Raw genomic sequence first — 288358 nt, forward strand, 5'->3', positions numbered from 1 at the left:
AAAGCAGCCAAAAAGTTCGCACACGTCTTTGTTGCAATTGGAATAAGATTTTGTTGTCAACTTTTTGGCTACTAGGGTGTCACGAACGCTGACTGTAAGTAGGTACTCTAGGTACGAACTTCAAGCTCTTAAGTTTTAAACCAATGCATGAATGGCGTGAACATTTTTGCAGCGCTCGTTTCGGCGCACGCGTCGAGTCAGCCGGAGTCGTAAACCGGTCGTATAATACTTTTCACTTTAGGGCGCCCGTTAACGCTCAGGTACGTTCGTAAATAATTTTATGGCGCCACTGGCGCTGGACGGATACACTCGGCTGCGGTTATCTCAACCTATTTTTGGATGCAAGTGAGAAATATTAAGTTTTTCCTTAGAAAATGGGCATTGGAAGAGTTTAAAGATCATTTTACCTGAGATGCAAGGAAAATCTGAAAAGATTGGCTCTACCACCAAAGATGAAAAGTGTGATAGTTTGGATCTAATGTTTTTGTAAGGTTGTAACCTTATTAACAGGTTATACGAAAGTCAAACAACGATTACTAAATATTGCTTTTCTCTTAGCAGCCATAAGCCTATCCTGAAAATGGCTAAGTTAAAAAAAGAAGGCCGCTTGACTACGCAGAGTCCCAAAAACATAGGTATCACCTCTACTAGAACCGCAACTAAACGTGCTAAATGCAAGAGGGACACAATTGAATCGACGAATAATTCGCGAATTAAAATAATATGAATCCCAGCATGTTCTGCATCTTCAAAGCAATAGAGCCGCCGCACCGCGCCGACCCTTCGCATTCGCATCTTTTGGTGTCAACTCGGGATTCTGAAATTCTCGGGTCATTTTTCCGTAGACGAGTGTACCCCAGTTATGTCACATTGCGTATTTTTAGCGGCCACTTAACTCGGTAGTTTGTTATGGCAGGATTCGGCACTCGCTCCCGTTATGCCTTCGTTAATAATAAAACTCTGATGATCTTCGTAAAAAATACATTTTGCACGTTCCAGGCTTGCGATAAAAGTATGGAAAAGGGTTTAGGTTCTGAAAGTCTAGGGTTACTTAGTTACTTATAAAAATAAGGATAGTATTTAACTGCAAGTCAAAAAATCATTCTTTTGCATACTAAAAAATTCCGAATTCTAAACAAAAATACTGATTGCACAGCAAAATAATTACCTCAAAATATTTAAATCTTAGAAGCAATTTTAGTTCGTGACGTATTGCTATTTATTTAAAAAGCGAAACTATTTTATGAATTCTGGGCTGGGTTCACCATCTTATTTTGACTATAGCAAACGTCAAAATTCTGTCAAACTCCATACAAAATACCTACACCGGTTATCGTTATAGTTTCGGTTAAAGTCAGGTGGTGCAACTCTAAAATTTGGTATGGGGGTTCCTTTTAGAACGTAGGTGCTCACTAAGAACGGATTCTACGAAACTCCACCCCTAAAGGAGTAAAACGGGATCCACGCCTACGAAATCGTGGGCGGCCGCTAGTATTCAATATAAGTAGGTATACTACTACTCTTTAAAATAATAAACCTACTTACCAGTTTTGTGCTAGATATCTTCGTTCTGAAGGTGACAGCCATATGTGATAAGAGACAACATTCATAGGTTTTTAGGTCCTAAAATTCTAGGGCTCCTAAATAATGATTTGAGAAGCTTTTACCCTTATCTACGGAAAGTAGAGCTTTTTTACGTTTATCGATATTCACTGTACGTACTCTACTACTTATACTGACACAACAGTAAAACGAGCGTCTAAAGGAAGTTAAAAAATATATTTTGTATAAAAATAATATGTCGTTTGGAATTTACGCAATTTTTTTGCGAATGAAACGATCTAAAACGATTATTTAACAACGCTTTTACACAAGCGTTTAAAATAATAGTCACATTATCACAAAGTACTGCTGCCACCTACCACGTTAAACGGTGTAGGTATTTATTTATTTCATATTTTATACTTATACAACAGCTGATCAAATAAATTAGGTATAGGTAAGTTTGCTTATGAATATATTCAGAAGGCGCTACATTCTTTAAAGGTCGAGAAGTCAGTAAAAGCACAAGTAAAAGGGTAAATAATGTCTTTAGGGTTGTGAAAACTATAAAAAAGTTATACATAAAAAAATTAAAGTTATTCAATTTGTTGTAACGCGCTCAAATGAACTAATTCATGTCAAATGACATGATTATAAGGCTAAGGCTGAGTTGCACCACCTAACTTTAACCGTAACAATACGATAACCGGTGTTTTTGTATGGAGTTTTACAGATTTTTTACGGTTGTTAAAATCAAAGTAAGATGATGCAACCCAGCCTAAATTACACTGTGTGAGTCTAGCTATAATTCATTCTTGTTGTGCCTAAGTAGGTACCTACCTAGTGTTAGTGTGTTTATCAGAATTTGCCCCACTTTTAAGTGTATTTACGCCCGTATTCACAAACATTACTATGAGGTCTCACTGTGCGCGTGGACGCACAGGGTGACAACATTAACCAGTCACAGGGCTCTATTTAACGCTATGCGTTCGATTAGCTGCTTCACTTATATTTGTGCACAAACGATGCTTGCATAAGTGAAGCATAATATTAAGCATAATATTCATGTCTAAGGGCGTTATATTTAGGTCTAATCGAGTTACTCATACATAATTTGAACTGACGTGTTAGATCGGTCACGCAGTTTTAGCTTTGTTCTTTAAAATACCTCAAAATATCTACAAACAGGACACAATATATTATTCTAATAATCTAATAGATAATGTTATGTCATTTAAATATCCTCTGATGCTCACTTTCTTGCGTTATAATCATGGAGTGACGACGACATTATGGGCACTATTCAAAATCCAAAATGGCCGATTTATCAAACGCTCTCCCATTGATGTTTGAAATTAAATGAAATACTGAATCGTTTATGTATCATTGCGAATATGTTTTCGGAAGCAGAAAGCTATTTAATATATTTATTTACTTCATACTATGAGTCATTGAATCACAGTGTTTGGGATTTTCACTAAAAATAATAAATTGTAGAGAATTTGTACCTAGTATTTTCTGCTTAGTTTTCTTTAACTATACTAGGAAGGTCGCGGTCGCGGGAGGTACCTGGATGCGGCAGGTGCAGGACCGGTCTTTGTGGAAATCCTTGGGGGAGGCCTTTGTCCAGCAGTGGACGTCATTCGGCCGAAACGAACGAACAATACTAGGAAACTGAAAAGCATGTCATCATCATCATATTCATCATCATCATCTCAGCCATAGGATGTCCACTGCTGAACATAGGCCCAATGCTTTCCATGTTGCCCGGTTGGTAGCGGCCTGCGTCAAGCACCTTCCTGCTACCTTTATGATTTCGTCGGTCCACCTTGTGGGTGGACGTCCCACGCTGCGTTTTCCGGCACATGCATGAAATGAAAAGCATGTAAATTACCTTAAAATGTTAGGATTTGTGATATTGGCCAAGTAACATTACAAAAAATAATGTTTGACAAAATATTTAGGTGACCTAAGCAAATATTGTTACGCGGCTCTACATGTAGAATACCTACATAAGTTTTCTAGTTAGATATTATTTGTGTTATAGCATTTTTGGACGTAGTTTCTTTAAAAATCATAATTTGATCCAACATTACTTCTTTAATTTATTGCTTTAAGTGTTCTAAAAATAATAATCGTAAAGTGGGTTATAATATTAAGCCCGATAACATAGCTTTCAAATATCGAATTAAATACAAAAATAAACGTTATGATATAAAATTTTATCGTTGAACGAACACTGAAACTTGTTTCAAAATAACGGTTTTTTAACGATTCGCGTATTTGTGATCGTCACGATTTTCTGAATGAATATCGATGTAGAAATTATAGAGCTTTGTGCAGTTAATCGATTAAAAATTGCATTCGGGATAGGACTGGAGCCTGATAAGGAAATGATAGTGCATTTTTTGAGGAATAATCGATGGGTTTTCTATCGTTTGGGTCATGAAACCTGTCATAGTTTATGATGAGTCGTGTCTGTTCTAGCATCACTGTTGGTAATGGGAAAGAGGAGTAACGTCGTGAAATTCGAATTCTTTAGTATGCAGGCCCTTTTCAGGGCACTTACACCGAAAATTGCTTGACCTACCATACCACCATATCGACTGTTGGCGCTGGTACAGCACTCCTAAGTCTTAACTCAGTTTGAAGGTCTTAGGTTCGGTCCCTAGGGGGAGCATATTACGTAAAATAATACATCAGTGACGTCAGAAGAAGAATAGAGCTTTCGCAGGATTTTGGAATTTGTCGATGACTCTGAGTTGCATCATCTTACTTTAATTTTGACAAACCTCAAAAATCTGTCGAACTCCTTACAAAAACACCGGTAATGGTTACAGTTACGATAAAAGTCGGCCGTTTGGTGTAGTGGTTCAGAACGGACTACTATGCCGAGAGGTCCCGGGTTCGATTCCCGGCCGGGCAGAAATTGAAATGATGAATTTTAATTTCTGTGACGGGTCTGGGTGTGACTATGTATAATATTTATGTATTTAAAAAAAAAAGTATAATTACTTATTATACTTTTTTTTTTAAATACATAAATATAGTATATAACGGGTGTAAAAAAACCTATCACGAAGCCGAAGGCTACTTATTCACCACATCATGAGGATCATTTTTTTCTTTGAGACCATACCTGGGAAACTTGTGGTTTAGGAGATATTGAAGGTCAAAGTCAGAATATTTTTTTCAAGATTTTTACAATATCAATTTCAATTCGTTATTTAGAAACTTTTTTTCTAAGAAACCTTATTAAAATTTTAAGTATTTTCGTCACAATTAGGCTTTTGTCTTTACAATAAGAAATGTATAGCAGCGCGCGCACACACGCTCAGGCGCTGCCCCCACGCCCCGCAACCCGCGCTCGCCCATGAGTCATTCAACTCTACTGTGAGTTCAACGACTACGACTGGACCTGGACTGAGCTTAATCCAAATCTACCCAATTTGTAAAAATGAAATGAGTACTTAAATTATTCACTTACACCTTATCACCTTACCACTTTAGTTTTTGTTCTAAAAACTAATAAATTACCCTTTAATTAATAAAAACCCTTTACATGAATTTGTTTCTTTCCGCAAAATAAAAAATCTTACAGAACCTTGGTTATTAAACATTTTTAACTAAACCATACTTTTACGCATAACCATCATTCTATCACAATGTAGTATCACAGGTCCTAGTACTGTGATAAGCGTAAGTAGTGTCATTAAAAAGTACCGTAAACAGATGAATAATGAATGGTCTTTTGAATCAGGCTCGTCATACTTTACATTCGTAACTCTCNGCATTCGGTCACTTTCATTCTAAGGGTGCGATACGATCTTAAGCCAAATATTCAATTAAAGGAAACTTGTAGAAGTCTAGAGATGGGTTGCTTTTCTTCTGCTTGCCCTGGCCGCTCTATCCCACCTACACGTTGATCTAATTGTATGCAGTCCCGGGGCCGAGCTAATTATGCAATTCACGGAGTCCACACTCGGAGTGGCCACAAAAAATTACTATAATCGGTTTTTAATCCGGTAACGCCGCCGGGCGGGACTCGATGCAAGGTAGCGGCGTTCGATGCTGTGGAGATAAACAGACTTGATTGATTTTACTTTCTACGCTTTTCATTTGTAAACTACCTGGTAATATAAATTTTGAAAGAAAATAAAGAAAAAAGAAAAAGTTTATTTAGCTAGAAAAAAAAATAGAAAGCAAATCATTGTTTTTATTCAGATCAGGTGAATGTCATTTTAAACTCTACAAAAGATACTATCAAGGGACTGGGCACAGAGTAACTAAAGCTATTAACACAGAGTAACTTTGTTTATGTCTAATTAGTATGATAGGTAATAAGTAGTTCACAAAAAAACTAAAATAAGTTTAAGCTGCGATAGCTGTAATATTCGATATTGTATTCTCATGGCAATAAAATATATAATTTCGTAAGACGGAAATGACTTATCTACTGCGTCTTGATAATGTGTACTAAGTGTAATGTCGTCAAGGCCGTAAAGGGCGGAACTAAATTTTGTATTACGACGTGCCTGTGTACAAGGACTCAACCACGTTAAAACATCGCATCAATAATGTTACGTGTACGTGACTGATGTTGTCCATTATTTCGTTTTGTAGAATTTAGAATTGCTACAATTTTTTTTATTCCCAAGCTTAATAGTAATATAGTCTCGCGGGAAGTGCCTGGATGCGGGTAGCTTAGTACCGGTCGTTGTATAAATCCTTGGGGAGGCCTTTGTCCAGCAGTGGACGTCATTTTGGCTGAAACGACGAACTACACCATAAATGCCAAAATACTGGTCAAAATTGAATGAATATTTTTAGTTTAATTTAACGCTTCTTCAATCCACTTTACTGACCTTCACTGGTTGGGTTTTTATTGGCGGTCAAGCTGTAGATCCTGGCTACACAGGAGTTGCAGCGGTGGGAACGAGAGGTGGGAATAGTTATTCTTCAGTCCAAAAGCATCAAATGCAGAGACCTTAACAAGAGTACCCCGTGTTTACCTCGCTCGGGGCGCAGTCCGTCGGTCTGCGGCGTACAATTAGGATAACCATAAGTTGCGTCTCTAACCATAGTCCTACAAAACTCCGTCAAGCGTGAACTGATCGGTTGGGAGGGTTCCGCGTGTGGTGTGATACAGGGTGTGTTGTGAAACAGGGTAGGCCTTGAAATCAGAAGGCAGTTGATTATACCTTCTACACACGAGTACTATCCCTCGGTTTATAAATTGAGTTGTTGTCAAGGTCATGGGACATGTTCGTTTAAAAGTAAGTAGAGACCTATTATGGTACATTAATGTTGTAAGTACATATTTTGTATTAACTTACCTAAGCAGGGCTATCTTACCCATGTAGTCAGCGAAGCTTGAGCTTGGCTATAGTGTACCTAGTACATGGAGGAAAATCGAACCTTAACTTCGAACTCCTTCTATGTTCTTCTGATTAATTTCGTTGCAGGTCCAATGACAGTTTAACTTTCCCCCGAGACAAACTTAACCTCACTGGTTGGGTTTTTATTGGTGGTCAAGCTATAGATCCGCTACCAACCGGGCAACATGGAAAGCATTGGGGTAGGCCTATGTGCAGCAGTGGACTCCTATGGCTGAGATGATGATGATAAAGCTGTAGATCCTGGCTACACAGGATTTGCAGCGGTGGGAAGAGATGAAAATAGTCCCATATACCTAGAAGTTGGTTTTGGCAATTATAGATGTATGAATTTTACCAAAACAACAAAAATTACTAAGAAATGTTTTATCTCACCCACCCTGTATTTAATCTCTAACAAATAACTGGCCTAACCATAGTTCTGTAGTGCCGCCAAGCGTGTAGTTGCCGGCAAAGGTTTCTCTAGCAACCAACCAATGTGGTTTCACACAAATAACAACGAGCNGGGTGTATAGAATACGTAGTTTCAGTCTTCGTGATAGGTTTTTTTACACCCTGTATAAGTATATCCGTTAAGCTAGCACCCATAACACAAGCATTAAGTTGCTTACTTTGGGGCTAGCTGGCGCTGTGTGAAATTGTCCAAAGATTTATTATTATTATTATTTATTATTAAGTAAGGTGGTGCCTAAATCTCAGCCTAAATCTTCAAGTTTATTGAAAAAAATAAATTGGTTATATTATAACGGTTAAAATAAGGTGGTGCAACTCAGCCTTAAAGTCATTTATTTTTTCAGAAAATACTTTCCTACAAAAGTAATAAGTAAATAAGTTTCGTAAAAAATAAAAGATGTTTTTCTTATACCGTATAGGCGTACTATGGCATAATAATGGTCGCTTTGTGTATTGTGTACAATTGATAATATTCATCAATCGCATGGTTATCGATGAAATACAGTTTTAATTATAATTAAACACATAATACAATGTAATTTTGAAACAAGTAAATAACAAAATACATACATTTAAATATTTCAGCAAGCCGTATGCAGAATGCAGCAAGCATCGTATTGATTGGCAGCGGTCCCGTACATTAACGGCGGCGGATTTAATCAACTCGGATGAAAAATGCCTGCGGGACCCTGCCGGGAATGCACGGTCTGCAGAAAAACTGTAACAGTTGTAGAAAATGCAATGATTTTAATAATAATTAAAAAATGTAGGTAGGAATGTCACAATTTTTGCGAATTATTAATCCTTCAAGGCCCGCGAATCTAGACACAATAGATAATCAATTGTTATGGCATTAATGTATGCCGTCTGGGACTTTAAAGGTTAAGGAACCACAAATTCAAACAAATGTTAACAGCATTGTTGTTCCGGTCCGGCAGTTAGAGGTAAGAAGATAGCTAGTTCCTCTGTGGTTAAGGATTACGGGTGAAGCTCGCTTCCACCTTCGGCCTGATCGTCACTTACCATCAGGTGAGATACAGGCCAAGAGCTTCCCTTGGGGATAAAAAAAATGTTATGAAAAGATTAAAATATTTTTAATTTTGTATGCCACTTGGGATGAGCTGTCTTTGAAGATTTAATTGTAATTGAAACTATTCTACATATTTTCAGCAGGGGCTTGGCCCCTGTTCTTAGCTCTTGAGTACTATACTACCTACTAGTAATATTATAAATGCGAAAGTTTGTGTGGATGTCTGGATGTTTGTTACTCTTTTACGCAAAAACTACGGAACGGATTTTGATGAAACTTTGCAGTATTATTGTTTATAACCCAGAATAACATAAATAATTTATAATGTAATCTGTGAAAACTAATGTTCACGCGGGTGAAGCCGCGGGCAAAAGCTAGTCAACTATAATATTCGAATTTCATAATTGCATTTTAAAACACAGCCGAATTGAGACCACCTATTTTAACTTGTTTAATAATTACTATAACAGTGGACAATGACCAAAAATGTATGGAGTATAGTCCAAATGTCCACCACTAACGAGACCTATGTAGTAAAATAGTCTACTAAATACTGATTCATTATAACCAAACCGCAATCAAAAATATGCTGTCAGTAAAAAGTTATGACTGAATGAAAAGTCATGTTTTTTACCTTTTCATCCGAAAAATGTTCTTGATATCATTCTATCCATCGCACATTTTCGATTAATCTATGCATGTTATGTTGTTATGTCGCTTAGTATGCCGTGTTAGATTCTCGTTAGAAGAAAAAAAAAATAAGCTCAGAAAAAGACAACCAATATTGGAATTATGGTCGGGTGGTCGCTGCTCCGCTCCTATTGGTTGTAGGGTGATGTTATATAACCTAAAACCATCCTTGATAAATGGGCTATCCATAACAAAAATATTTTTTCAAATCGGACCAGTAGTTCCTGAGATTAGAGTTCCTTTTTACTGACAGCTTATTTTTTTTTCGTCCCATACTGAAAGTTAATTTCTATTTAATGGACTTTATGCCAATATAGGTATCATTAGTGGTGGACATTTGGACCACATTTGGTCATTGTCCTTTATGAAAAATAATTTGCCTACATACTTCAAAACTATTCGCTCTCTGCCGACCGTACTAGGGTAGAGTCGCAAAGGGTTGCTAGTAATGAGAAGAATGAAAAATGGCCTCGCGCCCCCACCATATATTAAAAACTAGCGGCCGCCCGCGACTTCGTACGCGTAGATCCCGTTTTACCCCCTTAGGGGTGGAGTTTCGTAAAATCCTTTCTTAGCGGATGCCTACGTCATAACATCTACCTGCATGCCAAATTTCAGCCCGATCCGTCCAGTGGTTTGGGTTGCGCGTTGATAGATCACTATGTCAGTCAGTTGGTCCTTGAGTTACCTTAGAGTTATGTACATTTAAACTAGCGGTTCCGCGCCCAGCAGTAGTCTACGGTAGCTTCTATGTGTAAATATTTGCTACAGATAATATGATCATGAGAAGAAACAAAAAAAAAAACTTTCCATGAGGTAAGATGCAGACAAAGAGCTTCGTCGATGAGGATAAAAAAGGTACGGAGTTGAAAACATTTTGTTTCGAAACTTCAGAATCAACATCTCCGGACAGTGTAATATATTTTATCACTTTCGATACATTAAATCTACTTTTTGATAGATTCAAAGGTTACCTACATAGTGAAGTAGCGAACAAGTGAATCATTCTCATGTGTGGTTCTTTAAGGCTGGGTTCATACCGTTCATATCATCTTACATTAACTGTAAGAAAAGTCTGTCAAAAAAACCCATAAAAATCACTGAAAGAAAGAAAGAAAGATATTTATAGTTATAGTTGTTGTACAAATCTAGATTGTTGGTGGTCTTTTTAAATAAACAGTTTTAAGGTAGGTAAAAGTAAGGTGGTGCAACTCATCCTAAGTCTTCAAGTGAATTGAAAACAAAAAATAAAAAAAATTGAAAACAAGAAATACAAAAAATATTTGAGTAAATTCGGTTATTTTATATTTTATGTGTAATCTAACAATCTACCGGCAGGTGACGATATTAGGAATCATTTTTCCCTCGCACTTTTATGACTAATTCCATACACCGGTTTTACCGCCCATTCCCATGGAACCCTTCCATGGTCATAATTACCGTCCAATTTCACCCTTATCTTCAAAAATCACCTTAATAGGGTATCGTTGCAGCAGACAATCGGCACCAGTGTAGGTAGAACCCTGCATGTCAGTAAAATGGTGGGTATCTAGAAATATGACCGAAAAATATCCGGCCTCATGAATATGCGAAAGTTTTACAACATTTTCGTATTTTTGCAAGTCATTTTGCAAAATTATTCTGTGTGGAAGATTAGTAGAGTCGAGCAGACGTAAGAAAAGCGTGAAAATGTTCTCAAATCACGAAATTCTGGACAGATTTCTAAAAGCCTGTGGTGAATTTAACAATTAATTATCTTCATGATAACGGACTGTCTAAATTAAATTTTCTATCAACATGAATTTTCCACTTAAAAGCTCTGTATCGTATTCAAGCTTTATAGTAAAGGTACCTTCTGCAATATAGCAACTAGGTAAGTGAGTGCATTATAATTTCATGTTTTTGCATAACATTAAATTTTTTCAGGAAAACGGTTCAAGATGTCATCACAAAAATTCAAGAAGCAATGAAAACTGGCATAAAATGTTGACCTTTTTCATATTGTGAGACCAAACTACTTCAAAAATCAAAGTAATAAGGAATTCTTTGGCGACACTACTTAGCACTCTCCCGGTGAAAAGTTGAAGTATCTGTTTACTGCTTAATATTCTGCTATTTTGGTATGGCTTTAGTAGGTATTTTCTGTATTGTTTTAACTTTTTTCATATATGGTAGTTATACTGCATGCTAAATGGTTTTGTTTTGGATTGTATCTTGATATGCTATTTGTGAAAACTATGTAAGGCATTTTTGATCTTAACCGCCTCATCTATTAATAATGCATAATTATATGCTGTTTGTTTTCCATAAAATAAATAAATAAATAAATAACTTTACATTACATAGTACTTGTACGTAAAGTTAAACCTACTTATTATATTACTTAATATCAATATGCACGAGGCAAGTACCTTGGGAAATTAATAGATGGCAGATAGCATTGTTTAACTCTCTTATTGATTTTTTTTAATAATCATACCACTTACAAAACTATGCAACGCATGGATACTATCTGTTAAAATCTTAAAAATAATTTACATAACTGGCCGAATACTTACCGGACAGAAAGTCTGATCGAACCAGGGTTCAAATAAAACTGGTCGGTCATAGCGTGCCAAGATCGCGCGATAGGACATATTATAAATTGCGCTGTCGGTCTGTCTGTCTGTCACACAGCACGCGATGCAAAAAACTTGGCTGCGAACGCGGCGCAGAGCCTAGAATGAGCTTAGGATGGACGTGACAATGACAGTTGACAGTGAAAACACAACGCACTTCTCTCTATAAAAATACATTGAAATTCGATGGTGACTCAGTCTTGAAACCTGCGTTCGGAAAAATTTATCTCCACGGAGTTCTTATCCATGGAAAAAGCAGTAGAAGTAAGTTCTTCGATTTAAATAAATTGAAAGACAGGTATAAGTTTAGTGTAACCATCTTGAAGCGTCGAAACGTGATCGGGACTATCGTACGTAACAGGAGCAATATTAAGTGAATACGAGTACAAAATCGTGTATATTAATTCCATAGAAAAATAGTAAATTGCCTTCGAGGTAGAGCACTAACTAAAATAGAAAGACACGGGTCTTAACGCGACATTTATGACTGAGTTACATTATGGCTACTATTACTCACGGCTTGACGTTTCGGCTGCCATGCTGCAGCCGTGGTCACAAGCAGACTGGCGGCTCGCGGCGTCGTGAGTACGTAAAAATGTAACTCAGTTATAAAGGTCACTTTAAGACCCGTTTCTTTCTATTTTAGTTAAAATGGAACGTGAAAGTTTGAAATCTTATACATAGAGCACTAACTATCTATGGTAGAGCCCCTAAAAGAAAACCACATCCACATTTCTTCATAGCTCCATGCCCGTTCGTGGAGCCAATGTAACTAGCAATTTTAATTGTCTCCTTCGACGGAGGTGATACGTAACTCTGTTATTACCGCCGCTACCTACCTACTGTAATAAACTGGGTGCAGTGTAAGCTGGTACAGTCTACATCAAATAGTTCGTGACACCCAAAGTAGCCAGTCTTTGTTACAATTGGAATAAGGCTGTGTTGTGTTGTCAACTTTTTGGCTACTTTAAGAGCGTTTACGCCGTTTGGCGTAAAAACAGTACTTTTTCAACCCGTTACAATCATTAACCAGTTACATTACAAATATGTTATAGGCATAAATAATTAGGCAATTTCGTCGTCTAAATAGTTAGTTGACAAAATATTTCGATTAGTATAGTATTTAAGAATTCTATCAAGATAAGTACACACAGGTTTTCAAATTTCCACTTTAGCGTCAGTTTACAAGCTGAAATTTTTATAAAAATACTGTGAAAACGATATAACAAACATTTATATCCTATAGCATAGGTCCTTAAGCAAATAGTTAGTTGAGAAAATTCTTAGATTTAAGCATTTTACAATAAGAAATCACAAATTCAAAGAACGTGAAATACCCAAAAATCAAAGTGATTTTTACACCATTATTCTTCTTTAATTCAACATAAAAATAGCTTAATATAATAAAATAACATCTTCTTTAAAATATTTACTTTGAAACGATATATAATTCATTGTTATTGTTTTGCTATAAACATTTGAAAACTATTAAAAAACGCCGCGCGCGAATCATAATGATGCCCCTTGAAACGCCGCGCTTCGCGTAAACGCTCTTAAGTGTCACGAACTATTTGACGCTGACTGTACACAAATATCTACTTGAAGGCAGCTCTTGACTATGGATGACATAGAGATATGGATAGTCCTAAGACTTTTAGACGTCCTAAGACTTGACCCATAATGATTAATGCCCGTCTTCACCATCAATCCCTAATATTGGAAGTGACCACTATGGTAACACATAACACGAATTTTGTTTTCATAGGGGTCACTTAAAAATTAGGGATTGATGGTGAAAACGGGCATAAGTGATCTATATCAGCCTTGGGGGTTAGTCTTCTAACATAGGCCTCCTCTTCAACCTTCCACCGACTTCTGTCCCTAACCACTTGCATCCAGTTTTTTCCAACTTGTTGACGGATGCCATCTGTCCATCTTTTAGGTTTTCCTCTGCTGCAGGTGTTATTGCGGGGTTTCCACTCCAAGGTCTTTTTAGCCCAGCGATCGTTGTTAGTCCATGCAATAAGTCCTGCCTATCTCCATTTATGTGGGTCAGCGACGTGGTGGAAGAGATTAATGCCCGTTTTCACCATCAATCTCTAATTCCCCTCCTCCCGGCATACTGGGAAAAAACGCCTATGAGCCTAAGGAAGTTCTAGGTTTTTTATTGTGACTCTACTGCCGTTTATTGTAGTGCGAGAATCCCTCTTCTGATGGTATTACAATTTACGATCTTTTAAGATGATGAAGGGTACCTCCTGGGTTGAGCTAGCGTTAGTCCTAAAGGTGTATGCTTGCCAGTGATTTCTCTAGAAAATCCTTTGAATTAATTACTACAAACTACGTCCTATAGCTACACACCTCATTTGTGATTTGAATGTTTAATGTAACTCATACTATGGGCTTTTGTCCAGTAAAGGTATAGGTACTGCTGGTGTATGGACCAGGTTTGTAGGCAGAGCAAACAGTTGCCCGTGTAGCTACTTACTGTAATAATGAACGGGTAGTCGGCGACAAAAGTGGTAGATGTATTGCTGAAGTACCTACCTACTTTGGGTAGATTTTTTTTGCCTCATTTACTAAGATCCTAATCCTATCCCAACTAATATTATAAATGCGAAAGTAACTCTGTCTGTCTGTCTGTCTGTCTGTCTGTCTGTTACGCTTTCCCGCTTAAACCTCGCAACCGATTTTGATGAAATTTGGCATAGAGATAGTTTGAGTCCCGGGAAAGAGAATAGGATAGTTTTTATCCCGGTTTTTGAAACAGGGACGCGCGCGATAAAGTTTTTCTGTGACAGACAAAAATCCACGCGGGCGAAGCCGCGGGCGGAAAGCTAGTTAATATTATAAATGCGAAAGTTTGGATGTCTGGATGTTTGTTACTCTTTCACGTAAAAACTACTGAACGGATTTTGTTGAAGCTTTACAGTATTATTTTTTGTAACCCAGATTAACATATATAGGCTATAATTTAAGCCGATCTATGACACTAAATTTTACGCCGTTGAAGCCGCGGGCAAAAGCTAGTTTTCTATATAGGTTCTATCGTGGCCTTCGTGTTAGACCTGTAAGATGTTCTAGACACTCATTATGTTAGCTGCTATTATCCGAAACAATGTCTCAAACAGATTTATTCCATCGACTCTTCCTTTGTCCTCAAGTCGTTCAAGACTCTCCTAGCAATTTTCGTTCGCAGTTGTCTCTACCTGACCGCATTTTTTCAGAGTAATTTATTCTTCGCTGCAGAGAAGGGGCCTTCTTTAGCAGAGGCATATAGTTTGACCTAGACATACTCCTGGACAAGTTCGAGCAACGAGCTATCTTTCAATAGTTCAAGAATCTAAATATCGACAACCCAGACTGTCCTGGCGCCTCAGAACTAGGAGCGCCGACCCCAAATAATGGGAAAAAGGGCTAGGGAATCTAAAAAGAGTATTCATTTTGCAGATCTACAAATTATTAATATTTCCGATTAATATCGCTCAAGTTAGAGACTAAAGTAACTAAATAGGCATAGAAGAGACCGCCGGTAACCCAACTGGCGTTTCTCGAAACCCAAATTCCCCGAATCATTTTAAAAGACTTTTATTCCCGCCTGTACCCACATTCGCGTATGTAAACCGTTTGTTTGCCCGGCTGTACCTGCGGTTCATATTTTATGCGCTTGATCTAAGCGGGCGCTTAGCACAATACGCTTGAAGCGGTTTGCGCTTTATTTTTTTGGGAACAAGTTTGCGTTAACGTAAAGGCTTATTTGTTTAGGAATTAACGTGATGTTATCTTTTAGTTAAATTTTTTTGGGGAATTGAAGATACTAACCATATTTTTATAACATTTTTGTCACTGATTTTAATGGCGATAGCTCTAAGTTAATTTAACCTGAATTTAATATAACCACCAGCAACTTCCACTGCATAGTTATTACTCGTATATACTTATCCTGGTGCTTGTGATGGTGTCTTGTGAGCCATTCTTTATCTACACATCCATAGTCAATACCCATGGATTGTCCATACCTAATGGACTATGGTGATAAGGATCTATCTAATCGGCAAACTTACTGTGTCTATAGATTGATGTTATCACGCACGCCTGAATAGGCTTCACAATATAGCTGACTAGGAACTACTTTTGACGTATCGCACCCTTAATAATATAGGGGCACAACTCAAAATTTTTGGTTTTTTACTTTTTGTACTAGAGAGGCATATTTTCGTCGGTTCTACAAGATGGCTTTCACAGAAATCGAAAACAATGATCAGATTAAAGAGTTCTACATTTTGTGCCCCTTCCATACTTTCATCTATCTTCCCGCTAGTAGGGCTGAATCAGAGACATGCCGATATTTGTCGAATCCGGCCCCCGCGACTGTGGTCCAATTTGGACTTGTGCCTTTGTGTGACAAACTTTTAAGTAAGTGTTAGTGAGCTAAGTCTAATTAATTCCATATATTTCTAATAATATGTTACATTTTCATTTTTATTACATTGATAAAGTCCCGTTAATCATAGAAAATTATAAAATATAACTTTAACTTTAGTTAGGCGGACCATGGATGGGTGTTTGTAATTAAAATTAGAACTCTCCTATAAAAGTATAGAATGTTTTATCGCGATGCTAAGAAATAAAGCGGTGGTTATGAAATACTTCCCGACAAATAAACTAATGATTTATAAAATAAGAGACATACCTACGTGTTAAGGCTATTAACGTTCGCTCGGGGCTCGGGTTGGCTTTTTTCTTTGTTTATTTCATGAATAAACGCACTAGTCAGCCAAAAGGTGAATTACTTTAATATGTTAGTGTTATAATTTATAATTATATTCTTTAATTTATTACGGTCACATAAATTGATGCTAATTAATCACTCAGATTCTGAGGACTGAGGATACATCGAATTTATTTTAAAATTATCTTTTCACGTATTAAGTTACTACAATTTTACTGATCAGCTATTAGACCTTGAAATTTTCAGTTTGTCTAAATTTAAGTTCTAAAGTGCTTTTTGTCTTAAAAATGTGAGTTCGTAATGTAATCTTGTGTTAACACCAGTTTTTATTAATATGTGGCAAATATTGTACACAAAAGCAAAGAAAAAAGATCACGGAGTTTGTGATAACAAACCAAGCATACTCTGGGATAAAAATTGTACAAAATAATAAATATTGGGTGTCCAATATCGTCGTAAACCTTGTGTACCTAGACTCTTTGCAATACTGAAGTCAAGCAGGACGTAAAGGCCTTCTATTTGGAGGGCCAAAGATATGTATTGAGCTTTCTAATCACTAAAATGATCAAAAGCAAAATGATGATGAGTACGAAAAAATTAAAAGCAGCTATCTTCGATGGACTGCAAATCCGTGCTCTTATAAAAGACTGTATTTGTAAACCATAATTATAACACAAATTGAATCTGAAGCATGTCTAAGGTGCTTTAGTAGTAAAATATTTTTTGGGGAATGTTAGAACACCAGAATAGATATTCTTGTGTTCAAAATTGGTTGCTAAAATCCTTCAAAAATTACACACGCCAATTTGAGTATTAAATTGTATTTTTTACAATAGCCATTTGAACTGATTCCCACATAATGTGGGTGATTATAATAAGGGACAAGGAGTACGGTTAATGTTATTGGGCGTAAATCAATATAAAAATCGAATAATACACTTATTTTTAAATATTAGAGAGCAATATTAGGGAATATGCCATATAAAACAATTCAGCCTAAGGATTAGATGGGCACAAGTACAAGTAATACCCAAAATCACAACAACAGAAATAGTAAAATAAAGGCCTAACTTTGAAATATTTTTTTAAACAATTTTTTTACATACTCTTAATCAATATTTTCAAAAATGTCTCATGTCAAATTATATAACAGATACCAGTGATGAAGTATGCTTAATTTGAAAGTTGTAGCTGATAAAATAAAGATTTTAGAGCCAATTATGTAAAAAACCGCGATCCGCCGATTGGTTTTTTGGCTTTTCCCAAAAAACTGAATTTTGGAGTTGTGCCCATTCATTATTAAGGGTGCGGTATGTAGTTTAAAAAAGCTTTACTGGAAAGTAAACTACTAAAATGCGAAAAAAGGTTGACAAAAAGTCATTACTTATATCACTGCCTAACGACGAAGAAAAAAAATGAGGGTAACTGCACACTGGTTGGTTGCTCACTTGTGTGTGAAATGGAGAAGCCAATAAAAAACCACTCCATCATTGCTGGCTGTTAAGTAGATGCTATTATTCTTTTTCTACTTGTTTGTTCACAAAGGAGTATCCGAAAAGAAGTAAGAAATAAATGTAAGAAGCATTCCTTAATATTCCATGTAATTTTATTACCCAAGAAACAGAAAACATATAAAATTGTAAATGAATGCAATACTATTCATGGCCCACTCATAAAATGGAACATAAACATTTTTCACACTAGAACCGGCCAGCAATTCTTTAGTCCTGTCGCAATAAAACCTTTTACAAAAGAGTTGATATTGGCTACTGTAATCCTGGCCACATACATGGCAGAAAAACAAACCATCGCTCACCGAATTCGCGCCAAATCAACAAAGTGACAGTTGACATTCCATACAAAATGGCGAAAGCGCGCGAAACGCTCGCAAGCTGGCGGACATAAAAATATAAAAACAATAACCGGGACGAGCCGGGCGATATGCAAAAATTTAACGAAAATAAAAGGGAATAAATAAAATAATAAAAAAATATAAATCCAGTCTTTTTGTTTTCCGTTGCTCGGATGGGCTCTCGATGTAAAAAAGCGCCCGCTTCTAGACAGCCCGTCAGCCGCTACGAGGAGAACAACGCAACTAGCGACTTCTGAAAAAAAGTATTTTATAAAATTACAGGTTCAATATCCTTCAAATAAAAACGGGATTTACTATCATTTACAGCATGGCAACAAAGAGTGAAGCTCTTTAAATAATAACCACACCTGTTCACAAGGATTTAAAGCTATAGTTCAGGTTAATCAGAATTTCCAGTTAGATTATTCTGGCGGCGTGTATGATACGCCCGCCAGTGTCCATTCGCTTACTTATAGGCACTGTAATACGTGATTCCGCAAAACCTCTGTACTTATCATTTTTTTAAGTGTGAATGTAGAGACATTACAACGCTATAAGAATCTCGTACTTTTAGCTCAATTGTGGCTCTCACTCATGATACTAGTTTCAGCCTAGACCTGTAAGAAACAGTTACAAATAAATTGAAATCACGTTGCGGAATCTTTGGTTGCTCTCAGTCTCTACACAACTCTGGTCCATAGAAGTGAATAATTGCGCAAGTTGCAAGTTGCGACCTTGTCCGTCTGGCGCGCCGTATTTCAAAGTGGGCAAAAGTACGCGCGCGCTATAACTACGTAGGCGCGCGGCGCGGGACGGCGCGGGCTTAATGCACTGCATCCACTGGCAAGACACAGCTATGCTATTTTTGGTAAAAATAGATAAATACTTATAAGAAATCAATTTATCATTACACTCATAGACAATATTAAGCTAAAGGTGATGTATAGCCATGCTGCACGTCTTTGGTTGTATGAACTGATCGTATCGAATCGTAAATTCTCCCAGTTGATATCGAATCCGATACTCGAATCCTTAGTATTGGCGTAAGGTAGAGCTGCTTTGTGAACACGTTCCTTTCTACGAAGCATACTCTGAAAGTTTACATACATCATTATATTTCGATGATGTTTAACTTATTAATGAAAAAGACAAAGCTATCTAACTGTCAGTTACTGTAATCGTTTGATAAAAACAACTTCATAAAAACCACGCGTTGGGCGCCATATTAACAAAATTAATTAAATCGAATATTTTCGATACTTTAAATATCATAATATCTCACGTAACTCTTTTAGTTAGCAGAATCATTTTATTTCAGAAATTAAATACACAGACAAAACAAAATCATTTCGATGCTAGCTCTTGCAAAATAAAGAAATCGAAAAATATCTTTCAGAATAGTGGAACACCAGCTTATAAGTAGAGGAGCACAGTCGACCGTCGTGCAAGACAAGGACGGAGAATAAGACGAAGGGTTGCTCCGAGACCGAGCAAGAACCGAGTTTCCGAACACTCCCCACCACACAGCGAAACTCGGTTCAACATGCACGCGCGCGCTCATAAAGTACCGCATTTAAAATGGACGCCAGAGAGATAAGAAATTTATTTAAGAGATCGAAATTCTCCTATAAACAAAAGAATTTATGTATAGTGTGCTATATCAAAAAATTTGTCATTTTTTCCTTAGTATTTCCATGTAAAAATATCGCTTGTTTGTTAGATTTGTCGGTGTTGAAAATATAGTATTTTTGCGTACTATATATTTTTTCAACAGTATATAGTACGCAGACCCGAAATATAGTACAATACTATATATTATAGTACGGTTGGCAACCCTAGTTCCATTTTCAAAATCACAATCCGAACGCTGTTCTCATCGTTGTTTTTTTAATTCGCTAGACAACCAAGCCTAGGGCAAGAAGACGGACGTCCAAAGAAAAAACTGTATACCTACTGTACATACACAGCGTACGAAAGTTACTGTTATCTTGGCATATCCTCTCTAGGCGAGGCGTCCATAAAGTAACCGATTTATTATCTTAACGTTCGCGAACAGCGGTATACGGTACTTGATGCGCGCGCCGCTCCCCCCTTGCTGCTATTGTTACGAAGTTCCCATAAAGTGCCGCATTAGAGGCGCAGAAATGTTCCATCTCTGGTCTCCGATTCCATACGTAATATCTCGCAAACCATACAAAAAGTCAGCGATATTTTTACATGGAAATACTAAGGAAAAAATGACAAATTTTTTGATATAGCACACTATACATAAATTCTTTTGTTTATAGGAGAATTTCGATCTCTTAAATAAATTTCTTATCTCTCTGGCGTCCATTTTAAATGCGGTACTTTATGAGCGCGCGCGTGCATGTTGAACCGAGTTTCGCTGTGTGGTGGGGAGTGTTCGGAAACTCGGTTCTTGCTCGGTCTCGGAGCAACCCTTCGTCTTATTCTCCGTCCTTGTCTTGCACGACGGTCGACTGTGCTCCTCTACTTATAAGCTGGTGTTCCACTATTCTGAAAGATATTTTTCGATTTCTTTATTTTGCAAGAGCTAGCATCGAAATGATTTTGTTTTGTCTGTGTATTTAATTTCTGAAATAAAATGATTCTGCTAACTAAAAGAGTTACGTGAGATATTATGATATTTAAAGTATCGAAAATATTCGATTTAATTAATTTTGTTAATATGGCGCCCAACGCGTGGTTTTTATGAAGTTGTTTTTATCAAACGATTACAGTAACTGACAGTTAGATAGCTTTGTCTTTTTCATTAATAAGTTAAACATCATCGAAATATAATGATGTATGTAAACTTTCAGAGTATGCTTCGTAGAAAGGAACGTGTTCACAAAGCAGCTCTACCTTACGCCAATACTAAGGATTCGAGTATCGGATTCGATATCAACTGGGAGAATTTACGATTCGATACGATCAGTTCATACAACCAAAGACGTGCAGCATGGCTATACATCACCTTTAGCTTAATATTGTCTATGAGTGTAATGATAAATTGATTTCTTATAAGTATTTATCTATTTTTACCAAAAATAGCATAGCTGTGTCTTGCCAGTGGATGCAGTGCATTAAGCCCGCGCCGTCCCGCGCCGCGCGCCTACGTAGTTATAGCGCGCGCGTACTTTTGCCCACTTTGAAATACGGCGCGCCAGACGGACAAGGTCGCAACTTGCAACTTGCGCAATTATTCACTTCTATGGACCAGAGTTGTGTAGAGACTGAGAGCAACCAAAGATTCCGCAACGTGATTTCAATTTATTTGTAACTGTTTCTTACAGGTCTAGGCTGAAACTAGTATCATGAGTGAGAGCCACAATTGAGCTAAAAGTACGAGATTCTTATAGCGTTGTAATGTCTCTACATTCACACTTAAAAAAATGATAAGTACAGAGGTTTTGCGGAATCACGTATTACAGTGCCTATAAGTAAGCGAATGGACACTGGCGGGCGTATCATACACGCCGCCAGAATAATCTAACTGGAAATTCTGATTAACCTGAACTATAGCTTTAAATCCTTGTGAACAGGTGTGGTTATTATTTAAAGAGCTTCACTCTTTGTTGCCATGCTGTAAATGATAGTAAATCCCGTTTTTATTTGAAGGATATTGAACCTGTAATTTTATAAAATACTTTTTTTCAGAAGTCGCTAGTTGCGTTGTTCTCCTCGTAGCGGCTGACGGGCTGTCTAGAAGCGGGCGCTTTTTTACATCGAGAGCCCATCCGAGCAACGGAAAACAAAAAGACTGGATTTATATTTTTTTATTATTTTATTTATTCCCTTTTATTTTCGTTAAATTTTTGCATATCGCCCGGCTCGTCCCGGTTATTGTTTTTATATTTTTATGTCCGCCAGCTTGCGAGCGTTTCGCGCGCTTTCGCCATTTTGTATGGAATGTCAACTGTCACNGGGTAGGACCTTAAGTCAAGTAAGTCAAGTAGATCCTGAGATAGGCGCGTTCAAGCAAACAAAAAAGCAAAAAAGCTGAAGACTTTATAATATTAAGTAGTGATAAGAGACAGAACTTCGGTTTGTCGTGGCAGAACCCTCGTGACGAAGTCTTGGGCTGACACTGTGTAGGTTTGTTGTCGACACGAAAAGAAAAAGAGAAAATAACACTACCCTATTTCCTTTTAAAAATATAAAGATTTCAGTAGGATGCGATACTGAGAATCACAGCACAGACCACTTAGTTATTTGACCAGCAGCTCTAACTGTCCCACTTGCAGTTTAAATAAATCTAGATTTAACTTAACCGAGGGTAAGCTCCGGACTTCTAAGAATAGATGGCACTTCACTTAAGGTTGGTTCTCTTTTTAATAACTACTCGCGTACTAACAGAATAAACAGAACTTGTTAGTGTTTTATTTTATTTACTTAGCACTAATAACTACTATAATACTAAATAAAAATGTAGAGCAAAGAAAACATAATTTAAAATGAATATTCGAATGATGTCCACTGCTGGACAAAGGCCTCCCCCAAGGATTTCCACAAAGACTGGACTGGATGCGGGCGGCGCACGCCCGCATCCAGGCACCTCCCTCGACCTTCACCAGATCGTCGGTCTACCTAGTGGTACGTCGTCTACGTCACTACGTCTTCCGGCCCGTGGGCCACTCGAGAACTTTTCTGCCCCGGTATTAACGTAAATACAAATATTACTCACATAATGACACATTACATTTTGTTTTATGGATATGTTACAGGAAATGTATGAAATCCGTCATTGTATACAATTCCCAGGAAATGTGTGACGTAAATTATATTACATACATTTCTTAGGAAATTTATACATTTCCTAATACGATATTGGAATTCTATAAAATTCCTAGGGACTGTAGGTATATGTCACCGGAAAATAACAAGACTCGTAAGTTGGTCAATTTTCTAGGTAGTTGATCAACTCTCGGAAAATAATAAACGGCAGTTGAAATGTACTATTTAACGCATTGAATTTTAGCTTATTGGTCAACTTACGGTACCTAGCCGTAATTTAATAATTAACTATATTGCTACAAGTAAAATCATCCACAAATTGGCCAATCGATGCCCAGTGTACTATTTGACGGTACACTATTATCCGTCACTTAATACACTTTTCTCTGATTGGTCGACCTCGACAGCATTAATTATAAGCATTTAGCAAGTGTTTATTCATAGAGTTACAAACACTTAGATAATATGTTGTTTTAATATTTATATTTTAGAGATAGGGATATTAAAGTTCGTCTATGCTATATAGTTAAATAAATGAATGGTCTTGGTATTGCAAAAGCCATCTTTAATCATTATCAGGCGAGGATTGGAAGTCTACAAGGTCGACTTGTCCTCTCCTATTAAAGTCGTCAGAAATCAATGGTTTTACGACTATGCCACGCTTGGGAAAACTTTCCTTCGAAAGATATGTTTTACACAGCTTAAAGAAAAATATTTATGGCCCATATTGGTACTAAATACTTATCTTTCAGGGCATAAATAATTTTGTCCCGCCGTCCATGACCAGTATCAACGTGGGCATCATGTATTCGCTGGTAGAATTCAGCGCTAGGAACAATCTGTATCGTTGGATCAGAATGGGATTTTATTTTTAATATTTTATTTACAACAATTGCTAATTTTACTACTGTAAATAAAGAAAAACAAGTACGAACTAGATAGATTTGTTTACGTTTAAACCGGTAATGGCGGCGGCCGGGTGGCGGGGAGCGGTATAAAGAGCACGTGAGTCTTTTAACCAATCAACGTACACCTTGCCTTTGTCGGATGATTTAACGGCAAGACGCCGTAAATTAATCAACTTACTAAAATACATACGTTAAAAGTACATTTTAAATGCCGTTTATTATTTTCCGAGAGTTGATCAACTACCTAGAAAATTGATCAACTTACGAGTCTTGTTATTTTCCGGTGACATATATATTTCCTAGGATAAGTGCGTAATAATTAATCTCTGAATCAACATTTAAAACATTTCCTAAAAAGCTTAGGAATGGTATACATTTCCTAGGAGTAGTATACAATTCCTAGATTTCATACATTTCCTGAAACAGAATCTGATATACCTACCTATTATTTGGTTTCATCATGGCAATTATGTCATTGAAAACTATCCAATCCTGCAAGACAAAGGTTTGAAGTAACCTCTGATAGTTTCTAGATTTAGAGGGATTACACTTGCGAGCAAAGAAAAATGGACGGTAAAGCTTTCAAAAAACCTAAATCTCTACATTCTGGCTAAAATTATTAGTTATGAAATGCGTACAAAATGTTTTGTCTACTTACACCGTTACACGTGGTGGGCGTGTTTAGGATGAAGTAAAAAGCCATTTCAAACGGGCTCAAACAGTTAAAATGTACCCCCTAGAAATTCATAGTAATTTTGATTCCGAAATCTCTTCGTTACTTTTTTTCGTAACTCCTATCCATCGACTTCGCTCCGTGAAACGATCAAGCAAAGAATCTATCGCAAATGTTACTTCAAACGTCTAAGACATTTTCTTGTCCAGAAGTGTACAGCCAGGTAGTAATTGTGTCGACTCAGCGACCGAACGGTCTTGACGTGTCAGCGTCAGAAACTCGCTCGACGCCAGACGCTCACAATCGAAACTACGATGTTGGCTTGAAGTGAATGCTTGCTATTTTGGTAGCTCAGTGATTCCAGCTTCACATCAATGTACTATGCAGACAATACACAATCTAACGCCCGTATTCACAAACATTATTATCAGGTCTCACAGTGCGCGTGGACGCACAGGGTGACACACGAACCAATCACAGAACTCTATTCAACACTGCGTTCGATTTGCTGCTTCACTTAAGCAAGCATCGTTTATGAATACGGGCGTTAGTCGGCTGACCAAGATTTGAACTTAGTATAAGGAGACCTCCATCACTAGCTTATGCTGACCGAGATAATTGCCCAGTCACTGGAATAAAAACTATTTAAAAATTCAAACCAGCTACTTGGCCCGTGGACCAAGCTAAAATTGGACCATAAATCACTGGAAGGCTTACTACCAATTCCAAAAATTTTAATTTTACTTACCTGCATATTTTGTAGAAGTCTGTACATAGACAAAACGAGTCATTAATCTATGGTTCCAGACAATTGGATTCCAGACTATCCCCCGACGTAAACACGAATGAACATTTGGAATTCATTATTGGGGCGTGTTTTAATTTAAACAACCGCCGCAGAGGGCGCTGGCGACTTCCAGGGATTACTCACAAATTGAGGGCTTTGTCCCAAAAAGTGAGAAGCGTGATGAGGGATTAATCAAAGGTGGTTCCATCATTTAAAACGATGGGTTTCTTATTTAAAAAGCGTATAAAAAAGAATATTTCTGAATGTCATTATAATTCATCATCAGAGGTGGAATTGTGTAAAGCAATCGTTATCATTTGACAGTTCATAACGTACGATTATTCTGTCAAACGCTTTGTTTAACTGACATTATCGATTGCTTTACACAATTCCACCTCAGAGGTGGAATTGTGTAAAGCAATCCTAATAATTTGACAGTTCATAACGTACGATAAAGTCAGTTAAACAAAGCGTTTGACAGAATAATCGTACGTTATGAACTGTCAAATGATTACGATTGCCTTACACAATTCCACCTCAGGTCACTAAAGTATAGTTTCCACTGCTAGGGCACATCATCATAATCATCATTTCAGCCACAAGACGTCCACTGCTGAACATAGGACTCCCCCAATGATTTCCATATCGCCCGGTTGGTAGCGGCCTGCATCCAGCGCCTTCCCGCTACCTTTATGACGTCGTCGGTCCACCTTATGAATGGCCGTCCCATGCTGCGTTTTCTGGTACGTGGCCTCCACTTCAGAACCTCCATGCAAGGGTACGACCTTCTCTAGTTTACCAGAGGGTTTGTCCTACGCTCCTCTCTTGGCCAGAAGCTTTTGGGGAGGCCTGATGCTCGCATTTGACTCTATATTTTGTAGTTTGAACCCAGGACTTTCGAATGAAAAATGAAAATGTTTTATTTGATAAATAAAGTGGATTAGCAAGATATTTTGGTAACCATCCTTTTAAGTATAAGAATACCTGTAGTAGGAGGTTACCGCTCTTCCAAAAGTATTAACATACATTCTTAACCTTCAATTGGTGACGTGACGTCAAATTGACGTCGCACAGGAGAAAACGTTACATATTATCCAAACGGCTTATTCCCTGCCCCCGCACCCTTCAGTAGCTGATTCTTTCTTAGTTTGGCGTCTGCCGTGACTAAAATCGGATGTTGCACGCGCTTAATTAGTGAGATAGAGGGTACCAAACGTCAATTTGACGTCACGTCACCATTAGTGTCAGTGATTTATTTCATAATTTGTTTCATTTTGTGGTTGAAAATGAATCCAAATGACGAGGATTTCAAACGTGTTGTATCGGGATTATTAGAAGAAAATGTGAGTGACATCAGCGATACGGAAGATCGATTTTTACACGACACTCACTGCTTAGAATCGGATCACAATACTGCGAGTGAACTATGCGACATAGAAAATCAAGATCCAGCACTATTATGTCCAGCTAAGAAGATGAAAAGAACATCATACCTCTGCAAAAAGTGCAAGAAACCCGCATGTTTTGATTGCCTAGAAATAGATAGTGTTGTTTGTTTCCATAATTAATCTTATTAATTTTTTCTATGGGACAAAATACTGAAAATGATTGATTCTTATTTTTTACTTATTGTTTTTTAAGAAGAAAGTAATTTTTGTTAAATTCCTTTGTTTTTTTTTTAAATTCTATTAAGATTGATCTCATGCCTACAAAAACAGACCAAAAATGACTGCCATGTTTCTAAGCGTTATTTAATTAAAATTTTCAATATTTATTGCGACCAGTGTGTTTTATTTTCGAAAACGAACTCATATTCTTATAAATAATGTAATTTATTACATTGCTTATGCTGTAAGTCTCCTGAATTTCGGATTTTTAGTATTACGTCAAAATGACGTCACCTCACCAATACTGTAACCCATATTCACGTCACCAGTTGAAGGTTAATTAGTGTGTTTGTGGACTTTGTGGTGTATTGAGTGAATTTGTGTGTAGTGTTATGAGTGGTGTATTGAGTGAATTAGTGTGTTGTGTTGTGTTGTGAGTGGAGTATTGTGTGTATTATATTATGTGTAGCAACATAGTTTAATTTATGCCATCCCATACGTCAAGTCAGATATCAATCAATTCATCATATTTATTAGTAACTAGGTAGGTGTTAATTCATTAGATAGTTCTTGTTATGTTATATTCATAAGTAGATTTTCTGTTTCTGTATAGCTGAGGGAGGACTTTCGAATCGTGAGATACAATCTCTTTTACTGCTAGACCTTGGAGGCATAGCATATAAGTACCTAAATAATATAGAAAGACGATCTACGTTTAGTTACCAACTTTCATATAAACAATTTGATCATTTTTGTGTTCTTCTATAAACATTTTATGGTCGCCGAAAATGTTACTTACTCTTGTAGAATTTCTCCCATACAGATTTATGTAGACGTCAAATCTAAAGATTCTCCATCCATGCAAATTCCCGAAGGGATCTCACGTCTTTCTTTGACAATCCAACACGCACGAGAGCGAGGGTAACTAACTAAAGAGAGAAGATAATTTAGAAGTGACAACACTGACAACTAATTCAGATCTCCCTACGTGCTGTCACTTCATTTTAACGTTGACAAATGAATGCTGACTGGCTGGGTGTAGGTATAGATTTGGCTATAACTTATTATGTATTCGTGTAAAAAAAATTTACATTGTGCAGTCGTTTAAGATAGAATTCATTTTTGGTAATTAGGTACTTACTAACTTTTTGGGTTTAGGTAGGTACAGTCAACGTCAAATTTCGTAACATCAACATCCTTATCGCTCGCGCGTAATTATGTTGCTGTCGCGCTCGCACACTCACTGCGGGCGCCTGTGAAACAGTCGCGACAGCAATATAATTACGCGCGAGCGATAAGGATGGGTAGCTTGGGGTCATTAGACAAAATTCCACGTGCTCACGGACCAGGCTTTAACATGGAGTAAAGTTCAGTATTAACATCTTCCATCTGGGTTCCAGTATTACAAATTTCCACTTGGTCCCGCGGTTCTGACACTCTAAGGTTTTTCTATACCAACAGTTGATCCCAAAAACGTCTGTGCAAATGAATTGAAATTATGCAAGCTTGTTTACATGGAGTGAGCCATTCGTGGGAAAATTTTCCAATTTTTCACCGTCGCATGGCGTTTGTGCATATTTAATTTTGTTTTTTTGATTCCCCAGTGACTGGACGGTTGATACAATTGCTGTCTTAGATTAGGGCCTGTATTGCGACAAGACTGATGGCCGTTGGGGCAGAAAAGTTCTCGAGTGGCGACCACGAGCCGGAAAGCTTAGTGTAGGTAGGTTCGGTGGACCGACGATCTGAAGAAGGGTAGTCAGGCCTCCCACTCGGTGGACTGATGACTTAGTGAAATCGCGGGAAGCATCTGGACCGGCTGTAGAAATTGTGGGCCTTTGTCCAGCAGTGGGCGGTATTAGGTCGAATTACGAAAAGACCCTGTTACTGACCCGTCTGATCAGTATAGGGAGTGTAGCCCAAATCCTCCACTTTCCTCTGATAGTCAGAGAGGGTCATACTCCTGCAGTGAAGACAAAATGATCTGATGATGATGGTGACTTACTGAAATCAGTGTAGACTCCAGCCTTTGATTAGCTGTATTTAATACTTCTGAAATAAATAAAATTCACATAATTTCCGAAAAAATCACTTTATATTATAAACTTTAATATTATTATAGGCAGAATTTATTAATTTTACTTTAAGTACTTATATTATTATTATTTTAAACCTACCTACCTAGTAATTAATCAAACATCACAGACATAATTATTTCCTTTTAGTACCTACTTACATTGAGTGATTTTTTTAACTATGTATAAATCTACTACTTATGTGGTAGTTTTAAAATCTATACCTAAGTAATAATCGCATTTCACAAAGTGACAGTTTTGTAAAAAATATCTACTTTTACATGAAACAGGATAATGTACAAAGGAAACTATTTACAAAATACGTATCTACCTACATTTATCTACTAAACTTTAAATAAAACATACATTTAACCTACCCTTATTCAAAAAGATACCTCTCACATTTTCTGAAAGTCAAGATTTTCTATTTTTGGTCACATGAACCAGTAAGTGCTCTTTGAGTTAAAAATATTTCTTTTGAGAATTTAACGGAAAAATTGAATAAATGCGCATTTTTCTTTGATCCCAAATTATGTCGAAAAATGTATTCTTAGAATACCTATCTGTCAGATAAAATACTATTTCCCAGAAAGAGATACCTATGTCCACTTAGCATTAAGTCTCTATGGAATAGTCTAGCTCCTCTCCTCACTATACATACAACAGCATACATACATATCACGTAAAATACAACTTCTAAAATACTCAGGAAAGTTCTTGAGTGGCGACCACGAGCCGGAAGACGTAGCGTGGGCAGTCCACTAGGTGGACCGACGATCTGGTGTAAAACTCATTAAAAAACTCATTAAAACTCATTTATTTCTGTAAATAGGCTTAAAAAAAGCACTTTTACTGCTTTTACACGTCCCAGTATTAACCCTACCACTGCTTCAGGACAATAAATGGGCCAGTGCTGAGAAGAAGCAGCGCAAGAAACTCAGTCACTATTGTCAGCCTCTTTTTCAAAGGTTTACATGCTTTAAAATGTACAAGGTTATAAATATTTATGCGAGCTAGGCAGTAACGTATCCCAAACATTTTTATCTTTTAAATAATCATCGACTTTATAGTAGCCCTTTTTCATTAAGGTACTTTTAATATGTGCTTTGAATTTATGAATGGGTAGTTCTACAACAGTTTGTGGTAATTTATTAAAGAATTTAATACATTTTCCCATAAATAAATTACCAATCTTATGCAATCTGAAATTTGGAACGGCAAGTTTATTTTTGTTTCTTGTATTAAAGTTATGCAAATCGCTCTTAGAGGTCGCGGGAGGTGCCTGGATGCGAGCGGCGCAGGACTGGTCTTTGTGGAAATCCTTGGGGGAGGCCTTTGTCCAGCAGTGGACGTCTTTCGGCTAAAACGAACGAACAAACGAACAACTTCTACTTAAGTATGTAGCATAAAGTCACTGGTAACTAACAATATTAACTTATTAGATAGCGTAGTAATGTATGACAGATAACATTCTAATTGAAACTTTACCAGGAAGCTGTAAATTACCCCGACATTTTTCTCTTCACGATAATCTATTCGCCAATTTTAATATCCACAAGAGACCAAAAGCAGTCGTAACTTCTACATCAAATAGCAAGCTCAATGAGTTAAAGTTCCTTACATTGTATACAGAGTAAACTCACTGATAACCGTTTTACATTGCTGTAAGTCCACTGATATTGAGACATTATTATTCTAAGACCAGTCGCTTGGAATAGATAGACTTTCTTAAAGCATTACATAGAGACCAATGGAGATTTTTTATTTTATTTTTAAGTAGGTAGGCACTTAGTAACGGATGATGTATGAGGCACATTTCAGCCACAGGACGTCCACTGCTGAACATAGGCCTCCCCCAATAATTTTCATATTGCCCGGTTGGTAGCCTTCAACTAGCGCCTTCTTGCTACCTTTATGAGGTCGTTGGTTCACTTTGTGGGTGGACATCCCATGCTGCGCTCTCCGTGGCATTATGACAATTTTTCAACCAAAGTTTAAAATAGTGTGTTTTTTTAATCACAAGTTTTTAGGTAATACTGCCTATACAATGAAAGCATAAAACAGCTACTCTTTTATGAATCTGTAGGCTACAAACGATACAACATGTTTAAACAGGAAAATAATATGATGTATTTTTATAAACAGCTCTTTTATCACTAATTATGATATTTATAAATCTCACAACAAAAGGTACCTAAATATAATGAATCATAATAATATTAAGAATGGAAAATTATCTTTGTGGACGGATTTAGAAGGAAATTGCTTACAATGGCTTTTTAGTTTGTAGTTTTTAGTTAATATTTTTACTAGAAGCATAGTATAAGAATGAATATTACTAGAAGTCTAACTTAGATAGGTACTTACAGTCAAGGAACTTAATCCATAACCCATTTCGCTGAATGTCGTTTGATACTCAGAAGCATTCACAAACATTACTATGAGGTCTCACAGTGCGCGTGGACGCACACGGGCAAACTGACGGGCAAAAAATACGGGCGAGAATGCATTGCTTTTTAAAGTTGGATTTTATTGATGCTCGAGATGATAATGACAAATATGATTGTAAGGAATGTTTCCGAAAATATAAAACAGTACAAATAAAAACAAAAAGAAAAGAAAAATGTAAAAGGCTACTATCATTTTCCTGGAAAACTCATCTCCGTATTTACTAAACATATTCAAAAATGACAAGTTGTCAGACAAAATAATAAAATATGTCAGACCAAAAGGGTTACCTACGTGAGTGCGACGAACGTTACGTCGAATATTGTTTCATAAAAATATTTACAACTCAGAAAAATAATTGTTATTTTAATATTTTCCTTAATGTCATATTTTATTTGTATCTTTCTTCTTTTTGTCATTATAAAAGATAAACCGAGTCGTGTTTAGGTACTTGTCCTTAAGATTACCTTAAGTTAAATTTTAAGAATTAAGCTTATTATAATATTGTTACTAAAATTATAATAATCTTTATTAACGTTAAAACAATAATATGGCAAAAGCAAGATTTGGGCGGAAACTAGAAATTTAGTTTGTAAGGTAGGTCTGTGATTGAACAAAGTAAAGAAAACTATTTTAGTTCAACAAAATATTACCTTTAAATAGCGAAATAAAAACAACAGGTGTAACCGATACAATGAAGACATGAACAGAAGTCTTAATTCCAGTCATATTTTTGACACAAAGTTAATTCGTCAGTCACATCTACAAATATCATACATTGTCAATTATAGTTGTTGCAATTCACGAAGGCGGGTGAGCTTTACATGTGTGGTGGCTCACTTAGTTTTGATAGACATTACAGTATCCTTATGTGCATGTAGACGTAGACACACAAGTAAAGCTCACTCGCCTTCGTGAGTAGCAAGAACTATAACTAGATAACTACATAAACATTTAACTCAGATACTTCGACTTATTATGTATTGCTAGAGCAATGGTTCTTAACCGGTGGTCCGCGGACCACTAGTGGTCCCTGGAGGCATTCCAAGTGGTCCACGAAGTGCCCTTGCACACCTTGGTCAAAACCACTTAACTGATTTTTGCAGTCAAACTGGTTTTGACAGATTATGAGGTGGTCCCTGACAAGACAGAAATTTGGTAAAATGGTCCCTCATGACTTAAAGGTTAAGAACCACTGTGCTAGAGTTATCATTCTTGCTAGAGTAAGTAAAGCACTTTAATATTACATAGGTAATAAGCACTCAGTATAGCACAGTAAAACATTACAAGAAACACAAAAGTACCTAGTCTAGATGTTTGTACGCGATTTTGGTAGCTCAGGATCAGTCAATAGTCACACTTTAGTAAAACTCATAAAACCCTGTATTAACCCTACCACTGTTTTGGGACAATAAATGGGCCAGTGCTGCACTTAGCATCAACACAATCTTCACACGTGAATTTGGTAGCTCACTCACAGTTCACTAGCACCTGCCACTTTGTAACTAGCCAAAGGCCATACTTTTCCAATCTACACTACACTTAGCACAGTGAAACAGTTTGATCAAACGTACAAAGAACCTATACATCACTGTCAGAGCACGAAGTTATCCTCCGAATTGATGTTCCGTATAATTGACGTATATATCTCATTTTCCGCCTTCAAGCCTTTCTTACCTCTGTAATACGGAAACTCGTTATTCGTGGGCAGGTAATATATGCCTGGTTTCCCAAAATCGGTGTACATTCCAACATAGTTCACCTCTGTGTTGTTATAGCAGTTGGAGAATCGAGCATCTTGGATGGAGTCACATTTTATTGCTATGAACTTCTTGGGATGCTCAAGAGCTTGCCACCAGTAGAGAATAGCTCTTATATGACTGCATATGACAAGGCATGGAACGTACGGTACATCGCTAGGTTGGAATTCGCCACCATTGGCGTAGAAGTCGACGTGTCCTAGTCTCTCTGCTATGCCAAAGCCGTCTATATTTGTATGTATAATATCGACTCTTTCTGCATCTGATGAGTCAAGTCTATACTTTGAAGGTAAGGATCTGAAGCAGGGTCCAGCGGGATCCAAACCGGTGACCCTGGAGGGTTTTTTTCCTGTGACGGAGTAGAAATGCTTGGCAGCATATCCCACTATGTGGGCTCCTAAGCTGATGCCTGCCAGCTCAAGGTTGTCAGCTGTTAAACCTTGGTCGGTTAGCTTCACGAGGAATTCCCCTATCTTTCTCCCTATTTCTCTGGATAGGCGAACTGACCTGGAAAGAGAATGAGAAATCTAAAATCATATTATTACAATTGACTGTAATTTGTGTGCCCCCTTTCTCTAAACATAAAGGTGTTCAATATTGGAATACTTTCAAAGCCTTGGAAACACTATGAAAAAATCTACATAATTTTTCAGAACTAATTGATGCATGAAATTTCGGAAAAACTGTCACGTTGTAAGACATTAGGTCACTTTACTGTACACCACACATAAAATACCTCAAAAGAAATGAAAAATCAAACGGCACAATTCTGGCGGTCTTATCGGAAGCGGAGGAAGCGACTTCTTCAGGGAGAGGACAAGAGTGTATCCGAGGCTTAATGTACCCAAATAATTCAAATTCTTAACCCGACAAGTGTAACCGTAACAAACACACAAGCACACGTGTCCATACGTTGTATGTTTAAATACAACTTTGTTTCGTTTACAGAAGCGTAATTAACGACTACAAATTAAATCTGTTGATTTTGGACCAATTAAGACTTCAAGGGCACGTTTTGCATTATAAATGTGGTTGTGAACAAACCACGAATTGAGGAAACAGAGTAGTAAATTTTTGGGCATGAATTTAACTCTATTTCAAATTAAATATTTACCTAATGGAATAATTCAAGCAATTTTTAATGTTATTATTTAATTGTTATTTTATATTCTAACTTAGGGATAATTTATTTTATTTTATTTATTTATATTAGGGAAACAGACAAATAATCACACAAAAAATAGGACAGCAAAGTTTCCACAGTTAAAATTAATACAGCGTGCAGACTAAAAATTAATTAAAAAGTAATAAATTGATTTGATCGAATATTTAATGTAGTTACTTTAAGTATACTATTATCTGCGTAAGAAACGCAACTCTTTCTGGAACACCTTGTACCCTAGCTTCTCGTAAAGTGTTCCCACAACCTGGGAATGTAAGAAAATATTATTTCGGAACCAACAACAAAATATCCACTTACTTTGGGTATATCTGCGTAAGAAAGGCAATAGTTTCGCTCTGAAACACGTTGTACCCTAGCTTCGCGTAGGCTGTACCCACAGCCTGAGAGTGTAAGAACCAGGAGCTGTCTATGAACCCGACTGCGTAGAACACCGTCTTCTTGTTTTTTAGATCTGTAAAAATAAAAGGTTTGATAAGTAGGTACCTACTCACAAAGTTAGAAGTAAGTAGAAGTACAGAGAACATTTAAAAAGTCAAAAATAAGGTTTACTCGTTGAAATAACGCAATAGTTTCGCTACGGGGAACTGCTTAAATAAGTCAAACCCTGCATTACTCAGACTTTTTACCGGTACCCCGACGCCATGTAGAAATGACGATACAATTACGAACAATATACTTAGTAAATATTGAATATTTACACTTTGGGATCGCGGTGGCAGATGATGCTTTTTAGTAGCAATTAGTGCATGTGCTCAATACGTACCCATATATTTGCTTTTCGCCATCACACTCGGTGCTGTAGTGATGGGCATAGACTTCCTGACGACTTCTCCTTTGTCGTTGAGCCGATGGTGCACCACTTGAAGGTAGTTCACCATCACGTTGCTGATGGTAGCGTTCTTCATCACTCCAGGACCTGGGAAGACATGCATAAAGTTTGCAACATTATTGTTATGCGTTTAAGGAGAACCATAGTGAGACTAATCCACCATTTTATGTAAAGACCCTTTTTGAAGCTACGTACTGTACCATTTTTGGCCACTCAAGGTTAATTTATTATCAAAAATACAGTAAAGATAATATTGAAGATTAAAGATTTTTTATGAAAATACCTACATAATATTAAATTTAAAATGGCTAAAAACTGTGCAAAAATAGAAATGGCCCTACCTGTCTGATAGATAGTGTCTGTTGTTTACACATGATACTATGATTCACAATAGAATAATTATTTTGGTTTATTTATTAAATAGTCTAGACTCTAGATAATAAATATTTCTTTTTGTATTATTGTCAATAGAACAGATACGGTATCCAAAGCCAATGATCAGAAAATTGTAATTGTTTATTTGAGAGAGATTTGTTTTCTTCGACATTGAATCAGGTAAATACTCGTCGTATAATTAATTTTGTAAACACATTCTCTGAAGGTCAACAAAATGCTTTTATTTTATTGCTCTTTGTAAAAGCTATAAATAAACATTATCATAAACTCGCACTTGTGGGTACAGTCAAGGTAATAATATCTCTATGTAAAAAAGGTGGTCATCTTTTTATTAAATACTAGCTGACCCGGCGAACTTTGTTCCGCCTTAATGGCAATAAATAAGCAGACTTTTTTTTATTTCGAACGGGATAAAAAGTATCCTATGTCCTTCTCCTGGCTCTAAACTACCTCCCTGACAATTTTCAGCTAAATCGGTTCAGCCGTTCTTGAGTTATAAGTGGAGTAACTAACACGACTTTCTTTTATATATATAGATAGATAGTGATTTTTTTAATTGGGTATTTTAATTTTGTTTAAAATAAGGATACAACACACAAATCCTTATACAAAAAATCACCATTGTTTAATTGTTATAGTTCAGTTTGAGGGCTCTACTTAATTGAGTCAAAAGCGACGCATAATTATACCGATCGATCGGAATAAAAAAACCGATATATAACTAGCTTTCCGCCCACGGCTTCGCCTGCGTGCTATTATGTCTGTCACAGAAAAACATTAACACGCGCGTCCCTGTTTCTAAAACTAAAGGAGAACTAAACTAGGATAAAAACTATCCTATGTCCTTTCTGGGGACTCAAACTATCTCTATGCCAAATTTCATCAAAATCGGTTCAGTGGTTTAGCCGTGAAAGTAAGACAGACAGACAGAATTACTTTCGCATTTATAATATTAGTATAGATTATCATAGAATAATATAGAATAGTATAGTATAGAATAGTATAGAATAGTCGTAAGTATAGAATATTAGTATAGATTACTAATCGGTAGTTATCGTTGAGCTGTCCCCGACTCACTTCTAAAACAGGCACAAAATTAATATTTAGCTTAGGTAAAGGGCTTAACGGTAATAGAAGTGCACAATGTATTAAAAACACAAAGAAAAATGGTAGACAATACTTGTATCCGACTGTACAAAAATTACCTATCTGCTCTCATTCAATGTTACCTTTAGATGTTAAGGTCAGTTGTTCATTGAGCTTGTAAAATAACATACGAGATTATTTCATTGTTATTTCAACGCGGTGATGTGTCCAGTAGGTAGATAGTTTATATTTAAGTGGGTATTATAATCTATACCTATTTATCTATCTAAGTATATTGTCGGCCGTTTGGTGTAGTGGTTCAAAACGGACTTCTATTCTGGAGGTTGCGGGTTCGATTCCTACACAGTACAAACATTTGTGTGCATGAACATATTTGTTTGTATTGGTCTGGGTGTTTTCTATGTATAATATGTATGTATTTACAAAAAAAAAAGTATTTAAGTATGTTTATATTCGTTGTCTAATACCCATAGTACAAGATTTGCTTAGTTTGGGACTAGAAGCGCAGTGTAAAATGTCCAAGGATATTTATTATTTTTATTATTTTATTATTATATAACTCAAAAGGTGACTGACTTACTGACTGACTGACTGACTGACTGACTGACTGACTGACATAGTGATCTATCAACGCACAGCCCAAACCACTGGATGGATCGGGCTAAAATTTGGGATGCAGGTAGATGTTATGACGTAGGCATCCGCTAAGAAAGGATTTTACGAAACTCCACCCCTAAGGGGGTAAAACGGGATCCACGCGTACGAAGTCGCGGGCACAGCTAGTAATATTATAAAGCTGAAGAGTTTGTTTGTCTCAACGCTTATCTTAGGTACTGATTTGAAAAAATATTTTTGTGTTGGATAGCCCATTTATTGAGGAAGGCTTTCGGCTATATCACATCACCCTACAGCCAATAGGGGCGGAGCAGTAAAGAAAAATGTTCTTTTTTTATGTGACAGTAGCAGACCGATCACACCTGATGGTACCTAAGTGATTACCGTCGCCCATAGACACCCGCAGACCCAGGGGCGTTATAGAATTTTGCAAAAGTCGTGTCAATATAAATTAAATACTTATATTATTATGGATCACATACTTATCAATGAATGGTAATTTATGGACAATACATCAACATCAATTAGCGTCTATTAAAAACATCTAAACAAAGCAATTATCACTATATCCAATTAAAACAAAACACATCTCTAGTTTATACCTTTACCCATCTTATACAAAATGGTAATAATGTATGTAAAATGAATAATAATCAGATCCTATTCATTGGTCATTTGTATCGCGTAAGTTTGACGTAGATCATCCTTGGCATTGCATTCAAATGCATCAACATTATGTGATACACAAAGAAATATAAAGGGAAATGACGTTATTCTTACGGCATAGGTTTCGTTAATGATACAAACGTGATTATGCCTATGTTCATTAAAAATAATTCTAAAGGTCATAGCAGACTTATCAACTCGGAAAAGGGTCTACATCGTAGGTATAGATGACCTACACTGAACTGTCCCACCAAACTCATTGACAGGGAGGCGCCACCATCGTTGAACTACATAGTTTCCAACATGGCAAAAATCGGAACCAGCTATCCGGTATTGATGGTGGCGCCCCCCTGTCAATGTCACTGATGAGACTGTTCGTTGTAGTTGGACAATAACACCTTTGGCGAGCTGTCATCGCCTTTCGCTCTCGCAACCGCGAGGCAAGGCGTTTACTGACCGCCTCGAGTTGATACGGTTACGATCCTTTTCCGGTTTAATAAGTGTGCTACATCCTTAAACCGGACAGAATTTTGCCCCCAGTGGGAATCAAACCCGAAACACCCCGATACCTGTGGATCTTAAACAGATGGTCTTCCGAGCGGTGGCGGCTGAATCAAGGCCAGTAGTTTTTTTTTTTTTATCCACAACGAGGAAGCTCTTGGCCTGTATCTCACCTAAGTTTAAATTCACCCTTAGTTTATATACCTAAATGTAAATAGGATTCGAATTCTTTATTATGTACAGTCAGCGTCAAATAGTTCATGACACCCTAGGTGGCCAAAAAGTTGACAACACGCAACCTTATTCCAAACTAGGCCGCCCGCGACTTCGTACGCGTGGATCCCGTTTTACCCCCTTAGGGGTGGAGTTTCGTAAAATCTTTTCTGAGCGGATGCCTACGTCATAACATCTACCTGCATGCCAAATTTCAGCCCGATCCGTCCAGTGGTTTGGGCTGTGCGTTGATAGATCACTATGTCAGTCAGTCAGTGAGTCACTTTTGAGTTATATAAATTTAGATGTAACAAAGACTCATGTTGAAAACTTATAGGCTACTTTGGGTGTCACGAACTATTTGACACTGACTGTACCTCTATTAACTTCTGCAGAAGCTAATTTGCAATGATACAGGCGACAGCGCATCAAGCTAAACTCTTGCACCTTATGCAGTTGTAATAGTGTCGATTTTTCAATAACCTGATGTGCTAAAGGCTGTACATAATGTATCACGACCGGGTGCACTTCACCTAGCTACGATGCCAATAGGTTTAGGTAAATCTAAACGAATAATTATAAAATATTCGCAAAACTAGTATCTAATTCAAATCCTATGGCCTAGGGCACCTGTTACTAAAGACATAATGCAGTGATATTCAGTAACTAAGTCATAATTTAAACTTCATCATCATCTCAGCCATAGGACGTCCACTGCTGAACATAGGCCTCCCCCAATGCTTTCCATGTTACCCGGTTGGTAGCGGCTTGCGTCCAGCGCTTTCCTGCTACCTTTATGATGTCGTCGGTCCACCTTGTGGGTGGACGTTCCGTCCAATCTGAACTTCGTCAGGTTTAAAAAAATGTTTTCAAATTCACACGTGACGAAGCCACGATATCCGAACGGTGAAGGGGTCGGACTGGCCGACTCATGATCCGGGGAACGCGGGTTCGGTCCCTGCCGCCGCTCGACTATTGTGGTGAGCTCACTCGTGACACAAGCATATTTAGCTTAGTACGAGGGGCTAATGCGACTATTAGTAATAAATAAACAAATGACTAATAATATTTTCCAACCCCAACCCGTCTGGCGTAGGTGGGGAGTGTATGCCAAATCGTCCACTTGCCTTTGGAAAATTAAATAGAGTTGTGCTCCTGCAGTGAAGACGAAATGACTTCAATGATATAACATAAAAAAATATAAACACATTTTAACATTTTCTCAGACATCAGACCCGCAAAAAACGCAGGAAATACATGGTGGTGTCAATCATGGGTATTTCCATACACACTCTATGGAGAAAATTGAATATTATTTTAGCTTTAGAAAAAAGTAGACACTTATTTCAATTGAGTGACATTGTCACACACATGTCCCCCTTTAAATTGCGCAGTAAAATAAAATACTAAAATGAATTCAAATTCAAATTCAAATTTTTTATTGCATTAAATTTAAAGGGCCTTCTGCTCATTGCTACTTCATACCAAAACAAAGGTAGGTCTAGACTACTAGAACCTAGGTTCTAGGTCATTGCTATCCACCGACTCCACTTTAGGCGAATTAGTAACATATTTTCAATAATGATTCGTTTGGATCTAGCCCAAGGTATACCTTGTGTCAACTTGCAAGTATTAAATGTCTTATTCTCAAGTCCTTCTATTCATTATTTACAAACCAGTTTTTAAATAGCCTTAACGATGTTTAATGTAAAAGTAGGTATTATTAAGGTAAATTACAATAACCTAAGTTACCAATTATTTCGTCAATTACAGGTACATAAGTATCTAGTAATAGGGGGTGTGAAATATTTAAGTAATTAAATTAAGTAAGTAGAGCAGCAACATCGAGCATCCACATACTTAATCTACACTAATATTATAAAGAGGAAAACTTTGTTTGTTTGGTTGTAATGAATAGGCTCAAAAACTAATGGACCGTTTTTAAAAATTCTTTTACCATTCGAAAGCTACATTATCCACGAGTAACATAGGCTAAATTTTATTTTGGAAAAAAATAGAGTGCCGTAAAATATATTATGTAGACCACGCGGGCGAAGCTGCTAGCGGAAAGCTAGTGTTTTATAAATAACTAGTGACCTGCTCCGGCTTTGCACGGGTATTAAGTAAACATATAAACCTTCTTCTTGAATCACTATCCATTAAAAACGCATCAAAATTCGTTGTGTAGTTTTAAAGATCTAAGCATACATAGAGACAGACAGCGGAAACCGACTTTATTTTATACTATGTAATGAAAATTATTATTAATGTATCCTTTAAGTATTTCTGTATATCTGCCTACTGGTGGCTGAGTTACTAGCGCTCTGCTTTTTTCAGCACTGGCCCATTTACTGTCCCGAAATGGGCAGTGGTAGGGTTGACGTAATACTGGAACGTGTAAAAGCGCTTTTTAAAAAGCCTATTTGCAAGAAATAAATTACTTTTTAAAGTTTTCCGGATGTGAAGGCTCATCTTCCTTAAATAACTTTTTTTGAACATGTCACCCATCCTAGACCTACATAACTTACCTACATTTTAACATCTAAAGGTCAGACTTAACCGCGAATAATTAAAACCTTAATCATCTAGTTAACACCTCAACTTACAGATGCCATCTTGGTAGAGATATGTTAATAAAATAAGAAGATTCAGTAGCTCTACCATAAAAAGTATGAGAATTAAAATAACGCATTACGTCATATTTGTGACATGACATAACAAGCCACCACAACAAATAATTGCTACTATCATTGTTTTACGTGCTTAAAAATGCACTGACCATTAGGTACACATGGCTAGGTAGATAGGTCTAATACTAGTCTATGGGAAACAAAAGAACTAATTGAGTTAAAAGGTCTATTGTTGGAAATTAGAGTGAGTTAAAGGGCAATAAAGCTCTACATCTAAGATTAATTTTATTCTGTCTCACTCTGTGTCTTTGGTAATATAATAATGGTAGAGATGAATAACTGTACTACCGCCCGCGACTTCGTATGCGTGGATCCCGTTTTACCCCCTTAGGGGTTTAATTTTGCAAAATCCCGTCTTAGTGAGCACCTACGTTCTAAAATAAACTCCCATGCAAAATTTGAGACTCCTAGCACTTGTAGTTTCTGAGATTTCGTGATGAGTGAGTGAGTCAGTCAGTGACCTTTCGCTTTTACCGATTTTATACAAAATAGCTACCAATCGATCAACGTGGAAAGCATTAGGGGAGGCCTATGTTCAGCAGTGGACGTCCTATGGCTGAAATGATGATGATGATACAAAAAAGAATGAGAAAGTTGAAAATACTACTCACGGAAAACAAATTAATATTATGATTATTAATTAATTTTACGTTACAAAATGACGGTTTTCGCGTATGAAAGATCCGCTAGATGGCGGGACGTGGATGTGGGGTCTGACTGCTGCGTGATTGGTGGATTTTGACATATCTGTCAATGTCATGTCAAAAATAACCAATCATGCAGCATTTGGACCTCGCGTCTACGTATTGCCATCTGGCGGATTTTTCATTCGCGAAAACCCTCATTGTTGTAGTTTCCGGAGTAAGATAATGGCCAGTTCCTTTGTGGTCGAGAACTCTGGGTGAAGCTCGCTTCCACCTTCAGCCTGATAATTACTCAATGGTGAGATGAAGAACAAGAGCACCCCCGTTAAAAATTAGAATAGAAGAAAAATGTCTTATATTATGTTATTTATACTCACATTCTGGTATGAGTCCAGCTGGTATACCGACTTCAGATTTTGGAGTGTAAGTTCTTCCTGCAACAGTTGCCATGGCAACCCACAGGGTGAGACACACAAGGAAATAATGTGTCCATATCCTAAAAAAAGGGTTTTTATTTCTTTAGGATAGAAAGAAGTAATAAATATAATTAAAGATATCTTTTGACCAAGTTTTGGATCACATCATGCTGAATAAAGTCATTCTTATTTAAATCACCGTATAAAAGTTTCATTCTTTCGTTTCAGCCAAATGACGTCCACTGCTGGACAAAAGCCTCCCGGTCCGTCGCTGCCCACATCTAGGTACCTACTTACTTCCCGCGACCTTCACCAGATTGTCGGTTCACCTAGTGGGGGGACTGCCCACCCTACATCTTCCGACCCGTGGTCATCACTCGAGAACTTTTCTGCCCCAACGCCTATCATCAGCTCTACAGCTGTCACTTGAGCTTAGCAATTCAGCTAGAATTTATTATTGTTATATTACTTTGTACAATATATAATTTACTATTACTAGTTACCACAATTCATCACTGGTTATTGTTATGTCGACTACTTTATGACGTAGTAAGTGCCATAAACAATATGGTCATAACGGAACATCAACGAAACACTTATGTAGTTTATGGTTTTACTACTTATTAGGTGCAATATGGGTGCAATGAATGTAAATACTATATTAGGCTGTGATACAGAATGCCTTGCTAAATAATATTTATAGTAAATCATCATCATCAAAAACTTCCAAATGTAGAGATTTGAATAACTGGGGCAATTTATACAAGTACTTACAGAGAAAATAAAATAAAAATATGATTATTTTTATGCGAATTTTTTGGCTTCTTTGGGTGTCACGAACTATTTGATGCTGACTGTAACAATAGGGAAAGCGGATTTTCAATGGATTTTCCTAAAATGGTGTGTATTATAGGTAACCCATTTCCAGTATAGACTGCTATTAGATAGAATGATGATGGTGTTGAGTCATCATCATCACTGATGACGATAATAATATACGATAATAATATGGTTAAATACGTAGTAACTTCGTAGCAAAATGTGGTTATTTATAGTATAGTGAGAAAATGACCGGTTTATTTTTATAGAGCAGACAATGTATCATTGTTTTCTATTGCCCCAAAGGGAAAAGACTGCATTGTGTTCGTGGCTACAGTAAATGATGCATAAGGACATCCAATATTCGTGTGGAATTTATTAATTGATCTGTTACTATAATGTTGTTGTCTAGGTAATTATTTTATTTTTACTAATTAATTTCTCATTTTCTTACCTTTCCATGTTGAATAATAATCATGAAATTGACATTCTATTTTGTACGTTCCAACACACACACTGAACTTCAATACTTTCAAAACAAAATTATTGGCGCGAAAGTAATTCAAAACATTTAGTCCACGTTTTTTTTAACAATCGAGCACACAGAAAAAGGTTGAATGTTCCTGGCCAGTGCAGTGTCACCTTATAAACGTTCGCGTTGCAATGATTAATTTTATAACCAACCTCTTTTTTATCCTAAATCGTCAATTTTTTTTTCTTAAAAACCCATTAGCCACCGATTTTAATCTAAAATTTTATCGATTCTATTTTTTTCTAACGATGAACGCACACAAAAAGGCTATAGGTTTCAGGCCAGTATCACCGATTACACAAAAGAGTACGACCGATATGACCGATTCTTTTAATTTTGAGATCGAAACTCTTTTTAAAAAGTTCTAAATTCAAAATCCGCCGCCAGCGTGCGTCGGTTACACCACGCATGCGCGCGACAACAGTGCAAGTTTAAGGACACGAAGGGACTCACTCGTGCGCAGGTCAGGTTCATGCCACACGTCACCAGCCATTGAAAGGTGTATTGCATTTTATTACGATCTGCACGGAATATTCGATTGGTTCCCACATTTAGGTGGCCGTTGCGTGAGTTAAATACAAGCGTAGAGATGACTAATAGGAAGACCATTTTTTGACGTAATGACATGAAAATAATAAGACACAATTTCGTTCCAAGTAAGTGTTTTAAGTTGTTCCGGCAGAGCCAGCCCCTCTTCCCTGCATGTCGCAAAAGCTAAGGCAACAAACAAATCTACAAATCAAGCCTTCGCAACCCTTCGGACCTCGGAGCTTGGGGAGTGTAGCGCCTTCTCCTTTAAGTCCTGGATAAATTAGAGAACGTCGTGCTCCTGTAGCTGAGACTAAATGTTATTACGACAGAGTGAATACCTAAGTATTGATGGTACATCTTATGATATCTTCTGCAATTCACCTTCTTCTTTTCATCTTCTGCAAAACCAATGGGGCGCCCCGTGTCCTACTCTACGTTCTTCGAGACGTGGTGTCCATACTCCATATCATCAGCTAGTAGTGAAACAGGCCCTTAGATTTTAAAGTAGGTCTTTTTAACGGGACTATTTCCACCTCTCGATCCCACCGCTGCAACTTCTGTGTAACCAAAATCCACAGGTTGACCACCAATAAAAACCCAACTAATATTGGCCAAGTTTGTCTCGCTGAATTAGCACGTATTGCATAAGCCCATCCCCATATTCTCCATCATCACCTACTAGTCCTCGAAATGACATTAACATAACATTTAATATCGTTTATTATCTCAGCAATCATTTTACTTAATCACTATAATGACAGCCCATTTCATTATTAATAATAATGTATGATTATTTTCAATTGTTGCGAAATCGTGCTCTATTCATTAGTTTCTTTATGCATCTTCGATTTCTATAAATAAGCTACATAATAATCCTATGTTATTTTCAACAAATTATTTTTGCGCGGTTATCGGTAGAGTATCAAGCCAAGTTGGGACTGAAACTACATAATTTGAATACCTTAATGATTGCAATGCCAATGACAACTTTTTTCATGAATATACAGTGTGAGTCACGTTAAAGTGTACATATGAAAATAGATAAAAATAGGTCTAGTTTCATCTATTTTCATATACACTTTAACGTGACTCACACTGTATTAAAATTGCCGAAATTATCTTACATAGATTCATGGATAAAAATTACACTTTGGAATATAATGACAATAATATTCCTATCATTCAATAGCTATAAAATATTATCCATTGTTTGTGCTTTATTTAACTGAATTTCAAGGTTCACATAGACTTTACATTCTCTACTTATTTTATTTATTTACTAGCGGCCGCCCGCGACTTCGTACGCGTGGATCCCGTTTTACCCCCTTCATCTATCTTACGCGGTTTAGATTTTTTCATACAAATGTTTTTTCCCGCTAACTCCCGTTCCCGTGGGAATTTTGCAATATCCTGTTGTAACTATGCTTTGAGTTTACTAAGGTACCTGCATGTCAAATTTCAAGCGTCTAACTTAAGCGGTTTAGATTTTTCATACAAATGTTTTTTCCCGCTAACTTCCGTTCCCGTGGGAATTTTGCAATATCCTGTTGTAACTAAGCTTTAAGTTTACTAAGGTACCTGCATGCCAAATTTCAAGCGTCTAACTTAAGCAGTTTAGATTTTTCATACAAAAGGATTTTCCCGCTAATTCCCGTGCTCGTGGGAATTCCTAAGTATCCTATAACCTGCCCAGGAGTACGAAGAATAATTGTATCAAGTTTTGTTAAAATCCGTCAAGTAGTTTTTGTTTCTATAAGGAACATACAGACAGACAGACAGACAGACAAAAAAACCCCTGATAGTTATTTTGAAAATATATTTCATGTACAGAATTGACCTCTCTACAGATTTATTATAAGTATAGATTTCTTTTTATTTTGAAAGTATTTCAGAGATAGTTATTTAATTTTTAGCGTTAAGAGTCGCATCTTAAACTAATTTAAAATTATAAATAACTTTGGGTTCAATTCCCGCCTTAGGCAGTTCAATTTTTTTAAGTTATAATATTTCAGCGATGCTTGTTTCATTTCGCTTCTCTCACATTCATAACAGCCGATTCTTTACCTAACTGTTAATTTAAATTAATTGTAGTCAATTCACTCAGAATACCTACGTAAATGCCCAAAATAAAATACGTTTGACAGCTGCAGCTGCGCTCTGTCTTTTAGTTAATATTTCTGTTAAATTTATTTAAACTTGACATTTAACTACCAAACGAGCAGTCAAGACGGATCTTGCTGTGCAAAAAAAAAGTATAAACAAATTAATAAAGTTTATTTTAAGAACAAATGCCTACAAAGGACAAACCTTCCATAGAAATAAGGAAAGATCTAAAAATACACCATGTAAACAGTCTCAACCAAAATAACTTTATTTATGCTTTGTAGTATTTAAAAAATAAATTAAAAAAGTTGTAGGTAACGTCATTAACTGCATATTAAAATACTATGTAGTTTGAAAAATGGTTTATCCTTATAAGTCGAATGTTTATACTATTTAACCAAATTGTGGATAAATAAAAAAAAAAAAATGTTAAAATAAGTACCCTGCACAGCAAGTGTTCTTGATAAAGTACTTGGATCAGTACGTAAATAATAATAAAAGACTTAAAGAAATGCCAGTAAATAATTTCTTTTGCACAATATAAATCACCGCAGCCATGAGCGCACTCTTAAAGGTAGCAAGAAGGCGCTGGATGCAGGCCGCTACCAACCGGGCGATATGGAAGTCATTTGGGGAGGCCTATGTTCAGCAGTGGACGTCCTGTGGCTGAATTAATGATGATGATGATGAACAATGAGCGTTGAATTACTTAAATCTACTCGTATTATGTAGAGGCGTCCGGAAAATTTCACGTGAATATAGAAAATGTAATGCTCTCATATCATATCATATCAATCATATCAATATCTTTGTAATTGAAACATGACAATCAGCGGTGCGGTGTAGTGTATAGTCTGTGGGCTAATTCAAATGCATTTGTCGAGAGTAGAAATCGTCTGTCAAATAATTTTCTAGTAATCAATTTTGAACTGATTGTCAAGGTACAAAATACAGTTGAAAATTGAATATCAAAGCCAGACTACGCCTAATGTCAGATCAGCCGATGGTAGATGCCAAATTTCCAATATCGCGTACGAAGACGGAGAACTTTGTCAATATAGTGGTACATAAGGGTCATAATTAGTGGATGCCGACGATTTTCGCGCTGTCATCTCAACGACTGCCCACCCTTGTCGTTAGAGCAGTCGACTGGATAGAAAGCATGGAATTAACATGGTGATTGATAAACTAGGTGCAAATAAGCATAGGTATTTTAAAACCACAGAATGCTTTGTGCTTAAATTTGAAAATAAAGGATATTGTTCTGCGTCCATACATCGTTCGCCCCAAGACCCCCAAGCAATGAAATAATGATTTTTATATGTGAAATTACTTAACGATTGTCACCTTATACTCCACTAGCTTTTCGCTCGCGGCTTCGCGCGCGTGGCCTACATTAGGTACCTACATATTTTACGGAACCCTATTATTTTCCAAAATAAAATTTAGCCTGTTACTCGTGGATAATGTAGGACGATATTGGACACCCAATATTTATTATTTTGTACAATTTTTATCCCAGAGTATGCTTGGTTTGTTATCACAAACTCCGTGATCTTTTTTCTTTGCTTTTGTGTACAATATTTGCCACATATTAATAAAAACTGTTAGTGGTGTTAACACAAGATTACATTACGAACTCATATTTTTTAAGACAAAAAGCACTTTAGAACTTAAATTTAGACAAACTGAAAATTTCAAGGTCTAATAGCTGATCAGTAAAATTGTAGTAACTTAATACGTGAAAAGATAATTTTAAAATAAATTCGATGTATCCTCAGTCCTCAGAATCTGAATGATTAATTAGCATCAATTTATGTGACCGTAATAAATTAATGAATATAATTAAAAATTATAACACTAACATATTAAAGTAATTCACCTTTTGGCTGACTAGTGCGTTTATTCATGAAATAAACAAAAAAAAAAGCCAACCCGAGCCCCGAGCGAACGTTAATAGCCTTAACACGTAGGTATGTCTCTTATTTTATAAATCATTAGTTTATTTGTCGGGAAGTATTTCATAACCACCGCTTTATTTCTTAGCATCGCGATAAAACATTCTATAGGCTCCTAATCAACCAACAGGTATGAAAATTAATACCAAGAAGCAAATTACTTTTATAGGAGAGTTGTAAATTTAACTACAAACACCCATCTATGGTCCGCCTAACTAAAGCTAAAGTTATATTTTATAATTTTCTATGATTAACGGGACTTTATCAATGTAATAAAAATGAAAATGTAACATATTATTAGAAATATATGGAATTAATTAGACTTATATGATTGTTATGCATTGTTAAGTAGGGTTATAATACCTAATTATGATTGTTATGCATTGTAAGTAGGGTTATAAATAATTATAATTTACATAAGCAGCAGGTCGGTTATTTTTATTTAGGCAAATGTAATATTTTAAAAGACAATACGCACGATCAGATATTAAGATCAAAGATAAAGATTTCTGCTGTGAAAAAAAATATAAAACAGCTAACTTCTATATCAAGTTCCAACGTCGCTATACGTACCTACCTACTTAATGCTACTGGATTATACGTTCATAGCTCAGAAGTTTAGACCTTTTTCAGCAGTGTTTAGTAAGAATATTATTACACATGGGCTTTTAGGGATTTTGTTCACATGGAATAAACGACAAAGTTCTTAGTTACTTATCCAATAGGTAGTAGTAACATATATGTAGAAAACAGGAACTTAGATGCCAACCACAGATATGGATTAGAGTAGATACAGCAAGTTGATCGTCAAAGCGTGCCATTCCGATATGTCCAAATGGACATACATGGTCGAGTGATGTTCATGTAATCCGATTACAACAATCGGTTACGATGATTTTACGAGGACAGTAGTACGAACACGGTAGAAAGAAGAAATTATTTACGGATTGAGAATTGTATTGTAATACAAGCACAAGTAACAAATAATTAATTAGAATAAAGTAGCAGTAGAAGAAGTATAAAGTAGCATTGTTTTAATACATATCCTGCGATGTACTCTTAAGAGTTAAAACCATGGTCCCTGTATGGTAGAAAGAAGAAATTATTTACGGATTGAGAATTGTATTGTAATACAAGCACAAGTAACAAATAATTAATTAGAATAAAGTAGCAGTAGAAGAAGTATAAAGTAGCATTGTTTTAATACATATCCTGCGATGTACTCTTAAGAGTTAAAACCATGGTCCCTGTATGTGGTGCACTCATACCGATCCCAAGGAACCGTACTTACTCATAACAATAAGACACACACTGATCCATGTATTCATGCACTTGACAAAGGAGTTGTCCCAATTTCGGCCCGGAGGTTGTACGCCATATCAAAAATCAAGAAAAATCTACTGATTAAGGGAAAAATATAAATAACTATATCTAGCATATAATTTAGCCGCTCAAAATCAAAAACTATTCCAGCGGCAATGGCAGTGCAAAATTTTGACAATGACTGTAGTTATCATACTTCGAGTTTGTCCATGGAGACGGCAAAAGTCCTTTAGTTGGCCATAAAGTAAACTTAACGGAAAATGTTACTTAATTGATACCGAGGCGCAACCTGGAAGCATTGCTAAGTGTGCTCCTCGTTACTGGTTCATCGTTCGTCATCGTCATTGTTCGTAAAAACCGGGTCGCGGCAGGCAAATAATAAAATTAGTCTTATGTCTTCTCCCTTATTAACTTCGATGGATAAATAGCTAAACCTCCTTGCGCGTAACTGACGTTTGTTGGAAAACCGATTTTTTCAGGCCATCGGATTTTAATTTCAAAAGTCATTGACCAATCCCAGTTCATATAATAACTATTATGACGTTTTCTATTGGCCAAAAGATTTAACTCTCTAAAAATCCGCGTGCAACCATATCCTGCTTAAATATTGTGCACTTTATTCAGCACAGATTAAACAAGCTAAATGACAAATAGAATAGATTGAAATGACAGATTGCACTTGAATTACCCTACTGTTTTCCCATTCGGAATTTACGAAAATGTCAAGTCTGTGATCTGTGATGTAGAGACAGCTTAGATTGGTAGATGGAAAAGTGGAAAATCAGTGCCCTTCGGAATATTCATAATTTTCATAACATTTTCATTTAAATAATTTGCGTATTTATTTTTTTGTGTGGTGTTTATTTATAATACCTATTGTATCAATACAAAAGAAATTAGTACCCTCATACAAATTACATTCTCATTTCCGTGAAAAAACTGCAACATACATCGAGTCATACATAATTAAGTGTCTTTAATCTGCTATTTAAAACTAACTACATAATTATTAATTTATGATAACTACTTCTTTATTAACATACGGGTGTTGGGAAACGAATGAAAAGTAATTACCTACGATTGTACTATACTTATCAAAGCTTTATTGTTTTGTTTTATAAAGAAGAACGGTCACGCCCCATACAAAAAAAACCCAGACCCGACAGAAACGAGACATACCTCAGTTTTTTTGTCATGTCTTAATTAGTTAAATTATATATTTTTTATATTCGAAATTTATGTATAACAACAAAATATTACCCTTTGTTTTTGTTCAGGCGTTATACAAAAACTAATACAAAATGCCTATTTATCACCAAAATTGGTAAATGTATGTACCTAAATGTCTATTACAGCTGCTATGGAATGTATCTAGGTGACCTGGAGATACAACCGGATTATACAGGGTGGTTATACATATGGAACGATAAGTGATCTCACTCGATTATTTCTAAACTATACAAGATATCGAAAAACTAGTTACTGATTCTGAAAGTGCTTCACGAGCTCTTTCAAATGGTACCAATAATGGTTACAGATTATGGAAGCTGGTAACATTGAATTTTTAGATTTTGTAACTTCTCGTTTCCACCCTGTATAATCCAGCTGTATCTCCAGGTCACCTAGATACATTCCATAGCAGCTATTTAGGTACATACATTTACCAATTTTGGTGATAAATAGGCATTTTGTATTAGTTTTTGTATGACGCCTGAACAAAAACAAAGGGTAATAATTTGGTGTTATACATAGATTTCGAATATAAAAAATATATAATTTAACTAATTAAGACATGACAAAAAAACTGAGGTATGTCTCGTTTCTGTCGGGCCTGGGTCACAGATGACCGTTCTTCTTTAGGTTTTCGTAAATAGGAGACCTCGTGTGTGTTTTCTAAAAAAATAAGGTAAATAGTCCATTTATCGGTCAGTTGGTCGTTTCATGCCCGTTTTCACCATCAATCCCTAATTTTTAAGTGACCCCTATGTAAACAAAATTCCTGTTATTTTTTTACCATAGGGGTCACTTAAAAATTAGGGATTGATGGTGAAAACGGGCATCAAACACTCAAAATTTTTTTCCATTCCCGCTTCTGTGTTTCCATTGAACCTTTCTTCCGTATCGACCGTTATTTCTTTATAGTCATTTAAAATAACCAATTTTGCCTTGAAGACTTCATAACAATAAAGGTCACGTATCTAAAAGTGTTAAAATGTAAAAATAAGTGTGGTCACGCGATGAAAGTAAAAAAGTCAAGTGTGAGTAACGTTTCTGCACTGAGGATTCTGTTACTTCTTTTTTTCCTTCGTTCTGTTATTGTTTGCATTTAAGACCTAAAAATAGTATCAACTTCAAATAATGCTTGGGAATTTTGAAATCTACAGTTAAACCCAAAGATGTGCTGCGTTCTAGTAAAAAACAACACTAATTAGGTACTAGTAAAAATTCAGTGATAACACCGCACATAAGTGTGGAACCCTAAATTATTGCACCCAAACAACATAATAATATTTTAATGTTTTGTCTTGCTAATATCAATTATGATAAATGCAAGGTCTAATCATGTTCTTTTGTTTATAAAACATTTTTTATCTTTTTAATGTTACCGTTTTTTTTATATTGTAAGGCTTGTCTTGAAACTGATTTATGATTTAATGGACGTAGGTTATTTTTTGTATGAGTATAATTATATCCTACATCTAGATACCTAGTCGTACCTATTTTGGGAACTTTATTATTGGCATAATTTACTCGTAGGTTCATTGTTCCTTTTTCATAGAAAGTTTATTTCAGTAAAATTTTCTATCTACAGTGTTTAGAGTACTTTTCCTTCAGGTGGCATTACAAAATTCCACCCTGTATAACGTTAAAGAATTTCTAACGGCTCTGACCATCCTTTTGAAGGACTCTTGAGGCCTTGACGAACTGTATTTGCCTGTTAGGGCTTCGCAAAGGTAAAGTAACTCTTGAGTCAAGTTATAGTCAAGGAATCAGCATACTTCGGGTAAAATATATTTCCCGTTACCTAAATAATAGGTCACTCAAGTTATAACTTGAGTAGGTACTTAAATAGGTACCTATTAGTTAGGTAACGGGAATAGGCCCGTATTCTGAAACGACGCCTAAAACGCGATTCAAAACGAGATTGAGTGAGTAGAGTTTTGAGCTTAATTACGGGACTATTCCCACCTCTCGTTCCCACCACTGCAACTCCTGTGTAGCCAGGATCTACAGCTTGACCGCCATAAAAACCCAACCAATGAAGGTCAAGTTTGTCCCGGGGGAAAGTTAAACTGTCATTGGGCCCGCAACGAAATTAATCAGAAGAACATAGGAGGAGTTCGAACCAGAACCAGACTCAGAACCAGAGCTCCCGGGTTCGATTCTCAGTGGGGGCAAAGTTTCTGCCTGGTTAGGTTTGGTGGTAGGGCTTGTTCTAAAAAGTGCGTTTGGCTAGCTACCAACTTTACTTTAGTCTGTCGCTCGCTAGAACTACAATGTTAATGGATGGTTGTGTTTCGGCAGTTGGAGGTAGGTAGTACCTAATAGCCTCTGTGGTTGAGGATTCCGGATGAAGCTTGCTTCCATCTTCGGCCTGATCATCGCTTTCCATCAGTCTCATGTGATCCTACCGCAGTTCAAGAGGATGAATGAAATAAAAAGCTTTGAAGGGTTTCATTTGATACGTTTATTGGTAAAGGCCTTTTTAATTTTCACACAAACCTGGTAAAAGTAAGAAGCAAACATAAGGTAAGGTACTTTCTTAATGCATTTTGAAATACGATATGGGTTCTGGTTATTGAACTCTTGGGTCCAGGCGATAAATAATAAGATAAGACATTAAAATTAATCATGTGCTTCTTTCTTTTTATCCTAAAACCATTATATTCTCTTTACAATATAGGTCGATTATAGGGTGTACGCATTATGAAATAAATTAGGTTACACACCGTAAATTGACAGTATTTTGTTAAAATTACCAAATTCCTTTACAATAATATTCGCCGTTGGGGTCGTACCAATCTACAATTTTCTTATTGTGCCACAAGAAAACCCCTTTCAGGTTTGGAGAAGCTTCCAAAATCAGATATAGAACTAGTTTAGCTGCTTCATCTGCGTCTGTCACTCCCTTGCCATTGGCCATGTCAGTTTTTACCAACCCTGGATGAACAGCATTTAAAGAAATGTCCTTATATTTCTTTTGCTGTACCATAGTAAGTGCTGTCACCGCGATTTTCGACACCCTATGCTCAGCATGCTTCCCATCATCAGCGAAATCCGCCGTATCAAACGTTCCGTTCCTCACACTCTCTAAATATTCGTCAACGAACTCATTAATATCGTCAACTTCTAAATCCGGGTTCAATAAAGCATCGATCCATTGTTTATTCTTCAAATTCGAAAGATGACCACAAGAACTCGATATGTTTACCACTCTAGCACCCTTAATCAGCAATGGGTACAAGTATTTTTCCACTCTCAATAAACTTCTGTAGTTCGTATCGACGTTCCGTTTCGCGGCTTCATAGTCTGGATAGATCTTGTCCCATTCCAATATGGCGGCGTTGTTCACCAAAACGTCAAACCCGCCGTGTTGTGTTTTGATGAAATCAGCAAATGTTTTCACGCTTTCTTCGTTTGTTACGTCAAGCTGGTGGTATTTGGGATTGAATCCAAGGTCTTTCAACTTTTTCACGGCTTCCAGTGATCTTTGGTCATCCCTCGAGGTCAAATAAACAGTGCCATCGAACTTTTCGCAGAGTCCTTTCACTATAGCGAAGCCTAGACCCTTGCTTGCACCTGTTACGACGGCCACTTTTGCCATTTTACACAGCAAATTACTTAGGTATTACTTCATCAATCAATTATTGAGCACTATCACTTTCGATGTCTGTTAATGTCAGCACTGGAGACGCGAATAAGAAAGACAAAACAATCGCGCAGTGCGTTAGTACACAGAACGATAATAACGTATCAAGGTCAAAGTTTGTATATTATTATTTGGTATGATATAATATTTGAGTAAATATTATTAACTTTCCACTGTTGTTGACTTCAGTTTATCTATTAAAATGTCGTTGGGTAAGGACAATGTCTGAGAAAAAGATTTATTAGGTACTTACTTAGATAAATAAAAATAGTCTCAAGTAAGTATTCATACACACGTCCCAAGGCTGCTGAGTGCTAACGCCTATTAACAAAGTTCAAAGCCATAATGATAAAGAAAAACAATGCATTTTCCCGTACAAATCCCAAATACGGTAATTTTTACATGAGGAAATAAAATGATGATCTGCTCTGGGTGAATTTTAATTAAATTATAACAACTTAGGGTGGCTATCACGTTCTTGTTGGTGCGCCCTATTAACATTCAAATGGTTTGTTTCTCTTAAGCTAGCTAACTACTGGCAAAATGGGGACTTCAGCAGGTAGAGTTAACAGTTGTTAATCGGGAAAGCTTACCAATATGAAGCAGTATTGTTAAAATAATATTTTGTTTGATTGATTGAATTGAACGCCTACAAAAAAAATGTAAAACTCTATCTAGCAACGGCAACTTTGCTAAAATAATTTTGGAGTAAGATTGTAAGTTCGCATTAAATGTTTTATTTCGATATATTACTAGTATTAACTTTCAAAGTTTAATCATTACTCAATTTATTTTGTTTCAATTAGTAAAGATAAATCTCGGATTTCGTTTCAATAGTATTTTTGTGAGTTGCGTGCAACGAAACGTAGCCATACCCGTTTGACAGCCGATCGAATTTTGACAACAATTCGAGTTTGACAGTTGTTGACTTGCTATTCCGTTTTGTGGGTGTGCATTTACACAATTTTACAGTGAATTTATTAAAAATCGTGATATTCTCATTAATTCAGTAATTAATCCGCCTACTTTAAATTAAAAACTGTTCGTCTCTGTTACAAAACGGCTGTTCCTTTCATCGATCCGCCAGTCTGTTAGGTAAGTTCACCAAATCGGCTTTTTCAATCTACGCTTACGAATTCATTTATAAATCTAATTTAGAGAAAAGGAATACAGTAATACGTGTTTGTATGTGATAATGGCAAGTGCTGCATCTGCTGAAAAGTCTGAAAATGATTGTCAAGGATCGAAATGCAAAAGGCGGGCAATATTAGTCTAAAATAGCTCAGTCGACACCTTGACCTGATCTGCCTGCCATTGCTTACCAAATGCAGTTGCGCAGACCTAGTTACTCGTTAAAGAAGTGAAAACCGTTTATTTACAGTGAATACTAATAAGTTTGGTGTGTCAAAACTCTAGATGTAGTGCACTGTGTGGTTTTTTTTAAATAATAACAGTATAGTGTTTTAATTTGACTGAATGAACACTCAAGGTTACCTTGTAAACTAATAAAGTTATTGGGTGATATCTTTTGTGGATGACAATATTATGTGTCTAATAAATTATCTCATAGAACCTTGAAACAAACCTTGAAAACTAGACATAATAAACTTGGATTTTGTTGATAAAAAATTATTGATGCCTAATACTGTTTAATATTCAATAATGTTGTAACTATGTACCTAGTTATTATCAATCAATAGTACATTTAAATAACATTGAAGATTGAGGAGTTTCACATAAATATTTGTTTACTAATTTAGAAAAACCAAATAATTAATAATATAATTATGAAGCACTTCCTTATCTTGTATTTACAAAACAAGATTTAAAGCTAATTAGAATTTTAATCTCCTTAATGACTGCCATTTTAGTTAATGAGTAAATTTATTTTAGAGTAGGTATAACTTATTCCTAAAATAACTCTTTAATATAAATCATATTGGCAATAATATAAACAGAATTACTGTACAGTTTTACATAATGTCTTGGTGTGCAATAGCACTCACACGACTGGTGTCAAAACACTTATAATGACACCATAAAGACTGGTGTAACCGGAGCAACAGACTGGCAAATGAACGATGATTTTAGTGAAGTCTATCCGTGAGATGGCGTCGTTCGCGGCGCAAGCGGCTCTCCGGTCCCGGTGGAGTTCGCTCATCGAGTCCACAAGCGTGGACGTTCCAGGAGAGGTCACGGACAGTGTCCGATCCGTCGTCGGATGGCTGAAACAGGCACGGTTTTATGTTGTTGTAGTTAGATGTATTTCATGGTTCATCTACATTTTTATCTTTTAATTGTTCTGTTTTAGTGGTGTAGCATGAAAATGTTTGTACAAAAGATGTGTGGACGCTTCAAACATTTGTTCAAACCTCACTTGAAAATTTCGTTGTCTTTACATTTTATGCTCAGCACCAAATGGCATTACCATGCTTTTATAAAAGAACTTAAAATTTTCAGTAATAATTTATGTCCAACTTATTTAATGCATGTATGTATCAAAATTTATGCAAATATCACTTTTGGCAGATAATTTCGCCAGGAATCTGCCTAGGAAGTTTTTTTTTTTCTCTCTTCTCTGTTTTGAAAATAATGTAAAATCAACTACATAATATTGGATTGGCACAAAGAACTAATGAGATTACTAATTGTACCAATTATTGAAATCTGTCCATCCATTTAGGAGCTGTTTACCAACAGATATTATTAACTTGTACTTATTTCTTGTTTTGCAAGTTAAAAATAAGCTCAGAACAATGATTGTTTGTTGTTGTTTATTTCACCGCATATCTTATTATTTTCTTTCTTCACTATATTGTGCTAGCTCATTACGAGAATCTCTTAATTGCAAAGTAGATAGACTCATAAATTATTAATTTCCAGATAAAACAATCATTTTAACTTCAATTTATTTCTTGACGTTCACAATAACTGCTTTTATTTAAGTACCGTAGTCAGCTAATTATGTTTTTAATTGAATGATCAAACGAACTTACCAAGTGAAGTTCGATCTAAATTATCCTGTTTTCGCCGAAGAGATTTAATCATTTACCGTCATCCGCAGACCAACCCCCCCCCCCCCTAATTTAGAATGACGTAATATATGGACGGCCCCATTACACTAATTCGTATTATTTTTCTTCACTCTACATTTCCACAGCTACTAGTCCTAAATCATACCCAAGCCTCCTTAATACGTTAATCCTCAGCAATTGCGCTTCATACTAAAAACAATAATCATCTACGAGCGTCCGTCCACTTGTGTGGTCTTTGCGTGACTGACATCTATTAGTACAGCAGACTCTACATTTTTGTTGTAATATCACACCTGTTGCAATGTCATAAGGTGCAGGGTTTTGCTCGATATGCTGTCGTCTATACTTTTAAGCCACGGATACACTAGGGGAGAAATGGAGCAACGAGGATTCCTCGAAGCGCACCCATTTTGAGGCGCACCTGATGAAGCGCACCTAAACCATTATTTGAATCGCATCTATGTTTACTAATATAAAGATTTTGAATTGATGTCTACTAAAATAAAAAGTACCAGGACAACATGAAATAGGTGCGCTTTGAATAATAGTTTAGGTGTTCTTAAAAATGGGTGCGCTTGTACCCGCAGTACGTCGTCGTAGAATGTTAAGCAAAACACTGGGCAGTTTGGGAATGTTGCTGCAATACGTAGAATTTGAATTGCACGATATTCATATTAGGAGGCTCGAAACGGACGCATTGTGAGGCGCCGCACCTTATAAAGCTCTCCTATATTATGTTGCCCTGGTACTTTTTATTAATCTTAGTAAACATAAAGTTCAAAATCTTTATATTAGTAAACAGATGCGCTCCGAGAAATAGTTTAGTTGCGCCTCAAAATTGGTGCACTTCGAGAATACCTCTACATTTTGTCCTCTAGTGTGTCCAAGGCTTTATTTTGCGCAACGCGATAATCGCCATCTTGTTCTAGCCTATGGCTTATCTAGGTGCTAAGTGTTTATCTTATTACCTACTTTAATGTCGGTAATCTAAAACAATTTGCCTGAGACTGCGCACATAATACAAGGCAAGGCCATTCAGGTGTATTTATAACTTGAATTAAATCCAATATTGACGAACTTTAATAAAGAATAATATAAGCTGTGTGATAGTGAAGCGAACTTTACCTGCAGTTACTTGCATTCCTAAAAGAGAAATGTACCTATATGTAAGAACCTAAGATGCCATAATAGTTGGTACATAAGACGAATTTAATGCCATTGGGCATTCTCTGTCAGTTAGCTTTTGGGCTAAACAGGAAAACATTAAAAGAAAACTCACTGCCAACACTTTTTCCTGTTTATCTCAACGGCTAACTGGTGGAGAATGCCCAATGGCATTAAGTTCTCCTTGTACCAACTATTATGGCATTGAAGATTGAATAAAACAAAATAAATAAAGTAGATGGATATAATATAAATGAAAAAGAAAATACACATAGCTTTAGCCCTTGACTCTACATGTAATTCTTTTATTAATCTTCTTTTATATGTGGTACCACAACCGGCGATAGACTTTATAAGCTGCCTAGGCTATAAAAAAAGTTCCAAAACATCTGGTGGCCATCATCATCATCAAATCATCTAATCCATGATTGCGGTTTCATTTTAATTAACAAAACCATATATTACAGAGCAAATAGCAGAACACTACTATCCATTCACTGTAATTCCATTCAAATTCATTACAAGGATATCGTATACCATTTAAAATCACACCAAAACCAACCCTAAACATCAAGAAATAGAGTTCCTCACAGTTCGGACGTCGGTAATAGAGCTGGACATATCTCCCCCCTAACATTAACTCGATGTCGAGTGTTTTATTTTCACTTAACTTTGGCTGATGCGTGTTATTTGTGCCCGAGTGTCGGGATCGACACTCTTGTACGTATTTAGCGGTGATTTCAAAACAATTTGCGCATTATCGCCTCGGGGAACGGCTTTAGAAAGGGTCGTGTATCGATAAGGTACAAGATGAAAGTGTGCTTGCTCGTTATGGGAAGGGAAATGTGTGTAAAGTAAACGCAGATTCATGTTGTGGGTTTTAAACCTGGGAAATTAATAATAAGGTATAACTTAAGCATAACTTTATTTATGTTTTGCCGTATTTGTCAATGCATGGGAAATTTCTAAAATACTTTTACTTTGATAAATTATCATTCAGTACTCGATGGCATGTTGTCACTTACAGCTACGATCACAAAACGAAACTGAAACGATGAAATATAAATGGTATATTTCAATGAGACGTATTCTGCTATGTATGTAGCTACATTAATAGTTCAACATTCTCAAAATGTAATAATTTGTGAATTTTACCTTTTAGTGACTCGTGCAACTGTGGGAATACCTACTAAACTATTAAAGTAATTTGCATACTTCTTACCGACTAGTAACCACAATTTTATCGACACTGTAACATCACTATTAACGTCAAGCCTCTCATTACTGTCGGCCACTCACCGTCGGATCGGCAAATTGCACAAGCCGCTTCATTCACAGCTTTTTAACTAGAATTAGCGCTAGTATCGATACCTCCTTATCGACTAGGGTACAACACTATACCGCGGACGCGGGACAATATTGAAAGGAAGATTGGGATATCGTTAAAGCAAGGAAGTGATTAGCGGAGCTGTTGTAAATTAGTTATAATCTCTCTATTAAGAGATAGCTTTCTGTGGGTATTACCATTAACTTATCACTATCGAGCTGGGTCTACTGTGCGAAACACTTTCAATATGCTATCTCACTCTACATCCTTCTGAAAGAAAGTGACAGAGTCGAATAGATTCCCAAAGTAGACCTGGCAGGATCAGGATGCTTCGTATCATGACGATGATTACGGAAGTGCTAGATAAACTGCATTCTTTGATGATCAGAGTTTACTACTCACTCCACACCCTTCTGTAAGAAAGAGACAGAATCGAATAGATTCCCACCTCTGTATATATCAGGATGCTACGATTTAGAACAGTGATAAGGGAAGTGCTAGATAACCTGCATTCTTGCTGCATTCTGCTCACAGTTGCGGATGTGATGGAACCTATCGTCCTCCTTTACACTAAACAAGGTATCTACCATCAAAGCTTGTCATGATGCTAGATCAATAATCGGCTGAAAAGCCATTTATTTATTTGATTCTTACCCAACCTTTGTATGTCATCTGTCATCCGCTTTGCACTGGAGGAGTTGAATCTTAACTTCGAACTCCTCCTATGTTCTTCTGATTAATTTTATGGTCCAATGATACATTAACTTTTCCTTGAGATAAACTTGACCTTCACTGGTTGGATTTTATTGGCGGTCAAGCTTTAATAGCTCTCACAGCTGCAATGTTAGCAGTAAATTGTCCCATACCTGCATTATGGTCACCCTACACCGATCGCGTAAGTCCTGCGCACGAGCATCTTGCGTATCCTCAGGCGCCGGCTGTAAGACTACAAAGTTAACTTTATACTGTGGACTTTATTACTACATAAAAATATTGCAAGACTTCATATTTACATAATTTTATTGGAGACTTGTTTAACCTAGATCTCAAAGTGGTGGGAAAGAAAATTAAGATTATTTTAGTTACATTCCGTTCTGTTTCTCCTCTTCTTTAATATTAGAAATAATCTACTAAAATATATCTTGCCAGTTAATCTACAAACCATCTCTAGCCCATAAAATTATTAGATGGCTTAGAAATTGAATTTACCGTAAATGCAATTAATATGTATAATGATGGTCGATTATCTCCGAGCTATGACAATTTACTCCAATAATATGCAAAGAAGTCGAACAAATGGCAATTACAACGTAGTATATGACCGTGAGGTCAAAATGGTGCGTGCGCGCAGCTTGGTACGGACAGCAAAACAAACAAAAAATATTTATACAATTTATTTAGGGTTTGGACTCACTGAGTGAGAGGCACAGAACATACCTTAATCTATTGAATTCTGGTCGACCGGTGGACCGACAACCTCATAAAGGTAGCAAGAAGGCGCTGGATGCAGGTCGCTACAGGTCGCTACCAGCCGTGCGAAGTCATTGGGGGAGGTCTATGTTCAGCAGTGGACGTCCTGTGTCTAAAATTATGATGATTATGATGCTGATTCTATTCTGTACCTCTAGTAGGAAAAACTTTCGAGTTCGTTTCGTTGCGTATTCAAAGTGTCATCGAAAAATTTTGTATGAAAAATTAAACAGCGCCCCCTATATTATAGCCGCCCTAGGGGGCGCTGTTTAATTTTTCATACAAAATTTTTCGATGACACTTTGAATACGCAACGAAACGAACTCGAAAGTTTTTCGTACTAGAGGTACTGTGAGTAGTAGTAACCACTCTCACTCTTTCCGTGTATGTCAATAAGAGACAACCAAGGGACAAAACATTATGCAGAATATTAAGCCTCCTCAACTCCTCTGGCCATCGTGGAGAGTGTGAACCAAATCCTCCATTTGTCTTTAAGTAGGTCGCCTATTAATCTTCTTATCGTGTCGATAAAAAACCTACACAGTGTCAGTCCAAAACTCTTTTACAAGATTTAAGATCTGTGTTATTGTAATACCTATAACTAAGACAATAAATGATTGATTGATTGATTGATTGTTGTCAGCAGCATTAATTAAATCCTCCTGCATGCAGTCGCTTTTAATGGTCCTCCAAAATAATGGCCTGTGGTGAAAATTGTTTTATTTTGCTGACCATCCTGAATGCTTAGGACTAAGTAGCTAGCCCCTGCAGAATCTCGACAGCGTTTAGTTTATCTGTTAATTAGTCTGGACCTGGGCCGGCCGATAGTGCTGGGATCCTGCCTATTAATTACTAATAAATGATTATTGGGGACGTGCGCGTAAGATACAGCGTGGTCGTAAGATACGGAGGTGGTTTGCGATTTATGTCGTCAAGTAGATTTATAGTATGTAAGTTAGATCAAAATTAGCAGCTAAATACAAGTATGCCTATTGCTGTTCTAATATTAAATTAAATTCTTAAAAATCTTGCTACAAAAAAAACTTTATAACGCCAATCAAAGGTCTCATCTTTTTAACTGTATAATACCAATCAGTAATGGGTGTATCACGTGGATGCCACAAGAAAGCACAGAGAGTTATTCCTTGCGACAAACGACAAACAGTATTTAATTATCTTAATAAGGTTTTTTTATTTATTTATTGTAAGAAACATACTGCTCCTTACATGTCATATGGGTGACATGAAGCATTTCGTTAACACATCAGTCGAAAAAGTTTCCAGCGTTAATAATATTAACAACCATCATGACTTACGATTTGGCAGCCGTTTACATGACCGACGCTTACTGCTGTCAAATTAAATACATCATACAATTAAAAGCACCCTGTACACCAAGCATAGGCGTGCGCAGATCTCACCTGAGATTCGCTAAACCTCTTTATAACTGCCAAAACGGCTTATTAATTGTAATCCTGTCAGTTTGTTTTATTTCTCGTTGAATTGCTTGATTTATACGAACACAATTAAATTGTTTGTGGCAGGAGTCGTGAGCATTTGGGTTGTGGCTGTTATGTTTTGAATTGTTAATTCATTTGATAGAACACTTTAGTATTATAATTGAGCAGTTAAATAGAGCATGAAGTTTAAATAATGTTGTTTATATTAATTAAGTTGTTTGGTACCTATCTAATTTGCGTAGCTACTTCTACCATAAACTTTATAAAACTTCAATTTTAAGTAAGAAACTTTTTTTAAGTTACAACTATAGAGCTTGAAGTCGACTCTTTTGATGTTTCAATTGTATGATAAGTTCTTGCCAAAAATGGATTGGAATAAATCCCATACAGCAACAGTACCTAAGAGATTTTTAAAAGTTCAGCTTTTCATGTTTTACCTAATTTTTTGATAACTTCTTACCAAAAATGGAATGAAAATGTATGTGGGAAAACTTACATGGTAATTTAAAAGCAAATGTATTTACAAGAGCAATTCAAAGGCACCTAACGGTGTTCCCTAAACCGTCTTTTGACGCCATTTTCGCGCATGCGCGGCCGTACATGGCGAAAGCTCCTAGCTGTGATTTGTATGACATCTCGTTCTAAGATAACTTTATGTCTTGTTTTCTCAGGGTTAGAATGTAATGGGTCGTACTCAAAGGAACGACTTTATGGGAATTTGTTATGTTTAAAGAACGTACTTGGTACCTATAGTCAAAAGCATAACAGACTCTACATTTTTGTTGCAAAATAGAAACTATATAATTGCGAACACAATGTAGCTTGATCCGCTCACGTTTGTTACATGGTTGACAGCAAAATCAGCTAACAAAATATTGTTAAATAACAAAAAATAATTTTAGTTTACCTATGCCCGTTTTCATCATCAATCCCTAAATTTTAAGTGACCCCTGTGGTACCACATAATAGGAATTTTGTTATCATAGGGTCACTTAAATTAGGGATTGATGATGAAAACGGGCACAGCTAGAGTATTATAATAATTTATTAAACAAGATTTTAGGTAAATAATGTATTTTACCATTCCACAGCTTTACAATGTTTGGGATTGTTGTATAAAATAAATTATTTTGAACATAGCTTTTGCTCCGAGACAACTTTGTGGCTTTTATTAAAGCTTAGTAGGTTATTCAATTTGGGTTAGGATGATTTTAATTAATATTCAGTTTAACCGTGAATTTTATAGTCGTTGAAATGGTATGTATTTAACCTAATTACTTCCAGTTTAGTATTTGTTTATTTAATTTAAGACTGCTGAGAGGAAATATGGTTTGCTGTAGTGCTTTTCAAATAATATAAAAGCTACTAAGTACCTATTTGTAATAAAATAACATAATGGTCCCGACATGGCAATATTTTCATGAAAAATGTTGCCAAGACTCGGCCATAATGGCTCGCACTGTCAAAAAATCAGTGTGCCTACCATGAGTTTACGTTAGGTGAGCTCGCTAGCGAATACGTCAAAAAATTCTATGAAGATTTTATTTCTTCAAAGTAGCCGCTAGGGGCGCTGCACAATATGTCATACATTTAAATGTCATTTTTTTACGCAGTCGCTAGCGAGCACACCTAACGTAAACTCATGGTAGGCACACTGATCTCATATAGGTAAGAGCCTATCGTACTGTCAAAAAACTGTCAAATCTCATGTAGAGCCATCTAAATCTACACGTCCTAACTCTAACCTAAGCCCTAACTTCACAAGCTCTACACCTTATCTACCTTACTCAAAAAAAATAGCTTGGATGTTTACGTTACTACAAGAACTACTTATTGTATAACAGAAAGGTACAGTGGTAGCGAGGGTATTTTTCATTATACCTCAAAAATTTCCTATTTTCTAGTGTCTGTACTTACGTTAAACACTTATCTAATGTGTGTTTTTCGTTTGTTCCAGCAATACTTCAGCGGGCGACGTACAAAGTCGGCCTCCTGACGATCCAGGGGGTAGCCACGTGTATGTACCTGTGCATGGACGCCTGCGGCTTCCAGTACGCAAATGTAAGTATCATAGAAATATATTTTTATTATAAGCTGATATTTGAGGAGAGCGTATCTTCACCTTAAAGGCCGGCAACGCACCTGTAACGCCCCTGGGTCTGCGGGTGTCTATGGGCGATGGTAATCACTTACCATCAGGTGATCCGTGTCCCTCTGAACACGTGGTCCAACCTGCTCGTTTGCCTACTGTGACATAAAAAAAAATTAACAAGAATTTCCCCTTTAGAGCCAGATATGAATGCCCCTGAATGACAATTGGAAATGATGATACCTACCTACAACTTTTAGGACAATAATTATGAATAGTTCAGCATAATTTTCCACAACTACTGATGACCTTTAAACCTTAGGTAACTAGGGAAATTTGTGGTAGAGTCTAGGATCGCAGAGCCTAGGTTTTATTTAAGTCGTTTTAATCGTGTCTAGAAGCCGAAACGCTTTGAAAATCAAAATCTCCCCACAACACGCACCTCTGCTTTAAATGATCTCATACCTGACACTAACAATATTGATTTAGATACAAATTCAAGTCATATTGTACTCATTTAAATTTACCTGTATTTACATAATTGAAAAAATATGACTAAGTTAGTAAGTTACGACTGAATTAATATGAATGCATTTTACTTCTTCATCAATAATTTGTATTTATAAATAACGAGACATCCCAAGAAAAGTTAAAATATTTCAAACGAGTTGACCTTTGATTGAACGTCGCTTAAACTCCCGTTAAACAGAGTTTAATCATTAAACTGACCCATAAATTCTTGTAGCATGGTTCGCTATAACCGCGCTATGTTAGAAGCTCGTATTAAAACATAAAAGCAATTATTGTCATGGAAAACGATTTAGAGAGGATTTATGCAAGCTTTGGAGCTTTTAAAGGCATCGTCGATTAACTATAGTGTAGTGTGTTTAAAAACGTTGTCATAAAGATAAACTAATAGATCAGTATTATAAATATCATCATAAACTTTTTAACTTTAAAAATAGAAGTATTCTACTCTATTACTAAATTCATTTTTTTTCTTCTTCATTATTTTTTAGTTCTGTATTATGTTACATAAAAAGTGTTATTCTCAGTATGTTTGTCCTTTTGAGAGCTCTTTTACAGATCCCAATAAAACCTTTTTATCACTAATTCGTGTTATAAATAAACAGTACAAGAAACTTGACTAAATTAAATTAAACTAAATTGTGGTGTATTGTAGGCGCAAAATAAAAAAACTAACCGTCTCTACATTTAACCTAACTAATCCAAGTTATTGTCAAAATATTGTTATACCTAAGCTTCGATGATCCAATTTTTCCATAACAATTATAAACATTTCACATGCGGAAACCAGGGCATATTTGGTATTATAAACAAACTGGATTTCATCGCAACCTGTTCAGCACGCGTCGGCGCGGCCAAGCAAAGTTATACAAAAATGGTGCGATAATAAACAAAATTAGGTGGACTTTTGTTCTTGATACGTGTTTAATTTATACTTATAAAATAAAATTTAAAAACAAAGGATCTATTTATAAAAAATATTTTAAATTATCTCCTTAATGAGGGGTCTCATTAAATTTTGTATTAAAAACTAGCTGTTGCCCGCGGCTTCACCCGCGTGAAATTCAGTTTATCACAAGTCGTGATAAATTATAGTCTATATTATATGTTATTCTGGGTTATAAACAATAATACCTACTGTAAAGTTACATCATAAATCCGTTCAGTAGCTTTTGCTTGAAAGAGTAACAAACATCTAGACATCCAAACTTTCGCATTTATAATGTTATTAGGATTTAATTGCATTAGATATTATCAAGCAAATATAAAAGCAATTTACGGTTCTACAGCATTTATGGCTTTATAGATACCAAAAGTACTAGGTACTTGTTAAAAATACCGATTTAAATATTCTATTTGTCCTATTCGGCGACAATTGCTCACTTTTTAAATCATCCATATTCATAATCCTAGCGGTTATCAAACAAAATAACAAAGCAATAATAAAATTAAGTACAAAAACTACAACTTCAATACCTCCTCCTTTTTCAAGTCAGTTAAAAATAACTATTTTCTTCAAAACGGTATCATACTTTTGTGTTATGACAATGGTCTACACTCTACACTTTCACCTCACGCGCTGATCCATCAAATTGATCGATAGATCCAGGCCTATAAATGTAACATCACGTCAAGCTACTCATAATCGTTGTAAAATAGATCCTATTACAAAGGACATAAGACGGTGCAGTGATTGATTTCATGTGCCGTCATTTGTATCCCTTCATACAATAGTTACAATTTTGTTTCATCCAGAGCGCAGGACAATGGACAAAATATTTTATTGTACTTATTATAAATTTTGTATACTTACATCACATCGGCTGATAGGCCTGACTATGTACAAAGCAACCATAATAATTATGTAGAAAAAACTTTTCTTTTCAAATCATAGAGTTGTAAAAATGTGTAAGTTCTAGCAACTGAAAAAAATGATAGAGTTTTTAATATTGATCGATGGGTTTTTAATAATGATCGTTTAAATTAATTCGATAAGGATATGTGTTTTGTGATGTTTTTTACCAGATAAATAGGTACCTATACTTACTGCTATAAACTTTAAATATTAAAATTAATTAAAGTAAAAAAATACTGCATCTAGGTATATCAATATGGATACAATGTAAAATACCAATTTATAATCATTAAACAGGTGAAAACCGATAACTTTTTAATTTCACCGAAAATAATAAATCACGGTTTGTCACATTGCGTGCTGAAATCATATAAAAATACACTATTTTTTTCGAAAGAGTTTTATTACAACAAAAACTGCAGTCCTGGCCATAAATAACGTAAACGAGCATATCTTGAATGTTGGTACCTCCAAATTGGATTTATGTCTTAATGTTTGTGTTTTTGCTTTGGCAGCATTGATCTGTAGGGTCGTGCGTGAGCCAATAATCTATGAGTGCGGGTCGATATTAACAACCTGTGTTTTAGAGGTGATGGAAAAGTAAGGAAAAGGCTTATGTTAACAATAGAACTCTTACCACTTTTAAATGTCACATTGGCTTTTATAACCTTAATTTATTATACATGATAGAACCAACATGTTAATGCAGATTTCAAAGCACTAGCTTAACTAGCTATTAGTACTAATACCTAGTTTTTATAATATGTTTAATCTGCTCGAATCTCTTTTTTTTAGTACTAACTTTTACTACTTTTGTTTCTATCCTGGAATCCTAACTCAAGATATCCGGATTGAAGAATTACATCTCTCCAACTAACCCTTACACTAGAGGTGTATTTCATGCGTTTGACATGTTTTAAAAATCTGCCCTTTCTTTTTTAAATTCTTTTGTTATTTCTTCTCAGCACTTGCCATTTATGTTTGTCTCGAAGCGCTGGTAGGGCTCAAAAGATAAGGAGACATGTAAACTGCCCCATAAGGGCTACCTTTTTTTATTTACTATATTTTGACGTACATAAGTGCCACTAGTGGTCTAAATTGAATAAAATAATTTTGATTTTGATTGATTTTAGATTTTATTATCACTTAGACATTCAGTGACTGCAATTGTATTAGGCGTAGAATTTTTGACAACAACTTTTGTTAACTCATATTAATTTTCATTGGATAAACATAGAGCTGTTTCCATACCTAGTAGCCTAATGCTCAGTCCCCTGAGGCTGGAGTGGAAGCGACAAATTATGGTGGAAACAAACAAAACGATCACTATCTAAGGGGACCAGCGGATTATTTCAGATTTGCCCCTTTATTTCAACATGTAGTTTAAGAAATATAAAATCAAAAATGCCTAACTAGATATTTATTTAATTTAATTTAAAAAATGTACCGTTAAGAGTTGCATCTCAAATTAATTAATTAGATCTTTAATTATTTTATTCCTACGCCGATCTGGGGCTTAATAGGACGTACGTACAGCCTTTATGTAGGGACGATGGCAAAGCAAGCTATACAAGGTGAAATGCACTGCCACATGAAGGGAAAATACTCTCACTTAATACTGTTGATAGAAAATTTTACTCAAAGAAAACATCCCTTTTTAAGATTGAGAGAAATCTTTGAACGCAGTTCTCTTTCTTTACAAAAATAAAGGATTTTTTTTTTTGGAAAATGTGCTATCTAACTGCAGTACTAAGAATACTTTGTCTTCAGGTGGCGTTAGGGAGAACTATTAGTCTGTATCATTAAGGGCTCCACAAAGACCTTTCTTGACAATGACACCCAAAGATAACTCAATTTGTATAACTCGTTCACGCATAATTAAAAACCATATATAACAAAATGCGTGTTTGTCCAAAACTGACGCGAGTGAACCCGTCGTTCATCAATCACCATTAATTGAAACAAATGAAATCGGCAACTTTCCTGCTTGACAGCGCCGAATGAGTCGTCATGGCGCGAAAACCGTTTAACCCGCCATTTGTTAACTTTGGACATTTTACTCAGTTCGTGTTGCAGTCGCGTTTAAAAAAAGAAAATTACTTTTGAGGAATAAAGTTCGATGGTTCTGACCAAAGAGCATAAGTTCTGACACTCTGTCCCATCCCTCCCCATTTTTCACCTCTGATTCTTAAATTAATTTTAGATTTTTAGAACTTACATTACTTAATTTTCTACTGATACGAACGTTAAGATGTCCACATTTATTTTGATGTGCTTATTGTTAGTCCTATAGTTAAAAAATAATCATTACAAAACATAGCATTTATACTAACTTGGTATTTTTACTTTTTGTTTTTTTTTTTTGGTTCCATTCGTTCCTTCATTTTTACTTTTTGACTTGTGCACTGGATAGGGCAATGTTTATAAATTAAAATTATTTTATTTTGTATCTCTAATCTTTTTACATTCCATAACGGTAAAGAACATTTGCCTATCACAATTCACTATTTGAAAAATGGAACGCGATTCAAAAATCGAACGCGACACCCGCTAATCGTAAAGGCGGGAGTACACTTAGCGCAACCACTTTAAAAAGAGCTGCAATTCGTTGTGATTTATTGTGTTGGTAGTTTTGGTCGCTTTGTAGAAGCAGGGTGATCCCATTAGGAGGCGCTAGAAGATAAGGATGTAGTGACACCATTAATCAGGAAGTTCTCGATTCATTAACGCGAGCAACGAGAATCGATTTGTCATAGATGTGTGGCCCGATGGGGGCGGGATTGTTTGGGTTTGGGTTTTATCGAATACTAGTACTCGTAGCGAGGATTGGAATTGTTCTCTTGCTGTGAATAACATGACTACTAGTCAGTTAAAAGATGTTTGTAAAAGTTTTTTTTTATCCACAACGAGAAAGCTCTTGGTTTGTATGTCACCTGATGGTAAGTGATGATCAGGCCGAAGGTGGAAGCGAGCTTTACTAAGTATGATCTTAACTAGACATATTTAATTTAATTTAAATAAAGCACTAAAAATACGCAACACATGTTTTACTTCTATTTTGTGAGAATCTACTTAATTCCGCTCAAATCACTGAGTGTAAAAATGATAATTTCAAATCCCATTTTGTCTCATACTATTTAATAATTAAAATACCTGAATGTCCAAAGGAATCTGTGCCCTCTTATCCCTAGGGAATTTCGATGTTAATTCACTCTTTTGTGGGGAGAGCTCGGTTCAACTTCATATTTGGGATTAAGTTTGAGAGGCCTTTCTGTCCTCACCCCAACAATTAAACGGTCGCAATAGACATTTATAATTTCGTTTAGGATTTATTTTCATTGATTGATGTAAAAGTCAAAGGCAATACACTCAGTATCTAGCAACTCTAAAAAAAAGTAAGAAAAATAAGACGCCGTTCATTTTATTTAACTAAAAATAATGTACACCTCTGAAAAGTGAAAATCCGTTGGTCAATCAACTTGACCATAGACAAGTGTTACTACACGTTCGAATTTCAAATGTGTATGAGACTATAAGGCCGGGTTGCAAAATCTTACTATAACAAACGTCAAAGATCTGTCAAACTCCATACAAATAAAACCGGTTATCATTATAGTTACGGTTAAAGTTAGGTGGTGCAACAGAGCCTCAGCGTTCTCGGGCGTTCTAAATTCAAAGGTGTATGAGTTAGCCTTCTCGGGGCATCCATCATTTGTATCTCAGCCCGTCACGGCTTCCTGGGACGGACATTCTTGCACTATCGAGCGATGGCTGGACGAGCCTGGCTTACAGTGAGAGCAAATATGGACCTCAAATCAGCTCTACGAGTAGTGTGAATGAATCTTGTTTATAATACAACATAACTCCATGTAACATCATCACAATAAGAATAATATGTATGGGTACGTACTATTGTGCTAAATAATGTATATGTTACAGGAAATGTATGAAATCCGTCATTGTATACAATTCCTAGGATTTGTGTATAAGTCCTAAAATCACCCGGAAATGTGTGATGTAAATTACATTAGACACATTTCCTAGGAAATTTACACATTTCCTAAACAGCAATCGGAAATGTAATTAAGATTTCTTTTTTTTTCTCCGATACTTAAATGGCGCTACCGCGCCGCGGCCGCTGTGTATGTGTACGGTCGCAAGTCTAACCTAACCTAACCGAAACTTTGTTATCCAGCTACAGGAGTACTAAAACCTTCATGCCAATAACAGTTTAATAAAAGAGATGTTAAAATTAGGGTTTTCCAATACTTCAGCGTAATATGCGTGATGCCGAAAGAAAGGTATGCCAATAGGCAAATATTTTTTCAGTCAAAGTATAATAGTGTGAAAACAACTTTCAGGCTAAACAATAATAGTTGTGAGTTAAAAGTACCTATCGGCTAATGTGGTTTGGCAAAGTGAAATTTTAGACGTACTGAGGGGCACCCGATCACACGACCGCGCTTGTGTCGCTTAGTTTTATACATTTCCTAATACAATATTGGAATTCTATAAAATTCCTAGGAAAAGTATACATGTCCTAGGATATGTGCGTATTAAAAAATCTCTGAAGCAATATTTTATACATTTCCTAAATAGCTTCGGAATTGTATACATTTCCTAGGAATAGTATACAATTCCTAGAATTCATACATTTCCTGTAACATATATAATCTAAATAATTGTGAATGACATTCTGCGAAAGTGACTTTTGAGAAAATGACCAAATTTTTCGCGATGAAATTTTGCGCATATTATTAAGATATAATTTTGTTGAATAGGAAAGGACAATGACCAAAAATGTATGGAGTGTGGTCCAAATGTCCACCACTAACGAGACCTATGTAGTAAAATAGTCTACTAAATACTGATTCATTATAACCAAACCGCAATCAAAAATATGCTGTCAGTAAAAAGTTATGACTGAATGAAAAGTCTGTTTTTTACCTTTTCATCCGAAAAATGTTCATGATATCATTCTATCCATTGCACATTTTGGACTAATCTACGCATGTTATGTCATGTCGCATGTGGCGCGGGGTTATAGATGAATTTTATTAAATATTATACTAACTGTGCCTATGACTTTGTACGCGTGAAAATTGTTTGAATAATATTTCCAATTTTTACAACATTTGTCTTTACTGTTCCGCCCCTATTGGTTGTAGGGTGATGTTATTTATCTTAAAACCATCCTTGATAAATAGGCTATCCATAACAAAAAGATTTTTTCAAATCGGACCAGTAGTTCCTGAGATTAGCGCGTAAACTACTACAATTTTTAAACAGTCATAACTTTTTACTGACAGCTTATTTTTTTTTCGTCCCATACTGAAAGTTAATCTCTATTTAAAGGACTATAAGCCAATATAGGTCTCATTGGTGGTGGACATTTGGACCACTTTTGGTCATTGTCCTTTAAGAAAATGCTTTATCTAAAGACTTATGTAGTGACAGAACTTGCAGACGCAATCGATGCAGTATTTATAATATCTAGATACCTACGACTTCACATTCGTATTTGTTTTTCAGATGTAAGATCGTCAAAAGAGCAAGTGAATTTGCATTGAATGGTAAATTTTACTTAATGTAAGTACCTACTTCATTTATTGTTTGTACTCGTATTTAAAAAGTGTTGTCGCTAGAATTTTGAAACATCCAATTTTTGACTAAATGCCAATTAAATGTGCAAAAACAACACACTCTGTTAGATCATAATACCTAGATGTTTTGTAAACAGACAAAATCTGATGATTCATTAGAATAGATCATAGTGTCTAGAACTATCATTTTGCTCTCGTTGTGCCACGTTCTTGATATAGACTCGGTTAACGGTTCCGTGGGATCTTGTCCAATCATCCCGGATCACTCTTGGTTGATCCTAGAACGCTCCTTAATATGGCCTTTGCAATATATTTTTACATGTTAAATAAGTAGGAACCAAGAAGACGAAATTCATCATTCAACAAGTTTTTGTGTGCTCTCTGAATTTCTTAAACAATGCTATTTGACTTTAAAATTTGTATCAAACTTCCAAAGTCGGCACAACAAAATAGTTCCAGCAAAATAAAGCGCTTCCAGATAATGGCGGGAAAAGGATTAATAACACTGTCGCCACAGATACCAACACCATGGAATCGCTTAAAAAGTTTGGAAGCTCGAAATCCAAAATTTGAATTTGAATTCAGTATAAAAGGGTTTTGCCGCTCCACAGGCGCCGCCAATGTGACTGCCACAAAAAAGCCAAGGACTTCGAAAAAAAAGAACAAAAAAGTGTAAAACGGTCAACAAAATAGACATAATTTATTTTTAAATTAACGATCCGATTGTGTGTTTTCGTTGTAATTTTTATTTACGATTGTTTACCCTATTTTATGTTTTAATATGCTTTATTTATGGCTATTCGATTTTTATGCGGTGGAATTTCAAGTTTTTCTAGGGGTTGGTTTATTTATAGGTCTCTTTCTATCGACGTTTTGACGTTAGTGGATGCTGAATTAGGTTCTCTTGTGAACAACAATGAAATTCTGTTAGTTTTGTATTCTAATGGACTGTTAAAATACAGTAAATGGACGAATACTTTAAGTGAAATAAATCTCACTAAGCAATATAATTTTTATAAACCAACTGAACATAATAAATCGATCTTTGACGATTTGATTGTCATAATCAAGTAAACATAGTAAACTGACTCAATAAATATATGCTATACCTACCTAGTTTTATACATTATTACCCATTACTATTAACATATTAACAAGTTACACACGCGTTAGAATGACATTTCCATATTAAAGAACACTTTATAGTGCTCAACGGGCATGTAAGTTTTATTACTGAGGGGGTTTATTCTGTAACTATACTGGGAAATAAGGCGGTGTTCACATACTCAGAAAAGACTCGAAAAAAAAATCTTGAACTCTTTTGTGACGATCTCAAACGTTCCGGTGTCGTTAACAAAGTACTCCAGTTCTCCATTTAATAACCGTAAAATACTTTAAAGTAATAAAAACACAATTTGTCGATGCATCGATAACTATCGAACGTAACAAGAACTGTTTCTTCGACATAAAATGGTATCTCGATCTAAAAACTGACCACTCATTAAATATAGGCCCTTTATAAAGTCGGCCATCTCATATATTAAAAGCTACGTTTTTATTACTCGACTCCGAAAAAGGACGAAAACCCAACTGTCGCCTAGATTAGGAGATTATAATTCGATATAAATTTATTAATGATTAATAATGATATCGAATTTTGAATATCGGCCCCGAACATAGTTTCGGCGCATTTGAAGAAAGTAATGAAGAAAGTAGTCCAATAGTTTATATTTTAAATTATTCATATCAACATAATATCATAGAATATCAACGCACATACAATACAAAAACATTTTGTTAATTCTTGGACTATACAGGGTGTTAGGTAAATGGGTATATGAGCCGACACTAGCCCATGTTAACATGGTCATATAAATGGTATGGTGAAGTCAGAATTGATATGTTCATTTTAATTATTTTAATTTTCATACAAATCGGATTTTACAAAACCTATTTTGTATGAAAATTTAAAAAAAAAATTATGATATCTAATTTCTGACTTCACCATACCATTTATATGACCATGTTAACATGGGCTAGTGCCGGCTCATATACCCATTTACCTAACACCCTGTATAAACTTGCTTTTATAGTTTTCAAAGAAAAATATTTTCACGAACCCGTTACTAATTTTCTTCTGTTTCTAGAATCGCGGCCATCGTCGCTAATTTAGAATTAGCCACAATCAAAGATTTTATCAAAAAAGTTTCAAAAATGGAATAAGCATGGTGGTGGCCAGTGCATCTAAAAAAACTTACAGATTCGATTTTCAAAATCTTCCAAAAATCGAATTAACCGACTCTATTGAATACCGCTCGCAACCCAATATTTTATTGTGAGAAGTTTAAACTCCCATAAACTCGGTGCGTTAGTGATACCATGCTCGTAAACTTTTTATCACTTAATTCCCTTTATTTTTACCACCTTTACACCTTTGTTCTAGGGTTAGGGAGAATTTGATAAAATTTAGATTTTTAATGCTATGGGAATTAGAATTTTAGAAAATATTCGTACCTTTTTAAATTATTCGTAGCTAATATGCACGTGTGCAAAGTCATTTTCTAAATTGTCTGAATCGAACACATAAATCTTTACTGATTTATAAGAAACTTATTTATTTTTAATAACGTAGGCAAAAAAGAGACACGACTTAATCCAGACCAGAGCACAGACTAAATTATGTTATCAAAAAGTTGGTATCGATTTTTTTGTCCGATTTAATATCTAAAGAAACATCATAATTATGCATCTCCACTGTTTACCTCCCATTAATCACTGACATTTAACTAAACTCGCTATTTAGATAGCAAATTATAGCAATAAAAGATCGGCAGTTCGCGCCTAATAATACGTTGGCCTAACAATGTTCGGCCTGTCTAGTATTTGGCCTAAATTAATGGTTCTATAATAAATCATCGGCTCGTTTTATGTGGCAGATTTTATTTTTAAACCCCTAAATACGTCAGTTCAATGCCTAGGTCTTAAGTTATTGGTCTATAATTTTATTGCCCGCCATTTTCCTCTTTGGGCCCCGTGAGAAGATTTAGTAATTTGGAGCACACAAAAAAATGGTTTTTGTGTGTTCAGGTTCAATTTAGATAATTTTGTCTGGCGCGTGAGTATAAAACGTGAAATATTTCTTAAATTTTGGAAATTTTGTCAGCTGGGTTTTTAATTTAGTCTAGTTTTGAAATAAAAAAGTCATTTATGAATGCAGAATATGCAGATTAAAAATAGAGTCTAGCTAGACTTTTAAAAGTCCAACGAACTTAGCTTTTGAAATAGGGGCACGTGTTATGTAATGTGCAAAGAAGTAATATTTTTTTATGCCAAAAAAGCAATTCAATAATTTAATTGAAGTTTTATATGTAAGTAAGTATTATAGTTTAAAAAATTTGTTTATTTTCAATAAAAAATAATTTATAAATTGACAATGTGCTGATTCACTGATAAGTTTGTAGTACATACCAATGAGAAAACTACAATAGGTAGATAATTATACTCAGACCAAAAATTACATATAATATTTATTTCTGGCATAGGTATTTTCTAGGATCCTCATTAATAATGCAGTGTGTTCGGAAACGCGTCAATTTTAACGAGCCGTCGCGTTTGCATACATTCACAGACAGCCAGAAGGTGGAGGAATGCGAAAAACTCCGGAATAGGGCCTACGTCGGTTGACGGAATCCCATCAAATCCCATATTACTCGGAACTGCCCGATCGATCTTTTTACCGATCGAATTTCTCGGAAATATTATAGCGAGCCCCCCGAATGTGTCACGGGCCCATTTGTTTTGGGCGGCGGTCGCCATTTGCTTTTTTATCGCTTTAAAAAAGGAACAGGTTAAGAAACAAGTGTTCCATTTTGGAATATTTGGTTCGACGTTGCGTAATAAAAACGATCGTGTTTTTTCGTGTGAATCTTAATCTTCATTCATGGCTGTCCACTCTGGTGTCTGGAGTTCACTTTTTTTTATAATTTTGTCTCTAAATGATTAAGGCCTTAAGGCTTTATGATTACGAAAAGGTGGATGGAAGTGCCCTGCTGATGGATGGCTTACCTTAAGTGAAGTTAGATGCCAATCGAAGGGAATCTATTCATTGTGGTCAATTTCTTCGAATTCAGATAATATAGAAATTGATAAGAAACTGTTATTTAAATGTAGGGGGAGTCCGGGAGAGTTTAGCAGGTGGGAGACAATAGCCACTGCTCATAGAATTTTTGTGGAACTAAATATTGCGACGTAGCCACACTTTTTAGACTCCATAGGCGCGTCCCACCTCGCTCACGCCGATGCAATTGGCAGTTTGGTTTAGGAGTGACAAGTGATAACACAATTTCGAGCCCGGAAAGTAACTTTTTTCAATTTTCGATATTTGATTTCAGTTGTTTACTATGAATAGATACCAACATGTCATTTATATACATCGTAAATGTAATTATCCTAGTTCCATTTACGGTAGAAAGTTTGTACTTAAGTGTTATAGTTTTTTATAAAAATGTAATAATAGACAGCTTGGCATGGGGTGGGAGACATTAGCCTGGCATCGGGAGGAGACTTTACCCAGGGTAATCAGGTACTTTTATTGCAGATAATCATCCAAAATGCCTTTCAAATATAAAAAGGAACATCTAGAAACAGGATCAATTTAGATCTTTCAGTAATAAGAAATGCTATACTAATAGGTATGTAACATTGATAAAGGAAAATTATTAGAGGTGTTGCCCCAGTAGAAACCAGTTTATCCAGATCAACCAGTTTTAATAGAAAAAACGATGCAGATTTTTTTGAAAACCTCAAAGAATTAAATTGTTACACATTTTCATTCAAGAAGATTTAATTTCTTTATAGAATTATAATTTGTAGTGATTATTTTGCTTATTTTTAAACCCGGCTAAAGGGATACTTGGGGGGTCAAGTCTCCCACCCAGGCGGGAGATATTAGCCAAATATCACTTTGGTTAAAATTGTCAATTACTCTTAAACTAATAATGATGTATTAAAGTTTCTTAGAAGAAAATATAGCTAAATAATGTAGCTTAAGATACAATTAATAAAAAATAGCGATTTGTAACTATATAATAAATATTTATGAGCATTTTAGTGGAAGGCGGGTAAACTCTCCCGGACTCCCCCTACCTTATTGGTACTTCATAACTTCCTATAATAATCCTTCCGTGTATTATGAGTAGCATAGCCATTAACCATCCAAACTACTACATTATGACAAAGTTCAAATAAAGTGTGTAATGATGAAACAATATGGCGTGCCTTCGTCGTTTATCAATTTCTATTATCCAAGACATGCACTTACACAGGCTAAGACTAAAGCGTATATTTTTCAGCTGCTGTGTGTAAATCTGTCCGGCTAGACTCTGTAATTGACATGTTTATTGTCGTATAAATTACACTGAACGCGTAAATTAGGTGCGCGCTTTCTAATTTAGCATAACGTCTTATTTTGATAGCGCAGAATAAGTCCCGATTCCTTTGCTACTCTTTTACTTTTTATAGCGCGGTTTTTGAAAGATGGACTTTTTTTGCAAAATCGGTATTTAGGCCTGTGGTTATTAAGCACTTGTCGGCTCGTTTATTTACATCTCCATTCCCGAAATAACTTTACTATAATATCTAAAATCCTGTATAGTCAGGATCTAAAGCTTGACACACACAATCTTGAACTTCCAACTTTTTTTGAACCGAAAATGGCAAGATTTTGAAACTTATGATTGACTTGCGCAAATAGAGCCTGTCGTTTTGCCTCTTATACTAAGGGTGAGTTGCACCACCTTATTTTGACCGTAACTTTAACGATAACCGGTGGTTGTTGTATGGAGTATGACAGATTTTTGACGTTTGTCAAAGTTAAAGTAAGACAGTGCAACAACGCAGCCTAAGTAGGTATGTTATGTAGATCCTATTGTCTCTATTTGGCATGTAATAATAAAAATACGGTGGACGGTGAAGGTGTTATTGTCACAGCCCATGTCCCGGCATTGGTCAGTAGATACTAAAATTTAATTCCATCATATCGAATCCTTTATAGTCGTCAAAGGATCTCTCTATCAATTTATTTTTAGCCCATAAAGATGCAGCCGATAACCCGTAGTGGCGCATCTTTATCGATATCGATAAAGATATCGCGCACGGTTATCTATCGATAACATCTGAAACTTTTGACCCGTGCTGAGATTTATCGAGTTGAAATCGATTGCGATTTGCGAATGTTATCTAAAAGTCGATTGATCGTACATATTTGGAATGTGTACACGAGTTTGTAGTTTATTTATTACTTACTTACGTGGATATACCTAATATTAATTTATATCTAACCATTATTTTATTTGCTATCATTGGTGATTCTGATGAGTACAATGATTGTTTAATAATAGTGGCGCCCTCTGGATTGCGTCGTAATACAATAGAAGACCATGTTATTGGTAATTAATGATGATAGTGGAGGTTGTATTTGTGCAAACTAACGATATATTATTTTGTTGCAAAGTAGCATCTAGCATTAGGCCTATACCATCTTTAAATACCATTGTCCATGAGAAAAAGAAAAAAGCTACTTAGGTGTCCACTTCACCAAAATATTTTCTATTGCTTCCTCCTACTCTGGAAAGCCAAAGACAAAATAATAAAATCTGTATCTGCATCGCACTTGAAAACCGTTGAGAGATTTTAATTGGTTGTCTAATTTACATACCCTGCGGTACGAATGGGAACAACATAAGTATTGTGTAAGTTGTAGGTATTATCGTTTAGTAATAATTCATTGGAATAGTAATTGAATATTTAGTAGGTATTTACTAAACGGATGTTGAAGTATAAACTAACATAAGGATGAGGGACTGGAATTCGCTGCCTGCTGCTGTATTTCCTGAACACTATAATCCGGGCGTTTTCAAGGCGAGAGTGAATAGGCACTTACAGGGCAGAATTATGTACCATCCTAGACTGCATCTCACTTATCACCAGGTGCGATTGCGGTCAAATGCCTTGTCTAGCATAAAAAAAGAGTTTCTGTATTTCAAATTTAATTAGGTAGGATGAAACATTTCGCCGCATACTGTTACCGCGTGTATTTGTTTTAGCACAATAACCCAAAAAAATATTTTGTTTCAAACCTATTAATTATTTTTCAAAATTATGTTAATTAATGTAAAGGAAGAACAATAATTAAAAAAAATATCAAAAATACTGCCAACATCACAAAAAAATCTGGTACCGTCTATCGACATCTCGAAGCGTACTCGAACGCGCTGATCCCTATCACTTATCGCCCAATTCACGCCGTCGCCCACAGGCGATCGCGTCCTGTGTCGTCGAAGTGGGCCTAATAGTTCTCGATAAGATTACTCCGACATTCGGATCGCAGTTGCAACTTCATTATTATTCCAGTTTAATTGAGCTATTAATAACAGTCGATTTGTACAGGATAAAAGGAGCATTTAAAGGATTAAGGATCGTATTTAGTCCTAGAGGTTGACCATTTCTCTCATAAGATATTTAAGTTGAAGTAACCTCACCAAAGAGTGCAGCGAAGAGGTACTTTACCAATGTTAATATTTTTAAGATAAAACATAGATATAAAATATCTACATCTGATGGCAGAGAATGTATAGCAGATTTTCAATTAAAAAAATCATTAAAATGTTGTTCACTGTTCTAGCCATATTTTTCCAGCGACAAATTGGTTGGTTATACAGCAAAATGCGTCGTCGTAATACCCTTTGTTGGAATACCTTTAGATGTCATTGTACAGTTTTCCTGTAACAATTTACGGGAAAGGCCATTACGACGCCTCCTGTGGTCTGCCAAGCGACACAATGGTGAAATTAAACATCAGCCATTTTGTAGTTGCTATGAATCCTTGACGTTGCATTCTCCGCGCAATCAAGCTGTCTCCCGCGATTAACACCGGGAACAGTTATAAGGACTCCGTGGAGTATAAAATTAATTTCACACTGAAAGCCCCGGGCTTGTAAGCGGCCACTGTTGGATGATTATGAAATTGCAACTCGCTAATAGCATATCCGAAAGAGAACAGATAACCAAGGACAACCTCTGTTGATTAATCTAAGAGTATAGCATAAAAATGCAATCCTTCATATCAACACGATAATATTAAGATGATAGCAAAATCAAAAATAGATTGGCATTGGCACACTTCACAAAGCATGGAATGGCGACTCCATGCTCTGCGGCACACTTAATGAAAAAATAATTACTGTTATCGACAAATTATCTTGCAAGATAATTATTTTTCCAATTTATTATACAGGGTGTTAGGTAAATGGGTATATGAGCCGACACTAGGCCATGTTAACATGGTCATATAAATGGTATGGTGAAGTCAGAAAATTGATATCTTCATTTTAATTATTTTAATTTTCATACAAATCGGATTTTATAAAAAAAAAATTGTATGAAAATTAAAAAAAATAAAGTCATGATATCAAATTTCTGACTTCACCATACCATTTATATGCCTATGTTAACATGGGCTAGTGTCGGCCATTTACCTAACACCCTGTATTTCATGCAATAGACATAGTTAATTGTGTGCTGTACTGAATGAAGATGCATAACATAATGAAAGCTATCTACTTGAAATGATCAAAGTGTATGTAAAATGAGTTTACTTATTTATTCGGACTAAGTCGATGCGCCCAGCGGGTCCGCGCCATGGGTGGGACTCCCAACAGTAAGCAGGCACGTTAGAAGCTTCATATAATTAGTAACGCGACTATTTCCTACTTTTAGAAGGGGTTACTGACGGCAGAAGTTCATTTAAACGCGTCGTTACACTTAATGTCGCGCTTAATGAAATTTAAGAGACTCAACGGCAACTCCGCGGGGGCGCTACAAATCCAACTCCGTATTTTCAGTTTACGGGAACAAGGAATTCTAATCTACTGCAGAAATGTTTATGGCAAAATTTAAATAAAGTGTTTGCTGTAACTGTTCCGAACATAAATCTGTGGCTCAAACTACGTTCTTGAGTTGATTTACACCACTTTCGCTTTGCAATTCGCTTCGAGATGATTCCAGGATTAATAAAGTTATATCTCTGGACATGCACTGGACATAACATATTAAACGTGTCTTATAATCCTAATAGAGGGATATTCATGAGCAGTATCTCACAGCTGGTTAGCCTAAAGAAGTTCCGATGGTTCAAATTGCCACTGCCATAAATCAGAAGGGCAATATTTCTCACCCACCACCCAGTAAGCAGCAAACTATCTCGGATTGAATTTAATGTCTTCGAATTGCTAATGTCCGACTCTTGGGACAATTTAGGAGGCATTAGTGTACCTTACGGCGGTGCTCTTATACATATTTATGAATAAAATAGCCAATCTGTTTGTGCAGTGAGCTCACCTGGTTGTTAGGTGCATAACGGGCCTGTCTTGGGGGCAATTTTGTGCTCTAAAAGGGAACTTCCAATTTGAATTTGCCAATTGTCGTGTCTGTACCTTTAATGTGCTGTATGATAAGTGTTTATTATGATGAGACTATATTATTCTCAAATACTCGCATTCGATGGAAAATAATATCAGGCTTAATATTGTACATTAAATGGTTATTCTGTACCCTTGACTAATAAGTCGTTTTGTGTTATCAACATATAGACGTGCGTCATATTGTAAACTAATTAAAACCTTGTCTATTGTTTCAGAAGTATCTCTCGGACGATTGCGTCTTCGAGGAACACATAGAAGAGAACAACTACAACACATACTCGCGAGTCCGAGGCGGGAAGAAAACGTATTTAGCATTAGACAATAGAGGGAAGGCGAGGCGAACGCAGATTCCTGTGAGCAGGCAGCTGGGCAACCTCTCCTGGTACGCTTTGACTCTCACCAGGAGGTGGGAAGGCCACGGCGTGAAATACACGCAATGTGCAACGCGTCGACACCACGGCAAACTGAAAAAGCCTCCCAAAAAACACACGCCTAGAGTCTGCATGCAGACAGTACACAGACAGAATCTGAGGCAAAAAAGGAAGCACAAGAAGGCTAACAATCCGAAGAAAAAGAGGCATCCAAAAGCGCGGAGAAGACACGGGAACGGCACGACGACGACGACCGAGGTCAGCTGGGACGAGTCGACGATGTCGACGATGTCTACGACTACGGATGTCGAGTTTTTTCGGTCGGCGACCGCGCAGGAGGCGGTCGGACGCGCCTGAGCCGCTCCCTGGTCGCGGTCGGGGCTGCCGTTGCGCTCGCTCACTAGCACCGTTCCACACTTACGCTATGAATCTCTTTACCATTCCTTATCAGTGCAACGCATCTATAACGACGCTTTCTTGCGTCCCCAATGCTCTCTTAGGCGCGCTGGCTCGCGGCTCTCAAGAGCACTAGATTGCAATCACCCCTCGATTCCACGACAGCGGTCGCTTACTTCATACCTTTCCTTTATTTGTAGTCATGTACTCGTTTAATACTCAATAAAAGAGTCATTATTATACGTCAGCCCAAAAGGCAACACATAACAATAAAAACGAATGATATTATTCTACCAAAGCTACTGAAATTATCTATCTCAATTTATATTCCTAGTTCGCTTTAAACGTAGATTTATCGGCAAGATTCCAATTGTCTTAGTTACTGTTACTTATCATGAAATTATTAATGTAGATGATACTTGTAATTTGGTAATTTAAAATATTGTATTGAGTTGAGATTATCGTTATTGTAAGGTGGAACTGTGTTAGGAAGTGGCAAAGGTCTTTGCCAGTGACAATGCAAATATTATCTATTTACACAAACATGAAACAGCCACAAATATTAATGGCTCAATGGATCAAAATATCAATGACTCCCTAAATAAAACGTATCGGCTTCCATTTGTTTCCCTCAGAGGTTTCTATTTAATTAACTCTAAGTGATTCGTTAATGGATCTGATAGGGAAACGGTCGGTTCCGTTACCGAAAAAATATCCATTTGCTGCCACCAGAAAATCTTAAACGATGGTAATATTCAACGAATACAAAGTGCCCTCTCAGAAAAATATTCAAATTAAGAAATTATCTTTAATTCCTACGATACAGGCATATTAATGAGGTAAATTAGCGTGATTTTTATTGACGACATAATCGTTTGCATTGTAATGGTGGTATTGACACTGGCAAAGACCCCGAAACGCATTTGTACTTAGTTGGGTGTGTGGGGTGTAATTTCTTAAGACAATGACTGAAAATTGGACTGAGTAATGTAGTTTATGTTGGTTTCGGTCTAGGCTATGATAGGATAAAGTGAAGTGCGGCGTAACGGCAAGCTTCTGAACTCTATTTTAAGTTTAACGGTCTTGTGGAGGCGAGTAGTTTTGTACTTATTATACTTACTCCGAACTATCAATGTAATGACAAAGGTGTTCTGAAAGATCCGTTGCAGGATTGGTAGATCTAGATACGTAATATTTTGCTATGCGAATAGTTGGAACTCGAAATACTGCTTTATTATAATTTTTGAGCTCAAAACCACTCACCTCGCCGAGCCCAATCGAAGTAGTGATAACATTAACGACGGAGAAGTGACTATTAGTAAGTAGTTCTAAAACGTGTATCTAATTTGTAAATTTATTTATTTTCCATAGAGAAAGTGTATTTTGTTAACGTTTTAGTTGATGTTTTTTTATTCTCTTTCCCCCTTTAGTTCCAACTGATTGTAGATATGTAGGATTTCATACGCTTGTACTTTTAGTGAGCCAATTGTATTTGTATTATAGTGTTAAGTCCGCTCGGTAACAGTATGTGCGTATATATATGCAATTTGTAAAGTATGGATGCATTTGCAATATTGTGATTGAATGGATTTTTGCGACTACATTCTTTAGCCAGATCCCCTCAATTTAAGCGTAGATTTTGTATTCGGAGCCAACGGGACGCTTTCAGCGAAAATTGTTATACTTATTTATTTTTTCACTAATGTATACGAATAATGTTCTCGGCATTTATTTCACATGTCATAAACTTTGCAATAAACTAACAATCTTCATAGTTTTATTGATATGTAATGTACATAACATATTTATTTATATCCAGAACTTTGTCATAATTTAAGACTATTGTAAATAGTTCGCTGATGATGTCTTGTCATGTTTAATGAAGAAATTCAGCAAGCTTTATGAATGTACCTACGTATGTAAGATGGATGTTAATTTGAATTTATTTATGTATGTATGCAACGTTTAGTCGTCAGTCGAAAACGGCCCGAAGTTTATACTCGGCTAAGCATTTAACCATCTTGTAAACTCCTATAACAACAGTAATGAAGAGTGTAGTTACTTCTCGTCGTTTTCGTGAACAATAAATTATTAAAAACAATGTGACTCGTTATTATATTGTAAATTATACCAATTGATCATTATGTTAGCTTAGAAGCAGTATTTGGGTATTGTGAAAAGAGTTCTCCGATACAGTATCTAGTTTTGTAGTTTTTAATCGAATAGAGATTGTAGAAAATATCGGCGTCGAGTAGTAATGTTTTTCCACCGGCAGCAAGTAATTGCGTTTGAAGACATGTTTATGTGTGCTTCGGTGCTGTGTTCGCAAATTCAATAGTAAATCCACAAGATATCCCCTCAAAAGTTTATATTTTTTGGATACGTATATCGTTTTGTATAAAAATACTACCAACATTGTAAACACATTTAGTTAAAAGTGAGATTTTTGTGAGTTTGCTTACTACCGTACCAACTGGCCATAGACATTGAGCAAAAGACTATTTGATTGACTCAGCATTTTTTGCGCGGGAAAAGTTTTAAATCAAATGAAGTCCAAGCCTGAAGTCAGTGGCAGCAACGAATGTAATAAAATATGAACGCTATGATAATGCACATGTGCCATACACCCCACCCGGGTCTACCTACCGATTCCATAGACATTTACTTAGCTACCTACTTCTTTTTACGTACATTTTCCAATTTCAATGGGGAAGGAGAACAGGCTAAAAACACCGATTTGCTACAAAAAACTTGCGACTAACATTAACGGCATAATATCTGCAATACCAATTTTGCCAGATTTTTGACCTAATGTCTTCTTGATGTCATTTTAAAGTTCAAAATCAAAATTGCAACCGTAGTCCGTAACCTTAAAAATTATTTGAATGGCCTGTCTCAGATTCACCCAAAAATATGTTTAAGAAGGACAAGAGGAGTCAAACAGTATTAATAAATTAATGTTGATACATACATTTACAATTATTTTCATTAATATTGTTGTAACATTTGAGACGTTCGTAGTCACTTGGAGTGCATTTACGATGTACGAAATTTTTGTAAAAGTTTTCTAATAATCTTTAGACGTTTCTAAAGTAGATTTTTAATCAACTTTTTACCTACCTTACGTAGTTTACCAAAAGATTGATTGAAACTTTTAGACAATAACTTTTTACAGCCACTTATACCGACAAATAAATAAAAATGAATATATAAATGCTACATGGTGTTTTATTTAACATTAAACTACTGTAATATAACTCTTAAATAATACAGGCAAAAAGTAACTAAGTACACGTCATAATAGCTTAAACAATGGAAACGTTTGGCGGAAAAAAGTGCTTGGAAGCAAAATGGCGATTGCTAAGCGCTAGCGCTGTCACTGCCGATTAGAAGTTAGCAAAATATGATAGCAAACGTGTCCTCGCCGAAAACAAGCGCTTTTTTCCACCAAACTCCCCCAATGAATGATTGCGGGTTCGAATCCCGCGGGTAAAAAAAACTAAATGCTTCTTGCCATCTACATAATATACTTTTAAGCTACATTTTGGAAGTAAATGGGTATCCATGCATTTGCTGGAATTTACAAGATCTAAGTATCGTTGTATTTTTATTTTTATATATTTTATATTTAATAACATAATATTTTTTTTTTGTAACAATAATCGGTTGTAGTGTAGTGGAACGTACTCATTAATCGATCGTTCTTTTTTCACGTTGGCAGCACTGTGAAATGACGTTACGCTTGCCAATCGCATACTGTCAGAAAGAGAGAGTCAAATATACTGAGCCGCCTTGTGCAACAGAGATAGCTATATCTCATCCTCACGTTTTTAAACTCGTACAATAATTAAACACCTAAAGTAGTTCTTATTACCATTACATAGGAGCTAAAATGTATTGTCGCCATTAAAACTTAAATTTGTCTATCATCGTATGAAGGTCACTCGGGTGCGCCGAGTGTGGTGTTTCTTGAAGCCCGCTCGACGCTCGCTCGCTCGATGCATCATTCGAGTCGCCATCTTGTCGAACAAAATAATACTCGTGATCAACTTTTGATTCGATACGCGTTCATAATCGTTTTACCATCAGAATTTGGGCGGCAAATTGACTATCAATCGGCATCGATAAAAGATCACCATGAAGAAATGTTCATCGGTTGTGTGGCGATTCTTCGATCGGGTTGAAAATGAAAACAAGAGATGTTTTGCTGTGTTGTGTAAATTGTGTGATACTCAATACAAGTTTTTCGGGAATACGACTAACCTGAGAGCTCATTTAATCAACAAGCACCCACTGCAATGGGAATTATCACAGAGCGGTACCTTCGATGAATCGAGTTTCCGTGTGGAAGATGACGAGTCCAATCAGTCTACCCTATCGCCAAAACGAAGAAAGTATAAGGGCTACAAAGACAAAAACGTACGTTATTCAATATCAGTTGATAATGCAAGAAATACGGGAGCCGGGCGAATCCCGAAAATCGAAATACAAAGGGTATTTATTACATTATGTTTAGGTTATCTTTTTGTGGGATGCTGATAACAGATATCGATTCACTGCGTTTTTTGTGTTGAAAACATCAATTTTAACTTAATTTACTGTTTAAAAATGTCTGGCTTGTCAAATATAGGTTATATCGACATCATTACATGTAAAAAATCTAAATGCTTTCATTAAAAATCAAGTGTTGAGGGGTTGACTTAGATTACATGTAAATAATAACAGTATTATTTTCATTTTAGGTTGATGTTCTCGAGAACACGGACTTAGAAAATGAGGCAAATGAGAACGAAGAAAATGAAGCCACTTACAACTTGGTCCGACAGCTTCATGACAACCGGGGATCAGATGAAGAATGGCTCGAAGAAGACCACTATGCTGCTGTAGACACTACATTTGAGCCAAAGCGCAAGAGAGTGTACAGGAAAATCAAACGTGAAGTAATTACACCGCCACCACAACGCAGATCTTCCACTTATGTACCTCACACAATCAAGACACCGTTAATTCTTGATCAGTCTACTAGTTTTAGGGACGAGTATGCTGTGTTCGGGGAATACGTTGCCAACAAGCTCCGCAAGTTCAAGGGTCCACGTACACGTGGGAATTTGCAGCAGTTGATTACAACGATACTGTGGCAAGCCGAGTATGGGACGTATGACAATGCTGACGCTGTGAAACGGGTGCTTATGTACACTGCACAGGAGCCAGAGCAGTCTCCTGATTTAGAAACGCACATCCATGTTCAGGCGGAAGAGATAGTTGAAGAACAGAGAGACCAAGAACCAAACCAAAGCGCAGAATCTGAGAGTTTAGTCACTATGGCAGAATAGGTTTATAGTTGTTTGCTTAGTTTATGGGACGTTGCATTGGTGTTAATTAAGTATATTTTTTGGTTTATTTTGAAATAGCCGCGAGTCAAATAGTTTTTAATTTTGAAACACAATTAGCAACACTGACTGTTACATCATGTATGTAATCATTTAAAAGATTTTGTTAATAAAACTACAAGACATTATTTTAAAGTTTATTTTGAATCTTTCAGTCCTGATTAATACAAAATTTTTGAATGTTTTTTATTGATTGATTGAATAGGTACCAACGCTCTCTTGTTAAAAATATTGATGTAAACATATTCATGATCAAGCTTGCTTCAACTCTATTGATTACATGATATAATAATCTTATTATAAAGTTATATGTTTTTGTCAAGTTAGTTAGAACTAGGGTATCTGACTGAAAAATCATGCTCACAAGTTGATAAACCAACCATTATTAATGGCTATTTTGGACTACATAAATAACATGAAAAATTATAAATTTTGATCCCCTATTTTAATTTATTTTTGCATCAAAAAGAGGCCGTTTGATATAAAAATAATGCATAAAACATCCTTACAAAACCAGCTTGTTCCAAGCCAAGGCTGACTGCTCCAAAAACTGCAATAGGTATGTACTATAGTAAGTATGAAAATGTATGATATTGTTCAGATTTATTAGACTTAATTGTAGAGTAATTAAGAGATACTCGTATTTGTGGAAAAAAAAATCGAATCAGTATATTGATATTGATAATACCTATTGTTCGGCAAAATTATTTTATTATAGTTTAAAATCGATGCTTCGATGTCACCCTAGCTCGGCTCGGCCAACAAGCAATAGGTCGAGGGTTCAATTCCCAATTTAAACATTCTGATTTTTTAAGTTTAAAAAACTAAAAAGTCTTATGTATTGCTAGAATATTCATGTGTGGAAATTATGAGCTCCTGGCACTGCCGGCTGCGGGTTCGAATCCCGCTTGGGGACAACCCTAATGCCTGCCTACCTACATCTCTGCGTTTACGTCCTCACATTAGCAAAGTTGCAAAGTGAACTCAGAGTGTCTCAGAGATGTATATTGATAATTCTTTATATTTATACGTCGTAGTTGGGAATTTGAGATACGGATATACCTTATTTATCGGTTTAAATTCTGTAGGACTATTCGTTAATAACTGTGCTATAGTAGCAGCCACCGAGCTCCGCCATTGCATTGTGCCTGGTGCATAATAGATGAGGGTATTTGGGTCAGCTGTTCAGCTCATAAACGACAGGATGCATCTTAATTGCAGTTTGCACTGCTAAATAGGGGCTCGTGTTTAATATTTCCATTTAAGATATTAAATTAAATATTTTTTACTCAAGTTAACTACAAGCATCTTTAAAAAAAAGTAGCTTCGACCTACCTACCTATCACATTATTTTTAACACATTATTAACTTAATGTCTAAGAAAATTCAAACGGGAATCGAATCCACAACCTTCACTAAACTTTTCCCGCTAATCAATCGTATCAATCCTCCTCACTACATCGAGTGGTATTCTATGGAAGCGTGTTCTTTATTAGTATTCGATTTAGTGAGCAAACTAAGTAGCGAGTGACTATAGAAAATTATCAGTATTTACATTTTATTGTGACCACCACGATAATAATTATTTTGCATTTTTTTTTAAATCTGAGTCGAGATTTTATTCAGTCGGGGAGAGTCGATGACAGCGCATGCGCTGTTACCTTTTCGCACAAATCTATCCCTCCCGCTCGCACACGTCAATCAGCTGTTCTGCCAACATGGCCACGCTAGGACGTAGCTCGACGAAATTATTGAAAAAAGTGCAAATTAACCCTGTTTTCTCTCGCAATTTTAGTAATGTGAAGTGTGGAAATGTGAATAAGACTGTACTGAAAACATGTGCCTGTGTGTTCGGTGGTAGTTTGCTGTACTACGCCGTAAAAAGCTATCAAAATGGAAACACTGTCTACGCTCTCAAAGTTAAGGTAAGTTGGTGTTTATTTACTTAATTAGCGTTGTTTTCGTCGTAAAACTGCTTTGTTGGGCCCTAAACGTGTTAATTGATGTGGTAATTAACTACAGTGTTACTGTTAGGGCGTAGTTATGTCACATTTAATCCGAAATCACGCAGCCGCAATGCTTGTTTATAAATAGCACGAAATTTTGACGTTTGCGCGCTCGTTCAGAAACTGTTTTGGGCGCGTCGAGATACCCTGTCCATGTGCTATTTTTTGCTTGTCGAGATTGCAAATAAATAAAGGTCCTTTTTAATTCGTTAACTTATAAAAGAAGCACAGGTTTTTAAAGGTTTTCCTTGTTTCACAAAATTATTTCCTTTGTTTTGAGTAGTTGTTATTAAATTATTATTGAATATTATGTATTTTTAACGAGAAACTTTTTGTAGGTAGTAATAAAAACATAACCCTCCTTCTGGCGCAGTCGGGTAAAAAAGCGCAAGTAGTCACTAACTACCTATCCAAGCATTTGGTAGATTTGTTGTAGGGGGGTATTCCAGAAGCTCCATAGCTGTATTGTTTAAAAAAAATTAAGTTTGTACTTTGATTTCCAACGGGTAGGTACACTTTAAAATTAAAAAAGCATTTTCTTTCGTAGCGGGTCTCTGAGAATATTTGGTAGGTACTGGGTATAAGGATAGAAATTAAATGTACTTCATCAGATATGTCTTCTGGACCCATTGGGAATTCATACATGAAAATTGAAAAAAATATTTTAAAATTTCATAGACCCAATGGGAAAAGAAAAACCTAAACTTATGGAATAACCCAATGGGGTACAAAAAATATCTAACCATAATTAATTAATTGAAGATATTTGGATTTGAATAAGCAAATCCATATAGGTATTTCCTTCCTTAATATGTACAGTCGACAGCACATCAACCTATACATTTTTGTTGCAAAATAGCCTGTATTACAACGAGATAAGACGCTACCATGTTTAGGTTGATGTGCTGTCGTCCGTACTATTTTGTATTACATTGCATTTTACATTATTACTTTAATTTATAAATAATTCAACCAAGTTCACCAATTTGGTATACGCAGAAGCAGCCAGCTTGTTACAAGAGCACATGAAGCTACTACAGGTCCGCAAGGCCTAAGTTGAGAATTGCATTCCTGTGAGTTCACATAAGTGTGACAGTTTATTACCGCTTTTTGGCAATCGGTCTGATGCGCAAGTCCGCCGCTCATCTGTCACAACACTTCACCTCTTGTACTGGTAGCAACGTGACGTGTTTAATCTTAGAATGTATCTATATATTTTGTTTTGTATTGCTTTTTTGCAAAGCTTAGCTTACACCTCGCGAACTGTACCTGTGACACCTTAGGTATCATATACCTAGGCTATCTATTTAGAAGCACAAGGTGCATAAGAACGACTGACAGTGCAACACAGCGCGCCAAAAAAATCCGCTATTTTGTAAATAAAATAGTTGTCTTCCATTCCAAAGATATCTATGTATAGTGTAGGTATAGGTAGGTACACCTATGCACTTAAGTACTATAAGGCACGATCGATACTTTGATAACAAACCATACAGGCTGTAGAGTATGTGCCAGGCCAGTGTGAATGAAAATGTTCATTAATTTCAGCCGAATTACGTCCACTGCTTTACAAAGGCCTCCCCCAAGCACTTCCACAGACTGGTCCTGCGCCGCCCGCATCCAGGCACCTCCCGCGACCTTCACCAGATCGTCGGTCCACCTAGTGGGAGGCCTGTCCACACTACGTCTTCCGGCTCGTGGTCGCCACTCGAGAACTTCTCACTATTTTCACGTCCGAGATACCGCAGTGTGTTACCAGTGATGACTTATGGATCTGAGACGTGGTCGCTTACTTTGGGCCTCATAAGAAGACTCAATGTCACCTAAAGGGCGATGGAGCGTGCTATGCTCGGAGTTTCCCTACATGAATGAAAATGTTACATAGTAAGATTGAATTATGCCAAGGAGGCTTCCAACTTCAAGTGCACGCTAGTTCCTTACGCCTTTTTGTATCGTAGTATGTTATTATGTTCTTCTATCGTAGCAGTGGTCCCAGACATGAAGGTTCTCGGTTCAGTCCAGAACTTAAATCGAACATGGTAATTCACGATATCCAGTTACTTGGAAGTATTCATTAGACGTCGTCGTCCTTAACTAAAAAAAACTTGAGCGCACTTGTCGGTCTACTGAAGTACGAGACTATTTCAACCTCTCATTCCCAACGTAGCCAGAATCTGCAGCTTGATCGCCAATAGAAACCCAACCAGTGTAGGTATTGGTGTAGGTCAAGTTTGTGCCAGAGGAGTTAAACTGTTAGACCCGTAACGGAATTGATCAGAAGAACAAACGGAGGAGCTCGAAGTTAAGGTTCTACTAAAGTACTTACGTCAGACGGTTATGGTTTCCACAGGTCCTTAGTCCTTCGTACATCCTATGTGATCTAACAAACTCACCATCGTAGTTAAACTAGATCAATGTTCAAGGGAGCTGGAATGCAGGAAACGACATCTTTACTCCATAATTCACCCCCATAGAACCAAGTGCGATGGCATTAACACCGTGCTCTCAAACTAATGTGTATCGATTAATTTAATCGGAACACTATTAATAGCTCAAAATTAACAGCCAGCTCACAACTCTTGATTTCAACTTCAACTTGATTTCAAAACTTGAGAAGGTGGAATACATCGCAACTTGCATTTTTTCAACTAACTCTAGATTACGATGCTTTTATATTTTTTCTGAATATCTATGCATTCCTTGTTACTTTATATTAAAGGTAGCCTATGATCAGACTCGGTCCTTGGGTAGAATGCATCAACTAATCTCGAAGAGACAACTCAGTCATTTCAGTTAAAGAAAGTCAATGCAAAACCCTGCGCAGCTTAAGCGTCAGGCAATGAGGGCTATCGTTTTTATACCTAAGGCCTCAGCCTCGAACTTAGCGGGCAGCGGGGCGGGAGCGGCGGCGGCGCTGGAGCGGGGCGGGCAACGCAGACCCGTTCTCGAAACAAGCGGGCAGCTCGCGCGGCGCTTTAGCGGCGAAGTGTTGTGTTCGGGGTTGTGTTGTCGAGATATTTGTTTTTATTCGCAAACGAAATGTCTGAACAACAGCGACAATTTTATTTCGATTCAAATTTATTCCTAACGCTCGATTTATTGTGGGCAAAAGAAGGAGTGCGCTCCCCGCCCGCTCCCTCGCCGCTGCCCGCTCGTTGCCCGCTGCCGCCCCGCTGCCGCGCCGCTGTTTTCGAGAACCGGTCCATTTGATTTTACGCATAAGTTCCTGCCGCTCCCGCGCCGCCGCCGCCGCCGCCCCGCTGCCCGCTAAGTTCGAGGCTGAGGCCTAACAGTTGGCACCCCTGGCGATTGACAGGACCTTACTCTACAGTGGCGCCATCCTGATGAGTGCAAATGCCATATAATAGTCCTCCTACCACTTTAGCGCTCACAAGTTGGCGCCACTGTCTTCGCTACTAGCAAGTGACAGGACCTTACTCTACAGTGGCACCAACTGGTGAGCGCTAAAACGATAGCTCTCATTGAAAGAAAATTAACATTCAAAGGACGCGTTAATTCTATTGCTAATATGAATACTGAGATCATGGAGAGACTGTTCTCTTAGCTGTATGTATGAGAAAAGTAAAACTTTTTTTACACGTGTTAACAGGCCTAATGAGACCCCGGGTGGCGGAGCCCTAATAAGACAGCTGAGTAATTTCTCTGGAAGGAACCCCATATCTCAATATGGAGTTTAAGTAGTTTTTTAGTGATTACTCTAAGGATTCCCGAGATGACGGATGCTTTCAACGATCTTTTTTTCGAGTTTTAGGATGGATTGCCTTTTATAATTTGACTAGCTTTCCGCCCGCGGCTTCGCCCGCGTGGAATTTTGTCTGTCACAGAAAAACTTTATCGCGCGCGTCCCTGTTTCAAAAACCGGGATAAAAACTATCCTATGTTCTTTCCCGGGACTCAAACTATCTCTATGCCAAATTTCATCAAAATCGGTTGCGAGGTTTAAGCGGGAAAGCGTAACAGACAGACAGACAGACAGACAGACAGACAGACAGACAGACAGACAGACAGACAGTTACTTTCGCATTTATAATATTAGTTGGGATAAGTAGGTTATTATCAAGATAAATTAATTACACTTTTGAAGACATGGTGAAAATATAGGCATGAGTATAGAGATTGAAAGTAACATTTTATATTATTGTAATTCACAAGTTGTTACTACGCTGTTAAATGACTTATCAAAACAGAACAGACAGCCACATATTATCAGTTTCTTTAACGATAAATAACTTGTAATTTCTTTTACAAATTGAGTTACAACAAGTAGATTATAAGTTTATTTAATCTGTGGATGTAATCTATGGCGGCCGATGCGCAGGAGTATCGATATGACATTATCTGTGGAACGTCACTGTGATGGAGCGATTGGATCGCATATTTTTTTTGCAATTTTATTTTTATAATATTATTTTTCTAGAGTGGCCAGATATTTATCACTGCAGTAGGTACCTACTTGAATCCAAATGGTTGCGTGCACTTGATTTGACATACGTTTTCACTTTTTAATCAATTTTAATATGCCATAAGTGGAATTTGAATCCACGACCTTTCGCATGCCTACATTGCCCTGAGTTACGGAATAAAACTTTCTAATTTCAAGAAAACTAAAAAGTCGTGTTTTAGAAATCCCAATAATACAATTCTCATGTTTTCAAAATGTACTTAACATATTGTAACAGAACAGGAAAACTTAAAGACACTGGATTTTTAAATAATTCATATCCAGACAATTCCTGTGGTGTCCTATTTCCTGGACTAGCACCCATATAACGTGCAAGGAATATTTCAGTAACAACAATGCTGTGAGTCAACTTTACCAATTTTGGTGAATCACTATTGACAAACTTAGATAATAAAGCTTCTTTGCCGAAGACATTCTTGACTGGTGACTAAAGTTCCATTACCGAAAACATCTTTGACTGGTGAATTTTAAAGACCTAGTGTAAGTAGGTACCTACCTTGTGGACATAAAAAAAAACTTGTTATAACTAGGCACTTTCATCATCCTACACTCCTAGACTAGTGTCACTTTTTGATCGCTCCTAAAATCGAATCCCTTCACAGAACTAAGTAACTCCATAGAAAAAACGACGAAGCGAAGTCAACTGTCAAGTTTTGTCACTTGTCTCTAGGTCCCCGGGTCATTTAGTCATGACCTAAGTACTGCAAGATCTGCAACCCACTGTAATTCACTAGACCAGAGAGGCAAATGAATGATTTGACCTAGCCCTAACATTGCCCACGATGGCCAGGCGGGTTGGGGAGGCAAACTCTAACGCACTTTAAGTACTATTATTTTAATGACTCATCAATTTCCCTTTCTATAAACAGTCACGTCCAAATTGCTCACTAAATCATAGTTAAAAAAATATTTAATGAACCCATTGACTCCATTGTTTTAATGGTATCATTTCTGTCACGTCTTCAACTTAGAATTCCATCAACGTTTTGTGGTGTGACTAACGTCATCTAGCCATCATCGGTTTGTGATCTCATTTCAATAGGAATCACTGATTACTCATCACCCAAGTGATAATGATCACGTATCATCGATGGGTCTTTCCTGACGGTAAAGGATATGCCACACTGGATGCGGTATATGGTCAGGTCAAAGTGAACGCAGCCCGCATCATCTTCTTCTTTTCGTGTCTACAACAAACCTACACAGTGTCAGTCCAAAACTCCGCCACAAGGGTCAGCAGCATTCATTAAATCCTCCTTTTAAAATGCTTAAGAATTGCGAATACTCGTACCTAGGTTTTTTGTCGATTAGATAGAATACTCTTGCAGTTTTATTACTTTCTAAAAAAGCTATCCTTGCCCATTTTAGACTGAGTTGCACCACCTTATTTTAAACATAACAATAACATTAACCGGTGCTTTTTGTATGGAGTTTCACAGATTTGTGACGTTTGTCAAAGTTATAGTAAGATGGTGCAACTCTGCCTAAGTATGACATCTTAACTCTTCTGCTCCGCTCACTTGTCTTTAACTTTTTCTTTCGTTGATTGTTCTTATCACTTCCAAATGATCTATCTCTATTTTTAGAGCATTCTTTTAGCCACATTTTTCTGTGTTCCAATTGATCGCACTCCAATAGTGCAAAAGAAAGCTGAATAGAACATCTCCAGTCTTCAGCTTGCCAGTGCTTCATCAGTGCGTTTTATTTGTTCCCCCGAACATGTTTCACAGTCGACCGCTTTTTTCTTGTACACCAAACATCGGATTATAACTTAAGGTGGTAAAATAGCACGTATTACAGCTGCATAAGATGCAAAGGTTTCGCTTGGTATGCTGTACTGTACGTAACATTATCCTGCACCTCACTTGACAGCGTTAGCTCTTACAATCGTGTTGCATTCCCAATAATTATGCCGAGGGTGTAAATATGTTTTCTTCTTTTTAACATTATGTAGCGATCCACTGTTAAGGTTTCTATAATATTATATCTTTCATGTTTATTACGAAGAATACATTTCCCTACCAAAGAATTTGAAGATATCCGTGATCGTTAATAGCAATCAAACGCAATATTTAGTAAGTCGTCCATGTAAATGTGAATGAAAGATCTTCATTGATTGTTTTCATTCAAGCGTAACAGTAAATAAGACTTTATTATCGTTATTATTTTGCAATTTCATGCTTTTGATTGATATGTATTGAATTTCGTCTCACTTTGATTTATAGAATTTATAGGGTTTCGTGAAGTCGTCTAGTTACCGCATTGAAGACCCTATTCACTCACTTTACTGCTTATAACCTAACTCAAATCTAGGTCTAAATCTATAACTTCCGATCCGAGTTCTCGGTAATCTGAGTCAATTTGCAACAAAATTTTCTTTTTCGTTGCATCGACTGGACATGCAATATGCAGCCGAATTCGTGCCAAGAGCCGCACAATTTACGGCCCCGGTTCGACGGCGGATTAGCGTGCCCAAACCGTCCGGCCCCGGTGCCAAACTGCCAACAATGTTGGACACAGCTTGGGCACAGCTCGCGGAAAACGGTTTAACCCTGCAACTGGTATGGAGAAAAATAGTTTTCATTGGTTTTGAACCTTATGTTATCTAAGTAAAGTTATAAATGTGATTGGTCATCTTCATTCTGTCACCACCAGGTAAAAGCTTAACTTTACGCTTTTGTTTTAACCGTTACTCCAACGTTTACACTCCAACTTTTGTGTATCATCTTAGGCCAGTAAGATCTTAGCTTTTACTGCGACAGCACCATTTCTTATGTACCAGATACAAATGAAAGCTTTGTTCTTTAGTTTCGTACTTGTATGTAATAGTAAATCAATCCCCGATAGCTCACTAGCTTTGATAATTTTGTATTGAAGTCACTACTTCAATACAAAATTGCTAGTTGAAATTTTATTGTTAATTCACATGAAGAAACAAAACTAGCTTATGTCAAGTTGAAGTCATATTATAAGAATGAAATGTTTTTTTTTAAATAAAATAAAAATCGGCAGATTGCATCCAAACATTTATTTTCATAAAGTAAAAACCCGATCAGTGAAAGCCAAGTTTGTCCCAGGGGAAAGTTAAACTGTCATTGTACTCGCAGCAAAATGGGGTTAATTCAGTAATCAGAATTTAGAACTATGCTAATTGATAAATCAGAATGGATTTATTTCTAGTGTTTCCAAGTTCTATCACTACACAAGTGGACTGGCTGATTTATTTCACCTGTGGTCAAGCTCACGAGCGGGTAATTACACAAGTGCGTTTGTCGCGTGAAATTGTATCGGTTCCTTAATGCGGCTGCGGGACCTGATCTGTATGGGGAACGCATGAGGAAACACGCTGATTGCTTCCTTTCTTAATAGTAAAGTCAGCTACAATAATAAGTTAGTAAGGAAATAAGTCGTGGGAGGTGCCTGGATGCGAGCGGTGCAGAACCGGTCTTTGTGGAGATCCTTGGGGGAGGCCTTTGTCCAGCAGTGGACGTCTTTCGGCTGAAACGAACGAACGAAGAAAGAAATAAGTGCGTTCGTGAAACTACTAGCTATGCTCGGTGTTTCTTTACGGGATCGAATCAGAAATGAGGAGAACTAAAGTCGCTGACATAGCCCGACGGATTAGCGAGCTGAAGTGGCAATGGACAGGGCACATAGTACGCAGAACTGACGGCCGATGGGGCAGCAAGGTTCTGGAGTGGAGATCACGTACCGGAAAGTGCAGCGTAGGATGTTCACCCAAGGTAGCAGGAAGGCGCTGGATGCAGGCCACTATGGAAATCATTAGGGAATGCCTATGGAAGGCCTATGTTCAGCAGTGGACATCCTGTGGCTGAATTGATGATAAAAAAACAATTCAGTTTTTTCACCATCTGACTGTACTCAACAAAATAACGCGCAACCCCAAAGTCGTGTATGAACTATTTTAAACAATTTGCCACGAAACATAAACGACTGCAAATAAACCATAACGTAAATAAATCTAGGAAATTCTAGGTTTCAATTAGTCATAGGTATTATTCAGGCGAATATGGAGCTTATTTCTGGAGGGATTTATATTTGGTTGTAAAATTAACATTAAGCAACTTGTTGCGAAGTTATTTGTGTTAGTTATAAGAATACTATTGAGTTATGTCATACACCAAGTTATGACGTCAGTACAGTCAATACACGCGCGGCCTACTCTGGTAAGCCAATTTAAAATCACTGTAAATCAGTTTGTAAGCAATTTATGAATAGAATTATTATGTAAATGATAAAAGTGTTTATTATAGTTATTTTGTTAACAATGTTTCTTTATATAACTATTTGGGATCAAACATTAACAACAGTTGTAAATTTTTTGGACCAAAATTGCACTCTGAGACCAATGTTAACAAAAAAAAATTGACTGAAAAAATATGATTAGTTTTTTATCTGTCATAGTATTTATGACTTTCTACTGCCTGGTACACGGTGTAAATCCGTTTGTTGCAAGTCTTTCATATTTTTTTTGTCGAGTGATTTCGGGCTTTTGAGTAGACCCGCAGTTTTGACGGCCAATTTTAGAAAAGTGCGCAGACACTAGCGACCCAAGTTTTACTGGCTTACTGACAAATTTAGTAAACGAGGCTTTCCTGGAATGCCAGCTCTCTGGCGCAAGTTTTCAAAAAGTTATAGCGTAAAATGTTACCCTGGTCTACTATAGTAGTCCGCGCGTGTACTCTAGTGTTAATTAGTTATACTATAGTTTAGTACAAGCCCGCATCGCAAGTAATCGTATGCAAATGTATTCAAGGCTAATTAAAATCAATACTTATCAAAAGGGCACTTCAAGTACGATTACGATGGCCCATAAAACTCAGTTGCACTGCGAAAGTTGTTATTGATTCATTGAGATTGAGGGCAATCTCAAAGTCACTATTACATAATAAGTTTATATCGTTAGGTGATACTACCTACAAGAGAAAGACCTAAGAAATGGTCCAGATGACGCGTTTTTACTCTCGCGTTTCGAATTGCACGATTGTGACATACTAGAGGTTCATACATTCCCGTATTTTTTTTTTTTTTTTTTTTTTTTATCCACAACGAGGAAGCTCTTGGCCTGTATCTCACCTGATGGTAAGTGACGATTTACAAACATTACTATGAGGTCTCACAGTGCGCGTGGACGCACAGGGTGACAATCTAATTTAATTCTCTGAGTGCAAAGTATAAAATCTTTTTTACGTGTTTTAAGCACCATAACATGGTCTTGCGCCTAAAAAATTTGGCTTGTCTAGTCTATTCCTTAGTCCTTCGATTGTAAGTATTGTAACAGTGTAACTGTAGACCGTTCTAAAATTATCCCACTTATTGCCAACTACACCTAACCCTCCACTGCTCGATGGTAAACAAACGACCTCCCAAACAAAAAAGTAGAGCTCGCAGCACGCTCTGCCGACCAATACGCGATAACATCGCCTCACGATTGTAGTTAAATCAACTATGGGTCAACCCTAACTTGTGAACTACCCCAGGGTTACCAGCTTGGGAGTTTACCCGATTTTGAGGAGAAAGGAAGAGTTAAGCAAATATAAACAACTCGGTAGCATTTACACAAAACTTTATTAAACTTATGATAACAAAAATCTTGCCTGTCATGTAGATTATTCTCAACAATAGAGTTTATTTCCTAATTAATTGGGTAATAATTCGTGTTATTTTACTGATCACTTATGAGAAAGTTGTATAGTGTCTTGATAATAAACTAAAGTTAACGATACAGGTAGGGATTGTCTTAGCTAATTTCTTAAAAAACACATTTCAAATATTCTTTTTGTCTTTTATTAATAAATTTTTTTCTGATCCATTTCTATTAACATGAACTGACTATTATAGGGGTAAACTGTAACAAGAGCTAGCATCCCCGCAACCCCAAGACATTGTCCAGGGTGATTCAAAGAACAGACCACCAACGTCGCCCATTGATCCAATTTAGTTGACATCGTCCATAATTTGTTGTCCAACTCTTTTGTGGAGTAGCTCTTCATCAAACGGCTATGGGTTTGTTTAGACCATCAATGGGGTAGAAGGTTGTTATACGAAATTAATGGGTTAGGTGTAAATGTTTAGAGGCTGGAGATTTGAATGAAATATCTTACAACTAAATCAGGATGACAATGGCTATTTTGTCAAAGTATTTTGTAACTTAATCGAATGAAATACATAACATTTTGTCCCAAAAGATAGTAATAATAATACTACATATTGCATAAAGATGAGATTATTTATTATTGCATAGAGATGATTCCATTAAAGCACTTACGGTAGACGTCACATCAAGTTGAAACTGTCAACATCTTGTGGAAGAAATTTAGCAATCAAAAGGGTAGGTATATAGTCGGTGCTATTGACGGTAAAAGAGTTACCCGTAAGATAATTGTTGACATAAAAATTATGCTAAGAACTAAATGAAAGTGAAAATACTGTCACTGTCCAAAAATCCTGTGCATAGTGAAATTTCATACTAGTGACAACCTGACCACCAACCAACCATAATGAATATAATATCACTTATTCACGTGACTACGATTATTTAAACGATGCATTATCAGTAATCTTCCCACATCACAATGCTAACCGCCGCTGATCCATATTAGATTCCAATCGCAGCATCCTTCGACGAAGCCCAAATAGCTTGTTAAGGATAATATTGTTTACCCTCCAAAACGCCCCTAACAGATTTGTTTCAATGACCAACGTTGGCCATTGTACGCGCCATTTCACCTTTTTTCCACCTCCACCAACCGCCTTCTCAAATTCCAACTCAATATCACTAGCACTTAAAGTTTCTTTCACGTTCTCAAAATATTTATCACCAACATCTCCCCCGTCATCTCCTGTTTCTAATTTAAAGCTTATGTGTGTAAATATTACAGTTGAATATCGTTCGTCAAGATCTTTATCAGCGGTGTTCTCATGCGGTGGAGCTGTGAAACGAATTATGAAGTCACATGTATTCGGTTGATTGAAAAATTCCAAACGGAGGGGATTAGACGTTTGTTTGTGAGTGACACCTAGGGGTTGTCCCTCGCGATTTATTGCTCCTGTTGGTTTCAGTTTGGGCTTCTAAATTTGGACGCTTTTCCCCTTTGGAGCTCTCGTTAATAATGCTGTCAATGAACTGTCAAATGTCATCAATAGCCAAATAATTAAGGAATGCCAGCTTTGTGGAATGGGTCGGCAAAGGTTGGTAGTTATGTCTATCGCTCCTGTCTCACACGACTGAAATAAATGCTATAGCTAAGTGGCGCCAGTTGCGGGTTCCAATCCTGTTGGGGGTTAAATGTTATGTCATGATGAGCATGAATATGGTCGAGTTATTTCATACAGCGAGTAATTTTGTACTTCTTCATCTTCTCAGCCCTTTTACTTCAGTATTTTTTTTTTAAAATCACTGTAAATATTTGCGTGACAAATCGATATTCATGCAAGTCCGACGAAGCCTCGGGGAAATATTATTATTAGCAGTATTTATGTGTAGTGGGATTGCGTAGGTGTAGTAGAAACAATCCTATTACGATGTGGTATTGGGGGTATTTTATTACTCTGTTAGCAAAACAATTGGCGTTAAGTGTTTACGCCTAGTAGTTGACAATAATGTCAATAAAAAACATTAATATTGCATAGGTTTATAAAACATGATGTGACATTGAAATTCATCACGTCTTGTTTACACTGATTTTATACACTAATTTTCATTATTCTTGTTGACTTATTAATTAGCCTTTTGTACATATAATACTTTATCTTCTGTTAAACATACTTATTAATTTACGTATTATTTTATATACAACTCAAGTGATCGTCATTATCCATCGTCATCTTTTGTCCCTTTACTTCCTACTAATATTATAAATGCAAAAGTTTGGATGTTTGTTACTCTTTCACGCAAAAACTACTGAACGGATTTCGTTGAAACTTTACAGTATTATTGTTTGTAACCCAGATTAACATATTATAGGCTATAAAATTTATGCCGATCTGTGACACTAAATTTCACGCGGGTGAAGCCGCGGGCATAAGCTAGTAGACCATAACTAACTTGTCTTCTTAAAACGTGGAAAATCATAAGAAGTTATTGTGGGAATATCTCTCTTTCCTCTAGGTATCTCTATTTGCAAAACTTATTCACTTAAATCTCGTCACACATTGCCTCAGTGAAAGTTCGATTCCTGAATTAATTGTTTCCCCCCCCAATCGTCAATTTGTCACTAATAGCGAACCCACTTACCGGCAGCCGTGGGGTAGCGGACGATCAATTAGCGGTGACAGCACTAATCGGCCGCAATCGGCAGGATTAGGAACAACACTAGCTTTGATGGGGCGAGGGTTGGATGTGTACCTACTGGTGATATAGAGAAAGCCCGTTGGCACATACGAATTGAAATTGATTGCAGTGATACTTAACTAAGTAGTGACGTTTCTATACAATTAGGCAGACGAGACTAAAGCCAATAATGCCTCTGTGCCAGTGGTGGGTAACCTTTAGATCCAAGGCAAAAAACATAAATAAGTAGACCAGACTGCTGAAAGATAGATCCAATTTATTCTGTAACCTATTATTGCTACCGTTTGAATGAGCAAATAATTTAAGATTTCAAGAAGTATGTAAGTGGTAGATCGCACAGGGTTTCGTTAGTAAACAGTAGATCTTGTGTCTAATCAAGTTGAACACCCCCTGCCCGTATGGCAATAGAGTTTCTTCTCAGTGTGTCAGTACTGACCATAATTTTTGTCGCGTTGCAGTGGTAGGGTTAGTCCAAAAAAATATGTTGGGACGTGTAAAAGAGCTCTATAAAAGCCAACTTAGAGAAAATAAATGTCGTCGTCGTTTCAGCCAAATGACGTCCACTGCTGGACAAAGGCCTCCCCCAAGGTTTTCCATAATGAACGGTCCTGCGCTGCCCGCATCCAGGCTCTTCCCGCGACCTTTACCAGATCGTCGGTCCACCTAGTAGGAGGCCTGCCCACGCTACGTCTTCCAGGAAAATAAATGAATTTTATGAAATTCTTCGCCTACAAAAAACTTCGCTAGAGCTTGAAAACCAAAGCACAGATTACTAATATGTTATGACCAAAGTAGGTAGGTAGTATTTTTCTGAATTTTATTTAATTTCCTAATAGAATCTTAATATTTAAGTGCGTATAGCTAATTATAAGATTATTAAATGTCAGAATTAAATGTAGTTATACTATTGCAATAAAGATATTGAAAACTGAGTAATTAGCAGTAATTAACATTTTATTTTATGTTTTTTTAACGAGTAATTAATATTTTATTGTCGCGTAAAATGTTTTTCCGCTATCATTCATAAAAATCTTATTGGGAAAGTTAATATTGAAAAGACTCATAATATAGCAGATTTGTTTATATGTAATGACTTTCTGCCAGCATTTTATAGATGGAACGGCAAATTACGGGTCAATTATGAACTTTTACTATCGTAGTTAAATAGCAGTAAGGGAAATGATGTCATCAAGCTAATATAAAGATGTAAGATTGGTACCACTTGCATCAGTTTGTTATTTAGGTACTAAATTGAATAAGTAATAAAATAAAATATCATCATTCTCACTTTTAAATACAACATCCACGCCTTCTTGAGTGGATTTTTGAACTGTTTAAACAAACAGTTTGCTTGAACGCGCTAATCTCAGTAACTAACTGGTCCCATTGGACAAAATATTTTTTTGTTGAAGGCTTTAGGCTAATAGCATCATCCTATAGCCAAAGAAAAATGTTTCAAAAACGGGAAATATTATTCAAACTATTTTCACGCGAAGTCGCAGGCACAGCTAGTAGTTATAAAACAAAGATCACAGACCGTCCATTCATCTTTATGTCAATTCGTTCCACACCTCGCTAGTTCGTCCTGTGAGCACAGTACGGCTAGCACGAAAAACTTTCGAGTTCAAATCGTTTGCGTACTCGAATCGCCATCAAAAGATTTAGTAAGAAAGAAAACTACAACAGCGCCCTTGTGAACGTGTCGTAAAGCGAACTTAGTATGAGATGTGGTTGCACGAAACTTATTTTGAGAATCAAAATTGTCACTTTATCGTTTAATTCGAAGATTGAGTGTCGAATTTTATCGAATACGCAAACGATTCGAAGTCGAAAGTTGTTCATGCTAGAGGCACTGAGCTGCGCCCGCGCCACACGCATTGTCCCGATAACCATCAGCCTAACCTCATAAAGCCACATTCGACCCTCTAAATAAGCTCGTAAATATCATATTTCCATGCCGCATTATACCAATTTACTACCATAATATACGTGCAAAGAAATTTAACCCTTATGACATTTGCCATTTCCGCCTTAAATGCATAAAATGTGCCCTTCACTTCATTTACAGACATGGTTTATAGCTAAAACCTGGCTGATTTTTATGTTTTCTCATATTCATAAAATAATGTGTTTAATATCGCTTCAAAAGAATTTGGGGACCCTAAATCATAGAGTATTATAATATGGCTATCTATGAAGCTACTACTTACAGAACTAGACCAAATACCTATACTAATAATACAGGACAATATCAGGTACCTCATAGTAATAATATGCACGACAATATCAATATCAGGGCTTTTGGAATTAGTCCAGTCAGACATTCTTGGTAAGGTGGTTCCGGTAATAGAATATTATACTGGGTGTTCGAAATAATTCATTTACGTTTATTTATTACAAACAAAATATGAGAAATTGAATTAAAAAAAAATAGAGATGTAATTCAGCTCTACATGCTAATCAAATGCGTAGACAACTAGGGGAATTACGAATCAATTTGGATTACTCTGCTACAGGTGGTCTGCCTAGTGATCCTAGTGTTTTCATTGCTATCTATCTGAAACTTCAGCTTCTCTCGCATCACAAATGTCTTTGGTTTTTTTTAGAAGTAATAGCACTGGTAATAGTCCCATTAACCCCCTTTAGCCTGTCTGTAATTCACTAACGTTGAAATTAATTGCGTTAATGTTTAATTTAACTTAGGCAACCAGCGTATGGAGGTTTCAATAGTGCCCTTAAACAATCTGGTCGAAAAAATAAATGCAATCAGAAATGCAGATTGTAGAAAATTAGGTCGTGAAGTGATTAAAATTTTTCATAGGTTCATTTATTTTTAGTATATCCCTACCGCCCTGTATATCCCAAGAACTTGACACACAACTTAGTAGAAATCCGAAGTTGTGACATATTTCATTACCGCGACACTCCAATAAGTGGAGAAAGGTACTTTACACAGAATATTATTCTGTTAGTTTCTGACAACGATCTGTCACGATACACTAACTGGATTAAGTTGTGTAGATCGACCACGATAGGTTTGTGCAATGCAATGCAAATCTAAATCGGGATTTAGTTTCGTCGTGGGCAGTAGTGTACGATTTCATAAAGCAAATTGGTGAGCGAAAATACGGTAATGTTGAATTCTGTAGCAGAATTTAACATCGAACAAGTAATAATAATAGTCGATATTTTTGTAATTTAAGAAAAACATTGGTTAAAAACATCCACAGGGTCGGCAATGCCTAGTGTGGAGGAATCTGGCAATAAATATATTCAATTTCATGCTAGGCATTTACTAAATGACGATTACCGATTTTAACCCGCAAATAGCTTCTTTGTAGAGCCGTATCTAAAAGCTCAGTTTAAAAAAAAACTATTTCCGAAAGGTACACAACAAATACAAAAAAAGCACCAATATTTTTTCAGTGCAAATAGGAAACTTGTTACAAGAGCCACTCACTGTTGTAATGAGGGCTATCGTTTTTATACTTAACAGTTGGCAACCCTGGCGATTGACAGGACCTTACTCTACAGTGGCGCCATCTTGATGAGTGCAAATGCGATAGTCCTCCTACCACTTTAGCGCTCACCAGTTGGTGCCACTGTCTTCGCTACTAGCAAGTGACAGGACCTTACTCTACAGTGGCGCTAACTGGTGAGCGCTAAAACGATAGCCCTCACTGATTAGGACTATATCGCCCTTGCTAATGAAAGTAACATTAGTTTATTTTATAATGACGTTTTTAAACTACTCTTCAACATGCGTGTAAGGGGGTATGAGTTTAATACCCAAACAGTCATATTACAAATTAAATGGTTCCATGATCTCCAGAGTGCAGCAATTCAAGTACTTAGCGAATAAATCATCCTAGTTCCACTAATTGATCAGAATTCATTTGACACATCGTGGTGCGCTCAATTGACAGGCGCGCGCGCACACTCCGCCACAATTAAATATCGAGTGATTTATGCGCGCGCTGTGACAATGTGAATGTTGACGTAAACACGGTCAAATGGTCATTTTGGTTTGCAATGAGTAATGACATTGGAACTGTGGATGGGTAAGGTTCTTAAAGGAAATTACTATAAGTTTTTTGAAAGCACTAATTTTATGGGGTCATTGTGTCAGGTGTCTTACTTTTGGGCCTCTCCAAACTTCCTTTGTCATTCCGAATTTATCTGAATGTAAATTTACTTAATGTTTTCCTGAACTTTATCTCATATTTATTAAACGGTGGTAAAAAGTTGTTAGCGAGGTTTAATTTTTTGTAGAACAAAACTTGGAGCACCAGTACTGACTGTCAAAAAAAGGATTACTGTTCCTTCTCAATAAAACTCTTCGAGACTTCTTTTGGACTTGCATTTACTCAAAAAAGTTCCATACGTCTCTAACCCTGTGTGCTTTCTTTTGAAGTTTATGTAGTGTATTAATTCCAAAGGTCCTCCATATGTCAGTGCTCCACACGCTAAAATATGCCTTCCTTCTTTTGGAGTTCAAAATCAAAATTATCTTTATTTGTATACACTAATTAAATTAGTACTTACTTACAAATCGTCAAGTTAATTGCATTATTTCCTACGTCCTTCTCCATACGTCACTGAACCATACCCATAAACCATAGGGCCATAGGTTCATTACCACGCAAATCTAGCTGCGTCGGCGCCGACCAATCACACCCTATCTGTGATCTTGATTGAGATTTATTGGGCTCATCGGCTGACTCGACCCGCCACGAGTTCCGAAAAGATGGGATTCGGTTACCGGGATACCGGTATGTTTACCGGTTTTTATGTTTTATAAGTTGTAAGTAACGCATTTACCAGAATGAAGTTTTCTTGTCTGGATTCTATAAAATCGTATTGTATTTAGCACCGCTTCTTGCAGATAGATGCAAATTATCTATATACATTATATAAAAGTAAAAGGTGACTGATTGACTGACTGACATAGTGATCTATCAACGCACAGCCCAAACCACTGGACGGATCGGGCTGAAATTTGGCATGCAGGTAGATGTTATGACGGAGGATTTTACGAAACTCCATCCTTAAGGGGGTAAAACGGGATCCACGCGTACGAAGTCGCGGGCGGCCGCTAATATTGTCTAAAAGCTATTTAGAATATACAATATTATGTTATATTTTTTATTCACCTTATTGTTTTCAAGACTTCGAATTTGGAATATTTCAGTTCTTCGAAATAATGTAAACAAATTACATATTGCAGTTCTATTTAATATTAACCGGTAAAAATAGTAACCGGTATTACCGATACAATTGCCTACGTCTCTTTCTGCTCCATATAAATTAACCTTCCGAGGCCTTGGTCTTCAAAAATTTCACCTTCCATCTTTGTCACGTCGGCATCACTATAAATCTTATTTAATAGACCTTATGCACTCTAAGATATGTTCCAAAATCCTTTGCATTTGTTGAAAACATTGAGCTTACCGGTTTGTAAAGAGAATCATCATTAATTTGTTTTGATCAAATCATGAATCATAGTTTAAAAATTCACTATTTACTGCAATTAATGATAAGTAAAAGTGATGCGCCCTTTTGCCACGAATCAACGTGCTAAAGAAAATTGTACCTTTGCTCTACATTTATGTAAACTGATCTTGTTTAGTGAAATAATTCGCATCATCATCATCACCATCATCAAGTAATTTAGTATCCACTGCAGGAGCTTGCATTACCTCTCTCTTTTTATCTAAGAAGACCTGATGTTCGAAGTTTTGGTAATAAGCATGCTAATTTAATTTTTTATCTTAGTAATATCAACCTATGCCAGCAAAACTAAATCTTTGGTTTAGTTAAAAATAGTTTGACAAATAATTTATTTACATGTAAGAATTGTTTTGATAAGCCCCGATGTGGCGCACATTAATCTATACGGTGATATATGGCGGGTCTAGCCTTAGTAATAGATCATTGGTCATGTCCTTTGTCAATACTGTTATCTTTTTTGTAAATATCAGGAGTAGAGCTACATTCAGTAGGATTGCTTTGAGCAACCATCTGAAGTTGAACCAAAGAATAAATAAGTACTACTCGTACTAAACATCAGTCACCCTACCGATGTGAATATACCGAGAAGATGTTTCCATATAAATTGTCAAAAATCGTGATTTGATCACAAAACTTATTAGGTTGTTGATGATTTGATTTTTGAGAGACCTTAACGCGGCCACAACATTATAATATGTATTCGTATGTCCCATAACATTTCTATTAAACCATATTTGGTACTCACCATTTTAATGTCGGATGATTTGTATGCTGATTACTTACTGCACTTTGGAAATCGCACTCTTGGCGTCGGCTCTCCTTACAGTTGGATGCAGATCTGACTCTACATTTTTGTTACAAAATAAAATAGCATAGGCATATTACACAAACATACGAGTAAGATGCCACATGCTTTCGTTCGTTCTTTACAGCGGAAAGACGTCCACTGCTGGACAAAGGCTTCCCCCAAGGATTTCCACAAAGACCGGTCCAGCGCCGCTCGCATCCAGGCACCTCCCGCGTCCTTCACCAGATCGTCGGTCTACCTAGTGGGAGGCCTGCCCACGCTACGTCTTTCGGTTCGTGGTCGCCACTCAAGAACTTTCCTGCCCCAGCGGCCATCAGCTCTACGGGCTATGTGTCCCGCCCACTGCCACTTGATTTTAGCGATTCAGCGGGCTATGTCAGCCATATGCGTAGTTCTAATGAAATCGGGTGTTTTCACTAATAACGACAAATAAAAATGTTTTGGTACTTTCTATCGAAACAGAACTTTGGATATGATTATTATTATAATCTCCTGTATGAGATAGTAAGATAATATATTACTCCGATAATGTCGGTAATCTCCTATTAAATAAAACTCGACAATATCACATTTGGTTGACAAGATAAGTTAGATTCTTTCTAAAAGGTATCACTTAATACAACAACATCAATCAAGGCAGGAATATTGAATGTGATAGCTTTGAAAGTACCATAATAAGTAAAGACCAGCAATTACTAACTATTACAAACGTGGTTAAAGTCGTTAAACTGTACATTGATGATTTAAGGAAGAAACTAGAAGCTAGAATACAAATTAACGAAGGAAAAGTAGGAAGGAATGCTAAAATGGTTGTTTTGAAGCTTTTAAAATTAATGTAGTTAGCCTAATAGCTACGAAGCCATTCATGAATTAAAATTATATAAATATCAAAGTAAGTATGAGTACTTTAAACAAATTGAAGAAGGTAAAATTTATTTCATTGACAAAACGTATGGATTTGATACTGCTAAGTTATTTCATTGACAAAACGTATGGATTTGATACTGCTAAGTTCAAACTAATTATAAATTAGCATACTTCTTGAAACTGTCATTGTCCCTACATTGTTTAATGTTTAAAAAGGATTAGATGCAGAAGAGATTATTAAAATCCACATAATGAGTACAATAAGGTGTCACTTCAAGGCAGAATAAGCCAATTCACCTACCTAATTAGCAAAGTTTCAACAATAATTTATTTCATCAATTTTTTTTCTATTGACAGCGAACCCGCGGACTTACTAGGTAGTCCTCCTATCTCTAAATGCCTAAAATTTGACACAGATCTATGTTGTAGTCTGCTTTTTTAGATTTTACACGCCTAGTGTTCCAGACCAAACATCAATCACTATAAGACATGGACTTTTTAATGGGAATCAGGGATTCTCAGACTACTTTGAGCCTCCCGCCATGGTCAAGGGCGTTCGTTTTGTATTTGATCTATTTTGTTACCCACCTTTTTGTTTTAAATAAATAAATTATTGGCGTTCGGCGATATTTTCGGAGTAGTTTTGTTTTGGCTGCACCTTTGTGGCGTCATATTCCTCAACTTCCAGAGGTATTTGGAATTTCTAAAGTTATTTTTCTCAAAATTTCCCACGTATTAGAAGCGCCATTTATTTTTAAAATACAGGGTGGGTCAAAATTATTTGCAAGTTCTCAAGATTTCTTGAAAATGAAGCAGGGTCACGCGTGGGTGATGGGAAACTGTGCTTAATTTCATGAATTTTTGTCACTAAGGAGAAATCAAGTGTTGCTATTTGCAGAAAAATTTGGCCCACTCTGTATAGCATCAGGCGCGTACATAAGCAATAATAAGCATGCTTATCCGAGAACTCTTTTTCATCACATATCATCAGATTTCCGTTTTGAGTCGGACTTCAGTATTTCATTGATATAAAAGTACCTATTCCAGAACAAAGATTATGGTTGAAGATATTTTATTTTATTAAAACAAAGACTCTGCCTTTGGTTCTCAACATAATAGATGATTGCTCCTACATGCAAAGGCATTCGCTACTGTCTGTTGTTTCTTGTGCATAATAAAATAATTTCTGTTTTATTTCTTTATGAAATAATAATTTAAAATATGTTTTTTTACAGGTAAGCTAAAAACATCTAGTCATGCTATTGATCTTCTGGAGGCAAGGTAAGATACATTTTAACGTTATTCTCCCAAAATAGTTCTTGATTTTATGTGTCCTGTTTTCTTTCTTTCTCTTTTATCTCTGCGAGGAATCCAAAAGTTTCTCACATCTCAAGCTCAAGCTGTATCTCACGATCTCACCTGAAGTGAGGACATTGATTGATTAGATTTACCTTCTAAGTCGGCCAGTTGTTTGTAAAAGAGGGACTTTTTAGCTAGTTTAATAAGTTTGAGATCCGCTGTCGGGCGGTGCGCCTGAGTTATGAAAGTGAGTCCTGCCCAGACGGTCACGCGCAGCTCAGATGACAGGACCCCCGCGCATGCGCGCACTTTTCTATTGAAGGAATAAAATAGTAACTTTTTGACGTTATTTCTTAAAACAGTCATTGATTCTTTCTAAGTGGCCAGATCTTTGTTGTAGAGGGAATTTTTCACCTCTTCAATTAGTTTGAGATCCGCTGTCCGGCGGTGCGCTTGAGTTATGAAAGTGAGTCCTGCCCAGACGGTCACGCGCAGCTCAGATGACAGGACCCCCGCGCATGCGCGCACTTTTCTATACCGATATTCCGAATAAGGAATAAAATGGTTCTGTAAGACCTATCTCTTAAGCTTCAGAAATTCAGACTGCGACAGCTAGAGCTGAGACTGCTTTATGGTTTGCTTATATCAGAGAGTTTTATGGTAGATTATGTTATGGGATATCTTAGTTAAGGCGATTAGTGTCCTCAATCCGCGTAAAATGGTCATTTTGTAAAGCCTACTCCTCTTTTACTGCTGGACAGAAATAGTTGAAAAAAATATATGTATGTTATACAACAGTTCAAGGACTACATTTGACACGTTTGAATTTTTCCTACGTCTCTTTGTTTTGGATTAAAAAAATAAATACGGGACATCGATTTTTTACTTCAATTCCCTACTCCTCCCAAACGGCTATGTTCATTTTAAAGATTTTTGCACGAATAGATTAAGAATTCTTTAATCTTTAAATGACACGTTGCGTTTTTCAATCGAACATTACTTTCATTCATAAATTTTACTTTTGATAAATTCCGAACGTTTTGCTGTTGAGGGGGCCCTCGCGGGGTGCGGGCGGCAGTCGGCCGCTGGCCTTCAGACGGGGAGGTTGTGTCACTCGCTACAAACTGACATTAGCGATCAAAATGAATTATTTCTTTGGCTAAGTTGCACCACCTGACGTGACCTAACTTTGACCGAAGCTTTGGCGATAACCGGTGTTTTTTGTATGGAGTTAGACAGACTTTTGACGCCTGTCAAAGTTGAAGTAAGATGGTGCAACCCAGCTTTTGTTCGACAATAGATTTTATGTCAGAATTGTTCATAGAGTACGTGCAGTCAGACACTACAATTGAATTATGACGCGCTCAGACGCTATTTTCTACCTGAATAAAATCTATTAGTGTAAAAAAACTATAATTGACTCCAAAACAACTGCACTAGATAAATACAAGTAGAAAAATTATTACGTTANATGCCCGTGTATTTTTGATCGGTGTCAAATCGGAGTTTTCGTGCGGGGTGCGCGGGTGTTGTGCGAAGCGTGAAGGTCAAACGCTCAAGGTCATTGAGGACTCTAATCGCCTTAAGCGCTACTTGGTCTACGTATAACAGATTACTGCAATTATAGTAGAGTAAAAGTGCTTATTGAAAGCCTCTTTGCAGAAAATGTACTCTATGATATTTATGACTTTTAATTATTATTTTTTGACTGGAATGATGTTGATGTCCATAATTTATTGCTTTTTATTGTGTTTTAACCTTACGTTATGCAAGTAAATATGAGCGACTCATCATCAAATAAAGAACTAACAAGAAGCGTCCAACTTACCATTATTTGAACAAAAACACTTTAACAAGGTATAATTTCAAAACAACAATACATTGTTGTAAACGTTTGTCAAAATTAAAAGTGTCGTTCGGCGTCACCTCACAAGGCGTGACATTTACGAGGAGGCTTGTAAACTCGAGTTTATCGACAAAGGGCCCTTGTGGGCTCCCCACAAATCATTTTCAATGACGTCATTGAGACCGAAGTTTGGTTTTGATTGCTTCGCTCTTGTATATCTTGTATTCTTGTACAGTTCACTCAAATCGTGGGTCGAACTAAATGACCTGATGATTTCATTTGTAAGTGTCAGGTCAGATGCGCAATGGTAGAGCAAATCCTATCAATTATTACGTAGTTGGAAATGAGAAAATTCGGCTCGATATCTATCGAATTCTAGGAAGTAGGAAGAGTAGTCGCATAGTAGGAAGAGTTGAATTAGAATTTGCTAAGATATTTAATTTTCATGTGACTTTGTAAACCTTTAACCAAGACGTGGATTGGGCCTATTTAAAGACCATAAAAATGATCTTATCTATTTCCAGATAACGTTGCAATGAAGTGTAATTATGATTTTAGGCCGCAAGCCATTCGTGAACTACATGGGCAGTCTAATTACGAATTATGTGTGCACTAAAACGCTTCCTTGACTTTAAAATGTTGCTTAACACCGGATTCTAGTATTTGCCGAGCTCACATTATTCTGAAAGATTTATCTCTTAACTTTTATATGCCATTCACTTGGATACGTTTTAATTATGATTGTTAGTTACAACTGCAGTTACTGTTGTAGTTATTTATCTATTAAACGTGAAAGTAACTCTGTTACACCGCTGGTCCAGTTTATTAGACCCTGGAAAAATACACAAGCTTACAAAATGGGGAAATAAATCAAGTTAGTGATATGAAAATGTATATTGATAAGTTTGGATTGGAAAGAAATAAAACGTGTTTCAGAATAGATTAAATATGACAGTGTTTATTTGTGTAAATAAATGTAGAAGTTAAGCGTAAAATTACACAGCCGAGTTACTCAGGGTGGATTCGACCAAACAAGAGTAAATATTAATCTCAGAATAAATCGTCAGTTTTGACATATTTACCATACTGAAACTGTCAATGTGCTAGTTATACCCGGAGTTAGGTATTCTCGGATAAAAGTTTGGTCGAATCGGGCCTTAATAAACAACCTTATAGCCGTAACAACATTGTTAGGTTACTTTTCTGAGCTGGCTAAGTAGCAATAGCATATTCGTGTTGTAGCCTTGTAGCCTAGGGCCTATGGCTAGGCGAGCTTGTCGTTTGGCTACTAGCTTTATACATTTCTATCATTTATAATTTACAAATAAGCCCGCAGTCTCGGGTTTCTTTTGATATGGAGAGCGGCCACCCAAGGCGCCAAAATAGTATCACTTTATCCTGGAGTTAGGAGTAGCAAAATGGGGAAGAACAAAATAGAAAATGTTGAAACAAGGTGTGTATTGGTAGTAAAGGTTTATGTTGATAGCAAAGAAGTAACATAATTGCCATCTGTTACAAATACGTATCACAAGACTTCTGTGTAGGACCTACAGGTTGACCGCCAATAAAAACCTAACCAGTGAAGACAAAATTTTTCCTCGAGGGAAAATTAAACTGTTATTGGATTCGCAACTAAATTAACTGAACATAGAAGTAATTCGAAGTAAAGAATTGACTTCCCTCATTCTATCATCAGAAACATCACGTTAAATGTACTTTACTGATCAACCCTGCATTTTAAGGGTTTTCAGAATCAAGAAAGTAAAAACTCGTTACTCCTAATTGTTTTCAAGCTTCAGTCTCCACCCGCAGAACCCTGATCAGCTTATTAGCCACCGAGTGGAACACGGCTTTTGACAGTTGCGGCCAAACGGGAGATGCGCGAGCGCGTGAGACGCCTTCGATCATTGCCGTGTGACGGCTGTGATTGCGCTGGCGGTTGTCGATATCGACAACTGTCGATTAATCAAATTTCGCGGCTAAACTATACTGTTGGGGTTGGTTCATAATTAAATCGTTAGTTACTTTTAACTACCGTCAATTTTCATATTATTTTGCAGTAAAATCATAAATGTTGGGTACGACTCTATTACTCTAAAGTATTTTTAAGGATTAAAATGACTCAAAACTCTTATTTTAATTCACCTTAAGTACAGACAGTGTATATCAGACTACCCATTTTCATTGGTTATTCGCTTCTAATACAACTTCATTCTATCTCAGTGTTTAGCTCGACTTGCCATCGTCTCTACATCGCTAATTTAAGTAGGTAACACTTTAAAACTTTGTCTCAAAGTGTAAATTACTAAAATAACTAATTTTATCGACAATTTCTCCATCGATAATTCTCCATCCCTATCCTCGCTGCTCTTTTGATCGATCGCACGCCTCTGACAGCGGCACAAAGCCGCAGCGCCATTTTGGATCGCCCGACGCGGTCACTGTATTGACATGTCTTTTGTTTTTAGGGATGTCACGCGTCGCTTCGGCGCCCGCGCACGGTTTTTGCACTTCCTTGTTTGTAGTGATTACATGTTTCGACGTGAGATTCACTTGCAGTAATTGCTATACGTGTCTTGTTTTATACATTTTGGGGCTCGTTTATTCAAGTTCGTCGACTTTCCAATTGAAAATTTATCATCGCATCTCACATAATTTAAGCTATTTAGAAGCATGTATGTAGTTGTAATATTGTAGCTTACCTTCCATGACCTACCTATTATTACCTATTAGATTACCTTCGTAGACTTCCATTATTATAAATCATTAAGATCATTCAGGATAATACTTATTCTGTTATGCATATCTTGCCAACCCTAATCGCGTTACATTTATTCATACACCTTACTCAAAATTCGTCCAACTTTGACGGGTTTCCTTTGACAGATCTGCAGCTCCAGTTCTAATCAAAAGCCTTCTCCGTGGCAATCGATCATGTGCGGCGTCAGCTTGACGTGTGACGTGTTTTGACACCAGATAATGCGGCTAATAATAGGTTAGATGTTACGTAGTTTGACGGATTTCTGAAATGGGCGTTATTTGTGGATGGGTATGTGAATTTGCGTAATACTAAAAGCCATTTTTAGAAATGATTTTTTGAAGTCGGTTAATGGTGTAATAGAACGTTACTGGAAAAGGCGGGTAGCTGGAGAGAGCCGGTACACGAACATGGAATAGTCCAGTTTGAAATACGTCATTGCTTCTATCTATTTTTAGGTTCTATAAACATACTTATCCAAAAAAGAAGCGACTAAGTGATTTGGTCCTTTTAGTCAATGACAGTCCACTGTCATCTATAGGCTTACTGGAAAAGTATTTCTCAAAGAGTGTCGCGGAGCATACTTTCTTCCTTTTTATCCAGTTATCTTCTCGAGGTTGTCAGTTCGTCCAGCAGAGGGACTGATAGGATACCTCCAATCAAAATCTATTTATACCGATAAATATGACTGCCAAAGGTCAAAAGCATAAGTAATCCGTAAACAAATCATTCAAAGGTGCGGACGTGGGCAAATCAAGAACAATTTATGTATCAGGAGCCATAAAACAATTTGTACAGCGGCATCACCAAAGGATCCCACTGGAAGTGTTCTGAGATGACTAGGGTCCATGAACTTATTTGGAAGATGGTTTTGAGGACAGTTATAAAGGTTGAAGTTTATTAAACAGAAGCTTGTACGGAGAGTTGAAAGTTAAATAGAGCTCCAAATTTTCTTCTAACTCTAGTATAATTAAATAATTTCAAATGTGTAGACTAGGTAATCACGGGTTTGTATCTTAAATCTAGTTTTAAGTGTCCTTACTAAATACGAGTCTAAAAGAGAGACTGCATAATGAGCTAGTTTTGAAATAACACAACACACAAATGATTTTAAACCCAAATACCTAGATCTTATCACTATACTAAACACGAAATAGTTTCGGATTCTCTCAATAAGATTTTAAACGTGCTGCAAACCATTACCAGAATTCTCATAAAGTTCCTTTAATATGTATTTTAATTTTAGAAAGGTGATTTTGCGACAAAAGAGCCCATTTTCCTTAAAATAACCAAGGTCGATTCTAAAATCTAAAGCATCAGTATCGAATGTGATAATATCGAATCGCGAATAAAGCCGACGGATTCAACAAAAACCTTTGAAGATCAAGTCCACGGTCCCCCGTAGTAGAACTTAAACTTAAATATAGGAACAGACGATAGCACATCAAGCTTAACACTAGCAGATCTTATTCAGTTGTGATAGGTGCTATTTTTGAACAAAAATTTATAGTCTGATCTGATGTCGAAGATTGAATACCGTTAGAACCTAATAAGGGCCCATTACACCCGACGATAAAGGGTCGTGTTCAATCGGACCGAAAACATTAACTCCACTCATAATGAGGCAGGGTATGTGTAAACCGTATCAGTACAAGGGCAGTCTTCTTGCGAATTTATGTTGGAGAAAGCACAATATTTAGGTTCAAATTCAGGAAACAGTTATAGATAAATTGTTTAGAAACTAGGTTAGGTTTTGTCTCTAGCACGTGTGTATTGGTAATTGGGACCTTCGTAAATAATTTGATCATTTCTAGGTTACGTTTTGTCTCTGTATTAGAAACATACCCTTTCAAACCTAATTCTCAAATCCTATTCTCTCGAAATTTTTAAACTTTGGCTTTACTTGTATGTTAAAATTAAAACCATCACTTTTTATGATGTTTCTTTTTCGAACTTAGAATCTTTCTTATTAATCTCATTATTCAAGGAAAGTTCTTGAGTGGCGACCACGAGCCGGAAGACGTAGCGTGGGCAGGCCTCCCACTAGGCGGACCGACGATCTGGTGAAGGTCGCGGGAGGTACCTGGATGCGAGCGGCGCAGTACCGGTCTTTGTGGAAATCCGTGGGGGAGGCCTTTGTCCAGCAGTGGACGTCTTTCGGCTGAAACGAACGAACGAATCTCATTATTGACGAATGGTTTCTTGATGATTTTAACAATCTTTAGCTAAGACCATCTCTCAATCACTGCTGATATCTATGAGTCTTAGAGCGATTCGTTTCGATGTCTCTAGGTTTGAAATTGCCGTTTTTGTGAAGAATTAAACCAATCCTTATTTTTATTACTAACATTTTTGCGTTAAAGATCTATTATTAAATAGTTACAAATCGTCCCGCCAAGTGCAAACCCGTCAGTTGCCGAAATGAATTAGTGAATCGGCGTCGACATTCCCGATGCGTCCCGTCGCTCGACTAAAAAGTCGGCGACAATCCCTAATTTATTTATGAGAAGCACCAGCCCCTCACAATGCAGTTAGAACATCTCGGTGGATGGACAAACAGAGATTATAAGGTCGAAGGTTCTCAAACTAGCTAGCGATAATAACCCCAGAAAAAACATTTAAAAAATGGCTACATTTTTCTTTTGATTAAAATTTTTTTTCGTTCAAAGCTACTTGTGCTTAATATATTTTTTTATGTAAGACATAATTCATAGTAGCATAATTCATTATTTATTCAAAGACAAAGAAAATTGCGTCAAGACCCAAGTAGCTAAGTTACATAATATTGACAAGGTTATTATTTTTAAATGAAACTAATTTGTCAATATTGTGCCCACTACTTTCCGAGTTTTCGTCTATTTTCTCGCACTGGATCAATTTAAACAACTTGACAGTATTCAGTAATGACATAGATAGGGTTTTAAAATTCTCAAATCAGAAACCGGGGAATCATCAGCGTCATCATCATTTCAGCCACAGGACGTCCATTGCTGAACTTAGGCCTCCCCAAATGATAGTACATGTTGTAAAATTTTGAATGGGATGTATTAGCACATAGTTTGAGAACTTCTGACCAGTAAGACAGGGATTATGCTTAAATTAATAAACGAAGGGGAGCGAACAATGCCACGAGATAAATCTCCGCTTGTCAAAAATTGTTTATCAATCATCACTTTGGTTCTAAGAGCTTTGATTTTGTAATTGTTTCAGAAAGATCGCGGAGTCGAGTATTATTAGGGGCACTGTCATAACAAATGATCGCCTTGATGGAAATAGAAATGAATGAATGAATTGTATTGGTGGTGTGAGAAGGGTACTATCTATTTTTTCGGCGTCTAAGAATAGTTTTAGTGTTAGGAAAGTTATCTAATTCTAAACTAATATTATGATCGTGGACATCCTTTTGTCGCAAATCTTGAAGTAGCTGAAATGTATGATGAAAGTTTATGAGGAGAACCTATAAAATAAGAAAAACAGAATCTGAGAATTCAAATAGCTATACCAAAAGTTTATATTCCACGTGATAAAACAGGGAGCTAAAGCTAGTGCATACTAAGTAGGTACTAACGTGGCGTCTATCACCAATTCACCGTTCAAATAATTTGCTCGGATTTAATCTGAAGCATAATTTAACATTTTAACAATCAGCATACTACTTTGTTTGTTGCATAATAAAAAAACTGGGACTTTATGTGTTTCTTATCAGTCAGTGACATTTCGACGATTCCTATTCAATGCTTACTTGAAATGTCAATTTACTTACGACTCGAATAAAAAAGTTTATATCGATAATAATATTAAGTTATCGGTTTTGGAATTAAGAATTCTCATCTAGATTAGCTTTATAAATCTTGACGTTCTTGACACTTCATTAAACTTACAACTTATGCCTAGAATCTGGTCTAGTTCATTTCTAATCTTCAAAACGTGTTCCGCATTGTACCTCTAGCACGAAAAACTTTCGTCTTCGAATCGTGTGCATATTAGTCGTTTGCATACATCATCATCTCATTTCAGCCATAGGACATCCACTGTTGGACATAGGCCTCCCCCAATGACTTCCACATCGCATGGTTGGTAGCGGCCTATCCATCGCCTTCCTGCTACCTTTCATCAGGTCGTCGGTCCACCTTGTGGGTGGACGTCCCACGCTGCGTTTTCCGGTACGTGGCCTCCACTCCAGAACCTTGCTACCCCATCGGCTAAATTCGATACCCATCTTTGAATTCAATGAGAATGTGACGATCTCGGTTGTCAAAATTAGTTTCGCGTTACCATTTCTCATACTAGGATCACTTTACGTCACATTCACATAACAGTGGCGTTCTCATACTAAATCTTTCGATGGTGATTCGAATACATACGCAAACGATTTGAAGTCGAAAGTTTTTCGTGCTAGAGGTACTGATCTGATTCCAGTCCTATATTTAACTATAGATGCACTGTTGTTTCCTGTTAAAATTTAATTTTACCGAAATGCCTAGAAGATTCCTATAACTCCAATTAATGCAGGATACCTAGAACCAGGCCGCGGCCAGTTTGTCCACATTTTAATAGACCGATTAATAGCTAATAAATCTTGTGTCTGTCTGTAAGATTAATAGTTTCTTTTAAACTATACCTATTGAGCGTTGAGTTAATGATGCAAGGCTTTGGGAATAATATGCAATTTTTTGTTAGAAGATGTTGGAGGTAGGCAAAAGACCAAAAAAAGTTTTTTCGTGTGATTTTTTACCTAGTTAGCTTGTTGGTAATTATTAACAATATTAATCGATCACTTAAAAATAATAAATGTAATTATTTTTAATAGGTTTAGCAGTAGAGAGAAAACTCTTCTTACAAATGATTAAAACCACAACAGCAGTGATTGTATTTGTATTAATAAATCAAACGGTCGAATTAACTTTTAAAAGTATGACAACCTTAAATTCTGTTTTTTAGATTTACTGGAATCCAATATTTTTTAAATTGACAATTTCCAAATCTGCGCAACTCCCACCGAATGTTTTTTTTATGAGATTACTGGATATTTTGCCAATCTCTTTCGTACATAATGAAGAACTCTATGTGCTAGGCTTATAATAGAATATTTTTTGCAATGAAGACCTCACAAGTAAACCCGTAGGCGGGACCTATTGTATAATTACTTCGTCAAGAGCCTTATCCCTGACATTAACAATCTTCTCTGATGTACAGACGACAGCACATCTGTCTATACAAATTCATAGCAAAATAGCCTCTATTCCAACTACATAAGATGCTAGTGTAAAGCTTCATATGCCGTCTCTACATAGGTACTGGGGCAGCATTGAAATTGATTTCTTCATGAATAACATTAGTCAGAGCTTGTAAATAGGGATGTTATGGATATGTAGTTTCGGTTATGGATACGGTTACGAATATTGGAATAATATTATACCGGTTTCGGTTACGGATATTTTTTTATTTCGGATATCCGAAAGTTTCGGTTACGGTTACGGATCTGTGCTAAGAATAAAATGCAAACTCCAATAGTTGTCCAACACACACAGTTCATGTCTTACGAATAGAATGGGTACAGAAGAGATTTCTTTGGCATTTGTCACCTTATTTTGGTCTCACAAAAAAGCTTTTATCTTGGGAAAAAACTCATGTACCTACTTCAAAATGTAATCATTGAATCAGCGTAGGGACTTGCTTGACTCTGCCTACATCCGAAACCTTTGAATCGGTTATGGTTACGGTTACGGATATCCATAACATCCCTGCTTGTAACATGCTTGTTTGCTTATTCATTTATACGACACCTTATCGTGATGGAAAACCGCAGTTTCACTTGTAATTTAATTAATGGACTTGGTTTTAACTGCGATAAATGTATCTGCGTTTTTGTAAGTCTTGGAGTGAAACAGCGACGTATTCCACTTTGAGCACTCGCCCATATAGCACCTGGCCTATTCCACTTAGAGCACCTACACCACAGTAGCCTAGTGCTGACTGGTAAATACGTCGTAAAAATAAATTTAATTCCACTTAGAGCACCTGCCCAAAATATCGATAGGAAACTCAAAAGTTTCCAGGTATTTGAAAGGTACAATGGTATACGTCGAAACGTTCGTGTGTGTCACTCCACCACTCAAGTATTGTCTATTAATAGGTTTTTGGGACTCTATGCTACTAACTGCGCCTAGCCTAAATAACATTACAGAGCTCTTGACAATAGAAAACTGTAGTTAAGTCAACGTAGCGCTTTACTTTGCGTAGTTTTAAGTTGATCGTTCGTCTTTCTTAAATTGATCCTCATCATCATCATCATCATCTCAGCCATAGGACGTTCACTGCTGAACATAGGCCTCCCCCAATGCTTTCCATGCTGCCCGGTTGGTAGCGGCCTGCGTCCAGCGCCTTCCTGCTACCTTTATGATGTCGTCGGTCCACCTTGTGGGTGGACAAATTGATCCTACTATTGGGATTTGGGATGCGCGCCTACATTCTTTCACCTATTTCAAAAATTCGATTAGCGCGCTACCAAAACCTCAAATCAGTACATCAGTTATTGTAATTACACTTATTAGCGTTGATCTCATTAACTCTAACATATAATCGTCCCACGCGATTCGTTAATATGGTAATAGCTCCGCGGCGGGCCCGATCCGCTTTTTTGAGACACCGATTTAAATAATTGGCCATTAAAATTGCATGAGCACACAATTTACAACATCTGCAAATGTATTTGCAATTTCACATTGATCTGTTTTAGGGCTGCGGCGGTAGATATATTTTTGAGGACGTAAGGATAGTGCAGAAAACTATGTCTGTTGCAAAAATTCACGTGCGGGGTACCTAGTACCTAATAGCAAATTCAGATTTCAAAAATTGCTGTTATTGCCGTTACATAAGGTTCTACAGTGGTATATGATGTGCTGTCGTCCGTTTATACCTACATCCAGACTCCTACTTCCACACACCTACATGACTTGAAGGCAGTGTAGCTTATTGTTTTTGACATCGGTTTGCTGATTCGACAGGTCTCTAAATCGATCCCCATTAATTGCTGGGCTATTGTGATGATCTTCATTCACGTAGTAAAAAAATATAGTAATAAATAATAAATAAATATGTAAATATTCCGATGTTTGATGCTTTAAAGCGATAAATTTTAATCAAGTCCATCCTCAAAAACTTTTAGTTTTGTTAGCACCCTTATTGATAGCAGCCCTGATTGGAGAAATGAGCGTGGCGTTTTCGATTCGCCGTTTTCTATGTCTACCGGCTAATTGGATTTATGGATAACTGTGATCGACACTGATTCTGGCTGAATCGGAGCTAATATACTGGACGGGCTCACGGCATCGCTAATAATCTTCCTGAGTTACAGCCCTTTCGTAGAGACCCTTGGTCTAGTGTTCCAAATAATTTCAATGGACACACTATGTGTTTCTTGCAATGTCAGTGTATGAATGAACGGGGCCGATAGAGTCAAACATTTTCGATGTTTTAAATTACTCATTCTAGGTTTGTTATCATCAGTGTCGAATTAGACAGATTGTTTTATTTTACAATACTTCAAAATATTTTCATTCTTATTTTACCATGCGACAAAAGCCTAAAATTGACCCTGCTATAGGTCACATTGGCACGATACCTAACTCAACAATCAACATGTATTGGACACACATAACCATAATAATGATCATCATCATCACACTATAGACTTCTTTACTGAACAATCTCACCATCAGAAGCCAAAGCGGGTCGCTACTCGCTAGTATTTGCTATACAAGCATAAATTTTGTTGAAACAATAATGTATGTAGGTTCTATGTAAGCTAGCGTTATTAAAATAGGTGCTTCTCATGCATCTACTCGCACTTGCTCGGTTTCGATTTGATTTACATCGAAATCTTTGTTTATGATTTGACACTGTTTCTCGGGTGAATGTTAGACCGTTTCTCTGAGGCAGGATGCAGTTAATTCTGAATTCTGTGCTATCATTCACACTATCACTTGTAGATAAATATTCATATTTAGCTTGTAAGTTATAAATCATTTAATATGGTTAAGCTAAGTAAATAAAACTAACTAAGCCACGGATTTCGAAGTCTTTTCGCATAAAGAGTAGAAAATTTTCCGTGGATTATCATAAGAGGCAACGTAAGGAGAAATATGCAAATATCAAGTCTTCCCATCCCAACCTGTCTGGCCAAGTGGCCAGCTTGGGAGTCCAGTATAGGCCAGATCCTCCTTTTTGCCTCTGGTAAATTAAAGGTGACACACAAACCAATCACAGAGCTCCATTTAACGCTGTGCGTTCGATTTGCTGCTTCACTTAAGCAAGCATCGTTTGTGAATACGGGTGTATGTGTCCTAATGATATGATGGATACCATACCATAATAATATCGTATAAACGATCATAAATAAAACTTTCCTATTTGCAATTTTTTTATCAAATTCTGGCCGAAATTAAATCATTTTTTTAAAGTTTGAAGCACAGGTGCATATTTTTTTATTGAGTAATCATTTCATGCAAATGAAGTAGCTCCCACTTGATAGGTTACTTAAAAAGCCGTGAAATCGATTTATTTTCATCTAATAACTAAACGCAAATAGTGCCTAAATATAATCATTTTGTCACCTTGAGAAATACTTTACGATGTCTGGGAGAGATAAATCAAACCATAGAGAATTTATACTGAATTCGGCAAACGCCGCGGGCGCAACTAGTGGTTAGCTCAAAGGCTGGTATAATTTATTTATTTATTTATTTATTTATTTATTTTTGGGAAACATACAGTTACAATATAATTTAACTTAGGTGCAGTGAGAAAACACATAAACCAATTAAGTTTCCACAGTTAAATATACACATAAAGTTGGGCAAACCATTATGACTAAATTTTTGTTGTGAAAAATATAAACTTATATAAAAAAAGTAAACAAAGTGACAAAAGAAAAATTATCAACTACCTGATTAATAAAGGAGCGAACTGCAAACATCACCCGACGCTCGCAATTTAGTTGCCACAAGACAAATCCCGGATATGTTTTTTAAACTTACTTAAACTAGACCCAAGTATGTCTAATTCTTGGAATTGTTTGTTGTAGCAACGGCAAGCGCGAGGCAGAAAGGTGTTGAAAGCATAATTAGTCCTACAAAGGGGCACATCAAAAAGACACCTATTACGGGCACTAAGCCGGGGGCAACGGAGATATATTTCACTTAAAAGATAAGGAGAGTCAATTAAATTGTGCAGCAATTTGAATAGGAATATCTGGTCTCTTTCAATGCGACGGTCAGTGAGTGAGGGTACAGATTCCATGTGAGAACAAGTACCTCTGTTAGAACATCTAAAATGAAGGTGTTTAATAAATTTATTTCGGATACGATCCAACATATTGATATATTTCTGATAGTGAGGATTCCAAACTGCAGATCCATATTCCAAAATAGAACGCACATAAGAATTAAACAGCAGAACAAGCGTAGAACAATTCTTAAATTCCTTTCCAGTTCTCAAAACAAATCCCAGCATACGATAAGCCTTGGCCGATATAGCATCCAAATGGCAACAAAAGGACATCTTAGCATCGAGGTAAACACCCAAATCCCTCACTTCATTCACGCGCTTGATTATATTGTCGTTCACTGAGTAATCAAAAACGATGGGACTTTTCTTCCGCGTGAAAGTAATGACATTGCATTTCTTAATATTCAGGTNCCCTTATTTATATCTAGTCCCTTCAAGTACTTCTCGACAAGCTCGGGAGAGAGCTCAATGGAGCCAACGGATACTGCACCTTGACTCTCCAAAAGAGTGGATGAAGTCAAGCCACATGTTCTGGGTTCAAATGCCGATTGAAAGTAGTCATTAAACATGGCGCAAATGGTTTCACCATTAGAAGATGATACGCCACCAGAGAACATAATGAAGAGATGGGTATCTATGATAATAACGCTAATTAAAGTATAGATGTTTTAGGTGAATACATTAATATTTTTGGACAATGATACTGGTGTTTGATTTGTTTAAAAATTTGCGCGTATTCACAAAGAATTTTCTAGGAATTCGAAATAGAGTCGGTATGTAAAAAGTTATGTTTGCTTCATCCTCAAGCATTTGTTTTATTGGTTTACTTCAATGATGCCTAAATCACTTTTCAGATCTATTCTAAAGATTTAATTAGTAACTGGAATAAGCATCAATTCAATTATTGTGAATCACATTAATGAATTTCTCCACCAAAGGATAAAATATCATCGTAGGATTTTATCGATTTTAGACGACAAAAATTTTTGGATCGAAATATGCCTCGATAGTCATATCCGAAATCCAACGCAAATTGAGTCCCATCTGAATGGAAGATGCAATTGATAGCAAACATCATCGGTCACCCATCTGCTTTTGACCGCGGCGTAGGTTGCACAACTCCGGCAATCACGCGCTATCTCGTAACAAATCTCAGGGAACTCCAAAAACTTAATGGGCCGTGTAGTTGTAATGGCAAAACAGAGATATTATGTTAATTCAGTCATTAGCCGATGGGCTTCACAGAAATACAGGTGGTCTTAGTGATGGGCTGTATTAGCTTTGGAATCGATTATGTGATAATCGAGAGATATCGAGATGTATCACTAGCTTGCTTGCTAAAGTTTGTGTTAATAAAATTGTTTATTTCAATCACCAATAATATTTTTATCAATTCACCACATTGAAATTGTCAGTCATTCATTACTTCATCTTCGTCTACGCTCTATCTCTCATATACAATATCAGCTCAATTAATTGATAGTGGGAAACAAACAACGCGTATTTGAAAAACCTTCTACATTAGTTCCTTCCTTCTGCTATAATGTACTTAAAAATTAAAAGACACTAAGCCTGGGTTGCACCATCTTATCTGACAAACGTCAAATTCAAATTCCATACAAAAATACCGGTTGTAATTATAGTTACGGTTAAAGTTAAGGCTGTGCAACCGAGGCTAAATAAACCATTCGATACTTTACCAACTCGATTTACTGTAGCCTATTTCAATCGATAAGCTAACTCGAGTTAGATGAGCACTTGCGAGGTTCAGATTCATCTCGATGCTGCTATCTCATTATGCTTTTTGCAGCCACTTCATTATGTGCTGTTTGTTTACACCGGCTCATCTGCCGCGTTTAGCATTTGAGCCATAGACAACTTGTCTGTGTAGATTCCGCTGAAGAAATCGACGTTCGTTCGTTCGTTTCAGTCAAATGACGTCCAGTGCTGGACAAAGACCTCCCTCAAGGATTTCTATAACGACCGGTCCTGCGCTGCCCGCATCCAGGTTCTTTCCGCGACCTTTTCATGAGATCGTCGCTCCACCTAGTGGGAGGCCTGCTCACGCTACGTCTACCGGCCTATGTATGGTCGCCACTCGAGACGTCGCTGAAGAAATCGACGAGGAGGCGTTTTTTAATTTGCCACATCATGATTCATGATTATCATTAGGTCATTTAGTCTCCTTCACAGGAAGGGAAGAATACCCTCTCGAATAATCAGAAGCAAGTAGAATATTAATTTGGCCTACATCTGGATTATACGACCGTGATTTCAATTACGAAGACTAAAAATCCAAGCTTCCAAAGCAAGTGGACAAACTTTTCCCTATCTCGTGCTGTCGTAATATTTACAGTAATATCCCATAGCAACAAAGTGATCTAACTTCAGTTAAGAAAATATAAATAAAACAAAGCGGCCTCTATGAGTAAGTTATCTGTATGTTCCTCTGATGACTCTATCATCGTAATTGATAATGTGATTTTGAGCTGCCATTTTTCCATTAAACACGCAAACTTGATAACCTAATTTAAGGGGCGCATAGGATCCCATATTTATGAGAAAGTTGTTTGTTTTAACGAGTTACTTGAATGCGTTTTGAATCTTTAATATTAATATAATGAACATTATTTCTTGGAAAAATCACAATCATTTTAACCACGTCTCTAAAACAAGTAAGTACAAACTTCCTACATACAAAATCTTATCTAAGGCCCATTAAAAATCAATTAAACCAAGCCCTTTATGCCAAATGAACTGATAAGCCTTAATTTAAATAGAATCATCAGTCAAAATCCAATTACACAGACAATAGGTTAAGCAAAAACCTATGTACTTGTAAACAATAGCAATTAGATCACTTTTTACAAACAAAAGGCCATCGAAACTTATTTAAAGATAAGAACTAAAACCATCAGTGGCAAAAAATAATGAGGGATTCAAATTAGCCGGTGCCGACGGCGATACAAGGCACCGAAATTAGTTATGTTTACTGCCACGTGATGCGATTTGTTGCCTCGGAAGCTTCTAAGGCCCGCTGCAAACGTGGACACACACATGAATTAATATCTACATTTGGAAAATTCGACGGGCTTATCCAATGTCCTAGCTTAACAGTCAGGGCAGATACCACGCAAGCAAAAGGTCATGGGTTCAGTTCACACAAGAGAAAACTAAGCGATTTTCCAAATTTACGTGACGTGACGAAGTCAAGCAAATTCCTGTTTTCTGCTATTGCAATTTCTTGAAGTTTTAACATCTTTTACTGCTCCACTTAGTCCCTTTCCTATTCAAAATCTTAAGCTCTGGATAATAGATATTTTTTTCCGTGTGCTTCTATTCTAGTAGAATATAATAGGACAGGACATCTCCCACGTGGATGGCGTAAGAGGCGACTAAAGGACTTATCTCGCCTGCTTAGGGTAGTAGGGTGTTAAGTCCAAATCCTCCATAAGCTTACCAGATAGACAGAAGCTTCTACAGTGGAAACTAAATAACCTAACGATGGATAAATAAATACTTTTCGTGCGGAACAACGACTTAAAGGGGCAAAGTCGCGTGCTAAAGGTAGTTCTTAATACTTAACAGTGGCGTACGTTCCATAGTTAATGGCATAGCAAGACTAGCGTCAATTGTCTACGTTTGCGGCGGGTCTTAAATCTTTAATAAACCGGAGGACGACGCATGGAATGTTCCCTAGTTAGTGGTATAACAATTCGAGTGGAAGGCGTCTACATTCGAGGCGGGCCTTACATCAATTTCAAACCGGAGCACGGTCCCGAAGGCTCTCCATTTTAATTTCGGACCGGGCCTGGGTGGCTCCGCTGATTTGCGAGCTTGTTTGTTTGAACAACTCTGCCTTTTTGTCAGAAGTGATTCTGTTCGCGCCGGCCCAGAATTGGGTAATAAAGTATTGTTGGTTTTATTACTGATGCGCATTTTAGAGTTCGTACAATTGGGTGTTACAATGTAAAAGGATATATGGGGCTTCCCCAACGTAAGACTAAACGAATCATCATCATCATTTCAGCCATAAGACGTCCACTGCTGAACATAGATTTTCTACAGGCTACAGTTCGGAGAATGTGCGAAAGAATTACACGAACTAATTCCACCAGCCACCTTCCATCATCGGGGAACCAGACGCAGGTTAGCGTATGAGACGCTAACATATATTGTTGACATTCCACCAGCTCGCACTAAGCGTTTTGATGGCTCTTTTATAATGCGAACAGCTAGGGACTGGAATTCGTTGCCTGCTGCTGTCGAATATGAGAGTAGATATATTTAGATCAGCTGGAAAATGCCTATTTACTTTTTCAAAATGAAATTGGCTACACAATACTGGTTGAAGCTATATTACTGTAGACAATTATTACGAAACTATTACAGTAGCTTACAAATAACAAACTAACAGTATTAAGCTACTTATCGTCTTATCTACATGCCCGTTAGCCTTGTCAATCAAACTTAACTGAACTTAAACGAGCACGTCAATTACTTGTGTCCACTTCTAATTGTTTAGATTACATTATATCAATATATTAGTTGTCGTCGGAATCAAACCCTGAACTGAACAATGTTTCCAAAGAACAAGAAGGTCCACTCCTCGGTCAGTGTTTTTTTGCTATAGAGCTTGATTATCATGTTAGAAAGGATAAGAAAATATGCGAGAGGATATTATACATTCAGTCTTTGTCCAAGCGTGATAGTCGCCTACTATCTATGTAATGTGACAATCATTATGATTACCTATGTTTAGCAGTAGACGTCCTGGCTGTGTAGCTGAAATGATGATGATGATCTATGAATAATAGCAACTGAAATAGTAAGTGCTTGTAGGTTGAGCTTAAATCCACTGGTATAAAGAAAAAATATCTACTTAGGTAAACTGCAACCGCGAAAAGCGTGCGTACCGTGACGCTACTCTCAAAGAACAAAACTGGTAGGATTTGGTTCATAATTATCTTGGTTGAGAAGCCTCATTTTAATATTAAATGCAAAACCTAGACGCGGAAGGTCGTCGGACCTATGAATACTTGTGTAAAATGTGGGTTAGTGCAGGAATCAAACCGCAAGCCCGACCGGAATGTCGCGGGTGCGGTTATCTGCCACTCTCACGATGCGCGAGCGCACGACACGTTAGATACACAGAAAGCACATTAAGTTAATCTTTGTGGCAACTTTTGGAGTTTATAATAAGTGTGATTTTGCAATAAAAATGTGCAGCTTGATGTGCTTGGCTGTAGACAGCTCTGCTTTCTGATCGTGGTCTCCTCACTATCAGGAATGCTCAGAAATGATAAAATAATATCACAGTTAACAGCACGACAGATTTTTTAAACTATTATGTTGCATTTTTACTATTAAATTATCACGAAACGTCGGGAGGGTAAATATTTTTGTTGCAATAAATCCCGTGAAGTGATAATTTTATAGCACGACAGATTATTCTGAATGGTACTCATAAAATCTGCATAAGATTTTTCAGCTTGATGTCTTTGCAAGCGGTAGAGTCAATAATAATTATTCAATATTTTGAGATACATAGTAGGTACAGTAGAAAGAAGGAAAGAAAATTAATATCAAATGGATTAGACTTCGATCAAGGACTCTAGATTTCTCAAATATTACCAGCTTTATAGTCATGAATGAGTTCAGAAGAATGCAGTAGGTATACTTTAGCAGTATGTGGCAAGACGAAAGACAAAACCTACCACGACAACAGTCTTATTTATGAATGTTTAGTAGCACCTTCTGATATAAAAGTAATAAAGAAATATGGTAGCAGTAAAAAAAAGTCGCACAAGACATTGGTGGTTTTCAATATTTACAACTAACCAATTTCTACAAATGTAAAACGTACAATACATACAATAGTATAATTGAACCGCATAAATATCATTGATAGATGGCGCCTCATTGTTCTTTACGATCGCCAATTTGAATTGACATCGGTAACAATATTTACGAGTATATTGAAATTTACAGCCAAAAGTTTATTAAGTAGGTTCAAGGTCTGTTTGGTTAACATTATATTCGGCGGCGATTGTAAATCTTGAATGGTATATACGAGTATATAAATAATACTGCTCTTTGTGTTACCGCTCTTTTGCATAAATAGATCACATACAGTCATAACTTTATGCCTATTTAGAACTAGAATAATGTAGAGGTACCTTTCAAGTTTCATGTATAAAGATTTGTAACAAATTGGTAATTTTAAGCAATAATACACATTTTACAAGCTTATATTTTCACATACTTTATTCTTCTTCTTCCTCGTCGTCTTTGTTCTCTCTCCTTATATGACAAGATAGTCTGGGTAATAGTCATACGGATTCTATAGTTGTCCAAAATTGAACCGTCCCAGCTATGACATTGATGGGAGGGCGCTACTATCTATACTGGGTTATACTTATTAGTTCCCAATTTTACTCCCAGTTGTAGTGTTTTCACTGGAGTATGACGCTACCAACAATACTGGCAATACTGGGTTGCTATTTGCAATTTTTGCCACTTGACTTTTCAGAATCGTTGGGACTATATTAACTATACTCACTTCGCCTTGTTCCTTTGACGTAAGCTGCTTGCGGTCATAGACTCTTTAATTAATTTATTAGCCATGGTGGTCGTTGTCTATAGTGTGTGGGTGGCTTCCATTGCCAATGATTCACTATAGTTTGCAGATTGATTGCCTACCGTGATTATCATGCTAATCAGAACCGAAAATGTCCCGTCTTTGCGCGTGTAGGTATAATTTCATGTGTTTAAAATCGAATCGCTTGATATGTGTGTCACGCAGTGATTTTAATATATTTATTCATAAAATGCCAGAAAAGACGGTATGTTTATCCCTACTCTCATTAGGTTTAGTTAAAAGCTTACCTTCTAAAACTTATTTAGTTAACTACTTAACGTCTTGCGGTGTTGGTTGAAGCATAGGACACAAAAGAGTCCCTCCGCAAAAGAATACCGACGTACCGACTAAATTTTTCTCTCTCATTCATGCTACTTCTCAGTTTGAGTGAGCGAGACCAATATACTATCATGTAATCGATTTTTCATAATTGGTGCTCGGACGTCGAATGATTTAAGGAGTTCCGCTAGTTATTTGTTCTAAGCCGGTGCCTTAATTAGATGATCCCGTGGTCAGCTAATTAACTAGCCTGGCCAAGGGCGGAGCTATCTGCTAGATAGTTGTATATTCCTCGTAACACAAGATGTAGTTCGTGACTTCAGAAACGTGACAACTAGGTATACGTATGGTCGTTCGTTTCAGCCGAAAGACGTCCACTGCTGGACAAAGGCCTCCCCCAAGGATTTCCACAAAGACCGGTCCTGCGCCGCTCGCATACGTATTGTATTGTTGTTTAATATAAGCCAGATAGGAATCCACGAAGAGAAGTACGTGCATTTAGATGGGGGTATCTTATCTTCTAGCAGCCGTTTCTTATGATTTTGAGACATTTTGGTAACGCAACACCTCAAAATGTAGAAATGAGCCGATAACAATTTCATCCGAAGAAATGATGCCGATGGTGGTGGTGGGCTTGAATATTCTGAAATCATTTGTCAATAACGTCATGTAGAGAAAGTACCTAGAGTAGAGCAGCATAATCAGACTACATGTTTAATTAATAGTATCAGGCGTTACTTTCTTCTATTGCACCTATTATAGGAACTGCGTGAGCTTTTCCACTTTGTTCACCTTCATGTACCGTCATCAATCGTCATGTACCGTAGACTTCTGAACATAGTCCTTACGTAAACACTATGTACAAAGTACAACTCAGCAACTCATTATGGCGATTATTAATTAAATTAAATACGCTATTAACAATGTCATCGCTAATTTCTAAGCCATTAGTTGCCTTAATGCTAACCTGTTAAAGCCTTTTATGGCGCCCCGGCATAGACAATGCTGGTCCAGTTTCTCTATAACCGGAGGTACACCGGTGACACAATATAAACGAAGAAGAGTAAAACCACCATTTACAAACAGTACATAGCCAAATTGATAGTGACTTGGCGAACAGCGATTCATAGATGATATCAGTTAATTTCAGTTTCAAATTTGTAATAATAACGTCTGCTCTCCTCGCAAAAGAATGTGAGCTCTCCTCTATTTTTGGCCGTGCCCGACAGGGTCCATACTGTTCAATATCATTTTAAAGATCCTATTATGTAACGTGTAGATTAGCAATAAAAGATTTGAATTTGAACCACCATGTTTCGAATATTGGCTTTATGTAATACCTGAAATTGAGGTAATGTCTGTAATAAAGCCCTCAAAGGCTGTGAATTTTGTAAATTAAATAAGTACGGTCAACAGCACGTCAACGTAAACACTCTGGTATCTTACGTAGTTGCGATACGGGCGACTTTGCAAGTTTGACCAAACTTTTGACTGAATTTGCGCTGCTTCTTGTCAGCATTGGCCCACTTGTTGTCCAAAAGCAGTGGCACGGTTAAAGTAATACTGGGACGTGTAAAAGAGCTTTTTAAAGCCTACTTGCAAAATAAATTAATTTAAATTTGAAAAAATAGGTGCCTCTTCATAAGCTTATAGTTTGCTACTCGTTCCTCCTGTATTGTGGCATTAATTTGTGCTTGCAAAACATCGGGATGAGATGTAGTGAAAGTAATTAGAGGGCCAACTTGTACTACTAGAAACTAGATATTAAATTAATGTTAGAGGCGCAGTAGGAACTGATACAACGGGCGGCTCGGTTCCAACCGAGATTTAATACTTAGTTGCAGATGGTAGATCTGATAATGCTAACACTCGTAAATTCTCGCAATCAAATATGTAGTGAAAAAGCAAAGACTAACCCTGAGTTGCATCATCTTACTTTAACTATAACAAAAGTCAAGTCTGTCAAACTCCATACAAAAACACCGGTTAAAGTACCTATGTCGTCAACATAAAGTAAATTTTAAATATGTGCATATTTTAGAATAGATTATAATTACCGCACCTTTAAAACACATCAAATTTTAGTTAATTAGGTGCGAGTATTTGCTACCAACTATTGAAATTACAATTTATGAACTTAAGGGAATGTATGCTAAAAGAACTTCAAACAATATTTAAAGCTAGACGAAACCCCACGCTTCACTAGTATTAGTCTAAAATTATGATTTCAAAAATAACAATATCGTAAACATGGCGCCGGTTAAAATAACATACATTTTCCATAACACAATACTCAAAACAAAACGGAGTGACCCGAATTTGAATAAAACAACATCTAAATTCAAATAGTTACACATTATGGGCCAAAGTATATCGAGAGTAGTGCTATAAAAACCATCTCTGTAAGAGCATAGGGTGGTGCCTTTGAGAGTAATTGTTGGTACCGATATAAACGATGATACCGATTAGCTATAAACCGGTAAGGGTATTCAAAATATTAATGCGATATTTAGGAATGCCTTCTAACAGATTTAAATAGGTAATTCTTACTTAAAAAATAATTAGTTTCACCTCTACCTACTTTTGTAATTGGAACTTTTCAGAAAAACTTAGCCATTCTTTCGCCGCGAAAATCTATCTACAGGGTGTTAGGTAAATGGGTATATGAGCCGACACTAGCCCATGTTAACATGGGCATATAAATGGTATGGTGAAGTCAGAAATTTGATATCATCATTTAATTTTTTTAATTCTCATACGAAATAAATTTTATAAAATCCGATTTGTATGAAAATTAAAATAATTAAAATGAAGATATCAATTTTCTGACTTCCCTGTACCATTTATATGACCATGTTAACATGGGCTAGTGTCGGCTCATATACCCATTTACCTAACACCCTGTATATCCTGACTCAATCTAATGGATTTTAGGATTGTATAACCTGAAAGTACACAAAATGATTACTACAATAATGATATTGTGCTGTGTACTATCCCTAAATGAATAAATAAATAAACAATTTTCACCGAATAACGATACCGGTACCACCCTTACCAATATGAATTCACTTACCACATCCCTACTGCCCAGTTTGAACTAGTCATAACGTCATAAAGGGCAGTTATGATGACTCTATCTCTTCGAATTAAAATGCAAATGTCTGCGTGATGGGGCGTGATTTGTTCGGCCCCAGTCGCGGGTTCCAAGAGGACACTTGTAAGAATTTGGGGAAATAAACACTGTGACGCAACCTGTAGAGCTGTTCGCTACCGGTTAAATTATTCATTGAATCGGTTCGGGGAACTATGAATGTGGTGAGTGACTGTTTTTACGAGTATGTACTTGCGAATATGGTGGCTTTAGTAAGGCTCAGGGCCAGAAGAAAATCACCGTTTTCTATTGTAAATTCAGCTTATGTATTCTGTGATTCATCGTCAAATAGTTCGTGGCATCCAAAGTAGCAAAAAAGTTCGCAACACGTCGTTGCAATGAGGGCTATCGTTTTAGCGCTCACCAGTTAGCGCCACTGTAGGTAGAGTAAGGTCCTGTCACTTGCTAGTAAGGAAGACAATGGCGCCAACTTGTGAGCGCTAAAGTGGTAGGAGGACTATCGTATTTGCACTCATCAAGATGGCGCCACTGTAGAGTAAGGTCCTGTCAATCGCCAGGGGTGCCAACTGTTAAGTATAAAAACGATAGCCCTCATTGGAATAAGATTGTGTTGTCATCTTTTTAGCCACTTTGGGTGTCACGAACTATTTGAAGCTAACTGTAAAAGGTTTTTAGGCTACTTTATACAGTGGAACTAATAATAGGTGAATATTGATTATCATCATCATCATTTCAGCCACAGGACGTCCATTACTGAACATAGGCCTCTCCCCCAATGATTTCCTCGTTGCCCAGTTGGTAGTGATAGAATATTTCTTTCTTCTTTTCAAAACAACTTGACTTTGACCCGTCCTTGTTTATTAATACTTTAATGCAATATTTACAAACTTTTCACATCATAAATATTAAATACCAATTCCACATAAAATATTGCATCGATTGCCGCATAAACATTTCAAATATCAATTAACTGCACTTTCAATTTATTTTTCGTACCGACGCAGGTTTTCTCCATAACAGCATGATACCAGTTAAATCCGTTAATTTGTAACTGCAGGGTTTTTTTTAAATAAAAGTGGATTATTTGCCTCTTATGAATCTTTTACACGGCAAATCCATGAAACGATCAATATTGGATTGTCTCTGTTTACATTAATGTCAATTTTGTATTGGATTGCTTTATGGATCGGCCCTTCAAAAAGTCCAATACTTTATGTGAATGTTGTAAAATCTTTTCTAACGCTAACTTTCACATCGCCTGTTGTTATATTTTTATTATTATTATTTCCAATAACCATAACTCACAGTTAAGTCACAGATTGCCTGAAGTTTCAAGGAACATTTTATTATCACATACACCCTGTATAAGATGTTAAATATATCTAACTTCTGCGAAATAGCTTCCTTGGAGGCGAAGATTCAACATCCGACTAAAGCGGTGGTGACGGATTGATATAGTTAAGTGTTTCGCGAACGAGTCGGCGATTGAATCGGCAAATTAACGACTGGAAGAAAGAAGACTCTCTTATGTTGTTCAATGAATCTGTCTAGGACAGCTAAAAAGATTTACTAATTTATAAAAAAAATGCTTTTGACCATTTATACCTAATAATCTAGGCACCTGACTTGATAAACCTGGCATGAAAACTATCATTAATATTTATCAGCCTTTAGCAGTCCACTGCTGGACATAGACCTACCCCACCTACCAAGAAGTAAAGCTAATCTTTAGCCTAGGCGCAGACCGCCGACTGTTAGTTGGCCGATAGTTGGGCCCGACTTTAATTTGTATGAAGAATAGGCCGATACCAAATCAGTGTAATGTGCGCACTTCCATACATGCCCATACTGATTAACTGCCCGACAAAAAATCGGTGGTCTGCGCCTAGGCTTAGATCTTTAAAAGGTAGTGGTTAGTGGGAAAATAAGTTCAATTCCCTATCACTGGACCATAAAAGCTTAAACAAAGGTCACAAGGTTCACTGTGTCCCTGTTTTTATTCCCGACATAGCAGACAGGACTGGGACCTCCCGCCGAGCGCCAAGGGACCCAGTTCACACTGTCACACCTAACGTTTGTTTTTTGTTTATGTTTATTGTTTGTCGAGTGGTATAGTTGGACCGTGTAGCGCGTCCTTTATGCGTTAGTGCGTTGTAATTGCTGTTTAGGGAATCAAAATGTCGTCTAAATACCTACAGCGACTGTGACATAAATCGCATTACTTTTTAAAAGATAATTTTGATTGAGAAACTCAACAATTTAATGAAATATTACTAGAATGTAATTGATTTGGTGGTTCACTCGGCAAAATCAGATTTTTCTGACTAACAGGGGGAACTTAAATGGCCAAATAAGGCGCTTATTCCCATTGGCGACAAGCAATAAAAAATTATCCCATTTATTGCCAGTGGTGACGGATGGGTTATTAAAATCCCAGTTGTTGCCACTGACGAGAGCTGGGTCTTTCTTCCTTAGTAATTTTCATCAAAGTGGAGCGCCCATTGCATTGGCATCAACTTTAGCCTAATACGCATATTAATGGCAATCTTCATCAGCATCACTATCTTCACCAGGTAGTCTCCACTGCAGTACGATGACCCCCCTCTAATTCTCTTGAAGCGGAAGGATTTGACCTAATCTCCTCACGCTGGCCAGTTGCGTTGGGATAACGGGACTATTCCCACCTCTCGTTCCCACCGCTGCAACTCCTGTGTAGCCAGGATCTACATCTTGACCGCTGTAGATCCCCGGAACCTCGGGTTGGGATAGCAATCTCAACGGAATCATTTACATATCTTTAATTAAACATTACATAGTAACGTGTCCTAGTAACAATGCAGCGTATCTGTCGTCGCGGCCATTCATCATCGCCGATAATGGGCTCGCCGTGGCTGGATAATCGAAACGTTTTCCACTGCGTATGCGCTTTGCTGGCACTGGGGAAGAATGGAGTGGTTAAGCGCAATATTTTTTATATTACAGTGGTGAATAAGAAGTTTAAACCGCGTTTTAAGCTTTTTCTCATAGTTCATTATCCGTATTCCATATGTACTCGTACTCTTATTAGAGTAAAAGCCCGTGAACCCCAAACCTTCGTTATTTTATAAAGCTAATCAACATTGAACCATCATGAAGTTTGGGTTATCATGGCTTTGGCAGCAATCCTAAAATCAAATCCTGTCTTTCCAGACAGGTTGGAACGGTCAAAACTGTCTGGCTGATGAGGAAACATCATCTAATTACTGCCAAATATTTATTATCTATCTAAATATATAAAAGGAGAAATAATAATTTAATAATAATAATAATAATTTATAATAATTTAATAATAATAATAATAATAATAATAATAATTTATTCATTAAAATAAGAACATTATAAGAACTTATTATGCTAGAGTTTACATATAGTTCAATAGTCTTTTGTAGCCTGAGCTAGGTTAAAAACCTGTGTTTCAGGCGAAAAAAGCTCACACGTATTAAAATAGTAATTAAGTAATAATTAAATAAATTAACAATTTGCTATATTAAATAAAATTTTTAAGAATACTTAGGTTAAAACTTAGATTACATAGGTAGGTACTACAAGTAGCTCCTCGGTTAAGTCATATGTCAAACATTGAAGATACTTAAATACGGCTATTTTACAGTTATATAAATTTAGGGCATATATGTTAAGAGTCTTATTTAATTTATTNTTTTATTAGACTCATATTTTTTATTTTCTTTCATAATTAAATAATAACAGTGCTACATCGAGTTTAAATGTCGCGTGACGTCACTTTTGAGTAGATTTTTACTCAACCCAATATAATACTGTAATGATTCGATTATGAAAAAAATGAAAAAATACGTTTCCAATATTTTTTTAAGCTGTCTGACGGACTAAATAGAATTTCGATCATTACCCAGTCATCATCCCAACTGCAATAAGATTTGCAGTACCACAAAATGACCCAACATGTAATAAAATCCCAAATAGTTCGTTCGTTTCAGCCAAATGACGTCCACTGCTGGACAAAGGCCTCCTCCAAGGTTTTCCACAATGTACCCAGATAAAATACCATTCTTCTTCTTATTATTAAATACCACCTTTTTAAATATAGGTCTCAGGTAATGTGACATTATGGCAGTCATTTCGTTTATTGTATACAACACGCGTACCTATTTACTTTAGATTAATAAAGATTTAACTTTATCACTTATTACAGGTGGGCAGGTACATCTTTATAAATCAAACGATGCCGATGTTACATGAACTGTATTTAGTCGGCCGCTAGTGCCGTTACACAGAACAATTAATATTTTATACCGCAATAAACTAATTGAGTATCGTAATTAATTTCTAATTATGGTAATGTGTGAACATCGATATTGACGTGCCCGCTCATAAATCGCTTTATCGACGCCGACATCTTTTATCGATATGATCGTGGGTGTGTGTCGCGTGATGTTAAACAACATTACGTAATAGTGATGGATGCAGTGTTTTGGAGTAACGTAATATGTCGTTAATGAAATTAAAAGTTTGTTAACAGATAACGGTTTTCCGGTCATCATTTTGCGGTTTTGTGTAACTTTGTGGTCTAAGATTGTATCTGGAATTAGTATTGTTAGTTATTTCTTGGACTTAGTTCTTTATGATATGTTCAGACTCTTGTTTCTGCCATCTACCTACCTACATTTCGGAAATAAAATTAAATGAAGTAACTTACAATGGAGATACAAAAGTGTCTCTGGCTGTCTGCTGTTGGTTTAAAACTTCCCTTCTATGATCTGAGTTTAAAACATAAAGCATTACACCAATTATTTTGAATATACTGAATCTTGAATCTGACTGGAACTGGAAACACACATTGATTTGTGTTTTAAATTTTTTTCAGTCTATTCAATACTAGCTTTCTGCCCGCGGCTTCGCCCGCGTGGAATTTTGTCTGTCACAGAAAATCAATATCGCGCGCGTATTTGCTCACCGTTTAGACCTACCCTGGAATACGACAAACATTTTAAAACCAAAACCAGCTCAATCGGCCCAGCCGTTCTCGAGTTATAATCAGACTAACGAACATCAATTCATTTTTATTTATAAAGAAGATAATTGGTGTACCTACATAATGCTTCAGTCACCCTCTGGACAAAAATACAAGTTATCCTCAAATCTTGTTCCTACGTTAAAAAATTACAAACAAATGTTAGGTATGGTGAAATGTGATATTTTAAGGTAAAAGTAAGACATATCACGTAAAAGTGACTAAGTAACCGCCTCACTGCACGAAAGAGGTCACGGATGCATCCTTAACAGATGGACTACATAAAATTGATACCGGGGCATACCCAATGCGCTCTACGTGGTCTGTATCACAATCATGAATGCATCATTGACGTATCATTGATGACTGATGCACAACCGCAACATCTTAGCTGATGTCAGATAGCCAAGGTCTTCTGTGCGGACGTGATTGGTATCAGTGTGCTTACCATGAGTTTACGTTAGGTGTGCTCGCTAGCGACTGCGTAAAAAAATGACATTTAAATGTATGACATATTGTGCAGCGCCCCTAGCGGCTACTTTCAAGACATAAAATCTCCATAGAATTTTTTGACGTATTCGCTAGCGAGCTCACCTAACGTAAACTCATGGTAAGCACACAGATGGTGCAGTATCTTCCTATTCAAAGACGTCAAAGTTTTTTATGGTGTCAATTTTATTGAGCTACTATGAATCAGTTTTATGTGGTGTAAATTTTATTGAGCTACTATGAATCAGGATGCTGGCGCCTAGTGCAGACACAGAAATTATTTGAGTCATTCATTCATCCTTTATTTTGGGAAAAATGGACCACCTAGGAGCGAAAAAGGCATTTTGCTTGCTTTCATGTCCGAGAAAACTATGTATAATAATAATAATTTACATCACTTTCAGAACAGTGATCTAAATTGAAACCCGTAATTTTTAAAATTAAGTATAAATCTGATATTCACTTTAATTTTAACCATTTTCTTTGAGTCTTTGTCATACCCTTAAATGTAAAAGCATCACAAAACATACACTAACGTCTTTGGCATTTTCCTCGTAAGTCATAGCCTATAAAAACCGCCCATTTACAGAGTCATCCAGTCTTAGAAGGCACAAGTTGTCCGAAATATCCAAGAACCGTTCGATCCCGAAATAATTATAGGGTTAAATGCGAAAACCGATAGTTGGCAATAAAATGCTGTCATAAAATATCGGATTCGGATGCGCGCGCGCCGGAGTAAGGGAAGGTCGCGTATTTTCAAACATTGGTGCGCTGATTTCAAAGAGTATTTTATTTACATTTTTTTTTTTCATTTTTCGAGCTCCTTCGACCTCGACCTCAACCTCCTTCTTTTGAGTGAGTATAAAACGGGGAAGAGAACCAACAGCGATACATAAAAAATATTAGTTATAAGATTTAGTTGATAGTATAGCCTATAACGCTTTCGGACTACTTGACTTCTAGTACAATTTCAACCATTACTTTTCATTTTGTTAATTTAACCATTGGTTTTCATTTGGGAGTTTGTTAGTTAATATTGAGTACTTAACTTACATGCATTGTAAATACGCGGGCGGGCGGCTCCGATCAAAGCCGATTAATTGTTGCACACAAAACGTTAATTGTGGTTCTCGCTGCGGCTGTCGCTAATTCGTGTGACGAACCCGCCACGGATTTTCACACGTTGTCATTTTGTTATTTGTAACATCGGCATAATAAGGTCAGTGGAAGAAAATGAAGGAGGATTTGAAGCACTCCGAATCTAACAGTGCTTTTTGCAATACTTTGCACCATCTATCTTTTACCGTAACTTTAAAGATAACCGGTGGTTCTTGTATGAAATTTGACAGATTTTTGACGTTTGTCAAAGTTAAAGTAAGATGGTGCAACCCAGCCTCAGTGTGCTGTCGACGAATTTTGTACACTTTTTATTAAAAAAATAATAATGGCATACTTATAAGAACGAGAGAAAACTAAATTGATTTTCCTCATAATATGGTCATCAAAATGGTGATCTATCAATTAATTTAATACTTTCATAAAAAAGGTGAATTAATGCGAAAATAATGTTACTTTATTTCTGAAAAACAAAGTTAATCACAGCAAACAGTAAGGATAACCTCACATGCAATCAGAGACAATAAGAAAACAGGACTCATACATCATACATACGGCTTGTAATTTGCCTCCATACACGATAATTGAGACGTTACCGATAAACGCCGGTTAATTGACCATTCGCTAACCGATGGTTATCTGTCTTAATGACAGGCCGCGAGCGTGTAATTTTACACTTTTACAGGGATTTTTTCTCCATGTTCTAGTTCGAAGGATGATTTATAGGGTGCACGTAACGACGGTTTTGTTAAAGATCTGGTAATTGTTAGTTAGTTTTGGGAAACGCCAAAAATGGGATTTTCAATTTTTTACATGTTTCTTTTATGGTCCTAAAATCTCATGAATAATTTTGAAATTCTGGAAAACTTTATTATTGAGTAACTGTTTTTTTTTTGTTTCAGGTAAGCAGAAACTCTCGAGTAAGATTGAACACAGGGAGTTTGAGTCCAAGTGAGATCAATTTTTTTTTAAATTGCCACGGTTTACACCACAAATTAAATCAAAGGACTTCTAGGCCTAACATCATTTCTAGACTTCGCCGTCTATCTGTCGTTTTCAATTTTTAGTAACTATCGAAACGATACCGAGGTAAATATGAAAGTAGTTGTCAAAATTGGTTTAGCAGTTCCAGATATCAATTCTTACAAACCAACTCACAAAACCTCTTTACAAGAGAAGAGAAATAGATTACTGATGTAGGCATAGCAACAAATACTTTCCTATTAATCGATGCGATCTATCAAAACACACCATAGACAAATAGAGGTGCAGTCTGGACAACAATATTTTATGTCAGGCTCGTCGGTGATACAAATGACATAAATCATGTGCCGCACGTTAAAACAAAGGTTTTACAAGTAATAAATCGGTTACAACAATTATTGTACTGTGTTGTGATTGTTTTGGTATGCTGCGGCAAGTTGAGAAGCTAGACGTTTTATAAATTATCGGATTAAAAAAATATATCAATTTAAAACGAAAATAGCGATATTTTGCCGCATTTAAACCGATAGCGATATTTTTAAAAGTCTGGGCCAAAATTATATAAAATTCCTTTATAACTCTGTTATTATAACACTATAGAAAGTAAGAATGTTTATTTATGAACACGATCGACCCAATAAACGGGTGTCTCTTACCAGGGGTCGCGACTTCTAATCCTGTCGCGCCCAAGGCACGAATATGTATATTTTTAGTCGCTGAGTAAGAATTATAAATTATTCAAATATTTTCAGGATAATGCTACAATGATTTAAATCCTAATTTCAATATGTGAATTAGCAAGTAGTTTTGGAGGATTTCTTAAAAAGTAACTGAGTGAAAAGCCACTCCACCTCCCCAAAAACACTCACAAGGTGGATAGAAGATGACCTAATAAACGTAGAAAGCCGCTGGCTGCAGACTGTTTCCAACCGGGTAATCTGGTAATCTTTGAGGAAGGCCTATGTTCAATAGTGGACATTTTGTGACTGATGAAGTTGATGCAATGATGATGACACTATAAAAGTCTCATAATGTTGATAGATGACCTTGACCTTATTAAGGTTGCCGATTCGGGTCGCTAACCGGCTAATCAAAGAAATTAATGAAAAAGTAGATATTTTGTAAATTGTCTACATGTTCTTTCTACCTGTGGCATTGGATGCCATGCAGCCATGACGAATGCACAGATCGTATGCCGATGCATGGATTGGATAATGGATATTTGTTTCTCTTAACTTATCAGAATAGCTGTTACTTGTGACTATAAAATACACCATTTTAGGCACCTAGCAAACAGACGTAGTTTTTTAATTACACGCTTTGTCGTAATACAAAAGGCTTACGATTTTTAATTTTTATTAAATCTAAAAAAATAACTCTTTAAAAAAATCTTGAGACTTTATCATAACTTCGATATGAAATGTCGTTGTATTGTAATAAGAATTAATAACTCATAACTCTTTGGCCATTTCTTCTGCCAAAATAACGTGTTTTCCCAGACTGTGGCCTTTAGATCATCGATCACGTCACCGTTCCTGTGAAAGTGACGTCAATAACTGTAAAACTTTGTATAAATATTTAAAAGAACTTTACCGCTGCATGGCACCCATGAATATTCTGTGCAGCATTCGTTTTTATGTATAGAAATAACACATAAAACATAAATTGTCATTCTTTGTTTACAATGCAACTAAACTTTTAGTTTTCATTGCATCGTAAATTGCAACGATTAATTCGTAGATCGTTTATGTGAAGAGAATATGAATATGCATGCCAATAGTGACAAACACAAATAATGTCTTCCCAGTTCTCGATTCGTTCACAATAATTGCTAATTACATAATAATAAATAAGGCCTTTGTCCAGCAGTGGACGTCTTTCGGCTGAAACGAACGAAGGAAATGCGAACAGCTAGGGACTGGAACTCGCTGCCTGCTACTCTTTCCCGAACATTATAATCCGTGCCTTTTCAAGGCACGATAGTGAATAGGCACTTACAGGGCAGATATGTACCATCCTAGACTGCATCTCACTTAACACCAGGTGCGATTGCGGTCAAATATCTGCCTTGTTATGCATAAAAAACACTGCAAAAAAAGTATAAATTTACGCCCGTATTAACAAACGTTGCTCGCTTAAGTGAAGCAGCAAATCGAACGCACAGCGTTGAATAGAGCTCTGTGATTGGTTCGTGTGTCATCCTGTGGTCCACGCGCATTGTGAGACCTCACAGTAATGTTTGTGAATAGGGTAGACCGGGGACAATAGTACCATTTTTTGGAAATTGTTCAATATTGAGAAATCTAATGAAATGTAACTTATTCTGTTAGGATGCTGTAAAAACTAGACTCTTAAGCTACAAATTTAAGCATGCAGAGTTGAATTATTATTTCGAATACTTAATGAAAAACGAATTTGAACTGTACGATGTCTCATGTTACAATTGACCCCTACAACGGGTCAATTGTACCAATAATATATGAGGCAATAAAAGTAGTTATGTTTATCTAATCATCACCTTTATTGAATGATCAAACGAACTTACCAAGTGAAGTTCGATCTAAATTATCCTGTTTTCGCCGAAGAGATTTATTTTACCATGTAGTACCCCTGTACGACAACCCAATCCGCACACAATATTCAGCGTAGTAGTATTAAAAAACAAAAGAGCGGGCAACCCCACCCCTACCACGCTGTGGGCTCGGTGTCCGAGCGGTCTCATTATATTTAGAGAAGAGATGACATTGACGNTACGGGCGTTAATCTTGTACCTTATGAATGGAAGACTAACCTGCTTGTAGAAGCCTCGAGTCAAGTATCAATCAATACCAACATTATTATTAATTACATATCTGATACCTGGTTCTGGTTCTTCGCTGTTGGAGATGACTATGATATTTAAGGGCATGCGCCTGAGCAGAGGAGGAAAATGAAAATTATATTTATTTAGTCCAAAAATATTACAGTACATGATCTAGTTACTGTTACATTCAGAATAAAAACGGATTACAATTTATACAGTAAGTATGTACTAACAGCATCACTGGACTCCACACTAGGATTCCGTGTCGTGGAGACCAGCTTCCCATTGAAATTTCGATATAAAGTGCGTGCATAACTTAGTATGTATTTTGAAAATTTTAACTAACTTGAAAAAAATAGTTGTCCAAATTATTTTAAAATAATATTTCCCATAACACCACAATCATTGAAGCATTCAACTTAGAAGTTTGATTTTTGCCTCTACCTGGAGGCAATTACAATTACCATTTGAAATTCCGAAGACCAAAGATTACTTAAGCAATACCACCATGCCACCTTGGCCTAATCATTACTTTCCATCAAGTGAGATGCTGGTCAAGACTCAAGACAACTATGAATTTCCACTATTCGGGAAGTAGACATAGCAAACGGTGTAGGTACGAGCTATAGAAAATGGGAACTAACACTTTTTTATCCCCAACGGGGAAGCTCTTGGCCTGTATCTCACCTGATGGTAAGTGACGATCAGGCCAAAGGTGGAAGCGAGCTTCACCCGGAATCCTCAACAAGGGAGGAACTGGCTATCTTACCTCTAACTGCCGGAACACAACAATGCCTAGCCAGGCAGACATAGAACAAGCCCTAGCACCAACCAAACCGAACAGAAAAATCTGCCCCCACTGGGAATCGAACCCGGGACCTCTGCATCTGAAGCAGGTGGTCTTACCACTAGACCACAGAGGCGGTTAAACTTTGGTGTCCTTTGACCACCCATGGATAAGTCCACTTTGATCACCTGGGTGATCAAATACAGGTGATCAAAGTGGAATAGCAAATTTTAGCAGTAGTATAATGGTTTCCATTATAGTCATCATACCCTTAAGACACCGTTGCATCTCCCAGCCATTCCTTACGCGATAACCCCGGGGTGATGATAGGATAGCCGCAGTCCGCGGTGTAAATCCACCGCGGTTCCGGGGGCCAATGTAGATTACAGCCGTCCAGGTCAACCGGTCCCCGCATTTGAATTTGAACACTTAACACGTTAGGGTGGGTTTAGAAAGTCCTATTTTTTTCCTAATATCAAAATAATGTAAGGTTTTTATTTTAGGTACAGTTGCACATGCTCATTACTAGCTAGCATGTAAGCATGCCACTACTTATTGAGCAATTGCTACTTACTTAGTAGCATGTGTGTCGAAGAAACATTGTTCGAACACGCTTATTTTAAGCATGCTAATAAGCATGAAATTTTATGAGCTGTAGGTACCTTAAATTAATTGGGAACATAGTATACCTTTGACGCGTGACTTATCATTGGCCTATGGCGATCTGCACGCGTTGGTTTGGGAAGCTTTAGATGTGAAAATAAAGTATCATATTTGTAAGGCTCTATCCAAATTACCACAACCATGGCACGCGCCTGTTAATTCGCTCCAGCGCTTTTCATTAACTCTCAGTTAAGAGTTAGACGTTGATTCGTAAACAGGTTACGGGGAAATCAATTGTTGATTTAACTATCTAGTGAACTCCGACCTTAATAATAGCCAGCTAACACAACCAATCTGAATCCGCCCTTAGAGTTAGAACAAGGCAAGAGAAAACATTGTTTAGATAAGGCAATTACAGCCAATAATGGAGGCGAAAGGTCATAAAGCATTTCGGAAGGCGCGCCCGATAGTGTTGCTATTATTTGTTTACATATTTATGAACGTTATGGCGGAGAAATTACGATACGGCATATAAAGATTTTGGATTGGATTTGGGATGCCAGGTGTCTGTCACATAATGATGGGTATTGTTATAACTGGTTCGTATACAATACATATGAATCCTTCACTTTCGTAAATGATAGTGAACTTTTTAAGTGGAAGTTCAAAACCATAGTTCATAAAAAGCTCGTACAATAATAAAAAGCAGCGGCCTGAACAATTCAATTTACAAATTAATATTTACAATATCAAACAACCTAGAGTTGTTAATAATTTATGAGCTGATGATGATGAAAGTTACTAGGTATATGATGCTCTATTTAAATCTTTTTGCAAGCATAAGTTAACCAGAAAAAAAATTGTATTTCTGAGCTCGAGTTTCTGTTATCTTTAAGCACGAGTAATCTTTAAATCCGTCAAGGTTTTAACCTAATTTCGAATCGAATTTCTACTCGGTTGCTGTCTCAAACTATTTCCCGTGACCTCAAGCGCGAGCAAATCCCATCGCCGCTAATACAAATCGATTACTAAACAAATAAATAGGATTATCATAATTCAAGATATCCTAATATGGCCGCGTCGACACTAGGAACTGATATTTCAATGTACAATGACGCGCTTTCAGGTCACGTGGTATTTATGGTGGGTCTTGATAAATTTAAATGCTATCACAGGACTTATGGTGGCAGATTTATTAGTATTGATGGGCTGGACGCTGAATGACCTGGCGAATACATAGGTTGAGTTGCGCCCGCGGCGGTAGATGGGAGATTCGTTAGAGAAAGGTGTGCAAACAATATTGACAGTTAATAGCCTGCCTGTTATTGTTTAAGTGATTTGGAGAGATATTCAATTCGCTTGCAGAGTTAAAGTAATAAGAAACAAGAATAGAGTTTTTAAGATTTTGCATACATAATAATAATTTAGGAACTAGTTAAGTAATATCTTTTACTCGCAACTTCGACTGCGTGAAATTCAGCTTGGCACAGAACGACCAATTTACTTGGCAATTAAATGATGAACAAAAATATGATCCTTAAAGTGTTCCGCTTTTTACTTTTGAGGTATGGAACCTTATTTCTTAAAAATTCATTCATTCATTCATGCCTTCATTTATTGATGGTTATGATGACATCACATATTCAATAGAAAATAATCACACACACATCAGGTGCTCATATCAAGTACCTAAATTAAATAAGCCAAAACAATGCCACTTGTCCCGTACCTCCCAACCCCAGATAACGGCGCAGGAGTGGCGTCCCAGCAGGGGGCAATTACCAGGTCCGTAATAACAGGCCGGCGCCTGGGCAATGCGTCTTCATTGGATGACCTACATCTGAATGCTTTATTTGGGTAAGCACCACACATGAACTCAATTCGATGGTTTATAGATAAGCAGTGGTCGAAATATTTGGGTTAGATATTGAGAATTTGAAGAAAAAAGAAAAGACAGAGAAAATCCAAAATCCTTATAAATAAGTACAAATCAGATCCATTTCTCTCACTCACCTAATAATATTTTGGGATTTGTTTAAACGCCATAATGTCAGATTTGCTGCACATGCAAGAATAATAGCTGATGTCAATCAAAATTGAAGTTAAAAGATTTTCGATTTTGTTTTAGGGACTTTATGAAAGACGAACTAATTTCAACACAGGGATTAAAAGTTTTCAAGAGTCTTGCTTCATTATTAAGTACAACCTTATTTTCATGATTCGCAAAGTTCTTATTTGACAAACCTCAATATCACACCAGCACAGTACCATCCTCCTCTCGATTTATATGTGACCTACACCATTTACGTATTACTATCCGATATCTCTAGCAACGCTATATTTCTTGCAGAACAATGTCCTTAACAACTGCTGCGATGCGTTAAATTAAGACTGTCCCCTACAATATGGCGAATTCTTTCTCAGGTGCTTTATGATCGGTATAAACGAGAAAAATATCCCACGATTCGAAATCAACACGATTTCTTTATAAAACGCCGTTCACGATTATCATAGTGGTGGACCACGGAATTAAAGACTGAAAAAAATATTAAGTATTTTGAAACTATGTAGGGTAAACCGTATAGCTATTGCCCACTTAAAGATTTCAAACACATTGAGATGAAAAATTAAAGAAAGTATTTTAATTATCGACCATTTATGACTTTTTTCTTATAACTCAATAAACTGTTAAACAGAATATTAATAGTTTTTAGTTAAAACTTACGTAACTTAGAAAATATTGAAATAAATTTAAAATCCTCCAAAAAGTACAGTCATTGCCCATTACTTACACTAATTGCCCACATCAAAGCACAGTAATTGCCCAGTATCTTAAAACAAAATAATCAATTTTAAAATGACAAAATAGGCTTTAAATNCAAAATCTGTCTTAACTGTTTTTTTTTAGTGTTTCCTATTGTAAATTTTAAATCTACTGTACATTGATCTCGGAGCTTTCTACTTAGTAAATTCAAATCTAACTTGAGTGATTCAAAGTCAGCACCTGACAATATTATTCTTAAAGCGGGCAATCACTACCAGTGGGCAATCACTCTCTGGTTTACCCTACGTAAAATTATAAAATTTCTTGTTGTAACGTAAATTGAATATTTTATTGTACAATAAGCGCACAAGTGAGAGAAGAAGAAACGCCCTCTTTTATTCCAGATATGCATCTAATGATAACTGATTAAGCTTTTGATCATTTCAGTTACTTATGGAGTCCCACAGGGGTCATTTTTCGAACCTGTACTATTACACATAGGATTTTTTTTTCGTCGAGCTTTTCGTGGAAGAAAATTCTTAAATTTTGAATTATTTTGGATATTTAGAATGTAAACCCGTCTAAATAAAGGAATGTACGAAATGCATCGGATGTTCCAGTAAGTGTACGGTACACGCATCGCCCGACACGTCTGCTAGCTCGTAACTCGGGCAGGCCCGCGTGGGCGCCTCGGAAATAGGGTTGCCAGGTTCAAAAACACAAGAGCTGGACTCAGTGCTCAATTTGACCGGACACTAAACCCTAACAGCCGGACGTCACGGCTTGAATTCGCGGAAAATATTTGTATTTATGTACTAGCAAATTAAACAGCAGCTAATCCGGCACTGCCTACATGAAACAATAGGGCTGAGTTGCACCAGTTTCAGCGAACTATAACGATAAACGGTGCTTTTTGTATGGAGTTAGAAATATTTTTGACGTTTATTAAAGTAAGATGGTGCAACCCAGCTTTTTTTATGTTAGTCAGTGTCTACTGCGTTATTCAAAAGTTAGTACATAAGGCCCTACAGCTACATAAAAAGCCTAACAAAAGCCGGACAGGCCAGACGAGAGAAAATTTGGCCGGACACGTTCGTAAAAGGCCAAACTCATGTCCGGCTAAACCCGGACACCTGGCAACCCTACTCGGAAATGTGCGCCCGCGCCGATTGAGCCGCGACAGGAACACGGATCGGGAATTATGACGTCGTGTATGTGCACTCGACGTATAAATTTCGGTATTAAGATAAGGGATTAGGTTCTGTGACGTAAGCGAACAATGGTTCCGCACTACCGATGTAGGACATGCGCTTTGTGTGAGATAACGGGACTGGGGGTTTTGTTGGATCACGTTTAGGGTTCCTATTCAATGCCTGTTTTATTTTACGATCTATATTTCTGGGAGATTGATGGAGGGATTACTTGTCTTAAGTTGTCTTATATTCTTGTACTGTCCAAGTTAGTGAAGGACGTACGGTTTATTAATGTGCGACGAAAACTACTCTGGTAAATTTGATTATCAATTACTTGAAAAAATCGAACTGCCTAAGGCGGGAATTGAACCCACGACCTTCCGCTTGCCGGGCGACTGCCCTTCCAACCTTTTAGGCAGTTCGATTTTTTCAAGTTATTTATAATTTTCATTTGAAACATGTCATAAAACATTGTATACGAATGGTGGTAATAGTTTTTGATAAACTGGAATTCAAAATGACAAATATCAACAATTTGAAATGTGACTATGTGAGCTCATACTTATTAGTACGCACGTTATTATTTCCTTGAACTTGTTCTTGTGACGTTATGGACCCAAATAAATCTTGAAGTAGGATTCGCAAATAGCCCTGGAGCATCATGCAATAAATAGTGCGTTCGTTGATCGCGTTAAAACAAGTGATTTAGCTCCAGAATTTAATCCTTTAGCTCAATATTTATACACGTCAGCTTATCCAAAGTAGGAAGTAATTCTCTTGGACGTGTGAAGTGCCAGGAGCTAGGAGTCGGTCTCGAGTCACTTATCACGGCCCAGTACCTCTAGCACGAAAATATTTCGTCTTCGAATCGTTTGCATATATTCAACCTTCTCGCTACAAAATTGACAGTGAAAAAAAATGAAAAATTCGATACCCAGCCTTTGAATTCGACGGGAACGTGACGATCTCGATTGTCAAAATTAATTTCGTGCTACCATTTCTCATACTATTCACTTTACGTCATGTCCACTATTCGATCTCCATACGAAGACAAAAATCACTTGAGTTCGTAATATTGTTTTAGTTCTCGTTACGGCCGTGAGGCGCTGTTTAAATTTCCATACTAACTCTTTCGAAGGCGATTTGAATAGGTGCGCTTCAAGGAATTCCTTAGTTTTTCGTGCTAGAGGTTCTGTTGTGTCCCCCGGCGACAGGGTTACCGAGATATTGTTGTTGTTATGCAACATCCAATGAGATATCAGTGGACACCTGGAATGCGGTGTTCCGAACATAATCTAAAGTTTAATGTATAATACAAGGGTTCTAGTTATACAGGGTGTCCTGTAATGTAACGTCAAGCCGGAACTGGGTGTTGAGGCAAGTTGTGCTGGTTATCAGAAAAATATAAAAAAAAATCTATGTGGCATTTTGTCAAAATAATAGGCATTTAAAAAAAATCAAAAATTTCTACTCCCGGTGAAGGTCTTTTTACTCGTGTTGCCACAAATCTTCACTTTTTCCAATTTTTTTTTTGTTATGTAACCCTGAATAATGCTTCTCTAAATTGTTATCAAAATTACAAACTGGAGCAGCTCCAGCTTGGATGAAAAAAATACATTATTCCCAAAAAAAATTTCAAAATAAAAATATTGCCTAGTTTAAACTGACTGTACTGAAAAAAAATTGTACTACGCGAGTGTGGCATTACGGGACACCCTGTATGCTAAGCAGTGTAGACGAAACGCCTGGAGAATATTTTGCACAGACAGGATTATGAGATCAGTAACTTACAGTGTCAAGGTCCGTGTTTTGTGTTTTTAATTTACGAGGTTTTGCTATCCTAACATTTTATTATTAGCATTCATCATCATCATTTCAGCCATAGGATGTCCACTGCTGAATATAGGCCTCCCTCAATGATGACCGGACACCGGTTGGTAGCGGCCTGCATCCAACGCCTTCCTGCTTCCTTTATGAGGTCGTCGGTCCACCTTGTGGATTATTTGCATTATTTTCATTGATATGAGACTTTTGGATGCTTCGTTAAAAGTGGGGTCTCTAATCAGTTAGGAAGATAATTATAATTCAATATCGTCACAGAAATCGTGGTTTTTATCACGTGTAATTAATAACTGCAATCACTCTTATTAACTTATCTTCCAGTTCTTCCGTTAATGAATATTTAATTAAAAATACACACAATAAACAGTTTATAACTGTCTCCAAAATACCGGAAACTTTCTACACTCAATAATGTTTTAATCTAGTAATCTCATGTGTTATTTGTCATCGAGATATCTAAATAGAGGCGTCTGTTAATTACTGATAGGGAGATAATGCGTACGCGGATGACCGATAGGTGTACCAGACTTAAAAATGGTCCTTATGTTAATAGTGATAAAGATCATAAATATGGGAACAGGTATACTGCACTAGCACCTGCTCCTGACAAGCTTTCTCTAGGCAAGAATGTGATAGTAACCCTGGGAATCTGTAGGGAAAACGGATATGATATGCCTTTACTGAAACTGTATTAGACGAGATTTTTCTGATCTGTATAGGTTTCCAGCTTAGATTCCAGAATAGGTTTAAACTATTCTGGAATCCATGCTTGTAATTTGCTCCCAGTTTGGCCAGTGCAGGCTTGGATCAACCCTGGGACTATTGTCCCAGAAAATACGATTCTGATTATCTGTACTTCGGAGGGCACATTAAAATTTAGCCGTTTCGGTTCTATGTCAGATGCCCTGATTACTACTTTGGTTTTAACTATTCAGTTAGATATACATTTAACTGTATCATCATAAGTACGCGGCAATAATACGTTGATTGAATTATTAAGACGTGTAAACGTCTCAACTACACACTTTTTTACTATAGCTAATCAACACCAGTGGCCACAAAGAATTTTGATTAAATTACCAACAAAAATGTCTAGCTTTCGTCCCTGTTACTCTTTCCCAAATTATCGTTTGATCGACAGAGATGCGTGATTTGATGATAAGTGATGATGGTGTCATTTTTGAGGCGGAATCTTGTCGGTGCTTTGACTAGAGATTTATTAATCATTGAGATAATGAACAGGCTGTTAACGGGCCCATCGGACTTGTGTCGTAATATGAATGGGGTAATGTAATTATTGTAAAAACAATGATGATGAGATGAGATTATTTTGTAATAAAATGTATGAGTGCGAAGGTGGCTTATAGTGTTTTTGAAATAACTTTTAACGATGGGACTTCTTAGTGGGGAAGTGAAGCAGCGTATCAAGAAGTACGGGTGATAGTAAAGTGCTTCAACATTATTGAAATTCTAGGGTATTGGATCATTCAGAAAGTATCATCATTCAATTTGAATTTTATTTACCTATTTATTTGAAACATGATATTGGATGGACTAAACGGAGCCATAACAAGAAAAAGAACTTCATCAGAACGTAACTTTGCATTTATCTTGACTCTATTTTGCCACATTTCTAACAGTATTCGAGGGAAGTCGTTTAATAAGATGGAAAACCTCGATAGTAGATTGTATTAAGTTAAGATCGACTTATGATGGAGGTCTTATCTAAATCTTTAATTAATTAAAATTATGGGACTCAAGAAAATCCGAGAACATTGATTAATTTGATCGCGTTTTGAACGTACAGTTAGCACAAATAGTTTGTGACTTTGTGACACCCAAAGTTCACAACACAACCTTATTCCAGTTGAAACAAAGACGTGTTGCGAATTAATTGCCTACTTTTGGTGTCACGAGCTTTGACGCTGACTGTACAGTCAAATTCATGGTGAGCTAGACAACTTTTACATTTTGTAATATTGGTCTATGATCAGCGGTCACTGGTGAATTCAATTTGCAAGTGTGTGTATTCAATCAATCAATCAATCAAATCAAAAAGCAGAAAGCTGAAAGAGATGGTTCTTTATTATTATAATTATGATGATTTGCAAAGTTGAGGTTGCTTTAAAAGGTAAAGCAATTGATTCACACTTCACAGCAATACTTTATAAACAACATAGAAATCTGTGACCTAATCCTTATTGAAGGGTCAACTTTCATTGGGACCAGATTTTCACAATCGCTATTTATGAATGGCGTGAACGTCCGTTATTATGATTTATCGATAGATCTGATGCTATCTTGACTTTCCGATCAGATATTATCTCGAAGGAGATTTACACGAGTAACGTAAAGCAACCACACGCATGCATATTTTCTAACGGACGAAACGTGTAAGGTGAAGGAAATGTGGTCGAAGGGCTCTATGACAGTGGCATGTAGATATCGAGAGAGACCTTAGTTACAGCAGCAGATGGTGATGATCGAACATGTTAATATTTATTCTTGATTAATTTTATTGAAATGCACCGTGCAGACGAATAAAAGGGGATAGGATGAACGCTGACTCTTTTCAAATTTTCGGGACTTTGAATTTTATGTTTTTCTAAAAATTTAAGGAAACTAGAAAAAATAATCGCCAATTTTTGTTAAGTAGTCAAATGTCTTTTATTTTAAAAGCTGCACTATATTGCTTAAGCTCTTATTATAAAGCCAACAGATTATTCGTTGATGAGTATCTTTTGATACAAAGTAGGTGCGTAGTAGGTCATACCAGATCGCGTCAAAACACTGTAATATGATAGTACTGGTCACAGATACCGTCTCAGCAACTGGTTTGCTGAGGGTAAGTGTGGGACCTTGCAAATGGAGGTATTAGCCGACACGACAGGCAACTTCTATGCTTATGAATTACACGATAAATCACCCTAGTTACTTCTAAATACGGCGACTTGGAGTGTAGATGGCGTGGATGTGGCAAATCATGAATATGCTTCAGATTTTGAGCACAAATGAACATAGTACAATATAACTGTGATAGCTACTGTAAATTATATTTTGAGTGACGACCACAAGAGTATAAATTGCTCCATCTCCTGTAGTCCTGTCGCAACTTTACATTTTCTATCCCTATATTTCAGATATATTAATTAACCGAATTGGATTGGGATAACCTCCTGAAGTCTTGTGCTTTTTGAGCACTAATCTTCAGACTAAAGCTTAATTAAATATAAAAGATAATATCAGCGGGGTTCTCCATAACGCCGTTTTCCTAATTTCAAGTACTGTATGGATAAAGAATCTTTGCCAAACAGAACGCGTTCCCACCCCACGTCAAAGCGCTAAACCGCGCACTATCACCGTACTTTGCTATGAACATGATAAGTTTGGCGAAGCCTCAAAAGAGAAGGGATACGTTAGAAAATGTGGACAATGTTGTAGGAAGTAGCTACAAAAAGTTCACGCATAGTAAAAATTACTGTCCATTGTTTCGTAACTCAATGGCCCAGGAGCCCAAGTATCACAATCCGTCACTGTAAACTGTTCGCCGGGTTTGGTGTGAACTATCATTACCTCACACCTCACGGGGCTACTATGGATCCACTTACAAAATTATAAGGGATCTAATAAAGGGTATGCAAATCATTTGAAAGATTTATAGAGGTGATGTTGAAATTGAAACCAATGAATGGGTTCTACCGAGAGATCAATCAAGAAAGTAATAAATGATTTACGTAAAGCCATACAAAAGTAAGAAGTAGATGAAGTAAATGCCTGTGTTGCGTTGTTATTTTAAAATCTATTAGAATAATTTAATATGCAAATTAGAAACGGTACCTCACAGGACCATCGTCCTAGCGAACATTTCTCAAGGACTGACGAATCCTCTTAGTGATCTAAACAGATTGTTTTTCACATCCCCTGGCTGGAAGCACAGGTAAGGTAAGTTCCCTCATAAATCCAGCTTACTTATTAGCTATTCCCGGTTTACCCAACAGGAATGGGTACCAGCATTTACTGAAACCTATCTCCATACTTGGACGTATTAAAATGTTTAAAGAAATCTTCAGAAATTAAAGAATTGGCAATATGACAATGTATGTAAATATTTACAGTTAACTACTACGTTAGATTTCTAAAACAGGTTCCAGATTTTCAGAAAGACTTTTGCTCATCGTTTTGAACAACTTTTGCTACGGGATCATTCATATTAAGAACAACAACAGCTTTTCCATACATTTCAATCACTGGTATACAATAAAGGAATAGGTCGAGATTCCCTGTCACCCTGTAGAACAGCCGAGACCCTTGTTACCAACTTGGCCAAAGATGAAATAGCCAAATAGTTTTTAATGATAACGTGAGTTCCAGGAGTAAACCCCAGGTCTGCAGACAAGTGTAATCATAATTTGTCGGCGTCATTAGGGTACAGTTTAACCAGCGAGTGATGTATGACATGAGCGAATGTAGGACTTCTCTTGACACAGTAACGTGAATGCTGTTATGCCATTTTTCAACTCAATGTGGACTAACAGCTCTAGCGTTTTCTCATTCAGAAGCACATCAGCTTCAGGATGAATGGGAGCTACAGTTTCAGTCATTTACAGTCGAAGACGTTTTGGGATAAGGAATAGAGTCAATCAAGCAGTTCTATTAGGTTGTGTTTGTTGCACTTTGCTAAAAGAGACTCGGGATAATTAATGGTTTAGATGGTTTACTAATCAAAATGCACGAATACAATAAGATGCATCATGTCGTACAATTAATTGTATCGTCAGTTCTTTGTGGTTTATTCTTCTTTTGCAAAATAATTCGCACGTATCTTATCTTAATACATATCTTCAGTTTAAGGTCTAATGCTTTCCCAATTTGATGTTAATCATATTCAACAATACTAAAACATTTGAGTTATTTATGTGAATTTGTTTCATTCCCAAAATCTAACATGTCAGTCTCATTAACGTGGCACGCTCCACAAATTAACGGTAAATGTTAACTACAAATACACTTATCTCCGAGCTCTAAGAACCATATTGTTTCAATTTGTGTCACTCCGTCCCGAGCTCCCGAGAGTCCCGAGGGAGTCGCGTTACGTTTATAAATACAACTGGGGTGTCAATACGTTTTGTCGTAGACAATTTACCCTTGTAGATGATGCATTAAAGGTAAAACTTCAATTTCGAAAAATTTCCAAATCCACAAGTCATCCCCGGGCCCTGGACTACTCAATCTTTACTGATTGATTAGGTTTCATTAGAGCAATCAAGCTGCAAATCTGACCTTACAGAATCATCACCGTCGTCTGTGATTTCGTGACAAAAAGAAATTTTGTTTCATAATTGAAGCTCAGTAAGTTCGTGAATAAATGATTTACCTACTTCAATAAAAACCATTCAAGCAAGACATTGTCATTTGAGACAAAAAGGTTACAAATTCTACATTCGTCAAAATTTAATTCAAATGAAATGAAATAAATTGTATTTAGGAGTCTAAAACCAAGTTGTCTCTAACTTACTATATTTACCATGTATGGACGTATCTACCCTAATCTTCACACCCCTTTCAATTTGCTACGACAGCCCTCATTTGGATGGGCCTATATTGGTTTTGTCACTTGTCGCTTTAGTTAGACAAGGGCATAAGGGATACGTTTGCAAAGCCTTCCCACTTCGATAAAAGTCTTTGGACGTTTGGCATCCATTGACTTATGGAAATATAATGCGAGCTAATAGTAGCTTTCGTTGCTGCTGAAATAAAGCATCCTTCAGCAATATAATGTTAACTGTGTGATGATGGATTGAACTTATCACTATTCACTTAGCGCGTATCTATATTTTTAACTTGATGCTTTCTGAGTTGTTGATGGCTGCTAGACAAGGTGACAGGAATTTGGAGATGTACAGATTTGATAGAGGGGACATTGTTTTCTGTAGCATCGTTGAGTCATCATCCATCATCATCGGGTCATTTAGTCTCCGTTTCAAGAGCATTTTCCAAGAGCAAATGGAGGATTTGACGTACTCTCCTCACCCTGGCCAGACGGATTCGGGTATGGGGGCCTTGATGTTAGTATATTCGTCCCTTAGTTGCCTTTTATGATATCCAAGGAAATAGTGGAGGTGATTCTACTCTGTTAGAACCAAATAGCTAAGCACCGGTGATTATAATTAATCAGTGCCTCTCAAAAGTGTTTTATTAAATTGAAACCAGTGGTTTGAAATTGTAAGTACCTACTTACCCTAGTACGCCACTGTTCAAACATCCATGATAGCTCGTAACACCGTGAGTCAACACGCTCGCAATCCTCTAAGCCGATCAGCACTCGTCCGCTAAACGGATAAGCAAACATAATTTTTCGCTACTACAGCAAGACAATGAGCTATTGTGATTATGAGGCCGTGCTGTTGAACTGGCTGTTTGTTGAAGATGTTATTTTGTACAGAAAATAACTTTTCCAAGGTTAATTTCACTGATTTAACCTATAGCAGTCTATTCTGTGCCTAAAGCCAGTATCGTATGCAAGGCATAGTATACCTTCTTATGAGTTTCAAAATCTTAACCCTCACTTATCGAAGCAAAAGTCTAGTCGGGTAACCCACTTGCATATCGCTGAAAACTAGTGTCGGGGCACGCGTGCATGCACGCGTGGCTCGATTACTGCTGAGCGGGCGCCTTTTTGGCACAAAAATATGCGTGTATAGTTTTAAGTCCCTTTGTTCTGTTTTTTCTCTTCTTCTTCTTTCTGTGTCAAATAAAGTTTTTCTTATTCTTCTTATTCTTATATCGGCTAGACGACAAAAGCGTGGTGAAAAGGGGAGATCATGCTTTGCTGCGTTCTTTGGGGATTCTTACGTCCAGCAATGGACTGCTAATTAATACTGCTATAGGCTTAGCGATGATGATGATAATGAAGATATGAAAGTCGTGAGTAAAAGTCGGGTAAAAACTAATATAAATGACAAATGTCCAACTATTCAGACGATTTATGGGACAATGTATTGAAAATTTCTTTCATATTTTCTCATAATAATACGCAGTTATTAATTGGGAGTCCTTTTTGGGCAGCGTTCGAGAGTGGACGTGCACAACACGTGCGCTCCAGACGGTCCGACCCGAAAAGACCCTTGCAACTTGCAAAGCCCTACCGCGTATAATACAAACGGTCGTAAACCCAAAGTGCATTTTAAGCCGTGGAACGTAAACCAACAAACAAAGTGATCAAAAATAACATAAGTACAAATCAAATTAATTAACATAATTAGTACAGTGCTGCAATCGTGATAATCAAGCGAAAACTAACCAAAATTAAATAACATGTAAAAATTAAATATAAAACAATACAGTGTTACAATAGTGAGAATCCCACGAAAACAAAACAAAATTCAATAATATAGTAGGTAACAGTGTTACAAGAGTGATAACCCAAATATATAAAGCTCGATTCCTATTCTTAAAACTAAAATCGCAAATATTCTGATATACTTTTATCAGAACTAGCATCCAGTGTTAAATTTAGTATTAAAAAAAAACGTAGCATATGTACTTATCATAATATATTCATCTTCTTCCAAAAAAAAAAAAATATTTAACTAAATTAAATAAATTAATACATGATATACGAGAAAAAAAAATCCGCCAACACAGTGAGTGGGAAAAGCCTCCAGGTACCAGAGCAACACCTAAGTCAAAGGAGTACAAAATCAGCTAAATCGGCGAAACCTGGTGAGATCTTTCCTTATTTTTCTATATTGACATATCCAATATCTACTGTGTTTACTCAAAAATTTAAAAAAAAACAATATTTAGGTAAAAATTGTTTATACCAAAATTAACGCGCATACGAGCGCACAACTTACTATCAATATAAATCCCAGTCGCAAAAAACAAAAGCAGTGTGTTTAAATCCTAGCTAAATCTGAGGCGCATCTCTTATAATAAATAGTACCTAGGTAGATTCAGTATTTACTTTGCTAACTAAAGATAACAACTAGTAGCCCTTATTTATCTACTTCTCATTTTACATACCACTTTAATATCAAGGTAACGGACCTTTGTGCCGTAAAACAATAAATAATCGGGGGAAAAAATCACTGTATCCCTACAGATGTAAAGTCTTCAAATACATTCAAACAAAAAAAAACCCATTGCACCAACTTTCCAAAGGCATATCCAGGAAAGGTCAACCAAAGAAACATCTTGTCACCATAAAAAGTTTCCAAAAAGCAATAACTTAATTCTAATATTGGACTAACAAAAGAAGATACACATTTAAAACAAATTTCTCACGAAACGCACACAAATTATCCCACAGAAACAAAAGTGAAACCTTGCGTAATATAAAAAAAAGAAACCCAAGGGTCAGCAACATCTGCACACAGCTGTAATCCATTCAAAAGTATAATTACAAAAAAGAGGCGTCCTCACATAAAACTTTTGCCAAGGAAAAAAGACCGAAATACAATAACAATTTAGTCATAATTCACTAACCCTCTAGTTATAAGCCCCTTTCTACAGCTAAAAAACGAAGGCATACACTTTCAAACTACCTGGCGATGGAAAATATCTACTTTGAGGAAAAGCTTACCATATCAACGACGAACCTATGTATCCCAGACTTTATCAAAAAGCTACCAGACAAGATCTTGTACATTTTAACGAGAGATATAAACCTAGCGGTGAATCAGCAATCAAAGAGCAGACTAGGTACCTGTAAAATCATCAAAGAAATCTTGAGCCTAAAAGAATCAGGATTACTGCCATATTTAACACATGCGTAGACAAATACTATCAACAGAACATCAGCTCACCGGAATCGAAAAATTGAAAGAGTAACCTATTTGATAGCAAGAAAACTCAAAACTGGAACCAAAACCTTGCCATTGACTATTTAATGAAGAAATTCTATAGAAACCACAAAATATTCAAATCGATTGCAGAAAATACGTATNAATAATACGCAGTTATTAATTTGAAGATCATAAAGCATCAATTTGTAAAGCAATAAATAAAATTAACACAAAATATGTCTGATGAAAGATCTTAAAAAGGTCCAGCAATTATACAAGTGACAAATCACGATCAAAAGCCAAACTAAAAGGATCGCCATCCGAAGAATTTGTGACCAAAATAATCCATTGCGACTTTACGTGACGCCGCGCCGCGTCAGTCGCAGCGACTAGTCGCGACGGCGACAATCGTCAGGACGAGAAACATCCTTTATTTTGAGACGTGTTTACATGCAATTAATTGTAGTGTTTATAAATGGGGATTCAGGGAAAACAATGTAGAAAGTTAATAAGTTGTAAGTAGGTACGTATGTATGATTAGTCTTGAATGTCTATAAATATGTGACTATCACATTTAAAGGGGACAATATTGCACAATAGTAACGAAAAGGTGACCCTATGTAACATGAAAAGTGTAGGTTCTCCGTCGATTGCAAAGTTAAAGGAGATATAAAACGTCTGTAAGTAGTTACCGAAACCGTAGTAGTAGCGAAAAATTAATAAACTACTGATTTTTAACGCATTCTCACAATCTGAGCCCCGAACAGCTGAGCTGTTTTGACCAATCGTATCGCAGAATTGGAGACGTTAAAAATTAGCGTAATCGGGGCTCTGGTTTATTTAGCTTTCGGCCAAAGCAGATTTTTAAAATAGTTTTTTTTTTCCAAGCTTAGCACAACTTTTCTGAACGTGTGCCATGGAGCTTATCTTAGTATCAAATGACGAAGGTTTCTTACGGTCCCCTCTCGGACTATTGCTTCCTTGCTACCTTTACGATGTCGTCGGTCCACCTTGTAGGTTTTCCGGTACGCGGCCTCCATTCCAGAACCTTGCTGCCCTATCGGCCGTCAGTTCTGCGTACTATGTGCCCTGCCCATTGCCACTTCAGCTTGCTAATCCGTCGGGCTATGTCAGCGACTTTAGTTCGTGGGAGATTGCTAGCAGGGAAAACTTGTAAAGACCCATTGCAATAGTGTAGCGTATCGTGCACATCGGTGTCTCCCATCCCGCGACAGAATCACGCGCAGCTGATTTACACCCGCACTCAGCCATTAATACGAGTCTGTATTAGATCATTTGTAAATTGAGACAAGGTGGACTGACGACCTCATAAAGGTAGCAGGAAGGCGCTGGATGCAGGCCACTACCAACCGGTCATTATGGAAATCATTGGGGGAGGCCTATATTCAGCAATGGACGTCCTATGGCTGAAATGATGATGATGAAATGGATCTGCAATAGGATAAAAGTACTTTTATAAAACGCAGCGGCGCAGGACCGGTCTTTGAGGAAATCCTTGGGGGAGGCCTTTGTCCAGCAGTGGACATCATTCGGCTGAAACGAACGAACTTTTATAAGAGCGTGTCGTGCACATCGGTGTCTCCCAGCCCGCGACAGACGCACGCGCAGCTGATTTACACCCGCACTCAGCCATTAATACGAGTCTGTAATTAAACAATGCGCCGCTGAGATATTGCCGCGAATCAGAAATAAATTGGACTTAAACGATCCTTGGGATATTCCGGATTAAAAGTATGACTGATGTGGTACTCATTCAAGAGAAAGCGCTGGAATAACTAGCAAGGTAACGAATACATTACATGAATTTTATTGCTAACTGCGCATTATTCGTTTACTTATGTAGGAGTATTATTCTATGTAAAATTCAATATGAGAAACTTCAGCCCCATAAGAATAACATTCCGTTTTATGGGAAAATGCATCACATTGTTTAGTAAATCATAGTTCCACAAAAATATTATACATCACCCTCCCGTAGACGTCGTAAGAAAGAGGCTACTAAAAGTTAGAAATATGCAAACATCAGGACTTCCCAACCCGTCTGTCCAGCTTGGGGAACTAGGGAGTGTAGGTCAAATCCTCCATTTACCTTTGATAAATTAAAGAGTTGTGTTCTTGCAGAACAGATTAAATGACCTTATGATGATGACCGATAAAAGAAACTATTATATTATCAATGATAACAATCATTCATAACATTCTCTCATAATACACTGCTTTGTGTACACAGACCTGTGTATTTTATGAGATTAAATGTGATTCAGCACTGGTATTAAACTTACAAAAAGACATAAGACAATGGCTCTCAAAGCCCTCGGCGACGAAACCGAATATGTTTTCACGCCAAGAACACGGTGTCGCCACGGATCATCAGTGACATAAAACGCGGAATATCACATGACAAGATCACGGAGTATACCAAGTGTTGGTACGAGCTCAAAGAGTTACGCCAATACAAATAAAAAGCAAAATGAGCGCCTGTCATCTAAGTGTTCAACCTCTTTTTTGCCACTGGAAAATGCACTGCATTGCATACCCATGGTCCTTAAAAACCAGTCGGGTCCCTCTGGTCGCGCTTAGAGGGGCAAGACGCGAGTCAAAGGAGTTGTCAATGCGAGTAAACTTGCGTTTCTGAAAATTTGAAACTGTTCGTGTTTGATCTCCTATCTCTTTTGGAAAACAAACATTATTTTGCAAGGACTTAAAATTGCCTCTGCATTAAATTAAAATTGTTTTTTTTGTCACAATCGATATGACACTGACTCCTGAAGAAGACGAAGGGTTTTTCTGAAGATTTGTAGATTTCTATCATCACTTTGTATTGAGTTGTGCCTTGTGCTCCAGAACACGTAAATACCAAATTAGATAATAAAATTTTTACTCTAGAGCCAGTTTCAGCTAAGTAAACACTCTCTCTACACTACACTTTGATGAGTTTTAAACTTTATGAATTAATTGTGTTTATAACTAATCGCATGGGGTTCTTCTCGCCTATCTGTTTCGCTAGGCCTTTTGACCCTTGACTTCTATGATATCGATCCCATGAAGATTATCAACCTTCCATATACGGTTTGCCTGATCTCCCCGCCCTACAGCGCTTTCACGCATTATCCTTTTATAACTTCATTCATATTTTTGTTCGTGTATTGCAATAAATAAACATGGCCGCGCCTGAGGTCCGCATAAACATAATGCCCGTATTTATCGCTCTGTGATCGCTTCATCATCGCCGTTGATCGTTTTGTGGGGTTTTGTTTTTCGAGCTCACAGTAGATCAATGGGCGCCGCGGATGTGACTTTGTAAGCCGTGGAGCGGATTTTAATACGCTTACGGTCGTAAGAATCTGAGGTTGTCTGATTTTATTGAGTTGGTCAAAATTGAAAAAATACGTATTTGCCCATTGCCCATTGATCTACTGTAAATCGAAAATCAGAACTTTGATATAAATGATTAACGTATTCGCCTTTTATTAGTATGTTGTACGAGTATATTGTACCTATATTATCATGCTTTTCCATGGGGCAGAAAAGTTTTCGAGTGGCGCCCACGGACCACTATCATTTAGTAATGAAATTACTTTAGTGACAGTGTGGTGGTTGGAATTAAGGAAAGGTTAAAATGCCATCACCGTCGGAAAGAATGACAGTAATAATTATTTCACTATTATTGATAGTTTCTGGTCCGCTTATGGTGTCTCTTTCCTTCATTTTACAACGAATCCCCAGACTTTGAATATCCCGACCAATTTCCCTAGACGCGTTTGTGTCACTATTATTGATTTTGATAGTATCTGGTCGGCACTCAGCATATGGTGTCTCTTTAATTCATTTTCACTTACAACGAATCCCCAGAGTGCCCCAGACTTCGCAAGAATATCCCGAGTCCCGACCAATTTCCCTAGACGTGTTTGTTGTCACTATTATTGATAGTATCTGATCCGCACTCAGCATATGGTATCTCTTTAGTTCATTTTCACTTACAACGAATCCCCAGTTCCCCAGACATCGCAAGAATATCCTAACCAATTTCCCTAGACGCGTCTACGATACCGGCATTATCCGCGCGATAAATGGCGATGGCGGCGCCCGCGCAGATAGCGGCTAATGACGGCCATCGGCGATGTAGATCGCTGGTAATGAAAGTGGAAGTGTTAACTTTGGCACTGTTTGCCGCTTGATTTATCGGCAGTATCGAAGGAGATTTTGTATGGGAATTGACAATGGTGCTGATGAAAAATGGAACGGGGTTTGATGCTTTGCCGCGTCCATACGCGATCTCCATAGACAGAAATAACACTTACCCGGAATAATTGCTTAAAAACTCATTTATTAAGCTAGTAGGCTTTAAAAAGCACTTTTACACGTCCCAGTATTAACCCTATCACTGCTTCAGGACCCAACTACAGAAGTTAATTCTTAAAAAACATCACCATCACCGCTGCCTGTCATACACACTTCGGTTACAATAATTAGCTATTCTTTGAAGTTGAACTTGAAGTTCATCCAAATCTTTGTATCCAATGGGTATTGCAACGGCATCTCGTAAATCTACAAGCGACAGTTGTAAGCAGCGCCATTGTTGGTCGAACACCGTATTAGTGCGGCGTCTGTGACCGCGAGTGATTTGTGGCCGCGTGCGCCGCCACACGACTCACACGGTGTCAGACCTTATGTCACACGAGGTATGACACCTTCTACTATTACGACCTGACAGTTTTGTACCGAAAGTATAGTGACAAAAATTATACTCTTTAGTGTGTTACTTACAGTGACGCATTTTTGTTGAAAAATTGCATCTAATGCAACAACATAAGAATCGAATCTTGCTTTGTCTACATGCTCTGGTAGAAGGAGACCAACTCATTGACTTAGCACACGAGTAAATAAACGGAAGTGCCTAAAGATCGTACTATCTGTAGTGAACGAGATTTATTGGCTCTACATAAATATTGACTTCTGGTGTTCTCTAAATACATATCCGCATTTATTTTACCAAAAGTTTAGAAAAACAAGCTATTATTAGAGTACCTACTCTATCCCACCGCGAAACTTACAGTAAACACTAAACACGTGACCAGACGACTAGTAAATTCCGTAGTAGTACATAGTTTGGTTTCAGCCGGCTCACACTATCAATAAAATCAAATCAAAAATCACACGTTTCAACCTTATTCACTTTTTAGTTTCACTTTCACTTATTCCGTTTTAAAGCCTACATTACCAATATAGTCGATCATTTAAAAGAATTCAACCAAACATAAGCAGCCAACACATTACAACAATAAAAATCACAAACTAAATCACCGCACTGCAATTGGAGTACTCCACTAGCTCCAATTGCAGGTGCATTTCAATAGCACTCATTTTAAAAAAAAACCTTATTCACTGTGTAGCGTTTCATGTCAGTTGGCCAAGTTCGATGTGGGGACGATTACTACCATCAAACTGATCGCGTGCTAACACGACCTAACACCATCATAATTTCAGCCACAGGACGTCCGCTTCTGAACATAGGCCTCTCCCAATGGTTTCCAGATTGGTTGGTAACGGCCTGCATCCAGCGCCTTCCTGCTACCGTTGACCTTACCTTATGACTAGCCACTCCAGCAGGGCTACTCCGAAACGCCGTTTACGTAGTATCGGATATATCTGTCACTGTCGCTCATGCTAGTATTTCGCTATGTGTGAGAGGGATGGAAACATTCGAACATCGGATTACGTTTTTGGGAGTAGCCCCGCAGAACCCTTCTGCTCCATCGGCCGTCAGTTCTACGTACTATGATGCCCTGCTGCCCATCGATATTACGTGAACGCATACTCCACACGTGGAAAGTTGGACCAATAATTGGACTGTTGGCCAATAGTGTGGAGCCGGCACATTTCTAAAGAGCGCGCAGCATTATCTTAAGTTTAATAGCTTGACAGCTACTTCCGGCCTAGGTTCACTAACTATACCGCGCTGATAAACAAATGGAGCACCCTGTACCATGATGCTCCAGATCCTGAATCTTTCGATACAAGGAGAGAGATGGAGCTATACCATTTTGCGTCTATCCTGCTCGAATATTAAGCGTAAGAAAAGGCAGAAGTAACTTAGTACGGTTTGCTCTAAATCAACATGTTTGCATAAGAGAGTGGATAATCTTTTGGAAAGAAAGTTCTCGTACAGCTTTTGACATTTTTACATTGTTTTGAGAAGAAACAGGTGCCCGTAGATAGTAATTTATGTCCGGTTATGTTTACTTTGCTGTGTGATTGTAGATAACAAATGTGCTTATTTGTCTAGCACAGTGTTTTTCAACCTGTGGGTCGCGACCCCCTGGGGGGTCGCGAAGCCTTTGTAGGGGGGTCGCGAGAGGTCGTAAAAACTACCTCAGTAAAAAAAACAGCACAGTAACAAAGATATATTATCAGAAATCTAATTATGAAAATGCGTAAATGTTGTATGGATTGAAGTATTCGGTCCCTACAACATCTTTGGAACATTATAAAATGCATGAAAAAAAAGTGAGTGGTCGGGGGGTCGCGAAATATTTTTTCATGCTAGGGGGGTCGTGTCATGAAAAAGGTTGAAAACCACTGGTCTAGCATAATCGATTCCTTTTATTTTATAAAAGCATTAGATACTAAAAATGTAGTTCTATCAACAAATTTTGGAAACATCAAAGTGCAAATTCGTTCTACCTAAACTAAACATATACCTTTAAAGTTGTGTGTTGTGTAGCCACTCTCGTAACTTTTCACACGACAGCCAAGTACATACATACTTATGTGAATTCTCATTAACACATAACTTGACCATAATATGTTTAATTTGTTACAAACTATAAATACACCCTGCTATCCACACACACCTAAATAAGGACATACGAGATACCATCACGGAAACGTTCACATCAAATAATGATATCGAATTATGACTAAGACTAAATATATCATTGAACTTATACAGGTTGCCCTGTTTACCATATTACTTTCAGAGTGAGATGTGGCAACTAGTTTCTACTGGGGTTACCATATTACAAGAATTATTGTTTAACAGAGAAGTAATGAGCAGTGAACACAATTTTCACTTTACGCCCATGACGACAGCGAAACGGCCATGCCACATACGTAATTTTCAAATTCAAATTTATATATTTCACAGAAATACAAGTCCATTAGAATATTAATTTTAAGTATACATTTTGAGTAATTTAGAAGCTTTGCTCTACATGAGACATTTTACATTTTAAAATGTTTTTAGTAGGATTCTTAAAACATATCGTATAAATAAATTGTCTCATATTTAGATACTGCTAATTTAATGACAGAAAAGTCTATTTAACCATGATTATTTTTGTTCCAATACAAAATAAAAATTAATAAAATATTATTTTCAGGACAGTCTCATAATTAATTTTCCCATGGAGTCCCGACTCCCAACAATTTCCTCATGCGCGTACGCTGCTCATGTCTCCATTTTACTAACACGTTTGATAGATCACTGAATTCGCCCTTTATTGCTATTAGAAATCATCATTATGCGTTTATCCATATTTTAGTAGACGCCACCGGTACCGGTAAATACCGGTTGAGAAGCAATTTAACACTTTTATAACTCACACTCGATGTTGTATGATTTGTATTAAAATCAGGGTTCGAAAATATCCGATATTTATTATAAATATCAAAATATCGGATATTTATGATATACAGGGTGTTTGGCGCATCGTGTGCCAAAATGATTTGGCGGATAGAATGGGTCATTTCCTATATTTTCAGCCCCCATAACACGTTCCATGCCAGGCGGCTACTTTTAAATTAATTTTTTTAGTAATTTCACCAAAATACCCAAATCGCATCATTTAATTTCGATTAAAAAAAAAACTACTAGGCGCAGCCCTAAAGTAAATATTTTGTTTTGACGTGCATTAATGTAGGGTTGCATCAAATCTAAATTTACTGGCANTAAATAAAGCAAAAACATAAAATATCTTTGAAATACGGCCAAATCACCTAAAAAAATAAAAATCTTATGTCAAAAAGTACAAATACAGTAACAAATTTTAAAAGCTCTAATTTTAAAATATATATCATCAAAACCGGCTTGATATATATCGGATATATATCCGATATATATCTTGATATATATCCCTTGATATATATCCTCGAACCCTGATTAAAATGCGGATTTGTTGAGCAAATTGGTTAATAACTTATTACTGAGGTACCTGGTTTCATAGATATGATGGCAATTTGGCAAGACAGGCTGTGTACTCTAAGTATGTTTAAACTTTAAGGACTGGAGGGTCTGTTTTCTTTCTATAAAAATAGTATGGAAAAATGCGCATTTTGCGAAGTGAACATTCTGCGTCACACCTTTTAGTTGAAGACAATTGACAGACCATTGACTACATTTCGTATTTTCTTAAATTGACCGTAGATATTGGTGCTTCTTTCTGCATAATGTATGCTACTTTGCTACATCTACATCAGATTCTGTGACTTTTATTGCAATAAAGTTGGTAAGTACTACACTGCGCTATAGATTTGAACGATTCTAAAATGCAAATCTCTGTTATATCTACAATCAACTACTGGAAATTCATACAACTCGTATTATCCTATTTAAATAACAAACTCAAACTATATCACTAAGATAAACATAGAAGGGTTGAATTCCGCAACTGAACCTCTAAAGTTAAAGTAAAGGACCTTAAAGTTGTACCAAAGTAAATACCGACAGTACAAAGGCTCCCGATACAATGTAGACACTCCTAATCGTACTTTACGGTATTTTAATACCGAGGTTTTATTTACTCCTTGTACATCAATACACCACTACTAGTGGAAGTACTTGCAGTAGTCTCACTTCAGCCAATCCTTACAAAAAGCTGAAATTATTACCGCTATTCACGCTAATTTTATTACAATTTACAAATAGGGTTTAACAAATACAATACACTGCACTTTTGTGTACGACATAAAATTATAAAATCACGAGTTTCAATAAGTAAATTCGTAAAAAAAGCAAATGTAAAAATGTTTCTCATTATGCATAAGGGGTGAGTTTTGCAACCCCCCTCCCCTTTGTTTTTGATGAAGAAATTTTTCAAATACCACTATTTAAGAAGAGTTTTAGTTGGACCCTAAACACACTGAGTACTATATGAGTATTTTCGTAGCATAAGATATCCGATACGCATTTGCATTTACACTAAAATATGGAAGTAGTTTTGATGTAAGCAATTTCGTATTACGATCTAGTAAAGCTTCTAAGCGGCCGTGAAACCCACTGTCTCTAACTCCTTTATAATAGTATCTAATGGTAATAGCTACTAGTTTTAGTAGAATTATTGCCATAGATCTCTCGCTATGTGTGATTTAATGACACATAACGATGGTTTACTTACATTCCCCGGTGTATGGGAAAGTGGATTCTTCAAATTTGTTAATGTGATATGCGCTTACGCAGCGGGGAATGGAATCGAAAGAAAAGTATGTACTCGAGTTGTAAGAATAGCGAACTTAGTATTGAGTTTAGTGATCAATTGTAACCGATATTCCTATTCGCAATACAAACATAACATGTTGTAAAGGTACAGTAAAAATATTTTCCTCATTCACTTAGAACTTTTTAGTACTGGCTGTTTTAAACTACTTTTATTGTTAATAGTAAAAGAAACTATTTGTTTGCGTATGAAACGTGTTCTCACCTAAACCGCTGAACCAATTTTGATTAAAATTGGCACGACATAGTTTTGAAGAAGGTCTTGTAAAAAACCAAGAAATACTACTATGATTTACATATTTTATTTACTGTCATTATAAATGTCACGCCAACAAATTACACTTTAACAACACAATGGTCGATAAATAAAACCACAATCCAAAACAAATATATTCCAACACAATACCGACAATAGTCAAAACTCAAAAAGGAATAAGTCTTTTATCAACGCTATAAATCAGGGTTGTGCGCGCGCCACCCCTTCGGCTTAATAGCCATTTTGTAGGAAATATGCCGATAAATTAACTCCTGCGCATACGACAATAAATCTAATAAAAACATTAGGTGACATTTTGGGGACCATTCAAGGTTCAAGAGGACCCGGTCCCTTTGTACCGGTGCGATGTGGTGAACCTAGCTAATTGTGCTGGTAATGCTGGTATCACGTAGATAAGGTTAACACAATTAGTTATTGTAATTAATTGACCTCTGGTTCAGACGAAGGCTACTTTCGAAAATTAAGAGCAGTATTTACCACCTTAGACTTCATCTACATTGTTAAAAAAACTCATTAAAACTCATTTATTTCTGTAAATAGGCTTAAAAAAAGCACTTTTACACGTCCCAGTATTAAGTGATTGTTCTCAAATACATGGAAATCATGAGCAGTCTTGTGTCTAAATTTTGTAGAAGGAACATGTATCTCTCCCTCTTGCCCTGACAATATCACCAGAATTAAGCCTTTGTCTAGTACTCAGCATAGGTTCCATTCCCTTCTATGATCTGAGGTTCCCATGCAACTCCTGTGTAGCCAGGATTTTCAGCTTGACCGTCAACAATTCAACCAGTATTTTGTTCAGTAATGTTGCTGGTGGAGGCCCTGGGCATTTGAGGATCAATTTTGAGACCATGTGGAGGCTTTGTCCCCATGATCACGGGGCCCTCGGAAAGAGTGCCCAATGGAAAAAAGCTAAGTTGCGGGTCCAATGACAGTCATTCTCCGGAAGAAACGTGACCTTCACTAATTGGGTTTTTATTGGCAACCAAGCTGTAGATCCTGGCTACACAGGAGTTGCAGCGATGGGAACGAGAGGTGGGATAGTCCCGTAATATCCCGTTGTTGTCTGTCCATCAGCGGAACATTTGGAACGTAACGCGATACGCGGAACAGTTCCGTGGCTCTTGGGTTAACACAACAAGGGGCGGGGAAGTCTCTCCTGTGTGGCTCGGCTATTTCCACCCGGTGTTGCGTAAGACATAGATTAGGTATGTGTAGAAGGTAATCTTCGTTGATGTTTCCATAAAAGGAATTTTTCAGCCAGTAGGTACTAAATGTAAGATCATAGAGCTTACAAAAAATTAAACGGGCGTTGAACGGTTGTTTAAAGCGATGTAATTTTAAACACAACGACTGTTTAAGTTTTTTGTAATAACACCAGTAATTAGTATCTAAATTTACTAAATTTACCTAATAAAAATCTAGAAGGTGCCATTGGTGCGCAATTAATGTAAAAAAATAGAAATTGGGGCAAGGTCTTGTAAAATATGAGTGTAGTCGATCCATCTTGCTAGAAGACTGTCATACTCTGTGTTTACCATTACGCGGTCTTGCTACCACTCAGCCTTCATCTTCTGCTTTTTTTTCTCGAGCCTTTCAACACTTTCAACCAAACTGGAATACCTAATTGTTAAGTTAAAATAATAAAAAAAAATGCATAGAAGTAACATAATCAATATACGACCCATAAAGTACACGAATATACTCTTTCAAACGATCATACCCTCTGTATCTTACGTATCATCATCACACATTTCTTTCGTGTTGTTACCAATTCGGACTTGTTTATTTATAGACTGTCATTTATAAGCGGTCTGTTTGGCGGCTGATCGTGCCATAAATAAACTCTATGATTAGGATTAATGGTATTTATATCCCCGTTGACATCTTTAAATACAGCGTGTAATGGTTTTGACTCCTAAATGGGTTAAACGTTGCTGATTTGGAAAATTGGGTTCCTGGCGCGTGGATTTACAGAATTTGTCCGTCAACGAGGCTCGTTTTGGAGATGCTTTGCGCGTAGGCATAGAGATCTAGGTACGTAAATAGATTGTTTACGCAAAAATTGGCAAACGACCGTGTGAACTTTTGTTGTGAACTGGATGGATTATATTATTATTTCTCGAATGAAAGACTTTTACTCAACCGCAGAGCGTAACTTTCATAAATTAGTGCTTAAAGTTGCTGTAAGCTTAGCGTTTGCCCGCGCCTTCACCTACATGAATTTCAGTCCTTTAAGATAAGATATTTTCTTGTATTAATAGGAAATTATGATAATGAAAATTTCATCTAACTCTTCAATGCATTAAGAGATTATTTTCAGGTTACAAACTACGCAGTCTTTCCCAAGGGTTCATCATATTATTAATTTGTAATCTCTCAATAATATTATTTTATTGTTGCAGCCGGATGAACTGGCGAAATCGGTGAAGCTAACGTCCCGGGAGCGTCGGTTCATCAAGTTCGCGAGCGTGGAGTTTGGCGGCCAGCTCTACATGACCCCGCAGGACTTCCTGGAGTCGGTGGTGGAGCAGGAGCCCAGGCGTGAGTCTTCTTAAGCTTTCCTGCCCTTAAATAATGTCTTCTAAGCCATGGAATACGAGTGTAGATTTTCTTAAGCTTTTGTATTAGGCATATTTTCCCTCCTCCCATTCCCATACTGAAACTTCTCTATAGCCGGGATCTACAGTTTGGCTTTCAATAAAACTCAATCCAGTGAAAGTTGCGTCATCCCTGGTGGTGTCAAGCATTGGGCAATTGGACCCGCCGTAGGACACTCTGGAATCTGTGACGCACAGGCTTATTGATGGAGCAGGATCAAAGGCAATAATTAACTTTTTAAAAAAATAAAACCGTCTTCAAATACGTGAACACAAAAAAAAACTAAAAATTAAAAATATTGCGTATAAAAAAGTTCATCCCCAATTTTCCACCCTTGGGGGTGAAATATTTTCTTCAAATTCGCATGAAACCACCCTTTTGATAATACCTATTCAACAAAAAATAATCGTTCAAATTGATTTATAATCGGCAGAGATATTGCGTATAAAAAAGTTCATCCCCAATTTTCCACCCTTGGGGGTTATTTTTTCTATTATTAAATTTAAATGGGACCACCCTTGAGGTATTACCTATACGCCGAAAAAAGATTTGTTCAAATCGGTTCATAATTGGCGAAGTTATCGCGTAACAAACATAGAAAAAAAAAAACATACGGGTCGAATTGAGAACCTCCTCCTTTTTTGAAGTCGGTTGAAAACCATAAAACACCTAGCCTTGGTAATTAAACTTTTAACTCATAGGTAAAAAAGAATATCCATTTCAAATTAATATGTTTTGTCTGTTGCAGCTCGTCTGAAGAGACGCGTGTTGACGCTCAAAGAGATCGAGTACCTGCGAGACCACACACCAGCCCTGAAGAAAGGCTCCTCGCAAATGTTCCGGAACCTCAGGGATAAGGGTGAGAATTTTGTCAAATAACCGGTACAATCTGCCTTAACACCGGCGTAGTTCATTGGATTTAAAGTTTTATATCCTTATTCATAATAAGGCAAACACATAGCCTTATAAAACTTATTAAACCTATTTTTACTATTGCACTGTTTTGTCACTTTCTACCAAATGATGACAGCGCCAAGTAGAAACGAAATAAAACAGTGTAATAGTTAGTTAAATAGGTTTACTAAGCTGTTTGCATTATCATGAATAAGGGTGTTAAGTTTAAAAGGTCTCAGAATGCATCGAGTTACAATTCTTTGGCAGAGACAGTGCTTTACACTGCGATACAATCTTCTATTGCGAATTAAAATACCATGTCTGCTATAGGTACTACCAGTACTACTCACATTTCTTCCAAATCATAAACTAACTATACTCTGTAATAAACTATTTAATTTTATTCAATTTATTCTCTCTGTCTCCTTTATAATATCTCTCTGTGCTTTATAGACGCTAATGTGAATAAACTAACAAACATATTTATTTGTTTCAGGAATAATATCATATACGGAATACTTGTTCCTTCTATCGATTTTAACAAGTAAGTATTTTTCAATTTATCAAATTACACCCAAAATCGAATAAAGAATTTCATTTCATTGTATATCTTTAGTTTTTTTTAAATATTTATTGTCATTTCTATAATTTTTCAGAACCAGCTTCGGGCTTCCAAATAGCTTTTAACATGTTCGACACCGATGGTAACCAAAGAGTAGATAAGAACGAATTTCTAGTCGTAAGTATATTTTTTGATACCTTCATACTTATCCTTGGTGGTAGCTGGAAAGTGATGAGCGAATTCGTAAATAAATATCCAATTGGTATACTTTCTTTTGAATCCATAAGTTTGTTGCTACATTAGATATTATAGTCATTGTTATGTAGTGTTAATAATGTGTGACCTAGCACAAACCCCTGTAGCAGTCCTTCAAAGTAAAGTACAGTCTTGATATTATTTTGATAGATTTTAATCCTTACTTCCTAAAGTTTACTGGCTGGATCTACAAATATTTTTCTTCTTATTAGTCCAATTTATTGGACAAAGCCAAATAAATAATTATGTATTTATTTCACTTTTAAATATCAATTCTATAAGTTTGATCGCTCGTCATTTTCCTTAGAATTATTAGTATCCAATAGTGTGATGTTAGTAATATGGTGGCAGTACCTTTTAGAATTAGTTTAGATTTTCTCAAGAACCTTAATTTTTAGAATAAACTAGCAATAGACACCTTTAGTGCATCCACATAGTTATTCCATACACAAACCACGCACTTTAACATTCACCGAAACAACTTCATGGGACAAGGAGCCAAGATGCTATTTATTTATATTTTCCCTTTTTATCTATTTTTCTTTATTTTTCCTTTTTTTGAGCATGTTTTCTGCCGTGTAAATCTAGATTCAGCGGTTGCTGGGTGGGACTTTCAAGGAACGCAAGGATTTGGACGCGAAGAGCCAGGAGGCAGTGAGTTCATGAGTGCTTGTGAGGGAACGCCTGATCGAATAATACGAGAGAATTCGAGTCGATCTATTTTATTGCTAAGAGCAAATATTTAGGAGTTGAGATAAGTTTTTTTAAGAGAAAAAATTAGAATGGGTCTTTTCCTCATTATAAATCTTTTCATCATTTTATCTGGTTTTACTACTGATTTTTATCCCGGCGCTGTCCAGTTTAAATAACTATATTTTTAAGTCGACATGGGATTCATACAATGTTATTTTCAAATGGTAAAATACGTTTTCAAATAATTTCTTGATCTCTCTTTATTAATTCTACAGAGTGTTAGGTAAATGGGTATATGAGCCGACACTAGCCCATGTTAACATGGTCATATGGTATGGTGAAGTCAGAAATTTGATATCATCATTTTTTTTTTTAATTTTCATACACAATGAATTTTATAAAATCCGTTTTGTATGAAAATTAAAATAATTAAAATAAAGATATCAATTTTCTGACTTCACCATACCATTTATATAACCATGTTAACATGGGCTAGTGTCGGCTCTTATACCCATTTACCTAACAGCCTGTAAATTGATAACTTAAAGACTTTCCGAAGACAAAGCAACATATCTCATAGTAAAAGAATCAAGCTTTAGTTAGATCGTCTGCAATTAAATTAAACATATATCCCTTTCCTTTTGGAATCTCTAACAAGAGAATCAGGACTTGTCTCTTTATGGATAGGATGCCTAAGTAGATCGATTCGATAACTACCCTCGATATTATTCGATGCAGGAGGTTGTGCCGCTCTAAATGTTTCTGTCAGTCTGTACTCTGTGTTGTACTTTCTGTTGTTCATTTAGGTGATTTTGTTAGTCCTTGTCGTAAAGTTTGTGTTCAAAGTAAAACAACACTTTTGAAATTAAAATAAATTGTTGCGTAATGGCAACACTATAAATAATTTTAAGTTCTAGTGAATCAGAGGTTGTACTATAGTGGTTTACATTGTTAATTTGCCCCTACTAGCAGAATTCGAAGCCGCGTCAATTCAAAGGCCAGCTATGCACGATAACGTAGTTATTATGATTAATATCTATCAAAACATTTCTAATTTAGACACCTTACTTTGTATTATTGTACAATTTCAGTATATTGATGTTTTTTATGTCTTTAATATAGGGCAGTTGAAGTAAACACAGATGCTAACAAATTTTCATTACTCATTAAACGCGGCACAACCACGCTCATTCGTTTTGCTTTATAAGTTTGTGTTTCTACTATAAAAAATACAGTAATGGGTTTATTTTTATATGGCGTGAAAGTGAAAAACAGTTCTGAAGATTCATTTAGCAGTATGAAATATGCAATTCACTCATACCTAGCAAACTCCCGGGAATCCCTTGGTTTAGTTATAAGAGAGTGATTCTCAACACCGAGGTTTTGGGTTCATTCTTAGATGGGGCAAATTAGTTGCAATTTACACAATAGAAAAACAAGAAAACTTGGCTGCAGACATTGTCCAGGATGTGTTTTTTTAGATGTTTAAAATCTGTAATGTTAGTGTTACCAGCATGGAAACACAATTTTCTCAAAAGTTGAACTTTATTACAAGCGAAACTTGTACTTGCATTTCAAAATTCATCAGGAATGTGGAAGCTTTATTATTGACGAAAATTATGATCCTTCTACAAAATTGTCATGTTTTTTAAAACAAGTTAAAAAAATGTGCTATTTTAAGTTTTACTTTCACGCCCATGAAAATTGCCCATTTTATAAATTTATAAAAACTACAAATCTGTTTAAACTGACGTTCAAAGTGTTGCATACTACTTATAATCTTATTATATTTGTGTATAACGTGCTCACCGCCCGGTATTTTGTAGCTGCTTTCGATAGTGAATTCAAGTGCCTTGAAGAACAAGATGGGGCCGAAGGTGACCGCCGACCAGGCGTCCATTGTAAGTCCACGCGTGGGTTACCAGATTACGGGAATTTTCCTGGCATGTCTGAACAGCCTTTTACAGTTGACATTTCAGGAATTTGTAAATTTTAACAGGAAAAATAAGTACTTATTAAAAATTATCTTGTTCGTTGTCATTCAAAGAAACTTTCTATACATATAAAGCCCGGTCCGTGAGCACGTAGAATTTTGTCCAATGACCCCTAGCTACCCATCCTTCCACCATTATCCTTCAACCATCGCTCGCGCGTAATTATATTGCTGTCGCGACTGTGTGACTGGCACCCGCAGTGAGTGTGCGAGCGCGATAGCTACATAAGCGCGAGCGATAAGGATGGGTAGCTAGGGGTCATTGGACAAAATTCTACGTGCTCACGGACCAGACTATAGAATAAAACAGAAGGAAGGTGTGCTTGCTTGCTCACCCCTTACTCTCAATCATAGATCGTATCAGCACAGAGTGGGCGTTATCAAGAGCAAGCCCCAGCGCGCTGCAGCGTTGTCAGACGTCCCGATTTTTTTTAGTCTGGTGAAACAGGCTCTGTCCCGCTTTTCGTGGATAACTCCTGTCGAGAAACCGAAGAAGACTCTACTACCTATAGATAGAGTAAAATGTCCCGCTTTGGACGAAAAAATCTGCTTTTTCACTTAAAAAGTTGAAATCCCGACTTGCCAAAAAAATCTGCCAACGCTGGCAACTTATTTAAACAAAATCATTTAAGGCTTTATCATTTTAATTTTGCATTGAAAAAAAAACCATTGTCAGGAAAACTTATTTCTGGATCTGGTAACCCAAGCCCATGTCAGTGTAAGAAGTTTTCGTGTCTCATGTCCGTCCTTTGTTTAGAAAGAGAGAGTAATATGTTTGCTGTTTTATGCTTTCTGTACGATTTCTCTGTGACAACATATTGTGTATAGGTAATCAATATTTTTGTTTATGTATATTTAACTTACATAATAATGTGTGTCTAGAATTCTAGATGTTAGATTTAGGTGATATAACTTTTTCTTATAATGTTTCCTTGAATTGTGTAAATAATAAAAAAACGAGATCTTTTATTGTATAAGTAGATAGTTTTAATTATATGTATACTTACTTACGAGCTAAATACATTAATATTTTTACCAAGTGTTTTAACTTTTCGTGTTTTTGTAATCTTTTGTATTATCTTCTATTAACAATAAATACTTATGCTTTATGCTAAATTAATTACCAAAACTGCTCCTTTATCTTATTCTTAGCTTTCAGCATGTTTGTATAAATTAAAAAATATTTACACACATGTCACTAAACTGTGCGTTTGTTTACAACACAAATTACACCACTTACTTTATTTGTTATTAATATTTCATTTTTAAAATCATTGGGATCAACTTCTATTGTGCCCATAAAGTTTTGAAAAAATATTTAGATTATAAATTACTGAAGTATGTTTAGCCAACAAAAAGCCAAAAATTTATAAGTAATTAAAAATGACATCCGTGACCTTAAATTGAATTCGATGTTGTTGCCACGTTTGAGTCAATTAATTATTGAACTCTTCAACCGTTGAGCGTTGGGATTGTAGTCCAAATCCTTCATTTTGGCTCCGGCAAATTAGAGAGTTCCGTGTTCCTATAGTGGAAACTAAAATATCCTATGGACATTTTACTGCGCCTCTAGTCCCAAACTAAGCAAACCATGTACTACGGGAACTAGACAACGAAAAAGAAACCTGATTATAGGCAGAGTAAATACAAATGAGTAGGTCATCTTCATAGAAACGCACGGGCGCGGTTTGTAAGTGAGCGCGCCAACACTGGTTGCGCCGAATTTTGTCAGTGTGTGCGTGCGCGCCGCATACGTGTATTGGCGCGCTCACATACAAACCGCGCTCGGTGCGTTTCTATGAAGATGACCTACTCATTTGTATTTACTCTGTTATAACTAATGATAATGAAATTGGGCACAATAAAAGATATCCCGCCTGAGACACAACTAAACAGCGTCACCTGGTTCCAGATGGAAAAGATATTCAGCTTCGCTTGGAAGGGCAAGCGGGGGATCAACGACGACGCCGAGGGGGGCGACGAGGGGAAGCCCCAGGACAACTACGTCAACGACGAGCAGGGCCTGCAGAGGCGACACAACGTTGATACGTTCTTGCAGGTATGGGGTTTTATAAATAACTAGCGGCCGCCCGCGACTTCGTACGCGTGGATCCTGTTTTACCCCCTTTTCCCGAATTTTCTTTGCTATAAACCTCACGGAGCCCGAGACCTTTCCAACGAATGCAAAACCGTGGAAATCGGTTCGTGCGTTCTGGAGTTATAGCGTCAGGGAGGAAAACCCGACTTATTTTTATATAGTAGACTAGTTTTCCGCCCGCGGCTTCGCCCGCGTGGAATTTTGTCTGTCACAGAAAAACTTTATCGCGCGCGTCCCTGTTTCAAAAACCGGGATAAAAACTATCCTATGTTCTTTCCCGGGACTCAAACTATCTCTATGCCAAATTTCATCAAAATCGGTTGCGAGGTTTAAGCGGGAAAGCGTGACAGACAGACAGACAGACAGAGTTACTTTCGCATTTATAATATTAGTTGGGACTAGCTTTCCGCCCGCGGCTTCGCCCGCGTGGAATTTTGTCTGTCACAGAAAAACTTTATCGCGCGCGTCCCTGTTTCAAAAACCGGGATAAAACTATCCTATGTTCTTTCCCGGGACTCAAACTATCTCTATGCCAAATTTCATCAAAATCGGTTGCGAGGTTTAAGCGGGAAAGCGTAACAGACAGACAGACAGACAGACAGAGTTACTTTCGCATTTATAATATTAGTTGGGATGGGATGGGATTAGTTGGGATAAATAAATGGCTCAGACACTAATTTTGCTTTTAATTAGAAATGTATATATTTTTGTTTTTGTAAACCCTGTTACTCTCTGTCAAAGCTGTTTACGTGACATTAGCGAAATCATGGTTCTCGATACCAAGTCGTTGCCAAAAGAAAAGAAGAAGACACGCGTGAAAACCGCGTGGTTTCTTGGTGGTTCTCATAGAGATATAGAGAGTTGCCAACTAATGCGCTGAGTTCGAAACTCAGTGTCGCATCACACAAAGTAATCAAAATATGTGCTTATTATCCACTGCTGTATCAGTACTCAACGCGGCAACGTTCGAATAATCTTTAGTATTACGCAAGCAATGTAAGCTGTTTACATTATGACGTCGCTGCTGTCATTATTGCTATCACGCACGAGCAATGTGTTCTGTTTTTGGGCATATTGCGCGACACCGGCCCCGCCCCCTTGTCACATCTCCCTTTAGTTTCTGTGATCTGTGGTGGTTCTCATTGGCGAGGCACTGAGGCGGTAACCGTGCGGTTACGGTTTGATGCTCGTACATTTACGAGAACTGCACAACAACCGCGCGATTATTGCTGTCTAAACCAAGGCCTGGTGACAAGACAATTAATGAAACTTACTGGCGGCCGATAGGCAGCCAGGTTCTGGAGTTGACGCTATATACCGGCAAACGCAGAGTAGTAAGTACCTCCCACAACTGTCATGTGTCCTCTTAAAGATTTCAGGAAGTATCTGGATGCGGGCCTTTTCCAACTTTCGTATCTGAAAATCATTGGAGGAATCTTATGTTCAGCACTAGACGAAATGGAATTTATAATAATATGGCGAAATATTGTTCCATCAGGTCCATTTCTTCGGCAAGAAGGGAACGAATGACCTAAAATTCGAAGGCTTCAAGCAATTTATGGAGAACCTGCAAACAGAAGTGTTGGAGTTAGAGTTCCACGAATTTTCTAAAGGTTAGCACCTTCCTTCCTTTCTGAAAAAACAAAGCACGTTATAGATGGCCTGTAGAATATCTATCTGATTGAGTCATATCAGTTGTTTGTGGTGGTTAAAGATACCAACAAAAATAAAGGCTCCATCAAAAGTTCAACTATATCCTCAACGAAATCAATTGAATGAAAATAGTAGAAGTTCCGAGCTAAGTACTTACATAATGTTTCTTTATGCTCTTTTCATGTACTTCTTAGGGATCCAAGTCATCTTCGCCAAAAAAGAATTTGAAGAAAATAAGAAGAGTTCGAAGCTATATTTGCTAAACACCTAGATACCTATGTTTTTTTACATCTTTGAGAAAAGATCGAGATATTATAATGTAGGTACTTCAAGCTTATGTTCCCTGGCCCAGAAATCAATTTTCTCTAAAAATGAATCGCATGACAATAGGAATTCGAAGCTAAGAACATGTTTCTTAACCTCAAATGTACTCCAGGGCACGATCCGAAGCTTAGTATGTTTCTTACGCCTCTCAAATGTGCTTCCCAGGGCACGAAACGATCTGCGAAGTGGACTTCGCCAAGATCCTCCTGCGCTACACGTACTTGGACACGGACGAGTACGACATGTACCTGGACCGGCTGCTGGACCGCGTCAAGGATGAACGCGGCATCACCTTCGAGGAGTTCAAGACCTTCTGCCAGTTCCTCAACAACCTCGAAGACTTTACCATCGCTATGAGGATGTATACGCTCGCGGACCATCCTATATCCAAAGGTAATGCTCGAGTATAGTAACTAGCTTAGGGAGTGAAGCACAAATCCTCCATTTGAATCTGGTAAACAAGAAAAGGTCGCGTTTCTGCAGCGCGGCATCACCTTCGAGGAGTTCAAGACCTTCTGCCAGTTCCTCAACAACCTCGAGGATTTTACCATCGCTATGGCTATGAGGATGTATACGCTCGCGGACCATCCTATATCCAAAGGTAATGCTCGAGTATAGTAACTAGCTTAGGGAGTGTAGCACAAATCCTCCATTTGAATCTGGTAAACAAGAAAGGGTCGCGTTTCTGCAGCGCGGCATCACCTTCGAGGAGTTCAAGACCTTCTGCCAGTTCCTCAATAACCTGGAAGACTTTACCATCGCTATGAGGATGTATACGCTCGCGGACCATCCTATATCCAAAGGTAAGCGTAGATTACAGTAACTCGCTTAGGGAGTGAAGCACAAATCCTCCATTTGAATCTGGTAAACAAGAAAAGGTCGCGTTTCTGCAGCGTGGAATAACCTTCGAGGAGTTCAAAACCTTCTGCTAGTTCCTCAACAACCTCGAGGACTTTACCATCGCTATGGGGATGTATACGCTCGCGGACCATCCTATATCCAAAGGTAATCAGTCAGATACAAACAGCAAGGTTTTCTCTAACAGCTTTTTCGGACCTGAATCTACAGCAGTTCATCTTCATGTGCATGTATACGATCGCAGACCATCCCATATTCTGAGGTAATCCTACAGTAGCGCAGCATATCACATACAAGCAGTAGGGGTTTCTGTCACTTTTTGGTCGCTCACTTGGTCTTGAACATGCTTCTTCATCTTCTGCCAGTTCTTGAATCTACAGGAGTTCACCATCCCTACGCTCGCGGACCATCCTATATCCAAAGGTAATCCTTGACTAGCACAAAGTAGCTTAGGGAGTGTAGCACACACAAATCCTCCATTTGAATCTGGTAAACAAGAAAGGGTCGCGTTTCTGCAGCGCGGCATAACCTTTGAGGAGTTCAAGACCTTCTGCCAGTTCCTCAACAACTTGGAAGACTTTACGATTGCTATGAGAATGTATACGCTCGCGGACCATCCTATATCCAAAGGTAACGTTTTCTAGCACCTTTTACTTCAAGATCTTTTGCCAGTTCCTCAACCTACAGGAGCTCATCATCGCTATGCCCTCCATCTGACTCTGGTAAATTGGAGACGGTTGCATTCCTGCAGTGTAGTCAAAGATAATGATAGGTGACCATTCTATCCTAAGGAAATGCTATAATAGTGTATCACATCAGACTAAAAACAGCAGGGTCTTCTGTCAATTTTTCGTTGCTGAGACCTAGAGAGCTGTTCAAGACTACTTCCAGTTCCAAAATTCACGGGAGCTTACCAGTCTATCCCTACAGCGAGGTTTAGTAGCCACTTAAGCTTACTGTATGTCCAAGACAACCTGGACACGGACGAGTACGATATGTACCTGGACCGGCTGCTGGACCGCGTCAAGGATGAACGCGGCATCACCTTCGAGGAGTTCAAGACCTTCTGCCAGTTCCTCAACAACTTGGAAGACTTTACTATTGCTATGAGGATGTATACGCTCGCAGACCATCCTATTTCCAAAGGTAATCCTCGAGTACAGTAACTAGCTTAGGGAGTGTAGCACAAATCTTCCATTTAAATCTGGTAAACAAGAAAAGGTCGCGTTTCTGCAGCGCGGCATCACCTTCGAGGAGTTCAAGACCTTCTGCCAGTTCCTGAACAACCTCGAGGATTTTACCATCGCCAAGGGGGTGTATACGCTCGCGGACCATCCTATATCCAAAGGTATAATAGCGTAGAACAGACACCATGGTCAAGGATTTCTAGCAGTTCATGTATGTCATTCTTACAGTTCCTGAACTTACAGGAAATTCACATCACCATGAGGATGTAATACGCTCGCGGACCCTCCCATATCTAAAGGTAGCCATTTCTTCAACTGCAGCAGTGGAGATGATCGCCAATCATCCCATATCCTAAAGTAATCCTATACTGAGTGGTATAGATACAAACAGCAGGAGTTTCTGTCATTTTGGTTACTTGGTCTTGAACATACTTCAAGACCTGCCAGTTCTTGAATCTACGGGAGCTCACCATCCCTACACCTCCTTTTGCTGACGTGCCATCTCTTTCTACCACGTAAGTAAGTCCACTTTTTCTTAAGGTAAGGTTGCCTGCGGGCCGAAATAGAACCTATTCATACTGAGAGTTGTGCTGAGAGGGTTGCTAGTGGGGCGTACCTTAAATTTGGAATACTAGTAACTGCATGGTTTTGTATCGTAAATTCGTAGGAAATGTGCTAAATTCCTAAGAAATGTATTCAATTCCTAGGAAGCGTTTAGGTGCTTCCATGATATAGATCGTTTCATCCACGAAGACGCGCCCCACCAATTTTTGGTCGAGGGAAGCGCGGGGTGCGGGGAGTTTGATCCGAGCAATCCGAGCGGCATTATTGTAGTGTCCGTGTGCACTCATGGATAATTTAGCGTGTACCGATAACACTCAAACATTAGCGGAAGAATGGTGGGGGAAAAAACGATCTATAGCCCATTCTATTTCGTTCCCCTGACGAGTTCCACCGCGCGGTAAAGATCTGCACGGGCATCTCCCAGTCGGAGCACCTGGTGAGCACGGTGTTCGCGATCTTGATACGATTAGTGCAGGGTCTCGGTCAGGATTGGCGGTCGTTGTGGAAGTCCTTGGAGAAGGCCTTTGTCCAGCAGTGGACGTTATCAGACTCAAAGGGCGACGATGACGTGTACTTTCAATTGAAGCCTGTTTTAAAATGACGTCATTTCTTCCCTAGATGAGTTCCACCGCGCGGTAAAGATCTGCACGGGCATCTCCCAGTCGGAGCACCTGGTGAGCACGGTGTTCGCGATATTGATGCGAGCCCTGCGAGCAGCACAAGACCGGTTGTTGTGGAAGTCCTTTGTCCATTAGTGGACTTTTTTCCAGTGGCGTAACTATGCCATCCGAGGCCTATGCCAACAGATGCAAATTCTGTGCATGGGACCCTTGGCGTATCGATCTGGGGTTATTTTTCAGGGGGGGGGCATTGCCTTAGCGCGAGGGGGGGGGTGATTAGGGACTCCTGCCACCCTGTAGTTACGCCACTGCTTTTTCAATGAGGGCTATCGTTTTTATACTTAACAGTTGGCACCCCTGGCGATTGACAGGACCTTACTCTACAGTGGCGCCATCTTGATGAGTGCAAATGCGATAGTCCTCCTACCACTTTAGCGCTCACCAGTTGGTGCCACTGTCTTCGCGACTAGCAAGTGACAGGACCTTACTCTACAGTGGCGCTAACTGGTGAGCGCTAAAACGATAGCCCTCATTGATGCCCGTTTCAAAATGCCCTTATTTCTTCCTAGACGAGTTCCACCGCGCGGTAAAGATCTGCACGGGCATCTCCCAGTCGGAGCACCTGGTGAGCACGGTGTTGGCGATCTTTGAAACGTGTATAGCATATGTATTTCTTTCCCAGGCGACGACTAAATAATATTTGTACACAACTGCTTGATAGTGGCATAATTTTATCTGTGTATTTTTTAGTTATGTTTTTTTTAGTTTTGGGTCATTGAACCGTCACACCAGTGTCGAGACACGCGTACACGCGCGTTTTGATTAATACTGAGCGGAGGCCTTTTTGGCACGAGATTTATGTATTGTTTAATGTAATGTTGTGTGTTTAATATTTTTTTGTGTTTTCTCTTCTTTTATTTGTTCATTTTCATTTGTGTTTTCGTGTCAAATAAAGGTTTTTCTATTATAGTAATAGAGTTTATGCAAGACTTTTTCCTCATTCATTCTCCAGACGAGTTCCACCGCGCGGTAAAGATCTGCACGGGCATCTCCCAGTCGGAGCACCTGGTGAGCACGGTGTTCGCCATCTTCGACGCGGACGGCGACGGGCTGCTCAGCTACAAGGAGTTCATCGCCATCATGAAGGACCGCCTTCACCGCGGGTTCAAGGTATGCCAATAGACGTATGTTTTTTAAGACAGAATACAGATAAAAAACCCAACAAAAACATATATATGTAGGCCATAAAACAAAGAGGTAAAGGTGAGAAAAAAAAAACTGTGCTCACCATTTATCGTGATTTGCTCAAAAGGGCAAGTCACGAAGCTTACACCAATGGACAAGTTTCCAATTTTTTCTTTTAATAAAACATAAAAATACAAGTGAAACTAATAATAATTGTGAAAGAATCATGAAAATATCTCTACAAATACAAAAGTTACAGGGCCCTAAAGTTGCGCATAACAAAATTCGCGCCATTGTGATTCGAAGTAGTCACAACAGTCATTCGAAGTACAAACAGTAAATCACCCCTGCCCCCTTCGACAAAACGCACTTTTTGAACGAATCGAAAATCGAATCCGTCATAACTCCATACAAAAAAGGGGCTTTTCGACCACTTTTCGACTGGTTTGCGATTATAATTTGCACTTTGTCCTAGAGAAAACGCACTTTTTGATCGAATCGAAAATCGAATCCGTCAAAACTTCATACAAAAAAGGGGCTTTTCGACCACTTTTCGATTGGTTTGCGATTATAATTTGCACTTTGTCTAGACCCACTGGTCCAGTGCTGTTGACAGATCATTTTCTTTTTAAATCTAGTAGTTGCCCGCATCTAGTTGTTTCCTGCGATCTTTAACAACTCGTTAACATTGTATGGAACGGCATATTTTATAATTTGATTTTTCTGAGAGTTATTTCATAGTTTTCACTTGCCTTCCTAGGGCCATAATACAGACCTATTTATTAAAGAATAATGTATTTCTTTTGCAGTCCTATGCCAAGAACGAAGGGTGGGAGGCGTTCAAGTCCTGCGTAAAGCAAGAGATGAAGAGTGCTGTTTAAATTCGATCGATCAATCGCCTTAGGTTTGAGTGCTTGCAATCTAATGTAAAAACAAACTTACAACTTGAAACGATACATTCTTTTAATCTAGGCACTAAAGAAATTTAGGATTGATCTCAATAAAAAATAAAACCCTGTCTCTGGAACTTCTTGGTACAAAACTGTGATTTTTTAAAGGTAAGGTAACGTAAACAAATTAAGTGAACTTAAAAAAAATACGGGCTATTAAAGAGGTTTTAATCCAGAGATTGGTAGTCACAAATTACAATCCTTATTATGTTTTTTTTGCATTAAATTGCAAGATACGTAACGCAATACAAATACGGTCTTTTTGAAGAACTCTACTAAAACTTTACCAACATAATAAATGCAACTCAAACCTAAGGATTGCCCGCGCTATGCCATAATTTATTTATTTAGACAAATATTTGGCCTGTTTTGAGATCTGTAGGTGCTATTTTTAAATATTGAATGTTACTTCTTTCAATTATTTCTTGTAATGCTCAAAATACCTAAATGCCTGTTGTCTATTAGCTCGCCGAAACGAATTGCATGTTACGCTCATATTATTGTTACCGATCCATCCAGATGGATGCAAGTGCATTACAATACACAAAAACGAAGTACTTAAATGCAATTCGATTCGGCGTTCTAATGGACGCCAGGCTTGGTCGTGAAGGTAAACCTTGCTTATTAATTTATACTAAGCTTTTACATCATCTTAGGTATAAACTTGCCAACAATTTTCAAATTTGAAAGAATTAACATTCATTAGTCTTAGTTAATATTTATTATCTACTTAAATAAATATACGATTGTTTCAAGAATTTAGGCTTTTCATATATCTGTTTTGTGCCTAATTTAAAATAATTTATGATTTGGTGGATAAATACTCCAATACGAATATACAAAGAAATTCTAAAGCGCACGTAATAGGGTTGTTTCCTGGGTAAAAAAGCAAGAGTTTGAATAAGTCCGTCGGTTAACTTATCAAAAAATACTCGACACATATTTTTAACTTTTTTTAAAAACGAAAATTGAAAGAGCGTCGTTGCATGCTTAAAAGTGTAGCACTTTGTGACGTCACGCGGAACTTCAACGCATTATAACTTCGTAATTACTTGTTTGATTGCCAAATAAAAATATACGTGTCTAATATTTTTTGATAATGTAATTGATGGACTTAGTTTTTTTTTTAACTAGCCTGTTCTATTTTATTGTAACTAATAATAAATATTGCGTCTTTCAAAGTATTATTATAGGTTGTTGATCGACCCGCTGTTAAGTCAAATCTTGTTAGTTTTAATTTGCCAAATGGGTCTTAATATTGTGTGTTAGAAACAATAATTGGTTTCCCCCAAATAGTTTATTTAAAAATAACTTTAAATCATTACAAACTCTACGGGTAACTATCACAATATATCAAGCGCACGAGGATCTATCACAGTCCCCTAGACTAGCGATGGTTGATTGTTCGATTAACAAAACCACAATCGAATAGAAATCGAATTTAACGTAACGCTGCTTGATATTTCACACTTGACCTTTATGAAATATAATTTTATATCATAAAATCGTTTTGAGGAAACAGCAGAACTGTCATAGTAATTTTTCGAATTATGTCCCATCGCCAGCCTTAATATAGTAGTATATTAGTCGAAATTCTTCTTACGGACATACTGTAATAATCTATAGCAAGCACAATAATAGTAAATTTTTAACAATTAAAAGGCGCCCGATACACGTTTAGTTTTATTAGTACTTCTAATATTGTCCCTTGTTAACTAAGAAACATATTTTAATGTACATACATAACTTAGCAACATGACATCAAATGAAATGTAACCGTGTAAGGGGCGCCTAATTTTTAGGGTTGTCAAATAGTGAGATTTCTTTAAATATTGTTAACTTATTCTAGGTAATTTTTCTAGAACTATTTAGCTTTTTGCTTGCGCTTTTGTAAAGTAACACAAATTTTATAAATGTTTCTCGTTGCTTTTGAAAAATCGTATGTGATAAATCAAGTCATAATTCTAATACTTTTAAGGTTTTTTGTAGAAGTATGTTAAATAACCATAAAAATCCGTAAAGTTGATGCTTATTTAATCCTGAAGTTTCTTATGACTAATTTATTTGTGAACATTTTAATATTTCATTAATATTTCCTGACTGTAGAACGTAATAATTACCTATTTAGTTTTCATAGCACAATTTTTTTACTAGAAAATTATTGAGTGATTCACTTGCTCATTAAAAATCACTCAATAATATTTAAATGTTAATTACAAATAGTTTTTACTAGTCATTCGGGTGTAAGCGTACAAAACTTCCTTAACGGTAAAGTTGTAGTTACCATTTAGATTTTTTAACTCGATCCTTGTATTTCTATTATTATGAACTACGAACAAATAATTATTGTAAGCTATCGAAAAAATATAGTGTCTGAAGCAAATGAAAATGTGTTCATTATTTTTTATGGTTTATAATAAAATGTAAATGTTGATATTAGCCCCTGTAAATAAGTTGTAAAACGTGACAGTTGTAATTTCGAAAACCCTTCGCTCCGGCTTTTTTTATATAGTTACTTCGCTCCGTAAAGCGATTTCGAAATTATAATTTATCGTTGGCAACACTGGCAATAAAAGTAATTTGAGGGTGGACGGGTATTTTAAAACAATGTGTCATTGTTAATGTGTTGTGATGTATCTCTCCCAGTGATCAGATGGTGAATAATTCTAATATTAAACAAGAGAAGTTATAAAATCAAAATCATGAACACTTCAAAATGTAGAAGTACTTTGTTGGAGTGAAGAAGACTGGAAATGTTAACAAGCAAAAAAAAATGAATTTGCGACTATCTAGGTAAGTGTATTAAACCCAGGGTGCGTTATAAAAGAAAAAAATTAAGTAAAATAAACACATCTCACGCTTGCCTCAGTAACCTACTGTTTTGAAACTCGCATGAATTGAACAAGGAAGAGTTCGGAATTTAATAAAAAATATCATGTATATTTTTCAAAATACTTTAATTATCTTTATTTTGTTGTTACATTTGTTCAACAACCTTGAAATATTATTAAAAACCATAATGCGGACCGATATATCCAAAACCCGGCCGCTCTCACATATTAATTTACACTTATAAATAAATACAGATTCCTCTAAAAGTTATTCTGGCTACATTCTGACCAGGAACAACTAAAATACACCGTAACATTTCGTTGCGAATACGGCCAACTAAAGCCTAATATATTTGAAGTCTTTCTACGTGCCTCTCAAGAAACAATATGCTTAAATTTTAAAAGGAGCTGACGCGATGACGGATAAATATCGTATGGTACATTAAAGGTTCATGGCCTAAATACATTAAAGGTTCATACATAAATGGCCGAACCTTATGATATCGCTACGATTGAGTAATGTCAGTACTCAGACGCTTAAAGGTCATAGCAGACTTATCAACTCTGAAAGGGATTAACACCGTATCGCCTTTCCATTACAAAGAATACTGACCGCCTCGAGTTGATACGGTTACGATCCCTTTCCGCACTAGTAAATGTGCTACGTCCTTAAGACACCTCATTTTCAAACACCAGCATTGATGTTATAACTCTTTATGACTCACTCTTACTCACTCACTCATACCAACATCCCAACGTGAGTGAGAGAGACTGTTTTCTTTAGCAAGTCCTTTGTGGATCAAATCAAAACCGATTTATTTGTTTGATAATACGAGTACGACATATTACTTCTTGACTGGCAGAAACTTTCTAACACCGAGATATGTAAGCAGGAACATTTAAGCGTTTCAACGACTGATTTACTTAATTTGGTTTACTTAACCTTTAACTATGGACGTGAAAAAATAATCACACTCCCTTGGACGTCGGGTCTCACAGACCCCTATCTAACATTCTTCTTAATTTCATATCTGAATCAATTTGAATTTATTAAGGAGTTGATATATATCTAAAAACTATTAATAAAGGATTTAGTAGTAAATTTAATCAAATTTTAACCATCATTTAATTATTTTTTTGCAAATTTAAAAAACTTATACATTTTTCAGTGTAAATTGACTTGCCATCACATATAGGCTCCTTGATTACAGTCGATCATTAATAAATTAAAGTAATATTTTTTTCCTTGCTAATTAATAACTATGTAACATAAAAACATGAACAAAATTTCTGAAGGACATTAAATAAAATTTTTGACAAGGGTTAAATTTACTAAAATTATACACAGTGGCCTAGAACACTAAAGACAAATTATTTCTACAGGCATGTGTTATCTTTCTTTGAGAGCTTTAGTAGGCAAAATGTACACCATTCAGAATCGGAATCTGCAACAATGGTGAATTCTAAGACATCTAAACTCAAAAGCAGAATCGTCTACAAGTAATACCTTACTTCTGAAATGTTCTTTAGATAATTGGGCTAATAATATAGCTGATGTACTCAGATACTGTCTGCCATTATGTATTCTTAAACTAAAACAATTTACTTAAGATTATAATAATATAATAAAAAAAATATAGTTGACAAGTCACATCCATACAAGTATGTTTGTATGGAAATTATAGTCATCGGGTCTCCCAGACCCAGACAAAATTTTGAATGGTTATTACTCACGTAATAAGTGCCGGAAGACGCGATTTTATGCCTCCTCGGTCCAAATACAATTAAAACTGAAGCTACTGAGATGGTCGAGAGCAACACGTGGCGGGAAGGTATTTAAACCGAGAAATCGGAAAGGGGGGTGGGCCTCTGAGACCCGACGTCCATAGTTAAAGGTTAACATAATACTATTTTACTATGAAAATTCCATGTTTGACCTGTAGACAATATGACATTCGTTATCTATTTCGATTCGATAAAGTCGCTTCTATCTACTTTTAATACTCACGCTAGACGTAACGAAGCTATCAAGAAGTCTATACTGTGCGTTACATTGTCTATAGGTCTTGATGGTAAGTGACGAGAAATATAAAACGAAATGCTAACTCAGTAAATACATACTTGCAAACGGCAAATTGCAGTTAAAATTCAATAAAATTATAAATTAATTATACGTTTTCCCGATATCCAGCAATTGCTTAATTAATAAGAAACTAAAATACATAAATATAAACGTGTCAACGTTACTCTTACATGATGTGGGTTATTAAATAACCTCGCATTAAATTTTAATAATAATAAACTGCCATACATTAGTAATAATTAAAATGCCAAATAATTATCACCCGAAGTACATTTTGACATGCTTTCTGTACAAAATATGGCAACAGCTTTTTTAATATAATTAATTTCTTTTAGAAATGTGATAGCCCAAATTAATCAATTGACACAAAAATTAAGTATATAGTGGACGAATTTATAGCTTGCATTAAAAATAATATTAATCACTAATAAAAATAATTGATTTGCTTATTTATGAAACTTTGCTTTTTCTATTAACTATTGTATTGAATGTAGGTAACTTAAAGATTTTTTAAAACTAGAAACTATTAAATACGTTTCATACTTATTCGTATAATCAATAAGTAACTATATTTATTTGAAACATTTTTCTATAAACACCTGAGCATAATTAAATTGAAAATCATTCAACATTTGAATAAGTCAATACACTGCGCCAGCACATCAACCTATTCAATGAGGGTTTTCGCGAATGAAAAATCCGCCAGATGGCAATACGTAGACGCGAGGTTCAAATGCTGCATGATTGGTTATTTTTGACATGCCATTGACAGATATGTCAAAATCCACCAATCACGCATCAGTCAGACCCCACATCCACGTCCCGCCATCTAGCGGATCTTTCATTCGCGAAAACCCTCATCGATTTCGAATCTTACTACGACAGTCATAGTGCTTGCACACGTTGACTCGCGGGCGCGGTGACGAAATATCAAACATATGTAGTGATTCCAAGTGTTCACGTACGAAACGCACGTGCGGTCTAACTAGCGGGCAAGCTAGCGACTGGCGCGCGCGGAGCGCTCGCGGTAATTTCAACGCGTGAAGATGTTTGTGTGTGTTCATGTCAAACTAGCGGCGGCGCGCGCGTTTCACTCACGACGTCAGGTAAGTTCAACCAGTTTGATCTTGTCGCTAGAAACGATAGCACGTTTTTACTCGTATAATGTCGTTCAATACAGAAGAGTTTATTAGTGCTATTCAGGCTAGAACTCCTATTTGGCAAAGTAAACACAGTCATCATATGAACAGAAATGTTGTTTAGTTGATAACGATAATATTAATTAAATTAAATAATAAAGAGGAACCTTGTTTGAATTTGATTTTGATTGAAAATTATAAATTACTTACTAAGAAAATCTTTTTTTTATTAATTACTTCAATTTCAGAGAAAAGTGTGATTTTATTTTAAGTTTTTAAATAAGTACAGAGAAAATTAACAATATGTATGACTCGTTAGTAACTCAGCATACATATTTCTCATATTTTAAGGCCTAAGTTTTAAAATTATATACAAATGCTGTATACCAAACTATTTGATTTTGCATGACTGAATAAATCTACCAAAATAAAAATTGAAGTCTTTTATTGTTTAAGAATTGCAGCGTAATCACTTTGAGTAACTCCGGTGACAAAACTATGGGTCAAGATATATACTTTTGAGTTTTTTAATAAGAAGTAGTTCATAAAGTTTGCTGCTCGATTGGAAAACCGTATCTCAGATATATTTTTCACACTTCTGAGTAAATGAAATAGTTAAATACTCAAAAAAATATTTTAGTAACTTGCCAAAATTTTTCGCTCGTTATGTCGGTTAAAAAGTTGATCGACCCACGTCACAATCGCGCGAACGCCTGGTCGTCAATATGAACACGAGCTCGCGACGTTACCCGCGCCCGCGCCCGCGCCCGCGCCCGCGCGTGCCTACGTGAACAAGCACATAGAGTTTTAAATCTACAAGATAAATTCAATATTTTATAGGTCGATCTACTGACGAGTTTACTATTTGAGAAATATTTAAAAGACATCGATTTATACATTTTGAGACATTGTAAGATAATATTTATATCTTACATTTTACTGGTACACGTTTATGACAAAAATGCGAGATTTCAAAGTGGTTCAAGTCTTATTAAATCGAAAAATTCATCTAAATTCAGTTAAGATTTGAATTACTCGCATTTTTTCATTATTTTATTATCAATGTCCATATTTGAAGCATAGGTCGTAGTTGTGACACTGGTTTACAAGTTTTTGGCAGAATATCTATCCATGAAAGATACATTCGATATATTCCGTTACAAACTCATGATATTATCAAGATAATCTGAAATTAATATAATCTACAATAAGTACTTAAAAGAGAAATAACATGTTGTAATTATGAGCTAGGTTTTTGTTCAAAATTTAGTCGAATTGATTGTCTCGAAGTGGTGAAACTATATTATAAATTTTAACAAAATATATTTACTTTAAGAAAACACATTTAAAATTATCTTCCACAACAATCACAACCGTATTTAAGGCGTAACTATTTTTAATCGCAACTCGTTTAAATTGAAAACAACATTAATAAGGCAAAATATATCAGATTATCTTGATAATATCCGAAGTAACATGTATAAACGCCACGAGGCTATAGAATGCGGGTAAAAGTGGATTTATATGACTGTATGCAACATGAAAGTTTATAAAGTAGTGACAACTTGACCGCCAATAAAAAAATCATATTTATTCATCTTACATCGTCATCAGTTCAGCCATAGGACGTCCACTGCTGAACATAGGTTCCCAATGATTTCCATAATGACCGGTTAGTAGCATAAAGTTAATCCACGACTTCATTCACGTAAAATTTGAAAAAATCTTCTTCTTTTATTATGGCAACGTCTTGGTATTGAGAACCATGATTTCGCCACACAGAGCTCAAATTTTCAGCGCGCCATTGAGTGCTGACGAACTGCCAAATAGTTGCAAAAAACGATTCTGTTACGTTACGTCGCATCACGTATCTCTTTATATCACACAGTGTTGCTTTTCAAAATCATATATTTTGCGAAAATGGGTTTACATCAGAAGGTGTTACAATTTTTCAAGTAGGTATCTCCATCTTCCACCTTTAGGCATGCAAAATTATTAATATTGCTGCTAGTGACATCTCGCTCGCACAATTGCTCTTTTCCGCTAGGTATTTAACCATGGTCTGTAGTTTACAATTACTGGTTAATATTGTGAGTAAAGTTCCCAATTACTTATAAACTTTTTAGGTTATTTGTAACTGATAGATAGCCTCGTGACTGCGTACCGTTTTTCTGTAGTTATTTAGCATCCAGGAGCAGCGACCAGGTTCATATTCTCTCCGGACTCGGTTGCCGAAGTCAGCCGGTGTCGTAGAGCGAACGCTGCCACCACACGCGCCACCTGACATACAAATGTCAATAATTACATTATTTATTGTCATCAGTGAGTCTAGAACAGTGGTTCCCAAACTTATTTAGTCTACTGCCCACTTTGAGAATAAATTATTTTTTAGCGCCCCCCATTTTTGTAGTCAAGAGTCGAGCTCAGTCGATGTCTAAGAGTCCTCCTAGTAGATGACGCCTCACAAGCCTCTACACAACTTCCTGATTTTTTTTCTGGGTCTCTTACCGCCCCCCTTTAAGCCTGCAGCGCCCACAAGGGGGCGTTATCGCCCACTTTGGGAAAGACTGGTCTAGAAAATTGGTTCCCAAAGTGGGGGGCGCGCTGTACTTAAGTATAAAAAAACCTGCAACCGCTGAGAGAATGCATTCCGGACTGCTCGATACGACCAATAAATAATCTTGATTGTTGAAGGGATTTTTTGTATGGTCGAAAGGGGGCGCGTCTCAAATAAGTCTAGCTAGACTAGACTTATTTGAGACTGTGCACTTTGCACATTATAATCGGGAACCAATCAAAAAGTGGTCGAAAGGCCTTTTTTTGTATGGAGTTTTGACGGATTCGATTTTTGATTCGAACAAAAAGTGCAACTTGTCTAGGGCCCCCCTAGAGGTCATTTAGTTTCCACTTCAAGAGCACTGCCCTCAGTAATTATAACCAGAGGCAAACGGATTTGAGTTAAATTTACACGCTGGTCAAATAGATTTGGTTCACATATTGATCCTTATTTGTATAGTAAAAAACTTACCTCTTCCGGAGTATCCTCGTGCACCGCGTGTCCGCAGCGCGTTAGCACTTGCATTTGGAATTTACCTGCACAAAAGTACAAAATTAATTAGTGTAAACTCCATTAACGACATTCAAGGGGCTGAGCATTCTTCGACGTTATAGAGAGAGAGTGAATGTTAAATGGAGAGACACAGTAGAGCGAATAGAAAACAAGGTAAACAGTTGATGTAACTCGCTTGTTGTCCTTTCGCTCGCCCGCTGTCCTCTCGCCCCGCTTATTGTCCCCTCACCCGCTGTCCCCTCTCTATCTGTCCCCTCGCCCACTGTCTCCTCTCTATCTGTCCCCTCACCCGCTATCCCCTCTCTACCTGTCCCCTTGTCCCCTGTCCCTCACCCGCTGTCCCCTCTCTATCTGTCCCCTCTCTAACTGTCCCCTACTCACCCTGCATCTGTCCGACGGTGAGCTCGCGGTCCAGCCCGTCGATGGAAGCCAGCAGTAGAAGGCGCGGCGCGGGCGCCGACAGGAAGAGAGCCGAGAGCCCGCGGAACCAGACGCCCAGTATATGGCTCAAAATCACCAAGGTGCAGAATTGGCTTTGCTAGCAATTTAATGTCTTAAATCTTGACTTATTTGAGAAAATAATAGTAATAAATTACTTCAACTAACTTGTTTTGTGTGTACATCAAACAATATAACTAATTAATAAAGCAAATTTTAAATAAAATCAATATACATGCATGGATAATCATTTCGGGAACGCGTCCTAATGTACAATCTTCAGCAACAAGTCCAAAATTTTACATAAAAATTTAAGGTAATTTACACATGTCATTACTTAATACACCGTATTTTTTATACAAAATTTAGTTTTAGAAAGGATACTAACNCAAATCATTGCACTAAATTCCCTACTATACATTCTGTGACCAAAATCATTGCAGAAATTTTCAATTTGTGGTAAAGGACATTGTCAGAAACCGCCTAAAAAACCGCCAAAAAACATTAACCCATCATAATTATTTTCTATTTTTTTTAATACATTAAGCACACTTTCGTTCTAATGGACACTTAAGCATTGAAAAATTAAATAAATAAGTCTTTTAACGTTTATTCTATAATACTATTACAACTTCCGGACGTTTTGGTGCGTGGCATGGTCTAAAACCTATCAAGTTCCATAATTTTTGCCGATAAAATCTGTACGAGGCATTACCGTACTTTATTGCTGGGAGTCCATGTATAGTGATGTTCCTGCGGCCATCATAGACAATAAAATATCGATTTTGAAAATAAAATAAATCGATTAAACTGCTTTGAAGACTAGATTTGCGTTAAAAGCTAAAAAGATATTGACACTATTACAAGAAGCTATCTAAAGTGTCCAACTGGTCGAAGGTCGTAAATAAAATAAAAATAATTAGGACCATAAACTGATATTCATGGTATCATAACTGTAAAAGTGTCAGAATCCGATGTTGAATCCAATGCCAGTTGAAGTGTGAGAAACATATTAATAATTTATTAATAGTAAGAGTAGTTTTTCTTGACTGTGAACAATATGGCAATATAAATAAATAACTTAGTTATTTAAATCGTTGTTTATAATTTAAATATTTCTTTATTTCTACCTAATTATATCAATATACAGAACATTTTTGTCATTCCGGGAACGGTTGATCATTTTCGGGAACGTTACAATATTTCAATAAAATACGCATAAATGGAGGTATTTCAATATTATGTATATATTTATTACATTACAGAACTTTTGTTCTGTACATATTACGTTAATTCGATTAAAAGAGTTTTAAATATTATGAAATTTCTTAAATTGTATGCGGAATAATAGCAACTTCTTTATTTTTTTGACGTATTTTGCTTGTAGAAAATTTTAAATGTATTGATTTCATTATTGCTTATTCAAAATAGATACATAATAATACCCATGTTTTAAACAAGGCTCAAATTATGCGCTTTGTTTGGTTTTTCTGGGTTTTATGAAACTTAGGAAAACGTTCCCGAATTGATGGTTTTCTGCAAGATATTTACTACTAAGCAATATTACTAAAAAAATAAAGAATTCTGTGCGCTGCCCTGTCAAGGTTTAAAAATATACAAATTAAGCAACAGTATAAACTCATAGTCATCATTATAGCTTGCAATTTTTTTTGTCATAAAACCGATTTTGAAATTCGCAATCTTGGTGATTTTGAGCCATATATAGCTCGCTCGTTAATGTAGCTCGCCTGTCAATGTAGCTCGCCCTCTAATGTAACTCGCTCGCCAATGTAGCTCAGCTCGCTCGCCAATGTATCTCGCCCGCTAATGTACTTGTGGCCCCTCGCCATCTGTCCCCTCGCCCGCTGTCCCCTCTCTATCTGTACCCTCACCCGCTGTCCCCTGTCTATCTGTCCCTCACCCTGCATCTGCCCGACGGTGAGCTCACGGTCCAGCCCGTCAATGGAAGCCAGCAGTAGAAGGCGCGGCGCGGGCGCCGACAGGAAGAGAGCCGAGAGCCCGCGGAACCAGACGCCCAGTATATTTAGCTCGCTCGCTATTGAACCTCGCCTGCTGTCCCCTCCCTGGCTGTCCCCTCTCAAGTTGTACCCTCGCCCGCTGTCCCCTCTCTATCTGTCCCCTCTCTATCTGTGCCCTGCTCACCCTGCATCTGTCCGACGGTGAGCTCGCGGTCCAGCCCGTCGATGGAAGCCAACAACAGAAGGCGCGGCGCGGGCGCCGACAGGAACAGAGCCGAGAGCCCGCGGAACCAGCCCGCCCAGTGGCGCTCGGTGCCGGACAGGTCGATGCGCCATTTGTAGCGTCTAGAGAACCGAATTAATTTGTATTTTTTTTCGTTATGAATAGAATAGAATACCTTTATTCAGCATTAACATTTATGTGCATACATATACAGAGGTTAAATTACTGAGCCATGCTCAAAAGGCGCCCGCTCAGCGAAAATCGTGACATGACACAAGTCGTCAAGTCACGAAGCTGGTTTTCAGCGGGTACCAACATGGGGGTTACTATTCTACGCCAGTTATGCGCCCTTTTGACAGTGACGGTTCATCAATAAAATTCGTGTCGGTTCGTAACACTTCCTGGCAAAAAGGCGCGCAACAGAGGGCGCTGCAGTTAAAATAAAATATCAATTTTTTAACATAAATACAAAATAAAATATAAAAAAGGTAGACATAAAATATGACATTTACAAAATATTAATAAAAATAAACTCCACAATTATGACATTTCGAGTTAACAGGTAAGTTCGTTCGTTTCAGCCAAATGACGTCCACGGCTGGACAAAGGCCTCCCCCAAGGTTTTCCATAATGAGCGGTCCTGCGATGCCCGCATCCAGGCTCTTCCCGTGACCTTTACCAGATCGTCGGTCCACCTAGTAGGAAAGTTCTCGAGTGGCGACCACGGGCTGGAAGACGTAGCGGGGCAGGCCTCCTACTAGGTGAACAGGTAAGTAGCAAAACTAAACTAAACTATACTCGACGCAAAAACTCGTGGCAGATGATAAGACGATAGACACATAAGCCTGTATTCACAAACATTACTGTCTCATAGTGCGCGTGGGCGCACAGGGTGATATACGAACCAATCACAGAGCTCTATTCAACGCTGTGCGTTCGATTTGCTGCTTCACTCAAGCAAGCATCGTTTGGGAATACAAAAGTAACTCTGTCTGTTTGTCTGTCTATCTTGCTTTCACGCCTTTAGGCGTCATCAAAATCGGTTCAGTGATTTATCACTGAACCGATTTTGATGACATTTGGCATAGAGATAGTTTGAGTGCCAGGAAAGGACATAGGATAGTTTTATCCCCATTTTTGAAACTGGGACGCGCGCGATAATTTTTTTGTGACAGACAAAAATTCCACGCGGGCGAAGCCGCGGGCGGAAAGCTAGTGAATAATAAATCGATAATAAGAGAAATCTGGCATTTTGCGAGGGTAAAAATAAAGATATTCTTTTTTTCTTTTGTAAACAGTAATGTAATGTAACAACAGCATTGTTGTGTTCCGGCAGTTAAGAGGTAAGATAGCCAGTTCCTCCGTGGTTGAGGATTCCGTTCCGGGTGAAGCTCGCTTCCACCTTCGGCCTGATCGTCACTTACCTGATGGTAAGTGACGATCAGGCCGAAGGAATGTAGGAAGGTGGAGTGTATCTCACCTGATGGTGAGATACAGGCCAAGAGCTTCCTCGTTGTGGATATATTTTTTTTATGCTAGATGTTGGGAGACCGTATGAATGAGACACGGGTTGTAGTTAGTCTCTGATATTAATCTGTTTATTAACGCGGACTACACGTATATTTATACGATATAGATTATAGATAAATGACGTCACAGCATCAGCACTATACGTGATAAATGTGCTGACACTGTGAACGTGATCAAGATAAGATATGAAGAGATTTAGTATTGTGCATACCGGCACACTAGACAAGGCAGGTATTTGACCGCAATCGCACCTGGTGTTAAGTGAGATGCAGTCTAGGGTGGTACATATCTGCCCTCTAAGTGCTTATTCACTTCTCGCCTTGAAAACGCCCGGATTATAGTGTTCAGGAAATACAGCAGCAGGCAGCCAATTCCAGTCCCTAGCTGTTCGCATTATAAATTACGCTCACTTGAGGTCCTCGCTAGGCTTCACAAACACGGGCTCGTCATGCTTGACCCTCGCGGGCTCGGGCTCCGGCTCGAGGTCGTCGGGCGACTCGGGCGGCTCGTCCTCCTCGGCGATGGAGTCTGCTCGCGCGAGCGGAACGCCGTCCGCCTCCGAGTCGTCCAGCGACATGTCTTCGAGCTCCCGCGTGGATAGGAGGCCCGTTTCCACGCTGTGCGTTCGATTTGCTGCTTCACTCAAGCAAGCATCGTTTGGGAATACAAAAGTAACTCTGTCTGTTTGTCTGTCTGTCTTGCTTTCACGCCTAAATCACTGAACCGATTTTGATGACATTTGGCATAGAGATAGTTTGAGTCCCAGGAAAGGACATAGTTTTATCCCCATTTTTGAAACTGGGACGCGCGCGATAATTTTTTTGTGACAGACAAAAATTCCACGCGGGCGAAGCCGCGGGCGGAATGCTAGTGAATAATAAATCGATAATAAGAGAAATCTGGTATTTTGCGAGAGTAAAAATAAAGATATTCTTTTTTCTTTTGTAAACAGTAATGTAATGTAACAGCATTGTTGTGTTCCGGCAGTTAGAGGTAAGATAGCCAGTTCCTCCGTGGTTGAGGATTCCGGGTGAAGCTCGCTTCCACCTTCGGCCTGATCGTCACTTACCATCAGGTGAGATACAGGCCAAGAGCTTCGTCGTTGTGGATATTTTTTTTTTATACTAGACAAGGCAGGTATTTGACCGCAATCGCACCTGGTGTTAAGTGAGATGCAGTCTAGGATGGTACATATCTGCCCTGTAAGTGCCTATTCACTCTCGCTTTGAAAACGCCCGGATTATAGTGTACAGGAAATACAGCAGCAGGCAGCGAATTCCAGTCCCTAGCTGTTCGCATTATAAATTACGCTTACTTGAGGTCCTCGCTCGGCTTCACAAACACGGGCTCGTCATGCTTGACCCTCGCGGGCTCGGGCTGCGGCTCGAGGTCGTCGGGCGACTCGGGCGGCTCGTCCTCCTCGGCGATGGAGTCTGCTCGCGCGAGCGGAGCGCCGTCCGCCTCCGAGTCGTCTACCGACATGTCTTCGAGCTCCCGCGTGGCTAAAAGGCCCGTTTCCACGCTGGGAGTTGTGATAAAAAAACTGTTTAAGCCTAGATAGGCGCGCACCACCAAGCTTTAGTTAGCCGATAGTTGGGCCCAATTCTAATTTGTATGAAGAAGCGACCGATACCAAATCAGTGTAATGTGCGCACTTTCATACATGCCCGACCCAACTATCGGCCAACTAAATGTCGGTAGTCTGCTTATGTGTATATGTACAGCAGGGATCTGCAACCTGTGGCTCTTTAAAAACTGGAAACCTTTCTAAATTGTAAACCTTTCTTGCAAATAAAAAGTTTTCTATTCTATTCTATTCTAAATTGACACTTTTTGCATTGTGTACTAGTGACTCAGTATTTTGCTACTTACTTATTTTCAGCACTGGCCCACTTATTCAAATTCAAATTCAAAATACGTTTATTGTGAACCACAGGTACATAGGTTGTCAAATTATAAATGGATATAGATCGGCTGCGTTCCGCCTTGAAGGCATACAATAGTTAGTACTTAATTCTAGGGTTAAAGTTTATGCTGAAGATTAGGTGCAAACATAAGTAATTATCCAGAATTTTTCAAATAATCAATCAATAAATTGAATTTATTGTCTCGAAGCAGTGGTAGGGTTAAAATAATACTAGGATCTGTAAAAGTCATCTTTCCTTTTCTTCATTCTCCTTTCACTTACTCACATTCCGCTCTCTCATTCACTCAGTGTAACATTTCTACATTGTGTACTCACTTGACAATCTGACTGGGCATTGACACTCTGGCAGACGAAACGTTCCTCACCTGGCCACTTCTGACACTGGAATATAAATAAAAATAAATTAAACTATGTATCACGTAAAATACAAGCTTTTAATAAATAAATATAATTTAAAATTAAATTTGAAAATTAACGAATGAGTGAATGAAGGTATTTTGCGAACAAAAAGAGCAGTGGAGGGGGGTGCGACGAAAGTCAGTTGCTCCGTGGCCGTCGTTGTGGGCGGACGCAAGCACTTTTAAGATTTTCGGTAAATATGTAGTGTGCTAAATTAAATTAGCTTTATTTTTTTGTAGTGAAATACAGCTTTGCCTGGTGGGTCGCGTAGAGTCAAGTAGAGAAAGTATATTTTTTATATTATTATATTGTAATTGTTAAAATAGAGAAACATATGTAAATCATGTAAAAATGTCGCGCTGAGACTCATGTTTCTCTATTTTATGTACGCGAAAGTTTAAAATCTTATACTGTGATGGGGCAGCAAGGTTCTGGAATGGAGGCCGCGTACCGGAAAACGCAGCGTGGAACGTCCACCCACAAGGTGGACCGACGGCTTGATAAAGGTAGCAGGAAGGCGATGGATGCAGGCCGCTACCAACCGTGCGATGTGGAAGTCATTGGGGGAGGCCTATGTTCAGCAGTGGACGTCCTATCCTCCTAAGACCCCCCGTACAACATTTTGCACAAAATAAAATACCTTTGTCAGTCCCAGCTTTGTAATAATGTTGTAGTCGTAACGGCCCACTGTGCAATTTTTTGTACATATTCTTTAAAGATTTCTATTGTTTTTTCAAATCTTTCCGCGACTAGTTTCACTCAAAATGACTTGATTAGTCTATATTGCCAATGGCATCAATGCCGTCAACCAAAAAAAGGTAACAAACTGTAAAAACCAGCTGTGACTAACGAAGAAACATGCCGTTTTGCATGCCGCGGCCTCATGCTAGAAGTCTCTGGGTCTGACAGCAATAAATTAATTTGTGCATAATTTTGTACAGTGGGTTTTGACGACTACCATGTTATTTTAAGTCTGGGTCTTAGGAGGCTATGGTTGAGATGATGATGATGATGATGATGACTGTGCTACTGACCACCACTCGATGGCGTGGCGGATGCTCTTGAAGTGCGTGGGGCGGCCGCGCAGGAAGCTCTGCATGCTCGCCAGCGCCTCCATCGCCGTACCTGCACAGGGGTCATGCTGATTAACATTATATTAAGAGCGTTTACGCTGATTAGCGCAAAAACAGTACTTTTTCAACTCGTTACAATCATTAACCAGTAATATTACAAATATGTTATAGGCATAAATAGTTAGGCAATTTCGTCGTCTAAATAGTTAATTGAGAAAATATTGCGATTAGTTTAGTATTTAAGAATTCTATCAAGATAAGTCCACACAGGTTTTGTAAATTTCCACTTTAGCGTCAGTTTACAAGCTGAAATTTTTATAATAATACTGTGAAAACGATTTAACAAACATTTATATCCTATAGCATAGATCCTTGGGCAAATAGTTATCTGAGAAAATTTTTAGATTTAAGCATTTTACAATAAGAAATCACAAATTAAAAAAACGTGAAATACCCATAAATCAAAGTGATTTTTACACCATTATTTTTCTTTAATTCAACATAAAAATAGCTTAATATAATAAAATAACATCTTCTTTAAAATATTTACTTTGAAAAGATATATAATTCATTGTTATTGTTTTGCTATAAACATTTGGAAACTATTAAAAAACGCCGCGCGCGAATCATTTCCAATGATGCCCCTTGAAACGCCGCGCTTCGCGTAAACGCTCGTAACAACTAGCGGCCGCCCGCGACTTCGTACGCGTGGATCTCGTTTTACCCCCCCTTCATCTATCTTACGCGGTTCAGATTTTTTCATACAACTTTTTTTTCCCGCTAACTCCCGTTCCCGTGGGAATTTTGCAATATCCTGTTGTAACTAAGCTTTAAGTTTACTAAGGTACCTGCATGCCAAATTTCAAGCGACTAACTTAAGCGGTTTAGATTTTTCATACAAAAGGATTTTCCCGCTAATTCCCGTTCCCGTGGGAATTCTTAAGTATCCTATAACCTGCCCAGGAGTATGGAGAATAATTGTACCAATTTTCGTTAAAATCCGTCGAGTAGTTTTTGTTTCTATAAGGAACATACTGACAGACAGACAGAGACAGACAGACAGACAAAAATTTTACTGATTGCATTTTGATCACTAATCACCCCCTGATAGTTATTTTGAAAATATATTTCATGTACAGAATTGACCTCTCTACAGATTTATTATAAGTATAGATAATACTATAACTTACGAGCAAAAGTATGGAATCACCCCTTTGTGTTCCGAGCGGTCTTAAGAACTGAATGACTATGTATTGTATGTATCTATGGTATCAATTTTAACTTTATAAAATCACCTTTAAAATGGTACCATTTTTATTGATCTTCTATTAGTCATTTAGTTCTTATGATCGCTCAGAATAAATAGGGTGATTCCATATTTTTGCACGCGAGTGTAGTTTGAGGCCATGGTCAATTGGTCATGCCAAGGGCAGTAATTGTAGAAATAGTTTGCCCTTAAGTTTCGTTAGCGTTATTATTTCTAATTTTGATTCTAGCATAAGTTTTGGTTACCTCTACCTATACTGTATATTTGTTTAAGAATAAACTTTTGGCAGTGTGTTTCTATTTAAATCACTAGATCTACTCAGATGCTCTCAAAAAATTAAGTTCAAGATTTGAATGAATCATTACCCTCAGATTACAAAGGCCATCTCCCGCTAATCCAGAGTCAAAATAACAATGGAAGGGTTGTAAAGGCCCCTACAATGCTATCCTCATTATTGAAGAGTTATAAAAACCTCTAATAATGCTGTTTATAAATCCTCACCTAGTGGAACGCGAAAGCTTAAAATCAATAGAAATTTTAAATCCTCACCTTCCACGACATCAATAACGACAAGCCCCTGTACATAGTGCTGCAATGAAGGCAGATGCGCCGCGCGCACCGCGATAGCACCTCCCATCGAATGCCCCACCAGGATTAGAGGGGGCATCTCATCACCAAACAGCTTCTGTAGCACTTGCTCTACGTCTCTGTGAACAATAAATCTTCTTATTCTTATTTTAATTTTTGGTCGAGGGGTGCAGGGAGTTTGAAAACTCATAAAACTCATTTATTTTTGCAAATAGGCTTTTAAAAAGCCCTTTTACACGTCCCAATATTAACCCTACCACTGCTTCGGGACAATAAATTGACCCGAGCAATCCGAGCGTCAGTATTGTAGTGTGTAATAATAAGACACATTAATTGCGTTTAATCGCGGTTGGGGGAGGGGACGCGCATTTCACCGACCGGCAAACTTAGCGCGAACGGGTTGTATATGTTATTCTGGGCTATAAACAATAATACTGTAAAGTTTCATTAAAATCCGTTCAGTAGTTTTTGCGTGAAAGAGTAACAAACATCCATCCAGACATCCAAACTTTCGCATTTATAATATTAGTAGGGATTTAGGATGGGAAGAGTAAGATTGGTTCTATTCTAATTTACTAGAACCTGGCCAACAGTAATAATAAATTTATTTACTATTGATAGAATTTACCCAAGTAATAAGAAATTTGAATTTTTGGCTCTGATTTTTATGAATTCAAATACTATGATAGATTAGATTAGATTAGATAGAAAACAGTGTAATAGATTTTTAATTCTTTGTAAGCAATAAATCAGTAAAATAATCATACTTGACTAAAGTCTCTGCGCTCATGTCATCAGGATCCTTTGCTTGCGTCTCCCCGTGCCCTCTGATGTCTATTGATATCACTTGACAGTGTACCATGTATGTGACTTCTTCCTAAAAATAGAGAAATTCATCAATTGGCCATAAATAAACCAAATTATAAATAAATAATAAAGAATTCGTTACCTAACTATTTATTTCTATTCAACATTCTATATTTGTGCCAGTTATTTAACAAAATTAAACGTAGGTCAGTGATATAAGTTTTTTCAGATCAGATTTAGGCAAAAATATTTCTATAATTTAAATTTTTTTTATAATTCAATATTGTTAAAGTCCTGAATTTTTTTCATGGATGTGTGAATTATCTACAGATTTATCATTTAAATTATTATCAATGGCCAATTCATGCTATCAATGTGCACATCAATTAGTATAATCTGTCTATAATACATATCAGAGTATTATGAATCACAAGATAGATATCCTAATTTGTCATATAGCAACAGCAAGCCTAAAGTTTAATGACACATAGTCTCTACTAATTAATAATTCATAACAAATTCTTGTTTTCAAAACATTGCACTGACTACAGCCTATTTTAAACATTTTTATTGCAAAATCAGTCTTATTCAAAGTGCATAAGACACCACAGCACATCTATATTATAATATACTCACTGCAAACAAGGCCCAACTCAAGCCTGAATAGCCACCTCCATGCAAAGTTACTATCCTGGGCCTCAGAGGATGATCTGGTTCTGATGTAAGATACACCCGGAACGTCCCACCCTCTGTCTCGACGTCCTCCGTCCGGTGGAAGAACCTCTTCCACGACTCTGGCTGGTAATTCTTGCAACGACTCATACCAAATGGAGCTAGCTTCCTAAAATTTTCATTTCATTCAATTGTTATGATATTTCAACTTATTAGCTTACTGTACTTATGCGTTAATCAAAGCATTAAAACGTAACGATGCGTTTCATATTAAGTTAATAAATGATACAATCGCGAAAATACTAACTGTTTAAAACTTCTAGGGCATCTTGGAGGCAATTTGCTCTTCATAATACTTTTTTGCAACGCAGACATCTCTGGATCACCTATCTTGCTGGTTATAAGTTTTACTAGTCGTAGTTAAACCTACAAGGTGTTTATTATATATTTATTCGGCAAATTCATTAACATTTACATTCAAACAGTAAAATAAAAGCAAACAAACACACCGACCGACAAAACGTCAATTTGACTTCAGGTGAGGGGCACGGGCACGTCAAAAATGACTGAGTGACGTCACAAGTTGTCACTAGTGATGCTCCCGTTCGTAGTATAAAGATACCGGTTATTTTTATATATTTCGCCCTAGGAAGAAGAGAATTAAAATGAAATCTTTAATTCGATGTAATCGTATTGTATTTGCAAACTCAAATGCAAAAGTTTGTGTGTAGTTATAGTATGAAAATTTAAATAACATGGATAGATGTGGATATTCAATTGTATTTCAATTCAGGTACATCACTATATAAAAACGTCAATTTGTCCAAATGACGTTGGCCGACTGACCGTCATCAATCAAATTGTGTGTCAAAATGGTCAATAAACAAATTGTTGCTGTTGTTTGATCCCTAGGACTACATTTAATTTATTTAATTACCTATGAGGAAGTTCAAATACATAAGAGAAAATCTGTGAAGAAATACTGCTGCTGCGGTCATCACAGCACAATGGACTTCACAAAAATATGTAGAGTGTGCCTTGACCAAACTAAGGAGACATTTGATATTTTCACAAGTTATTATGCAAAAAGAAAAACGTTGTACAGCGAAATGTTGTCTGACTGTACTAAAATTAAGGTAGGTGTAGTCATAAATTTTGTTACTCTTCCAAATTCTAAAAAACCAGTATGTTGTTTACCCATTCTAGTTTATTTTTAGCCCAGCCTAGACGACGGTCTGCCTCGGTTAATTTGTAAAGATTGCTGTAGGCAACTGAAACGCGCCTACGCCTTCAACCTCCAATGTGAAAACAGTGATGAGCAATTAAGAAAATATTTGAAAACTCCATGTAAATCTGAAGAAAAATATGATCCGAACCAGTTAAAAGATGAGACTAAACATGTAGTAAATGATGGAGTTAAGAGTGAGAGCGGGGATGTATTGGATTTCCCTCCAATTAGAGATGAAGATATTTCTTTTTCGCTAGATGCTGACTATAATCTGAAGGAAAATATCAAAATAGGTGAGTATTTGGTATTGCGTTGCATGTTGCAAGTCATAAGAAATGAGTATTTAATATTCTTTTATCTATTTTAGAAACAGACTTCAAAGATGAAGCGGGTGATGGCTATGATGATGGAAGTACATGGGAAGCTGATGACAATGAGGTACTTCAAGATGCTGCATTTCGTATTAAAGTTAAAAAGAGAAAAGGTATCACTTTCCTGTTCCTTTTTATTTGAAAATATTACAAAACAATAACATTATAACATATTGTTATTTTTTTATCTCAATTACCATTTAATGGCAATATCAATAAATTCCTGTAAATCTACTTTACAGAGCCTAGCAATGATGATGAAAAACCAAAGAAGAAAAGGGGACGTAAAAAAATTGGTAAGTCTTCCAATTTGATAAGAATACATAGTTTAATATGGTTTCTTATTACTCATACTTACTGTAGTTAACTTACATACTTCCAAAATGAAGAGCAATGTTCATCAAGTGAATGTTTCTATGACGCCTTCAGCTTAGCCAGCCTCTTGGAATTTATCAATAGTTAAGTTACTAAAGATTTATTTATCTTTTTCCAGAGAAAGTTGAAGGAGCTGATATCTTGCCAGAGAGCAAACTGCCTCACCAGTGCGACATATGCGGCAAGTTCCTCAGCACTCGTAGCAATCTGAAGGCGCACAAGATATGCCACACCGACCTCAGGCCGTATAAGTGCGGCGACTGCCCGGCTACTTTCAGGTAACTTGTGATGTTTTTGCTTATTAAAAACTTGTTTGCAAAGAAATTATGGTACGAAAATCTAACTATCTATGTTTATATTTTCATTGATTTATTACTTAATCCGTCACTATTATATTGTGAGCTGTTGTGTCTGGTCTTAATGGCCTATTTCCAAATTATTTCAAGTTATTCAACTGGAACTAAGTATCGCACAACAAGTGGTCATTAAGCTTCCACATATATTCCGATATCATTGGCATCAAATATGTATCCACTTATCAGCTTACTATTATTATATTTGAATGAAAGGTGGCGGTTCGCGTTGCGACAGACAAGAGACCGAGATAAGAGACTGAGACAGGAGATCGCGACCGTTACTCGACTAAGGCAGAGACCTGTCTGTCTTTGTCTCGCTTGCGAACTGTCGCTTATACATTGTCTAAAGTCAAGTAACGGTCGCGGTCTCCCGTCTCGGTCTCCTGTCTCTGTCGCGATGCGAACCGCCACCTTTAAATGTAAATCAACATGTCCTGTAAGTCATGCAGCCTAATCGAAGCTATCGTCTGCAGAGGCCACAGCGCCTTGTTCCAGCACCGCAAGCTGCACACGGGCGAGACGCCGTACCACTGCGAGTACTGCCCCAAGCAGTTCCGGCGCCGCACCGGGCTCGTCAACCACATCCGCATGCACACTGGTTCGTTGTTACATGTCAGTTACTGTGGTATCGTCTGCAGTCTTCGTCTAATTTTTCCTTATACTAAAAGAATGCTTAAGACTGCCCCTTGATTTATTAATCTGTACTTTGTAACCTGTTTTGAGACAAAAAAATAAATTCTATTCTATTTTACTTTTTCTAAAACGGACTGCAATTTTTTGAGACGGTATTTTTTAAATAATTGATTTGTAAAATTCCTTAGAATCTACTGCCCGTAATACTTCTGATGCAGTTTCTTATTTTGAAGGATTGCTGAAAGTGACAATCTTGTAGATATTTTTATTTTCTGAGACTATCGGATGATTCGGCGTCTCATTGTATAATAATAAATAAATAAATAATAAATATCTTTGGACAATATCACACAGCGCCATCTAGCCCCAAAGTAAGCAATTAATATGCTTGTGTTATGGGTGCTAGCTTAACGGATATACTACTTATATACTTTTTTTTTTTTTAAATACATACATATTATACATAGTAACACCCAGACCCGTCACAGAAATTAAAATTCATCATTTCAATTTCTGCCCGGCCGGGAATCGAACCCGGGACCTCTCGGCATAGTAGTCCGTTCTGAACCACTACACCAAACGGCCGACGAATAAATAGATCTACCAAATAGTACTGACATGTTATTATTACTGTCAGGGAATGACCCTACGTCCTAAAGAAAATAGTAACGTTTGAAAGCAAATACTTATAGAATACTTTTTGCGATTATTTCAGGCGAAAAGCTATACAGCTGTGATATTTGCTTCAAGACGTTCGTGCAGAGCGCGCAACTGTCGATACACATCAAGCGGCACAAGGGCGACAAGTCCTTCTTGTGCCAGGACTGTGGGAAAGGTAATTATTAATTAATTTTGGACTCTCTTGGCCTTACTTGAAATTATTTAATGTTTTTCTTTTGTACAGGCGACAGCTGCTTATCAAGCTACAAGTTTTTTTTGTTGTAAAGTCGCTCTTATTACAGCTTTAAGATGACATTGTGTTTACGTTGTTGTACTGTCTTCTGTACACCTATGCGTTTATCAGTATCTTCAGCTTGGATTTGGTGCTCTAAAAGTGGTCTAAAAAAAACTGCCTAATAAATTCTTAACTTTTACTGTAACGTACATGAAACCGTTATCCGCCGCGTGGTGTGCTAGAAAGGACTACTATCTCACTGTAGCTATCTAAATTTGTAGTTTTGACGATCCTGCAAACGGACAATTAGCTCAAAACGTCTAATTTTATTTACCTGGATGCGGGCAGCGCAAGTCCGGTCGTTATGAAAATACTTGGGGGAGGCCTTTGTTCAGCAGGGTCATTTGGTGGAAACGAGTCTAATTTTAAAGTGCCCTAAACCCTATGAAGCCTTGATGTTAATAACCATGTCTGCATTATTCAGGATTCCCCATCAAAGCGGATCTCAAAGTGCACCAGCGGATCCACAACGGAGAGAAACCCTACGCGTGCCACCTTTGCACCAAGACCTTCGCCACCTCGGGCAACTTGTCCATACACGTGCGGATACATAACAAGGAAGTTAGGTTGGTAACATACAATATTACTAAAGCCCGGTCTGTGAGCACGTAGAATTTTGTCCAATGACCCCAAGCTACCCATCCTTATCGCTCGCGCGTAATTATATTGCTGTCGCGACTGTGCGACGGGCGCCCGCAGTGAGTGTGCGAGCGCGACAGTGGACAAAATTCTACGTGCTCACAGATCAGACTATACCAAGATTTGTGATTTGACTTAGTTCAAACAGCAACTCTAACCTTAACTACGAACTCCTCCTATGTTCTTCTGATTAATTTCGTTGCGGGTCCAATGACAGTTTAATTTTCCCCCGGTACAAACTTGACCTTCACTGGTTTGGTTTTATTGGCGGTCAAACTGTAGATCCTGGCTACACAGGAGTTGCGGCGGTGGGAACAAGAGTTAGTTACTTTGTTTGTTAGCCCCGTTAGTTCAAACGTAAGCATGGCCTATAATTCAAGCCTTGACTTCTAATATTTTGGCTTGTATGAGCTCTAACACGATTCATTCATACTTTTGATAGAATTTTAATGTAGATAAATTACAGCTTTAAATCCCTCTTAACTATTCTTCTCCATCCTTTCAGATACAACTGCAAAATTTGTCAACGCGGCTTCGTAACATGCAGCGCTTACAACGTCCACCTAAAACGACACAAAGGTCAAAGGGACTACCACTGCGAATGCGGCAAAACATTCTACACGTCTTCAGCCTTAAAACAACATAAAGTAGTCCACACTGGAGAAAAGAAATACCAATGCAAAATATGCGAAAGAAAATTCACGCAAACAAGCCATCTCAGCAGACATTTTAAGAGGGACCACATTAAACCAAACGCCCCTGTGCCGTCTTCGGATTTTTATAAAATAGTCATTCAGGAGGGCAACAAAATCATGAATGTTTTCGACGATGTGACTAGGAAAATTACTGTGAACACCGGCGTGAAGTGCGAAGGATCATAGTGAATGGTAAAAACGTACAAACTATTGTTAAAACTGACTGTTGTGATTGTGCAATTCACCCTTCGAAATAGGGCTGCATAAATAAGCCTGTATTTTTTCAATGAAAAGAAAAAGATGAATGTGAATTCGTCACCATTCAAAATGGCTCTTGTTTCTCTGATTAAATTTTTGGTTGATATTAACCATATTAGATTACTTTATAATTTAATCTTTTGTCACACTGTTGGGCAAGTATTTTACATTACAGACTCCTCCAGTATTTCTAGTATTTGGCGTGGTCGCATAGTCTCGCCACGCTTCTACATTATTGTGTTTTACTTTACAAGTGACTTAAAGAACAATACTCAATGTGCAATACTCACAAAACTGATAAGTATTAGGTTTGTATTACTTATTGTATCAACAAAAAAAATAACAAAAATACTTTAATTTATATTAAATTAATAGGGCAATAAAATTATTCGCATTTTTGGTATTGTAATTAATTTAATATTTTTATTTTAACAAAGGAATAAAAAATGTAAAGCTATCCCGAAATGTTATTTTTAAGTTACCAACAGTGAGACTGCATAATACTGCGTACGCGCACCTTGGTGATTTACCCATATTCTCATTTTAGTTTTCTATTAGGTAAATTACTTTGTATTTATTAAAATTAATTTTTTAATACTTATTATTTATGTTTTTAGTGTATTCTTAAAGTGAAAATAAACTCGCCATATTTTAAAATAATGTTTTTTTATTTGTTACTACAACCACTACAACGCATTTATCTAACGTTGTTGTTGTTGCTGTCGCGCTCGCGTGAGTGTGCGAGCGCGACAGCAATATAATCACGCGCGAGCGATAAGGATGGGTAACTTGGGGTCATTGGACAAAATTCTACGTCCTCACCACGGTAATACTAATTACCGTGTCCTCACAGACCGGGCATCGAAAATAACACAACCTCGGAGATGACATAGTAAATATCATAGAGGAATTTTGAATGTTATCCCCGTAGAAATAAGAATTCAACTAATTTTTAAAGTTAGCTTGGTTTATTTAATTACGACTGATTGAAAATATCATTTTCCGTTCCCATATAAATTCGTTTATAATTAGATTATTGATAAAGAAGTCATTCTGATATTTTAGAATCATTAATTTTTAAAGGAAATTCAGATTAATTAATTAATTGAATAACAGATACTCAAATCGATCGAACAATTGAATGATCTAATTTAAACCGGTAAAACCGAAAAGTTATGTAAATTATGTCCCATCCCTATGCTACAAGCGTTTAGTTTCTTCAAATCGAACATGTACCTAGGTAATTAAACAAATTTACGTTTTATATTAAAAAAGAATTAACAACTTTTCAAGCAAATGTTATAGCGAAAAAATTTTTGTTTGCAAATATTCAAGTTTAAGATTTTATTAAGAGAAAATTAAGACAGAAATTAAAATTTTATGATTGATTGAAGCACAGACAGAAAAACGAAACGAAACGCGACTCAAGTGTTGAGTTGACTGATTGTGGTATTCGCGTTTATGTTCTGATTTTTTTGTTTTCACTTAGTTTTAAGTTCGTTTACCTAATGTTTTTGCTAGAACTGTAGTTTTAGGATGACAATGGAAAGGAGGATAAAGTTGAAAACCCTCAACAGTCACATAACTTGCAAGATATGTCGAGGATACTTCATTGACGCCACCACCGTCACAGAATGCCTACATACGTGTTAGTATTTACGATTGTTTATCTTTATTTGTATTATAATCATTGTTTACATTCGACTTTACACTTTTTGCAGCCGTAAATAGCCTAGAGAAAGTCAACAATATCACTGTTTTAAAAGTTGAATGAAACTACAATTTTTATCCCAATATCATACTATAATTCAACAATACTGTATCATCATGAGTTAGGATAAACTCAATTCTGGTTATAGCCAAGAGCAATAACAATGAAAATCATTCCATAAGAATACAAATCAATAATAACCTTAAAATGTTACAGTCTGCAAAAGCTGCCTTGTGAAACACCTAGAAGAGAACAACACATGCCCAACATGTAACATAGTGATCCACCAGTCCCACCCGCTCCAATACATTAGCTTCGACAGGACTATGCAGGACATCGTCTACAAACTAGTGCCCGACTTACAGGATAGTATGTATTACTGTGTTTTGTATTACATTGCTTTAGCTTTTACATTTTTATATGTGATTTTGACATTTACTTGAGAATTAAAAGTCAACATGATAAAAGGAATGTCCAAATAAAACTTATCTACAAATTGAACCTCATTTACAGAATATTAAACTAGTAACTATTGGTTGTTATTCCAGTTTAATAGCTCTCCTGTAAAGTTGCCAATCATTGTTTATGCAGTGTACCAATCAACTATTTGTTTGTGCTAAGATAACACTTCAAATGTTTTGAAAGTGGATTTTTTTTTATGCATCACAAGGCAGGTATTTGACCACATTTCATTGGAATTAAACTTTCAGATGAGTTAAAACGGGAGCGTGATTTCTACCGAGCCCGAAACTTGCCCTGTCCCAAAGATGCTGCTCTAGCAAATGATAAACCGGGCGCTGGAGACGAGCCAGAACAGCCAGACAACACGGACTGTCACAGGAAAGATGAACAGGTCAGAACAACTATCTTTTATGTGAATACTAGCTTGGCTGATATGAATGTTTTATTTATTTACAATACATAATGTGGCAGTAAAACTACAACTATGGCATTATTTTAGTTCTAAAATCAACACTATTTGTTTCCAGGTTAATGTCTGCCTCGAATGCATATCAACGTCCCTCCGAACACTGAAGAGGAGCTTCATCCGCTGCTCTGCGCAGGCCACAATCACTCACCTCAAGAAGTTTGTAGCTAAGAAAGTTTTAAATGGGATTGAGAAATATAGAGAAGTAAGTTTTCTATTTTCAGTTTACAACTTTTTTACTTAACTTTATTTATGAAGTTCTTAACCCGATGATCATTAGAGGCACTTGTATTGATATAGGATTAATAGGATAGAATGTAGGACTTTAGTATCTTATAGGCGGTGAATTTCTATCATTCCAACTTCGTCGTAAAGCAATGCAATTAGTATTTAGTGTAAATATTATGTATTTAAAAGTAATATTACTATTTCCAGATTGACATCCTCTGCAACGACGAGCTCCTAGGTAAGGACCACACGTTGAAATTTGTGTACGTCACGCGGTGGCGCTTCCGCGATCCTCCGCTACGGTTGCAGTACCGGCCCAAGATAGACTTATAAATGCTTAGTGAGCCTATTCTTTAACTCATTCTCATAAATTAATCGAAACTTTCACAAAAAGCATGTCATTACCGTTTTTCGTCTAACCGATGATCCAAATATTATCGTTATTTATCGTACATTTACCATGCAAGTACTAGTAAACTAATTAAAATCAATGTTAGCGCAGTCACAAACTGCAACTGCTATTCTTTGCTGTGATCCGATTGCTGCACAAACAAACATTCTTAATTTGATTGCAACGGGACTAAGTTAAGTATTGTGAAAGGCAATATAATATTATGGGAATGGAGTTTTAGAATAAACAACAAAATAAAGGCTGCTGTCAAGGCTGGAGTAGATCTAAAACTTCAATTTTACTTTGAGTTGTGTAATTTTAACCGTTACAAGCCAATGGTATTGTTTTAGTTTAACGATAACTCAGGGTTTTAGGTGTACAAATAATTTCCTAGGTGTCTAATTAATTTACATTATATTTTTATTTACGTAAATGAAATAAAATTCTTCATTTATTTCGTGCCGTTTACTTAGATATTTTAGATCTGCTACGGAAAATTATCAGCCATTTTTAATGTGAATAAAATATGTATATCTATCATTATTTAAAACTCATATGAACATTGTAACATTATACTTTAAGATTTGTAACAGAAATTAACGAATTTATTGCTAAACATTTTTGTATAAAAAATTGAAAGTTGTGATATAGAGGTTCACATACTGTTAGTATACTGCATAATAACTTACTAATTTAAACGTGGTGGCGATAATGATAGGCTAAGAAACACGTAACATTATGTAATAAGCATAATAGCTATTGTTTACAAAAATGATGTTGACGATGGCTGAGTATGATGAGGAACATTATCTTATGTAGTCTTGATTGTGAATCCAGTTTTTGACGATATAAATTAACAAGTTTTCAACAGATTGCTGACACAATGTGATCATACGCAATCGATTACAAATTATTTTGTCTTTAAAAAACTGGGTCTTGTGTATATAGGAACGCGAAACGATCTGCACTCATGAGGAATTCGATTATGAATCTATCTTATGATTGTTTTCACTGTAATACTAACGGCACATTAAGACAGACAATGAACCTAAGCAGTTGTAACATGCAATTCTATACCATGTTATTATAAAAATATTATTAAATGTACAGTCAGCGTCAAATAGTTCGTGACACACAAAGTAGCCAATAAGTTCGCAACACGTTTAAGTTGCATTTGGAATAAGGTTGTATTAAACACTTTTTAGTCTCTTGGGTTGTCACAAATTATTTGTCTCCGACTATACAACTGAAATAACGCAAAAGTTGAGACTGCAATAGTCAGGTTTTGTGTTAATTCAACTAAAGCCCGGTCTGTGAGCACGTAGAATTTTGTCCAATGACCCCAAGCTACCCATCCTTATCCCTCGCGCGTAATTATATTGCTGTCGCGACTGTGCGACGGGCGCCCGCAGTGAGTGTGCGAGCGCTACAGCAACATAATTACGCGCTACCGATAAGGATGGGTAGCTTGGGGGAATTGGACAACATTCTACGTGCTCACAGACCGGGCTTTAGTTGAATTAACACAAAACCTGACTATTGCAGTCTCAACTTTTGCGTTATTTCAGTTGTATAGTCGGAGACAAATAATTTGTGACAACCCAAGAGACTAAAAAGTTTTTAATACAATATTCCAAATGCAACATAGACGTGTTGCAAACTTATTGGCTACTTTGTGTGTCACGAACTATTTGACGCTGACTGTACATTTAGTAATATTTTTTTTAGTAACATGGCATAGCATTGCATGTTACAACTGCTTAGGTTCATTGTCTGTCTTGATGTGACGTTAGTACTACCGTGAAAACGAATCATAAGATAGATTCATAATCGAATTCCTCGTGAGTGCAGGATCGTGTCGCGTTCCTTCGGCGATTTGTGGACTTCGTGAAATTTGAGGTCCTCAGTAGATGATCCGTCCACCGTATCAATCTACGAAGTCACAGTCTTTTTCACTGGATTAAGAATAGCATCTTTATAATCAGACGATAGGCATAATATTCTTTTATCAAAAGTATTATTACTTCGCACAACTTGCGCACTTGGCGGGACGTAGATTTTATATTTACTCAAATTTTCTGCTGTTCCAATAAAATCGTATGTTTTAAGGAACTACTCTCCCTTCATAAATATTATTGTATATTTTTGACACAGTAAACATTTATATCAAACGTATCTTAAGGCATTTAATCAATTTGGTTCTGAATGTGACTACATCGAGGATTATGTTTTAGTCTTTTTTTAAGTTAATTTCTGTTCCATTAGACCAATTGACTTAGTTTCGTAATATGTATAATTATACATAGGTATTATTTTGTTTAATTATTTTTAATTTTGTTGATTTCGTTCGTAGAAATGCATTTTTGTTACCGTTTTTATGATGTGGAATTTCAGTAAACACACATTAGTTTATTTATCCAAAGGTGACAAGAGACTCTTAGCACCTAAAGATATAAATGAATTAGCTATCTTGAATTCTTAGTTAATACTTCGTATAGATTATAATTTTAGTTTATATTTTGTTTCTATGTAAGTGAAATTTATTTAAAAGTAGGTAAAGGATCTAAATAAAATTTATTTCTCCATGTGTAAATAGTATTTTATTTTCCTAATAAATTATAGTTTCTCACCTCCTGACACTTTTCTTGAAGGAGATCAATATCCTTTTGATTGCCAGGATTAGATGGATAATTTGATAATGGCGAGAGCATTCAACTACCGCTAGCCGGAAATTCAACTACCGCTAGCCGGAAAGTTACAGGAGATTATTGACTAACTGTAAAACTCTCTAAACAAATGTCCCGCTTTTGGGCGTGCGGATTGAGCGCTTCTTTTTAAATTGTGTGTGTTGAGAAATAGGATTATCATTGATGGCTTTAATTATAATCGATTAACAAAAGCGCAATTGAATTTTTACAATTTACCGGTTCGAGTTGCGAATTCGCATCACTAGCCTTGTGCGTGTGTGTTGCGTTAGCTGTCATTTTTTCGCAAACAAATGTGTGTGAAAAAATGAAAATGGACGGCTGATAGTTTCCCGTTTTGCACGTGAACAGATATTTTTTTATTATTTTACTGCATTAAACAAACCACCGTCAAACTGGGTGCCAAAACGGTTGAGAGATTTCTTAGCTTAGCGGACGATAATTTTGTGGACGATGTTAACGATGACTTAAAATGTTTTTTGTCCGAAGCAAAAGTTGACAGGTATGTAAACAATTTAATTTATATTTATTTGCATGCTTTACTTGTACTTGGGGATGTTAATTAGGTGGTTAATTACATTAGTGGTTCAGGTTTGTGGTGTGGTGTAGTTTGGTGTATTTCTTGGTTAGTATTTTCAAGGTTACTGTGAGTCAACAAGCAGACCGCGTAGGTTGAATCAAATAGAGCGAATCGGGATGACACTGAACGCTAATAAATATTTATGAAGGTGTTAAAAAGTTACATGAGGTGCTGGTGCCCGGCGTTTCCGTAAGCCTGGGCTTAATGTCGGCTGTGCACGAAATAATACCTTTCTAATAGACCACAACTACACTCAAATAGCTATCGATTAAAAACCGCTCATGCATGAACATTCTTTTTAACTATAAATTGGCTGGTTCCAATTATAATGTCAAGGATTTACTTGACTTACTTCCTGCTTGTAATTTTAATTTTTATCCTACTACTGAAGCTCTATATAAATCCCTACTGTATTTAATAAAACAATAAATACCAAGTCTTTAAGACATGTATTTAATTAGTACTGTGCATAATTTATTATATTTCTGTGCAAAGCAATTTTTTCATAATCATAATACATAAAAAAAGTTTATATTCACAAATCATACAAGCCTATTATTTACTTGCTATTGTTTGTTCTCTGTAAATTCTTTGTAGGTATGCTAAGATCTTTAAAACTACACAATACATTTTTTTTTTAATAGATAGTGACTCACGATAATGGTTTATAGGTAAAAAAATGCATATTATAGAAGAGAAAAGCCAGGAAATTCCGTTGCAACTGTGCAAAGCCGGGGCAGGTCGCTTGTAGACAGTAAATAACTTATTATTTATTATAGTGTGCTGGTGTTCCCACCGGTAAGCAACTACCGGCGGTTCCTCATCCACCGGTGCGTGGAGCAGCTCGGCCGCTCGGAGCTGGCCACCTTCTCCATCGGGCTCAGCGACGAGAGGAGGACGGTGGTGTGCTACCGAGATAATCTTCTAAGGTATACATTGTTTTTGATATTAAGCATATTATTCAATTTCTACTGTTAGACATGATGACAATAGTGGTGAAATTCAGTTTAAAATATGTAGTTCTTTTATTCATATAGTGGATCATTTATGGAAATGTATTTGAACTATTTTATTTAAGTTTTTAAACTCATTTATTTTTATTTAACTTTCTTTTTTAAAGTAAGTAATTAAGCCCAATTTTGTACTAATAGTTTGAAATAAACACAATATTAATTAAAGCATAATTTAATTTTCTTAAAAACATTTCATATTAGGTATATTATTATTTTTAAGATTTGTTATGAGTATTTTAACTTCGCCTACGCGAATTTCGATAAATAATGTGCTATTCTGAAAGCTATAACATAGTAAAGTTGTATCAAAATCGTTCCAGTAAATCCAGTAATTTTCACAGTTTAGCTTGTTGGAAGCAAATTAAATTTTAAGCCATGTTTTATGTGCATATCACTCAGATGGGCAAAACTAGAGTTCTACCTCACTCACTATTGCCCGTTTTCACCATCAATCCCTAATTTTTAAGTGACCCTTATGAAAACAAAATTCCTGTTAAGTGTTACTAAAGGGGCCACTTAAAAATTAAGTATTGATGATGAAAACGAGCATCATACTAACATTCATACAAAGAGGAGGCTAAAATTTCCACAGGAAATAAATAGTGACATTTCTAAAGCTAGGAAATCAAATCAAAATGATATGAAAGTTGAAGAATCCAATAGATATTGTATTTGCAGTGATGAAGCTTGCGCTCGACCGACAATGGGCCTGAGTCAAACCGAACGGGAAGATGCGACCATATCACACACAGGTAAGGTTCAATTTGGAACAGACGACAGTATATCAAGCTATAGTGTGGTATTTTACGCCTTGATCGGGTATAGACACCCGCGGTTTCTTGGTAGTTCTCATTGGCGGTATATCTCGATATTATGTTGAATTTAAATGAGAACCGAGGGCTACGAGCTACGACCATTATGGCTTATTATGCGATGTTGCAATAAAAATGTTAGTGTGATATGCTGACAACTGTCGCATAAGTTTAGTTGTGTTTTTAATATCGTATCGTTTCGTCACTACGCATTAAAATAATTTGGCACTTTTGTAAGAAAAGGACACTTGCGGATGATACGCAATAATACGCATGCGGGACAATCCCGCGTCAGTAGAGATATCAGCACGATATTAGAAACACCCTCATATACTCATGGATAACTACACATAACACTACTGTTTGTGTTATCCTATTTTAGATTTTTCCAATTAACCTTCTTAGAGCAGCACCGTTGATTTCTGGGCCAACGCGCCTTTGCACAATGTTACAAAAGTCTAACTGTACTACGATTGCGGCGTCTTCTCGTTATTAGCTAATCTTTTACTGAAATGAGTTTAAATGGTATATAATTTAAATAAGCCCACATTGTTTTACATATTCGTAATTAATTCGTAACTCTTTACATACAATTTAAACACTGTTTATTTATTTGGGTATCTATCTATCTATAGCAGCCTTTGGGTTCGCCTTCGAACATAGGCCTCCTCTTCAACCCTCCACCGACTTCTGTCCCTGGCCACACGCATCCAGTTCACTCCAGCCTGTTGCCGGATATCATCTGTCCACCGTTTAGGCGGTCTTATTTGGGTAGTAGTTTAAAGAAATAGTGCATTATAATTTATATTCGAAACTCGCAAATTGCAGTTTCGTTTCTAGTGAGTTTTAAGTTAGTTAATAGCTCGCTCCCGTGTCTGGTTGCAACTTGCAATCTTGCTTGCCAAATTTTATCGTTATCAGTTCTACCACAGAATAATAATAAGTACTACGTAGTTCTACCGTGATTTAAGCCAGATCAGAAATCAGATAAATAGAGTTGATTTTGTAATCTGTAGGTCATCTTTGACCCATTTCAAACCCTCCACCTCCACGGTCCACCTCTATTAAAAGATGCTGTCCTTTGTTTAACAATGTTATTCGGCTTTTTTGTTAGCAAACTCACCAGTTTCTACTTATATATTGGGGTGGACCATAATTGCCCCAAATGATAAGGATTTGTGTTATTTACTTAAATCACAATCTGCCTCTATGAGGCAACAAAACCTCTATGGCCGCGGCAATTCGACAGTTCGATCCCCGTCGACCGCTGAACTATTGTGGTGAACCTACTTTAGGCACAAGCCAGATATTATATTTAACTTAGCTAGCTGGAGGGATTCACGAAAAAAATAGTGATTCAGCACTACAAATTGCTTGAAAAAAATATTTTGCTATAATTTATTCCGCTAACGTCGCGTGACGCCACTACACTGTAGATGTTTTTTACAAGCTTTTTTACAAGCTTTTTACAAGCTTTATATTGACTTCACTTGTTAGTATGTGTGGGACAAATCTTGCAACTGAATTTAAGACCACTTCTCCTCAACCGATTGAGCTGAAATTTGGTATACTTATGTAAGTACGATGACAATGCAATGTTATGGTACCATTGAGCTGGTCTGATGATGGAGTCAGGAGGTGGCCATAGGAACTCCTAAACGAAACGGCGGAATCGCATCGAATTTGGGTTCGTTGGATTTGTCTTTTCAAGCAGTTTAGTGCTAGATGATGTCCAGGGTCCTGATGATGGATTAGGGAGGTGGCCATAGGAACTCCTAAACGAAACGGCAGAAACTCATCGAGTTTGGGTTCGTTGGATTTTTCTTTTCGAGCAGTTTAGTGCTAGAAGATCTCCAGGGTTCTGATGATGGAGTCAGGAGGTGGCCATAGGAACTCCTAAACGAATCGGCGGAATCGCATCGAGTTTGGGTTCGTTGGATTTGTCTTTTCGAGCAGTTTAGTGCTAGATGATGTCCAGGGTCCTGTTGATGGATTAGGGAGGTGGCCATAGGAACTCCTAAACGAAACGGCAGAAACTCATCCAGTTTGGGTTCGTTGGATTTTTCTTTTCGAGCAGTTTAGTGCTAGATGATGTCCAGGGTCCTGATGATGGAGCCAGGAGGTGGCCATAGGAACTCCTAAACGAAACGGCGGAATCTTATCGAGTTAGGGTTCGTTGGATTCGACTTCTCGAGCACTTTGGTGCTAAATAATGACCCAGAAATTGAGATACAACTAAAAAGTGTAAAATAAAATTATAATAAAAAGAAACTTTTTTAAAAACAAGCTTTATCCTGAAATGCAGTTGTACTAAAACGAAAAAAATAATTGTATGCTTGGTTCAAACAACTTCGAAAGCTTGTAGCGCAAACAGAAAAAAAGAGGAATAAATTCCATGCGCGATACAAGCTTTCGAAATTGTTTGAACCAAGCCAAGCATACAATTATTTTTTTCGTTTTAGTACAACTGCATTTCAGGATAAAGCTTGTTTTAAAAAAAGTTTATTTTTTCTAATTGTATCTGCCAGTGATATTAATAGTTAGATCTTTATCATCACGTCTCTACAATCTAATTAATGTAATATGTCCTCCCTGACCCGTCTGGCCATCGTGGGGAGTGTAGGAAAAATCCTCCATTCCTCTAGATAGCAGTTTGCCTTTGACGAAATTCAGTACTGATCGATTTTTGGTCAGATAGTACACAAAAGAAAAATAAAAATTGGGGTATAACTTCATGTGTGTCAGTTAGGAAAGTTTTCAGTCTATGCTCAGTTTCTGTCTATCTTTATGTTCTATTGTACATTACCTACAGTAGAGCATAATTGTTTGCCATTTGTACTGTTTGGCTTTCTCAACACTTGCATAGAGACATGTCACCAATATTCTTAATAGACAAAAAGCGACCCAAATGATGTGCAATTTGTCTGTCTGATGTCCCATTTTTATTGTATTGGCAATTGCCATGGCAATAAGTTTTGTCATTCGTAATGAGGGTATTTAGTAAGATAATAATGTGCTATAGTTTACTATGTGAGAAAACTTTAATTTCTCACGAGCTCTATTATTATAATTACCGCTGTGGCACACTAACTGGCTTAATAAGCAAGGCAATGTCCTAATTAAATAAATGTCCTAACTAAATGTAAAACAACGATCTGAAACAGACACATTCGATAACTTTTCTTAGTTTGTATTTTGAACATACTAGTAGGGAATTTAGTGCAAGAACCCCTCCACTTTGGTATAGAAGGCTCATTTTTGCACCAGTTGTTCTTTGGGTGCTCCTGAGTAGATTTCCGTCGGTAGACATCGGGAGCCCCCCCTGTGGTAGCAGGGGGAGGGGGGGCAAGTATCCTTCTGCCGCGCTTCACTTTAAGGCCCATATCTTCAAAACTATGGGTATTAGGGCAAGTGTGGTGTCATTTTCGGATAATTAAAGGATGGCGAATTCATTTCTAGAACAAACTTTTTGCCTTTTCATACAAAAAAATAGAAATATTGAGTAAAATTCACAAAAACCAAAAAGTATTTTTTTAAATAAAAGTCGTTTACTTTTAAACCATTGGAGATAATATAATAAAAAAAATATGTCCTGAAAGCTACATTTATCAGGATTATAAATATATGCCATTGTATGGTACTTTTTCCGAAAAAGTAGGTGAAAAAAATTTTTTCTTCAGGACACAGCGGGCGAATTTTAATGCGCGTCGGAAATAAATATTTATTTTGTCGATGAATTCATACTTTTTGGTTCATAAGCAAGTAAAGATTATTATTTTAGAATTAGAGTTTCTGGCACATCATGCTACCATGATTTGTATTTTTTCTTCAATTAATTTTGAACTCTATGTGTAAGTCATAAGGTTGAAAATAGTTTAAATACATTTTATTATTGAAAATATCATAAGAAGAAAGCACTAAATAAAGAACTTGAATTTGTCTAAACGTCTAATGATTATTATTAGTATTTTAATTAACATTTTTATTTCTACATACTATTGTACCAGTGATTTAACGGAAAGGTAAGTGTGAGGAAAGTGAGGATTGATATTATCATAGTACGGGAGATTATTTTTAGCACAAAGGCTACGGCTAGGCTGTGATCATTATAGTTGTTTTTTCAGACATCACCAGCTTCTGTACTACTTCTTGCACTAGCATCTCACCTTTTCCAGGCAAGCTTCGGCAGCTGGTCAATTGGTCCATGTAGGCTCCATGTTGCTATCGACTCTGGTCCACCCCCAACCAGTCGCATAAAGGGAAGACTGAGTCGGTTACTTGCAACTGATCCTATACGCGAACCCTTTGATATACCTACTGCCAGTAGCCAATGCTGATACAAAGCTGTCTGGGTTATCTTATGTATGGCCACACCTAAACGTAGTCCACAGCGACCCATTAGGATCTTTATTCTCCCTTTTTTATTCCCTATCATCCAAAAAAATCCTATCCATTAGTTAGGTGAATTAAGCGTCTGAGTGAAAGCCTACCTAATAGTCTTCTAATGCCGGATATGCTGACCCAAGGAGACCCATCCTTACAGTATTAAGTGTTTCATGGATCCCACATGTATTCCACATGCTCGAGAGCTTCTGTTGCTAGGCCCATTTTGTGGGACATGTGGTTCGTTTCATAATGCCGAGTTTGCCCTACCTGTAATTGCTTGGGCTTACCTTTAATAAGTTTTCTCCATGACCCTGTATTTCCCTTTAGGAATGATTTGGAGAGGCTTATATCGTTGGAGCTTTCCCATTCAGCCCTGTGCTTCTTGGATATGGCCATAAGGTACCTATGCTTTTAGATAAAGATACTATCAGTTCTGATCTGACGCAATAGGTATCGTCTCTGACCCTTGTCTCGCTAGACTGTCAGCTCTCTCATTGCATTCGATCCTTGTATGTCCAGGTATCCCACATCAGGGACACTTTGTCATGCCTTCAGAGTTTGTTCATCTTTAAGATTGCATCTAGAATAATTCTAGACTCAACCTTTATTGAGGCGATGGCTTTGTTTGAGTGCTGCCTGGCTGTGGCCCAGGATGTAAATATTGCGTTTTTACACCCCTGTTTTTAGTGCACACATAATAAATTATAGCGTAGAATTAAGCTTGAAATACTGTAGCAAACCTCCTTAAACGTTCACTGTGTTCGTAGTGTTTTGTAGTTTTGTAGCCATCTTGGCTTGGAGCTGTCAGTAAAACAGATTAGGCTGTATTGTTTTAGATCTAGTGCCTTATACTATTACTACATGCTTAAATTAAATAAATTTCGAACTCCTCCTATGTTCTTCTGATTAATTTCGTTGCGGGTCCAATGACAGTTTAACTTTCCCCCGGGACAAACTTGACCTTCATTGGTTGGGTTTTTGTGGCGGTCAAGCTGTAGATCCTGGCTACACAGGAGTTGCAGTGGTGGGAACGAGAGGTGGGAATAGTCCCGTTATTACTACATGCTTGACTATGAACGAGTGCTGTAAGTGCCCACCAACCTAGGCAGTTTTGTATCAGTAATCAGTATATCAAGGGCAGTAATTATGTCCTTATGATTTTTTAAGTTATTTAAAATTTAGTTGTTTCAAGGGGTTCGCGTATAGGGTCAGTTGCAACTAGCAACCGACTCAAGCTTCCCTTTACCTGACTGGTTGGGGGTGGACCAGAATCGATAGCAACATGGAGCCTACATGGACCAATTACCCGTAGCTGCCGAAGCTTGCCTGGAAAAGGTGAGATGTTCGTGCAAGAAGTAGTGCAAAGGTGGTGCTGTCTGAAAAAATAATTTTCACAGCCGTAGCCTTTGTGCTAAAAATAATCTCTCGTACTATGATAATATCAATCCTCACTTTCCTCACACTTACCTTTCCGTTAAATCACTGGTACAATAGTATGTAGAAATAAAAATGTTAATTAAAATACTAATAATAATCATTAGACGTTTAGACAAATTCAAGTTCTTTATTTAGTGCTTTCTTCTTATTATTGATATTATCGGCCGTATGGTGTAGTGGTTCGAAACGGACTACTATTCCGGAGGTAGCGGGTTCGATTCCCGCACAATACAAACATTTGTGTGCATGAACATATTTGTTTGTATTGGACTGGGTGTTTTCTATGTATAATATGTATGTTTTTACAAAAAAAAAAGTATTTAAGTATTTATATCCGTTGTCTAGTAACCATAGTACAAGCTTTGCTTAGTTTGGGACTAGAAGCGCAGTGTAAAATGTCCAAGGATATTTATTTATTTATTTATTCTTATGATATTTTCAATAATAAAATGTATTTAAACTATTTTCAACCTTATGACTTACACATAGAGTTCAAAATTAATTGAAGAAAAAATACAAATCATGGTAGCATGATGTGCCAGAAACTCTAAATAAATTCTAAAATAATAATCTTTACTTGCTTATGAACCAAATAGTATGAATTCATGGATAAAATAAATATTTTTTTCCGACGCGCATTAAAATTCGCCCGCTGTGTCCTGAAGAAAAATTTTTTTTCACCTACTTTTTTCGGAAAAAGTACCATACAATGGCATATATTTATAATCCTGATAAATGTAGCTTTCAGGACATATTTTTTTTATTAGATTATCTCCATAAAAGTGGAATGCCGAGTTGTATTTCTAAAACTTGTTCTATTATTTTATACTATTTGGCTGCGACTCGGCGTGACGACAATACAAAACATTTTTCGCGAATCGGTGTTCATACATTCACTTAATACATTAGACGCCATGTTGTCATAAACGACATATTATAAAATCGCTGTGATTTAATATTCTTAATCATTAATTTTATGGCAAGTGTCCATCAGGAATCATTGTTCTTACACACAGAATCGTATTATTTCGCTTTCGGGTAGTAAGTCGTCAAAATTGTTGGTTCTTAGGCGAACAATGTATGGAGAACGAACATTGTCCTTTATGCGCTTGCGAATATAAGACTTTTCAATTTGGTATTTGGTGCTTGTACTCTTTAATTGTTATTTATTTGTAATGCTTTAAATACTTTTCTTTCTTTCAATATGATTTATGGCAAGAAACTCCAATTTGAGAGAGTATTATGCCCGTTTTCAACATCAATCCCTAATTTTTAAGTGACCCCTATAACACATGACTGGAATTTCGTTTTCATTGGGGTCACTTATAGTCTTTTTCACGTAAGATGATCCGTATGACACTTCAAGGTTATCCATATTACGCATACTACATATGCGGAATATTTTCGAAAAAATATTTGTATTTTATTAGCAATGTAATAAAAAATAAATTATCTACTTGTCTTGAAATATACAGGGTGTTAGGTAAATGGGTATATGAGCCGACACTAGCCCATGTTAACATGAGCATATAAATGGTATGGTGAAGTCAGAAATTTGATATTATCATTTTATTTTTTAAAATTTTCATACAAAATAATTTTTATATAATCCGATTTGTATGAAAATTAAAATAATTAAAATTAAGATATCAAATTCCTGACTTCACCATACCATTTATATGCCCATGTTAACATGAGCTAGTGTCGGCTCATATACCCATTTACCTAACATCCTGTATAGTAAAATCTGAGTCTATTGATTATATTTTAATTAAATACGATGTAAAAATATTTTTTATTTAATGTACGCAATGTGTGAAACGGAATAGATTTAGTGCTGGGGTATTTCTTGTATAATAAAATCGATTATTTCCGCGGTTCATTAATCGATTGTGCAGTGAATACTTAGTTATTAAAAACATCACGAAAATCAACTATATTTTTCGATTATTGACTTTAATAAACGCATTGAAAATTAATTAATAGTTTTTAATTTAAAGAAACAGAACCAGTACTTTTTAGGAATCGTTTTTTTGAACACGAACCATGAAATTTGAATATATTCAATAAAAAAATTGTAACAATAATATTTGTAATTAAAAAAAAAATGTTTTTTGTTAAATAACACCTATACAAAATAATTCTCTAAAAGTAGGTTTTACTAACTCTTCGAAAAAAATCGATAGATAAATCGCTATGGTTTAGTTATGTGACATCTCTAAATCTTTCAAACTCGAAACGTCATACGGATCATCTTAGGTGAAAAAGACTATAAAAATTAGGGATTGATGGTGAAAACGGGCCTAATTCTCTCAAAAAACCTTAGCATACTGGCAAATCGTTTATACAGTCGTCATCACATCAACATCAGTCCTACATTTCTTAAAAATCGCTCTTATTACAACTTCAATAAATGCCACAATGTGTAAGTTTGATGTGCATATACACGAAGACGGTGATTGTGATGAGCGTGTCTGAATTTAATCTCATAACAATGCCCGTTGTTAACGTATTATGCAATTTACGATTGAGAAATTATAGACTATTTGATTAGACGAAGATGATTACAAGAAGATTGATGATGTACGTCCAGTTGCAATGCTATGACCATTAGATTTAGGTTTGTTGATTGCTATGACGGATTTAATAATAAGATTCAGTTATATTTAACTAAGCATGACAAGACGATGTGCCAGTTAAACTGTGATCTAAAAAGATATTGTTGTTTTTTGCAAAGGATAGTGCCAGGGTCTGGACCAAGTGCTGCCCATAATCAACCCATAGTGCGTTTTGTTCCTCGGGCCCAATACTAATGTAAACCGAAGCGCACTAAAATCTATCCCTGGAGTTAAGACAAAAAAAAAAGAGTTTTGTTTTGAATTATTTGCTTACGTTTGGTCCATTTGCCCCTAGTACTTGTAAATTAGAAAGAGCCATGTTCTTACAGTGTAGTGGACACTAAATCATCTGTTGTTGATGATGATAATGTAAATTACATTCCCAAGAGACTAGACATTGAATTGAATTTGGTTCACATTTGACTGTTTCATGAGCAATAACATCTAAAATTAAATTATACCCACTCATCGCATCGGCGCGCGCGCCGGTTTTGTTGCTACTCAAGACGTTAAATATGGATGGATATAAATTATATTAATTGAGTAATAACTGGCAGTTAAAAGGTACTGTCGAGTTATTTTCAGGTCAGTTGTCAGGTTAACTGGTTAGCCTCAAATATCAATTGTTTACATAATTTAAAGGATTTTAATAACTCTACATTTGCATTGGTTCGTTGTGATTCGTAATCATTGTATCTGGTATTTTAAATTGTCTATGTATGCCGAATTATTGCCGTTATATTTATGATTATTTATTATGATTTAGTATTGTCTTGGAAATTAATACCAAGAGAAATCGAAAATTTAATTTAAGCACTTTCATTTCACTTTTTTCACTTTATGTTATACAAATGTTCATTACTGTTTGAGTTTAAAACGATTCTCATGTTAGAATTAAAAAGCTGTTTGTAAAAGTTTTAAAAATTTTATGCTTGAAAAAATCGAGCGATATTATAATACAAATGATTTTACCAAACATTTTTAAGTTCATATTTTTGCGCAAATTGGCAGTCATTAATCATTATACGGTCCGCTCGTATTAATTATCCTGACTCAAAAATAAATATAAGTTTATGATTGGATCAAATATTGTCGTAATTTGTTGTAAATAAAAGCAACATTGTATTCGGATATAAATAAATATAATAATATCGTAAAAAATATTCTTTAAAGTACTCGAGGCCCATTAAATTTTTGACCACCTCAGTCCAGTTCTGTACAGTCAGCGTCAAATGTTCGTGACACCTAAAGTAGCCAAAAAGTTCTCAACACGTCTTTGTTACAATTGGAATAAGATCGCGTTGTCAACTCTTTAACCACTTTGGATGTCACGAACTATTTGACGCTGACTGTACCTAATAAAGCCGATAAAGTTTTGCCGGCAATCGAAACATCTTTAAAATTTCGGGGTCCACTTGCTCCACGGTTCGTCCTTCACAACGGCGCATTATCAAATGACCGGGCCAAGTGACATAACAGTGATGCAAGCGCAGCGGGTCGGCCCGCGAATGTGGCACGCGGAGTGAAAGTGGCACGACTACGGCTTCTGGACCCCGGGCCGGCCCTTTGTCTTCCTGGTTTAGATACGGGCTTGTTTGGGAACAGGAATACAGCCTCTTTGACTGAGGATTGGAGGGTTGTTTGCAACAGGACATGGACAGGCATGTAGGTAACATGCCTGGTCGTCTTGTCAGTTTTTCTCAGTTTCTGACAGCTCGGCTTCTGTACCCCAGTCCGGGCCTCTTGTCTTCCTGGATTAGTTACGGGCCTGTTCGGGAACAGGACTACATAGGCAGGGTTAGATGCGATTAAGTCAGATTTAGACAGAGTTGGATTGGAAGCAATAATATCGGAGATTTTCTGTTTCCAACAACTCGACTTCTGGAATCTGGACCCCGCTCCGGGCCCTTTGTCTTCCTGGTTTAGATACGGGCTTGTTTGGGAACAGGAATACAGCCTCTTTGACTGAGGATTGGAGGGTTGTTTGCAACAGGACATGGACAGGCATGTAGGTAACATGCCTGGTCGTCTTGTCAGTTTTTCTCAGTTTCTGACAGCTCGGCTTCTGTACCCCAGTCCGGGCCTCTTGTCTTCCTGGATTAGTTACGGGCCTGTTCGGGAACAGGACTACATAGGCAGGGTTAGATGCGATTAAGTCAGATTTAGACAGAGTTGGATTGGAAGCAATAATGTCGGAGATTTTCTGTTTCCAACAACTCGACTTCTGGAATCTGGACCCCGCTCCGGGCCCTTTGTCTTCCTGGTTTAGATACGGGCTTGTTTGGGAACAGGAGTACACCCTCCTTGACTCCTAAGGTTGAAAGCTAGTTTGCTAACTTGTACCTAGATAGGCAGATTTAAAAGCGATGTCAGATTTTTTCTGTTTCTTATAGTAGGTATTGCTCGCGACCCCAGTCCCTGCCCTTTTTCTTCCTGGTTTAGATACAGGCTTGTTTGGGAACAGGAGTACACCCTCTTTGACTCCTAGGGTTGAAAGCTAGTTTGCTAACTTGTACCTAGATAGGCAAATTTAAAAGCGATGGCAGATTTTTTCTGTTTCTTATAGTAGGTATTGCTCGGGCTCTGTCGGGACCCCATTCTTTTCTTACTATTTTTCTTCCTGGTTTAGGTACGGGTTTGTTTGGGAACAGTACTAGGTACACATAGGCTTAGCTTAAGGACTAGGCAGGGTTCCAACCTTCCTGACTTCCAAGTCAGATTTTTTCTCTTCTTACAGCTTGGCTTCTGGATCCCGGGCCGGCCCTTTGTCTTCCTGGTTTAGATACGGGTTTGTGTGGGAACAGGATTACACACAGGCAGGATTGGAAGCGATTTCTCCCAGATACGTTAGCCAATGTCACAGATTTTTCTGTACGAGGGCTGCACTAAAAGTATCGGGAATGGAATATTTCCACTGTTCCAGTCATATTAAAATCTATTTAATTGCAAACTCCAGGGTTTCAAAAATCGTATACAATTTATTTATTTAAAAAAAGATTCTCGGTCGTATCACAAGGTCTTGTCAAACTTGTTTAGTCGTTGAGAAAATGGAATTGACTCGAGAAAATTCAAGAGCGATGATTTATTATGANGACAGCGAAACTAATTAACACACAACTTCGTGTTCAGTTTTTATTTATTTATTACTGTTACTATTAGAAAATATTACAAATAAAATTGCCCAATGTTTAGCTTTAGGTACTTGAAATGTCATGCGTTAATTCTGTGGCCAAAATCAAAAACTGTTTCTCAGGGCTACTCAGATAATGTGTACCCTGTACAAGAATTTAATTAGCCATTAAATACCCTTTTCCGCGACCATTCCAATAAATATTCATATATGTACATTTAAAAGCAGTTAAAGGTTAAATTCTTCCGCAAATCAAAGAATGCGGCCGTATGCGATGGGTAAGCTGAACTAATCTGTAAATTGGCGTAAAACATGTTGTTCTTTAGAACCAGAACGAATATTTATTTGATCTCTGAATTGTTTTCGTGACTTCACCAAATGGGCATAAAATGTCATCATCAGCGAGTGACGTAAACTCGACAACAGTGTTCCAAATCTTTAGCCTCGGTGCTATCGCCGTATTTCCCGGTTTCATCATTGGTACAGTGAGTAGAGAACCTTGGAATCATAAGTGAAAGTGGTTGAAACAACGTCTTCTGGACACCTGTCCTTTGCTCAGACAGTTGCGCCTTTAGATGTACCCTTTACTTCCGCATCATTGTTTGTTCCAGCAAGCGATCGTATTCTTTATTCTATTTGGCTATGAGATGCTTTGAATTTAAAATGTAATATTAATCAATTTATTAAATTCCTTGGTCTGAAAATTTGCATTGAGTTCTATAAACATTTGGCCAGTTGTTTGAGAAGTAGTGAAGTCAAAGGTCCCATTCAAACCATGAAAAAATTGAGTTATGATAGCTCATAAAATGTACTTCAGGTGACTGCTGGTGTCACCCTTCTATGTATTGGCATCATAAGAGAAAACTCACGATCTCTAAAGAATGATGCTTTTCAATAGCAATCGTGGTTTTCAAAACCAAGTCGTTATCAAAATAAAAGAAGAAGATTCATGTGTGACATTGGATCTTCTTAAAGTGTGCTTCGAGTCTCCTTTTCGTTGTATTCTTTCATTCGCTTGACTGGTTCCTATAATATTTATTAACTCACAAATTCATCAACAGCTTACAATACCATCGGCCCAATACTATTGAATAGTTGCTAACAGCACTGCCAACTAGAAGTGGAGCGCAATCGTAACCGTTTCTCGTGTTGCGATATCGTGCCGTAGGTCTTGTTTTTGCAAACATTCACTCCTGGTGTTATACTTTGGTCTAGTTCATTGGTTCCCAAAGTGGGGGGTGTAAAAACCTTTAAAAGGGGGCGCGGGCCATCTGTAAGAAACCTGCGACCGCTGAGAGAATGCATTCCAGACTGCTCGATACGACCAATAAATATCTTGACTGGAGGAGGGGGGGCGCGGAATTTTTTGTATGGTCGAAAGGAGGCGCGTCTCAAATAAGTTTGGGAACCAATGGTCTAGTTCTTCCTGGTGGTCCGGCAAAAAGCCTAGAACTTTCTAGGCCCTATAAGCACTCAACATGTAGGTTGCATGGCGTAACCAGAAATGTAACGAGTTGTAAATGTTGATTTCCGTAAACAAAATGGGTCCCTGTGTGGCTTATGGAGTTTGTAATTACAAATTCTTCTTGGTATTTTTACTCTACATATAGAGGACAGTATTCTAGCTAGAGAATCTATACTACTATTAATAACCTACAAAAGGAATCCTTATTCCTTACGCAAAAACAGTTGTACAAATGATTGTTGCGAAGTTTATATTATGTTCGTTTGGCCCTATCTTGATTCGAACCTGCGACCACAATATACATTAGTTCGAACAAGTGACCCACCAACTATGATGCAGATGTTGGTACTAATATGTGGATCCGGTTTTACGCCCTTAGGGGTGGATTTTCGTAAAATCCGTTCCTAATGAGCACCTACGTTCTGAAAAGAAACCCCATGCAAAATTTGAGACTCTTACGACCGAATACTGAAACACTACTCAAATCTGTCACTCAGCTGACGGGCTCCTAAATTTAAGTATCCTTCAATTTTAAATGGTATTCTCAAACGCTACTCAACGGATTTGAAGCCGTGATCAGCTAAGCAGCTCTCAAATGTTTACATAATGGCAACATTTACCAAAAAAAGTATGTTTTCATTTACACAAATGATAACTTTACGTCTTTTATCCATTACACGCAGCATCGTTTGGTTATGTATTGTCTTTTATGGAAATATACTCAATCAACTTAACATAGAACAGTTTATTTTTAGTTTCTATTATATATAAATCTCGTTTTATCATATAAAAATTAATGCTTGCATTTTTATTTAATTAAAAAAATAATTTTAAATGTGATACTTTTTATTGTTGAAATCTAAGTAATTCCTTAGTAAAATTGTTAAAGTCTTTACCTGTTTGAGTAACATTTTCACCCGTCTTGACAAAATCCGCCATAACTTTTTTTTTTTAGTGTTTCCTATTGTACATTTTAAATCTACTGTACATTGATCTCGGAGCCATCTACTTAGTAAATTCAAATCTAACTAGAGTGATTCAAAGTCAGCACCTGACAATATTATTCTTAAAGCGGGCAATCACTACCAGTGGGCAATCACTCTCTGGTTTACCCTATAAGAATAGGATTTAAGATACCGCGCAAGCACTCTCAAATTTAAGAGCTGCTCAAGACGATTTGACAGTTGTTTGAGTAATGCTTAGCGTTGAATGGCGTTTCAGTATGCGAAAATTGATTTAAGTGGCGTTTGAGTGCAACTTAATTTGAGAGGTGCTTAAAAATTGAGAACTGCTCAGATATTGTTTTGAGTATGCGAAATGTAAGTTTAGGAGCTGCTTAACTATTTGAGAAGCCGTCAAATATTTAAATGGCGTTTCAGTATTCGGCCGTTAGGTTCTTATATGTAGAGACGATTAAGATTTGCTGCAATACTTTTTTAATTCAGTTTTTCGAGACAAAGAATACTCAGTCCCTTTTTAACGGGTAACCCTAATTTATTTATCAATGTTAATTCTACAAAGTGACTTCACCTACATATTTGATGCAGTAACAAACAAGTTTTGAAATAAATTAACAGTGCATAGACACAAGTAATGGTTGTGCAACGTGCGTGCTTGATAGAGTTAGTAAACTAGGTAATTTTGGCAGTAGGTTAACATTTAAATGTTGGTGTCTCAACAACTCGTCTTCTCACTATAGCTATCATTAACGATAGAACGAACGAGATAGGTAAACAAAATGCTCTTACTTTCTCTGTTTCTCAACAATTTTTTGACTTCTGTACGAACGACGACACCTGAACCTAGATATAACCTTATAATAATGCACATAGATGCTATTTTGCCTTAACCAGGTCGAAATATCGTAGATCACTTGATCGTATATATAATGTCATTTAAGTGTCGCCTCGCCTACCTCAATCACCATTATTTGTGGTATTATTGTTTTGCTGTAGTAATGTTCTCGCTGGAAATTTTGATATTTTGTTTATGCGTGTGAAGGTCAGAAGGACCCACTGAAATCCAGGGTCATGATATGACCTACTCTACGCGGGTCATGCCTTTGCAAGCTTTGTTGAGTTGGATAGGTTACACACATAGTTGATTTCTTATAGTATGTTTTTATTTTCTATTAAGTTTTTTATTGTTTTTATTTCTTCATTGTGATTGATATCGTTTTCTATACTTTTGTGATTGTCTTTCTTTCTTTATTAACATTTTATCTTTCAATTTTAATGGCAAGTGATAGCGAATCAAAAAACTTAAATCACAACTGAAAGAAGAAAAACTCTTTACCTAAGAAGAACTCGAAATGCGGCATATGAATAAATTAGTAGAGCTCTGTTTTTTCAAAATTCTTTTAATTGAATAAGGTCGCACTAAGCGTTTCGAGAACTATTTTATAATGCGAACAGCTAGAGACTGGAATTTGTTGCCTGCTGCTGTCTTTCCCGAAGACTATTATACTAATTATATCCAGGCCTTTTCAAGGCGAGAGTGAATAGGCACTTACAGGGCAGATAATTATGTACCATCCTAGACTGCATCCCACTTAATATCAGGTGCGATTGTGGTCAAATACCTGCCTAGTTATGCATAAAAAAAGGTAGAGTGAGCACAGATTAATATCTTATCCTCATACCAAGTGCGAAACGTTCTTAATCACAGGCTAGGCTAAGCCATCTGAAGCCAACAAAAACGTGATTGCAGCGCACGAGCTATGGGAACGTTCACTGCATTCATGTAACACTAGGCTGCGCACACGATGCCCACTCGGTGGGAAAGTGAAAGATCCTGTGTACAACGCTTTTGTGATATGTAGTCTATGTAGAGCTTCAACACTGAAAGTTTAGCCTTATCACAAACTTAGATTCTGCCAATATTGTTCATACACTTCGCTAGGTCATCGGTTTCAGGATTTTTTTTTCATGATATGCGTTTCTACTTTCGTTGCCCAAACTGTTAGGGGTGTTTAGAATGCTTTTCATAGGCTTTTGCATCCTGTTTATGTAAAAAGTACTGTAAATACTTCATCATCACTGATTGTGAGTGTCAGGTCAAAAGCACACTAAATACCTACTACAAAAACGATAATCCATCATCACTTTTACTTTTAAACTGATGAAAAATAAAAGCAAAGATAGGGCATGAACTGTTTTGTTTTCGTCAACTAATTGTTCTATGACCTTTTTGTACATTATCATAATTATTTATGTCAATATGTCAACAGCGAACCGATTTGAGCCACATCAAAACGTGCAGTCCGAATCGGGCCTCGCTAAACATGGTGACTTTATGTAACACTGTTTCGCAGACGCGGCGGTGGGAGGTTGCAAGCCGGCGCAGGCGCAGCGCCTCGCGCAGCCTCAGGGAAAGATCAGGTCAGTACTGAACTTCCTACTTCATTTGTTCATTACGCGTGAGCACGCGCGGACGTGCTGCGACCCGTGTTATCAGTGATTACAGTGTTTGTGTACAATACGACTGTGTGGAGCAGTCGTTCTTTTGTTTTATACGAGTTCGCCGCATGTCAGAGGCTCTGAGGACTGACGGTGATACAGAGTAAGTGTAAAAACAGGGTTTTGCGTCAACTAACTTGATTATCTGACGTCATAGGTCACTGTGTATTTACATCTATCAAGACGTCATCAAAATAAATTAAAATGTTCACACTTAACTGATCACGAAATCTTCATGATCGATACTAATTTATCGTAATTAACAATAGATTCAATTAACGTTAATATTGTGTAAATAAGGAAGATAGCTTCTTCTTTAGTCATGTTTATTTAGCTGTGCTTGAAATATGTATTTCATTGTAAATGTCAATTACGTAGATGCTATTTTGCTAAACTATTTCCGTCAATCTGTACACTCCACAGCACATCAGAGTATACATTTTCTTAACAAAATCGCCTTTATTACAAGTAAATAAGGCGATACAGGGTTTACCTTGATGCGCTGTAGTTTGTACTTTGACATTTGCTAGCCGTTCACTTGGCGTAGTAGTTGTACTATTTATACATGTGCTATTGTCAGGCATGGCCATATTTTTCCATTAGAGTCCCAAGACTTGTCTTCTATCTAAATACTAGCGGCCGCTCGCGACTTCGTACGCGTGGATCCCGTTTTACCCCCTTAGGGGTGGAGTTTCGTAAAATCCTTTCTTAGCAGATGCTCCACCCCTAAGTGGGTAAAACGGGATCCGCGCCGCGCGTACGAAGTCGCGGGCGGCCGCTAGTTACAATATAATATGGATTCTGGCAAGCCTGGTACCACTGATTCACCACCGATGTCCTTGCTTATTGTTTACCTAATAGGGTATTTGACACCACCAATCAATTGACGTACTTTTTAAAACTGTCAAAACGACACTCTCCCATAGATTTTGTACGGCAATACTAGCATGTGACGTCACAATTTTATCAACTCAATGAAACTACTTTTTACAATTTTAATGCAACCAAAAATCGTAATTTACAGGTAATTAAAAATTAATTAAGTTTTTAAGAACAGAAAGACGTGTCTTTTTAAAAAAGTTGTGGTTTAGAATTATTGGCGAATGGTGTCAAATACCCAATTATCTACTGGGAAAGCCCCAAAAACCCATCGTACAGTAGACAGATTCAAAAGTTTTATCAGTAAAAAACCTATACCTATCTAGTTTTAAGGTGTTTCTACGGATTGGCAATAATATTACATATTAAATCCGGTGACATTCAAACCATGATGTCATCCACATACACCACCACTCATATTTGTATTGGACTAATGCTATATTTATCAGATATCGAAATGCTACTTTAAGATTACATGTTCCTTATTTATCATTGTCGACTTATGTATTTACTATTTCATTATCAATGTATGATAAGTAACACGAATGATAACTTGAATTGTTATTTTTCTTTATCAAATTCATTTCTATTAAGATTTTACGTGGCATCTCTTAGGCTGAGTTGCGCCATCTAACTATAACCGAAACTTAACGATAACCGGTGTTTTTTGTATGGAGGTTGGCAGATTTTTGACGTTTGTTAAAGTCAAAGTAAGATGGTGCAACCCCGCCTTAGTGAGAGTCACCAGCACTGAAAGTCCAAACACTTAACTAACTGATGGGTGACTTAATTATTCCGCGGATCACGAACTAAATGCTTCAATCCATTTTTAAATATTTCATGTTTCATTTAAAGGTTTTCTATCCCATCCCGGTGACTTCCCCTACGAGTATCTATTAACTAGAGACTACTTTTTCATCTATTTCCATAATAAAATAGCATTGTAGAGACAACATCACATCAGACTATCTATATTTGTTGAAATATAGTACCTAGCTAAGACAGCTTGATGTACCGTCACATGTACATGGCCTGGTCGCATCTAGTCAGCTGTTTGGTAACATCTCGCTTGTTGATCCGGTTTAGCTGCACCTGTCCACTCAGTAACTCGACCAATTTCGACAGATGGTAAGGTGCATCAGTTATAAATAACCTGGTCATACTGGGTGTCATTAAAAGGCTATCAGTTAAATTATCTGTCTCTTGATAGACATTTTTAATAAAAACCTTTTTGATTGTCAGTCGCTTTTAATGAATGCTAATTTCAACAAATAGATGCTATTGTGATAGATATTGTGTTTCCACATTTTCCAATGTCACCTGAGCATAGCCATTAGGTATATTGAAACGATTAGTGTTGCTAGGACTTAACGATATAACTTTGGTATAGGTAGAGATTCGGTAGATAAACTATTGAACCTTAAATGTAGAGGCATTAATCCTAATTAATATCCTAATTAAGTCGCTGACATAGCCCGACGGATTAGCAAGCTGAAGTGGCAATGGGCAGGGCACATAGTGCGCAGAACTGACGGCCGATGGGGCAGCAAGGTTCTGGAATGGAGGCCGCGTACCGGAAGGCGCAGCGTGGGACGTCCACCTACAAGGTGGACCGACGACATCGTGAAGGTAGCAGGGAAGCGCTGGATGCAGGCCGCTACCAATCGATCAATGTGGAAAGCATTAGGGGAGGCCTATGTTCAGCAGTGGACGTTCTATGGCTGACATGATGATGATGATGATGAATATCGTAAGAGGCGACTAAGGGATAAATATGTGAACATCAGGCCTTCCAAAAGTTCCAATCCCAACCCATGTTCCCAGCGTGGGGAGGGCAAGCCAAATCCTCCATGGTCCTCTATTAGAGAGGGTCGTCCTCTTGAAGTTGAGACTAAATGACTTGAGGACAAAGCCTTATTCAATTTGCCGGCTGCTTAAAATGTCTAACTCTTTCCTGAAGCTCGCGCTCCTGGCTTTTGTTTTACAAGGGTATAAACTGCGACAATGCGTCGTCATAAAACTACTGCAGTAAACAAATTATACCCATATGTTTTATATTAACATACTCCCGAACTAATTAAATATTACTTGAATAAGTGAAATTCTTCGCCCAATAATGTTTGCTATGCGTCATTTTGTATATGGGCTACACGTACCGTGTAGCGTGCTAAATGCACAATTTTATTAATGGTATGTAAATTAAATTGATTATTATGTATTATTGGTAATTAAATGAAAGGAAAACGATTACGTGAATTAAGAGCATGAAAGTAAATTAATTAAGTCTGTTCGTAGTGTTCGTGGACTATTTATGGATACAAAACTTGGAAGTGTACTGAAGCATAGAGCCTTGGTGCACTTAGCTTGTAACAGGATCGACTTCTTGACAGCATTATTTCTTTTCAAACGAAGTCGATTGTAGAAGTTCATCATCATTATCCCAGCCATAGGACGTTCACTGCTAAACATAGGCCTCCCCCAATACTTTCCATGTTGCCTGGTTGGTAGCGGCCTCCACCATGTGGGTCCAGCGGCTTCCCGCTACCTTTATGAGATCGTCGGTCCACCATGTGGGTGGACGTCCCACGCTGCGTTTTCCGGTACGCGTCCTCCATTCCAGAACCTAGCTGCCCCATCGGCCGTCAGTTCTGCGTACTATGTGCCCTGCCCTTTGCCACTTAGCTTGCTAATCCGTCGGGCTATCCATCGGGCTGTAGAAGTTATATAGTTTTAAATATTTGCGTTAATCGTGGCTTTGTTGTTGATGTTGTAAGATTCAAATTATGCAGATTGAGGTGAGCTCGCTCAAGTGTGTACGGAGTCGTTGCATGTCATCAGGCTAAACATTGTAGCGTCTTAAGTAGTTGCCATAGGTGTCATTTTGCAACAAAAATGTAGGTATAAGTTTCACGTGGAAGACTGACGGCTGTGCTACATATGTCAACTTTGATCAGCACGGTTTGTTTCAATAGATTGCGTTTGCGCAATTGCAGTGCGACGCGAACACGACCCGGCTTGTTTCGCAAAATAGTACCACTTTGGCAAGCTGAATTGTGCTTATTTGAATTTCAAAATGCAGTGCGGTGATAAAACCTTGTTGTTGAAGTTGAATTTTCTTGCACAATAATGCTAGCTTTTGTTTTTTGATGATCTCTTCTTGAACTCGGCGATAAGTAATTTTCGCTTTTTATTTGTTTCATTGTTCAAACCGCTGCATATTCATATTAGCTTACCATAATGCCCATAGTTTATATCCTTGCCAAGGGATATTTGAATCGAGACTCTTCCCATAAAATTTGAAAAGTTCTTGTTCCCACTTGCTTTTACCTTCGGCTTCATAGAACTACGTTGATTGAAGTAGGTACCCATGAGGGGTGTCACTCGTCAGACCATTACTTCGGACTCTTATGTGTTTTGAAATACGGCAAAGAACTTTGCACGGAATTCACCTTGATAGCCGCTTCAGCCTTTGAGATACAACCATCTGAGCACTGGGTTATGATAGTGGCGTTATTAAACTAATTAATACATTTTCCTCGTATAATTTCTAGTTGGATGACCCTCGTCCAACACTAATTCAAAAGTTGCAAATGGCCACGTCTAATGCTAATTGCCTAACAAATTAGAACTCGTGTAACAGCTGTTGCGATAATTTAATTACTTTAGATTCGTGTTCTGATACTTCTGATGGCTGTTCCTACAACTAGATAACATTCTATAAACAGTCAACAGCACATTAGCATATACGTTTTTGATGCATAATAAATAACACTTATCACAACTACACTACATAAGTAATACAGCTTGTCACAGTAACACAGCTTGATGTGCCGTCCCCCGTAAAATAGCTGTGTATAAAATTGCAAGTCTTTTATCACAATGAAATCAATGCTGCGCACGCTTTGCATATGCGTTTCCCAATGTGAGGTCGTATTCATAAACCGCTCCTTATCTCTGTTAAAACTTCTGGCAAACTTTATTTTTGTAGAGCATTCGTCTCTCATTTGTGTTGGTCTCCATAAATTAACATTCCCCTTTCTATTTCTGCACTTCTGAATTGATATTAATCTAATGTGACCTCGGATGTGTTGCGTACTTGCAAGCAATCCGCCACAGAGCGTTTCAGCTCCATAGCGATATTCAAGAAACAATACATAATACCTAGTGCGTTCGAAAAACATTACCCTCTTTCGGAAGTGTTCTTCGGCTAAAAAGTAAAACAAACAGCTAAGTGACTGGTTAAGTAACACGGGCGTAGTCGCTATTGTGTCAAGAGCAGCCAGTCTAGCGTTACCATTATATTTAGATCAACTGATTGAGATTGTCGTCTAGACTGCGCCGATGTACAGTCGACTGCACATCAGTCTAAAGCAAAATAGCATTTATTACAACCACAAAAGATACAAAGGTTTTTACCTTTTCGTGCTGTCTTTTATACAAAACAGTTTGTCTTGTTTTTTTGCACGCCATTCACTAACATATTGGTACAGTCAGCATCAAATAGTTCGTGACACCCAAAGTTCACACACAAGGTGGACCGACGACCTAAAAAGGAAGGCGCTGGCCGCTACCAACCAGTCATTATGGAAATCATTGGGGGAGGAGGCCTATGTTCAGCAGTGGACATCCTATGGCTGAAATGATGATGACCCAAAGTACCTAGCCAAGAAGTTCGCAACACAAACTGTGTTGTCAAATTTTTGGCCACTTTGGGTGACATGAACTATTTGACGCCGACTGTAGCATCATTTGAACTGTACAAAAAAGTATTTTGACGGCTCATAAAAAGTATGTCATTTGATTGTAACAGTGACATATACAACCATGAACAGTTTTAACAGTTCTTGCATAACAATACGCCCATATAATTTAGCGATCGGTTCGGTAATACGGGTACAGTCCCGTCGTTATTGTGTCAAGAGCAGTTAGTCTAGCATTATATTTAGATCGACTAATTGTTGGTCTAGTCTCTCTCGAGGGTGAGACAAACGCTTTTGTGCGTGTTCTTGCTCAAGTAGACCTTACTGTTGATCCTATTATATGCCTCAGTAACCGGTTATATTTTCAAGTATATGACGCAACTAATTTGGAAATACAGACATAGATGAGATCGAGACCATAGTACTATGCCTGGACTGGCGATGCACCAGCTGTTTGTTATTTTACATGTGACATTTAGATCCAAACATCATATCGTCCTTCGAACATTGCATTTTATTCTACCTTCAGCCAACTCATAAAAAGCGCTTTACACGATCCGGTATTATTTTAACCGTAACACTGCTTAGGGGCTAAATAAATGGGTCAGCGCTGAGAAGAAGCAACGCAAGAAACTCAATCAGCAGTTCAGAAATTCATTCATTAGGTGCATTTATTTATCATTGCCCAACTAAAGCCTATATTCTCACAGCCTTCAATTGTCAGACTAAATAAGGTGTAGTTTTGCATTAAAACATCATTAAGGTGCGTTCTCTCAATCTCCATATTATGCTCAATGCCGTTTTCGTTTTTGTACCAAACGGATATACGATCAACAATGCTCAATTCAATAACAACTTGGTTTTCCCACTAAGAGCAGTTTCCTTTGTTCCACGTATACTATATTCTGAAGTAACTTCTGCTCTGTCGAATCGAATTAATCGCGGATTGCTTTCGGGAATTTTGTGTTTACGGAATTAAGAGAAAGTTCATAGTCCCTGAATCTCTACACAAATAAACATTTGTGTTTGTATGATTCGGGTTCATTTCTATACAAGTTTTACCTAATGTTTTTAAGTAGGTGTATCTTAGCAGAACTACAGCTGGAGAATACCCCTACGCCCTAAAAGACAAAAAATATCTCTATTATGTACAAATTAGTAATATTACTATATGTACTCAAATAATATCCATACACATTCGATACATAATAACTCCATAGACAAATCTTTCGAAATTAATCTTCGCCGTTCTATACCCAAATATCGGAAGCCGTGCGCTCTAGCAACGAGTTGCAACACGCTGCGCCCACGCTTCGTAGAGCAAGTCCTTACGCGCAATGAGATGTTACCAAACACTGAATGCAACTATTGCATGGCGTCTACTCAAATGGAGACGGTATGAAAGTTGTTTAAAAACTTGGCTGTTGCAACCTAAAATCGTACGTTATTTGGATCAGCATTTCGGCTAATTTGTGTTTACGTCTGTGAGCATTTGGGAAATAAAAAGGCAAACAACTAGTTCCTAGTGAATGACGTGCATACTGCAGAAGTGCATACAATCATCTGTGTTTGACTTGCATTAATTTTTTAGCTTTTTAGCTAGAGCCGGTGCGGTTCTAGAGCCGGTGCGGTTCTGATAACAATAGAATAGAATAAATTGGAGTAAAATCTTATTGAATGTCTCTCATACTGTCAAACTATTATTTACTTCAAAGTTCAATTTTTCAAAGACAACTGACCGAAAGAATTTATTGCAGAAACGAAGATTAACCTGGTTTTCATAACTAAAATTCTACTTTTTATAAGTTATCCTTCAGCAATCTAAGCATACCGGAAAACGCAGCGTGGGACGTCCACCTACAAGGTGGACCGACGACATCGTAAAGGTAGCAGGGAAGCGCTGGACGCAGGCTGCTACCAATCGATCAACATGGAAAGCATTGGGGGAGGCCTATGTTCAGCAGTGGACGTCCTATGGCTGAAATGATGATGATGATGAATCTAAGCATAAGTAGTGCCAAGTTCTCTAATTTGTTATACTCCCGAAAGTTCGCTCTAAGTTCGGGTTAAACCCGCATTGTAGCGATACAAAAATGCAATTACACAAACAAGTCTGTGCTGGAAAGTGTGCCATCGCGAGAGGGGCGCCGTTGGACCGTCACTCGGCGGCCTTGCCCCCCTTTCGAGTTACGTGAGAGGTATTCGGAGGCGCGACGTGACCGAACTATGGGATAATAGGCGATAATACCGCCGCCATTGTTGTGCAAATGAATTTGATGGTTGGCAATGGTTTGTGGGTGGAAAGATGCATCTAAGATGGTCGGGATTTCACGTTGATGACCTTCTGTGCTTTCGTGAGCAGTGCCATTCTAGATGCGTTTGTTGAGGCTAGACTAGAAAGTTTTAATAATGGATTTGACAATAGTTCCGAGCTTTTTATTTTCTTACTGAGGTTTTATGCTGAGTCTCTAACTATCTAGACGTTCAAGACATTAATCGTTTTACTCGTATTGGTTTTAAAACTTCAATTCATCCAGCTAACATCTCACGATGAAAACGTCATGAATCATTGAGCTGTTAGTCAACACATTGCAAAATGGTAACCCCATTTTTATTTGTCCACAGATCTGGCTCTGCGAAACCTCGCCGCCCAGATCGCGCAGTGTACGTGCCGCGAGCACTGCGCACCAACGACAGCAACCCACCGGACGACAGCAAACCAGAGACGAACCATCGGCGCACCAGCCACAGCGCCGAGGGACAGAAGTGCCCCAAGTCCCCTCCGCCCAAGGAAAAGTCCTCCCACGGCACCCCCAGAAAGTCCATCGACAAAAACTTCTGCAACGTCTACACTCCGCCGCACCTCAGGACGCAGAGATCTCACACGGGCCCCAGTATAGGCAACCAAGCGAGCGCGAAAGATAACGAATCCGTGCCTTCAGCTTGCCAAGTGCCAAATAGTGATAGTGCAATATCGTTTAGTGATAATAGTTTTAACGAAGTAGAAGTAGGAGAGAATTTTTATATAGGAGATTATTTCGCGAACGGGCAGCTAGGGTTCTACAGTGCGGGTTACTACACTGACCTAGCCGGAGCTGAGTACCCAGCGCAAAGTGAGTGGGAACCCAATGAGCCCGACCAAACCATGGCTGTAAACGAAGTGGATCAGAGCAATATTATTGATAGTAGCGATTATTTATACAGTAAGGACGAGGATGCGGAGAAGAAAGAGTTGAAGCGTGCGTCCCAGGAGATCAACAGAAGTAGCAAACGTATCATAAAACAGAGTTTTCATTCTGATGTCCTAGTCATTTCGGATCCGGTCGAAGAGAAGGTCGACACGGAAAAGGTTGAGGTTGAAGCTGTGGTTGAAGTGAAAGAACCAGAGCCGAAGAAGCCGAAGCCGAAATTAGAAGCGAAAGTGTCGTTGAAACGGGAGGAGAACGATTGGGATGCAGTGTTCGATGACAGTGGGGAGTGTTTGGATCCGTCCCTTTTGGAGGAGTTGACTTCAACGGTGGGCAAGGTGCACATAAGCAAGGCGAGGAACAACTACGACCAGTATCAAACTCGTGGGCAGGCTTTGTTGAGTGGTCCGTACGATGAGACTTTCGGGCATGTGGTGGAAGTGTACGACTTTCCCAGTGAGTTCAAGACGAACGACCTGTTGTCAGTGTTCAGCGAGTACAAAGACACGGGCTTCGAGATCAAGTGGGTGGACGACACGCACGCCTTGATTGTGTTCAGCAGCGCGAAAATTGGTGAGTCACCGTTGATTGTTACCGGAGTCAAGGACGCACGTGAACTTTACTTTTGTGTACATTGCATAATGAAAGTTCAAACATGATGTATGCAATGTTTGTGCGAACAAATAACTGTTTTAAACAGAAGTCACGTGCGATCTTGTTTCTTTAGAAATATTAGTAAAGGCGTAGAGTCTAAATAAGGAGGCCAATTCCCACGTGGGAAACCCCGAATTTAAAAAATTGAGTGACTCATTTTCGAACTCAAATAATTTTCGTCGGGAGAGAAACATTTTCGAACTTTTCATAAACATACCTAAATTACTATTCATTCCTTATAAAAGAAAGTGGAACCAGCCTGCATGATTATGATTAGACGTGGTTTAAAATTACTTATTCGAACGTATTACTACGACTAGAAATCATATCCATTTCACTCTTTAACTAGATGACCTTATTACCACCACTACGTACGTAGTTCTCCAATCGCCATGCATAGATAACCTACTTCTGTCTTACGTTGTAAAATCCGGTATGCTAATATGTTGTTTATTTTTATTTACGATCGATCAGATAAAAAACAATGGCACATTCAATTATGCAAGCCTCATTCACTTCAAATATTGAATGCGTAGTTTCATGGCGATAGTTTACTGCCGTTGTATTAGACCAAAGTTCTCCAAAGTTTTTGGTCTTTAAACCACTAGATTTTTGGCTTCGTGAATAGGATCCTGGATTTGTGCCTGGATGCAGGATTGTTTGGTCCCAGAGGAAAGGGGGGTTCAAACTTCTCTTACCTATCCACCTCGTGGAATGTCTATTTGTGCAATAATGTTTACTATTTTGATTTCCCGTTACAGTTACATCCCAAAGAATCCCAAGTTTTACTTTGAATAAAAAGTAATAAGGGATCGATAGCTTATTAACGGGTATAGGTAGTCTTCAACTTTGGGTATCACTGATACGTAAAAATTAACAACGTCGTGAGAAAGACTCCGCTTGCGTATCATACGTTGCATAAGTCGAACGCAATTCGTTCCACTGACTGAGAAAATAACAAATAGTACGATACTCAGTTTATCGCCTGAATGAGTACCCTGAATATGGGAGAATATAAGCAATACGCGGTATTTGATTACACAACTGATACAATAATTTATAATGTTCGTTGGAATCTATCTTTTATTAGTAATCTAGTAATAAATAAAGTTTAAATAAATGTTATGGTATGGCTATGTTTATAGTGTGAATGAATAGAAATTTAGCCCACATCGCCGCGTCATCGAAAAACTTTTGAACTGTGTAGCCCCATTTTCAAGTGTCAGATAATTGAGACAAGCTAATCCGCTGGCTCAAAATATAAATCAAAGATTTAATCCATAGCGACACTAATTGGCAACACGCGTGTTTATTATCCATCGTCACCCTACCTCCCGGGGTGACAACACCAATGAAATGAAATACAGTATAGCTGCGATATTGACACCATTAAAAAATAACTCTTTAAAAACCTCAATTTATTAATTCTAGCTCTGAAAATCTATTCAGTTCATTGCCATATAATTCGATTGTTGCTCTGTCAAGAAATTGTTAATTGAGTTCGCGAATTAATGAAGTCATAGATTCCTTTTGGTATATGAAATCTATGGGGAATCACATAAACAGCTCATAAAAAGTATGTCAAAGTCAATCTACTAGTGGTCTCAACTACCCTATAGATGTTCACTTCAAATCAGCTCAATCCTTAATCGTATTTAGAGTTAAGTCACTCAACTCGGAGCTTTATTCCGATTCCTAGATAGATGGATCCCCACAACTGTTGAATACATTTATTTATTCAAGCAGCATTATTACGGCATACGACAGCCCACTTTTGTTTTGAAGCTAAAGCTGAATGACGAGATTATCATCAACCTTCAAAACTGTCAGTTCAAATAAATTATTCAGTGCCAACATTATCGGATGATTGCGTCAAATCATCGTAACAATACACAAAGTTACGAGCGGCTTGCGTCACGGTGAGCAGTAAGCACTAGATATCCATCAGATAGTGGAAGCGGCGATGTTCTATCCAGTCTAATAAGCAAACTAGATGGATAGTCTAGCCAGTGATTTAAACAGTTACTACTCGTAGATTATCAACATTGATTAAGTAATCACTCATAATAGTCTACACGCGATTTTGTGAAACTGTTGCACTAATACTAGTACATTGTACTCGATCTCGATTAGTATTTAGACAGCTTGAGTAAATCAGAAAAATAATAACATCTTGAAATCGTATAAAATAATGTCCAAATAATTGTCTCAAGAATATTAAAAGAAGATATGATGCGGGGAGAGACCGTCATTTTTTGAACCAACTGATAAATAGTAAAAAATATCAAATACTCATGTACTTCACAAACCTGCGATTGCGATTTTGATAAACGTCTGATAACAGTATTTATTATTTTGATAAAAACCTTTTCCGTGCTTGTTATCTTTTCTGTTTGTTTATTTTTTGGATTGAACTTTTAATAATTTTTTAACTTCAAACTTTCGTGTATTTTTTATTCGCAAAATTTATTCAAATTCGCTAATTAAAGCGCAGCCGAGATTCCGCTGCCCGCGACCTCGTTATTAGATTCAAATGTAAACTTTTTTAGTTTACTGCCGAAAATCGTGCTAAGGTCACACAAATCGTGCTAGTTATGTTATTCGTTTCGTTTTTTTTTCTTATACAACTCAAATCATATTTTGTTCGGTCGTGTTTTGTTTTAAATTGCTAATGATTTATGAAGTGTTCGTGTTTACGCGTCAGTGTCAGTCAACGATATTTAATGGATTGTTTCTTTCATATTTCGAAATCAATTAGCAAAGAGTTTATTGAACTCACCGCATTTGTTACGGTTGACTTAATGCAATTTAAATGTTAATAGTGAAATCCTGTTAAATTGGCAATTACTGTTTGTTATATTGTGGACAGCATAAACACTTGAAAATTCAGTTTGGATTTTCGTAAGGCATTTGAGTAACATAAACCCTTAAGTTTTTTATTAATAATGTACATTTTTGTATCTATTACAGTGGCGAAATATACCAGGAAAAGGTGGTTCCTAGTTACTTTTTTTCGCTGACTTATGACAACAATGAACGTACGTTTGCCTTTCTTAATTTACAACACACGTAATCAATTATCTTAATTAACACTACAGCATGTGAAACAATTGAAAAATAATGACTAGAATACAGTTTTATTATTTAATCAATTGCTAAACATTGCGCCAGTCGCACAAAGGATGCTGCAATTGCATTTGATCGATCAGCTGTCGTAACATTACATAAAGATTCGGCTGGATCAAGAGATGGCATTTTGCAACTGCAAGTCACGCCGCGGGCCAAGGTAACAGCCTAACAGCGCACAAAAGACGGCGGTAGCACGCCTTTGTAATGTAAGAAGCGCAACGTGAACATCTTTGCGGCTTCTGATACAGTTGTGGCTGAGGGTGTTTCGCAAGGGGCTATTTTCGGCCCTGTTGTTGTAAGATCATAATTTTAACTTGATATTACGCTTTGTAAAAGAAGTTTCGCAAGTTTCTTTAAATAGATCTTGGGGTGCACGTGGTGTGTTTTACAATGGACAGTTTTATTATTAGCTAGGTATTTGCAACGTGTTCTGTTTCATTGTAACTGAAAGACTATTTGTCAATATTGTAGTCGAACGCAATATATCAAAAAGCAACTTTATAAAAAGGGTAACTTCGTTAAATTTTCTACAATAAAAGAGAAGCAGCATGAAGTTTTTCATGCTATCCAAATCTCTTCTACTATAATTCGCTTTCTTTTAAATTCTTAACCCACACACCACTTTCGATTTCATTGAGTGCTCCACATTGCACGGTCGTCGTATTGTTCATTCAGCACGCCTTCCATTGCTGCCTTGAACTTGTACCGATTCCGTCGTGGCGCTACGAAACGACTGATGTAAACTACACATTATGTATGTCACACGCCAAACATTCCCCCGCGGTACCGAGTTGAAACAATGTATCTTACTAGGCTATTCACGTACGGACAACGACACATCAAGCTAGACATTGTGGCATCTTATATCCTTGAAATAGGTGCTACTTTTCAACAAAAATTTAGAGTCTGGCGTGCTGTTAACTGTACCAATTTATTACCCCACGTGAGATGTATATTCGATTGTTACACTTTATATTTGCAGAAATACTTCTTTAAACTCTTTATTATAGCTTGTGTAATACCTATTTGTATCTCGATGTTCTACAAGACGCGTTACATAATAAAATTACAATTTTATTAAATTCTTGCGAAAAATTCAAGTATTTTACTTGCAGAAGTAAGAGGCTGTAATCATGTTCAATCTAATATGTTTTTTATTTTGCCTAAATGATTCTTGTGATACTTATAAAATTCAATGCGAGGCTTCATTCCGTTTAATTGGAAACAAAAAAAAATGTTTGCTCATTTCTATACCGGTTTTGCAATACTAGGCAATTGAGATCCGACATACTTGCACTTGCATACCAGTTGCATCGAGAACGTTGCGTTTCTCTTTAATTCGTCCAAGACTTGTTTTCCGCAATTATTTTCTCTGCATTGATAGAATACACTAGGAAACTAACAATCTGTGAAGCGTCGATTACATGAAATTCTTCGTACAATGTACAATTAGAAGCTCCGTGTTTCTTGCTGCGACGCCAACAATACGAAACTTACTTCCTGGAAGACGAACATTGAGATGACAACCTGTAATTTTACAGTCTATTGACTTTGCATAAGCAAAAAACACTTTTATTTAAGTTCATTAAAACTATTTATTTAGCCACCCTTACCTTATCATTGTCTTTTGTGTGCACAAGAAAAACAAATAATCAAGATCAACGACATTCCACAACTAACGGAATATTTTAAACTCAACATTTCAGTTCTGGTCAAAACAGCCGTTAAAGTGTTTTATGTGGACATAAAAACAAGTTTTATTTGCAATTTCGTTGTGTCAGTACCATTAATTATTAGCTTTAGTATGACCAGTATGACACTTGCTTAAGTCTGCATAAGATGCATCACCCTTGCTCTTTCTAAGTGGCAAAAGTTCAAGTCATAACAAACAATGCTCCTTCCTGGCATATTATTATGTATTTACTCTGTTCCTGGTCGATCTCTACCTGCAGTGTATTTTTATTATTCATTGTTTTTTGTTTACTATATGAACCTGCTTGCACTTTTACTTGTCTCAAAGATCAAATAAACTTCCTTTCATATTCTTTTCCAGACTTTAGCGATGCTCAAAATTTTACTTCAAAGATAGATTGAATTCTAACGAACTTTATAAATTTCTTTTACGTAAATAGGTTAATCTTATTTATCTTTTAAATGGTCTACATAATCAGCATTCAATTTATGGCGTAAAGTTAGTTAATAGGTTTAATTTGTTTACCAAATGCCCATAAGTATATGACCAGTATTGTGCAACAAACCTCTTGGTTCAACAAACTTCCTCTGTTTGGGAAGTGGGTTGCATTGCACCGTCTCGATTTGGAATTCATTTAAATACGATTATGCATTCGTACTTAATAGTATTAAGTGTTTAGATAGTCGGTTGGCGTGTTAAGCAATCAGAATTGTAATTAATGTCTAATGTCTTGCTGAAAGCATTCGTAATGATTATTTCCGTCTAAATTGAATTTTTTATCTAGTTTAATGTGCAAGTTTACGGATAAATTTTAAATCGATCCATATTTCGTAAGCATTCGTTAATGCCTGATATGAAATGCTCTCATTTTATCCATCACATACATAATACTTTAGCCTTCTGTAGATGTTAAAAGAGGCTTCTTGAATGTTACAATGGGGGTAGTGTGTTGCCTGTCGTCTCTAGGGTCAATTTTGGCATTTTTGCATCGGGATATCGGGTCTTCAAATTATCTTGAACTAGCAAGAGTCAGATTATCTATTAAGATCGAAAGGTAATGGTTTCCAGTTTCTTATGATTCAATAAGCTACCTTGGTAAATCTGAAAAGTCGTTTCAGCTAAATGACGTCCACTGCTGTAAAGGTCTCCCTTAAAGATTTCCAGAACGACCAGTTCTGCGTTGCCTGCATCCAGTTGCTTCCCGTGATCTTCACCAGAACGTCGGTTTATCTAGTGAGAGGCCAGCCCATATTACGTCTTCCGATCCGTGGTTGCCACTTGACAACTTATATGCCCCAATGACTCAGCTCTATGAACTAGATCGCTAAATCTTCACGATTCAAAATACCGCACTGAAAAGTCCATACCAGTGTCTGTTGAAAAGTGCATTAGCCTTACAAAAGGAAAAATCTGTATCAATTTGTTGCATTCCCAAATCACAGAATGTACCGTTGTTTGTCGAGCACTGCGCGGGCGTCGTGCTACTTGCGCGCCGCAGCGTTGCGTCACGCGGGTCGATGAACCACCTTGCGAGGTTGCCCCGCCGAAAGTAGGTTGCAGCGACCTGCAGTGTTGTTGCAGGGTTTGATCCTAATGCAGTAGACTACATTCTTGTTTTATTAGACCAAATAATGTCTTACGGGAGTCCATAACAACGGGACTAACGGGACTATTCTCACCTCTCGTTCCCACCGCTGCAACTCCTATGTAGCCAGGATCTACAGCTTGACCGCCAATAAAATCCCAACCAGTGAAGATCAAGTTTGTCCCACAACAGTCTTCCATCGCGTTCGGTCTTGAGCTTTGCGTTCGATCTCGCTCCAAGTGTTGCTGATTTTCTTCGCTTCGTCTGCTACAGTGCGCCGCCAAGTTTGTTTGGGGCGATCACGTTAGCAGACCCGAAGGGTCAACAACACGAAGTAATAGCCATCATCATCATCATCATGTCAGCCATAGAACGTCCACTGCTGAACATAGGCCTCCCCTAATGCAACCAATCGATCAATGTGGAAATAGCCATCAGAATATCAGCAACAACCTAATTACTAATTTGATGTACCGTATGGCTCTAAAACCCTTTTCTTTGTTCCCAAATATGATGAATCGTAATCCTGTTGCAGTAAAATAAAGTGCACCTAACTGGCTCCTGTTGGTAATCCCCAAATTCATGTACCATATTGTTCTAATATCCTTTATCCTTGACATCCTTGCTCTGTTGCTTTTTGATTGAAGAACAGAATTCTTGATGAATTCTGAAATATTCAGGAATATGCTGTTTCCTACCATATTGTTCACAACCGATCTTTTACGTTCTTATGTAAAGTCGAGACAACTCAATGCAAAGAAAACAAAATGTATAAAATTCTCTTTGCCTAACGTAAAAACAGTTAGTACACAAATAGAACTTAATAATAATGCAATCGATCTGGTAGACTCTACTGTATTTCTGGGAATTACCCTGGATTCAAAACTCCAGTGGGGCCTCCATATAGAAACTCTGGCGGGAAAGCTCAGCTCAGCGGCTTTTGCAATAAAAAGGATACGGTCATTAACCGATGTTTCGACAGCTCGCTTAGTCTACTTTAGCTACTTTCATAGCCTAATGTCATATGGAATCATGCTATGGGGCAAAGCTGCAGATTTTGAAACAATATTTATTTTGCAAAAACGTGCGATAAGATACTTGTATAAAATGAAAGCAAGAGCATCCCTTAGAGAATTGTTTAAAGAAATTGGCATTCTCACGGCCGCTTCACAATACATCTTAAACTGTATTCTATTTATTCAAAAAAATATTACTGAATTCAAAAAGAAAAGTGATATTCACCAAATTAACACTAGAAATAAAAATAAATTGGCTATACCCGCTTTTAGACTTAATAAAGTGTTTGCCACTTTTATGGGACAAGGTATCCATTTTTATAACAAAGTCCCTGATAAATATAAAGAGCTACCGTATAATAAATTTAAAGATATAGTTAAAGATCACATGCTTAAAAAAGCCTATTATACAACTCGAGATTTTCTTAATGATAAGTCATCCTGGGAGTAGGATTATGGTCCTCTCATGCTCGCACTAAAAAGAATTAAAATGAAAAGTAATGTATAAACTCATAATAATTTCTCAAATGTTATAGTGTCATGCTTCTCAATCTGGACTGTTACTTAGCTTTATTATTAGTTTTTTTTTTTAAAGAGATAACTTGGAATTGTCATTCTCACTAAAATGTCTCTGGGGTGGTGGCGTAGTGAGGCGGGTCGTTACATTCCCTCTAATATGGTCGAGTGAAGCGATGGCTGGTTCACTCGTCATGTCTGTGAACAGGCGCTGCTTTCGGGGACTGGTCAATCCAAGTTATTCAAATTTATGTATGCGAGTCATTTCTACTAGTATCTTAATATGTAAGTCTAGATATTAGCACGTCACTACCTTGTTTAATATACCACGCAATCTTGTATACCCATTCTTATAAGATACACCATACAAGAATGCATGGTAAATTCAGTGAACTGCTCCTGAATCGAATGTACCTACTACTACTATTTCTATTTATTTATATTAACCGGCAGACAGTGGTGACTGAGTTTGTTGCGGCGCTTCTTCTCAGCACTTGCCAAATGTTGGTCTCGAAGCGCTGGTAGGGTAAAAAGATTATGAGACATGTAGAGGCTCCTTAAGAGCAAAATGACGATTTGTAAGAACTATTTATTAGTCCAAACAAATAAAGAAATTTTGACTTTGACTTTTGACTTTGACTGAGAAGTAACTTAGTGCAACCCCAATACTGCGTTTTTTAACAGTACAGCCTATGCATACCAGTCGAAATTTAAAGCAAAATGATCATATTCATTTTTGTTTTTTTTTTACAAGTAATAACAGTAAATTGTCATGCATTGTTCTTTATTATAAATGGTCAATTTACTTTAACGAATTTTCTAGAACTAAACACTTAATTGGTTTGTCTATTTAACAGTGTTTGTGGAAGCGTAAATAAAAGAAATGTAATTAATCAGTAATTTCAAACTAAGCTTACTGTAATAAACAAGTAGGAGCGTTATTAATTAGCTGTATTTTTGTTAATTGCTGTTTATTTAAGCCTTGTCTGTCTTGATATTTTAGAAGTATAGAAATCAATTATTTGCGAACCATTAATAATTTTAATTTTTAAAATATCATCTCGTATCTGATTTATTGACATAATTTTGATTGCACGCGCAATGCCAATCCAAATTAAGCGTTCGATTAGCAATTTGACGGAATAGCCAAACAGCAATGAACCTTTTAATTGAGAAAATGAAGCTTCCCTTGAAAATTGATATTGGCCGACTTCCAACGATGTCAAATGTTTACATGGGCTCGGCCAACATTTGGCAAATAGTCGGGTCGTTGACTGCGGCCGGAACTTTGACGGCTACGTGTTGTTTGCCAGTGAGGCTAATTACACAGTACATTATGGCAGAAACTACTAATTACCAAAATACAGCATAGTTACTATGTTATAATGTAGTGAATAATCAGTAATGCCACTGATTTTCATCATATTTTGAAAGATGGTCACTACTTTAATTTAGTACTGTTATTTGCTACTACTAAGTACTATAAATAACTTAAACACGTTTAGCAAAAAGTTATACATATATTTAAAGTATATTTATTTTGGGTAGGTACTTATTTCCCCGCAAAGTAACATTTCAGTTATTGTTCTGAGTGATTCATCTTATCTTGCAGATAAACGTCCATCATAATCTATTTGATAACCGTATATTCATCAATTTGCTTGTCATTATTTATGTTAAGCCGATATTCAGGTATATTAGTTTTGAAGTGTTGTTTCGTACCAAAAATAAACTATCATTCACATCATCATCATCATCATTATCAGCATCATTGCCACTGCTGAATATAGGTCTCCCCCAATCATTTAGATATTCTTCAAATATTCTGTATTACTTTGTTTCTTCTTTTGATACAAATTGTTAGAAATTATTCGTTAGATGTTTGTCTTGCGTTTTAGGTATTGTGCCAGGATATTTTCACAGGTTTTGTGAATAATTTTCATGTGGACTATTACTTTTATTGTTGTTATACCGTTAGCCTTTTTAAATGTAAAATTTTGGAAGAACCAGTCTTTAATTTTTAATCATTATAAACTGCTAAATGTCCTTGAATGCCCCAGGTTCTCAATTTTATCACCGGAAGGCATTATGTTGTCAGATCCGTGCCAGCGGCGTGGAACAGGTTTTATATTGAACATTTATCATGCGCAGGCGCTTACGATTATGTTGTTGTAATTGCTTTGATTAACTATCGAATGGAAATACCGATGCGTTTTCGTTTTAAATTGGATTCGCGTTAATAACACTGTTGTGTTGTGAAACTACGTTTATGAGATTGGAAATTCTTTACTTCTAGTAGGTTGGTACAGAATACAGATAGGCAAATACACGTCAAGTCCAAATGCTGTGGCTTCTAGGTTGTTGGAATATGAGTGATTTTGCCATAACACTGTATAGCTTGATGTTCTATCGTTTGTATTTTGTACAGTTGATAGGACATCAGACTATTAATTTTTGTTGCAAAATAGTTCTTGTTTAAACTACATAACATGTCATTGTCGTCTGTATAGTCAGCAACCTTATTCCAATTACTTATATTAAACCATTTTGAGCAAAATTTTTTTAGGTGTTCATTTTTTGGTTCATAATAAAACTTCTAAATGGCTGGTATTAGGAATTATTCGTAAGTTATTGCCGGTAATTACGATTAAAAAGTTAACTCGTTGCGTGACTCGGGCACATGAAGCGTGTAATAGTGCAATATGATAGGAACGATTAGAAAAGTCTAGAAAGAAAATGGCAAGCTTATATTTTTTGAAAGATAAAGTTTTCACTTGGAGCGATTTTATACGGATGGAAAAAAATTAATAATTTACCTTAATCCGCAATAAAAAGTAATAGAAGTAGCGAACCGGGTACGGTATTAAAACAGCCCCGAGATTTCTTTGTCTAAGGGGGCTGAAAACAACAAAATGATATTTCAGGAACTTAATCACTACCTTATGTTCCACAGCTGCTATTAAAACCGCTTGTTCCCAGTAACGATGTGACTCGTTGGTAAAAAAAAACCATCAAGTAGCACTTACTCGTTTGAACACTGATTACCTATCTTCCTAAGGTTTCGTTAAAAAGAGACTATACACAACATAATTTCCAAATCAAAATTACTTAATTAATCTAAGATTTTCTTGTACGAAAATACTGGTTAGAATGTGATGTGACCGCTTGATTGGGAGTAGGTTAACATATTGATTTGATAGGATTTTTTCCCCAAAGAGTCACAGTTATTGTAATGGTGCGTCCAGACTGGGCGAACGGGCTCGCGCGACACGCTGGTCATCCTGCTCACCCTGCTCTTGATTGAGCAGGATGTCGTGTTTGCCACGCAAGCCCGTTCGCCCAGTCTGGACGCACCATTACACTGACTGTTACAGTGTGACTGGTTGGAATCAATGCGCTATTAACCATTCCACTACAAGACTCATCTTCTATGTCCCACAGCTGTATAACCACTCCGCCCTTACCTTCCAGCTGCCGAAGTGCTGTCTGCGCAGCGGCCATTAGTGCGGTGTCGGCCGCTGCACGCCGCGACACTTGAGTCAAGGAACAAGGCCAAGAAGTGCGCGGAGTTCCTGCAGCCCTACAGGTGGGTAGCGTCGGTAGTTTGTCTTTGCCAAATGTTTTCTCGAAGCACTGTTTAGAGCAGGGTTTCCCAACCTTTATTTCGCTGAAATGGAAAAAAAAAACATTTTCATGCCCCCCTTACCTAATTGCACCTTCTTGGTGCCTCCCTGAAAAGTAACCTTTAGGCCAATGCCCCCAGAATTAAGTTAAGCGATTGAATGGCAATTCTGAACAGTTAGTTTACCTATGCGTCAAATTCAAATAGTTTTATTTTTCGGAAATGCAAACGTACTTATTATGCCCCCCACGACATTTCTCTACGCCCCCGAGAGGGGCATGCCCCCCGATTGGGAAGTCCTGGACCTAGTTTAAAGTAAAAAAAAAACCTACACAACAGCTAATCTCAACTCCTGCGCCATCTGGCACTATTTGAATGTATTAACTGTTTATACACAACCGCCTTTCATTAACGCCATCTACCTGATTTACTTTTAATGTGTGTTGGATTTGTTTTTTGTATCAAAAGGTACTGTTTTGCGTATCGCCGATGTGAGCTCACCCGCTATCTGTCATTTAGTAAATCTTGTTGCACATGCGCACTCTTTAAGATCACTCTTGTACTGTTTGAGTAGATAACCCTAGTCTACACCCTCAACAAATTGATAAGTAACTTTGGCAACATACACATAAAGTTTGCAATACACTGACCGGCACCCAATTTGAGAAACCCTAGTCTACATACACAATAAATTGATTAGCAACTTTGGTTACATTCACTTAAAGTCCACAATACATTGTCCTCCAGACAACGCCCGGAGACTTGCACGGCGCTAGCGCGGCGGCTTGTATCGGGAGCGCTAGGTGTCCGACTGAGCACCGCGCGTCAAGAGCGGGCCGAGGAGCGCCGCCTTATCACGTTAGCCAGGGGTAAGTGCTACGGGGCTATACTGGGTCGGTGTCAGGCACTTGACGTCACGGCGCTGGCGCGGCGACTGGTTTCGGGAGCACTAGGGGTGCGCCTGAGCACCGCACGACAGGAGCGGGCTGAGGAGCGCCGCCTCATCACGTTAGCCAAGGATACGTTCAGGAAAAAGATATAATAAAGGAATTTACAGCGAGAAAGCTACAGGACGATGACAGAAAAAATAAAAATAAAATAGAAAACGCGAGCCGGTAAGAGCGCGTGTATATATGCTGCCGAATCTACGGCTTTCCTCAGCTAAACAGGCTCGTTGTCAGCAGGGCTACTCCGAAACGCTGTTTACGTAGTTTCTGTCTATCTGGCACCGTCACTCATACTAGATTTCGCTTTGCGTGAGAGGGATGGCAACATTCGAAACTTCGGGTAAGTAACTCCGTAGATGCGTGACGTCAACGCGCGTCAGGAGCGGGCCGAGGAACGCCGCCTCATCACACTAGCCAGAGGTAAGTGCTACGGGGCTATACAGGGTCGGCGTCAGGCGCGTGACGTCATGCCACGCGCTAGGAGCAGGCCGAGGAGCGCCGCCTCATCATGCTAGCCAACTAGGGGTACGTACCTGTTGCTATACATTTGTTTCTAATCCACAGTTCTTAACCGTCTCCGTGGCAGTACAAATGGCATCCTGAAGACATAAGCTGGCGATTGGGACACGCCCCTGGATCGCTGACTTAGCTTATACGCCACCAAGGCTATGTTAGTGGCTCCCGCTTCTATTTTGTCTTTCTATCTTCCCCCGCTGGCAATCAAACCCGGAACCTCTGGGTCTGAAGCAGGTGGATACTCGGTGTCAGGCGCGTGACGTCTTTCCACGGACCGGAGCGGGCCGAGGAGCGCCACGTCATCACGCTGGCCAGGCGCGTGACGTCACGACGCTAGCGCAGCGGCTTGTATCGGGAGCACTAGGGGTACGCCTGAGCACCGCGCGACAGGAGCGGGCCGAGGAGCGCCGCCTTATCACGTTAGCCAGGGGTAAGTGCTACGGGGCTATACAGGGTCGGTGTTAGGCGCGTGACGTCACGCCTCATCAGTTGGCCAGGAGTACGTGCTGCGGCTATACAGGGTTGACGTCAGGCGCTGGATTTCGCTTTGCGTGAGAGGGATGGCAACATTCAAAACTTCGGGTAAACTCCGTAGATGCGTGCCGTCAACGCGCGCCAGGAGCGGGCCGAGGAGCGTGGCCTCATCACGCTAGCCAGGGATTACGTACTGCGACTATACAGGCTCGGCGGCAGGCGCGTGACGTCACGATGCATATAGACTCGGCGTCAGGCGCGTGACGTCACGGCGCTAGCGCGGCGGCTTGTATCGGGAGCGCTAGGGGTGCGCCTGAGCACCGCGCGTCAAGAGCGGGCTGAGGAACGCCGCCTCATCACGTTAGCCAGGGGTACGTTCAGAAAAAAATAATAAAGGAATTTACAGCGAGAAAGTTACGAAAGGAAGGACACCAGAACGATGACAAATGACAGAATATAAAATGGAAAACGCACGCCGACGCGGTAAGAGCGCGCGTAGAAGCTGTCGTAGTCCTGGCTTTCTAGTCCACAACGAGGGAGCTCCTGCAGGAAGAGGTCTGATGTCACCTACTGGAAGGTGATAATCAGGTCTAAGGGCCTAAGGTCTTCACCCGGAATCCTCAGCCACAGAGGAACTGCTACCTACACGCAACGAGTAGTGTAGTGTGCTACGTATGACGTAACTTGAAATGGCCACAATAATTTAGTCCATCAAACGTGGACTGCCTCAGATCGAAGACTCATAGACCTGATAAGGCTGCTAACTAACATTGCAATCTTATTATTTCAGAAAAGAAGCGGCAAGCGGCTTTGCACAAGGAGGCTGCGTGGGACGGCTCGCTCGCCAACCACTCGCCCGAAACTTGAGGTAACACACCTCCCATCCCCTTCCCTTCACTAAAATTCATCCCCATAGCATACCCCTCCTCTAATATCCATCACGCATGTCCATTCTTACTGGATTTTTTTTATAGATACTGATCATACTTTTAAGCATGACCTTTTTATTATTATTGCATTCTCATTTTTATTCCTATTATTTCTTCTAAATTTTGTTCTTTTTACATACCTATTTCTTTTAAATACAATATTGTGCGATATGTGAGATATGTGCTTTTACAAAAAGTTTGCATGTTTCGTATAAAATGTTGATTAAAAGAGGATATCTCTGATATCAATTGGTAATATTGGTTTACTTACTTGGCTACTGTTTATCTTAAAGCACTGTCAAGAAAAAAACAGTGGGACATGTAAAACCCTTTAGGGCACCACTTCTTTTTTAATTAAAAATGATATTTATGTAGTTAAAAATTAATAAATTGATTGATCAATATGATTTTACTGATTTACACGAACAAAGACTTGCAAATAAAATATAACCAAGTCATATGATTTATCAACCAAAATCGTAATTTGAAACGTTTTCAATCATCACGAAAAACATATGAACTGAAGACGGTTAACTGTAGTCATAATATGCGACTTATTTTTCTCTAGAACACTTGCGTGTGCCATGCTAGTTAATAAGAAATATTCAACAAACAGGATTTATTAATTTACGAGGGCATATTTAAAAAAAAACAAACCTATTCATTCCATTACCTTCATCAGCACCTCATCATCTGCACATGAATCGTGTAAGAAATATACAATTAACAGGTAACTTAACATTTATTTATTTTTCATTTTGTGTATTATATTATTTACTAACAAAAATTTTGCATGTGATCTTTTAATTGTATTCTTCAGATATAAAAGATTTGGTCTACAAATTACACTAGATTCTTTCTAAATGCTCGATAAGAAGTTTATTCACACATTTATTTTCTCTTTAGTCGTAGCCAATCAATAATGTACTCTAATCTAATGTAATTATGCTTCAAATTCTTTCCAGGTGCAGACCGTTTCACCCGGGATAACGTCCATCCAGACACTACGAGCTCTCAAATAGTAAATGATATTTGTTTATGTAACGTTAACATAGTTTTAGACATAGTTATTTTTTTAAATGCTGGACCCTAGCGAATAGATTACGCGCAAGAGGTTCCCGCCCTTATGCGTACGTGTCATAAAGTTAAGTTTCGTTCGTTAGTTAGTTTACGATCTAGCATAATTTCTGTCTTGTGATTTGACTCAAGCTTCCTGTGCATACGACTGATATCAATATGTAGTTTTAGTTTTGTATTTGGTTTTTAGGGGTGCTACACATGTAAGCGGGTTATTTGGAACAGCTGAGCGGTAAAAAAAGATATCGATGTGATTTCCAAAGGGTCCATGTAAAATGAAAATAAAATAGAGGATCCTTGGTATATGGCAATTCATCCCAACATTCTTATATTCTTGACAGCGACAGTCATCGCAGCGAATGAGTTTAACTTATGTTGAACTATCCAATAAAGCAAATGGTTAATGATACCAAAATGTCTTGGAACCTGTGATGTAGATAAATGTTTGTAATAGACGCCAATTCAAAGGCTGTCGTTTAAAAAAGTTTTGCTGAACCGCTTCTATGTGTATCACGCCTTACACTCAATTATTTTCTCGATAACGCTATAGAAATGTGCATTTAGTTTGTAAGCATCGATAAGTCACGTGACTTGTCTATATCAAAATTGTAACTCGTTTCTATGGCCTTTATCGAACTTGGAATATAAGTTTTAGTACGTGGATACACGGTGACAGTTAAATATAATGGAATTGACGTTTTATATGTCTGAAACTCGGTTTTGACGTTTTAATATCTTTCTATTGAGATACAATTATTTGTGGGACCATATTTTGTCCTTTAAAAGAATTTTACCTCGATGTATCTGCCCTATTTCAATGATCTTTGGTCATAATATCTTCTTTATAATAATAATTGTGAATAATAAGTATTTTATCGTTAAATCTACCTAATCAGTTATTCGCTAAGTATTCTTGTTACCAATGACATTGATCTGATCGGCAAAGTTGCTCATGTGTCTCTTCTAGGGCGGGGAAATGAAATAACAACATCACTTGAGTATTTAATAGAATGCATTTCAGTCACCTTAGTTATACTTTTTCTTTCGAAACTTTCTAGTAAATTAAATTCTTCCCTCTATAATCATCTACCTATATGATTGAATCTCTCAAGGCCCATTTTTTCATATAATTTTTCAAATTAATCTATGAAATAAAATACTTTATGATCTCTCTATTTTATATACCACAAATAAGTTGATTATACATAATTAAATGGACAGCAGTTTTACATAAAATTATCTTATACACGTCGATAAGTTAAAAACCGGTGTCTATACCAATCATAGACAAAGTTGTCTATATTAGAGGCTGCGGCTGTCAAAGTGACAGTTGACATTTTCGTTCGGCAACTTAAAATTTTTAGGTGTGCACGCTAGACTATACCTAATAGCACTCAACCCCAAGATTTATAATTTTATATACCGTGTAATTGCTATGCTCACGTGACATTGGCAAACGTGGAAACAATAGCCATAGATGATAAGAAGAAGTGCTAGTGTTTTGTTTCATTTCCTCGCAAAGTATCTATGTATTGTATAGTATTTAAAAGCCAAATATTATTTGTTTATTGCGTTAGTTGCTGATTTGTGCCTTCGCGTCTAGTCCCGCGCGGGCGAGGAACCTCTTGGCGTTGGAACATAGGTGGGTAGGCGGGATAGCGAAATACGAACTCTATTGTTAAGGTACTCGTAAGTTTAACGTAGACGCGTCCGAAAATTCTCATTTACCCTTACATTAAAACAAAAAGGGAAGTACGCGCTAAAAATAGGTTCTACTGCACTACGTAGGCCGATCCGGTGAGCGAGACAGAGCTAAGAGCTCCAAGCTTAGCGAGATATTATACGCCCGTCACAAACGATGCTTGCTTAAGTGAAGCAGCAAATCGAATGCACAGCGTTGAATAGAGCTCTGTGGTGATTGGTTCGTGTGTCACCTGTGCGTCCTCTCGCACTGTGAGACCTCATACTCATAGTAATGTTTGTGAATACGGGCGATAGTCAGCGAGTCAGAAAGTGACAGTTGACATGTCGAAGTCAAATATTAGGCTTGCATCTAATTTGTGCAGCCCACTTGTGAGACGCTAGTACCGTATCTTCCCTTTTCGTTTTAATCTAAGCATTTTCTTCGCATTGCGAAAAAATAAGTTGCAAAAGCAAGATTAAATTGAACTAGACATTCGCTAGGTTTGGCGTTCTCTGTCTATTGTATTAAGACTTGTAAAGACAGATTAAGAAAACTTTGTGAAAGTAAATGTGTATTGTTTCTCGCAGACAAGTCTTTACCAGTCAATAGTACTTACACTAGTGCTACTATTAGACGATTATGGCGATTATCACACTGCACCGCGCTCCGCCGCGGTACGCGGGACGACAGATTTAATCATTGTATGCAAGTACCTCAGTTTGTATAGAAAACACGCGCGGCACTTCACACTGACAACGCGTCTGCGCGCGGGATTTTTTATATGTAGCCACGCGGACCGCGGCGGAGCGCGGTGCAGTGTGATAATCGCCTTAAAGAGTTTTAATACTCAATATTTTATTGCTTCACCATAATGTATTGTTTCTTTTTTTGTGATTTTACATTTGGCATTGACATATTGAGCCATTTGCATTAAATCAAAGTAATTAATTTTACTAAAAAAGTATAAAAGCCGTAACGAAGATAGCTCAAGCAAATAAAACTTGCACGATTTTTATTAAATTAAATTCTATGTCGATTTTTTGTCTCTTTTATAAGCTGCAAATTCTAGCTTTAAATAGCTATGAAATATCAAATTAATACAGAATCCGTATTTTTTACAAATACTACAATATTGTTATATTATACGAAAATATAAAAATACTTATACACAAAGCCTCTACGAATAAACGTTGTTCAATATCTGTTTCACACGATTTCTTTCTCTCTTTCATAGTAAAATTTATATAGGTTAATACAACAACGTTTATTTGTTAGGGGCAATTATTTACTTAAATGGACAGCCCTTGGAGCTAATTTTTTTAACTTACTTTCTAGCATAAGATTCAAATTGATAGCGAAATATTTTTATTTAAAAAAACTGTCAATATGTCATAATGGTTGTACGAATAAGTAAAAAAATCGGCCCCTAAACGTAAAAGAAGTGATTCAATTTATTTGAAGTAACGCTTTGTTTTATATGTGAATTGAACTGATGATTCAACGATATTTTTATATCCTCCGGGGATAGAAATGCTAGATATGACTGTTTCAACTCAAAATTATGATATTACTTCCAAAATTGACTAAATTATTTAATAAAACAAAAATCGTAGAAATCTTTTGATGTTTTAGAAAATTACATTGATTTGTCAATTAATTGTTATCTGGTTGATGATGAAGTAGAGATGATAAATTAATATCAGCTATGATATACAAAATATTTTTAAAAAACTTTAAAAATATGTTAAATAAATCCAATTAACTGTATCAAGCATTTCCGTCTCTACTTTAGAAATCAGAACTTAAAATACAGGGTGTCTACTTGTTATTTTTCTTAAATTAAGGAAATCTAACTATATTTTTGTTTGTAAATGTATCTTTAAAAAACTAGCATGAGTTAAATTTGGGTGACTTATCTCTATCTTAATTCATATTATATCTGTCTCTTCGGCTTGTCACCCTGTATAAGCATTTATGAATGTTACCAATTATTTTCAAAGCCAAAGATCTGATTTGTTATGGTGGCTTTCGACCGATTGATGTAAAACATTGACGACTAAAAATGTAAAATAATACCCAATGAGTGACTAAATAGTTTAAACTTGCATGTATATTTTGCATGAAAACGAAATATATTATGTTTTTATCTTTCTCGCAGCATGAATGCAAGGTCATATAAATACGCATGGACTTTAATTCGTTGTGCAATATATATTTTTATGTACCTACATATTTAATAAATAAATATAATGCAAACACAATTTTATATTTAATTTATTTATCAAACCGTCCACACGAAACAATAATAAATATTTATATAAGTATGTAGTGGCAACACTATTTACTACGCATTATCATTTTTATTTGTTGATTTTGTGCCTTTAGACTAACTTCCTTATTCACAAATATTAAACATACTGTCTTAAGGATAAACAACACATTCATCACAGGAAATAATATTAATCTATTCAACCAACTTTAAAAAATACTGTCGAATTAATTCTATGTAATGATTGTAACATGTCTAATGGCACTGAATTGAGTTTCAACTGAAATTAATAGAGTATTGGTGGTAAATTAGAACAGTAGCAAATTAATTGCATAGTTAAATTACTGGCAGCTGAAAACCATAAATGCATGAAAGTCCAAACTACTTTCCCAGAAAAGGAAAAATTTCACTTGCATCACTTTGACCACTTTGACTCTACTTTAGCCATTTAGGCTCATGACATGACATACCAAATAAGTAATCTGTGTGACATACATAATCTTATGTGGGACTTATGTAGGTATGTTGCAATTGTATCCATTCCTGTCACACAAAGCGAAAAGCCAACATGCACGAAAGTGATAGATACACCTGAAAATACGTAAACGGTTGAGATTAGCAATTAATGGTTAAAGTGTATTAACCCCTCAAACGTAGCCCGCCGTGTGGGCTTAATTCTTTTCTGGTGACAAACTCGCATGCTCAAAAACTAGTTTTTTAATTTACAAGCTAGTATATTTATTTTATTTATCAAAAGCATGCTACACTGAGAAACAAGGCTTTGTTGACTGACTTTTTGAAATTTTCGAGATATCAATTTTTGTCGACTACAGTCAATGTTGATGACAAGCCTCATCATCTGTACAAAACGAAATATCTCAGGAAATTATTATTTTTGTAATTAAGGAACACGTGAAATTATTCTAAATTTAATTAAATAAATAAATTATATTGTTTGATTGAATAGATCTGTTTTATTTCTAAATTCCCGTGATTATTTTTTTACTATTTTATTTACCTAATACTGAGATGTTAAGGTCAACACACAGAATAATAATAAGTACTAAAACACTTCAAATGAGCATGGAACAATTAAGTCAAATTATACAAATAATTGCCCTTACTATGGGGCTGTGAAAAATAACAATATCATAGACTATTTTTTAAAGTTCTTACTTAGCTTACTTATGAATTCTATACCATGCAAATTGAAGTTACTTAGTATAACTGCGATAGTTGCATTTCATATTTACCAAAAAGTAGAATGCGCGTTCTCAATCTTTAAAAACAGTCTGGGAAGATCACAGGTGCGGATGCGGGCAGCCAATCGTTGCGGTAATCCTTAGTCCAGCTATTGTCCAGCTTATTTGGCTTTCTTGCGCTGCTTCTTCTCAGCACTGGCCCATTTATTGTCCTGAAGCAGTGGTAGGGTTAATACTGGGACGTGTAAAAGTGCTTTTTTAAAGCCTATTTACAGAAATAAATGAGTTTTTTTTTAGTGGACGTCTTTTGGTTGAAACTAGAATGCGTGCGTCTGGCGGAGTAAATGTCTCTATTGTGAGTATTGTGACCCGATTCACAAATCGCCCAGACGGTGGCCGAAGGTCGCACATTGTAAATGAAGTAAAGGGAGTGTGACGGTCGCTTTTGTTCTCTATCAGAACTAGAAGCTAGAAGTCTTTATAACCTATGAAATGGCCATTTTCCATGGATATTGGATAATTCAAAGATAATTTATGTATGTGCCGTACAAACATTTTTCATTTTCCTTAGAATGAAATCTAAATTTTATTGTATGAAGAGTCTCTATGTTCCCATACATGAGTAACGTCTCCTGTATTTTCCCCTCTCATGTAATTGCAATTACTTACATAGGTAGGTTTCAACGGTAGGAACGCAAACTGTACAAGAGATGATTTGAGCCATATGACAAAAACTCACAATAACTTAATAATCAAATTGGCTACCTAGTTAAATAATGTTCACGATTACCTGCAGCCAGAAAGTAGCAAGTTAACCGATGAGCACAACAACACTGTTACTCCTCAAGTTCAGCAGTAACAAACACTGATATTGTGGTCAATGGAATTCCAAAAGCTTGACTAACTCACAGGTAGCTATTGAGCATTGTGCATGCGGGATATTTCTCAACTCGTCTGGTGACCCGCCATTGTGACTGAAACAATGTTGTGCCGCGGATGAGGGAAATAATAAACACTAAATATAAACATGATTAGAAACGGACACTTCCAGTTTATACATTGTCCAACGACGGAATGCACGTCTGATGTTGCTAAAATGTTCCGTGCCGTGCTCATATTTTTACTACTAGCGCGAGTGAACACCGAATTGAAGTCGGTGCAGCAAAGTGTTTATGTTTCGAGGAAGTCCAGGTCGAATTCGGCGCCCATAGAGACCGGCTATGTGTACAGTCAAGTCAACAACAAGCCGGGCACGCTCGCGATGTTTGGCAGCGACGCAAGCAATTACAACTCGTTCGGCATAGGACAGTACAACGACTATCCTGGCGAGACATCCAAATACGACAAAAAGTCAGCGCCCTACAAATATGCTTCGATGGAAGATGTGCGACCGGCTATAATGCCCTACACCGAACCACCGATGTCAAGTTACGACATAAATTACTCAAAATCAAAAGCAGAGATGAAATTCGACTCGCATTACTTGCCATCGAAAATGAAATCCGACGCAATGTACGAGAAGTTAAAGTCGCTGATGCATTATAAATATCCCGATAATGGACCGATGGTTGATGGAGCTTACGACACCATGAACGACTACCGCATTGACGAAGACGACATCAGAACCAGTTCCAGGAGCACATACGACAGTTGGCCTTACTTTTACCACAGTCCCTATGAGTATGAAGCCATGAAGATGGGTTCTGATGTAGAAAAAGCTAAAGACAAACGTTACATTTCCCAGTCGAACCAAGACAGCATTCCAGTTCACGAAGATGTTGATGATATTCCACACTATTACAACAGGCCTGTTGAAACCACCATTCGATATGACCGTGACACATCTGCTGATAATCCTGTATTTGGTGATCAGGCATTTTTCTCGTTTGTGCTTAATGACTATTTTGATAAAAGTAGTGAAGAAGATCCCTTAATTTTCAAAGGACTTGATTGGGGAAAGGAGTTTGACCATGAAGCGTCATTACCTGATATGGATGATTACTTGAAGAGAGATAGACGTTTGGGGAGTAAAAAGAATTACGATAGCAAAACCAAAAATTACGATAACAATGCTAGAGATCAAACCAGTCAAAAGTCGATACAGAATTATGATTCATCTAAACTAGCTGCTGGTGAATCATCAACTGAAAAGGGATATAACAAAAAGCACGCATTTGATAAACATGAAAAAGGTGATGAACGAAAATCAGATAACAGATCAGCTTATGAAAATGCGGGTAACAATTACAGAGGATTTAAAGACTTTGTCGACACCTTCGCAAATAAGTTCGGCGGGGAAGAACACATGAAGGATTCCAAATACGTTCTCAAACAGAATGCTGATAAAGGTGAAAATAGGAAAGGTTTCCGAAGAGTGTACCACAAGGATGAATACCAAGAAGACAATGAATTCTTTGATAATACAAATAACAGTGCTAAGGCTGAAGAGAAAGGCGGTTCGACTGTGCATCGGGGAGGCTCTGAAGCGTTTTTGAAGTCTCATGCTACTGCGGCTACAGGCAACGAAGCAAATGCCTACAATAACGCTGGTAATGCTTTAAACAACAGTTTTGAGAGGAACCATAAAGGACATGATCAAAATAAAGGATTTGACAATGAATTCAACAGATACCGTGACGTAGCCAAGAAAGCAGCTCTAAGTAATAGTGCGGATTATATTGACCGATACAGATCGTAATTAAATCATCGTTAAATGAACTTTTAAGTATGTTAACAATGCATTTTATAGATTATATTGTTGTACTTATGTGTAAGTCTCGAAAGTTTTTTGTTAATTTTAATAATGAAAGTTAGTAGGTACCTGTCTGTATTTTGCAGTAATGCTGCAAAAATATGTAGCACAACTAATGCAATCGACACACGGTAATAGGTCTTATATTTTGCTGTACAACCTATATTTTTTTGGAAATTATATCCTATGCTCTACGACGTCCTATAACTTTTTGTGAATTCTAAAGCTTATAGGTACGCCAACTTCACTCTATTGAATATTTAAATGTATGGACCTACATTATTCGTTCTATGAAATTGTTTTTATTACCTACCCATGTAGAGTAGAGACGACAGCAAATCAGATTAAACATAATGGTTTTGAAATCGCACTTATTGTAATAATTTTAGAGACTACGATGTTTAGCTTATGAGTAGTCTGCGTTGTCCGTAAAAACGTTTATAAACGTAGTAATTTCAACATTGCAACTTCGAAAATTGTTTTTGATAATGATCAATAAGAACACTGTAACTTGTTCATTTGTTAACGTAATTGTAATTATAATACTTTTATACATTTTAAAATAAACTTTTGTAATAAACTGAAGTATCTAGTGTATTATTGAGTTCTACAATAGTTATTTTCCTTCTCCTACTTGCCTTCAAATGATGCAGACATAAAAGAAAATGAAAATATAAAAAAAAACAATTTAGATTGAAATTATTTAATAAAAACAACTGAATTGCGACTTAAGCTATGTACTGTAAACCAAATTCAAACCAATATTAGTCGTAAGTATTGTAGAAAAAACACGATTAAAACATAAAATGATTTCCAGTCAGAGGGTCTACCATAGGATCGTTAGCCAGGTCACTAATGATGTCAGGAGTCATATCTGATGGCGGCCACATTGGTTGGAGAGCATTTGCAACGTTCGTTAAACCTGTCGCAGTTTTATCACCCATTTTACTTGCGATAAACTTGACAAACCAAGGTGATCTTACTACTCTCACTGGATTCTTGTTATTAAATTCCTTACTCTCTTCAGTGTCATCTGAAAACTCGTCATCCGTGTCCCGTTTCGTCTCAATTTCTGGTGCTTTAGTTGTGGTGATAACGTCATCGTAGTAATCCTCCTTCATCTTGTGTGCAGCTTTCTTGGATATACCATTCTTCGTACGTTTCAGAGGCTCCGAAGGAATTACAACTTTGCTTTGCATTTTGATTTCAGGCGGTGATAGTGACGTTGGTCTTGTTTTAGGAGTCTTCTTCTCACCATTTCCTTTAGGTTCTTTAAGTTTTAGTCGCGGCTCTAAAGGTTTCCCTCTTCCAACAAATTCATCGTGATTAACGTCGAACTCGTAGTCATCTAAATTGAAGTCCTCGTCTTCATGCTCACCAGAATCAGCGAATTTCACTGGCGATTTATTCATTTTGCCTTGGAAATCTTCGTAGTCGACTTCGTTAAATTTTGGTATTGGTTTCTTCACTAGGGTTTTTGTCGGTTTGACTTCTTCGGATTCTGTTGAAAGTTTTTTGGTTGTAACAGTAACTTCACGAGATTCTTTAGCTGCTTTTGTTACTTTCTCATCTCTGGACTTCGACCTCATGCTGTACCGTCCTCTCCTGATGTAAGGCTTGAATTCTTCTTTTAATTGAAAGTTTTCTTCTCTAGACATTCCGATGGGGTCTTCGTAAAAAGCTTGTCTGGATACACGAACGGGATGTGTAGGTTCTGTGGGTGGTGTTTCGTCATTCTTCTCCGTTTTATCTATTAATCTGCCATTTATAGAAAATATTGAGAAAGTAGCTATCAGGGTGATCGTTAATGCTTTCATCTTACGTACTGTTTATCCGCTGGTGACTGGTCGACTAGTACTCGCGAGTGTGTGGAGTATAATGTAACCTTTAATGTTATTAGTTATTGTTCGCGTAGAAAGTAAGACAATGTGCCTCTCGTGAGAATGACGACTGAGTAATAGATTTATTTTTTAAACACAATGATTGTACGTATTGTTTATTATTATCGACTGGGTTCCGTGGTCAACCGAGCATAAGATGAACTTATGATTGTATTATAATAATTTTAATTATAATTACTTTAATAGGTACTTCCTTTGGTAGATATTATTTTGTCGTTTTGGAAATTAGTCTTGCATTACTACATTCGAATTATTCCCACAAGTATTTAACCAAATAAAAGCAAAGCTATAATATTGGAAGTATAATCTAGTATGGTATTTTTCTTTTACTTTCGTGTACCTAGATTGTAATTTAATCCTCTTTTAAGGATTTAGGAGCTTTTTAGCATTCGAAATACCTAGTTAGTTTAATAAGACTTTGTAAGGGCTTAAAGTACAAAACAATACAATATAAAGCAAATAGATTCTATTACAACTACAGAAAATACAACGGTGCTTAGATCAATGTGCCGTCTTACGATTGATATATTTTATATTTTAAGCCTTACGTATTTGTACTTGGGAATATAAAATCTGCGTATTTTCAAGTTTTAAGCTAGAAAATCCGTATATTTAATTTTAATTTCATAGATTTAAACTAAATTCTAGGTTCTCTACATACGTTGTGCCGGGTGTCAAGTCAACGCGTGTTTATTTACGTTTCCCCAATGTAAACATGTTTATTTGTTTGCACGAAAAAATAATAATAAATGCACGTAAACAATAGCGTCCACGTTAGTTTATAAGATGAACGTGTCAAATTCAATTCAGTCGCAGGCCTCCGGTCAAGATGAAGATCATAATTACGATCTGTGGCTTGGTCTTATGTATTCATACATTGCCGTCAGCCCAGTCGCACTACTTGTATGCTGACAACCCTAACACAGGGTATGTCAGCTTGAACAATGGGGGAGAAAATTTCCCCATCGGATTTAACGGAAAGCAAAGGAGATATCTGGCCTACCCCAACGCACAAATGTACCAGAGGTCAACTGATCATGGAAATTCAAAAATAACCAAGACACCAACCGAGCCTGCTGAAAACAGGAACAACAAATCCACCTCAAAACAGCAACCAACGGAAAAGCCGAAGAAACAGCAGAAGAAAGACGAAATCAATTATATTCACGATCCCAGAAGCGTCAAGGGGTCGAGAGCAAGAACTGGACAAAACCAAATCCATAGCCAAGCTACGAAGGCAGTAGGCAATGCAAGAGGCAAGGAATATGCTCAATCCAATCAGAATAACTTCAATGGTAAAGGAAACACGTACGATAACAAAGGGAACATAGTTCAAGTTAACGTGCACAAGACGCAAATTCCAGCTGAGCCGCAGAAGGTTAAGTTGAACGCTAATCGACAGTTGACTGCACTATCCGTTCAAAGAAGAGAAGATAACTACAAGAAGATGCCAACGTCCGTATTAGTGGACAAAACTTTGCAGAAATCAGCCAATTTCAAAGAACGTAACGCTCAGATTATGTCCCGAGTTCTAGATGACATGACAAAGAAAGTATCTGATAGGAGAATCAAGAACAACGAATACAAGAAGAGAGACACTCAGAAAACTAATGCTAAACGCAATATTGTTTCGGATACTATGAAAAAATATATCGGGAAGGACATCACGATGGCCAAGGACATCACGATGGCCAAGGACATCACGATGGCCAAGGACCATCAGCCTAGAGATGCAAGGATTGGCAGTCGCGAAGAAGAAATTGAGGACACCAACGCGCCATACGCTCTGTTCTACAGAATGAGCCCTCAATCCTTGGACAACCGCGAGGGTTTCTACCTTATGAAGTCTATGGAGGATGAGGGAGAGACATCCTTCAGCAACAAAGAAAAACGTCTGACCGTAAACTACCAGAATGAGGTCGATCTCAAAAAGGCAAAAACAAAGAAGAATTTTAATACTGTTAGACTTAGGAAGAAGGTAAAGAATTTGTCAAACTTCAGAAGCAATCCCGTATAATTTCCGATTTCCTTTGTAATTTCCTTAGCTTCAAACCGAGTAAGTAAAAATCTCTATACTCGGTCAAATGTCTAATAGCAGATAATATCGATCTATGTAATGCAATTCTTTAAGAATAGTTATTCAATTAAATAAGATCGAAGAGTTGTTGTGCCTGATAAATAAGAAATATTTAAGTGTTTTTTAAAACGGTTTAATTACGTATAATTTCCCAAAAAACCGTATTTTTGTCGGCAGTCATATGGATCGTTTCATTCAGGGACTTTTTACCATCCACTTTTTATACTCACTACTGTCGCAACAAAAAACTGTACTGTACTTAAATGCGAAATTGTAAACGTTTTCTAATAAAATAAATAATAAAAGTGTTTTGTTTGACACAAATATATTACTTTAATTATTATCAAATTTGATTGATTTTATTGCAGTCATTGCAACAGTGAAAGGCGCTTTAATTAAATATTTGCATTAAGTTAGGAACTTTTTTATTTTTACCTGATTTGATCGTAATTAGAACTTAACTCAATCAGTAAAATCAGTATGTTCGTAAGTCAGTCAAGTTATTAAATGAAACATTTACATAACGGCGAAAAAGTCATAATCCCAACTTTATGAACACGATTAATAAATAGGTAGAATCAGATTTTCACGAATTCCGTTTGATGGCATTTATGTTCTACTACAACTTTACCCTGAACTCTACAATCATGTACATAAAGCTAATAAGTTTTATTATTCCATCCAATGCAATTTATGTAGCACAATAGCGACAATAGGCCATGCTTTCAGTAAGTCCTTTGTAGAGCGAACTCAATCGAACCGAGTCGGTATGCGAATGCACTTATCTTTTTACACTCGGGCGCAAGACAAACGCGCAGCCATGCACCGTACAAATTAACACAGGGTTTTTCATTATCATTGACACAGAAGACCATTGCCCAATCTAGAGAGCGCTCTCGAATCGGTCCATTTATGAATGTCAACGTTCGATTCAGTATTATGTTCACTATATAAATGATCGGGTTGACCTTTGTCGTCATTACTCTGTTAGACGTGGACGACGTAAACATGGCGCGGAGAATAGCCGCTTTGCTGTTAGTCTCCGCTATGGGGACCTGCATGGAGATGCGAGAGACTGTCGAGAGGATGGTCATGGTGCGGACTACGGGCTCGGACCTGCAGCCGGCCGCCACAGGCTACATTTACAAGAAAGAAAGCGACGGCCCAGCGAGCGTCATCAAAATGGGAGAGAGTGAAGTCATGGAGCAACTGTCTAAACTCTACAAGCAACCAGAGTCCTTCGCCGCGCCTATTCCTGCCGCAGCCAGTGCATTCTACGCCAAAGAAGAAGATGAAGACAAAGCAGCATCCCACGCGGAAGAACACATCATTCCTGTTCTCGAGAAATCCGACGAACATCACGACGAAGTAGACGGCATAGCTGATGACGACTACGCGAAAATCTTCAAGGAGTACGGGGATTATGGAAACGATTTCTCGGATTACCTTCACGGCCTAGGACATTTCGATCACGGGATTTATCATGGGTATGGGGGAGGGAGTGATTATGGGTCAAAAGGACACGAGGAGCACGGTGATAAGGGATACAAAGGATACGCTAGTAAACATCATTATGGAAAAGGGGGCGCTGGAGATTACCACACAGAAAAGTATGAAAGCTTCTCAGTATCTAGCGGAGGAGGTCATAAGAAAGGTTACGACGAAGCCGACGGTCATGGGAAGCACTACGAACATGGGAACGGTTACAAAGGGGGTGATCACGGACATAAAGAATCGCACAGCAAAGGGGAAGAGGTCGATGGATATCACAAAGTCTTCAACAAAGACGAATTCAAAAAGGATCACGACGTTTATGATGGAGAAAAGGTCGAAGGTGGATTCCACAAGCACGGGGATGGACACTCGCATCACGGATCAGACGCCGGAGAGTTCGAGAAGGGAGGCGCACACAAGTCAGGGCATGACGAGGGTGGTTTCGGAAAGGGTGGTTTCAGTGAGGAGGAGTCCGGAGACGAGCACGGAGCCGGGCACTCCTCGGAGGAAGGAGGGGAGTCCTCCCACCACCACGAGGGCGAGGGCGGCGCCGAGGGCGGCCAGTTCGGCGGCAAGAGCTACGGCTTCGAGATCAAGCACTGACGCGATGATGAAGATTGTTGTTATAGTTTTGTTGACTTTTGGTAGTGTTTTGTAAATATGCGTAGAATAAGTAAATATAAACTAAGCCAGTTTTTCCTAATTGCACTTTTATTTTTGTTTATATTTATGCCCTAATCACTCGATAGTAATATCCTCCCTGTAAGATATTATTGAGCTATTTATATTTTATCTCTTATGCAAAATAATAAATTGTCCCGTAGAATGAAAAAAATCTAAAGCACTCATAATTCAAAAAGTAATCTGTTAAAAAATCGAATAAGTCTATGAATAAAATAAACTCGTAGGCAGGTACTTACATACTACAATACACAATTATTATAAAGGTCCCTATTTTACTCGTTATTCAATAATCATAAAGATATTTTTAGACTGCTCTGGAATAGCCCTAGATCCTAACTATAAGAGATAGGTACTTACTTAACCTTGGTTCTCCATATTTTTCTTTCAAAATTTTACCAAAATTATGATCTTACAGGCGCGTCTAGGCGGGTGGAAATTATAGGTACGGTTGTTAGGGCGCAATCTTAATAGGGAATCTGAAATAATTTTTGTTATAACCTTTTTCCTCTAGTTAGAGGAACATTGTACCCCTGACCCCAAAAAGACCTTGACCTAATTTATGCTAAAATTCTTGCTAATTAAAAACTACGTCTACGTGCTCTCCGCATTGTAAACAACAACTTGTTGCTCAAATTATAAATCTGAAAGTAACTCTAATTTTTCTATGTACTCGTACATGTTACGTTTTTAAATCAAATAAATCATTTCACTTAATATGATGAGTAGGGTGAAAATCCTGCCATAGAATAAAGTTTGTCTAAAAAGGGTTGCTAACGTCACGCTAGCGTCGCTGCATCGCTGTTTTCGACAGTGTTTCACAAATTCACAGTAAAGTTTTATTTTGTAAGCTGCACTGCAAGCAAGCGTGCTCCAAGCGTAATGAAGAATACGCGTCTATGAAGCGACGATAGTCTAGCAGCACAAAGGCAACAGGGTCGTCAAACATAAATTGTTTCTTCAAACGCGATATCTCCAGCTCATCCTAGGATATGTCCGATTTGTTCCTAGGTAATATCGACTGAGGTCACCCTCAACTTGAAAGCAGATAGCATGATCATGAAGAAAACTCAAACCTGACATAACGAACTACTTCATATACCTCATGGAGCTTAAGAGGCAAGAGCCTGTCGATGACGCGTTTTTATCGCGCGTTCCGAATCGCGCCATCGAGGTTCTTAAGTAAAACGCGCGAATGTGGACAGAACGTAATGAACCTCTACACTATCGCGCGATTCGAGACGCGCGAGTAAAAACGCGTACAGGCTCTAACTCTAAGGCACTTTAAAGTAAGGTGTATGTAAATCGACTCGACATCGGTCGACTGTAGGTTTGTTTATGTTCCATGATACATTACCGTGATGATACCAGACCAGACCAGACCATGTAAATATACATTTGCTGCATGGTCTTGGAAATTGATGGACAGCTAAATTGGGTCAAAAACATGTGAACCCCGGAACAGCAAAATAACATATGCATAAAAACTATGCACTGAACTGTGCTTCGAACCCAGGACCTTCGACTTAAAAAACCACTTAGTCAGTGATTAACCACTTGGCTGAAAGAACGTTTGATTAAATTAGTTACTACTACATAGTAGGCACGCATTTACTTATTATAACTTTTCTTGCTAGTAATAAGCTTTAACTGTAAAATCTAAGATAAAAAAATATGTCAATGCAATTATTCACACGTAGGTACCTACATACTCGTAAGTGAAATGTGAGAACTTTTTCCTGAGATAATACCATGCTTCAAAGGTAACAGCTACTTTTGCATTTATAATTAAAAATTACTAATGCGATGAGTAAAGACTGAGTAAGATATGTAGGTAGGTACACTACATGTGTGAGTGACGTTGGTCTCAACTCAACATTTGGCTGCAGCACTGCAGCAGATAGCTGCTTAAATTTGCAGAAAGCATAGGCTTTAGAATCGTATCCTACGCGGCAGGTGTGCGAAATCATTTATTTTCTACGCGGAAAAAAATAGCTCATCATTCCGCTAGGTAGCATAATGACTTATCGATGAATCTTTGCTTTACTGGGGCTATTTGATTGAGACATGTTCATCAATTTTGGCACTGACTGATTCATCGTCTAACCTACATTTCTTCGGCCTTTGTATAAAAAAGTGTCTACCGAAACAATGATTTAGTAACGCTTAATTAATGACTAGGTATCGCTTAATCAACCATGAGTTATATCGATTGTAAATCAACTTTAGCTTCACCATAACGATCAGCTTTTTTTAGGCTTGCTCTCGATCCGCGAAGCGCGTAGACACCTGAAGAAAAAAGCATTTCACGCCTATTCGCCTGCGGTCAGCGCGCCCGTGAATTGCACAATAGCCAATTTTTTCATTACCAATGTCTTTGTCACACCAACCTCGTCTGATAAGCGAACTGTTACATGGTTACGAGAAAGGTACCTCAACGCATATTCACGGTCCTTTGTCTCTAACACCGATATAAATATTGGGCAACAGTGTTATCAAATTATTACAGCACAGGTAGCAGTGCGATACACATCTCAATCTCAACATGGTGAAGATAGCTCTAGGAGTTCTTTCGGCGGCTGCGATCTCAGCGGCGGTGCAGGTCGGCTACGTGGCCCCTGCGGCGACCGGGTACATCTACAGGAGCGACAACGACGGCCCTGCGAGCCTCATACAGTTGGGAGCTCACTCGTACCAGCAGCCCGCAGCATTCGCCCCCGCCCTACCTTTGCCTTTGGCCGAACCCCTGAAAGCTTACGAGGCCTACGATTTAGGTCCAGTGCCATTACCTTATGTCGCCGCTAAACCCATTGCGATCGTAGATGCTGAAGACGATCATGATGATGACGATGAAGAATCCGCGGAATACCACGACTCAGGAGCGTTAGTCGGTCTCGGCCATGGACACGGCTACGAGAAGGGCGACGGCAGTGACTACGGAGAGGAACATCACTCTGCTCACGGCGAGAAAGGAAGCAAAGGATACCACTCCAAGGGACACCACGCAGAGGGTAAATCTGGACATTACGGCAAGGAGCACAAAGAAGGTTTCCACAGCGAAGGAGAAGGCGAGAAGGGATCGCATCACGACGAAGCCGATGCTCACGGAAAGCACTATGAGTCTGGAGAGAGCTACGAAGGCGGAGACCACGGGCACAAGAAGCATCACAGCAAGGGTGAAGACATCACTGGATATCATAAGGTGTTCAGCAAGGACGAGTTCAAGAAGGACCATGACTTCTACGATGTCGCTGACAATAGCGGCCATTTCAACAAGCACGGTTACGAGAAAGAGCACCATGGATCCGAGGAAGGTGGGCACAAGGAGGGTGGTCACCACGACTCCGGATTTGATAAGGGTGAATTTGGAAAGGAAGGATCTCATGCTGAGGGCCATGTTGATGATGCTGATCACGATCATTCTGCTGAGGAGGGCGAGGAGAGCCATTACAGCAACGAAGCGGACTTCGGGAAGAAGGGAGGCGCGTCCCACGAGAAGGAGTACCTTTATGGAGACGACGATGACGATGATGACGACGAATATTAGTAAAACGAATTATTGCGACTTTTGTAAATATCTGTTTATCGTTTCTTGATTAACTAAGTATTTTGTTATGTTTGATATTGAGATAATGTGTATAATTTTATATTTCTGACAATAAATGAATTTTATTATTTAACTTAAAACGTCGATTTTATTAATCCTTGCTTTAATTCATCTAATAGACAAAAAATAGTTAATTTATTTAAGTAATTATTTACACTGGGTTTCGAAAACTGGTTCTTCAATAGCTAAGTAGGTTTCGGTAAATATTACCAATTCGATGTTTTTCACGTAGACATTCGTTAATCTCATACATTAAATCAATGCCTCCTAAAGAAAGACACCCTTCAAGTTCAAGGACAACCTCTAATACGTTTTATACAATAGAACTACAATGTGTCAGTGATTTTACTTCAAATATTTAGTGATTTGAAAATAATTTTAATTGATATGATCTGAAAACAGTATAATACCTAAGTTCCAGATTCTAAACAACGGATTTTTCCGGAAGGTTTGTTAGCTCATCCATATCAAATCTGTGGTCATCATCCATTCTAAGGCACATTCAGATTCAGACATTTTGGTCATAGTATTTTTTTCGAATTAATCCCCCAAACTAAGATCTTTTAGATAAGTACGAAAATTATATCAAAAATTTCAAGTGCGTTTTATTTTCAGTATGTAAGTAGGTAAAGGTACCTACCTACTGACTTTACCGGCAGTCTAATAAAATAGGCTAATGATGTCGTCAAGATAAAGGTAAATAAGCGAGTTGAAGAGCAGTTTGTAAAAGAAGCCCTAGCTGTCCCCTAGCTACAAGAAGAAAAGCAGAGGACGCCCGCGAAATCACTTGATGGACTTGAACCGTTTCAAAAGATTTGGGAAGAATTTAGAAAAGATTTTGGGAATTTCAACAGACATACTCTTTTGGTGTCTTAGAACGAGAAGTGCCGATTCCAAATTAAATAGGAAAAGTCACAGCAAAAGGAAAAGAAGATGAGCAAGTCATTAGGTATGAAGAGTGCCTACATAGGCAATTATTGATCTTACAAATGGACAACTATTCATAATAGTAAAGCCAGCCAGGGAAGGCTTAAAAACGATGTCAATACTAAGTCCAATTACTGTAGAAATTTGGACAAGTGAAAACTGTGGGTCTAGACAAAGTGCAAATAATAATCTCAAACCAGTCGCAAAGTGGTCGAAAAGCCCCTTTTTTGTATGGAGTTTTGACGGATTCGATGTTCGATTCGATCAAAAAGTGCGTTTTGTCTAGGGGGGCTGGACTAGGAGAATGAAATTCCTAAAACTTACATACAGTAAAAAAACGTACGAAATATTACCTACTTTTAGTAATCTAATCAACGAGATGGAGAAGTAAATAAAAAGAAATAACTCAAATGATCGCTTTAAATACTTTAGGCAAGTTTTTAATTTAGCCAAAAAAACCTTAACGAAAGCATTTTTAATAATCCGTTAATGCGGTGGAACTAAAAGTAATTAAAATGTTCTAAATCGATTTTAATCTAATTATAGAACGGCTCTTGAACTGTATCATTAGCATTGAAGTTAATTACCTACATCAATGGTGAAGAACATCTTAGTCTAGAAAAAATAGGCTACTAAAAATTCTTTTGAACAGTAGGGCATGTGCCCTAATGTTCCAGTTGGCCAAGCATGTGCTTGGTATCTTCATATTAAAAAGTCTATTTAATGATGGTATCTAATTAGCTTCATCTTTAGACTACACTAGTCAGTTTACCTGAATAAATATTAAATCCAAGTAGGCCTACTATTACCGCACCACTACCCCATTGAATTGGGGATAAGGAACTGCTTATTCCCAATTTTATTATCAACGGGCTAGATGGTTCGGCTGAACTGAAAACTACTGTGTGCATCTGTAAAAAATTGATTTGATCATTAACCTTACTCGAATACTCATTCATTCCTCAACAAACTATCATCTAAAACAAAAACCATGATCAATGGTTCGATTGCGAAATGTTGGGACGATAATTTTATCAATAGCAAACACACAAAAAACGTTATTTGTAGTAAACTGGGTGGAATGAATCACGAACTGCGAACCTTGACCGATCCGAGTCGTTGCACCGATTACCACTCCAACCATGCAGAAAGATCATCGGTACTCATCTTTATGAAAAAATCATCCTTGCCGGCTTATTTTCCACAAAGGCTATATAAAACCAGACGGATGACATGTATGTCAGTGTCGCAACCTACTTCGATTTCGCAAGAGACGACAAAAAATTAGAACACTATGCAAAAGAAATTATGTTTCGCGCTGTCATTGACTGTGCTTTGTTACTGGACCGAGGCATCGCCCGCCAAGCTGGGCACGTTGGAATTCGACAAACTGGACACTGATCTTGACGACCTGAAGTACGAGGTAGAAGAAGAGGACCTTGATGACTTCTCCAAGCTTCTTGATGAAGCGGATCAAACTAAAAGTGAAAACGATAAAGCGAAGGAGAAAGTCAAAACATCGACATTCAAAAAAAAGAACACAACAAACAAGGGATCGAAGGCCAAGTATGATCTTGAAGATTTGAAGAAATTCTTCAAGACTGTCGGTGTTAAAGACCAAGGCAAATACAATGATGGTGATTTATACGCTGCTATCAAAGCTTTAGTTGGTGAAGCGGTTGGAGTCAAAGGGACTGAAGATAGAAAGTACAAGAAAGGCACAAAAACTAGAGGATTTCATAGAGTCCAGCACAAAGATGAGTACAAGAAAGATAAGGAGTTCTATGAAGATGATGAAACCACTGGGGAAATTAACAAAGTCGGTGGAAAGGCTCTAGGTTACGAAGTCGGTGGTGGGATTGGGTTTAACAAGGGGCATTACAATCATAAACGTCTTAAAGGAGTTTACGGGAAAGAAGGTTTTCTTGACAATGGTTACCTAGATAAGAATTATAATAAATTCTCTGATGATCAAGGCTTCGAGGGAACTTATAGTAACGACAGTTAATTATTTATTGAGTTTAATTTATTATAGGCAGTGTAGGTAGCGTCTTAGTCATTTTTTAGCTTCGTATTTCACTATATTTTTGTCAAGGCAGCTTTTGTATCGAACTCATATGCTTTAATAAAATTGTCGTTTATAAAACCGTTCATCAACATGTTTCATTTTTCAGTGACCCTTGAAATACTATATGAAATCAAATAAGTCTTCTATTCTAGTTGAGCGCTTGAGATTTGTTTGTATCACGTGCTCCTTATCCCAAACATTTTACTACAAGCAGGAATCGAACCTTCAAGCGCTACTTGTTGTTTGTAGTAGCCCAAATGTGAAAGCCACAACTAGATGTGACAAAATCTTCGAAAAGATTATAAGAAAGAAACATGCCTGAATGAACCTAACTAATGTGGAAAATGCAGAATCTTGCATTTCAATCGAAGAAAAACTTCACTGATGTTTTAATTATGTCGAATCGTCGACACACGTTATTAAATCAAGACCGTAGGCCGTGAATAATTTAATATGTCATATCAGGCTATAATAACTTCATTGGCATGCGCGTTGCAATACTCGTACAAGAAAATGCACATTGAAACAGTTATCTAATGTAACTGCGCAAGTACGCCCGGTAGTGAATAAAATTAATTTAAAATTCCTATTTAATAACTGAATTTTGTCAAGCATGGGTTTCAGAAGTGTTTGGATTCTGTACTTATGGGGTAAGAAGAAGCTATCAATAATTTGTGATTGCCAGAAACGCAGCGTTGGAATGAATACCTTTAGGAGGAGCAGGACTTCTGTTATGTACCTACTTAGTCTACTACAGGATTTTTATAAGAAACAGAGCTACTTCGTGAAAGACTTATCGGTGTTCGTGCTAACTCTAAGTATTCTGACACAGGTCCTCGGACCTAATCCAGGCCAGATGTTTTTATATCTTTTTTTTTATTGTCGGATTAGCTGAATTTGCTAACTGCTTAATAGCCTATTTATAATTCCTTGTAATTTTCAGCTCTATGCCTGATAGCTATCTCCGTTAACTCTCTCGAGCTCCGTCGCATGCCACTTCGAAAAGTGTGTTGCACTAATGCCAACACACGCTCCGTACCCGCCGAGCAAAGGCAGCCGTCATTGATTGATCTGCTGCACATAGCCAACGAGAATTTCAAGACGAGTTCGCTGCAGCAGATGGAACGCGATCCTTTCACTGTCGCTTCGAAGTTCGGGCTGACGCCACCACCGATTGCCCAATCCGATGATAGCCTGAAGAAGTTGGAGAGTCAAAAAGCGTATCTCTGTTCGAAGATGTCGTGCGCACCACAGTACATTTCAGGGCCGGTGTGCGCCTGCAACTTTAACACAGGCAAAGTTGTCAGTTTTAAGAACAGGTGTGACATGAAAAAACACAACTGTAGATTTGGTACAGGTAATTATTTGCTAATCTGATTCTGGTTTTCTTTAGAAAGACAGGCAAGCAGGCTTATCATAGTAATTTCGCTTGTATTAGAGCAGAGTTGATGGTGTTGTGACACTTGTGACCCACCCACACGCCTGTATAGCTCGTATAGGTACCTAAAAAGATTGTTCTGTTGTTGTCCTAGCTAGATTTTAAAACGTTTATTTGTTTACAGCCTTCAAGGCGATTTTGGAAGAAATATGCCCGTGGGAGTTTGAAAGCAGACGTCGGGAGAAGACTTACGACTACAACGAATCCAAGTATTTTAATTAAGCTGTGAACTTGAACGAATTGTGTTGTAGTTGTTGTGTAATAAAATGCAGCCTGCAAAGTTGAATATTATTTACACCTTAATTTTACTCTTTACTAGTCCGCAGTCATGCTATTATGTTATTATTATAAAGGTAGCCTAATAATACATAGAAAGAAAGAAAACATAGGATATATAATTAACTGGCTTTCCGCCCGCGGCTTCGCCCGCGTGGAATTTTGTCTGTCACAGAAAAACTTTATCGCGCGCGTCCTTGTTTCAAAAACCGGGATAAAAACTATCCTATGTTCTTTCCCGGGACTCAAACTATCTCTATGCCAAATTTCATCAAAATCGGTTGCGAGGTTTAAGCGGGAAAGCGTAACAGACAGACAGACAGACAGAGTTACTTTCGCATTTATAATATTATTATAGTTGGGATTAGTTGGGATATCATGAGCGTGGGGTTTATTTAAATAATGTGATAAAATATTAATTAAATAAACTTAAAAAAAAGTCGTGAAATTATACCAGTAATAGGTAGCGTGAGGCATCATAATATTTAATGTCATGGTTTATTTATTGAACAAAAACAAATAATAGGTCTATGGTACATCTTGTCTGTCATTCGATCTGTCAATCACCCTGCTCTTTAGTTTATGTGCGCCTTTGCTGAATGAAGTCAAGTGTTTGTGTAAATGATTGTGAAACAAAGACTTTTAGACGAAATAAATGAGGCTCTGTAAAGATTTACTTTTACACATTACTCATGAGTACGGAAGAGACTCTCTTGAATCTCGATTTCGACAAACCGAATACAACACTTGCGCCGTCCATCCCCGATGACGGCGTGGTATCTTTGTCCAGTAGTTCAGAGGAGATTTGTTTAGTGCCAGAGGTCGGTTTCGAAGGCAACGTGGATTCCCCGGGGGTCAATCGGGAGTCGCAGCCGCTGCTGGGCGGCCGCGGTGACTTCGAGGTCTCATTCAACCATTTTCCAGGTACTAAACACTACGACGCACTGACTCATGTTATGTACCTAATTAACCATCAGAGACAACCTCACGGCTCAACAGACGTGTTATTGCGAGTAATACTTGACTATTTATCTTCTGCTGACACTTGTGAGACTTCTCTGAGGATTTGTAGGGCTTCCACACAAATTGTTTAAACCAGTCTGATGAAACATCTGTTCGAAGCGTAATAATCACCTTGAGACGAGTAAAATTACTCGTCATACGCGAACGTTACGTTTTTGTGTTCTGTAATTATGAATGCACACTAATTATTGTTGATATTCATTCTTCTAACTTCATTCTTGTGTTTATTCAAAAGTCTCTTGGGTTAACTCACATGAACATAGCCACAGAATGAAATTTTCAGTGGAGCGTAACAACTGTGCGTACAGTGTTTCAGACAGTATTTATTTTGTTGAAAAACAAGTGATGGATCAGCCCTTTCATTGTGGTGAGTGAATAAATAAAACTGCTGTACTGTATGTTTGTTGTAGCCATTTAAATAAGGTGCTCCAAAGATGCTTATGGTGGTAACGGGCTGTCCATATGGCAGTCAAAATCCACATAAAATTAACTGTATTTGTGAATTCATTTCATCTAATAAATGTGTATGACTGCAGGGAATAAATTGTGTTTATTAAGCTAGTGATTATTTAAATCGACTATTTAATTTTATATGTCATAGCATAGTCATACTGATAAGGAAAAAATAATTTGCTAATTCCAGCCAACAATCATATTATTACCCATTTTTTGTTATTGTATTGTACGGTATAGTATGGATTGTAATAATTTGTTCAGCGTTAATAAATTAGGTGATTTTTATTATTTCCTTAGTTTTCTTTCTAAAGACCTAAAAACAAAAGGGTGACTACAATGTAAACAACCAAACTATTTTGGCGTAAAGTCCTTGACTCAGTTGTAGGTAAAACATTGGCAAATTTTTACATCAAACAGCAAGGTTATTGAAATAACATTGAAGTGGTATCAAACATTCGCAATACAAAAGAC

The 288358-nt window shown here is 37.2% G+C and overlaps 14 protein-coding genes across 20 annotated transcripts in view; 10 read left to right on the top strand and 4 right to left on the bottom strand.

Annotated features, from left to right (window-relative positions):
• Positions 1–32933: 32933 nt before the first annotated feature.
• Positions 32934–42644, bottom strand: LOC114357060 (phospholipase A1). The gene is made up of 4 exons (XM_028310503.1): positions 42530–42644; positions 35255–35407; positions 34789–34942; positions 32934–33815 (listed from the first exon to the last, which is right to left on the bottom strand). The coding sequence occupies exons 1-4, from the start codon at positions 42600–42602 to the stop codon at positions 33143–33145; spliced, it is 1053 nt and encodes a 350-aa protein (XP_028166304.1). The 5' UTR covers positions 42603–42644; the 3' UTR covers positions 32934–33142.
• A 10908-nt stretch (positions 42645–53552) lies between these two features.
• Positions 53553–54779, bottom strand: LOC114357079 (carbonyl reductase [NADPH] 3-like). Its single transcript, XM_028310531.1, has one exon. It carries the CDS (start codon positions 54657–54659, stop codon positions 53811–53813), a length of 849 nt encoding a protein of 282 aa, XP_028166332.1. The 5' UTR covers positions 54660–54779; the 3' UTR covers positions 53553–53810.
• Positions 54780–65123: 10344 nt separating this feature from the next.
• Positions 65124–85574, top strand: bnl (fibroblast growth factor branchless). Of its 2 annotated transcripts, none has more exons than XM_028310513.1 (2): positions 65124–65221; positions 82930–85574. In XM_028310513.1, exons 1-2 carry the CDS (start codon positions 65180–65182, stop codon positions 83440–83442), a joined length of 555 nt encoding a protein of 184 aa, XP_028166314.1. In that variant the 5' UTR covers positions 65124–65179; the 3' UTR covers positions 83443–85574. The 2 variants fall into 2 exon arrangements, with proteins under 2 accessions (XP_028166314.1, XP_028166315.1); XM_028310514.1 differs by having other exon boundaries at positions 82933–85574.
• Positions 85575–87357: 1783 nt separating this feature from the next.
• LOC114357072 (uncharacterized) lies at positions 87358–88999 on the top strand. 2 transcript variants are annotated; one of them, XM_028310520.1, is made up of 2 exons: positions 87358–87975; positions 88224–88999. In XM_028310520.1, the coding sequence occupies exons 1-2, from the start codon at positions 87619–87621 to the stop codon at positions 88812–88814; spliced, it is 948 nt and encodes a 315-aa protein (XP_028166321.1). In that variant the 5' UTR covers positions 87358–87618; the 3' UTR covers positions 88815–88999. The 2 variants fall into 2 exon arrangements, with proteins under 2 accessions (XP_028166321.1, XP_028166322.1); XM_028310521.1 differs by having other exon boundaries at positions 87359–87900.
• A 1507-nt stretch (positions 89000–90506) lies between these two features.
• On the top strand, positions 90507–188710 carry MICU3 (Mitochondrial calcium uptake 3). The gene is made up of 12 exons (XM_028310496.1): positions 90507–90796; positions 174678–174816; positions 175622–175732; positions 176264–176311; positions 176424–176506; positions 177173–177238; positions 179104–179178; positions 181183–181329; positions 182867–182981; positions 183511–183738; positions 187587–187744; positions 188569–188710. Exons 1-12 carry the CDS (start codon positions 90521–90523, stop codon positions 188638–188640), a joined length of 1518 nt encoding a protein of 505 aa, XP_028166297.1. The 5' UTR covers positions 90507–90520; the 3' UTR covers positions 188641–188710.
• An 8089-nt stretch (positions 188711–196799) lies between these two features.
• Positions 196800–209273, bottom strand: LOC114357059 (protein phosphatase methylesterase 1). Of its 2 annotated transcripts, none has more exons than XM_028310502.1 (10): positions 209043–209273; positions 208700–208904; positions 208024–208133; positions 207218–207375; positions 205363–205453; positions 204245–204310; positions 202413–202619; positions 200434–200594; positions 197791–197855; positions 196800–197042 (listed from the first exon to the last, which is right to left on the bottom strand). In XM_028310502.1, exons 1-10 carry the CDS (start codon positions 209108–209110, stop codon positions 196944–196946), a joined length of 1230 nt encoding a protein of 409 aa, XP_028166303.1. In that variant the 5' UTR covers positions 209111–209273; the 3' UTR covers positions 196800–196943. The 2 variants fall into 2 exon arrangements, with proteins under 2 accessions (XP_028166303.1, XP_028166302.1); XM_028310501.1 differs by lacking the exon at positions 202413–202619 and adding an exon at positions 203318–203524.
• Positions 209274–209569: 296 nt separating this feature from the next.
• LOC114357078 (zinc finger protein 501) lies at positions 209570–214858 on the top strand. The gene is made up of 9 exons (XM_028310530.1): positions 209570–209871; positions 209953–210256; positions 210331–210447; positions 210577–210630; positions 210828–210987; positions 211539–211663; positions 212414–212533; positions 213078–213219; positions 213798–214858. Exons 1-9 carry the CDS (start codon positions 209743–209745, stop codon positions 214171–214173), a joined length of 1527 nt encoding a protein of 508 aa, XP_028166331.1. The 5' UTR covers positions 209570–209742; the 3' UTR covers positions 214174–214858.
• Positions 214859–215659: 801 nt separating this feature from the next.
• l(3)73Ah (polycomb group ring finger 3-like lethal (3) 73Ah) lies at positions 215660–218745 on the top strand. Its single transcript, XM_028310523.1, has 5 exons — positions 215660–215893; positions 216173–216325; positions 216667–216809; positions 216946–217089; positions 217320–218745. Exons 1-5 carry the CDS (start codon positions 215782–215784, stop codon positions 217443–217445), a joined length of 678 nt encoding a protein of 225 aa, XP_028166324.1. The 5' UTR covers positions 215660–215781; the 3' UTR covers positions 217446–218745.
• A 1763-nt stretch (positions 218746–220508) lies between these two features.
• On the top strand, positions 220509–265009 carry LOC114357048 (coiled-coil domain-containing protein R3HCC1L). Of its 4 annotated transcripts, none has more exons than XM_028310483.1 (10): positions 220509–220710; positions 221568–221717; positions 222480–222553; positions 238963–239029; positions 247312–248447; positions 259939–260053; positions 260837–260892; positions 262332–262397; positions 262817–262894; positions 263921–265009. In XM_028310483.1, the coding sequence occupies exons 3-9, from the start codon at positions 222505–222507 to the stop codon at positions 262891–262893; spliced, it is 1566 nt and encodes a 521-aa protein (XP_028166284.1). In that variant the 5' UTR covers positions 220509–220710; positions 221568–221717; positions 222480–222504; the 3' UTR covers position 262894; positions 263921–265009. The 4 variants fall into 4 exon arrangements, with proteins under 4 accessions (XP_028166284.1, XP_028166283.1, XP_028166282.1 ...); XM_028310482.1 differs by having other exon boundaries at positions 260837–260854; positions 262294–262397; XM_028310481.1 differs by lacking the exon at positions 262332–262397 and having other exon boundaries at positions 260837–260958.
• A 4967-nt stretch (positions 265010–269976) lies between these two features.
• On the top strand, positions 269977–271925 carry LOC114357070 (uncharacterized). The gene has a single exon (XM_028310517.1). It carries the CDS (start codon positions 270215–270217, stop codon positions 271883–271885), a length of 1671 nt encoding a protein of 556 aa, XP_028166318.1. The 5' UTR covers positions 269977–270214; the 3' UTR covers positions 271886–271925.
• A 747-nt stretch (positions 271926–272672) lies between these two features.
• Positions 272673–273756, bottom strand: LOC114357094 (uncharacterized). The gene has a single exon (XM_028310553.1). The coding sequence runs from the start codon at positions 273754–273756 to the stop codon at positions 272734–272736; it is 1023 nt and encodes a 340-aa protein (XP_028166354.1). The 3' UTR covers positions 272673–272733.
• A 6682-nt stretch (positions 273757–280438) lies between these two features.
• Positions 280439–281743, top strand: LOC114357073 (histidine-rich glycoprotein-like). Its single transcript, XM_028310522.1, has one exon. The coding sequence runs from the start codon at positions 280638–280640 to the stop codon at positions 281637–281639; it is 1002 nt and encodes a 333-aa protein (XP_028166323.1). The 5' UTR covers positions 280439–280637; the 3' UTR covers positions 281640–281743.
• Positions 281744–285243: 3500 nt separating this feature from the next.
• On the top strand, positions 285244–286403 carry LOC114357086 (uncharacterized). The gene is made up of 3 exons (XM_028310544.1): positions 285244–285344; positions 285638–286051; positions 286257–286403. The coding sequence occupies exons 1-3, from the start codon at positions 285308–285310 to the stop codon at positions 286352–286354; spliced, it is 549 nt and encodes a 182-aa protein (XP_028166345.1). The 5' UTR covers positions 285244–285307; the 3' UTR covers positions 286355–286403.
• A 563-nt stretch (positions 286404–286966) lies between these two features.
• The window catches only part of Pi4KIIalpha (phosphatidylinositol 4-kinase II alpha), a 17657-nt gene continuing 16265 nt past the window's right edge, over positions 286967–288358 (top strand). Inside the window, exon 1 of the mRNA XM_028310469.1 lies at positions 286967–287332. Within this exon, the coding sequence (XP_028166270.1) occupies positions 287101–287332 (232 nt within the window). The 5' untranslated portion in view covers positions 286967–287100. The remainder of the gene's footprint in view (positions 287333–288358) is intronic.

Source organism: Ostrinia furnacalis, unplaced genomic scaffold, assembly GCF_004193835.3.
Source record: "Ostrinia furnacalis isolate ACB-3 unplaced genomic scaffold, ASM419383v2 OfSCF3022, whole genome shotgun sequence".
Lineage (NCBI taxonomy): Eukaryota > Metazoa > Arthropoda > Insecta > Lepidoptera > Crambidae > Ostrinia > Ostrinia furnacalis.

Bases quoted from the DNA above. Each gene is read 5' to 3' on its own strand.
- LOC114357060 (XM_028310503.1), bottom strand. From the start codon at position 42,602: ATGGCAACTGTTGCAGGAAGAACTTACACTCCAAAATCTGAAGTCGGT. The intron at 34,943-35,254 runs GTACGTATTGAG...TTATTTTTACAG, and splicing joins GGCGAAAAGCAAATATATGG to ATCTAAAAAACAAGAAGACG. The intron at 33,816-34,788 runs GTAAGTGGATAT...TTCTCTTTCCAG, and splicing joins CTTACGCAGATATACCCAAA to GTCAGTTCGCCTATCCAGAG.
- LOC114357079 (XM_028310531.1), bottom strand. From the start codon at position 54,659: ATGGCAAAAGTGGCCGTCGTAACAGGTGCAAGCAAGGGTCTAGGCTTC.
- bnl (XM_028310513.1), top strand. From the start codon at position 65,180: ATGTACCTGTGCATGGACGCCTGCGGCTTCCAGTACGCAAAT. The intron at 65,222-82,929 runs GTAAGTATCATA...CTATTGTTTCAG, and splicing joins GCGGCTTCCAGTACGCAAAT to AAGTATCTCTCGGACGATTG.
- LOC114357072 (XM_028310520.1), top strand. From the start codon at position 87,619: ATGAAGAAATGTTCATCGGTTGTGTGGCGATTCTTCGATCGGGTTGAA. The intron at 87,976-88,223 runs GTATTTATTACA...TTTTCATTTTAG, and splicing joins CGAAAATCGAAATACAAAGG to GTTGATGTTCTCGAGAACAC.
- MICU3 (XM_028310496.1), top strand. From the start codon at position 90,521: ATGCGCTGTTACCTTTTCGCACAAATCTATCCCTCCCGCTCGCACACG. The intron at 90,797-174,677 runs GTAAGTTGGTGT...TTATTGTTGCAG, and splicing joins TCTACGCTCTCAAAGTTAAG to CCGGATGAACTGGCGAAATC. The intron at 187,745-188,568 runs GTATGCCAATAG...TTTCTTTTGCAG, and splicing joins GCCTTCACCGCGGGTTCAAG to TCCTATGCCAAGAACGAAGG.
- LOC114357059 (XM_028310502.1), bottom strand. From the start codon at position 209,110: ATGTCTGCGTTGCAAAAAAGTATTATGAAGAGCAAATTGCCTCCAAGA. The intron at 197,856-200,433 runs GTGAGCAGGGCA...ACTTTTGTGCAG, and splicing joins CACCGTCGGACAGATGCAGG to GTAAATTCCAAATGCAAGTG. The intron at 197,043-197,790 runs GTAAGTTTTTTA...TTTGTATGTCAG, and splicing joins ACGAGGATACTCCGGAAGAG to GTGGCGCGTGTGGTGGCAGC.
- LOC114357078 (XM_028310530.1), top strand. From the start codon at position 209,743: ATGGACTTCACAAAAATATGTAGAGTGTGCCTTGACCAAACTAAGGAG. The intron at 210,257-210,330 runs GTGAGTATTTGG...TATCTATTTTAG, and splicing joins GAAGGAAAATATCAAAATAG to AAACAGACTTCAAAGATGAA. The intron at 210,631-210,827 runs GTAAGTCTTCCA...ATCTTTTTCCAG, and splicing joins AAGGGGACGTAAAAAAATTG to AGAAAGTTGAAGGAGCTGAT.
- LOC114357048 (XM_028310481.1), top strand. From the start codon at position 222,505: ATGGGCCTGAGTCAAACCGAACGGGAAGATGCGACCATATCACACACA. The intron at 222,554-238,962 runs GTAAGGTTCAAT...ACTGTTTCGCAG, and splicing joins TGCGACCATATCACACACAG to ACGCGGCGGTGGGAGGTTGC. The intron at 260,959-262,816 runs GTAAGTGCTACG...TTATTATTTCAG, and splicing joins CCTTATCACGTTAGCCAGGG to AAAAGAAGCGGCAAGCGGCT.
- LOC114357070 (XM_028310517.1), top strand. From the start codon at position 270,215: ATGATTAGAAACGGACACTTCCAGTTTATACATTGTCCAACGACGGAA.
- LOC114357094 (XM_028310553.1), bottom strand. From the start codon at position 273,756: ATGAAAGCATTAACGATCACCCTGATAGCTACTTTCTCAATATTTTCT.
- LOC114357073 (XM_028310522.1), top strand. From the start codon at position 280,638: ATGGTGAAGATAGCTCTAGGAGTTCTTTCGGCGGCTGCGATCTCAGCG.
- LOC114357086 (XM_028310544.1), top strand. From the start codon at position 285,308: ATGGGTTTCAGAAGTGTTTGGATTCTGTACTTATGGG. The intron at 285,345-285,637 runs GTAAGAAGAAGC...TGTAATTTTCAG, and splicing joins TTGGATTCTGTACTTATGGG to CTCTATGCCTGATAGCTATC. The intron at 286,052-286,256 runs GTAATTATTTGC...ATTTGTTTACAG, and splicing joins CAACTGTAGATTTGGTACAG to CCTTCAAGGCGATTTTGGAA.